The 275,363-nt window shown below is 52.6% G+C and overlaps 10 protein-coding genes and 1 long non-coding RNA gene across 20 annotated transcripts in view; 6 read left to right on the top strand and 5 right to left on the bottom strand.

The window, feature by feature from the left end:
- The window catches only part of TBL3 (transducin beta like 3), a 10,681-nt gene extending 1,441 nt beyond the window's left edge, over positions 1-9,240 (top strand). The window contains exons 6-22 of the mRNA XM_048064812.2: positions 474-558; positions 995-1,165; positions 1,549-1,624; positions 1,809-1,905; positions 2,218-2,423; positions 2,770-2,911; positions 3,385-3,443; positions 3,689-3,792; positions 4,459-4,609; positions 4,747-4,977; positions 5,632-5,702; positions 6,232-6,388; positions 6,818-6,876; positions 7,355-7,458; positions 7,845-7,916; positions 8,468-8,626; positions 9,006-9,240. Coding sequence (XP_047920769.2) covers positions 474-558; positions 995-1,165; positions 1,549-1,624; positions 1,809-1,905; positions 2,218-2,423; positions 2,770-2,911; positions 3,385-3,443; positions 3,689-3,792; positions 4,459-4,609; positions 4,747-4,977; positions 5,632-5,702; positions 6,232-6,388; positions 6,818-6,876; positions 7,355-7,458; positions 7,845-7,916; positions 8,468-8,626; positions 9,006-9,118 — 2,057 coding nt within the window. The 3' untranslated portion in view covers positions 9,119-9,240. The remainder of the gene's footprint in view (positions 1-473; positions 559-994; positions 1,166-1,548; positions 1,625-1,808; positions 1,906-2,217; positions 2,424-2,769; positions 2,912-3,384; positions 3,444-3,688; positions 3,793-4,458; positions 4,610-4,746; positions 4,978-5,631; positions 5,703-6,231; positions 6,389-6,817; positions 6,877-7,354; positions 7,459-7,844; positions 7,917-8,467; positions 8,627-9,005) is intronic.
- A 310-nt stretch (positions 9,241-9,550) lies between these two features.
- Positions 9,551-14,213, bottom strand: NOXO1 (NADPH oxidase organizer 1). The gene is made up of 8 exons (XM_013174976.3): positions 14,005-14,213; positions 13,480-13,560; positions 13,302-13,377; positions 12,606-12,777; positions 12,157-12,347; positions 11,603-11,716; positions 11,271-11,388; positions 9,551-11,006 (listed from the first exon to the last, which is right to left on the bottom strand). Exons 1-8 carry the CDS (start codon positions 14,062-14,064, stop codon positions 10,388-10,390), a joined length of 1,431 nt encoding a protein of 476 aa, XP_013030430.3. The 5' UTR covers positions 14,065-14,213; the 3' UTR covers positions 9,551-10,387.
- Positions 14,214-25,161: 10,948 nt separating this feature from the next.
- On the top strand, positions 25,162-29,865 carry GFER (growth factor, augmenter of liver regeneration). The gene is made up of 3 exons (XM_066977352.1): positions 25,162-25,387; positions 26,028-26,233; positions 26,865-29,865. The coding sequence occupies exons 1-3, from the start codon at positions 25,190-25,192 to the stop codon at positions 27,025-27,027; spliced, it is 567 nt and encodes a 188-aa protein (XP_066833453.1). The 5' UTR covers positions 25,162-25,189; the 3' UTR covers positions 27,028-29,865.
- A 4,951-nt stretch (positions 29,866-34,816) lies between these two features.
- LOC136786420 (uncharacterized) lies at positions 34,817-39,408 on the bottom strand. Its single transcript, XR_010825010.1, has 3 exons — positions 38,778-39,408; positions 36,557-38,737; positions 34,817-35,077 (listed from the first exon to the last, which is right to left on the bottom strand). It is a non-coding gene; the product is annotated as an uncharacterized lncRNA (long non-coding RNA).
- On the top strand, positions 38,529-59,105 carry SYNGR3 (synaptogyrin 3). The gene is made up of 4 exons (XM_048063880.2): positions 38,529-38,666; positions 48,830-49,070; positions 53,881-54,023; positions 56,300-59,105. Exons 1-4 carry the CDS (start codon positions 38,568-38,570, stop codon positions 56,507-56,509), a joined length of 693 nt encoding a protein of 230 aa, XP_047919837.2. The 5' UTR covers positions 38,529-38,567; the 3' UTR covers positions 56,510-59,105.
- Positions 59,106-61,765: 2,660 nt separating this feature from the next.
- On the bottom strand, positions 61,766-78,831 carry ZNF598 (zinc finger protein 598, E3 ubiquitin ligase). Of its 3 annotated transcripts, none has more exons than XM_048063860.2 (13): positions 78,540-78,831; positions 75,714-75,826; positions 74,182-74,311; positions 71,823-72,034; positions 71,029-71,246; positions 70,309-70,426; positions 69,830-69,871; positions 69,076-69,251; positions 67,783-67,852; positions 66,355-67,118; positions 65,300-65,435; positions 64,340-64,484; positions 61,766-64,064 (listed from the first exon to the last, which is right to left on the bottom strand). In XM_048063860.2, exons 1-13 carry the CDS (start codon positions 78,738-78,740, stop codon positions 63,717-63,719), a joined length of 2,673 nt encoding a protein of 890 aa, XP_047919817.2. In that variant the 5' UTR covers positions 78,741-78,831; the 3' UTR covers positions 61,766-63,716. The 3 variants fall into 3 exon arrangements, with proteins under 3 accessions (XP_047919817.2, XP_047919809.2, XP_047919823.2); XM_048063852.2 differs by having other exon boundaries at positions 67,783-67,855; positions 78,540-78,827; XM_048063866.2 differs by lacking the exon at positions 69,830-69,871 and having other exon boundaries at positions 67,783-67,855; positions 78,540-78,821.
- Positions 78,832-90,176: 11,345 nt separating this feature from the next.
- On the top strand, positions 90,177-92,345 carry NPW (neuropeptide W). Its single transcript, XM_066977723.1, has 2 exons — positions 90,177-90,674; positions 91,939-92,345. The coding sequence occupies exons 1-2, from the start codon at positions 90,264-90,266 to the stop codon at positions 91,972-91,974; spliced, it is 447 nt and encodes a 148-aa protein (XP_066833824.1). The 5' UTR covers positions 90,177-90,263; the 3' UTR covers positions 91,975-92,345.
- A 7,501-nt stretch (positions 92,346-99,846) lies between these two features.
- Positions 99,847-133,763, top strand: NHERF2 (NHERF family PDZ scaffold protein 2). 2 transcript variants are annotated; one of them, XM_066977759.1, is made up of 7 exons: positions 99,847-100,149; positions 105,027-105,284; positions 124,686-124,862; positions 126,818-126,971; positions 129,034-129,077; positions 129,554-129,616; positions 131,274-133,763. In XM_066977759.1, exons 1-7 carry the CDS (start codon positions 99,940-99,942, stop codon positions 131,430-131,432), a joined length of 1,065 nt encoding a protein of 354 aa, XP_066833860.1. In that variant the 5' UTR covers positions 99,847-99,939; the 3' UTR covers positions 131,433-133,763. The 2 variants fall into 2 exon arrangements, with proteins under 2 accessions (XP_066833860.1, XP_013030436.2); XM_013174982.3 differs by lacking the exon at positions 99,847-100,149 and adding an exon at positions 102,787-102,816.
- Positions 133,764-134,341: 578 nt separating this feature from the next.
- NTHL1 (nth like DNA glycosylase 1) lies at positions 134,342-140,471 on the bottom strand. Its single transcript, XM_048066007.2, has 6 exons — positions 140,337-140,471; positions 139,745-139,959; positions 137,934-138,104; positions 137,217-137,376; positions 135,511-135,616; positions 134,342-134,822 (listed from the first exon to the last, which is right to left on the bottom strand). Exons 1-6 carry the CDS (start codon positions 140,410-140,412, stop codon positions 134,699-134,701), a joined length of 852 nt encoding a protein of 283 aa, XP_047921964.2. The 5' UTR covers positions 140,413-140,471; the 3' UTR covers positions 134,342-134,698.
- TSC2 (TSC complex subunit 2) lies at positions 140,383-173,637 on the top strand. Of its 7 annotated transcripts, XM_066977758.1 has the most exons (42): positions 140,383-140,514; positions 140,934-141,098; positions 141,966-142,052; positions 142,702-142,812; positions 143,576-143,720; positions 143,858-143,975; positions 144,450-144,498; positions 144,898-145,023; positions 145,378-145,451; positions 145,797-145,923; positions 146,576-146,719; positions 146,946-147,083; positions 147,300-147,403; positions 148,222-148,303; positions 149,201-149,356; positions 149,684-149,800; positions 150,338-150,460; positions 150,712-150,818; positions 151,411-151,564; positions 152,306-152,428; positions 152,740-152,874; positions 153,409-153,598; positions 154,023-154,116; positions 154,436-154,538; positions 154,759-154,853; positions 157,394-157,525; positions 159,292-159,456; positions 160,101-160,253; positions 160,432-160,544; positions 161,001-161,222; positions 161,682-161,897; positions 163,468-163,536; positions 165,689-165,849; positions 166,192-166,694; positions 167,483-167,558; positions 168,447-168,533; positions 168,772-168,958; positions 170,065-170,204; positions 170,419-170,497; positions 171,206-171,297; positions 171,575-171,673; positions 172,048-173,637. In XM_066977758.1, exons 2-42 carry the CDS (start codon positions 140,961-140,963, stop codon positions 172,213-172,215), a joined length of 5,502 nt encoding a protein of 1,833 aa, XP_066833859.1. In that variant the 5' UTR covers positions 140,383-140,514; positions 140,934-140,960; the 3' UTR covers positions 172,216-173,637. The 7 variants fall into 7 exon arrangements, 6 of the variants coding, with proteins under 6 accessions (XP_066833859.1, XP_013030440.3, XP_066833857.1 ...); XM_013174986.3 differs by lacking the exon at positions 140,383-140,514 and having other exon boundaries at positions 140,601-141,098; positions 157,397-157,525; XM_066977756.1 differs by lacking the exons at positions 140,383-140,514; positions 157,394-157,525 and having other exon boundaries at positions 140,602-141,098.
- A 333-nt stretch (positions 173,638-173,970) lies between these two features.
- PKD1 (polycystin 1, transient receptor potential channel interacting) lies at positions 173,971-262,781 on the bottom strand. Its single transcript, XM_048065985.2, has 46 exons — positions 262,258-262,781; positions 225,801-225,872; positions 224,870-224,941; positions 222,984-223,153; positions 220,878-221,546; positions 220,358-220,541; positions 216,895-217,109; positions 216,337-216,449; positions 216,128-216,254; positions 214,273-214,544; positions 213,010-213,759; positions 211,788-211,919; positions 209,970-210,145; positions 209,383-209,516; positions 205,595-209,217; positions 204,420-204,566; positions 202,021-202,164; positions 200,777-201,056; positions 199,219-199,435; positions 197,944-198,094; positions 196,825-196,977; positions 194,450-194,594; positions 193,005-193,607; positions 192,366-192,522; positions 191,374-191,626; positions 190,564-190,759; positions 189,295-189,465; positions 189,046-189,189; positions 188,503-188,713; positions 188,022-188,148; positions 187,100-187,216; positions 186,838-186,887; positions 186,209-186,411; positions 185,865-185,970; positions 185,154-185,272; positions 183,823-184,025; positions 183,309-183,503; positions 182,390-182,529; positions 181,846-181,973; positions 181,303-181,471; positions 180,846-180,971; positions 180,498-180,672; positions 179,803-180,090; positions 179,293-179,427; positions 178,756-179,070; positions 173,971-178,374 (listed from the first exon to the last, which is right to left on the bottom strand). Exons 1-46 carry the CDS (start codon positions 262,518-262,520, stop codon positions 177,748-177,750), a joined length of 13,167 nt encoding a protein of 4,388 aa, XP_047921942.2. The 5' UTR covers positions 262,521-262,781; the 3' UTR covers positions 173,971-177,747.
- Positions 262,782-275,363: the final 12,582 nt, after the last annotated feature.

Raw genomic sequence — 275,363 nt, 5'->3', positions numbered from 1 at the left:
AATGGTACTGAGTGGTGCTTCTGAATAAACTGCACCAGCTTGTTGCAGTCTGAGGTGGTAGTGATCTCCTGAATCCAGATAAAACCAGAATTAGTTATGCGTACATAGAAGTGAGGTGATGATGAACTAATAAGAATTTTTCCAGTGTTCTAAAATACACGTAGTAAAGTGCGCATAAATATCTGGGACCTATGAGTCAGTTTGGCATAGTTATCCCAGTGTACACCTGGGACTCTGGAGATGGAGGGGTACAGGCACAAACTCTAACTTATTAACTGTATTTCAAGATTCTTGTCTGCGAGTAGTCAGGTTTTTCCCAGCTCTCTGGAACTGTAAGGTGCTCCTTGAAGTTCTCTTGGTGTGGGTGGCTGTTACTGGGTTCATTTTTCTTTTGCTGCCTTTGCAACCCATGAAATCTTATAGTCACTGGTATGTTAGGCCTCTTGTGTTTCTGTCCTTCGTTCTTCTCCAAGGTGGATGTGACAGCACCATTAAGATCTGGGATATGATCAAACAGTACTGCACACACAACCTGAAAGGATCGTCAGGAGTTGTACAGTGAGTACATGTCTGGATGCTGCTTGGATGCTGAGACTGGTGTGAAATGCCTTGAGTTAATGGAATGTAAAGGATTGTTTGGATTCAGGTTCTGTTTCCTGACTTTTGAAATACTTTGTGAAGGAGCAGGACTATAATTGACTTTAGCCCAGGGAGGAAATGATTTGTTCAGGAAGTCTTGGGATTTAAGTGAAATATCTGTGCTTGCTGATGTAGTTCAAGAACATATAAGACTGGCAAAAACCAGTTATAAATTTTCCAGGTGGGTGGAAGAGGAATGAAGTCTTGCAAAGAAAGCCATAGTGTAAGTTCAGCTCAATTGATCTGTCAAATTTGTGGTGTAGAACATAAAAGTTCATTGAAATGTTGGGCTAATGCTGGGGGGGTGCCAGGCATTATATTCCTGTCTCATTCAGATTTATCTCCTTCCCTCTAGCCTCGTTGAGTTCCACCCTGATATCTCCCGTCTGCAACTCCTCTCCTCCTCGATGGACTACAAAATCCGCATATGGGACCTGAATTCCAGCAAATGTGTCGCTGTGTTGGATGGCCACTTCAGTGCCGTTACCTCCCTGGCGTTTGCTGCAGATGGGAACACGCTCATTAGGTACAGGTCTACAGAGGCTTAGCTTTTCTCTCCTGTTTACCCTGCCCCTGACAAACTGGGTGCTTGCGTTGAGGTCTGGGAAGTTTGTCCTGTGGGGTGAAGGACTGCTAGAAAGCATTCAATCTCAGCTTGACAGTGCAAGGAGCTGACTGAGGGTTTTAGCACCTCTGTTTAGGGCAGCATGCTGTGCTGCTGTAGTTAGGCTGGTGCCTTCTTTTGTTATGGGTCTCTTCAGAGAGGTGTTGAACTCTTAGAATCATAGAATATCCCAAGTTGGAAGGGACCCATAAGGATCGTCGAGTCCAACTCCTATGATTCTAAATCTGAATTCAGAGCCTGAGTTGAATGGTTTTAGCACTGAAACTGCTCTTTTCAACTTGCAGTTCTGGCCGTGATAAAATCTGCATGGTGTGGAACCTGGAAACAAGAGAAAGTAAAAGAACTGTCCCTATCTATGAGGTAAAGTCCATTTTTTTAATTCCTTTGAGGTTCTTTGTTGTTTGTAGTCATGGTTTCAGTGCTTTTCATAGGCAGCAGAGTGTGGTGTGGGTGCTTGTTAGCACTGGTGGACTGTTACTCAGCTGTCTGCTAAAATGGGATGCCAGTCCCTTCTGCTCAGCTGATGTTTGGCCAATCCATGCAGAGTGTGGAAGCTGCTGTCTTGTTACCTGAAAAAGGAGACTTCTCTCAACTGGGTGTGAAGAAACAAGGGCTGCACTTCCTCACGGCTGGCAGTAAAGGTAAGTGTTTTGGTGTGTTACTGCTGGATTTAGAGGCTGAGAAAGGACTGTTATTCCTGGGATGTGCGTTATAATTTGTGTGGCAGAAGTCTCGGGATGAACTCATGGGGGATCCAGAGCAGAGCCTTCTCCTGAGCTATCTGACAGTCATGGATGAGCAGAACCAATCAGGCCTGCTGTGGAGTTTTGACTGTGCATGTTTTCAAACAGCAAAAAAAGTTTGGTTTGAACTGAAGGAAAGCCTTGTGGTCCCTACATGCCACTTCAATTGGTCTACAGTAGTGGCTCTGACAGAAAACTTGTTTGTGTTAGGTGTCTTGAAAATTTGGGAAGTTGCCACAGCTGCTTGTGTATATACCCAGCCTGTGCCCTTTGAGCCTGTGGAGTCGAAGGAAGAGGCCAGCAAGCACAGTCTGACCCAGTGCATGCTTGTGCCCGAGAGAAACGAGGTTGTCACCGTGTCTGTGGAGCACAATATTGTTTTATATGATGCTCAGACTCTTCAGCTCAGGAAGCAGGTAACAACCTTCAGCATGCCCTTTCCTCTTCCTTTATCTGTATTTTAGGATCACCTCTGCTTCTGGTGAAAGCTTAGTCCAGGAGTTCCTCTTCTCCTTCCTGTTCTTGACCTGTACCTTGGTTACAAGCCAGAAAGCCAGTTGGGGTTGTTTGGAGAGAGATTGCACAGAAATGCAGGCAAAAGGAAAGCAGAATAGACCTAGCCAGAAATCCTGTCTGTTCCAGATTAACAAGATTTTTTGCATTCAGTATTAAGTGAAAGGTAACAGGAATGCAGCTTTGCTGGGTACTTCTCTAACCAGTTGGCTTCTCCTTGTTAAACTGTTCCTGTTCTGCTGTACTCAGCTTGCAGGTTACAACGATGAGGTTCTGGATGTGAAGTTCCTTGGGCCTGGTGATTCTCACATCGTTGTGGCTACCAACAGCCCTCAGCTGAAAGTGTTTGAACTGGCAACATCACACTGCCAGATCCTCTATGGTCACACAGGTGCGTGGTCAGCTCTGATGTGGGTGGGTGGAAGATGCAAAGGTATTTCTTTATCCAGCTTCAGTCACAACTCTTATGTGGAGAGTGGAGTGCTTGAGCTTTGTCTGGGGCAGCATCACAGTATTTTGAGTTGTGTGAAAAAAGTAATTTATGCAGTCCCGATTTTCCAAATGCTAGTTTTGTTTTTCCGGGTTTGTCAGTTCAGTCCCTCTCACTAGCAGTGAGAGCAATTAAAAATGGAGTTAAATATTTAGGTATGGGAGTGCTAGCTCTGAATGCCATTTTGTGGCTGCAAGTGGCAGACTCAGACCAATGCCGTAAGCAGGCAGTTGCTAATAATGTGTGGATGTGTTCCTGAGTCTCTAAAACCTGTCCCAAGTCAGTAAGCGTTGGACTCCGTACTAATTCATGCATTTCTGTTGTCTGATTTCAGTATTCCTTTGCATCCAGCTGTTTTTTCTTCCTCTGTTTAGAAACGATTCTTGCTTTGGATGTCTTCAGAAAAGGCCTGATGTTTGTAAGCTGTGCTAAGGTGCGTAAACCTTTTTCTTCATTGTTAGTGATTTTATAGTGCTCCAGAAATGGCTTTTGGTAAGATGCAGTTCTTGACTGCTATACCCCCAAAATGCAAGGTTCTTCTACGATTTGTTTTTAACATTGCTCCCCTGCTCTGATGAATGCAGGCAAATGTTCAAGCTTAAAAAGCAGCGAATAGCCAGGCTTATTTATGTGGTAAACGTGTGGAAGACCGATCACTTATGTCCTCTACCTTTACAGGACAAAAGCATTCGGGTGTGGCGGATGAACAAAGACAGAAGGGTGATCTGTGTGGCCCAAGGACTGGGTCACGCACATGGGGTAGGCGCTGTCTCTTGCTCAAGGTAATAAAAACTGGACAAAGATTTACCTTTGCAAACATGAGGCATGGCTACTTTGCTAATCCTGAGTGAATGTTTTGGCGAATGTCTGCCTCTGAGCAATGTTGTTTGTCGTTTTTGATTCCAACTTGTCATGGTGCTCTGAGTTTGAAGGAAGAATTTTTTTGAATGCATGTTAGTCTATCCATAAGTTGCGAAGCTTGCATTTCTTTGTCAGTCTACTTGTTTGCCTTAAAGAGCAGCAGCTGCATAAGTTGCCAAATAAAGCTCAACTGATTTAGAGAGAAGGGTTGGGGAATGGAGGGAATGTCTATGAAGGTGTTTGCTTAAGTAGCAAATCTGTTTTATCAGCCTTTCTCCTTTCTTCATTCTGCCTAATGGTCTGGAAACCCAACTTGCTTGTTCAAAAGATGCAATATACCTTAATGTATAAATGAAGAGAGCTAGCAGTGCTCTTGGCTAATGCCTGAGTTGCTGGGGGCTATCCCAGTGATGAGTAAAATGAAAGACAGTTTGGAAGCCATTAAAGCACTCTGTTTAGCATGACAGCAGTGTGACAATGTGGATAAATTCCAATGGGGGGGGGAGGAGAAGGCCCTTTTCTGGTGCAGGGGAAGCCACTGTTTTGCTTTCTCACAGTTGACACTTTTTCACTTTTTTCCCTTTCAGAATGAAAGAAAGCTTCGTAGTGACCAGCAGCCAGGACTGCACGATAAAGGTCTGGAATATCCCAGAATCTCTCACTTCCAAAGCAAAAGCAGCCTTGATCTCCAGTCCAGAAACCCTTCATGCAGAAGTGACTGAGAGGGGTCATGACAAGGTAAAGCTCCACCTCGTGAGAGCGTATTTTTAGTACTTAAATCCTCTCCTGTTTTGTACCTTACATTTAAAGGCTATCTCACAGCAAAAGCAAAGGCTTAAACTGCTTTGTGCTCTCTGTATTTGTGACTTTTCTAGGACATAAACAGTGTGGCAGTTTCTCCGAATGACAAGCTCGTTGCCACAGGCTCACAGGATCGGCTGGCCAAGCTGTGGTCTTGTTCAGATTGCTCTTTGCTGGGTGTCTTCACTGGACATAAGCGTGGAATCTGGTGCGTACAGTTCTCCCCAGTGGATCAGATCCTGGCCACCTCTTCAGCAGATGGGACCCTAAAGCTCTGGGGTCTTCAGGACTTCAGTTGTTTAAAGGTAATGTATTGATATGAATTGATTGGTAATGAATTGATTAAGGCTGCCTACAAAAAGTGTTAGTGCAGGTGAAATTTAGCTAGGTCTAGCTTTATTCTCCAGGGTATTGGATGTATGAGCTGCATGCAAAACTCCAGGGCAAAAGGTGATCTTTTCTAGCTATCCAGTGATTGGTGTGGTTCATTGCAGGGGAAAAACATTCAGGTAATTGAAAAAAAGTTGCCTTTGCCTGACACAGCTGTGGCCATGAATGAAAAAAAATCAGGCTTAAATTTCAGGCCCAGTCTTCATACAAGAACTATTTTTCTGGCTCACTAAAACAGTGAGAAGGCAGTTGCTAATTCTGTACCATGTTCTGCCACTTAAAGCATGTTAGCCTTTTGGAAGATGGCTAAATCATTTGGTCTGTGTTCACACCATTTGCAATTGAACTTGGGCAACAAGTCCAAGCAAGCAGCTTGTTTGAAGAAATGCTATTTCTGCCAGTCATTTCCTATTGCCCCTTCAGTCTGCACTAAGAGAAAGTCCTGAGGGAGAAGCTGCTTTCTGGAATTTACCTACCTGGGCTTTGGGAGTAAATATTCTCTTGAAAGAAGATTCTCTGAAGGCCTAGCAACAGCTCTAACACTTCTGAGCTTCCTTTCTGTTTTCCAGACCTTTGAAGGTCATGATGCGTCTGTACTGAAAGTCATTTTTGTAAGCCGAGGAACACAGCTGCTCAGCAGGTAAGTGCTTACATCAGAATCGTAGAGAAAGATGCCAAAACTCATCAGAGAACAAATCTCTTAGCTGGTAGCAGCAAACATTGACACTGGTGGGTTAGTGATATATGCCACAGGGCAGAGCTAAGGGTGCATTTCGCCCTGCTGCCTTTGAGGCTAGACCAGCCAGAGCTAAACAGTTACTGGTACCTGCAAAGGGTTTCTCCAGCTAGTAGCAGGAAAGAATGCATCTTCTCTTGAATCACCCTTTCTTACTGAAAGGCTGAAATGTAAGGGACTGGGAATACCATGAGAGAGTGTGAGGAAATGTAGGTAATAGGGCTTTCCATGATGGAGCCACCTGAGGGGATGCTAGTTGTACTGGGAGCAGAAGGGAATTCTTAAGCTCTCTCAAGATTTCTGGTTAATTCTGCTCCTGCTTGACAGGCATTGGAATGGGATGAGTTCATCCAGTATTTCAGGTGGGGCAGAGCAAGAATGGATCTATCCCGTGATTCTCTGAGTTAAGTTTGTTGTTTTTCTCTTCCAAAAGTGGTTCTGATGGTCTCTTAAAACTCTGGACAATTAAAACAAATGAGTGTGTGAAAACATTAGATGGTCATGAAGATAAAATCTGGGGTCTTCACTCTAATAAGCAAGATGACATGGTTGTGACAGCATCCAGTGACTCCTCCATCACACTGTGGAAGGTACGGTGCAGAGTTTCTCTGTTTCCCTCTCTGGGTTAGTGATCAGAACGCAGTTGCAGAGATGAGGATCCCGGTGGTTGTTCCTCATCACAACACGACACATGCTCTCCTTATTTTTTTCAACTTGAAATTGCATCAGTAAGGCATATTTTTTTTTTTGGGTTTGTGTGTGTTTGGGTTGTTTTTTTGACCACACTGAATTTTTGTAGCTAATGTTATAAAAGGAACAGGAGATGGGCTGTAAGTGGCCTGCCTAGTGCTAGTTCTAAGGGGGGCTTGGAGGGCAATTGTGAGTTGCCGGATTTAACGCATAAATTATTTGACCTGGAGATCTTACTGCAGAAACTGATCTTCTGTTCACCTGTTGGCTGAATAAAAAATTATCTGTATTAAAGCAAGATTTGATGGTCATGTTTTGGTTTGTTATAGGATGTCACTGAAATTGAACAGGAAGAAGCACAAGCTAAACAGGAGGAGCAGATTATGAAGTAAGTTGATCCTGGGCAGTAGTGGGCTGTGAAAGGCGAGTTCTGTCCAGTGAAACTGCACATCTAGAGCCATCCAGGTCCAACTACTCTGAAGTATATGTCACTTAGCTATTTAGATGTTGTCAAGGCATGGTAGTCTTCTACTTTGTGGTTTATCTTTAGTTAAAGCAAATCCTTGCTGTAATATTGTCAGCCTGATAATGGATTAGTTTTGTGTTTATATACTAAGATAAGTCACATCAAACTGCTGAAACCTACTTTCATTCCCTCATGCTTCAGCTAGCACCAACTAGTTCAGGGAGCCATTGAATGTGCCAAGGCAATTATCTGCACAATGAGGGCACTGAGGCGTTCACTGCCAAGTGGTATTCACTTGGCATTAAACCTCTGCACACCGTTATTACCAAATCTATTATTTTCTGTACAAGATTTTGTTCCACCAACCAAATATGTTTCACTCTCTTGATCTGTTTTTCAGAGAGCAAGAGCTTTCTAATCTGCTTCATGAGAAAAGATACCTCAAAGCACTAGGGTTGGCAATCTCTCTGGATCGCCCACACACAGTGTTGACAGTCATTAAAGGTGAGTTCATGTTACACTCTGAAGGTGTTTTTCTGCCCTCTCTGCTTTCCAGAGCATCTCTTCCAGGTAGACAGACTATAGTCTGAAGTCTTTACATAGTAAAATAAAGTTAATGAAGTAAAATTGTCTGAAAGCCTCTATTTTTACCCTTCTCTTATCGCTCCCGTTTTCCTAAGTGAAATCAGAGCTGATGACAAATAGTCTCCCTGCTCTTAGCCCATGGGTGCACTTTGGAAGGGATGAGATCATGTTGAAACTTATGGGTTTGGAACTGCCACAAGGGATGTTATTTTCAACAGAATCCTCAGTGTAGGAGGAAGACATGGATATTTCTCTTGAAATGATTTTTTTTCCTCTCCCTAATTCTTCATTTCTTTCTTTTGCAGCCATCCTCAAGGAAAGTGATGGGAGGAAGCACTTGGAAGAGAACATTGTTCGGCTGAGGAAGGATCAGAAAGGTTTGTTGTGACACAGTTTAGTGCTAAAACCTTTCAGATTTGGGGCTTGTTTTCTTAACTGAAATTAAAGGGAGAAGACTTTCCTTAGACCCAGTTTTTACCAGTGAGCTCCTACCACACTTGAGCAGGACTGCTGCCCTGGGCCAACTTCTTTGTTGTGCTACTTGTGCTTACCAGCAGCTGCTCTGAGCTTGTTTGAAGTCATCAGTCTCCGGCTTTCAGGGCCACTTGGCACTCTTACTGCATGCCCTGAGCCCATCCTGCAGCTGGGAGACGAGTGCACTGAGCCAGTGGCCATGCCAGGACTTTGTCCCTCCCCAGTCTGATTTCCTTCAGTTACCACTGCCCAGAGGGGGGGGCCCTTGCCTGGTCTTACTACCCCCTTGTTTAAGATGTCCCTGTGATGAGAAACCATTCTGTGTGTGGTTGTTCTGCCCTTTCTAGGTTTGTTAGTAGTGCTGTGTGGGAACTGAACTTTTCTGAGGCAAGAGATACTTTCTAACTCAGCATCTGCTGCGCAGCCTGTGTGTATAAATGTCCTTCTCCCCTAGAGGCAGTGTTAGCATTCTTGGTGACATGGAACACGAACTCTCGAAACTGCCATGAGGCTCAAGCTGTCATTGAAACCCTCCTGAAGCATGAAGCACCAGACAGCCTTTTGCAATACTCAGGCATTAAATCTGCTGTGGAATCCCTGCTGCCTTACACTGGTGAGTGGTGATGTGGGGATATTTGGGCAGTGGGTGGATTGGTGTGGGTGGATTAGTCTGAGATGGAGCTGTTGGGAGGTGCCTGTGGTGGTGATGTGCTCAGCATTTCATTGTACAGTCTCAGCTGCCCTCTGCTCCTTTGAGCTCTGAGCTCTGTCAGGTTTGTGCTCTGGATCCTGGTGTTATGTGAATATTGGTGCTTCCTGGCCTCTTGTTACCAGCCTGGACAAAAAGCTTTTCACAATCTGTGTGTCTGTGAAGTCTCTTGTGTTGTGAATGTTCCCTCTCTGCCTTGGTCCAAATAGAAGAGAGATTTTGTACCCATTTTTGGTGAACTTTACATCTTCTGATGTCAACCATCAGTTTTCTTCCTTTGCAGAGCGCCACTTTCAGAGACTGAGCCGATTACTGCAAGCCTCCATGTTCATTGACTTCATGTGGCAAAACATGAGGCTGGCCGATGCATCACAGCAGGAAGATGTGACTTTGTGACCCTGCTACCACCAGCTGCTGTTTCCTGAGGGGACCGTCTGGACTGCTTTCCCACTGGATATGGCAACTGGAATATTCCTGTATTTTATAATAAATTTTTAAAAGTTGAATTTTTAAAACAAGTCCACTGTTCAGTCTCTTTGGAGCTTAATGAGAGGAAGGGATCCATTCCCTTCTAAGGGTCCGTTCCCTTAGGCAAGCCATGTCTTCCTTTTGTATTTTCACACCCTGAATTTTGAGGCCTGGATGCTAAGATTGCTTAGTTTAGAGATAAGACAATCTGGCTGTGAACAAGCTGTTTGTCTGTACAAGTTAAAGGCTACAAACTTGGGAGATACAACATGGCCAGTAGTATCATATCCCAAAGTCCAGCTAGGTCGTGTATGTAGATCAGTGTTGTCTAAGCACTGAATATTCTCTCTGCTTGGACAATATGCAGCCTTCGTCAAGTCCTGTATCGCCTGTGCCTGCTGCCTGGCAGCTGAGTGCAACTTTAATCACCCAACAAGAAAGTCTTTAGAGTATAAAAACCACACAGCCTTCATAGATTTTTATCTGCATTTTATTTCAGAGAAAGAAATATATAAAACTTAGAACAACACAACTCCTTACACATTGGTTAAATTGCTTGTATCAAAACAAAAAACTATCATACATGGGAGACTAATTAAAAGGTAGCAATCTAGACAAAAGTCCTAGGCTTTCTAACTCAGTTTTGTTCTCTCAGTTGTTCAGAGGCTCTAGCCCATTCACAGATACATGATAGCCAGTTCCCCACTACCCAAATTCATTTAACTATAAAGTAAAAAATGCAATTAAAAAAAATTAAGGGATTCAGATAAATGACATTCACATGGCTGAATCACCCCATCCCTACCCAATATAAATAACTAGCTATGGATTTCATGGGATTCACTCCATTCCTCTGCAGCACTCTGCTGCATAGCCACATTGTGGGGAATAAAGTAAGAAAATCATGACATTTTCACAAACTGTGCTGGAGGATAAATACATGCCTGAGGGAGAACTACCTTAGTCCAAAGTGACCTGAGTTACACAGGAGGTGCTGTGGCTCTCCTGGTAACAGCGGCATGCCCTAGTTAAACTACTTGATCCTGGCCCTCCTGTGCTGCAGCATGAGCCAGTGGTAACCTAGTGAAGCAGTGGCTGCAAGCCTGCTCCATTGGGACCTAGCAGTGTCCTTGAAACATGGTGGTCCCCAGCACTGATGCAGGACTGGGGAAGGGTCCACCGGGGGTCGGGGCCCTGCTAGCACGTGTTGGGGAGCGGGTACAAGGCCTGGAGGGCTGGCCGGGGGGTGGACTGCTGCAGGGCTCGCTTTGTGACTGTGCTGCACCTCTGGAGGATCTCGCGGGCCGAGGGGCGCACGGGCACCTTGGGGGTGCCAGCAGCTGTGTCTGAGTCAGCGAGGGAGCAACTGAGATCGGTGGCAGAGAGCTCCACAAAGCCAGAATCGTTCCTGTCCTTGTGGGTGAGGTGTGGAGATTTGCTGCTGTGCGTGGCCGAGGTGTTCCCCAGGCGGGGGCTCCTGGCCTGCTCCACCTCGGGCAGAGACCGAGACAAGTCGGGCTTCCAGCTCAGCCCGCTGCCCGAGCCGAGCGAGGAGCTGTCCGACTCCAGGTCCGGCGTGGATCTCGATCTGCTTCTCAAAGAGCTCACGTCCTCGTCGCTCCGGTCCCGGGAAGCGTGGTCCTGCACCACGCTGCCTCCCCTCGCCTTGCCCTGGGGCTGGGGGGCCGGCAGGGAGGAGCAGAGGTTGGGCGTGGAGATGTTGAGGCCGCAGTTCATGATGGTCTGCAGCCTGTGGTGAGGGTTCTTGTAGGGCTGGAGGCACATGGAGGGCATGTAGCCGGTCCGCCCGTTGTACCTGAGGGGAAAGCGGGGAAAGAAGCACTGAGCTGAGGGGCTCTTCTCCCAGCTTGGACCAAGGGCAGGGGGCAGCGCGTGGGGTGGAAGCAGGGGAGGACTCGGCAGTGCCACACGCAGGGTGTAAGGAATGGCCACGGGGTATTTATCTCAGCGAGGGCTCCTCACACACTGCCGGGGGAGAGTTACCAGGCGAGAAGCACCTGCAGCGGGCACCTGGCTGCCTTGGGAGCGCTAAACGAGAGCCGCGGAGAGGCCTCCTTACCGGATCAGCCACCAGCCGTTGTCGGACTTCCTGACCACCTCCACGACCACCCCGCTGTTCAGAGAGAGCTCGTCTGCCTTCTGCGACTCGTAGGCCCGCATAACGAAGTAGGGGCTGCCTGGAGAGAGAGGGGGAAGGATGTTAGCGCCTTCTGGAGAGAAAGCTGCGGCAAGCGCACAAGGAAGGTGGGCCTGAACTTCGCCCACCTGCTGAGTGGAAGCACAACCCGAGGCCGGGGGAGACTTTTCAGGGCCCATTTTTTGAAGGAGGAATGTGGTGTGGTCCTGAACCCAGAGCTGCTGCTTGGGTCCCGGGGGCACAAGCAGACTTACCCTCCTCGTTCGAGCTCAAGGCATCCTGGATGTCCTCGTGGACGTCGATCTCCTCCAGGTACGAGGCTGGGAACCAGGCTAACTGCTTGTCTGCGTTTTCCACCAGCCACCAACCTGCAGCAAACAGCGAAAGAGAGTTTGTAACCTACGAGAGGCAAAGAGGTGATCATAAAATCCCGATGTAGGGGCAGCCAGAGCTGTAAGACAGGAGAGAAGTTCTGCAGACCAGCTCAGTGCTGACACTCTGGCAGAGCTCCATCTAGACCCATGTTTGCACCATGCAAGTGTGTTGGGGTCCACAAAGCAAACTGTGAAAGCTTTCTGCTTGGGCCACAAATAAGGCCCCAGGTCTCAGCTCAGACTTTTGCCTCCCTTGATTAGAAAAGGCCAGACCACTTGTTCTTTCCTCCCATCTAAATCCAGGTGGGCACCCCGCATGCACAAACATCACCCACACGCCCGATGCTACAGATGTAGCATTTGCCAAGCCATAAATCAATCTAGAAATCTCACAGCATCTATCCCCAAAACTGAAGGATCCTTATCAAACATACCAGTCATGTCCTTGAGTAACACTTCAACAATTTCCTTCTGAGCGACTTTGAAAGCCTGGTTCTTTGTGTCTTTGGTTTCAAAGGTTTCGATGCATCTGTAGCTCTGAGATGCCTGGGGGTGTGTAATAGAGAGCTGCTGCTGCGCCTGCTTTTTCTTTTCCCCTCCAATTTCTGAAGGCATGATCACAACACTGAAAAGCAAAGTTTAATATCCATTTACTGAAAACTCCCATGAAAGTTTGAGTCTAGTGTTAATTTCAGTAAAATCATGTCTATTTATGAGGCTAGGAAAGCTTAGGCATCAAAAACTACACATTGAAGCTTTCAGTAGAACTTTCCTGTTCTGCTACCCAAAAAACTAACTTATGTTTCTCTTCTGTCCATACTCTATAACATTTCTGTTTCTTGAAGAGATACACAAACAAAAAAATACAAAAATTATTTCGTACCTGTCTTCAGGAAAGCAAGGATCTAGGTCTTGGGTTTGTGCCCTGAAAAACTGAATGAGATCTTCACTCTGGGAGATCTTAGCATCCGTTTTCAGCAGTTCCTGGGAGTACGTTTCCAGCAATTTCAGTCTCTCCAGGAACTTGTTCATCTTCCTCTGCTTCACATTTGCATCTTTAAATTAATAATAAAACAAAAAAAAAGTAAAGTTGATGCAAGACAATAACAGATCTGGATGCCTCCAGAGCAGCACCTTTTGCCTGAGCACAGCGGGCCCGCACCTACCACCCTCCCCTGCAGGGAACCGAGCTCTAAGTAGCTGAGACAGCAGCTGCTTCTGCCTCGCTGCTATTTTAAATACCTCCCGATAGAATTTTTGCATATCTAAAATTTGTCTTTGTTCAGATGTTGCAAGGAATCCTGAGCCAATACTTAAAATGTAAAATTAATTTACCAAGTGCATTTGTTTGCCAAAAAAAATAAAATGTTTCTAGGTTATTTTAAGTCAGTGATGGAGCCGAGCACATTGATGTAACCCAGCTGTACCATGTCCCCAGCGGGAGCTGTCTGTTGATCTGTCCCAGAGGGAGGTCGGACTCAGTGACTAAAGCCTACATCACCAGTTACAGCTGTTCCCAGCAGCTCCATCGTGTTTGTCACAAAATCTTTGAAAAAAATCAAAGATTTTTCCTCCTTACCTTTAAACTTGGGTATAGTCCTGTCTGATCTCCTGAGTGATCCACTCTCAATGGGGAATTTTCTCTTCAGCTCTTTCTAGAAGTGAAACAAAGGAGTGAATAACGGTGCTCACAAGGCTGAGCTCCTCCCTTCCCTCCCCAGGAGGTGGATATTATTTCCAGGGAGCTGTTCACTTACGTGGAGCCTCTTAAATTCCTCAAATGTCCGGTAGATGAGAATGTTGTTTTGATCTGACCAGGACACAAACATCATGTACTTCTGAAAAAATAAAAGGGAAAAGAAATGCATTTTTTATCACGATGTTCAATATTGGATGCTTTCAAGCAATGAGCATTTGCCAGGACCTGTGGTTTAGTTCTGGTTTCAGGCTGCAAGACTCAGCTGAAAAACGAAATTAAGGACTAGACCTACAAAAATATTTCCTTAATTTTAGGGTCCCAAATGAGTAATTATTGTTAAAACCAGAAAGAAGTTCTTAAGTTATGAAGATTAAGAGAGCAAGTCCATGATATCATTTTCTTATGAGATGGACCATCAACAACACATCTGAGACCCCTGTCCTAGATAATAATGCTTTAGTTCCAATGATGCAGGAAGATGAGCAAATGTATTCCTGTAAGAATAACTCAAAAAGCTTTCTAGTTTCCTGATTTGTAAATAGTATTTAAGGAAAAAGAAGGAAAAAAAAACAGGTTAAAATACCTTCTGCTTTCTGCATTGCATCAAGCCTACAGCTTTCACATCCACTGGGAACCGGCTCATCTTCCCAACGCCTGCTTCTCCTGCAGCTGGTGGCTGGAGGTTGGCAGAGGCACAGCTCCAGGCACAGCCTCCAGCAGCTTAAATACGCTGGGGCCGAGGGAGGGCACACACACACGTGCGCCGCCTTCCCCGCTTCCTCCTCCGCCCAGCAGCTCGAGGAGAAATTCCCTAATTTTGCAAGCTACCGCGTGCCTTTTACCTGAGCGCCTGCCTGTAACAAGCAAATACTACCGAGAGCAGCTGGCGGGGACATAGTTCAGATGGTTGGGGAAAAGAGCCTTATCTTATCACGTTTGGTAGAGCAGTGCTGGGAAGGAGCCCTGCCTTGCGGGCAGTTCATCTCTGGGTGTCAGTGGAATCCCCTGGGGCAGCAGCGGCTCAGGAAGCGAAGAGCACTTCCAGGGATGGACGTGTTTATGGCTCCATTGCACCAACATCCCTATCAAAGCTGCCTGCAGCCGTAACAGCTTGGGCTGCAATCGTAACAGTCCCCAAAACTGCTCACCAACATGGCCAGCTGTAGAGCAGAAATCAGGCGTGATTTCATGTGTGTGCCAGTGTTAAAAATCCTCTCTTCTTTATTGTTTATTCCCGTTTGATAAGTGAAAGGAACTTGACTTTAAAAGGAGTTCTCGTAGCTCTATCAACATTCGCATGCTCTCAGAAATAAATGGGAGGTGTTGATGCCAACGCTGCCAGAGCAAAGGATGAACACATCCCCACAGGTGTAACTGGAAATGTCCCAGAGCTTTTCACGTGTGAAAACGCAACGGAGACTGAGCTCGGAGTACCCCATGCTCTGTCCTACATCAAGCCTGGGCACCCACCTCCACCCAAGGTGATGAGCAGGGAGATGGAGAACCCCAGCTGGGAGACCCCCGGGAGCTCCTGGGACGTGGCTCAGACACAAAGGCCGACACGGGGAGGAGCGGAGCTGTGTGTCCACCCAGAAGCGGCTCTGCCCAGTGCTGCGCAGCACAGCCTGCACAGGGGAAAAGCAGAGCCAGGAGAAGGAATTGCTTCATTTCGGCAAAAACTGGCTCCTTGCTGCCCCAAGGCACGGCGTGACTGGTAATTACAGCCCTGGGAAGGCTGTCCTTTCCCTGAACTGCTGGCCTGAGGCATGCCTCAGGTTATAACCAGGCCGATGGGCATCTTTGTGATCAGACTGCCTTCTCTGTCCTCCTTCCCCCTCTTTGATGAAGCCTGAATTGAATCATTATCATTACTGGAGCCCAAATTGCTCAGCCCGGCCTTCCCTTTCATTTTCCAATTACACTGGGCTTCTTAAAACCCTCAGCAACAGGTGCAGATGACTTTTCATCTATTAAAAAACAAAAGAAAAAAAAAAGGCAGAATCCCAACAGGATGCCAGACAAGATTACTTCTGAGCAGCTAGAAAATACAGTGATTAAGGCCTTGGCTTGCATTTAATGAAAATACGTGAGGCTGCTCCTGCACAGCAGGACGGCAGACAAAGGTGTTCTCAGTGCAGTTCGATCTATTGCTGCTGGATCCCCGTTCTCCTTTGGGAAGGAAATGTTATCCAGCGAGCGCTTCAGAGCCATGCCCGCATTAGGTGGGAAAGCCCCTCCAGTGCCATCCCCGGGGCACTTCCTGGCTGACAAAATGACACGGGAACTGCTGCACAAAAGTCGCCACAGCGTGGGCTCGCTGCGCTGAGCACCCCCAGCAGCATCAGACCCTCCGTCCCTGTTCACAAAGGGACCAGCTAAAGCACGTGCTGTTAAATCTGGCTGGGTTTTTTTTGGAGAGGGGGGAAATCACTGCATCCAGAGAGCTTCTTCTTCACGATGCTGGTGTCTGGAAACCAACGGTCTAGGGGGTGGCAAAATGCTCCTCCGCCTCCTGCCAGCATGGCCACGCTGCCATGGCAGCCGCCTCGACGGGGCCACGCTCCGTGTGCTTGTGCTGGCACGGGGCCCTCAGGAAGAGCTGGAGCCAGGGCTCTAAACAAAGCACAGCGTGTTGGTCTCCCGTCTCAGAGCAAACACAAACCACAATGTATTTCCAGGAGCATAAAGGTTTGAAAATGTTTCCCCTGAATGGAAAAAAAAAAACATAATTGAAGTCTTCAGAAGAAGCGAAATCTCTATGTGCATGCAAACTGGGCAGAAGCAGCTCACGCATCATTTCATTCCATGTCTGCAAACACTGCAAATGCCAGTAAAGGAAGAAGAGTAGGACATAGCCTTGGTTTTGACACTTGGTAATTCCAAAAGCCTTGCTATATTTCAGAGTTCTCAGGAAAATCGTGCAGAAGGGGTGGCTACAAAGCAGAAGCGAGACAAGAAAATACAACCAACTGCTAGAACAGCAAGGTGAAACCACGTGGAGGTTTGCCAGTCAGCTGGGGCTGACCATCCAGCCAGACCGTTTGGAGAGCTGGCGTTCTGGGAGGAGACTGCTTGGTGGCAGGGGTCTCAGAGCAAAGCATGAGCAAAACTACTGCAAATTCAGTGACTAGTTCTTGAGAAAACGTACTGCAGAAGCTAAGGTCACTGCGACATCGAGCAGCGATATGAGGATGGGATGCGGTCAGACAGAACCCGGGGATAACCGAGTGTTTCTGGAGCCATCCCCCCACTCCGGGCTCTGCACTTGTTGCAGAAGTATCGCTGCCTTGTTGTCATTGCCGAGCCTGATGTCAACAAACTGTCCGCTCAGGAAATGCACCTAGCGTGTCACGTAGGCTGGAGTGACTAAATCCGAGGAAGAGCAGGAGGGGCTGTGCCGGGCTGCATCAGCACCAGCACCAGCACCAGCAGCACTGCCCCGCGGCCGGAAAAGCGCCGCAGGTTGGTGCCGTGGCTGGTGGGGCGGGTGGAGGACGGGTCAGAAGCCAGTAACTCCACTGCTGTGTCGCAGACCTCCGGGCACACTTTAAAAAGCAAAGCCATTTCCCTGACAGTAAGTCGTGTTTGTTTTGTGTCTTCTGCTACCTCCACATAATCCTGCCGCTGATTGATACCTGTCCGTGTGTAATTATTAACGGAAGGCTAGGAGCGGTCTGCCAGGAAGAAGAGTATCGAGTCCAAGTATTGCTGGGTGCTCAGATTACCTCATCAGTATTTATTTACACAAACTTTGAGATACAGCATTAACTTTTTTTCTTTAATCATTTTATAGGGTACAAAGGAGATCATAAATTAACAGGTAAATATATTACCTGTTAATTTATTAAATATTATTATATTATTAATATTAAATATTATTAAATATATATTAGGAGTGGGCTGTCCTGCTTTGAGAAGGCAGAGCACAATTACAGGTTTTTCTCAGTAATAAAGTCTGTCCCTGCCTGCTTTGTAGCCCCCTTCCAGAAACCCACGTGTGCCTTGCAGAGGTGGGGAACATTGCCACCGCCACGGCACAGCTGCTTTGGGTGCGTTGTGTAGGAGAAAGGGTTCGGGCCCCAGGTACAGGCATGGGGTGCTGAACCAGGGCACCTGCTCCGGAGAGCCCTTGGTCTGAAAAGACAGAGATCATTCAGTGCCTTCAAGGCACAGCAGAGCCACACAAAGCCCCAGGCCTCCTGGGCTTCCCCCTGCCCTATTTTGATCACAAGAGCAGCTTCCCTCCACCACGAGTACAATGTCCGTGACAAATAAACACTAAGGGTGTGATTTTCTTTTTGTTTCATATGATCTTCCAACCAACACACACACACACAAAAAAAAGAGAAAGGGCCATGTTACGAGCACCCTCTACCACGTACAGGATTTAGGCACGGGTTGGTCATGGCTGCGGGTGCGGGGGACTCAAACTCATGCGTTTCTCATTTTACTTCCAGCACAGGAGGAGCTGCTGCTGGTTTGACTCACTGACCTCTTGCACATTTGCTGGGGAAAGGCAAAGATAAAAAGCCCTGAAGCCACCCTTGAGATATTGCAGCTGCGAGGCAGGGATAGTGAAACGAAGCCGCTGGGCCATGGGCATGGCAGGGGGGGGCCCTTGCCTGGTAAGCCACCTGCATGAGACCTTAATCTCCTCCCAGCATCACCTTCAGGATCAAAACCTGCCCTTTGCTGTTCTTGAAGGTCACCTGCGACAGTACATAACCTATCAGCACCTTTAATGAAAAGGCCAGCTGCTAAAAGCTGATTTTAAGAATACAAAGAGGTTTTAGACTTCCATTAAAAAGAGAAACAGGCCCTGATCAAAAGAAAAAAAAAATCAAACACCGGAGTTGACAAAAATATCCTTCACCTCATAAACAAACTAAGCCGCTGAACATTCACATAGACTGGGATGAAAGATTTTACAGTATTTAATCTAGAGGAAGGTATTTAATTTCCTTCTAACTTGAGCAGCTGCTGCACAAAATAAGGGATTTTTCAGTGGGCAGCAGAATCCGATTCAGAAGCACTTTGTGCACAATGCCTCACTTCTCCATCCCCAAGACCGGCTGCGTTTTGGGAGCTGCAGATAATATACATCCCTCCTCGGTGCCAGTGCTTTCGGTACCCATACGCAGAGTTTTCCTTTGGATCCCAGCGAACTGCTTCAGGCTATAGCAGTTTCCTCCTGCTACGGAGACTGAGATGCCCTGAGACTGGGCTTGTTCCTCACCGCAAGGCTCTTTCTCCTCGCAGCCCATTTCTGTTTCCCCACAGGGTTTCCTCCACCACTGCCAGCCCCTGGTCCGGGCTGATCTCCTGCCACGGGCTGGAGCTGGGGACACCTCGATTGTTGCCCCCATGCACTGGGGTCCTGTTCCCTCCCAGTATGCTGGCAGCAGGGTCCCAGTCAGGCAACTGGTAAAAAAAAAACTGCAGCACAGCAAGCCCCCAAACCTCGCATCTGCCAGCTGGGAGGGTGACAGCAGCAGAGCTTAGTGGTTGGTTTTCCCTTTAAATGCTCGTGGGATCCAGCTGCCAAGCCCAGGGGAGAAAGCAGCTTTTTTTCAAGAAGTGCCCCGGTGGCCTGTAAAACACCCCCCAACCGTTTACCAAGCACCCGGGGCAACAATTTCACAGTTCCTTTGTAAAAGTTGCTTGTTTTTCTGAGGTTATGCAGAGGGCGAGGGCATGATTCAAGAACAAAACTTCCAGGAAGGATGAGAATGAAACTTAATGCCAGTGCAAGAGAAAGTTTCCTGCATGGTTTCCTAGAGCAAAGAGACAAAAGGTGTTCGGTGACTGCTTTTTGTGGTGAGAGGCCAGCACAGCGTGTGTACGCGCGGGGACCGGGCAGTGGAGGCTGCACCTCGGCACTGTGGCGGGCGGCATGCCTGGGCATCCTCTGGGGAAACCCTCAGGAATCCAACCCAAAAGGCCAGTGGGAAACAGAGCAAATAGGCAGAAATACTGGTTTTGTGTCGGCAAAATCTGTTCTTATTTCACACTGACTATGATAAAATCTGCTCACATGCAAGACCGTTGTGATCCTCACAGATTAGTCAGAAGTGCTCATCCTACTGTTTTCTTTTCCTCATTCCCCACTGCCACCGATAAACAGAATATGCAAAGTGCCTTATCTCCTCGGGGTTTCTACCAGCACTGGTAGCCTAAGTTAAAAATTTGCCTTTGTTTCAAAGTGAAGACAGCATCTTCGTGTTCCCATTCCCCGTCATCAAACAGGAAAAACAATATTTAATCCTCAGCTAACAGCCTGGCAGAGAGAAGAGTGGTATGGAAGGCCAACTGTTGCTTCAGCACTGTTTAATTCTTAGCAACTCAGTACACTCTCACAGCAATTGTTAGCGGAGAAAAATCTCTTCCTCCACCACCAGTTGAAACTTACTTGCTTTGACCTGCTTCTAGAAAAAGGAATCACCTGTAAGTCAGGGAGAGCTGCATAAAGGTGAGGAAGAGGACAGAACCCCACGTACCCCTGTGCTGCGTGGTGCAAGCTATTCTAAAAGCACAGCTCTTGTAACAAAAGGATCGTTAGTTTTAGGAGGCAAAAAAAGGGAGTCTCTGATAAGGAAGGACCCTCAAAATCCACATGGAAAACAGCATGGTACCAGAGATGTACAACATTTTAAAACTATCTTCAAGTAGCATCTTCTTGCTAAAACAAATTGTGTTCAGGTGCAGAAGGCCATGCCCGTGCTGCAGCCTGGCCCAGAGCTCTCCTGGCATTCACTGAGAGCAGCCGGGCCAGTCTCCTTGCAGTGATGCTGAGAGCAGTGGAAGCTGCCTGCTGAAGATTTTGAGTTTTATTCTTCTTCAAGAACACAAAATAAAAACCCCAGACTCGCTTGTGTTTGTGCTCAGAATGCAAGAATTAATTCCACGGAGAGCCTGGGATGTAGGAGACAAAGAATGGAGCGTGACACAGGGGAATCAATCAGAGGAAAGGCTGTATTGACTTGCTTAAAATAATTTTTACTTTTCTCCCTATCCCTGCCCTTGTAAACGTGTGCCCTACGGCAGCTCTGCCATTCCTGGCACTGAAGTGTCCCAGCACAGCAGCAGGCTCCTTCCTGGTAACAGCGAGATTCGTGCCTTGGGAAATTCTGCAAGTGATGCTTTTCTTGTATACAAACAAAGCCGTTCGATATAAATGATTCATGTACCTGGAAATATACATTATGATTTTCTGCTGCTATTTCCTAGTTCGCTGTACTTTCACAAGAAACTATATGACGAATTCCTAAGGTTGTCGTCTTTCTAACCAGTTGGACTTTAAGCTCACTTCCTTACCTGTTCATAGATGTCAGCTTCCTGGCAGTATATCACCCTGGTGAGGGCAACAGTTATATTCAACAGGAAGTATCCATAAACCATCACAGAAAAACCACAGTAACATCCTGAGAGATATGGGGTAAATCCTGAGAGGCACAGGGCTGCCCAGAGAGGTTGCAGAGTCTCCTCCTTGGAGATCTCCCAAAGCTGCCTGGACGTGGTGCTGGGCACCAGCTCTGGGTGGCCCTGCTGGACCAGGGGTTGCACCAGATGGACCCGGAGGTCCCTGCCAACCTCAACCAGTCTGTGAAAATTTTCCAAAGCACTCTAAATAAATTCACGAAAAGTCGATGCTGTTTAGATTCCCAGATGAAGCAAAAGCCTTTGCAGACATCACTCCTTGTTCTCTGGTCACAACCTGACTTCCAAGCACAGCAACAGAGAGAAGCGCAGGGCAGCAGGCGGCCTGGGCTGGGTGTTACCTTTCCGTACAACCCTGTTGTAACCTAGAAAGTGGGCCATAAGGGTAGCAGAGATTCATCTCTCTGTTAATTGTGCTAGTTATCCGTGAAAATCAGCAGCTTTTCTGTAGACATAACCATACCCACACGCACGTGCGCACTGCTAAGGGTCCAGCTGCTGGCAGAACTGCCTGGAGCCTCCTCGGGGCCTCCCCTCCTTGGGGTCTCCCCTCCTGTGCTCCTGCCTGCCTTGCCGCTGCTCTCAGACCCTGCTCCCCTGCACGCCGGGAGCTGCCGCTGTACAGCGGGGCTTGGAGGTGCCCAGTCCTGGCTGGCTCGAGGGCGAGCAGTGGGCTCCGTGCCTGGCCTCCGGCACAGATCATCTCCCGTTTTTTCTTCCTCCCCCGTGCACCCACCGTCAGCTGCCAGTCCACAAGCTCTTGTTTAGTGGCCGCCGGAGATAAGGGCAGAACATCAAACAGCAGCCTTCCTCTGAGAAACACAAACACACCCTTCACGTTTTCTCACGTTCAGGGTTTACCAGTGCTTCCTGGTAATTAGTGTCATTACAGCCCTGCACGTTACCCTATTCCAGCCACAGATCAGGCAGCTGTTCAGAAGAGGTACCTGTCTGGCAGACCTCGGTGAGCCCTGTCTTGCAGATACAATTACATTAAATAAAACATAGGGGCACTGTTAGCGGAGTCCCACCCAGGAGTGCCCAGAGGCACCGGCTGTCAGAGTGAGGAAGCCTCAGCCGGGCAGCACGTGGCGATGCTTCCGTCCTTGTCGCAGGAGACCACTGCTCTTACGAGGGGGCTTTTTAGACACATTCTTGGCAACAGGCTTTATTACACCGCCAGCTCCTCAGTCAAAGTGCTAGGTGGGAATATGCACCAGCCCAGCCTACCGAAGCTCACTGCGGAGATGTGACAAGTGTCAGCACTAGACAAGGGTCTGCACTAGATTTGGAGTAGGAGTCCTCCAAAAGGAGCTCCTCGAGCTGTGCCGCAGCCCCAGCTGGATGCAGCCCCCTTGGTCAGCCCAGGAGCCACCTCACAGACCAGCACAGAGCCACCCCACGAAAAGGGGCCGCAGGGCAGGGCAGGGGATGGCCCCGCCGCTCCGTGAAGGAAGGTAGATCAGGCTCTGCGCCTGGATTCAGTCAGACAGGAGAGTGGATTTCCTTGGTGTGATCTGAGCGTGAGCATCTCTCCATGCTTTTCCTCTTCAGCTCTGGAATGAGATGATGCTAAACACAGAAAACTGGGAGCAGCTTTTCCTAGAGAGCCAGGTCTGCTCTTACAGCTGGCCAGAAAAGATGCAGGGGGAGCAACACCGAGTACCAATCCCACCTTAAGCAACAGCTTCTTTACAGTTTATGAACTATTTACTTTCAAATAAATATCAATCTTGCTTACATTTTAGTTAAGTATATAAATGAAATCACGGTGGAGGAAGCAAACAGACTGTTAACAGCCATTCAAAGACATTGCTTTGTCTTACAGACATTTCTGCAATTATTTAATTGCCTAACGGCTGAAGAGTAAAGCACTGTAGGAATTTCCCCTGGTCTCTTCTAGATGCCACAATACCTTTTCCTCAGAATTAAAAAAAAAAAAAAAAAAAAAAGAATGAGGTCATCAATGTCATTTAAATATTTATTGGTGTACAAAGAAAACAAATATAAAGAACATATTTTCTCTTACTAGGTCTTTCCTTCGTGTATGAAATTTATACTGTTGTCTATAACTTCAGACAAAGACATTTTAGTAGTTGTAATCAGTTACGCATCTCTCTTCTCCCTCCCACACGAATATCAGCAACAAAATGTTCTCATCAAATCGCAAATATAAAAAATGGATCCAGGCCCAAGAATGGAGATCCAGATCACCAGCTCAGCACTACGCAGACCAGGAAACATATCAGCCGTTTCCACATAAAGCACGCTAAGTCTGAAATCTTTTCTGAAGGCGAGTCTCTGAAGCATTTTTCTAAAATGATGCATTACCTACTAAAAATGTTATGCCACGCTGTGTTAAATATATCAGAGGATAAGAACAGAAAATGAGAAGTACTTTTCTAGCACCTTTCATACAAATTGTGTCTTTGCAGAATTTGCAGCACAACAGCATTTAATTTAACATCAGGGAAAAGTCTCAAGGTGCACTTCAAATAGGCTGTGACACAGTCGGGAAGAAACAAGATGTGGAGAAGTACAGCCATTTCCAGAAGGCTAGAGCTGCTCCATAGGCACACCAACACTGCCTGAAGGGACACGAAAAGGGCTGGTGCTGCCTGAATGGGAAGAAGAGGTTGTGTGTGTCAAAAAAACTATCCCAGACAGCTGATACGAAATTTCTTAAGATGAAATTTCATCTCTCTTTCATCCCGGCTGTACATTTGCATGTATTAAACAAAATTCTGTATTTTTCACTTGGTCTGTAGGACACAGAGGTGAGAAGTGGAAATGGGCACAAACTCCATGTTCCAGAGTGCATTGTCCACAGTGGGAGATGTATCCTGTGGCCTGGAAATCTCTAATGGCATGACGGCATCGAGCCAAATAGAAAGAAAAGAGCAACCCTGTGCTGCCTTCTGATTTTTCATTCTCAGGATCCCCATTAAGAACTTCACAACACTGCTCTGTCTCAGAGGCTGGCCAGAGGATACACTTTTGGCAGTGGCACCCACAAATTAATTGTCTGCAAGCCTTATGTTCACTTCCAGCACGGTGCTACACCCCAGCTACTTTGCCTTTCCAAGGGGCAGCGAACAGCTCTGAAGTTGGTGCTGTGCGGGACCACCGCCCAGGGTCACACCTGAGCTGAGCCGCAGCCGCGGTGTGCTTGCAACCCCCATGGATCGCCAGAACAGGAATAAAAGGAAAGCTGCTGAACATCCACTCAGCACAGGAGACCTGGGGGAAATGTCCTTGGCAAGCTCTACCCTTGCATAATGTGCAAACAGTCTGGGCAAATCCCTCCTTGGTATAATTTTACCGGGACACGAGCACATGACGGTTTCTAAAAAACGTAAAATTGGTTATGGATACATCCTGTTGCAGGTGCACGGGTTCAGGCTGGGTCAAACAGTTGTTTGTTCTCCAGATTGGGGTGCCGGCTGTGTCACGGGATGGTGCTGAGGTGCCACCACCACAACTGCCATGTAGGAGAGTGCCCCGTACCACTGGGTGTCCTGGCCGGGCCTGTGTGCTGCGTACAGGCATCGGCACAGCTGCTGTGGCCCCCCAGGTATTGTGGCCCCCCAAAGAGCTGCTGCAGCCCCCGAGGCGGTGCGGAGGACACTCAGTGTCATCGTGTGGAGGGCGAGCGGGCTCTGGCTGAGGCACAGCATCGCGGTGCTGCAGTGGCTCAGCTTTGCCCCGGCTGGAGTAGCAGTAGCTAGATGTAGGGCTTGGCTGTGGAAACTGAACATTTGCCTTGGTCTGTAGCGTGAATAAGCTGTAAATATGTACGCAGACAGGCCTGGGTATGTATGGTGAATAACCTGTAAATATGTATACGAATGGCCTTGGTCTGTATGGTGAATAACCCGTAAATACATATACAGACTGGCCTGGGTACGTATGGTGAATAACCTGTAAATATTCACACAGACAGGCCTGGGTATGTATGGTGAATAACCTGTAAATACGTATACAGACTGGCCTGGGTACGTATGGTGAATAACCTGTAAATATTCACACAGACAGGCCTGGGTATGTATGGTGAATAACCTGTAAATACGTATACAGACTGGCCTGGGTACGTATGGTAAATACACAGTAAACGCATATACAGACAGGTGCACACGTTTGTATCCTTACAGAGCACTGGAGGGAGGGCTCGTGTCACCAGCCCTGTATGAAAGACTCCCCCCCCTCCTCCCCATCCCCCGAAGCAGACCCTGCCCCTCCCCACACCCCCCCCAAATGTTTTATTACCCCCCCCCCCCAGCTCGGCCTCCCGCGGCGGCCTCCCCCGGCCCAGGGTGCACCGCGGCGCCAAGATGGCGGCGCCCAGCGAGGGCCGGCCGGGCCGAGGGGCAGCGCCGTTCCCGGGCGCTGAGGGCGGCCCCTTCGCCTTCCCCTTCGCCGGCGCCGCGGGCTCCGGGGCGGAGGAGCCGGCCAAGAAGCCGTGCCGGGCCTGCACGGACTTCAAGAGCTGGCTCCGCGAGCAGAGGAAGCGGGCGGCGCCGGGCGGCGGGGTGAGGCGGCGGGGCCGGGGCCTCCCCTCACAGCCCCGGGGGCGCTGGGGCCGCGGGCCCGGTTCTTGCCCCCCCCCCCGGGGGAGGGAACGGGGCAGGGGCTGCCCCCAGCTCGGCCGCTGTCCCTGTGCTGGGGTGTCAAGGGGCTGTGCCCCCCGGTGCTGATGTCCCCTCACAACCCTCGCTTAGGGCTAAGCCGTAGGGCTAATAAAATAGCGAGGGGCTGGGGCGCCTGGTGTAGGAGGGCGGGCAGAGAGAGCTGGGCCTGGGTAGCCAGGAAAAGAGAAGAGTGAGGGGAGACCTCGTTAATGTGTAATGGGGGGCTGTCAAGAGGATGGAGCTGGACTCTTCTCGGTTGTGCCCAGTGACAGGACGAGAGGCAGCAGGCACAAAAAAAAAAAAAAGCTCAGGAGGTTCTGGCTCAATATGAGGGGGCACTTCTGTACTGGGAGGGTGGGACAGGCTGCCCAGAGAGGTTGTGGAATCTCCTTCTCTGGAGGTATTCAGAACGCGCCTGGATGCCATCCTGCGCAATGTGCTCTAGGTGGTCCTGCTCAGCAGGGGGGTTGGACTAGATGATCTTCAGAGGTCCCTTCCAACCTCGGCCGTTCTGTGACTCTCGGATTCTCTCCTGCTGCAGGTTGTGGTGGAGGAGAAGGAGCCACCCCCAGACTGCCCCCTGGACAGCGAGCAGCTGGGCCGAAACACCTGGGCCTTCCTGCACACCATGGCAGCCTACTACCCCGACCGCCCCACCAGCACCCAGCAGAAGGAGATGAGAGACTTCATCAACCTCTTCTCCAAGTTTTACCCCTGTGAGCACTGTGCTGAGGATCTGAGGGAAAGGTCATTTGCCTCTTTGATTTTTTTTTTTTTTCCCGGTAGCTGGTGAAGGGGCCTGAAGTGCTGGCTTGCAGCAGGTATTTGCATATTAGCAGCTCTTCCTGCTGTTGGGGTTTATAGGTACCTGAACTGGTTTCTTCCACTGCACAGATCAAAGACACACTTATTCAGAAAACAAATACCTTTTCTAGTGCTGTTAGGTTGTATGCTGCCTCCAAGGCCTCCCCAAGGTTGTTTTATTGTCTTCCTGGTTCAAACTGGACTTGCCCTCAGTCGTGGAATTATACTGCGACTTGGAATAATTCAGATTTCAGTAGGCAAGTGTGCTTATATCTCAGAAGAGCCCCTTTACTGGCAACCACAGCAGTGGAAGCAAAGACTGAAATAGGCTGTGATGTTTGGTAAAGTTTTCTACCCCTGTTACTGTCAATATATTTATCAAAAATTTCAATATTTTTTTTGGGGGGTGATGAACAGGCAAAAATATTTGAAACCTAGGTAGCGACTTAGTAGGCATCACATGGCAAAAAATGTTCAGCAAGAGACTGGCTGTCTGTGTGCTATGTGCCTTCTTTGGGTATTGAAATGGGTGACTGTAAAGCAGTAACACTTGTTTCCTCTTCCCTGTTTGCAGGTTGCGAACAAATCAGCCTGATACTAGCAACAGAAATAACTTCTCCCAGTGGTTGTGTCTTCTTCATAATGAAGTGAACAGGAAACTGGGGAAGTCTGAATTTGACTGCTCTCGTGTGGATGAGCGCTGGAGAGATGGTTGGAAAGACGGTAGTTGTGATTAATCCGTAGAGACTGCTCTGAAATCTAACAGACCAATTCACTCTGGTGTTGAGTCACTACAGGGAGATGTGCGAGTAAATACGTGTGTTGGTGCGCCTGTGTGTGTGACTGATACGGCTTGTGAAAATAAAGGTGAAACCAATTCTGAAAGCCGGCTTGAAAATCTTATCCTAATAGCATTTTGATAAATGGTCGTATCAAATGCATCATCTGAGGGACTGAGGCCTTACATTTGGCACAGGAATTCCAGCAACCTGTGAAGTTAAGTTACTGACAAACTTGTGAAGACTTCTTCATTGCAACATTTCCTTATTTTAGGGGCATTTGCTTGTTTCTGTGACTAGAATTCGTTTTCCTGCACACTGTTCTAGAGGACTGCCTTGTGACATTTTACGTTTGTCTGCAAGCACTACCCTGATGTTGTAGAAAATGCATTTTTAATTGTCATTTTAACTTCTGTTCTGATAGGGCAAATTCATACTGTGTTTTGTGCCAGGTCTGTACCCCTTGAGCTCTTCTTCAGACATCTCCAGTGCTTGTTGTTAAACTTTCATTCAGTTGCTTTGCTACAAGCTCTGAAAGCAGGTACGTTTAAGTGCTAAAGTCATGGAACCTTGATTTCTCATGTTATTTCTGCGTTTCAACTTATGTAAGATGACATCGTAGAAAAGTGACCTAAAACAAGACAAAAAAAAAAAATCACGAAATGGAAGGAAGTATCAGCTGGGTGAAATTCAAATGTTTTAAATTGATTGCTTATTTTCTTTGAATGCAGAAGCAGTATGACAAGAAGGCCTACCGAGTTTCTTACTACTTCTTACTTTTAAAGCAGATAATTGTTCATCTCTGCTACGAACTGTTGTCAGTTGTGAAAATAGCTGTAACGGTCTGAGACTGATACCTGTAATGAAGCGTATTCAGTTTTGTTTAGCATATGGTATTTCTGAGATGTCATTTGTGTTTTGAAATTCTTGATTGGGATTTGCTGACCTGTTTGACATTCTTGTGTTTTCACCTAGCTAAAAGTCTCCCTAGAACAAAAGGACTTTACAACCCCCCTTTCAGTTTTTGAGTCCAGCTTAGGGTTGTATTGTCAGCTTTAGATAGTATTTACTGCACAGAAGACTCGAAGGAGTCCCTAAGGTAGATTCCTTCTATAGATACTGGCCAGAATCCATGTTAGAGGTGTTTGCCCTAGGTCAGCTATATTGCATCAGTGTTACTGATATGTAAGTGTGAATTTCAGATGAAAGTGCAATAGCAGCGTAAATGATTTACACCGCAACGTGTATAAATGCACGTCTCTTTAAAGAGACAGTTTATATATAAAAAAAAAGTCCAAATACTTTCAAATTCTTAAAATAGATAGGAATATCGTGCCCTTATTGCATTTCTGGCAGTGAAAGTTTGCAGGAGTTTGCACAAACCATGACAGTAAGAGGCTGCTTCCTTCTGTACTGAGCTTTTCTGGTGTGTTTTAGTAAGCTTCCTTATTTGATGCACTGCAGAATGTTTTTAAATTTACTGATAGAGTGGGAGTTGGATGATAATGGTAATTTTATAACAGTACTAGGGTGATGACGGTCTGCAGCTGAGAACTTTGATCTTCAAACCTTTGTACGTGGGGCTCCTTAGTGTTTAGAAAAGCAATCAGAACTTTGGAAATATATTTGGAAGATATATGGCACGTTCAAATCTTTTCAAGTTGAACCTGTTAAAAGAGTATGACACGTTTTATGGACTGGTTATTCTAGCAAGTTTTATTTAATAACATTCCTAAACATAAACCAAACAAATCTGATAAGTGTTTCACGAAGTGTGCAATCCGACTTCTTACTTCAAGGGATTTAAGTAGATTATTAAAAGTGCTCAGAAAAATTCCCTATTGGCATGGTGAGGTTCTTAGAACAAATAAATTCAGGCCCCTAGTTCTTGTTTTTTAGTAATGAAAATTCCCAAAATGAAGCACGTAGGTATCCACTAGTGCGGTGAGGACCAACAAAAAGGCTGTAGCCCCCTTTTGTCAGGCTTGGCCTAAATTGCCAATGGGTGTGGACAAGCATTTTCTGCTGGACGCAGTTGTCCTAAGGGATCATTTTTCTGTTCCTTTCTAATCTGTCCTCAACAATTTCATTGCTCATGAGAGCAGGTTGTGAGATTTCGTGCTAATTTGCTTCAGTATAAATGTGGAGGCTGGTAAAGCACCTGTCTTGTCCTATTTCATCTTAGTGCTGAAAATGGGCCAGGTTAGAGTTGCACTTGTTTGTGCAAGCACACGTGGTCTCTGCTGGCAAGTCCCAGGACTGCTGCTGCCATTTGCAGGCAAGCAGCTGGTGATGGGCAGGAGGACGGCAGCCTTCCACCGTGCCTCTGTCCAGGTCTTGAAAGAAGAAAAAAAAAAAAACGAAGCGAGCGTCTGTAGCAAATGCCTGCTTACAGCGATGCCACGAGCTGTGGCTACCAGGATGTTACTAGGGCCGTTTGTAACTTTGCTAAGTGGCCATTTGGTAAAATACGTGCTTGAGTTCTCTGTTCTCTCCTATTTATGGCTTTGCAGAAGAGCTTTGGCTTGTGTGTTTTTCAGGCATAACATCTCTGTGGACTTGACTGTCCAAGAAAGGATTTATTTTTTTGCTGCTCGTTTATAACACATCTAAAGTTTTAATCTTATATATAGAATTTCTATTGAAGATATTTGTATTTGTGTACATAAAAAGAAGGGGAAAATTGTGAATTCTCTCCTAAATGCACTTGATTAAATCTAGTTTTAAAAAAAATCTGTATTCAAATTATGTTTCCTGTTTATGTGAAAATAATAAAGCAACTGAGTTCGTTCCTGGCTTCCCTACTGCATGAGGCCTTATGAAAAGCCATCGGGGTGCGCTGGCGTGTCCAACCTTCTGCATGCCGATATCTTACTGAGCTCAGCCGAGGTTGTGTGATTCTGTGTGTATTGATCAGACAAGGTGGGGCTGCAACCGGTTCTTTTTCCGTTGTGCTGCTGAATTGCTGCAATTCTCTTCAGAACGTGAAGGCTACAAAACAGCAGCGACGTAGACCAGGTCCTTGTCCGTCAGGTCAGAGTTTCTCTGGGGACTGGGGGGGGGATTTTCTGTGCTGTGCTTCTAACAGCATGGAAGGTAGCATTACAGTTGGGAGTAGCTCAAATCCTGCTGAATTTGAGCAAGATGGCAGTTGGGGGTGTCACCCACTGGAGGGCGATGCTTGTTAACTGCATAGTCACTGAACAGCCATGCATGGCCAGAAAGGGAAAGCTGCTTCCTATCAGCACGAGGAACCCTTGCAAGATAAGCACAGTCAGGAGCAGGTGCTGCTTGAGGAGCTTCTCAGACCTTATTCAAGAGCTGCTCTGTGTCCTAGGCACCTGGCTAACCTTTCAGCTTGTCAGAGGACTTACTGACTTCACAAACTGGGTTCCATTCATAGCTGACTTTTTTTTTCCTAAAAGCAAAGAGCAGGGAGCCACGAGGGAATTTTCTTCATGAATGGGAGGCAGAGTTGCTTGAGTAAGTGGCAAGTGCAGATGTTGACGGAAGCAGCACTGTGCCTTTAACATTTTTCCAGGGATTAGCTGTTCCTTTGCAGTGTGTTGGGTGTATACAGTCTCCTGTTTACAGTAAGATCCTCAGGAGTGGCTTTGCTTGCATGTGTCTCCAGCCTATTACAGGTTGTGTGTGATATTTCTTCCTGTTGGAGTTTTTCAGGCTTGGAGAGGGTAGTGGGTTTGTTTGTTTTCCCCCTTCCTAGCAGCATTTTTTTTCCATTCCCGGAATGGCTGTTCAGGCTTTTTGTCTGAGCGATGGAGAGGAGCTGCTCAGTGTTTTCTGTAGTCGGGAGGAAGCACGTCAGTAGAAACTGCCAATAAGGTTGTGTGAAGTCAGCTCTTGATTTTGTGGTTTAATAAGAGAATGGAAATCAAGCAGGTTAAGCAAAACCACAGCTACCAGCACATAGGCAAGCCGTCAGTTAGAAAGGCAGGACTGTCAGAGGGAAGGGGTCAGCACTGTGGTCAGCTGGAGCACTGACCTGGGTTGGCACGTCCCGCAGGGAGGTGTGTGTGAACACCACTGCTGCTTCCTCGCCGGCTCACACAGAGACAGCTCGGGTGTCTGCAGCAATCCACGATTAATTGACAGCTGAGGGAGCTGAGAGCTGGTGGTAGCTGGGATGCAGCGTAGTCTGCTGCAAGTCAGAAACCACTGCAGGCCACAAAACTCTGCGACAAAGGTTGGTTCTTACCAACTGAGGATCAGTGGGACTCAGCACCCTTATCCGTCCTGACACTGGTATCTGGCATTGCTATCAGTTCTTCATTTTTGTGATTAATGTCTGCAGAAGCAAAGACAAACAAGCAACACTAATATTTGTCTGCCAGGCTTTGAAACTTTCTGTTCCCTTTGATGTGTGGCAATCCTGTCTGTGCACGCTGGGCTAATGGATGCTAGCTGGTACAGCCCTGAAAGTTACCCTGGCACTCGTCTGGGCTCACAGCAGCTGGCGCAGCAGGGCAGTGGCCCTGGCACTCAGGCCTGCTGAGTTCTGCTCCTGTGACCTTGCTGCTGAAAGGTGGCCTCTGTTCCTGTGCTCTGTGCTACTGTGGGTTTTTGAGTTTCCTTTAGAGCACACCCAGTGTAGAAGTTTCCTCCTGGTCTCAGGTTTTCCATCCCAAATATCACGTACCCTCTAGCTTCTTGGTTTCTGTTGTCTGTTACCGCAGTGTTCTTTCCAGATCTCTGTTGGCTATGAAGAAAATTTGCTTTGCATCTTAACCAAGTAAACAGTAGAGGGCAACAAAGCTTGTATTTGGCTTTAGCATTTCTTGCACTCCTTTAAAATAGCAAGCTGCTCCAGTCCCTCTTGTGGGTTGCGTGAGATTTTGGTGACTTCAGTTACTTCTCAAACTAGTGGCTGTGTGCAGTACTTCTTCTATAACTGCACAGATGAGAGAGATGTTACTTTTACGCCAGCAGCTAAAGTCTGCACTTGGAAGTATAAAAAACCACTGCCTGGATGCTATTTCCAGCTTGCTTCCTACCTGCTCTTCAGCCCATAACTGGTTGTATTTGGATAAATCTTGGCTTTTCAAACAAGCAGTTAACAGATGGGAGAGGGTAAAGGAGCTTTATCTGATAATTTTGTAACAGTCACTTCCTTATACAGAGCACTGTTTGTGTAACACAGGGCAGTGCTTGCTTTCACCGTGAACTGTTCTAGGTACAAAACCAGAGGAGAGCAGAGTACCGAGGCACGCACAGCCTAAGCACCAATGGAGCTTTGCACAGAGCAAACACAGGTAAGGGCAAACATACGCAGTCATGAACATTTTAGTCAGGAGGATCAAGATTGTTTGATGCAGTTGTCATCTGCTCTGAATGCTTTATGGAAAAAAGAGGGTTTGGAAGGAAGATCAGAGGACAGTTAGGACTTTAACAACACTGTTGCTGTTGAGAGACAGGGATGCAAACGGCCTTTCTGCATGGCAAGATACAGGAATAAATCCCAAGAAGTTTCATGGGAGCTTTGCTTTGAATTTGCACATCTGCAAGAAAGGAAACAGCTGAGTTAAATTGCTGTCTTTCTCACAGTAGACACCAGGCAGCTATTTCATGCATTCCCTCAAAGCTTCTGTTTTATCCAGAACACCGAGCTTTAGCTCTAAACTCAAGTCGATGCTAGGGGACTTTCCTTTCAAACACCAAGTTTGGTCAGGCAAAGCCAAGCTTTCCCTGCTTCCCCTATCACTGACACCTAGCTAGCAGTAATGTGAAAAAGTGGATGCCGTGGCTGTGCTTCGTGTGATGCTTCTTAGAGGGGGTAAAAGATAACGCCCTGCGCAAGATACACAAGGTGAGGCCCGTATGGCTGGAACACGTGGCTGGAGACTCAGAAGTTCAGTTCTTCATTGACCATAGGCTTCTTGCTAGGCTCTAGGTAAGTCGCTTCATCTTCCGTAGCTGCACTTCCACTTCTGCAAAATGGGGATAAAAATAGCAGGTTCACCAGCCTTTTCCTGTGTTTTCTATTTAGATGACAATCTCTGTCAGGGAGGCCATTTTATTGTGTTTGCACTGCACAGTCCTGGGCCCATGATTGTTCATTATAATAAAAATCTCTCGTCTTAATCTGTCTCTCAAATCTCCTTTATGTCAGGTGACATCTTTCTTTAGAATCCAAGGACCCGGTTGATATTTGCTGTGTTCAGTTAAGAAACGAGGTGTTCCTCATTTTCAATATCGTACTACAAATACCACGTTTGCTGTGCAAACATCAGGACCCTTTTTTCCCCCAGAACTTGCACTGTGAATCTTGCAGTGTTGTGCAACATGGGGAGAAATGATAACGGAATGGCTGAGCTGGGAGAGCTCCTTTGGAAGCAGAGCTGGACGTGTCTCAAATGAGAGCTGCAGAAGCTGTGCGTGTCAGAGCATGGCTTGAGCTGCTCTGAGGCTGCCCCGTGTCCTCGTAGCTGTCAGCTCTGCTCTCATTACCGTGCCTTCTTAGCTGCAACGCCAAGCAGGTAGCAGACGACAAGCACCAAAGTCAACGTTTTGGTCAGGCTCTACACGAGGTGACTCCTTGTTGTGGTGCTAAGGAGGCCAGTTTGGAAAACAGCCAGGGATCTGATTTCCCTCTTGTCTAGCACTTTCCGAGGTGTTTGTGCACCTTCACGTAGAGTTCAGCCTGGGTGCTGAAACAGGTGCGATTACTGGTTTGCTATGAAATACTTTGAGAAGAAGCAAGGAATAAGTTTAGCAGATAAGACATCGTGCTTGCAATTGCACCACTGGAAAGCATTTTGAAACCCGGTAGGGGTTTTGTGCAGTTCGTTTTTTATGCAAGTGCTGAGATATTAACTCTTCTGTTCTAAACAAACGCTATCTTAATTAATTGAATTCCACCATCCAAATCTTCCCCTGGTGACTTCAGTCAGTCAAATTTTCTGCATTTTTTATAGCGTGTTTATCTTGAGTTTATACTTGCACGGTAACTGCTGAATCCCACCTGAGAAACGGCTGCGTTTCAGACCTGGATGTGTAGCCACCTAATAAAGGAACTTCCAGATATTTTTGGATCTCTTAGGGTGGAGGGCATGAGGTAGCTTTCTTAGTAATGGCGTTCGAAGGTATTGCTAATCAGGAAGGCCATTCTCTCTGTTACTGCACGCTGTGAATTTCTCAGTACCTCTCAAAAATAATGCCCCTGAGCGTCCTGTTTTCTAGAGCCTAATGGCTGAGAGCAGTATTAGCCAAACCCTAATGAATGCCCAGCAAAGCATTTCAGAGCAACAAGTAAGTGAATGTACAGCAAAAGCACTGCTTCAAGCACGCCATTCAAGCGATGTAAAGGGCAAGCTCTCTCACCACCTACGCCTGTATAAAAGACATCAGGCCGTATGGAAGTGCTGAGGCTGATGGGCTGTAAACCGCGGGCGAAGGCTGCTTGTCCCCCTTGGGCCGTGCTGCAGAACGCCTGCTGCCAGCTCGTTGTCTTGTTCTGAGGCAGCTTTACTATAAATATGTCACCGAAGCAGCTCCGAGGGCTGGGCGGTTTCACATCAGTATTTGGCTTTGGAGTTGTTAAGTAGAAGCTGTAGCCAAGCGGTTGTTTGGTTTGCAAAATTGGGGTGTCCCACTGCTGCCCTCCCCTGCAGAGACCATCTGATCAGCCTTGCTGCAAGAACTGGCATTAACTCATCTCGCCCCTTGCTGGACTCCCCGTGGTCAGGTACCGATCCCAGGATCAGGCGTTGTGGAGCAGGATGCGTTGAAGATCTTTGCAAATAAAGTTCTGCTTCGCAGAGTGGCACCGGCACTGCTCGCAGTCGTTCAGCTTACAGCGGGTAGCTTGGGGAGCTTTCAAAAACTGGTTATGCGCAGTCGTGTGCCCTTGAAAACCCATTGCCACTCTTCCCTCTGTGGAGGTAGCCGAAGTCAGCCCTTAGCCGGACGGATGGGGCTGACTCAAACTAGTTCTGAAGGCGAAGGCCCCGCATCTTGTTTCCTCAAGGTCACCGTGTCTGTGCGCTTACCCCTGGGTAAAAAACAAATTGCTTTTTTGTGTTGGAGGCAAAGCTTAAGGAGGCAGTGTGGCTACGGGAAGCACAAGGCAAACTCTCATTTTGCACCACCCTTAATTAAACTCGTGTAAAACCAAAACATGGATGCATCTCAGGCACGTGTTTGCTTGCTGCTCCTTCTGCTCCCTGTCGCTGAGGTCTGGGGGGAACGGTAAACACAGAGCTTGTAACAACTGAATGAATGCTCTGGGAAGTGCATTTCCAAACACTGCTCTTTTTCCCCATTTGATGGGGGTAAATGTTCAAGACCTGATGTCCTTTCCTGTTGTTGCCTGCCTCGGTCTATCTGTTAGCTTACTTGCAGCAATAGGAAGTGAAATAGAAGCGCAGTTGACGTGTACACCAGAGATAGCTGCTGCACTTTATCGGCACAGTAGCAAGGGACAAAAGCTAGCACAGCATGACATGAAAAATGGTTGTATAAAACATACTGCACACAGCAGAAGTTGGAGAGAGGAACCTCAAAGAAGGAGGATGAGTTTAGAAGCAGGGATTTCCGTGGGGATCTTGCCTCGTGCATCCCAGCCATTCCCTGAAGAGTATAAACCAGTTATCTGTTTGGAAACGGTTATGATTTGTTCTACACTAGTATCTAAAGGATTCAGTGTCTTGGTCTTGTTGTGCTTTGTGTTGTCCAAAATACGCCTGCCCCAGTCTGGACAGATGAGCTGGGCAAGACCCTTCAGAAGGGGGAGCAGAGGCCCTGAAGGGTGGGGAGGTTTTTTCCAATGCCCCCAGAAAAGCGGAGTAGCCCCCAGAGGTCAGGACGATTCCCTGCGCAGTAGCCCCAGGAGCAGGAGCACACCGCTTTCCTGCATGTGCACTGCGCCACCTCTTCTCTTCATGTCACTGATCTGGGTCTGCCCGCAGCCTCGTCCCGGTGGGAGCTGAGGACGTTGAGGACCCATCTGTGGTGTACGGCGTGGCAGTGCCGGTACGGGACGTCCGCTCGCAGGGCGAGGTGCGGGGCGCGCTGGGCCCCGACGGGCAGCCCCGGCAGCGGGGCCCCTGCGGCACCTTCTGCCCTCTGGGAGCAGGGCTGGCCTCGCCTCCGTACGTAACTCCGGGCTGACGGAGACAGGGTGGTTTTTCCCAACACATTAAAATGATTTTGAGGTCACTGGAACAGCTGCTTGTAAACCACTGGAGCTGTTTGAAAATCTCACCTGTGGTAACCCTCAAATAGTTACCTCTTTGTTGTTCCTCTGCAATTCAGGGATGAGCTGGTGACGCTCGCGACAGTGGGATAAAATCCCTGGCCAGCCCCAGGAAAACCCTGCCAGAAGCTAGCAGGAGGAACCAGCCCGGCGTTCTCTTCTTTTTTACATAGTAAAATGTGATTTCTACTGAGCTGGTGACATTGAGGAACGAAAGGCTGAATCCTGCTCTTCCTGCTGAGAGTCAGAAATAGATCTGGAGAGACGATGACTCACCTGTAATTGAGAAACTGGATGGCATCATCGTGAGCTTTAGCAGTTAAACCTGGTCCCACCTGCCAGAAAGAACAGGCAGACAGAGGTGCAAAAGGCCAAGCTTTGAGCTTGGAGACGAGGCCCAGCACCCAAGAACTCTTTGCTTTTTGGGGCGTTTTGCATTGCAAGGGCTTAACACGCCTGCTACGCATGTACCCCGTGCGATGCAGTGTGGTCCCAGCTACATCCCTGGCCCCAGAGGGGCAGGGAGCTGCACAGACAGCAGGCTGGGGGCGAGCTGTGGTGGGGCCGCACGAAGCCCCCGGCCCTGCCCGCAGCCCCGCTCGGTGCCAGCCGTGCATGCGGTGCCAGCTGTGCATGCGGTGCCAGCCGTGCATGCGGTGCCAGCCGTGCATGCGTGCTGCTCTCCGCCGCTTCCCCTGCAGTTGCCGTCCGGGCAGGGATGATGTCAGAGTTGTCATGGCATCGGTAGCTATGGAACCGGGATCATCGGCGTGGCGCTACCCCGACTAACTCAGGAGATGGTCCTGGAGCCGTGGGGGGAAACTCCCTTTGTAATAACCGAGGGTTTCCCTCCGTAAAATGGCTCGCCTTTTCCTCCTTTCTACCTTCCCTGGGGGGGAGCGGGGATGGGGCTTGGCCTCTCCCCGTCCCGCAGCTCTGCTTGCCGCTGGTCCTGCACCAGGCAAGCGAGAGCTGCAGCCCCCAGCCTGCAGCAGGCAGCGGGTGCGCAGCGCTGGGCAGGGCTGAGGCAGAGCCCAGCCTTTCCCTCGCCACGCGAGCAGAGGCTGCTCCCCGCCAAAGGCACCCAGCGGGGCACCTCCTTCGCACCGCTCCAAAATCCCTCCTGTGCCTGGCAGGGCCTCACGGAGCTGCTGGGTGCTAACGGGAGGGGAGCGAGGGGTGCCCTGCAGCGGGGGCTGAGCAGGAGCCGGGTGGCGTGGCGGCTTGGGGGCACGGCACCTCCCTGCTGGAGCAGTGCTCGTGCCTGGGGCTGTGGCACAGGCGTCCCTTGCTGCTGCACGGTGGCACTGGCTGCGGTGGGGTGTGCTGGCGGCCGTGCGGTGGCTGCAGCAAGCTGTCCCTGGGTGCAGCGAGGTGACATCAGCCACAGCACAGAGACCACAGCTGCATCACGGCGACTCCAGCAGCAGCACACCTCCCTCAGATACAGCACGTGCACGGCCATAGCACAGCCACCACCGCCCCAGCACGGCGTCCCCAGCTGTAGCACAGTGTCACGGCTGCAGCACCGTGTTCCTGGCCGTCACACGGCACCCATGGCCATCGCAATGTGTCCCTGGTTGCCACATGGTGTCCCTGACCATCTCATGGTGTCCGTGGCCACCTCATGGTGCCCATGGCCATTGCACCGTGCCTGTGGCCATCTCATGGTGCCCATGGCCATTGCATGGTGCCCGTGGCCATCTCACAGTGCCCGTGGCCACTGCATGGTGTCCCTGACCATCTCATGGTGCCCGTGGCCATTGCATGGTGCCCGTGGCCATTGCATGGTGCCTGTGGCCATCACACAGCGTCACGGCCGCAGCATGGTGCCCGTGGTCATCCCTCGGTGCCCTTGATCATTGCACAGTGTCCGTGGCCACTGCCTGGTGCCCGTGGCCGTTGCCTGCTGCCCTTGACCATCTCCCGGTGCCCGCGGCTGTCACACAGTGCCCGTGGCCATCGCACGGTGCCCGTGGCCACCTCCTGCTGCCCGTGGCCACCTCCTGCTGCCCGTGGCCACCTCCCGGTGCCCGCGGCCATCTCACAGTGCCCCCGACCACCTCCCCCGGGGATGCCCGGCCGCAGCCCGTGCTGGGTGCATCTCCCCGTGCCTCCGCCCGCCGGCTCCCCCCGTGGGCCGGGCCGGGCCCTCCCGCTGCCCCCGCGCGGTGCCGCGGCCGAGCCCACGCGGGAGGCGCGCGGGGGGCGGGCAGGCGCGCGGCCGGCGCGGGGCGCGCGCGGCTCGGCTCGGAGCGGAGCGGAGCGGAGCGGGCGGCGGGGGAAGATGGAGGGAGCCTCCTTCGGAGCCGGCCGGGCGGGGGGCGCCATCGACCCCCTGGATTTCCTCAAGCAGCCGCAGACCATCCTCCGCGTGACGGCCTGGGTAAGGCGGGGGGCAGCGCGCCGCGGCTCCGCACCGGGCGGCACCGCGCACCGGGCGGCACCTTCTTGCACCTCGCAGCCCCTTCTTGCACCTCGCAGCCCCTTCTTGCACCTCGCAGCCCCTCGCAGCACGCAGCCCCTTCCACCCCGCAGCCCCTCCTTGCACCTTGCAGCCCCTTCTTGCGCCTTGCAGCCCCTTGCAGCACGCAGCCCCTCGCAGCACGCAGCCCCTTCTTGCACCCCGCAGCCCCTTCTTGCACCTCACAGCCCCTTCTTGCACCTCGCAGCCCCTTCTTGCACCTCACAGCCCCTTCTTGCACCCCGCAGCCCCTTCTTGCACCCCGCAGCCCCTTCTTGCACCTCGCAGCCCCTCGCAGCACGCAGCCCCTTGCAGAGTGTGGCCCCTTGCAGCACGCAGCCGCCGGGTGCTGAGCTGCGCCCGTTGTGCCCAGCGAGCAGGCACCGCGCACCCTCATGCGAGGGGCAGCCACACGCGGTGTGGGGCCGGCCAGCGCCCACGGGGGGCTGCGGGATGCTCCTCGGGAACAGGGCAGGGCACAGCGGGTGGGCGCTGCCACAGCTCCTCAACGGTTTTGTCGCTGGCGCTTGAGCAAAGCCTACAGAACAGGGTGTAAATCAGGAAGCAGAGGACATTTTTCCTTCCTTCCTCGCTCTGTGCATGCGTGCGTGTGTGTGAGAGAAGAAATCCTACAGCCAGCCTTGCCCAGCTGCCCCTGTTCTTCTAGGATGTCATATTTTTGGCTGTTTCCCATGCATGTGTTGTACTGCACAGCAGGGAGGCAGGAGGTGGGATAAGCCGTGCAGCCGCCCAGCGAAGGCTCTGCCCGTTGGTGCTCCATGAATAAGCAACCCGGAAAGCTGCGCATGGGAGCTCGCGGGAGCTGTGCTGCCAGGCTGCTGGGGGTTAACGGCAGCCCTGATCCGCCTCCCTGCAATGCCTGGCTTTTACCTGCTAAAATCTGCAAGTGTACACGGCCAGCGGGCTCTGCAATGCCTGCCCCTTCCCCGAAGCCCCCAGTGGGGAAGCTCTGCCCAGCCCTCGCCACGGCCAGCTCCTGGTTCTGGTGCTTGGATGCTGGGGGAGAGCAGAGCCCCTGGAGGCTCATCCATGCTCTTGCAAGGAGGCCCTTGCCCGCTGGCTCTGTGTCACCTTCAGCAGTGCCAAATGTGTACAGTGAGCAAAGGAAAGGTGTGAAGGGAGGTGCTGCCCCCCCGGCTGCCATCCTCCAGCCCACACAACGGGCGTGTTTGGGGCTCCCTGGGGTGCCTCCGGCCAAGGCCCCGAGCAGCACGACATGGAAGCATGTGCTTACCTTGAAGCACATGAGCAATTCCAGCTGCAATCACATGCTGAAAGTTAAACCACACGCTCAAATGTTTTGCTGGATCGGAGCCAGCTTTCAGAAGGGCTCCATTGCTGGAGGAAGGTGGAGGCTGGTTGTGGATCCGGAGTTCCCAGGCATGGGACAGATGCGATGCTTGGCACAGGGTTTGGGTGGCACACGGTGGCAGGTGTTTCCTGAAAGTGTCACTTTGGTCTGGAAAACTTGGTTGGGATCCACTGGGATCCTCTGCGTGGCAAAGCATTGGCAACGGTGTTGGTTTGGGGCATGGCCAGCTAAACTGTTGACCAACAGATGGTGAGTTTGGTTCCTCTTGAAAAAAAGCTGCCACCACCCACCCAGGGAGCTCACCACCCTTGTACAGGGGGGATTGGACCCTGCTGGGAGACAGGAACAGAATGTGGGAGGTGAGCTGAAAAGCCCAGCTTAGGAAATATTCACACATGGATTTGCTGGCTGGTTTACTCAGTAGAGAAGTCATTCGTTTCATAGGTCTCGGTTCAAAAGGAAGCTGAGAAAAGCGAGTGCTTACGACTACAGAAGTGCATCACCTCTGGGCAGGGAAGGGCCCGTCGGCTTGGATGAACGTCACCTTCCTGGGACTATACCCGGGCAGTTGGTGGCATTCAGCCATCTCCAAAGCCCACTGAGCTCACAGGGATTTTTTTGGTCTTTTCAGTGGGTTGTGCATCAGGCTCAGGAAGCTCACATTAAAAGCCATTCAGACCACATTTCCTGGGTCTCACATTTGTTGGCAGAGCTGTCAGGGACCCTTCTCCCTCGCCCGTCCAGCGTGGGGATCTGGAGTCCTCGGCTGGCCTTGGCTTGGCTGTTGCAGGCTGCAACCTGTCGTAAACCAGCTCAGCGTTTATGGCTCCTTCCCAGCCCAGCAGGGACGTCGGTCGGCACGAGCTGTGAGCTCAGTGCCGGTTTCCGTCCCTCCTGTTTGCGTGGCTCTCATTATTTCTTGCTTTGTAAAGCTAAGTGTGCCCAGTCTCTTTTTGCTTCGCTGCTTGTGCCAGATCAAACCCACGGCCCGTTTTAAGACGGAGAGCTTGGACAGGCGGCAGCCGAAACACTACAAAGCCGTGTCGGTCTGTGAGACCTCGCTGCCTTTCTGTTCTGCCCCAAAACTGCTCCTTGCTGGGCTGGGGAGCGTGGCGGCACACAGCAGGGGCTGCCGGCTGCTTATCACACCCCGCTGCGGCCAGGATGGGTGGCACGGCCCCACAGCCGCCGCGATGCTCCTTTATTTGCAGAACAAACAGAAACCTCGCCGGTCTTGCAGCCGCGGGGAAGGTGAGCTGCCTGTGCTCACATCTGCAGCCTCTGGGGTTCTTCAGAAGCCCCTTGGCTGAGGCCGGACTGAGTGTAGGTGTTGGGGCAGGTTTTTTTCACGTGATTCCCCTTCCTGTTGTTTGCTGTTGCGGTTTTTAAGGTGTGTTTAACCCGTGTCGTTGGACCAAACCTTGGTGACTTGACCCTAGCCGCCTCGTAGGACGTTCCTTTGGAGCGAGGAGGAGGGAGCTGCCTCGGCTCCTTTGGGATGTGCTGGTTTGGGTGACGACGTGGGCGAAGGAGAGCCCCTGGCTGGGGCCAGCCTTCACACCTGGTGCCCATCCAGCTGATGGCCATCGGTGGGGTTTCACCGATGGGGACCCAGCTCCATTTCGTGACTCCAGCAGTTGCTTTGGGGCCGCAGGCTCAGCCCTCGTGCTGGCAAACAACGGAGGGACTCGGGGGTGAGCAGTGACTTCAGTTTAGGAATTCCCAAATGTAAGTTTTGGTGAAAGGGGATTCCTGATTGTGCCTCATCTAGCAACCTTTCCATGACATATATAGTAATTTTGAATATCTGAAGGGAAAAAAAACCCAAAACTCTCCTGGCATGAGCTGGAAAGAACCATTTAACAGTTCCTCATTCATCTCTTCCCCCTCTGTCTGATGCAGTTTGTCAGATGAAGATGTGATCACTCTTGTGGTTTCCTTTTTAGACATTTTTTGCACGGCAAAACAAACGCGATATTCACTGAGGATGCCTGCAGAATCATGAGTTCCCTTCTCTGTAACTACCATTGCTATCTATACTTCTTAGCGGTCACTCAGCTTTTAAGGGGAATTCGCAGAATCGGAGCGGTTTGGGCTGGCAGCTGCCTTGCATTGTCCGGTGGGGCCTTTTTCTCTCGTTTCTTAAAGCTGAATGAATTTCTAGTTCACCACCCGTACATTGAGAGCTTTTCCTGTGCAGTATTTTATCTCATCGGGCACAGCGTTTGTCGGCTTTTCCTTGTGTTAGTCGTATGCTTTTAAGGGTGAAACCTTTATTAGGAGACTGAACTACGGCAGCCAAACGTGATCACCTGGCATGGGCGTAGCAGCAGGGTGGAAATCCCCGTGCCCTTTGGTATGAGACAGCCGGCTCTCAGGACCAGAGGTTCCTTCTGCTCAGATCCAGGAAGGTCTTCTTGGGCTCGGCTCTGCACAGGTCCGGGTCTTAGCCCGTAACAGGGCAAACCACTGCCTTTCAGCAAGGCAGAGGTGCTTTGCTGAGTTGTGACTTTGGCAAGGGACGTGTCCGGTGGTGGTTCGGTGTCCGAGGAGGAGGTGGTGGGGTGCCCCCTTTGGGTTGCTCTGCTCCCACACGCAGCCCACGTACACCGCTGTGGACATCGGCAAGGAACGCCAAGTGTTCCCAGTGCTGCACGCCCTGGGTAGCTCCCACGCCGTCAGGGGTTCAGACACGTGAGGCCTCGTGGCTCTTCGAGAGGAGGTGCAGGGCTGGGCTGGCTCTTAGGGAGCCCGCGGCGATGCCAAGAGTCATTTTGTGATCTTAGCTGCTCTGGGTTTGGTCTGGGCTTGGCTGCTTTTCAGCAAGGTCACCAGATTTCTGCCTTAATTCTCTCTTTCCGTGGGCTGTAGATTAAAGGCAGAACTTAAAATTAACATTTTTGTTAATGGAATTATACAGAAGTTTCGCCACAACTGAGCTTATAATGCTACTAAATTGCCGTTTTCCTGTTACCACTGGTTCAAAATGCTGTCGGTCTGATGTCTGCTCAGATGGCATCACTAGGTTAGGTACTTTGAATGGACACTGTGTTTCAGCCAGCGTCTTTTGCCACATTACAGAAAGTAATTCAGTAAAAATCGGTCATGTGGTCATCGATACGCATCCTTCACAGGCTGATTAGCCCGTCAGACACGTCCATAAACCTATTAGGGTCAGCGTCACACTATCCGGTCCTGTGCCAGAAACTGCGTCAGGCCTTTCCTTTGTGGTCATACCCCCGGTCCTTGGGGGAGCTCTGGCAGTGCTAACAGCAGCTCCTGGTCTTCACACTCTGCAATAAATTACACAGATCTGTGCTGGAAACTTCCCTGGGACTGACAACTGTAAAGATAAACCAGGGGGGACACGGGCTGGTGCTGGCTCTCTGTCCGTTTGGGTTGTGCCTAGCACCATCGATAGAGAGCTACAGCAGAGCAAACGAGGGATGGATTATTTTTCCTCGTGCGTTACATTTCCTGGATGTTGACATTAGCAGTTGCTTGCGTGTGTAATCAAGGCAAGGTTTTACAGTCTCCTACAACCCCACACCTTCTGGCAATGTTGTTTATAGGTCCCAAATCGAAGCGCAGTGCCTCAGCAGTGGAAACACCTCACCTTAAAATGGCTGACAGCTCGCACACTGAAGCTTTTTCAGCTTGTGCTCTCGTGGTTTTCAGGCTTTCAGTTTTCCGTGCGATGACTGTGCTCAGATTGTCAGGTCTCCTTAAGCACATTTTAGGTGCCTGGGTGACAGAAGGCTGAAAGCAACCTGGAAGAAGGGTGTGCAGGTCCTGCGGTCCAGCAGCCTCAAGCCCCGGGAGGGGATGCGGATCCGCAAAGCACGATGACAGAACCGAGCCAGGGCAGCCTGGCCAGCCGCTCGCTTCCAGATGGCAAAATTCTGGCGCAAGCAAGGCAGCCGTGGGTCCCAGCTTCATGCACACCTGAAATGGTGCCACTGGTGCCTGCTGTGGGGCTGCTGCTGCAGCCCCAGCTCCCTGGCAGCGGCTGTGGGGCTGGCCAGAGCTTGGCACAGCCGAGCAAGCTTCCTCCTGCCCTCTCCGGCTCCTCCTTTCCTTCTTTTGGGGAAAGAGTGAGGCGTCATTTGGTCTGCTGCTGCCGGGCTGTCCGAGTGTCCGTGCTGCCCGCTGCCAGCTAGCTGTGCACGGTCACCTCCCTGCCCCAGAGCCCCCGCGGGGGCGTCCACCACTGGCACCGAGCATCGGTCACCAGCCCCTGCGCTCGGCAGCAGCTGCCAGCGAGGGCGAAGCGGGCGCTGGTGGGGTGAGTGGGGAAAAAGGGAGGTGGGCAGGAGGGCCAGGAAAGCAGACGTGATGTGCGTCTGGGTCCAGCGCTTTGGATATCGAAACCAACGGGATCCCCAGCCGAAAGCACGGTTACCTGGAAGCTCTGGGGGGGGGGGACTTTCACGCAGGGGTGGCTGGAGGTATCCAGCCTTCTCCTGGGTTTTGCACCGGTTCACTCAGCGGGAGCCAAATTTGCTGCTCTTTGTTGTTCAGCTGGACAGTGGAGTGGCTCAGGTGAAGGCTCGGGAGCTTTGTAAAATGTGGGAGATGTGGAAAGGGGGCCGGGCTTGGGGTGCGTGGGTTTGTGCAGCCCATGCCCCCGTGCTGTGGGTGCTGCTCTGCCTGGTCGCTGGCACCCCCTGGGCGCAGGGGCTGGGGTCCAGCTGAGATGTGGGAGGTGCAGGGTGCCTCTGGAGAGCTGGGATCCTGCCTCCCTGCTCAGACCTGCAAAATCGCACTTGCTGTGGAAAGGCTGACCGTGTCTTTTCTCTCCCAGGTCTCAGATGAACTGGTTATGGGCTTGAGCAAATGAGGTTTGCAGAGGTAGTTGGGAAACGACACTTGTTTTTTGTGATCTTCAGAAAATTCGTAGGGGTTTCATTTTCTCCCACCTACCCATATTTCCTCAAAACTCCTTTTTTAACCTACACATAGAAAAACAATACCAAATCTATTCTCGTTAAGATGTTTTACCAGCACCAGTTGTTTTTCCAAGAAAAGCTATAAAATTTCAGTCACGGGGGGAAGGGGAGAGAAAAACACGGGAAGACTTGTTTTCCCTGAAGAGCATGTTTTGACAGGACTATTTCAGCCAGCGCTGATGTTTTGAGCGCATCTATCAAATGCATGCACTTGAAATCCATTACTATTTTGGCCTCCCGAGAAGGGCTGCGTGTCCCGTGGGCGCCGTGGGCTTGCCTGCCTCGCGAGCGGCTCTCGCCACCCTGTCCCTGCAAGCCCCTCGGCCGGCCGGGGCTGCTGGAGCTTCAGCCCCTTCAGCCCCTTCCCTGATGCTGGGCTGAGCATCACCCAGCTGCAAGGAGGATGTGTTTCTTTGCACTGAGCTAAGCAAAGCGTCTGCTCTTACCATCTCTGGTAACCATCACGCTTGCAGCAGTCCCAGGAGTGCCGCGCGCACCCCAGGCACCTTCTGGCTTTTTGCTGCTCCTCGGTGCTCTCTGCGCATCGTCCTTTGACAGAGCCAGGTACAAACCTGCGTCCCGGCCGTAGTCGTACTCTTACTGTGCTGCAGCGTGGGATTTGCCTTCTCCTCGCCCAGCACACCGGGGCTGTGCAGGCAGCACCAGCACCGCGGGCAGGCACGGCCCCTCTGCCTCACCCACCCAGGCGGCGAGCCCCCGGGAGGCGTCGGAAAGCAAGAAGAAGTAGTCCGGGGAGGACTGTTAATCCTGGGAGGACGAAGTAAAACACTTATCTGAGAAGCTGAGTACAAGTTCACTGGCCTGCCAGAGAAATAATCCAGTGGAATCAGAGGTTCTCAATTATTCATGTTTTCCAGAATCACATTATTTCTTCCAGGGCCTGTTTTATAAATGCTGCTGCTATTTCTGATGGTAAATAACAATTTTGCATTATTTATGAACAGATTTTTACAACTGCTGATATTACAGCTGCTGCCAAAGCGCTGGGAAAATTATTATTACTGTTTGTTGTTGTTTCTTTCTTACAATGCGGCCCTCTTGTTCTTTGCATGATGATGTGCCCGTCGCGGTGAGACGGCCGAGCTCCGTTAAGTGCAGCGCTAGCGAGGAACAGGGGCAAATGCAGGCGGTGACGCAGGTTAGCACAGAGCTCACGGCTGGATAAGGGAAAGGACCCTGGACGCTGGTTATATTTGAAGATGGGGGAATGCTCAGAAGGACGTCTGGGTTTATCTTTATATCCCATATTAACGCCTCGGAGTAGATCAAAAGTTGCACCCGCATTTTGCAGATGCGCTCTTGGAAACCTGCACACCTCCAGCAGTGCCGGGTGTTCGGGGTGAGCGCTGCCCCATCTCACACCCCGTGGTGGGACCGACGGCTCATTTCCATGCAGCTACAGAGCATTTGGGGGAGCCTGGCTGGCCGTTTCCCTGCAGCGGTGCCACGTGGGGTCTCGGGGCTGGGTGCTGCGCGTTGGGGTAGCGCAGGGCCGCCGGCTGAACGAGCAGGCAGCTCTCAGAGCATCCCCAGCACCCAGCGTGGCCCAGCAGGGGGCTAGCCTGGTTTTTAGGTGCAGCAGGAGTCTGCCGTCACTAACTGAGCTCCTGGCTAACAGGGTTCGAAGGTGAGCTCTGCCCTCGGTTGTCCTGAGGGTCCTGTGCCTGCAGAGATCAGGCTGAGAGGCTGGTGGCCACTTCCCGGGCGTGGGGTGCTGGGGTGGCTGCTTGCAGGAGCTCTCATGCACCTCGGAGAGGATGTTCTGCGGAGACTATTTCTGCTGCTTCTGCTCATCGTTTATTTCAGATGACACCCTACAGAGAAAGAAAATACCCCGCACCAATCCCTCACACCTTAGTAATGCATTCTCTTGTAGATCTGCTGCCTTGTTGTCCCCTCCAATCTGGGGGAGAGTTAGTGGAGGTGGTCTAAGGCAGGTTTGCTGATGAGACTCTTGCATGTGTAAGTAGCTTCAGTGAGAACAGCCTCTGTCCCAGCTTCACCCAAGCCCTGGAAGGAAGTAGAGGAGAGGGAAGAAGGGCTGTCTGGATGAAATGCTTCAGGGCAGTCAGGTGTGAGACATCTGGCCGGTGCTTGGGAGAAAATGTATGTCACAGCGTTACGCTAAGGTGTGCTGGGAGCTTTCCGAAGGGTTTCCTTGTAGTCCATCCTGCTCCCGTCCACCCCAGCTTTGCTACCACTACCCGCTGGGAGCGGGGGTGGCTGTTCGGTGGGGCGTCGGGCACGCAGAATGACTTTGCAAGGGCCACAGGCTGCAGGTTATCAGGTGGCTGTGCAGCTGCTGCCACTGTCTGCTGCCTGCCTCGGTCTCGTGCACTCGGGACTGTGCTGTTACTGCAAAGAGGCAGTGGGGCTGCCAGACCAGGAGCTGTGCCCCAAGACCCTACCTGCTGCCGGTAGGCTCGCCGGAGGAGCGCGCGGCCTCTCTGCCTGCAGACGTGGCCTCCGGCTGTGTCCTGTGAGCCGGCGGGGTTTGGAGGCACGCAGGGATCCCGTGGGCTGGTGCTGGCGGCAAGTGACAAGATCAGAGATGCACAGCGTGGTGCAAAGGCGTCTGCAGGTCTCGCTGCCTGCCTTGCTCTGAGCCCAGCAAGCGAAACAGCGGCGCGGCGCTCCCTAGGCTGTGCCAGAGCAGGCTCCAGAGCGAATTGTAATGCGGCTGGTCCCGGGGTTCTGCTTGCTGCCTTTGGTTTGGGAGGGATCAGGGAATGACCTGAGCGTGCAGCCCTGTGAATGGTGTTAATTGACACTGCGCTGCGGCCCCGCTCCTTCCTGCAGCTGGGACGTGAGACAGCCCGCTGGGTGCTGGGCTCGGGGCCGCCTCGGGGCAGCTCCTTCTCCCACCCCTGTGAGCTGTGACTCCGCAGCCCTGGCTGGGAGCAGATCCGCTCCAGGGGCCCAGGACAGCAACATCAGCACATGGCCCCGCTCTTGGCTCTGCCACAGGTCCCAGCGGTGAGTGGCAGGACTGGGGCAGCCACCAGCAAGCCCTCTTCCCTGCTGTCCTTCGCAAGGCTGGGACTGGGTCACTGGATAATGGGTGCAGGCGCTGCATCCTTCAGACCCTGCTAAGCCACGCGTAAGGTTGCCCCGTTGTTTGCGTGGCAGCGTTGCTGCAGCCTCTTCCTCCTTCCTGCAGCAGCCAGGTGAGCTGCTCCCCGTACCCCCAAGCTGCTCCACATGCCCCAGAGCTGCTCCCCATATCCCCGAGCTGCTCCCCGTGCCCCCGTGCTGCCCTGCCCCTCCGGCAGGCGCTCAGTCCTTCCCAGGGCCAGCCTGCTCAGCAGCTCAATTATCCTCTGTAACTTCATTTCTCTCCGCTCCGCAGTTACACAAGGGGCTTTATTGAGCACAGCCTGACAGCGCAGAGCAGCACAAGCAGAAAGCCTGTGCAGAGACCTGCCTGGCCAATCTGTTTATTTTTTCCTCCCCAGCCTGTCTGGAGAATAGCATCTCTTAAAACACACCGCCAGCCAAGCCGCTGAAAGGCAAACAGGCCGGCAGCAGTGGAAGACCAAGGTGCCGTCCACCGGCGCCTTGCTTAGGGCCACCAAGAAGCTGCGAGTGGGAACGTGGTCTGGTGGGGGACCCAGGCGGTCCGTAAGGTCCCTTCCCACCCAGGCTGGTCTGTGATTCTCTGATCTGCCTAACAAATGCCATGTTGCCATGGAGTCAAACGCAGGACCGAATCCAATTACGGTGCTGTTGGAAAACAGTTAAATGTAAAGAGCTGAAGTTGCATTTTCCCCTTCGTTCCGCAGATCTTCTCCATCGTGGTGTTTGGCTCCATTGTGAACGAGTGCTATGTGAACAAGGACAGCCAGTCCCCCGAGCTGCTCTGCATCTTCAATGAGAACGAGAGTGCCTGCAGTTACGGCATCGCCATCGGCATCATTTCCTTCTTTGGCTGCATCTTCTTCTTTGTTGTGGACCTCCAGTTCCAGCAGATCAGCAGCGTGAAGGACCGCAAGCGGGCCGTCCTGCTGGACCTCGGCTTTTCAGGTACCGCTCTGGCTGTGCTGTGCTCAGCAGGACAGTGCCGGCTCCGTGGGGCGTGCGGGGTCGTCGCTGTGCCCTGCAGCTCCGCGCCTGAGCCCTCCTCTCCTCCCGTGGCGTGGCACAACTCGCGTGCCTTAATCGGGGAGGGGAGAAGTGGCAGAAGGGCTGTCCCAAAGCGGTGAGCTCAGGGGCAGCAGTGAGGAAGCTGTGTGTGGTGCCTTGGGGTCAGGGGGGTCCCACTCATCCGTGTTGCTTCTGCAGCCGGAGACGTTTGCTGAGCTGGGATCTGTGAGGCCACCCGGAGAAGCAAAGCTTGGTGGTCACATCCCAGAGCCCAGACGGGGCATTTTCCCCTCCCACGTCTCCTGTTTCCGGCTCAAACAACTGTTGTTTCATCAGCTACATCTGGGTCTGTTTTCACTGTGTGCGTGTGTGTTTCTGAACAAAGCAGAAGCGTGCTTCTACAGCAGGAGCTGAGACACCATCGCAGGCCCTCGCTGCCTCCAGGACTGGGGCTTGCAGGTGGCGCTGGGTCTCTGAGGACTGCCACGGATCTTCTGGGCTGTCCTGAGCCCCTTGGCCTGGGGCTCAGCCGTGTGAACGCGAGCAGGCGGGATGTGTTGTGCCAGGAGAGGCCATCCTCCGCTTGGCTGCTCTGGGAGTTTTCTGGCTGAGTTTGCAGCTGATGTTCTCGATTTCCAGGCTCTCGTGTTAGCGAAGTCTGAAGGTGATTTATCCAGCGCGAGCAGAGCTGATGGCTCTCTGGTCCCAGGTGGAAACATCCGTCATTGCCTCCCTGCTCTTGCCTGTTGTTAAGGATGTCCTCTCCTTGCTGGAAAGCTGATTGCCGTGGTGTTAGAGCTCCGGCGGCCAGCCCTTGTTAGGTGATATTTACAGCCCTCTCTGTGGGGCTAGGTGCCTGCAACCCTTCAATTCGAATGGGAGGGGAACATCCCCATCCATCTTCTGCCGGGCTGTGCGTGTCTCGGTGTGAGGCTGTGACCCTCCCCTGCCTTGCACCTTGTAAGAGCTGCGCTCTCCCCTGCAAGGCATGTGTGAAATGGTACCGGTTCGGTCTCTGCCCCATCCCTCTTTTGCACTTGCCACATAGTGTGTGTGTATTCATGGGCTCAGCAGCAAGCTGCAGAAGACGGGTTTCTGCCCTACAGAGCTTCTGTCCCTCAGGCATTGCTCTGCTCTTGGCTGCAGTGTTGCACCAGGGGTCTGTCCTGGTAAGTCAACCCTGTCCACAGCCTCCAAACGCAGCTGTGCTGCCAGCGGTGACTTTTTTTGCTGGGGCCAGGGGTCAGTGTGCATGCTCTGGGTGCATCACGTCAGCTGCGTGTGTCCTTCCTCCTCCCCTTGGGCCTTTCCCTCTGTAGGCTTCTTGGTAAAAAACGAGTAAATCACTTCCTTGCTGGCACAAGACCCATTTACATCAGGTTGTGCCATCGGGAGGGGTCAGGGAGCGGCAGCACCCTGCTGGGTCGGCCAGTCCGCCCCTTCCCCTCCCCAGCTAAGCTCCCAAATCAGGCCGTGAGTCCAGCAGCGATGCCAGCTGTCAGCGCACACGGTGCTCGGCGTGCAAAACACCCTCCTGCCGCGGGCGCTTCCACGGGGCTATGTCAGGGTGGGGTCATGCCTGCTGCATTTTATCCCATTCCTATTTCCGTGCCTTCACTTTTCTAAAATGATGGCTGTCCCCAACCTTCCTTACTGCTGTAGCCTGAACACCCACTCGCCCAGAGATGCCAGGCAGGTGGTTGCTTCCAGAAGCAGATCTTGCGGCCGAGATGGAGTGCGGAGCTCTGCTGGCACGTGCTGCCCGCACGGCCGCAGGGGTTGCAGCCGTTGTGCCCACCTGCGCTGCTCCCAGCACCCAGGGCACCCAGCTGCTGGGTTCGGCGTCCTCAGAGCCAATCTGTGCAGCTCAGAGTGCAAAGTCTGAGCGTAGTTTGCATTAACTATCTCTGTGTTAATCTCTAGAGACCTTGTGAGACTCTCTTAGGCTGTCCGCTTCCTTTTCTTCCTCCCTGCCTCTTGATTTCCTCGTACCTCCTTGCCACTGTTTCATCCTCCCCGCACGTGACCTCTGCATTACTGCACGCTTTAATATAAAAGCTGAGAATACATTTGGGAAATAAGAGGGTGAGGAGCGTGCTGGGGTGAGAAGGAACATTGCAGATCAGGCAGCGAGGGGGCGGGATGAGAAAAGAAAGTCCTCGTCCCTTCGCCCGGATCGCCCCGGTGCCTGCTGCCGGCTGTTACATGGCAGCTGCTGCCCGTGCAGGCCGCGGGGGAGTTACTCACAGCGCGACCCCACAGCTTGATTTCGCTGGGGGGAAAGAGGGCTTGCGTGTGGGATCAGGGCTAGATCGGAGGGATCACCCCGACAGCTGTGCTGCTCCTCCCTGGCTGTGCAAGGAGCGTTAACGTTACAAGGTGCCCGAGTTACGGGGCTGTCCCTGCAGTGGGGTTCCCTGACGGGGCGGGGGGAGCCGCGGCTGCTGCAGCCCGCTGGCAGGGAGCACTGGGCACGGGCAGGACTGCCACGGCCACGGCGCTGTGCGAGTGGTGTTTGGGACTTGCTCTTCCAGCTGCTCTTCCAGCTGCTCCTGTAGACGTGCGCTTGCTTGGAACCAGGCTGTAATTACGGCTGTAACGTATCTTTCCTGGTGTTTGCACTCTGTTGTCTGCAGAGCCTAAAACTGTAATTATCTGCTGGCTCCTGCACTTCTTCCTGGTATTCTCCTTCCCCCCAGCACTCGGGAGGGTGCAGAGCTCCTCCGGTGCACGGGTTCCCCCCGGGAGTCAGGGCCAGCGCACAACAACCCCCTGCCAGCTCAGCCCCCTTCCTTCTCAGGGTTGTAAATTTCCAAGCACCCACTTCCACCCGGTCTGGGTCTAGGTCTGGGTCCGCCGGGGCTGGGTCTAGGTGCCACCGAGCTGTGGGAGCCGCCTGGCCCCCCTGCGGGATGTGACCGTGGAAGTCGTGGGACAGTGACAGCCCCGGCCAGCACCACCAGGAGCAGAGCAGCAGCACAAGGGCAGCCCGATGCCTCTCGGGAGCAGCTGCGGGCCCGGCGCGTGATGCAGGGTGTTGGGAGCAAAGTCTCATCTCACAGGAGTGCTAGCAGAGGGTGAACGTGATCACAAGTGGAAATGGTGCTGGTACAGAACTGAAACCAGCCCTTCCCGGAGCCCCTGGGAAGGCTGGGCTCACGCAGGCTGTGTCAGCCCTCCGAGGGGCCTTCGAGGGCCATACCGTGCCCGCCGGGTCCTTCTGGCCCAGGCCAGGCCCGCCTGGCCTTTGCTCCCCTAACACCCCGAGGCTGGGGAGCTGTGGCAGCCCCCTGCAGGATGCTGTCTCCTGCACTGGGACCTGCTGGGGCCACCCTGCTCACCACATACTGGCCACCCTGTCCGTGTCCCAGGCCGTATCTCAGGCATGAATCTTCCCGTGTCCACGTTTTGGGGAGGATCTGATTCCTTAATGGGTGCCAGCTGCTGGTAAAGCCCGATTATAACAGACCTGGAGAACTCGAAAGCATGCACGGTGCTGAGGATGGCCTTTGGAGAACAAGCCCCAGAGGTCCCATTTGTCGCTGAGGACGAGGGGGGATCATCCTGAATCTGAAAATGTGTCCGCAGAGATCTGGGGCAGCAGACGTTAGCCACGTTCTGCAAAAAGAGGCTGTTTTGTTAGTCTGTGACTTGGAAAAGGAAGGCATGTGTGATCCTGGCTGGAGGGTTTTGCTGCTGTGAGGGCAGGTCAGCAGCTCAAGCAGGGCCGGGCTGGCCAGAGCTGGTCAGGAAGCCCCAGGTCCAATGGTGTAAGAGAAGGAAACAAGGGCTGTGTTCTCCTAAACCGCAGTCAGGAGCAAATTCTGACTACAAGGCAATGTATACGCTAAGCCCTGTAAATCTTGCAACGTATTTGGATATGTGCATGCATTTTTTATCATTCTTAAAAACAACTGGCAAGATGAAGGGGAATAAAGGAAGCTCCTTTCCTCCCCCTGCAGCCAGACTGTGCTTTGCAGCCGGCTGCCCCACGGGACCGGCGGTGTGGCTGCTCATACTGATGTGTCGATAATCCTTGGGAAGATGCGTGGTAGCTCAGCATCCTGCCTGCCGGGGCCCAGACCCCTGCCTGTGCTGCCTCCCAGAATCGGCGCATGGGATGAGCTTTGTGCTGGGGGCGCTCAGGAAAGCTGGAGGCCCTTAAAACAGCGTCACGAAAGGCTCCAGGTTTTGCAGCTCCTCCTTCCAGCGCTGGAAAGCATTGCTGCTTGGTACAGTGTGCTTGTGGCTTGCTTTGTGACTGTTGTGAGCTCCTTGGCATCAGGCACTGCTGTTGGCTGGTGATTGAATTAGGGGAGCTGCAGCCCTATCTTGCTCAGCCAGCCTTGGTTCCAGTAAGAAATAATCAACGGAGCGTTTTTGCTCAATCCCCCCGAGCCCGGCAGGGCTGGAAGCAGGAGCACAGTCAGCGGAGGGCAGCAGCGAAGAGCAGAGCTGCCTCCTGCCTGACACCCCTGCGCCTCCACGGCTCGGCGGCTCCTGCCACGCCAGGGCTGCAGGGCCGCCCCTCCAGCCCTGTTGTTTTCCCTGGTGGTTGTAAATCAGCCTCTTCTAAAACAGATCTCTTTGGGCCACTCCACAGGCCAAGGCACCCAGGATCGCTGTCACTACTTGAAAATCTGGATGGCAGTGTTTGGTCGTCAGCAGACAGATCACTGGGCTCTGGCAGCAGAGGTCCTTGCCCTTCCTGTGGGCAGTAACAGCACTGACCAGCTCTGTTCTCTTTTAGGTTTCTTGTCCTTCCTGTGGTTTGTAGCCTTCTGCTTCCTAGCAAACCAGTGGCAACGGACGAAAATGAGCAAAGGGGCTTTGCAAGGAGCAGATGCTGCCCGGGCAGCAATCGCCTTTTCCTTCTTCTCCATCATTGTCTGGGTGAGTTCAGCTTCTGGACTCGTCACGAATCCTATCCTGGGACCTGCTGCTCTTTATCCAGAGGTGCAGCGTGGCAGTGCAGCACCCAGGGCATCATCTCGTGAGCACTGCCTCCCGCTGTCACCGCCAGGGTCTGAGCCCCGTGCTGGGCAGACAGCAGTCACCGCAGCTGGGCGTTGTGCCGGTGAATATTACACCACGGCACAAACTTAATGTTTCCAGAAGAAATGACCCGACTCAGAGCTCAGCTGGGAAGAGGAGAAATGAAACCTTCTATGGGCTCAGCGCTGAGCTGGAAGGAGGAATTTGGGGCACGGTTTGGAGAAGTGAATCCTGGTGGGCCAGTGTGGAAGTAACCTGCAGTCCCTCCCCCTGCCCCTCTGCAGAAAGGTGAAACTTGTGGTTCCCTACCCGGGAAGCACCAGCTCTGTTCCCCTCTCCCCGGGGAATTCCAAACTTCCCCTTCTCCTGCCGCTGGAAAGTTGCATTTCCATCGAAAACACGTTGCTGGCCACGAGCTGCCCTCATTTCAGCGCCTTGGTAGACCCCCCCCAGGGCCTTGTTCTGACCGTGGTTTGAAGCAAATGAGTCCCCAGGAGAGGTTTGCCACAATGAGCCTGTCCCACGGGACTGCGGGGGATGTGGGCAGCTCGCAGGCTCAGCAGCTCAGCCCCGGGGGAAGCCAGGCTGGGCGCTCCTCTGCCCTCCCCGGGAGGAGCGAGTGCTGGGGTGGGGACTGCCGGGACCCCCGTGCACTCCCTTTCAGGCTCTGTGCGTCCTGTGGCTGCACCAACAACCACGGGAGGTAGAGGGACGTCTGCCAGAGGGTGTAAAGCACCGCAGCAACCCCGCGGGGTCCCTTACCTGCAGCTGCCAGCCCCTGCATGTGCCCGCAGTGCCTGCGCCTCTTGGGCTCAGCACCTGCCTGTGGAGCTGGGGCTGGGGCCAGGGAAAATAACCCGTGCTTGCCAGAGGGCCACGTGTGGAGGAGCAGGGGAGGCCCCTGGGTCATTTCCACCCCCGCTCAGGCTGTTTGCAGGCAGAGAGCACGCGAGATGCGCGCTAATTCCACAGTGCCTTAAAAGAACTGGAGCAAGAGCCTGCCTGAGCCTTTCCAGCAGCAGCAGCCTGCTTCCAGTTACTCGCCAGTTTTACGGCTCCCCGCTCTGTTATTACCCAAATATATCTCCTTTAATCCCAGCTCCCCTGCAGCTCTTCTCCACGGGCAGATCCAATCGCTGTGTTGCCGCACTGCCTGCTCAGCGCAGCCGCTGCCAGGGGAGCCGGGCGAGCCACCCTGCCCGTCCCACAGCATCCATCCGCTGCCCCCGTCCCACAGCATCCATCCGCTGCCCCCATCCCACAGCATCCATCCGCTGCCCCCGTCCCACAGCATCCATCCGCTGCCCCCATCCCACAGCATCCATCCGCTGCCCCCGTCCCACAGCATCCATCCGCTGCCCCCGTCCCACAGCATCCATCTGCTGCCCCCATCCCACAGCATCCATCCGCTGCCCCCGTCCCACAGCATCCATCTGCTGCCCCCGTCCCACAGCATCCATCTGCTGCCCCCATCCCACAGCATCCATCTGCTGCCCCCATCCCACAGCATCCATCTGCTGCCCCCATCCCACAGCATCCATCTGCTGCCCCCATCCCACAGCATCCATCCGCTGCCCCCATCCCACAGCATTCATCTGCTGCCCCCATCCCACAGCATCCATCTGCTGCCCCAACAGGCTCGGGGCTGGCAGCGAGGGCTGCTCCTGGGCTGCTGCCACCCACCAGCAGCGGGGAGGGCTGGGGGGAACACCAGTCCCCACCTGCAGCAGCCCCTCCATGTGCCCGGTGAGCTCCTGCTCCGCTCCCCGGGGCTCCTGGCCCTGATAGGGGTTACAAATTTGGGTGCTCTGCCCGATCCATGTGTGGTGCACGGCCACCGGCAGCATTTGCGGTGGTTGGGAACCGTTCCTGGTTCATGCAGGCAGTTGTTTTTTTTTTTTCCCTGAGTCTGTCATTTATAAACTAATTGACTTGTTAATGAAACCTCCTGAAATAAAAGCAACGCGGTGCTCTCGCAGCTCTGCCGCTTGCATTTCCCACGATTTGCGACCTGAATACTTGCAACCTGGGAGAGGGCGAGGGAGTCTCTGCAGGACTGACCTATTTCCTTGGCCCGGGACCAAACAGCGGGGGGCCGGAGGGCTGTGTGCCGGGGAAGGAGGTGCCCTGGCCGCGGCGCTGCGCTCACCCCAACCCTCTCCATCCCTCGGCAGGTCGCGCTGGCGGTGAAGGCGCTGCAGAGATACCGCCTGGGGACTGACATGTCGCTCTTTGCCACCGACCAGTTCACGGCTGACCCCAACGCCTCGTACCCCGGGTACCCCACCGGCAGCGGCATCGAGAGCACAGAGACCTACCAGAGCCCCCCGTTCACCGAGACCTCAGACGCCAACCCGAAAGGTTACCAAGTGCCAGCATACTGAGGGACGAGGGTGCCACGCGGCCGTGTACAAATAGAGCACGTCCTACGGTGCAGTACAGTTAACCGGTTGATTGCAAATGTATTCAGTACCATTTCCTTAATGTGGCAAGTCAGTGCTGGGTTCCTTACTATTAGCTAGTTGTGCAGTGAATTCTGTACAGTGGTATTGGTTCTTGTCTTACCTGTCCAAGGGTTTTATAAAAGCAGTGTTCCCTCTAAGTCAGAAGGCAGGAAGGTCGCTACCACAGGTGGCAAAAGACAAATAAGTACCTTCTCTGAGGCTCGTTTTAACAGCAGGCTATGGGCGCCGGGTTCCAGTGAGTGCCTAGGAACGCCAACAATACCTTCTCCTGTTAGAAAACACAGTAGCTGATGAGTTGATATTTATCTCGTTCTTCCAGAGCTAACACAGAACTGGTCTCGTTGCAGCGAGCGCTGGGGCGGCCGGCCCCGGGCTGGTCCCGCTGCTGGGAGCTGCTGCAGAGTTTTTGTGTACAGCGTAAAAGCAGAGTCCAAGGAAAGTGCCAAATTTACAAAGACATAAGCGGTGTCTGTGTTAACTTTTCTTTGTATATATTTACTGTACAAAAACCGACCACGACAACCAAACAGGTGTTTCAAACGTAGTTTAGGATGCAAGCAGCACGGGGGGTGGAGGCACAGATGTTTGGGGTTTATGTTGGTTATCCAAACGGCTTCTGTGCTTCAACACGGGTCTGGTTGAGGGCACGAAAAGTTGCTGTTTGAAACTTGCTTTGGAAAACAGTTCAGCAATAGTTGTCTGCTAATTAGAAATAGGCTTTTACCAGTGGAAAATATGGCGTGTTACAGTTCCACTTCTTCATCGGGGGTTGTTAAAGTTTGCAAATTTACAAGTAGTTACTGATTGGCAATACTGAACACTTACTCACTCTCAAACTCAGAGTTGCCATCACAAAAGGTGTGGGTGTCTCAGTGACTCAAAGTCTAAGTCAATTAGGAAGCAGCATATAACGTGTATTTTTATACAGGGAGCAACCACCATCTGTCGTAATCTGCAGCAAAAACCTCAGGTGTGAATGTGTGTTTGGCACTGCGGGCTCCAGCAATGCGCAATTCAAAGGGAGCGCTGAAAAGCCCCCCGTAGGCTCTGAAGTCCATCCCGGGGGCGCACGCAGCCCATGTTTGCACATAGCGGCAGAATGCGGCTCATGAAAAAATGCCCACGACAGAGGCTGAGTTTTGGTTTCCAGCTGCAGAATTACAGCCTTGGCTAAACCAAGGAAATAGGAAAAACCCAGTAGATCCTCGTCGGCAACCTGGTGGCTTTCAGGCACCTGGGTGCAGGGGGCAGTGAGCTGAGCTGTTTGCTGCTAAGACTGAAGCGGCGTTGCGGAGGGGCGGATTCCCGACCGCCTCGGTGGAGGCTCTGTCCTCGGCAGCCCCGGCTCCCCAGCTCCCAGTGCCTGGCTGCTGGGGAGGGAGGTTTTGCCTTGCTGCTTTATGCTGGCAGAAGTCGTGTGTTGCCTTCTGACCTCCTGACAAGCAATAGTTAAGGGACTGCCACAGCTGTTCTTGTAGCAAAAAAAAAAAAAAAAAAAAATCCAGCAGTTTTTTGTCATCATCATTAACACAGCTCATTTCTGCTGCAAAATTGCAAATAAATGCATTAATTAATAAGCAGCAAACCTCATCACAGGCAGTCATTATCAGTGACAAAACGCGTAACTTGACTCCCCTGCCAGTTAGGTCAGATTAACACGTGCATTTGAAGTGAATGCTGGCATTACTGGATCCGGACCTTCACGCTCGCCGGGCAGCACCCGGCGCTGCGCAGCCCTGCGGGGCTGTTCTCACCCAGCACCTCCCAGCTCAGACACTTCTCCTACAGAGCCACCCCCTGTGCGTAGTGACACGGGGACCTGGCAGCCCCCAGCGGTTTCCACCGTGGCTTTTCTCTACGATGACAGCACCAGAGGCTGCGCATCTCCCTGCCCGCACCTTTGCACCCACTTTTTAACTCTAAGGTGTTGTAAAGAGCTTCGCCTGCTGCCTGCAGCGCTGCCCTCAGCAGCGAGGGAGCCAGGGCAGAGAGCAGGAGGATGGCACGCTGCCTGACCTGAGCGTCTCCTGCCCAGCTGGTGCAAGAAGGGTGACCTAGGGGCATCTGCACTTGGCCTGTGCCAGTCAGGCAGGGAGAAATCCGTGCATTAAGTAGACCAGGGACATCCAAACACCAGTACAGTATAAGCCTAAATTCATTATACGACCCCTGCGATTTTTCTAGAGCCAGTCTTGCTGGAAAAAAAAAAAAAGGCAAAAGATTTTAATACAGGGTACAGTAGAACTGTAGCAATATTTTCCTTAGAGGGAACACTGAAATTTTAGCAGCACAAACAGTACTTGTGTTAATATTTTAGCAAAATTATAATCAATTTAAATGTTTAAATTGATTGTATGTGAGATAATGTTTGTTCGGTACATTGTATTTTTTCTAACTATATAACTGTTCCAGAGTTTCCTTGTAACCGTAAAGAACTAAAGTTCTGTCTGACTGCGAGAAGTGTCCTGATCAGTGGTGTAAACGTGCTGAATATTACAACATCTGAATGTACGCACCCCAGGCCTACATTGCATTTCTTTCCTTTCCATCCCCTCCCCCCTTCCACCCGGTGGCAGCGGGACACAGGAGGGCTGCGCACACCCGCGCACACCCGCGCACACCCGCGCACAGCCACGCTGCCACTGACCTACGAGCAGCAGCTGTGCCACGGGTACCACAGCAGCACAACTGCGACTCCATCCCTGGGCCAGGCACGGTTGTTCCTCTCAAGGTCAGCTTCTTTTTACAGTCGTTGCTCCCCGAAATTCATTAGTAAATGGCGCTTGGCGCTGTGAGTGGGCAAGGCCCTGGATGTGCTTTGCTCGGTGGAGAGGAGGACGAGGTTTGGGCACCTGGGAAGGTTCCCGGCAGGGATGAGGCAGAGCAGATTGCTCCTCGGGTGAACTGGAGCTGGGAATTACATCCTTGGTCCAGCCGCACCAGCGCCACCCCGAGAAACCTTCACTTGGCTCCCGCCTGGTGCCGCTGGGAAGGAGCCAGCGCCTCTCCTGCAGCCGCAGGGTGGGCGCTGCCCTGCTTCCATGGCAGAAGGGCGGGCAGAAAGCCGGGCGGGCGTCCCACAATTGATGTATTTGTTCCAGGCAACAGTGACGAGTTCACTCACGAACAGTCGCCCCTCAGGCTGCGTCAGCCAGACAGGATGGGAAAAAAATGTAATTACCGTGGCACTGCAACACCTAAGGCACACATGCCTTGGAAACAGCATTTACCCACCTTGAAAGAAAAACCATTTTCTGCTTTGTTGGCAAGACTGTTGATGAACTCTTGTGTAACCCCCTGCCCCCCAGTGACAGCATGGTAGCCCACGTGGCCCTGCTGAATTAAAGCACGCTTAATTAAAGGAAGCGTGAGGCACCGGCCCTTCCCTGGCCAGTGCTGATACATGCCCACCAGTTGTACCAAACCCTGTTTCCAAGCTCTTTGTGAGACCCCGCGGTGTTCCCGCCAGCCGTTCGCTGTGTTAGTGGTACCGTTACTGTCGTAGCACATAGCGTGTCAGTGACTTGTCAGGCAGACCAGTGTGTGCAGGTACGGCCTGTAACTAAATATAACCTTATGGGCTCATGGTTAGAGAATTACTAGATCCCTCGGTGTAACGCCTGTAGTATCTTCTTTGAGGTTTCAGTATTCTTAACATCAGTCTTCATACTTCTTTCGCCCGCTTTTTCTCCCTGTGGATTCACTGTGGTAGACAGTAGCTGCTTTCCTCGTATCTATCCACACCGAGTCTTAAAAGCATGCCTGAATTTTGCTGTGAATTCGTGCCATGCCAGCTGCTACCCTCATGCTGTTCCTGCAAGCTGTTTAATATATTCTCTGTTCTAGAGATCTCCAGAAGCCCAGCAGCTAACTCGAGCTTGCAGAGGGCAGGACTGTGCTGCTCTCAGGCTAGCGTGCCAAAAGCTTCTACATAGTGTTAGCCTTGAATTTGGGTGTAAAGAAGAGAATCTGAACAATCCTGTACCTTTCCTGGAGATTTATTCTACAAGGTCATCCTGCTCCAGGAGGTTCTGTTGTGACAACACAGATATTTCTCATTGCTGAAGTTAAACGCATCTTGAGGTGTTTTTTGTTTTTATGAACTTATAATTTAAGCACATTAAAAGAGTATTTGAAAGAAAGATGTTAACTGGAAATTGTTTCCAACATTTTAAGCTATTCCTACGAAGGTGGAAGCTTTGCTTAACTGATGCTTAGAAAAAACATCTCCCCCCAACCACATGCTTCTAAATCTCATGCAGTTTAAGTCACGTCTGCGAGCAGTTGGATTTTACTTGCTGTTTTGCCAAGGCACTTTGTAAGATGAGTTTCCTGTCAGGCAAATTGCAGGTAGCTACACAACAGCACTGGAAATTAGTTCATAAAACAACAGTAAGTAACAGCTATTGCGTTTCTTCCCTGCTTTTTCCATCCCCCAGATATTCTTTACTGGGGGTTATATCAACACCCATCTCTTTCCCCGGCCAGCACTGTCCCCTCTGAGCACATATGGCTGGCTCTTCGTTGTGCCTGCTGCAGCTATGAGATCATTTAAACAGAATTAAACCAACTGCGGTCATTGTCTATTCATTAGTAAAATCACATCATTACTTATGTGGAATCAGTATTTCTCTCTATAAAAGCTACTGTATATATTTGCAGACTTCCTTTCCGCCTTGTTTTCCTGAAGTGCGGCAGATGGATGTAGCTCCACTCTGTTTTATTCATAGTACTTTCCTAGATTGCATTTTGAAGCTGTGTGTCAGAAGACCCTCCCCACCACCAGTGAGGCTCAGAAAAGGCCTTTACTGTATCAACTTGAAACCCAAGTTCAGCTGCCTATATTTTGTTGCAATATGCATTTAAACCTCAGATTCTTTACAAGTTTTAATAACAAACTGATACCAAATGTGGTTTGCAGATTTCAGTTTTTTGCAGATACCTCCGTATAAGCAGACCGCTTCAAAGAGTTGCAGTTGTCACTAATCTTACGTGCATTGTAGTATAAAGTGGACTGTGTATGAAAATAAGTTAAAAATGTTTACAACTTTTGTATATATATAAATATATAAAAAATATCTTTTGAGAGAATAATCTGTGATTATGTATTTTCAGTGTCTGTGTACCAACCGCAACTTATTTTCAATAAAGAGTTTAAAATGAAAAGAAGCGGCCTGAAAAAATTTGGTAACACTTTATTTAACCAGGTGAGCACAGGGAACAAGGGAACTGCATCATCAGGCCAAAGAGATCAATCGCCTCGAGGAAGCTTACAGCAGCACTTGGGAGTTCTCAACCTGCCAGGCGGGAACTACGGATCTGCTAACACAGAAGAAATTAACTGAAAATAAAGGGAAGACATAAGAAACTCCTGGGGAGTATACGCATTTCGTTTCCTCTGAACTTTACAAACCAAAGGAACATACAGGGGAAAAAAAAAAAGAGTTGACGCTGTAGATCCGTTGCTGACTGGACGTGGCACGGGCAGCTGGCATCAAAAGTGAAGCGCCCAAGTGCCAGCGCAGTCAGGTCTGTCGTGGTTCGTGGTAGTGTCACGGGCATCAGGCCCGGCTCCGCTCGAGAGGAACCCGACTCGAAGCAGGAACATGGAAGCATTACTACTTGCAATATATTCATGCATTTTATAAACAGCCATGCAGCCAAATGATCCTCCCCTCCCCGTTTCAGGGCATGCAGTCTGTCCCCTGTGCTGAATACAACACGCTCAGGTATTCAAAACAGCCTTAATTATTTGGAAAAGAAACCAAAAGCACTTTGCAGCCTGACAGCAAGCAAAAAATAAAAAGTATAAGGCAAGAAAAAATTTCTGTAGCCAGGACTAGCTCTTTAGTAATAGTCTGAGCTCATGTTCATATAAATGCTTATATAAAAGCAGTATTTTGTCACTTAAAAATTACATAAATTAACTTCAACATGTTAAAACAACTAAACCTGGTCTGCAAGGATGGGCAAGAATCAGACAATTATAGCCATGAAAGTGCACTGCAGGGAGGTCTCGTCACTCCATCGCATCAGAGCTGCTGCTGCAGGAGTCACTTCAAACGATGAACAGATTCAACTCCCATTTCCTAGAGGTGCAATTCATAGACGGCAAGCAACATAAGCAAAGCTACTGCAGACCGATATCACCAAGGGAAGTGCAGGATGTAAACACTCCATACAGTCTGAACAAATTATCCTTGTTAGTGTAGACCACTGTAAACAGATAAATGCACTTAAAGGCACTGCAGATAAACATGGTCAGTGATCAGCAGCATTTAATGTCCCAATACGCTGTTGCTTGGAACTACCACCATTAATACATCCAAGAAATTAGAAACATGGCAGTCATTAAATAAAATTACTGTGAAGTGTGCTTTACAGGAAGTAAAGCTTTAACGTGATTCTACATGCAGTGCTACAAAATAAGTTTCTTTAAAGAACATGTTACATAAAAGGTCAGAGGCAACTTCAAACCTCAGGTTCAACTAACCACACCGATCAGTCCAATTCTTCAAGTAGTAGAATTAACTCCGTTTTCAGACAGGATTATTCTTTGCTGCAGCCCAATATTTATAGACACACAACTGAAACAGTCTCATTCATTGGTGAGTAGGATCTTTTCCTTTTCAGCATCTTTGCACCCCTGACTACTTTGATTTCCGTGGTCACAGAAATAGCACACAAATCAGAATATAAGGGAAGCCACTGCTGCTTCCATCCATTTCAGTGATTCAAAATCTCCCCCCGCCCCCCAAAAAGAGAAAGAAAAAACCCAAACCAGATGCATATTCCACTATTGTGTCCCCTGTCAGTCGTCAGATCAGAAAGTATTTTCTCAGCTATTGCGTTACAGGAGAAAGGTGGCCCCCACCTGCCCACCCTGCGATTTTGCCCTAATTCTACTCAGGCATTTTGGAAGCTCAGACTTTGGATGTTAATTAGCTACGGTGCAGTCCAGTGATCCCTTTGCACATTATTTATGAACAGCACTGAGAGGGCTCTCTAACAGTTACCTGCGTATGAGTACTCAGCCAGCAGCGGCTCTCAGCCACACTACACTGTCAAACCTCATTCCAAAAAGTGCATATTCATAGACAAACTGTTTTATTGGTCTTCAGGAAAGCTAACTTATGATTCTACTGATTGCTTGTAAGGAAGGGAACTCCTCATCCTCAATATGCAAAGCTTTATGGGTGACAATGTCCTGCTGAGTTAGTACTTGCTTACATGTTGGGCAGATGCAACAGTCAAGATCAGAGTTGGAGTCCGTTTGCCAAACGTGCTTTTTGTTCTTTTTGGGTTTGTTTGAACTTTGCTTTTCTTTGATTCTGAAATCATTGTGAGCAGAAAGCAGTTCTTGTTGCTTAACTGTGTCCGGCAACAACACCAACAACTCATTAAAAATTTTCTTGAAATTATCCCCAAGGAGTTCTCGGCAACTTTTGTAATACTGTGCTGCAGAAATCAGCCCCTTCAGTGAAAAGAGAATTGGAACAGTTAGAAATTCAAAAAGAAAAAAAAAAAAGAAAAAAGTCCCATTCATCTAAAAATGGACTCACTTTCTCCCAGGCCACATCATCCTCACTGCTTTTTTTGCTACCTTAGCACTACAAGAGAGCTACAGTGGAGCACAGAGGAAAAGAAAACCTGTGTAGCCCTCTCACCAATACCAAACAGTGACAGATGCGCTGCACGAACTGAACAGAGAGGAAGATTTCAGGAACGGGAAGGTTCTTGCCCACTCACCTGTCTGAATTGCCCAGAATGAGTTTTAAATTTATTGAACTTGGACTCATCGCTTTGGAGAAATTCTTTAATGGATTGTATTAGCTGGATGTTCCTTTGCTGGAAGTTTTCAGGTATCAAGTATGACCCATGACAAGATTTTGGCCTGCATTTGGGGGAGGAAAAAAAAAAAAAAGGAATTTGATACTGCTTCATGTTATAAAAAGATAGATGTTATATGGCTATTCTTTTCTATAGGATGCACTCCCCCCCGTCACCCAACTACTATAAGCAGCATATAGCCATCTTGATGGGATGAAATGCATCCTGTGGGATTACTGAATCAGATTCCAGCTTTACCTAGACAGAACACATGAAATTCAAATTTAACGTAGCCTTGACTAGTGATTTTGTAAGCAAGGTTCACCAAAAAGGCATGACAACAGACCATGCCACAAATAAAGCAGAACAGATAAATACAAACATCGGTATTCAACTTCTACAAATTTTTCCCTTCCCAGTTTCTCATAATCTCAGCTCTCTAGCCCAGAAGGGCTCAGCCAGAGACCAGCTACTAGAAAGATCAGAGCAATGAAGAAAGGCATTTAGGGGTTGTCAAGAAAAGCACGCTTCAGCACCTTGCTTCTAGGAGTCAGACAGAATCAACTGAAAGAATAAGAAATATGTTGTAGCTGTTGTAGATCTGTTTCCAAACCTTCTCTTTTCTAGACTGGCTGTGCTGCCAACGTGCATGTTTTCACTTCCCCAGACTCGCATCCAAGCAATGCCTGTGCCTGCTTTTACACGAGTCTCCTGACTGGCCATGGGACTCCACAGCGGAATCGTTACGTGGCTGGCCTCTGGTGCAGCACCTGCTTAACAATAATCCCCTCGCAATATTTCATGATTCACCTGAAGGCCCTATGACATATCTGAGACACAATGTGTGAAGTTACTCTAACTGAAAGGTCTTTTACTTACTCTTTCAAAGATGTAGTGACGGGTTCAGAGATATTGGCGGCTGGAATAACAGCAAAACCTGGAGGGGGTTTACTAACAGGCACGGACAGTCCTGGAGGCGGAGGAGGACTCTTTAATAGCACCACAGTGTTAAAGCCTAAATGAAAGCAGAAATGGGCAGGCAATTAGAGCACATACCTGTGGCACCCACGTACCACCATCTGTAATCAACACCAATGGTCTGATGTACTCTCAGAAGCACCAGGAAGTTACGAGTCAACAATACAGGCCACTATATCAGAATAAACCTAAAAAAATTGAAGAGGTGGAGATCCGTTGCCCCTACAGTCAGGTCAAGAAGCATTTCAGAGTGGCTGATGTTACTCTACAGAGTGGTAAACTATCGAGTTCATTTTTCACAAGGCACTAATCAAAAAAAAAAAAAAAAAAAAAAAACCTACCCCAACCCCACTCAAATCCTGATGGTAAAACACTCACATTGTTAAAACAAACGGAAATCACTCCAGAAGTCACAACAGAACTAGGCATCGCATGTTCTAGTGTACTTCACCTACAATTATCCGCGGAGCAGCACAGAACAAAGCAGCTACGCAAGCCATCTCCTGATGTGATGCCACTTTCATTAAAACCACTGCAGGTCACATTTGTTGCTATGTTGCTCCAGTTTTACAGGATTATGGCACCACTAAAAGTAAGGGCACTGCATCTCTGCAAATGCAGAACAATTGACCAAGGAAGCCAACTGACAGGTATCAGCAGGTACAGATCACAGCTAAAGAGGGACTTCCTTTGTCCACGGGAGCTTCCAGACACTACCTACACTTTTGTGCTCATTAGAAAGTGACACGTAAAGATCGGCTGCTCATCTGTGAGGCCCTCCCAAAAGACAGACACCTGCAGATGCAAGGAGCAGAGGTGTCTTCACACTGCCACCAAATCAGACTTGTTTTACAGAGGACATTCAGGACTGTCTGTTTCCCAGACTGCCTTTTAATTTCGGCCACATTTCTCCAAGCTCCAGCCAAGCAAAGCTGACTGTGCCCTGCAGCGCTCACCTGGTGGTGGCGGCATTCGAGCTGATCCTGAGCTCCCAAGTGCTGGGAAGTCTTCCTGAGGTAAAGGGCATTGGTTAGTCACTGTGGGCTTTTTAAGGCCAGGGGGCTCTTTGGGTGTACTACAGATTGCTAACGATTTTTCCGAATGACCATTCATGACAGTTGTGGATCTGTCAGGGGCGTGAAGAGCAGAAGATGCGTTTGGTGTCTGCTCTGCTTCTGGCAGCTTTTCAACGGATGATTTGGGAAACGCTGTCTCCTGTAACAGGTGTGGGGATGATGGTCTCTGCTTCTCAACCCCCATCCTCTTTTTCTTGCTCACTTTTGTAAAAGTTTGTGAGGTAGAAGCTGCCAGCAAGGATGAGACATCAAACATTGTTGGTGTGTTTCTGATCTCCTGGGTTGTCAAGCCACTACCATTGTCTTCATCATCCGACTGACAGAGTTTATTGCTCTTCTTACTTCCTTTAGTGCTATTCAAGGAGGATGTTTTCTTGGCCATCTGATTTACACACGGGCTGCTAATGGCTTTGACCACGTTTTTACTGGAACCATTGTTCCATGCAGATGTGATGTTAGTTATTGTTTTATTGTTAGGCCTCATTTTGGACACCAGAGCTGGAAAATCCTCCTCTTGAAAAGCTGTTTTCTTTGCAGTCGCTGTATATGTCAAAGACATCCCAGAAGAGATTGTAGGTGCAGCAGAGGATGACAAGCTTGGGAAATCTTCTTCTTTAAGCTTAACTGCTGCTAGCTGGGCAGAGCTGTGAAAAAGGACAAGTACACCTAGTTACACCAGCGGTGCAGAGGCAGCAGAACTCCACCAGGCAGAACAAGCTCCACACCTGACTGCAGTCTTCCCCAAACTTACCACTTAGGGTGGTACAGCAGGCATAACTTAACAGGATGTAACTACCCTCAGGCTTATAAACCATGTCTGGAACGAGTCTCTTCAAAGCAGTCACACTAGCCTTGCTGTATTATCAGTACTGTCTTAGTACGCCTTACCTCGACCAGCAGGCCATACACACAACGTTCAGAGGTGCACTCTAGCTGCCACGTCCTGCACAGATTCTATTTGAATTACCACCCATTTAAGGAGATGATGAGTTTTAAAACCTATAGCATATGGCTCCCTCGAGATAAGCTACTGAGTTAAAAAAAAAAAAGTCTGGAATTAATACTGGGAATTACCCTGAAATCGCAGCACTAAATAAATAAATAAATAAATAAGTCAAGCCATGAACTGAAGCAACAGCCTCTGCTGTTCATGCAGGCGACTAAGACAGAAACAGTCTGAAGCAGAATAGGAACTGGGGAAGGGGAGCACTTGAAGTCTAAGTGATCTGTAAAATTATTTTCTACAGAAACAGAACCCGCGTGAGTTTTTACATCAGCTCTCAACGCTGCAGCCGTGAACAAACTTACCCTTGTAGAGGTCCCACTGCTGAACCAATTGCTGGAAAGTCATCTTGGCTTAAAGCACCATTAGCAGCTGCTTCTTTTGGAGTTTTGACAAAAAGAGCAAAGAAATATTTCAACTGAAATCCATTCATTTCAGAGGGAAGCTATCACTGAACATGACAGCAGTATTAACAAGCCCTATTTTCAGCAGCTGATGAGGTCATTAACTGACATTCCAAAAAGGAAATTTTAAGTCCATGCATCACTGTTTCCTTCAATTAACCACATTCACCATTATGTCACCAGGTACTGGCTTTAGCATACGGACAACTCATGATACTTAATATGAGCAAAACGTTGGCTGCTAAGATGTCTGCGAGGAAATCCTCTAGAAACTAAGATGTCAATGCCCCCAGCTGCCTGCTCCACGCTTCTCCCAGGGGCTAGCACTCAACTGCCCGCACAGGGTTAGGATTCTCTGAGTATGCTGATGCTTCACTTGGAAAGCTGCTCCTCTGAGCTTTCATCACACCTCTGCTGCACAGGTGCCCAGACTGCTCAGCAGTCAGCTCCTGGGCAGTCAGTTTACATCGAAACATCAATCGTTTCCAATTTGCATTTGCCTTAAAATGCAGTGCTGTGGACTGCAGCAGTTCAAGGACAGATTGGTAACAGCTTTGACACGCAGCAAAAGCTGGGCTAGCAGCAGGAGGAGATAACCTTGCCTCCCATCCCCAGCTGAGCTGTACCCATTAACCAACCAGAGCTCTCAGCAGCTCTCAGCTCATTATGAAAGCGTACAAACTACGTGCGAATCCTGTTGTAGAAGCAGTAAGGCAGAGAAAAAGGGATCTGAAGCAACAGCAATATCAAAACAACTGCATCGTCTTTATTTGCCCCTAAACCTCATTCGGAACAATTAAAAGTTTGCTTTGACCCATTACAAACTTTTACTGGGGTCAACTTCTTCACAAAAAAACGGAACACTAGCTTAAGCACCACAATAAATCAGTTTTTGCACACTAGAGTAGAAAACAGCAGCCTTAGACGATAGTTTTGGATAAAACACCATATATACTGTTGTATGTTAATTGCGTTTCGTATTTATACCCTGCTCCATTTTATGTATAAACTGCTGCAAGAACCCCAGCCCACTCAGACACATTTTGACACAAACAACTGTCAGATTAAGATTCTGCATAGCTCTCCCCATACCCCCAGCTTTTGAGAACAGTGCACGGCAATTCACACTTTTGCCAGCCCGATCTCCTGAACCATCATGCTTCCCTGCAGCTGCAGAACATGTTCAGCACTAACCTGGAGTTTCATTTGAAGACTTTGTAACGCGTTTGGAGCTGGATACTTCTGAATCCCTCAGGTCCTCCTTTTTACCTCTACTGCTGCTGTCCTCTTCTACCCGTTTTTTCTCTTCCTGACGTTTTGCTGCTACAGATGCCCTGACCGCCGCTGCAACATCTCTGTCTTCTTCTTCCCTACAGGACAGGGCAGATTTTCTTGGTCAAACAGCAAGGATTACTGAGCACATTTGTCTCACTCCAGCTCTCACCTCTCTGGTGTCAGGTCTGTTGACAGTCCCTGGCCTTGTGCTGCCACCTGCTGAGAAGGCTGAAACAAACCCACTGCTGGGATACACCCTGACACCAGCTGGTAAGATGGGCAACATTTAACCCCTGGATTTGCAAGTTCTACATGGTGATAACAATCCAGGACAGAAGAAACCAACTGGAGTGAACTGGGAGAGACAGTACCAAAGATGCATGGGGACACCTCTCTCACATTTTCAGATGTATGAACGTCTTATTTGTAGGCCAAAGTAATTCTTTGAAACATGGCTTGTCATGAACTCTCAACACATGCACAATCCACATGCGACACCAACACATAAAGTGTTTAGAGATGGACTTTTTCCCCTGGTGAAATTACCAGTAATGAACCAGCTGACTTTCCAGGGAGAAAAAGAAGAAAAATAGATGTGCAGTATGTATAAAGCACTCAGGTCTTGTGTGAATGAATAGACATATAAATGCAAACTTTCATTTCAATACTTAACCCTCTTCTTTTTCCAAAGCATTCAGTCTGGCCACACAGAGATCTGTTTGTTCAATGAAAAGCATGGTCCTTAGAACATGAACTTCATGATTACCCAGACCAAAAAGTCCATTAAACCTGCAAAGACTTATCACTTACTTCAGAAAAGCCTATTTTAAAAGTTGGCACAAAAACAGTTGCTGAAATTAATTTAGGTTTCTGATTTTAGTTAACCCACACATTGAAGATTACAGTGTTCATTTTCCTTGGCAAGTCCAGAAAGCTTAAACTTCGCACAAAACAGTTACACTTTCATCAAGCACCCAGTCAGCATGCAGGCTAAGACTGAAAACTAGTTCTGCTCTCAACTAAGGATTCACTATGAAAGTTTCCAAATTTTGTACCCACTTCCTTCCTGCCGGTCCACCAAAAGCCTCTTAATAACTAAGTAAGAAACAGCATCAAGCAGCAGTAAAATCCACAAAATGTTTTGCCACTCACCTCTTATACCTCCAGCTGCCTCTTCTGTTTTGCTGACTTCCTCGGCCACCCAATCTGCCTGACCTTCCTTGCCTGTTGTACCTGTCAACTTCCTCATAGTCCTCTCCACCTATAACACCTGAACAGGAGGGAGGGTTGATCATTCTTAAAGTTATTTCTCTAATCTGGGCATCACACTATGCCTGAAAAGGAGCAAAAAACACACTAGTACACAGAAACCTATCTTGATTTCCTTCTGATGATTAAGTAGTATGCAGCCTCCAGGACTGCTACGTTAATGGTTGGACTTGATCTTAAGAGTCTTTTCCAACCTAAATGATTCTATGACTGAACTATATTTTGCAGTATATAGATTCCACGTATTTTAACCTGCAATGTGAGTTTTGAGTAATCTCATTTTTATGCAGATTTCTCTAAATAAAATAAAAGTATGTATCTCAATCTCAGCACACCTAAGTGGATATGTTCCTCTGGTCTCATGCTTCTCGTTCATCGCTACTTCATACTAACTGTAATATAAGTAATTCGTGTAATTACCTGTTGGAGAAGTTTAGTTTCACTAAAATTATTTATCATAACTGAATCCGCACATGAAGGAAAAGAATCATTGAATAATTTAGGAAAGAAAAGACCTCTGGTGGTCATCTGCTCCATCTCCTCGCTCACAGCAAGGCAGACTCTGAGATGACATCAGGTAGCTCAGGGCCCAGCCACACTTACCTTCTGTTCTCCTCTGGTGCCTAGGAGCATAGGTAAACTGAAGGTCTATCTGCCGGTTCTGCCTGGCCTCGGCCCTGTTCTTGCTGTGGCAGGCTGTTTTGTGCGCTTTATAATCTATTTCTGTGCGGAAAGCGTGGGTAAACTGTTCTGTACTGCACCGTCCCTCTTCGCAAAGGAAGTGCTTTTCGCGGAAGTGTTCACGAAGGTATTCATAATCACTGGAAAGAGAAAAGAGGCTGAGCTGCAACTTTCCCAACACATTTTACTAATGGCATACGGTTATTCTTTACTCCATCTTGCAAAGAAAGAACCAACTGCCTAGGCTTGTCTTTATCTCCAGGCAAGTTTTCCAACTGAAACCATTTCTGTGCAGCCTAGACACATACCTTAATGCATAATCCCAGACGTTAAGCTGAAACTACTGGATGATACTTGTCACATCCAACTGTACGCAAGGCATGTGTTTCATAAAAGAAAATCTACGTCTATCTGCTTTGCACATAGATGTCGGAGTATTAGTTAACACACTACACTGCTGCAGACGCCTGCCTGTCACGCTCCAAAATGTAACTTAACACCCAACATTAATGTGGATGAGGATGACTTTAAAGCACAAACTAGACAGAAAGTAATTACTGCAGCTACTGGTTTAAGGAACAAGAGAGCCTACAGCCAATCTGCTCACACATTCTTGCCCTCTGTCTTCGAGCACTACTCTTACAAAAACTCAAAGCAGATCGAAACAATTTCTCTAAAATTTAAGCTACAGAAAGAGAAATTAAACTTTCACAAACCTGTAGTATTCCTGAGCACCATCAGAGTCACAGAAGTGACAAAAATAATGATCTCGTCTTAGATGTTTCAGTAACTCATCATTATCCAAATAACGCTCGTCACAGAATTTACACAGGGGATGCCCACGATGAGAGGTGTCATCTGGATCTCCATGGATTCGATGGCGAGCAAGGTCCTTACGAGTATACCATTTCCGTTCGTACGTAAAAATCTGAAGAAATACATATAAAATGGAATAAGCTAGGCTCACACAACTTACTCACTTGCAGGAGTCAAAGATTTCTTTAGAAAGATGCAATGTGACATCAGACACCTAACATTTTCAGTGACTAGGAACCAAAATTCAAGAGATTGAATGAAATTACATCTCACTTGTACTTCACTCACCTCAAACATTGGAAACAGATCTAATTCACTGTTTTCCTTTCACAAGTGTGTGTATTAACATGATGTAACAAACTTTTAAACCTCTGTTGGAAAAAAGGCCTACTTTTTTTAAATGAAAGTACAGCATTTTGCATGCTGACTCAAAAAAAAAAAGTGGAAGAGAAGTGAACTGTTTAATGCTCCTCAGACAGCAACTACCCCAACATAGCTACATACAGACGATACAGTTCAATGAACAGATTCTGCAGTCTTCTGTCCCTACTAACACAAGCTATTTTAGTAGAAAGGGTTCTGAAGATGCCAAAAAGATCAATACACCCTTGAGAACAGAATATCCTTAATTTCTTGCCTCCTCAACAAGGAGGCGTAACTTATTCCAGGAAAAGGCTCGCTTGGCTTAGCTAGGGTTGACTGACCAAAGCTTCTACGAGTTTAAGAACTTCTTTGCAGCCCACATGGAACCTTCCTCCGAAATAAAAACGTGCCTGCAGTATTCTGAAATTAAAAGCCAACAAATTCTACTATAGTTTGTGACGTCTTTGGGAGAGATGATGATAAACAAGCTTTAGTGATGGCTACTTAGGCTGACTGTGGAAACACCTCTTAACCAGAGTTCAAAGGACGCTGCAACCAAAAGAAGTTGTGTTGGCCTCTCCAGCTCACTTCCCTTGAATTAGCACTATTGGTTGCATGACCACAGGAATGAGAATCAAATTATTTCAGTGAAAGCTAACTCTGCAAAAAAGATGCATTGGTATTCATTCATCTCAACCCTGACCACTTCTGGATCTTGCCCCTTTTGGCAATAACCTACAGTTCAACTGGCATAAACCAGCTGTGACACCATATAAATGCATTTCTCTAAGCTGATACTCGATTGGTTTCAGAGAAAACAAACACACGTACAAAATCATGTGTATCGAGTTCTAAAAAAAATGCGCTCATGAATTAAATTCCCTCCTACAGCAATACACAATGCTGACGACTACTAGACACAGAGGTTAGCAGTCCTAGCACTCATTTAACAGCGGCTGCTGATTTTGTCTGACATGCTATTCAGACACAGGAAAACACACCAGCTCTAGGGAAAGGTGGAATTCTGACTTTCAGACTGGAAAAAGCATTGCCTGACTGGCATAACAGCAGCTGGTCTAAGGGAAATTTGGGTGGGCTAAGAAAAAAGGACAATGATGGTGATAGAAAGATGTGGAGCTTTAAGACCCAGTACAGGCAGACAACTCAGCTTTCCAGTAACTGCTTTATCTTTACCAGGTTGTAAAACACATTTTAAAACAGCCTCGGTCATTTTGTACGTGTGTACATCAAACACGGTGGACCTCAATTGCAGACAACAGTTAAATTTCATTTTCCAATCAAATCAACAAGATACAGGAAATTTGCTCTGAACAAATAAACAAGATAATGAAATATAATTATAGTTCATTAAACCAGCAAGATGGACTCTCATCCTGTCCATGAGTCAACTGTAAATGCTATGTTGTCTCTGATCTGAGAGAGAAATCCATCCTGCCATGATACACTCTGCCTTCTGAACTGGCACCAATATTTTCTGAGTTACAGCTTGTAAAGTCATCACGGGTCTCAATAGATACCAAATCTCTAGTTACAGCTGTAGTGCCTACAGCTCAGGACTAACTTCCTATCAGACAGTTAGGGTTTGTTATTTACATACGCTGCGGGGGAGGAGCTAACCTCAGAAGGTTATTAACATGGTCGGGTTTAATTTAAAACATAATCCATTCAGAACCTTCAGGCCTCTTTCATTAATCAGTTTATGAAAGAAGGCAGAGTTAAAAGGAAGCAACTGGCCTGGCTGCAGGCAGACAGAAGAAACTTAAAAAGCAAACTGGCGCTGTTCAGCCACCCCCTTCTTCCCACCTCCCCAGGTACCCTGCAGGTCACGTAAGGACTCAGCCCTCCTTCCCACGCCAGGACACAGAACCAGCTCACCTTTAAGTGTTTAACACAGAGCTTGCAACAGAAGAGTTCATGCTGCTTTCTCATGTGCTGTTCCAGATCTGCAAACGTGTTGAATGGCTTCAGATCCGGACACAAAAAGCATTCATGCTGCAGCAACTTCCTAAGGGACAAAGAAAGATTTACTAAATATTATCCGATTCCCTCTCAGCAACCCGCTACCTTTATCAAAACCAAATGTTCTGTCAGTAGCAGAATCCGCATTTTTATAGCTCCCCCAGCAATTTGCAACGAGGTTAGCGTCCTGCTTACTCCAAGAACACTTTGTCATCTGTCAGGAACAGGACAGAACCAAATTAGTACAAGAAAGGAGCCAAACAGTTGCTAGGAAATACTCCAGCAGTGCACCATTTGCACGTGGACTGGAACATGTCCGTGCAACAACCCCCGGCTTACTGAAGGCTCAGCTGATGCATGCAAGGTTCACATCTAGTTTAATTTTGCTTTCTACTGCAGAAACCAAAGTATATGATGGGGGGGGCATAAAAAATTGTAATGGAAAAGGAGGAAAAGAAGTAACTCCAATGCTTCCCAACCGGAGCTGAAGGCGGAGCACTGGTCTCAGCAGGAGACCCCAATCACGCGCACTTATTTCTGCCCCCAGAACGGCAATCTCAGCAGCTCTCCAGAAATCAGATCATCAAAAGCAATTCCCAGAGCTGGTGTATAATTAATCAGAACGTTTCCAACTGCTTCTGCTCGCTAAAGCCCATTGCCCAATTCCGTAAATTGGAAGTCACACAAAATTATAAATGTATCAGCAAAGCTGCATTTTTAGCCCCAATCAGGTTAGATTAGATAAAATATGTGACTCTCCAAGAAAAAGGTACCACTGCCTACATGGTTTCACCTTTTTTTTTTTGCTCTTCTTTCCTTTTAAGTGGTCTTAACTAAACTTAAAGCTTCCTAATAAGCGTGTTATAAAAAGTATTTTTAGAACACGATGCTGATGTCACACTTTTACCCTGTTTTTTTTTTTACTTCACCTTCTTCTCTCCCATTTAGAACTAACACCTTTGAAGGAAGAAGAGGACGCTCTTCTTTTCATCTGATGTAGTGTACAAATGATTTTGAGTAGTCCTTACGCAACACAGGAATAAATAACATTATCATAGTAATTTTGCCTTTACTAATTTACAGGGTAGCCATACAAGGAATTAAAAGCCTTCCAGCAAGTTTGCTGCTGGTAAAGAAGCAAAAAGCAACTTTTCTTGACAGAGCAACACTCCTGTATTATGATTCTGTAAACCTAACACTCCAGGGTTTGAGGAGCTGCTCTCTTTGATGACCATGGTACTGAGAGCTCGTGCCAACCGTGCCGCTCCAGCTCCTCATCCCACCAAAGCCACCTGCGCTGCCCGGTGAGTAACGCGCGCAGCACGGCAGCCACCACTTCCATCAAACAAAACCACGCTGCTCTATTAGAGCATGCGTTTCCGGCCACGTAACGCAGATAAGAACATGTGTTTTAGGGATACGTTACAGAAAGGAATGCCGGCGCTTACCTGTACAGCGCATAAACCTCTGCATCCATAAAATAAATGTCATATTTCTTCTCATGCTGCAACTGGTTAAGTGCTATTGTTGAGAAGGACGTAAGCTTCCGTCCGAAGACGACCTGTGGGCAACACAACGCGGGAATCAGACAGGGAACACGTGGGCTGCACGGCCGTTGGGATTACAGACCGGCTCCTCAGCACAAACTTTGTCAGGGACCTCCTCATAGCCTAAGGCTTGGACAACACGCCCCGAGCCGTGCCAGGCCCAGCTGCTCGTCACCACCACCTACTGCCCCCACGACTGTCAGCAAAGCAGCGTGACGGCTGCTTATCAACCTCCAGCAGGAGCACCAGGCGGAGGGGGGTGGGACCAGCCTGGTCTTTGGATTTTGAACTGGGTTAGGAGACTCTTTTATGATGCTTTGCTACCGCAACCACGCTGAGAGTAAATATCTGCCAGCAATTCAACCCATTCTGCAGCGAGTGTCTGTCCAGAGCCCCACGCTCAGCTGCCTCCTGGCAGCAGACCACCCAGACTTAGAGCCTGATAGTGAGAAGTGGCAGCACTCAGAGCCTGACTGGGAAACCACGGCTGCTTCTTTCCTGTCTCACCTGGAAAGTGAGAAACAGAACGCTAGCTCCCTTCCCAAAGTATTTGTACCCCTTCCAAGGGAACCTGGCTGCTCCCGGTGACCGCCCTGCACCCTGGGCGGCACAGCGCAGCCACCGGCAGTGCTGCGTCCTTCCTGAGAAGTCTCGTGCCCCTCGGTGTGCTACAGCACCCCCCCCCACTTTGGGAAGTGCTGGTGGGGCAGCAATATTGATGGAACAGCTGGAATTCCCTGCGGCAGCTCAGGAAGGCTAAGACACAAATATGCTAATCGTCCTGAGCAGTCACCGCAAATACAATAACTCTGGAAATGCTTACAGCCTTAATAAAAGGATTCCATTATATACTACACGTGCAGTTCAGTCGTGTTAAGTCACTCCTCTACCCCTGTTGTGCTGAAATACCTTGGAGCAAGTTGTGTGCATGTTCTTTTTTAAAGCTTTCTTTACAGCCAGGCTACTATTAAGTTAACCAAAGTGTTTTTTATATATGCACAGACACACACACCTCTCTGAAATACCAAGCTTAAAATAAAGAGAATACAAGTCTAAGTCTGTTGGATAAATGCCTAACTTCAGCTGTTTAAAAAAAATAGTTTCAGTAAAGCTCTCTAGACATTTCACCTCAACCTGAAGCGCATTTTGGAACAGAGGAATGGGTCACAGCAAAGCAGATTTTATCACAGGAGTTCAACACAACGCGAAGTAAACACACCGACTGATCCCCCACGCCTCATCCAAGTATATGTCAGGGTTGCTTTCCAGGTCAAGTAATCCTTCCTAACTCCAGCGCACCAATTACGCACCACTGAGAGCACACATTACCATAACAAGTATATCCTGCTTTCTCCTCCATCCTGCTCCGTGGTGCCAGCCATCTTCGGAGCTATTTCCATTTCCTCTGGATGTGGCACTTACCAGGTCAATCTACACGGATCAGTACAGCACCAGCTGAGGTCTGGCAGAGCTGTCCTTGCCTCTTCTAATTCCACACACACCATGCAAATGAAGAGACCCTGTGTTAGATCCTACTTATAGGACCAGTTCGTTTAAGGACAGTCCGGATGCGGTTCATGGCCCCCAGAATCCTTTTTCTTTCCTTGGGGCAGACGGGTGCACACACAGAGCAGCATTACGGCACCGCTTAAAGATGAGGGGAAAAAGAGCCCAGCCATTAGGAAGGACCTCTCGGGCAACTCTAATAGAAGGATCGCTTTTAACAGTTAACACATGAGAGAAAAAGATGGCTTATGAACCAAAGTTCAGGCCACATAACGCAGCGATTATTACAAACCTGGGAAGACCTCAAGATTAACAGTCCATCTGTGACCCTAAGACAAGCAGCGTTAAGGCAGAAGAGCAACATCACAGTTGGCTTCTCCGAAAACACAGCAGAGGCAGAGCAGCAGCTCCCCAGAGGATGATCAGAGACAAAAATCACTTTTAAATTTCTATCTTTCTCTACACAGAGGCTACTCATGCGCTACTGAGGTCAGCTTAAAAAAAACACATCAACATTTCTGGCCTCCACAAAGTCTGAGGATCTTGAGCGTGCAGCCTCAGGGATCTTCAGTCCCTCCAAACTACTTGAACAACACGAAAAGCAGCCAAAGTAACCAGAATTAGTGGGGGGGGAAGAGGGGTGTCTCCTTTTGTCACAGGGGAGAGGAAGAGCTCCCCTGGCAGACTTACTTTACTTCATTTCCTGAACCCCCTCAGTGTGATTTCTCGCACAATGCTAGCAACAATTCTTTTCTTCTAAGAGGTTTTCTTTCTTTTCTTCTAAAAGCCTTCTCCTCTAAAAGCTTTTCTTTTTTCACATCAGTTCAGACACGAGTATTTGTCTCTCCCAACACCCCTGAACAAAGTTTCTTTGCCCGGCCCCTACTAGCACCAGACCCCCCGCTCCATCCCCGCAGTGAAACCACCGACTCGGGGCCACTTCCCCAAAGCCCTGCCAGGGGGTCCCGTGCCACAACACCCCCCGGCGGAGAAGCGGCACCGGGGGGGGGGCTGCTCACGGAGCACCCCCACACCCCCGCAGGGGGCTCTCACGCCAGCAGGACCCGGAGGGGAACCGCGGGGCGAAGGCCCTGAGCTCGGAGCCCCAACCCCCCCCCGAGCCCCCGGAACCCGGCCGGGGGCAGCGCCCGGCCCCGAGCCCTCGGCGGGGCCCGTCCCCGTCCCCCGTCCCCCGTCCCTCAGCCCCGCGGCGGTGCCGACCTGGCGCAGCTCCTCGCGGCACACGGCGCAGTACCGCACGCCGCACAGCGCCCGCATCCGAACGGAGCAGCGGTAGCAGATGGGGTGGTCGCAGCGGCCCAGCGCCACCACGTCGAGCTCCCCGCAGCACAGCACGCACGGCCCCTCCGCCGGCCCCGCCGCGCCGCAGCCCGAAGCCGGGCCCGGCCCCGAGGCCGCCATGGCGGCGCCCACCCCGCCGCGGCCTAGGCCCCGCTCCGCCTAGCAACCGCCCGCGCCACCGAGACGCGGCCTAGAGCGCCGCCCGGCCCGGCCCGCCGCTGACGACGCTCTGGCCGGCGGCCGACCATAGAGAGCGGCGCCCGCCCGGGCTGGCCGTAGAGACCCCGCCTAGAGCGCCGCGTCACCGCCCCCCCCCCCCCCCCCCCCAACCATTACCCTCCGAGGGCGGCCCGCGGCGCCACGCCGCGTGACGTCACGCGCGTCCGCCAGCTCCGACCATAGAGAAGGAGGGGCAGAGCGCCGCCCCGGCCGGGCCCTTACACGCCCCCTCTGGCCGCATCTCGCTGCTCCGCGCCGGCCGCTACCGGCACCCGGCGGCGGGCCCTCGGCGCCTCGGGGCCTGCAGCGGGGGTTTGGCCTCCCCCGGCCGGGGGCAGCGCCGTGAGGGACGCGGGAGGCCTCAGCCCTGCCCCGGCCCGGCCCTGCCCCGGCTGGGCCCTGTCACACGGCCGGTGGCAAAGCGGGCGTCAGCGGCGCAAAGACACCACAAAAACAAGCGAAAAACGTTAAAAATGCAGCCGAAACACTGTGGGAAATCATAATTGCGTACGCTAGCACACGAACGGGGCATGTCCGCACCGACACGCGTTACACCGCCTCACAGGGCGCCGCCGCTGCCGGGCCGTGTGGTACCGCAGCGCTCGGCCCCCGGTACCGGCACGCGGCGCTTCGGGTGGTTCGGTAGCGAAACGCAGCTCCTGCCCCTGCTTTGGGGGCCGATCCCGTATTTTACATATGTCTGCGTGTCACAGACAGAGCTGCGGCGCCTCAGACAGAAGGGGGTGCTCCAGGAGCGCGCAGAGCGGCCGGCTCAGCAGCCATGTTCCCCTGGAAGGCAGCTCGACAACCATAAAAACTGTCTGCGTGCAGCGCAGGGCACCCACACAAACAGTTCTTCCAACTTCTGTATCTCCCGACTTTTCCGTAATCTGGATTCCCACTAAATGACCTATCCGGGGTCACTTTCCTTTCCACTCGTTAAAAATGAGAGCAGATCCCTTTCAAACGCGGGACCTTGGCTGCTAGATCTAGCTAAACAACTCTCAAGAAACTCCGAGATCGTGGCGTGAGGCGCTGGCTCTGCCACATCACCGCGTGTGTCACCAGATGAGCATCACGTCACCCCGATCAGCAAACATTCCTGGAGTCCTATCCCCTGAGTCAGAGGCTGCCATCTGTCCTAGAAATGACAAAATGGCCCGGTTTTCCTGGGCTCCTCCCGTGCCCTGCAGAGCTGGTGTCGGAGGGCGGCTGAGGAACGGTTCCGGGACACGCGATGCCTCAGCGAAGCCGGTCAATGGATGCTCGGGTTACTTGGTGGCACGATATGACAACTCGTAAAGATAAAACATCCCAAAATAAAGTCAGTTTTCTAGCAAGGGAAATGATAATAAGCCACATTAAATCACACATTAAAATGTACCATAAATTCTTAGGACCTACTCTCGTGCGACACCACTAGCTGGAAGACTGGACGAGCAGCACTTCCATCATTCCGATCTGCTTTCTTTTCACTGAATTCCTTGTCATTTGGGTTAAAAGAGGGTCTTCATTTCTGTCATGCATAAACAATTATTTTAGGACAAAAAACATAGCGAGTTCGTTAAAATGTGTCGTGATGTTATTTAGTCCAAAACCATCAGCATTTAAGAACATCTGCAGTAGAATAAATAAAGTAATAGATTAGATAAGTATTTTGGAAAGCAGATAAACTAAGTAATTCAATATTTGGGGTTTCTGGATACAACAGGTAATATTTACTTTCTCCCAGAGAGACCCATTTATCACACTTCACAGTAGAGAGTAGATAATACATGTCTTTTCGGTAATCAACATTAAAGTGTGTTTGGGTGGGGCTATATTAAATAATTAGGAATGACTGAGGATGTTGGCTGCAATTACTTCAGGAAATGTACCCCCCCTCTGAATTAATGATACTGTTGAAAATGTTTTTGTGTCAAAACTGCATCACACAATTTTGGAGAGCAATTAGCATGAAATGAGATGGAGGCTGCTGACAGTAATGTGCTGTCTTAAGTGTCACTCGTCTGTGAAATTACGCAAGTACCCCAGCGCCATGGCTGAGCATAGGATAATAAATATACCTGCATAATTAGCCTTAAAAGTGACATTACTCATCACAATGAACATTGTGACAAAGCAACTGGCCAGAACCGGACTTTGTACTTTACAGATTTCACCCCAAGGGTCTCAGTTTTGTGGGTAGGAGCAGACCTGAGGCACCGCTTCCCGCAGGCCCGGAGCGCTGAGCACCTAATCCTGCGAACTGCGGCCCTACAAGCGTGCTTTTCCCATCAGCGGCCTGCGTGATGTTCCTGGTGAAAGGAAGCACCTGGCTCTTTTCCAGGGTGCCACGGCGGCTTGCAGGCAGCAGCCCTGGCAAATCGTCAGCTGGGGCATTTTCTGCTTCTCAGATGATAGTTACTATAATCAGTATGGAGAAGGAACTGCTGATGGTTTCGTGTCCCTTTGCTGAGAAGCTAAACTTCCATCAGCAACGCAAGCTCAAAAGGTTGGTTTTTTTTTCCTAGGAGTCGGACTTTGCAGTCTCACAAAGTCCTCAACTTTAAAGTGGATCCAGGAAGTTTATTTTGAACAAAGAGCATGTAAGGTTATTAATCCTTCCAGTGCAAGATGGGAGGCCAGATCCAGACTGTCCTCTACAAGTAACCGTCTGATGATTAAAACAAACCCGGTCCACGTGCTTCTGGCACGCTGCCGATGCAGCCTTCGGCAGAGGTTAGGTCTCCTTAACTCATGCCTCCGGTCCTTGCTCCATGACACTGCCAAACAGCAGGTCTGAACAACCCTGTGTGATGTTGTAAAATGTAAGAAAAAAAATTATCCGTGCCATTTCACTATTATTGCAGAAGATGCTACTGCTTTCTTGATGTCTGGACCTTCAGCAAGTCGAACGAGAATTGCTAAAAAGCCGATACTTGGTCTTTTCTCCAAAGTTGGTTTTCAACTCATCGTCATTCTGAAAAATCATACTGCCAGTATGTGTGAGTCATGGGTGTAGATTAATTTATTTCACAGTGCAAAGAGGTTTTTATAATACTCTTTCAATGGATTGAATCATTCTTCGCTGATGACTTAAGGATGCTGTTTTATTTCTCTCTGGATTGCAAATGGAGTCTGGATCTCATCACTAAGTGTGACCCAAAACTATAAAGAAATATAATCATATATAATTAACTAGGCTTCGGTGTATCATTTCTTGGTTGGTACTTAGTTCTATGTGTTGTCAAGATGGCAATGTTTTTGTCCCAAGATAAAGGGTTAATAATGATGCTAGTGGTAGTTAATTTCCATGTTTAATTGCTAAATATTACATGATAATCTCAGAAGAAAAAGGCACTCTTCAAGTCATTTAATCAGCAATAAATATACTTTGGAATAATTGATAACTCTGCAGATGAGTTTTCTTCATAGATTTTTTCAAATCCATTTTACTCAGAAGAGCATCAGATCAAATATTTATAATTTAGCACTAAAATACTGCCAAAATGTAGACCTAAAGGTTATGCCTTTAGATTAATTTCACACTCACAGCTTGAGGTGGATGCGGTTCATTTGCAGTGAAGATACTTAGTGCATAGTAGCGAGATACGCTTTCATTTGACAAAGTTTCTGTTAAAAGTGACAATTTTCTCAGAGCTTAATATATTTTTAAAGTCTCAGGCACTCTGTTTAGCTGCAAAGGAGGTAGCTGGGTCTGTGTTTCTCCCTCTGCTTTGTCCCGGAGCGTGCCAGTGGCAGCGGTCCAGCGTCAGCAGTGGCCCAGCCTCTGCTGTCACCTCGTCCTGCGGCCAGCAGCGCCTGGCAGCGCGGCGGGGCAGGGTCTGCAGCCACCCTGCCCTTACAGGGTGCTTGCTTCTGTGACTGCAGGGCCTGGAGGTGGAAGCTGAAGCTTTGTATGAGCACGGGGCAACACCGGGCTCCTCTGTCCAGCTGGGCTGCAAGCTGTGCAGCTTCCTCACTTCGAGGCAGGCCTAAATATACAGCCCTGAACGTCCATAGTCTTTGGAGACCCGTGCATTTTTCTAATCATTTTATGCTATTATAAATTCAGCATTGTTTGTCCCAAGCACACCGCATTGCCTTCCTCCAAGACGTCCCCTCTTGTCAGGCCGTGCACGCTGGAACCAGTTTTGCAGCATTTCAAGGTGCGCAGGTGTCAGTGGGGTTTGGCCACTTTTTAGTCTCAGTTTTGGATCAAACATACCAACGGCTGTGTCTGTGAGACTGGAAGAAAGGTGGCCTGTTATTTTCCCACATTTAAAAAATATCCCAGCCTGCAATTATTAATCACACCGGTTGTTCACCTGTTTTAACGGAAGCTTGTTTTTCTTTCTACAAGATCAGTTGCACAGGCATACGAAGGCTTCAGCCTCTCCATTTGCCAATAGGCACAATGCACTTTGTAAGATTTCAGATTTCACCAGGGAATTTTCCTCCAAATTCTAAATGTGAGAAAAAAAAAACATAATTTAGTGCTACAAGCTTTTCTGAAAAGCGGTGGTTCCTTAAAGAGGGAGAGGATGAGCAGGGAGGGGAGCTATCCTTAAAGCATAAATAGAGGTACATGCTGGGAAGCAGAGTTGTATTTTAAGGCATTCGTAAGCATTAGCCTAGTGATAGAGTTTTCTTTAGCAACTGCATGTTGGAGGATGAGAGCACACTAAGTGCAGCTAACAGAAAGCACAGTACCTCGACGGGAATTCAAAGAAACAGCAGGGGGAAGAAGCGGCATTAAGCTTTCAAGGTGAAGAGCCAATGTGCAAATTCCCAGAACAGGAAGAGGGCCTCGAGAGAGCTCTCGGCTTTCAAATAACATTAAGGCAGCTAACGTAAACGGACAGAAGCAAAGCAAAGGCAGCGCCGAGCTGCCTCCTGCCTGCAGTGAGGAGCAGAGCTTGCAGGGCCGCGGGACCAGGCAGTGCGGGGGCTTCGGTGGTGCTCAGGAAGCTGAGCCATGACCCAGCCCCAGCCGCCAGCCCCCGGTCAGCCCTGGCAAATGCCTGGAGGTCTAGGTGTGCTTTTTCAGACTGGAATGTATTTGCACCCCCCTTTTACACTGGGCAGGCTCCGAAGGTGGAGGGTCACACAGCAAACAGCCGCTGGCTCCGGGAGCGCAGCTGGGAGCTCCTGGCTCCTCATCCTGGCCAAGCAGACCACTTTGAAGGATGTCAGGTTTTTTGTGTGCTGCTGGATTTTGGGGGCATCCATCTCGCACCCACAAGGACTGCATAAATAACTAAGAATTGCATGCCATCAGTGTAGGACATTGTGCTTCTTCTTATTGCAACACAGTTGTAGCACATTTGATTCCACTTGTAAGGATGGCCCAGGAATAGGACTGTTAATGTGCCTCCTTTTTGATATCTCAAAGGGTTTTACAAATATAGCTCTTAATCCGGCAGCGTTCATGCCAAACCAAACACACTCCACCTGTGCAGAGTTGCTTGAAGACAAATTTTGTTCTCAGCTATATGCCTTGGAGCCCTCTGCTCCAATTATCTTACACACATATAATTGTGTGTACAATATAGCCTCAGCTAATTAAATTTCAGGAAAATAGGAGAGCACTTCAGCGTTGTGTGGGATTTGGTTAAGAGATCTCAGAGCTGTCAAAGAAAAGATTCATCTCACAACTCTTCCTCCTTACAGTAAACATGCCTCAGATCGGAGCCAAATATACTCTGCACTTCACACATCTGGGTATTAGCTCACTTTCATTATTGTAAATTACTTCCAGGAGAAAGACTGAATCATGGAATGGAGGGGGCTGAGAAATCTGCTTGCCTTAGAGACATTCATTTGATGTCATCTGTTTTCCCCTGCTCTTTTACCTGCTTTTCGGATTTTCGTCTTTGTTGCTTCCTTATTGCTTTTCTAAGGCAATATTGTCATAGCACATCCTTGCGATTTTTTCATCATGATCCATTGGTGCTGCTATGCCGTGTCCAAACCACACTATGATGGCATTGCTTCAGCCCTTGAGATGTTTAGAGGCTCTCCTAATATTCTGCCAGCGATTGGAGGCAAAAGAGGCCAAAGAGAGGCCTGGACGTGTGGGTGATCCGCTCCTTTCTGACAGCCTATCCCTCCACACAAGTGGCCCCGTCGGTGCCAGGTTCATGTGTCTGAGTCACGTAGGAGTTGCGGGACCGTGCCCGTGCTTGCGAGATGCTGGGCTGCTTCGTTATGAAGTGACCAATTAGCCCGGCGCGGTGGGCAGTGCAGGGGCCTGGGGCTGCACCTCCGCTCAGGTTTTGTCTCTGATCAGCAGTTCAGCTATTCCCTCTCCGTACCTCAGTTTTAAGCAGAAATCATTCCACTGACTCAGCTGGGTGCAATGGGGCTTAATTGTTGTCTATAAAGGGCTTTGGAATCCGAAGTGATCGACGCCGTGAGCGTGTGTGCAATTAGGAATTGCGTGCGCTGTGGGCTCAGCTGCAGGGCCTGAGCGAACAAACAAGTTCATTTGCCTTGGAATGGCAAACGTTGGGAAACTATGCAAAAGTACTCTGAGTCGGGCTTTTTATTTTTATTTTCTTTTTTTTTGAAATGTAGTGCTAATGGATCCATTGTTTCACGTAAAGGTTTCTACCACTTTTGTTATAGTGTGTGTGACATTCACAGTACTCTTTGTTCCATTAGCAAAGTAATTTGAGAGAGTTTATTATCCTTTGGAGACTTCACTGCTTGCTGCTTAACTTCCATGTGATTGGACCCTGGAAAAATCTCTTAAAATAGTGCACGAGCCTAAAAATAGTGATGAATTAGTCGTTTCTTAGGAATAAAATAATTAATTTGGTGCACTTTGGAAGATCTGAAACATTAGGAAACACCACTCACTGCTTCCTCTTTCTCTTCAGAGCCACCAAAGCACGCGGAAGGCTTTATGGTGGAGTCAAGGTGCCTCTCGCCTCGCAGTTTGAAATCGTAATTTGTTTGTATCAGCTGCAGTTGCTTTACTTCAGAGGAACAGAGAAATAGCATTTAATCAGCATGTTCTGAATCACTGGTGAAAGGAATCGCTCCCTAATCTGAATTTATTGCACCGGGCCACACTCTAGATGCGAGGAAATGGCACACGGTGTTGTTATTCCTGGGCCCAGCAGCCGAGGCTGCCTGCCGTGTCGGTGCCCGCGGGACTGCGCCCGCCTGGGTCCCACCTCGCTAAGCGGCTCGTGCGCCCCGCTGAGCGAAACGCGCTCGCTCTGATTCACCGAGAGAGCTCAGCGGTGGGCTGGCTGCTGGAAAGCGTCAGGGTTCGCTGAGCCACACGTGTGGGAATATTTTCTCCTTGCCATTAAGCCTTCAGTCACTCGGGGCTGAGGCAGCGCTGCAGGCAGCGGCGGCGCGAGCCGGGGAAAGTCGGTGAAGGGTGAGCCGCGGCACCGGGGCGTGCAGGAGGAGACGGAGAGCAGGGCACGGCTGCTGTCCCCCGACACAAGGGGTGTAAACCGTGCTCACTGCTACAGGGGGGACCTTCGGTGCCAGGTCGCTCACTCCCTGAGCTTCAAACCCCATGCGAAGGGCAACCCTCAGCAGCAGCGCCCTGCTTGGCACAGCCTCGGGGAGCCTTCCTGCCCCTTTACCAGCCTCGTTGCCCTCCTCTGGGTGCTTCCAGGGACCATACCAACATTTTTATGTTGTGGAGCCCGGAGCTGCACGCAGCATTCAAGGTGAGGCCTGAAAAAAAGAGGATGGCTGCAGCTAAGCGGGCTGTGGGTCTGCAGAGAGCTCTGTGGCCAGAGGAGGGCAGGTTCTGTACCAACCTACGAGTCTCCTCATCCAAAATGGTCTTGCCTCCAGCCTCTCATTGAACTCCCACAGGGAGATGCTGGAGAGGCCAAATGGCCAAAAAGTGTCATATACAGAATGAGCAGTAATGACCAAGTGTGGCAGAGGCCCCATCACCGGGCTGGCCTCTTAAATTGCTTTGTTTTCATGCTCGGATGAGTTGCTAACCTTCCAATAAACACCAGAGTCATTATAATAAAAATGTGGAAAATGCTATCATTAAACCACACCGGTTTATTTTTCAAGTGCCTCTTTCTGGGACATCAAATTCATTTAGATCATTCTCAAAAGCCACAAATCCTGAATGGGTGCAGTAATGTGTGTGGTGGGAGGCGAGAGCACAAGGCACATTAAATTGGGTAGAGGCAGGGCTCTGACAGGAGAGCTCGGCTGGGTTTATTGCAGGGGGTTAAGACGTGACGCCTCGGGCTGCTCACCCCTCTTGCCCCCAGTTTTGCAGACTGAAACCCCGGTTCATGCCCTGACGTCTCAGCTCGAGCCCCGTGGTGGAGACGGTGCAGGAGACAGAGGAGGCAGCTCTTGGAGAGTCCGAGCAGTGAGCAGTGACCAGGAGCCAGGGCTCTTCCTATAGCAGAGCCTTCCCCTCACAGAAAGACACGTTTTGTTCCAAAATAAAGCAAAAAGGCCTTAGATTCTTTCAGCTGCAGAGCCAGATGGTTAGATCCCACTCCCCATCACCTCTACAAGTTCGGAATAACTTCATCGAGGGTTTGCCTGAGCACTGGGGAAGCTGAGCAAAGTCTTGGCTCAGTCTCCGCGTTGTTGGCAAATGTGGTGCTGGGGCTAATTGTGTTAATTAAGTGAAAACATAGACGTGAGGTTTTTGAAAGAGCTTGAGACTGGCTGGACTCTGCTCAGATGTAAACAAGCGCATGTAGCTTATAGAAGTGACCTAAAAGGCTGAAATCCTGAGTGAGCCTGCACTAAACTTTCACAGGAGCCAGGCGTTGTTCAAAAGCTCTTTGTCTGCCAAGAGGAATCAAGATTTTGTTCATCTGAGGAGTTCCTGGCACGAAGGCCCCCTCGGAGCAGCACAGCATGATCGATGTGTCCACGGGCGTGCTTGCAGCGTCTGCAGAAACATCAGTTCTGTGAGTGGGATAGGGTTACCCAGAATAGAAATAGAAGATAAATTGCTTCTCAGCTGTTTTGTTCCTATGATATTTGAAAATACTTGGGAGGGGAAGTGTGCACTGTGCTAGGGAGCCGGAGCCTTCACGCACCGGCTTGGAGTACCTCGAGGTGCCACGCACAGGTCGTTCGGTGCACGGGGAGGAAAGGGTTCGGTTCAGCTCCCGGAGGGTTTATCAGCATGACAAGTTATTCAAGTTATGCCAAAAATACACAGAAAAGACACTTCAGGCAGAGCTCTAGGAATGCAGAAATCTTCCACTCCTGGCAGGAAGCTTGAGCCCACGTTTGTATGTTGATGCAGCCAAACACAAGCTGCTGAGCTGCCGGCTCGGTTTGGAACCGGGGCAGGGTTGGAGACAAGTCTCTGCCTTTTCCAGACCCCAGCACCGGGTTGTTCAGAACTGACACTGCTCTCGGGCGGGAGGAGGTATAATGGCTTTTTATTGAGTGAAATAAAGCTGATAGCGCGTGTCCCATCGTGAACTGGGGTTTGGTGACCAGGGATGCGATGTGATTGTCTGTGTGCTGTACTGATGCCCTTCATTAATGGCTCTATTGAAACAGGGAAGTGCTGAGGCCATTCATAATTTCCAGAGCACTCAAAGTGTGACAAAAATAGCCTGTCCATCAGTGATCTGCTCAGTGGAAGACGGAAGCCCGGCTCCATCCTTATGGTAAACCTGGGTGCTTCCAAGAAGTTGTGCCATGACTGAATTCGACTCTCCGTGTCTGGATCAATAACAAAAATGTTTTCGGTTCTGCAAGCACGTGACTTCTTACTCTCAGCTCAGGAAGAGGCAAGAATGCCCTTCAGAGCATCCAGGAATTTCACTCCCTCCTCACCTTTCCTGAACAGGAAAAAAGTGAGGCTTTGCGCTGACCCATTTACACTTCCCCGTGTCTCAATGCTGCTTTGCAATTTTGCTCAGCATCCCTGGGCAGAGGGGCAGGGTGGATGCTGGTTCAGAGGGAGCCCGACGGCGGGCAGCAGGCTGCCCACATGGGAACACATTGAAATAGCAACACGGAGAGGTGAAATGGGCACACAGGAGCATGCAAGATGCTGAGAACAAAATTAATCAAGTTACCGTGCGGCCTGAAGAACAGAAATGATTTAGTCATAGTTCAGGGTATTATGCCAAGAAATTGGGTAATAAACTCAGTAAGCAAGAGGAACTGGAATTGCTCACCAATGAGCATCAGTATGACCTACTTGGTTTTATCAGGGAATCTGGGGGGAAAAGTCAGCTGACTGAAAGGGCAAAACGGGTGGTTACAACCCGTAAGAAGAATTGAGCTGCTGAAGAGGAGGGGGAGCAGCACTGACAGATCCACTGCAAGCAGCCGTGAACACTTTGCTGCAGGAGAAAGTGCAAGTGGCTGCTTGCTCCAGCTCGCTGCAGCTGCTGAATCGCACGAGGGAGCAGAGCAGCTCCTTGCATCTCTCCAAAGTACCTACAGACAAAACATCGTGTGGTCGCAAGGTTTCCATCCAGGCAATGTACTGCAGGAGGCTGCAGGACTGGTGTTACTGAACCCTAAACACTCACGATTAACGTGTGTAACAAGTGGCACCAGAGGACCATTGGAAGGGGCTGAAATTGTCGGGTCCTGTCACTTCTCTGGAGTGTGAAGGCTTCAGGGAGGGGAGCACAAGCTGGCAGGCATCCCAAGGGAATCCCCAAGAGCAGGCTGTGATCCCCTGGGTAGCATTCGTAGCGGGGCGAGCTGTGCACGAGCACAGCAGCCCCCAGAGCCCCCAGCACAGGCACGGTGTCTTCTCTCTTCCCACTGCTTTGCACCTCTTTAGCGAGCCCATTTTGCCCTGCACCATGGCAAGTTCAGAGGCACTGAGAAGTGCCCTGCTCGGAATTAATCTTGCTGAAAACCACCGGTTTCTTCTTACTTACAGTTCCTCCAGGGCGTGTTCCTGTGCCTTGCAGCTCGTCCCTCTCTGGGCAGTGAGGTGGGGGGCGCAGATCCCCTCTGGGGGTCCTCACTTGCGGTCAGTTTGAAACCTCTCTCTTCCTCCAGCACTAAATCCTGCTGCCGTCGGGCAGGTCCTTGGGGTCTTGGGGGGGGGGGATGCTGAGCTGAAGAGAGCTTTGTGGGGCTGCAGGGGTGGCGCAGGGCTGCGGAGGGACGCTTGGGGCCGGGAGGGGGCTGCCCAGGGGCTCAGGGATGCTTGGGGCGGTGCAGAGGATGCCGGAGGCTGCGGCGGGGGCGCGGGGGGCGGCAGGGGGACGCTCGGGGCGGCGGGGGGATGCTGCGGGCTGGGAGGGCTGCTGGGGGCCAGGGGAGGGGAGGCCGAGGGGCGGCGGGGGGGAGGTCCGCGGGGCGGCGGGGGGCTGCGGGGCGGAGCCGCGGGGTGCCCCTCCCGGCGGCGCTATAAACCGGCGGGGCTCGGGCGCGGGGCTGCCTTCGCTGGGGCACCCGGGGCCGGGGCGGCCGGGAAGCCTGCTGCCCGCAGCGATGGCGAGGGGGCGGCTGTCGGGGGGCGCCTGGGGGGCCCTGGTGCTGCTGGGGCTGATGCTGCCGGCGGCCCCGCCGGCCGGCGCTTGGTACAAGCACGTCGCCAGCCCCCGGTACCACACGGTGGGGAGAGCCTCGGGGCTGCTCATGGGCGTCCGCCGCTCCCCGTACCTCTGGCGCCGGGAGCTGCCGCCCGAGCCCCCCCGCCGCCCCGGGGGTCCCGCGCCCGCCGCCCCGCAGCCCCCGGGCCGCCCCGACGGGGGGTCCCCGCCGCCCGCCCCCCCCCCGCCGCCGCCGCCGCCGCATCCCGGTCCCGGCCGCCTCCTGCAGCGCCTGCTCCGGCGGGGCTGGGGCTGGGGGGGGCCCCGACCGGCCCCCGCCCGGCCGCCGCCCGCCGCCCGCGGAGCTCAGGTAAAGCGGGACCCGACGGCAGGGCGCCGGGAGGGGGCGCGGGGACGGGGCGCGGGGATGTCCCGCTGCACCGGGCCGGGGAGGTGGCGCTTTGGGGTGCGGGAGCCTTGCTGCGGTCCCCCTGCGGCACCCTGGGGGGCTGGAGGGGTGCCAGCGGGTGTCTGGGTGCGGGAGCCTTGCTGCCGTCTCCCACCGTGCAGGCATCGGGGGTGGGGGGTGGGGGGGACGCCCGGTGGGAGAACAACCCGAGCAGAGACCCCACGGCATCGCCGGGCTGCGGGGAGATGCCCCCTGCACCAGGGGGGATGCCCCGGCTGGGGAGTGGGGAGCCGGGACCCCGCGGGACAGCCCGTGCCATGGGGGGGTTCCAGCCTGGCTGCGGTCGCGTGAGCTTGCGAAAGTCTCCGCTGCGTCTTGAAACTTGGACCCCGAGGTCCCAGCAGGATGGAGCGGGCAGCCCAGGCTTCCTCCCGGTGAGATGCGTTCGGAGGGGCTGCACCTGGGTCTGGGGGGCAGAAAAAGGAGCTGGGGGATTTCTGTGCCCGTGTTTGGGGTATCCCAAACCTGCACCCTGCAGGGACCGAGCTGTCAGTGCCATGGAGGGGTGTTTGTGGTGCTGGAGGTGCTGAGGAGCTCCCGGCATCACCCCTCTGCAGGACCCCTCTCCCTGCCCTCTCCGCTTGGCCAAGCTGCGTGGGACTGCTTTGGGGCTGTGTCCAAACATTAAATCTCTTTTCCCACATGCAAAGCAGGAGCCAACATCCGGCTGAAATCCAGGGATGCTTTTAGATGTTGGATCGGCCCCGAAACACGTAGCCATGTTCCCATCCACACCCCCCGCCTTCATTTTTTGGAGGCAATATGGGATTATTAACTTTTGGGGAAAGCCCAGGCAGGTCAGCTCAGCCGGCCCCTCCGGCAGCCTGGCTGGAAGCACGGACAGAGCCTGTGTCGCGGTGCAGCGCTCTGATTCCGCAGCAGAATCTCCACGAGAGCCTTGCAGCAGGTCCCAGCCCGGTACCTGGGTGTTCATACGGGTGCTTGAGCCGTGGGGCTTGATTTGTGTGCGCTGTCTCTTGTGGGAACAGAAGGGGTCCGCAGTGCTGGTGGGGAAGCTCTGAGCCCACGTCGTGAGTCCGTGGCTGGTTTTGAGCACTGTTCGGAGGGGAAATGTCCTCGTGGGGAGGGCAGAGCCGGGTGACGGGGCCACAGCTGGATGTCCTGGGTAATAACCATGTAATAACGTGGGGTCTTCTTCTTTCAGCCTCTCCCGATTGAAGACGTGGCTCTGCTCCGCTGAAGGGTCCCGGCAGGGATGCTCCGGGCGCCGGAGGAGCACTGGCTGCCCGAGGTGGGGACTGTTTCCGTGGCTGGTGAGGAGGAGTTTCATCGGCGGCTCTCCGGGTTTCTGACCTCTCCGAAACCGTGCAGACAGCTGCGTTCAAAAAAAATCCGATTTTTCTTGCCCACTGTCCAGACACAGTGGTAAATTCATCTTGTTTTCAGGTCAACTTAGTGCTATAAACTTGGGGAGAAATAAAACAGGGAAAATATTTATTTTGTTTATTTTTTTTAGATTTCTGTACTAGCTTGTTTGCAATATAACACAAACATGTACTGTTTGCTTCCTAGGAACCTGCCCTCATTAAAATGAGAAATGATCAAAGGAAACGTGTTTCATGTTGCAATTTATTTTATTTTTATTTTATTTTATTTATTTATTTATTTATTTTTTAGCAGAAGCTGGTATGGCTCAGACAGGGCTCAGACCCTTTGGTGTTCCGGTCACTCCCAGGTTTTTCTGATGTGATTTAACTCCTTGACAGAGTTTCTTCTGCAGCCGTACAGTGAATCTCCTTTAGTGCCCATCAGGGAGTTACTGCCGGGGGTTCTCAGCTAAGATGACCAAGTTTGAAATCTTTCCTGGACCCTGCTGAACGAAAGCTCTGCAAGTGCTCACTGCTCTGGTTGCTTGTTTGCCTGTTTAGAGCTTAATTGTGCTGCTGATGAAAGAGAAAAGCTGTTCCCCGCTAAAACAGGGTGTGGGCGCTGGGCCAGGGGGGGCGAGGCAGTAACACACGTGCTGGGATGGGTGCGATCTGGATTTTGGGGGGTCCGGCTGCTGTGGTGGGATCACAGCGCGGGGACAGCGGGGCTGCCTGCCGCCTGCTTCCCATCGGAAGGGAGAATCCCCGCTGGTGCCTGCCAGGGGGCATTTCAGCGTTTTGCACGTGAAGGATCGGTTTCCCCTCCGTGTCCCCTCTCTGTTTCCCCCACGGTTTCCAAGTTTGACAGATTCCTGCTCCTCATTAGCGCAGCACGGTACGCGGATGGCACAAATGGCAGATAATTGCCCCTAACCCATTAGGCTGTTGCACTTGAGCAGGGCCAGGGCTGCTGCAGTGCCAATCAGCCTCTGGAGTGGCCGCAGAGGCGGTTTGCTGTTCTCGATGGAGGTAAGTGGCAAAATGAGGTGGGAAACGTAAAGGTCAGCATCGCACGGGGGGTGCACGGAGAGGGCGACAAAGGGCGATGTGACGAGGGACACGACTTGAGTGTGCTCCCACCCCCGTGCGTAGGAAAGAAGCACTCGTGTGTGTCGATACTGGGGCAAAACCAGCAGATGCTCGGGTAACCACAAGCCCTTTTACCTTGTAAAATATTCCTTCCTGCTGCTGCGGAGGAGCACGAGCTGATTACCCAAAGGGAAAACTTCGCTGGGGCAAAGTAATTTCCCTTGTGCTCTCAGCTCTCCGGAGACATCTGAGCATTCCCTTGGGTCAACGATCCCAGTAAACAGGAAGAAACCTTACAAAGGCATTTAATTACCCCTCTCTGACAAGCATTAATCCAATCCCATCTTAAAGACAAGTCCCAGGAGAGCTTTGCCTCCATCCTGCCCGCGGCCATGCAGATGCTCCGGGGTCTGTGTGCCTGGACCTGGGGGGGGACCCCGAGACAAAATACAGCACCAGGGTTTTTTGGGGGAGGCTGCTTGTGGGGGGAACGGGGTGGCACCGGATGGCTTTGCCATGCCATCTTGTGGCCATGCCGATGCTGTGGGACAGGAGCGCTGGGAGCAGGGCAGGGGCTCTGAACCACGTCCCCATCCCAGAGCAGCCCTGGACGGGGCAGCTCCCATGGGTGCCCTTCTGCCTGCATAGCCCCTGCCAAAACCGGGGGGCTGGGAGCTTGGGGCTGAGGCTGACCCGCGGCTCTGCGTGGGGATTGGGGTGGCACACGGAGGAGCTCTGGAGCTCCGGGTCCCCATGCAGGGCCCGGGGAGCCTGGGCCTGGCTCCGGCCCCCGTACAGATCTATCCCTGCGATGTGGGAGCTCTGCAGGCCCAAAACGGGGGCCGGCTGACACAGTGAGGCTTTCCCAGACGGGGTGCTCCCTCACCCGCCCGTCGTGCCAGTGGGTGCGTTTTGTTCCAGCCCAAGTGATGGGCGAATCCTGGGGGCTGCAGCACGCAGGAAGATGTCCCACCCCTCCTGGCCCGAGCCCGGGGCGGCTCCGCTTCCTTCCTGGCTCCCGGCCTCTCCCAGGAGGCCAGCAGCATCCACCAGGCCGCGGGCACGTGGGGCCGGGCCGTGGCTGCTCAGGTCTGGGTCAGGAACTGCAGCCCTAGAGGAGCCGACGCGGGCTCCTGCTTGGGGCTGTGCACACAGTGGCTGCGGGGCCCTGAGCGCTCCGGGAGGAAGAAAACTCCCCGAGGAATTTCCTCCCCAGTGGAGCTGCCCAGGAGCTGCTCCTCACCCTGCCAGGCCAGGGCTGAGCCCTGCTGTGTCAGGGCAGCTCCTGCTCGCGGCGGCGATGGGCTGGGACGGCGAGCCCTCGGCAGGGCTGGTAGCCCCGGTGGTGCGGGAGATGGCCCCGGAGGTCCCTGGGGACCTGATGCTGTGCCGTGCCCGGCTGTACTGGGATGTGCCAGGATGTGCCGGGCTGTGCCGGGCTGTGCCGGGTCTGCAGCAGGCGCGTTCCCAGCCCGCAGGCTGTCCACAGCCTCATGCCGATGCCGCTTTGGGGAATTGAAAGGCTGGAGATAAGGGCGAGGAGATGCAGAGAGCAGGGAGATAACGCTATCTCTGTGCTTTCGGCTTGGCCTATTTCAAAGTTGTTGGGAGGGCTGATAAGGCAACAGCGGCTCCGAGACGCAGGCAGAGATCTCCCTCGCCGAGCTGGAGCAGCCTGGGGCTGATCCCGGGAGCCCAAAGGGGAAACACCAGGGGCAGGACCCCCATGCTCCCATCCTGAGGGCTGGGGAGCACCGTGCCGGCCCCATGCCCATCCACGGTGTGGCTGAACCGCGACTTTCTCACCCAGCGGCAGCGCTGCCGGCCTGGCCGGGCCCGGCAGTGACCTTGCGGGTGCATTCCTGCCCGGGGAGTTCCCCCCTGCCATGCTGCTATTTCCGCAGACGTGGGCACCTGCGCTGCTCCGCCACCAGCCTCGCCCGGGGTGGGTGCTCTGGGGATGGGTGCACCCAGGGATGGGTGCTCCTGCGGGTGGGTGCTCATGGGGTGGGTGCTCTGGGGATGGGTGCACCCAGGGATGGGTGCTCCAGAGCCCTCTGGAGGGCTCGGTGCTGCTCTCTCTTACATCCACTTTCAGTTCCGATTTACTGAGCCTGAAGCAAAGCATGCAATTAGCGTGCTGCCCTGGCTATTTAATAAAACGAACAGGGCTAATTACTTGCTAGCAGAGCCTGTTGTCTCTGGTGCTGGACTGAATTGAGCAGGGTGGTAATTGCTAGCATCTGGGAGAGGCACCGGGCATCCCGACGGGCTCGCTGAATCCCACTGCTCCCGGTGTGCCCGGGGCAGGGCAGCCCTGGGAGCGTGCAGCCTTGGGTGAGGGTCTGGGACCCGCCTGTGGGAATTCATGGCCCTGGCTGGAAATGTCAGCGCCCGATTTTCCTTTTTAGTGTGCTGGAATGATAGGGACAAACACGTGGGGAGAGTGACGGGTGTCTTCCCGGGGCGGTGGTTGGTACTTTCTGTGTTACACAGCACACACACACAGGTATTCCTCGGATGGGGATGGGCTGTCACCAGCCACGTCCCTGCACAATGCCAAGTGCAGTCGGTCTCTGTCTGGCGCAACACCTACAGCCCTGTTATCTGGTTGCAAATAACGACGGGCTCGGGCAGATTCCTATCTGCCAGCCCGTGAAGCAGGCACCCCCAGCTCCCGGGAGCACAGCTGAGCTGCCCGGACTTTTGCAACCCACAAAGCGTGTTATTAATCCTCCCGATGATTAATTTTCCTATCCCTACAAACCTCACCTGCAAAATGTTTACAGCTCAATAGTGCCACACACGGAGGCCTAGAGAAAGCGAGGCGGCGCGTTGCACAAGCCCTCCCCTCGCTCCCGGGGTACCTCCCGCAGCACAAACACACCGCCGGCCTTTCCCTGCTCTGTGAGAGCCCCGCCGGGACCAACGGGCACGGCCACCCCGCAGGGAGCTACGGCAAACCGAGGGGGGAAGGCAGCTCAGGCTGTCACCGTGTCCGTGCCAGGGACGCCTGGCAAAGGCTGGGACGTCGGTTCTTAGCGCTCAGGGATAGTTGCACGAGTGGCAACGGCCCTCCGCAGCTGCCGGTGCGGGACCAGCAGGCATCACTGCCAGCTCTGGTCGGAGGGCGCTGGCAGGGAGGAGGAAGAGGCTGCGTGGGAGGAAGAGCATTGCCCCGTCAGCAGCTGCCTGCTCCCACGGCTGAGGTGGGACTGGTGTCTGACAAACACTGCGTACAGAGGAGGTGAAGGGAGCGCCGGTGTCGTGGCAGCTTGAAAACACCCCGTTGGTCGGGCCAGAAATGCCTCTCGGGTGGAAGATGGCCCAAAGGCACGTGCAAAACTTTCTTTGGAAGTACACGGCCCAGCGGCTCCGTCACCAGCCCTGGCAAACCGCCCTCCGCCTCCCGTCCTACCGCCCTTCCACCAGCTCAAAGCGAGCCGGTGGGAGCAGGCTCGGGTCGAGCAGCCGAGTCGTTGCCGATTTCTGAATCAGGTAGACCCTAAGCTATGAGCCTTAGAGATCCGCCGCTCCTCCAGCGCGGGGAGCCTGCCCGTCCGCCCGCATTTCTGCCGTTGTGAAACTTCTCGGAGCGCGTGTGTGTGCGTTTTGTGTCGGTTACGCAACGCTGCCGGCCCGAAAGCAAACAGAGTTGGCACACAGGTGTAATTCCGTGACACCGCTTCGCGCAGCGCGGCGGGTGAATTACAGGCAGATGTCAAATGAAGAGCCTCAAACCCTCCCAGCTCAATTAGCACACGGGTCCCGAAAACTTCCCCAGCGTTCAGGTGAGCCCAATTAGGACGTAGCCGTTTGCATGAATCAACACACAGAGAGGTAAGTGGAAAATCATCTGTGCAGTGTCTGCTGAGTCTAATCACGGCTCTGTCATACCAGAAGGTGCGGGAACCCCCCCACGGTCTCTCCTCCTCTTTTTTGGCTCTGGTGGGCCACAAATGGGCGGCTGTGGCTTGGGAAGCAGCAAGCTCACGTTGAAGGGGTTTGTACTGTGCAAGGGTGCACGCTTGTAGTTTCAATGTAGTTGAAACAACGTAGTTTCAAGTTCTTTCCAACTGCTTTACATGAAGCTGGATGCCTTTTGGGGATGATGAGTCTGAAAAATGTCAACAAATTCACGTTGTACTTTAGAAAATATTTAAGTTAAAAAATAGACATTTTGGGAAAGTGCAAACATTCCATTTTCACCTCTTTGAAATGGTATTTCCCCCCTTTTTACTTTACAAGTCACCAACACTTTAAAAAAAGTGCCCCAAAGGGTTAAAATGTTCTGTCTGACCACCCAAAAGATTTTCTCACTTGTGCTTTTATTGCACTGAATAAAAAGAATAACTTTTTTGTTCAAATAAACTTGAAACGATTCCTTCGCCTCTCCCCCTCCCTCCAGTTTTTTGGTTTGGCCACTGAGTGGAAAAATCAATTATTCGCACTCCTCTAGCCTGATAAAAAAAAAGCTTCAGGACTCCACAAAGAGGCTCAGGGGAGCAGTTATGTTATACAGCAAATAAAATGGTCTCCGAATTCCCCGACTCGCCGGCCTCCTCTCATGTCACCGCAGGCTTTGCGCAGGGCTCGGCGCTTCTGCGGCGCTGCAGGGAGCAAACCTGGCGGCGCGGGGCCGGCACCGCGACCTCGGCCACGGCTCCCAGAGCTCCCGGGGGGCCGTGCTGCCACCGGGGGTCCCGGGGGTCTGTGTCCAGCGCCAGCCGCCCCTCCTGTGTGCACCACCCCACTGCCCACGCTGCCTGTAGGAAACAGGGGTGGGAAGTCCCGGAGAGAACAGCAATGCCTTTTTTCCAGGATAGCAGTGAAGACACGTCAGCAAGCATCTTTTTGGTTCCAACACCTTCCAGTTGAAAAGCGGTTTCATGCAGAACTTCAGTGTAAGTCTTTATTTCATTTTATTTTATTTTAAGCAGACTGCAAATTAAAAGCAACTCAATATTCACCGCTGGAGATTTGTATTTACCACCTCAGGCTGGCCACTGCGTTTGCTTCAGCTCTATAAAAATCTGCTAGGAAAGCAGTTGGGGCGGGAGAAATGCCACGGAGGAGAGCTAGAAAACCTGTGAGCTGGGAACATGACACGGCAGCACCAGCTCTGGGACAACTAATCTGGGTCATTTCCTCCTTGCAAAAGATTTCAAGGAAATGAAGATCAGGGATGCAAAGGGGCAAAGATGGGGACCTCCGTGTTCCACCAGAGCAAGTGTGTTCCACAGTGGGACCTGGATGGCCGCTCAGCTGGGCACGGGGGCTGCAGCAAGAGGCTCTCCTGCCAGGAACGCTGCTCACAGGGCACGGCCCGGAGCTGCAGGCCTGCAAACTCATGACCCCCATCCCTGTGGCCTGGCATTTGGGGGACACAAAACTTTTGTCAGAAGCTACATGTGTACCAAGCTGGGGAGATCATTGGGGAGAACTTGGTGTCCTGCAGAAATGGAGGCGAAAGGGACGTGGGAAGGACAAGCCTGCGGCAGCTGGCCCCAGGGCTGGTCCTCAGCATGAAACTGAGCACCCCATTTCTGAGCTCCTTCACATGAAGGGATGGCCGCATCAGGCCGGCAGCTCTGCATGTGCCAGACTGGCCGGATCAGAGGCCCCCGAAGAGCTCTGCATCTCCCCACGGTCACAGGCCGTGGCAGGGTGGGCAGAGCGGCCGGGCTGCATCCTGCCCGCTCAGCACCCAGCTCCCCCAGCAGCTCGGGCTCAGGGGCTCAGCCCCAGCTTCCCTCCCGTGTCGGGGTGCTCCTCGTGGGGCTGGAGGGCAGCGGGGGGCCGGCTGCGGGGCCGGGCTGGGCTGCAGGGCTCCGGCCCTGGCCCCTCGGGGGTCCCGCTCCCTGCAGCCCGGGGGCTCTGTGCTGCGCCGGGGGGGGGGGGCAACGGGGGCCGGAGCAGAGCCCCGGGGGGTCCCGCTCAGCCCCCAGCAGCCCCGGGGGGTCCCGCTCAGCCCCGGGGGGTCCGATCAGCCCCGGGGGTCCCGCTCAGCCCCGGGGGGTCCCGGTCAGCCCCCAGCAGCCCCGGGGGTCCCGCTCAGCCCCGGGGGGTCCGATCAGCCCCGGGGGGTCCCGCTCAGCCCCGGGGGGTCCCGCTCAGCCCCGGGGGTCCCGGTCAGCCCCCAGCAGCCCCGGGGGTCCCGCTCAGCCCCGGGGGGTCCCGCTCAGCCCCGAGGGGTCCGATCAGCCCCGGGGGTCCCGCTCAGCCCCGGGGGGTCCGATCAGCCCCGGGGGGTCCGATCAGCCCCCAGCAGCCCCGGGCGGCTCCTCTCCGCGCGCCCCGGGCATCCCGGCTCCGCGCGCCCCCTCTCCATCGGCCCCGGGAGGCTCCATCGGTTCCGTCCAGCTCCGTTCCCGGCTCCGCCCGCTCCGTCCCCGTCCCCGTCCCCATCCCCGTCCCCAGCTCCGGCTCCGCCTCTCCCCGCCCGTCCCCGTCCCCGTCCCCGTCCCCGCCGCCGTCCCCTCCCCGCCCGCCTCGCTCCCGGCGCCGCGGGCAGCGCGCAGCATGGCCGCGCTGCGCAGCGCCCCGGCCCCGGCCCCAATCCCAGCCCCAATCCCAGCCCCAATCCCAGCCCAAACCCCAGCCCCCGAGCCGGCCCCGGCCCCGCTGCCGGCCCCGTCCCGCCCCTCCGCTCCCCGCCGCCCCGCGCCCGCCCCGCGCCGCGCATAAAAAGGGCCCCGCGGCCGCCCCCGCCCCGCTCCGCTCCGCGCTCCGCTCCGCCGGCCCCGGCCATGGCCAAGGACCAGCTGAAGCCGCGGCTGTGCCACATGCTGAAAGGGGAGAACGGCTACGGCTTCCACCTGCACGGCGAGAAGGGCAAGAGCGGGCAGTTCATCCGCAAAGTGGAGCCCGGCTCCCCCGCCGAGGCGGCGGGGCTGCGCGCCGGGGACCGCGTCGTGGAGGTGAACGGGCTCAACGTGGAGCAGGAGACCCACCACCAGGTCCGGGCAGGGGACCCCCCGCAGCCCCCCCCTTCCCCCCCCCAGGCCCGGCACCCACCCCCGTGCTGGCCTCCCCGAGCGGGCCGGGCCGGGAGGATGGGGGGGGTGCTCCCAAAATGTCCCCAAGGGAGGGTCCCGGGGGGCTGGGGCGCGCTGGGTGCCCCCCGGCGCCGGGCCAGATCCGCTGGGGGGACGCAGCCCCTCGCCCCCCCCCGGAGCAGCCGGGGGTCCGGGCCGTGCCCCTGCCGTGCGGGGCTGGGGTCGGGGTGCCCCCGGCCCGCCGGGTGGGCGAGGGGGGGGGAAGGCGAAGGTGCTGGGGCACGGCCGGGCACCGCCGCGTTATGCAATCCCTGGCGAAAAGCAGCCGGGGGAGCCGGGCTGTGTTTCCGGCTCTGCTCCGCGTTCCCTCGGCCACTTTGGGCAAGCTCCTTCTGCAGCGCGGAGCGGACGAGGACGCCCCAAAATCTACCGATAAAGCTCCGCAGGCGTTCCGCAGTTTGGCTGGCTTAGGTGAGATAGGGCTGGTGGGGGAATAATATCTGGTGTGAGGCCGTGGCCGCAGCTGGGGGGGGATCCAAGCGAGCTGCTTCCCAGCTCCGCTGCAGAGGCTGCCTGCTTCAGGCCTTGTCCTTTTCTGTTTATAAAATCAAAACTCGTGTTTGTTAAAACAGCCCTGTCCAGAAAACAGGCGGTGAGCTTGGGGCTGCTCCAGGCTGACTGGAGCCGCTGTCCCTTGCAGGGGGCACAGCACCCAGCATGCCCATCTGCCTCGTGGCCCGCAGGGCTCCGCGGGGCGTAGTGTTGTAGTAACTTAAAGCACGCGCCTGGCACCCGCTGCCAGTGCTTTATCGGGGCCAAGCAGGGACGTGGCTGGTGCAGGCTGCAGCCCTGGTGGTGTCTTGGGGGTGTGTGGGTTTCCCCTGCTGGCACGGATGTTGGTGTGTTCAGGGCAAGGCCCTCCAGGGCATCGTGGCCAGTCTAGGTGACTCCAGGAAAGCCCTGTGGGCTCTTCACTGTGGGCCTGGGGGGGCTCTCATGCTAATTTAGCTTGTTTTGATGATCTCAGCCAGCTGTGTAAAAGTTGATGTTTGTCTTGAATGTGGCTGAAGGAGGATCCATGTCTTTGATCTAGCTGGGCAGAGAGCTGGGCTGCTCTCCCCCACTGGAAGCCAGCAGAGCTCCCCGCTGAAAATTGGATGCTGGGGAGTGAGCGATAGCAGCGCCAAGACAGCGGCACATGTCTCTGAAACGTGTGGGGGGTCTTGTAGGTAAAGTGAAATGGGAGAGACTTTCCTTCTTCCATTTCCAGCTGGCAGAGGCAGGATTGAGCCTGCTGTGGGATGGGATGGAGTATGGATGGAGCATCCCACCCAGGCTGTCCCGGAGCTCGCTGTCCTGAAGTGCTCCCACTGTGGTGTCATCAGCGCCTGAGCGTGCGGGCAGGAGCAGCCCTGCCCTGGACCTGCCCTGGGATTGCCCTTTGTCTTCCCTCAAAACCCAGCTGGGGAGAAGTCTTTCCCCAACAAAATGCCCAGCACTGACGTGTTGGGATGGGTGATGCTGTGGTGGTTGGATGCTGGCTCCTGTGGATGGCAGAGAGCAGCCGGGCTCGCCGTGGCCTCCCGTCTTTGTGCTGTTACAGTCCCTGTCCATGGATGATCAGTGCTTCTCCACATGCATCTGAAGCTGTGGCAGGACAGAGCTGGGAGCACGCAAGGCCTTGCTGTTTGGTGCAACTATGTTTCAGGCTGAAGTTGATGATATTTGCGTCTGTGCTCTGCTTCCACGGCCTTCCCCAAGGAGCGAAGGCAGGACGTGTTCTCAGGGCGTCCTGTTCCCATCTGGGATGAGAACTGCGTCCTGGCTGCTCGCTTGTCTCCTCCCGGTGGGTGGGCAGAGCAGCGGGGTGCTGCCTTCAGGCAGTGCCCAAACCCAGTGGGTGCTGAGTACGGGGTGCGCGACTGGGTACTGCTGGTCTGGAGCCCTGCAGCTCCAGCGGGGAGCTGCTCTGGGCAGCCTGCCTCTGCCTGCCGTGGGTCAGCCCTGCCTCGTGGAGAAGCTGTGCTTTGATTGCATGGCACGGCAAACGTCCCAGGGCAGGCAGAGCTGGGGGCTGTGTGCGAGATGTGTGTGTCCAGCAGCTGGTGGGAGCAAAGGGCTCCTGGTGGAGCCGTGCTGCTGGTGGCCAGGAGCAGCCCCTGTGCCCGGTCACGGGGCTCCATGGGGAGCTCGTGCTATGGTGGTCTCTGTACGTGGGGAGGTCTCGGATGGGAACCCTTCTTCTACAAGTGTCTGTACCAGTGGGGCAAGTGCAAAGGCAACCAAGTGGTGCTGTTAAAAGGCGGTGCAGGAAAGCCTCCAGGTCCCCCCTGGGGATGCCAGAGCTGTGTGAGGGTGGAGGCATCACATCCAGAGCAGGAGAGGGGAACTGTGCCATCCCGGCAGCTCCTCAGGTCTCCTTCCCAGGCAGCTGGGGTTTGCTTGGAGTGCACGGGCCCAGCGGGCTCTGCCAGGCTGGTGCTGGTGCAGCCGGGGTGGGAGCCGGTCTGGGTGGAGTCATGAGGATGTGGGGCTGGGAGCAGCGCTGGGAAGGTCCGGATGTGTCAGGGAGGCTGAGTTGTCTTCAGAAAAGCTGCGAGTGAGGTGGCGGCTATGGCTCGGAGGCGGGTAGGTTACTGGGCTCTGCACCTGGTTGCTGCTCTCAGCCCCTCTGCTCCATCTCCAAAGCACCTTGCTGCTCAGGTGGCTTGTCACGGCAAGACCTTCTGGCAGGGAGGGGGGATCTGTGCCTGCTCGGTGTCCCAGCACAGCCCTCAGCACTTGTGGCAATGCCAGAGCGGGGTCAGGAGGATGCTTGTTCCACTGCTGCTGTGCCCGTGTGGAGCTGGGGGGCAGCTGGGCCACTGTGCCATAGCCAGCGTGTTGTGGCACCTGCAGTGTCTCAGGGTGCTTCTGCTGTCATGAGGCTGCAGTTGGTTTGGGAGGATCTGGGAGCTCGTTGGGGGGGGGGTCTTGTGTTGTGAGCCCCCCAGTGCTGACTGCAGCTGAGCGTGGTGCAGCTTGTGCAGTGCTTGAGCTCCAGCAGCAGCGCTGGGGCTTTCTGAAAAAGGAGAACGCTTTGCTCTGTGCAGCAGCTTTGAGGAACGTGCGCTGGCACCTGCAGTTCCCCTGCACGTGGTGCTTGCAGGGACCTCCCGGCCCCGAGCTCCCACGCTGGTGGCAGCTCCGTGGTGCTGCCTCTCCTGCCACAGCGTGCTGGCTGCCTGCTCCCAGATCCCCTTCTGGAGAAGTGGCTTCGCTCAGGCGCTGCCTTGCCGGTGTCAGCAGCGTCGCCTGATGTCGCTTATAAATAGATGTGAAAAGGAGCAGATGGATTTTCTGGGGCTCGGCGGAGAAGCACCCTTCAGGCTGGTTATGGATGGGAGCCCTGGGCAAGCTGCCGCCTGGCGCAGGGCTGGAGGGCTTCAGCGCTCGGTGGATTGGTTTGTTGAGGACAGGCAGCCCTGTCTGCAGTCTATAAATTTCCTCTTGGTTGTTTTTTTTTCATTTGCAGATACCGGGTCTGTTGACCTTGAATGGAGCTTGCAGGGGAGTAAATAAATGCTAGCTAATTGCACATTAGGCTCATTTGTCACTTCTAACCTTGGCGGTTGCAGCGTGTCTGGCCGGCATGACCTAGATCAGAGCAGGAGCGCTGTAAGGAAGCCTGCACTGCTTCGGGGCTTTCCCAGCACGCCTGGGGCGGTGTGGGTCTGCGGGGCAGTGAGCGGTGGCCAGCGGCCCCCTGCAGCTGGGGACGGCTGCTGAGCAGCATCAGGACCCATCCTCATCCCTGGGATGAAGGCCGTGCAGGGAGGAGGAGGTGTTTGCCCCATCAGAGCCCGTCCTCTGAGCCTGCTGGCAGGGAGTCCCAGAGGCTGTCTCTGCCCCATGCTCATGTCCTCGCTTTGCCCTGTTCCCACCCCGTTGTGTTGTGCCCCTCACGTGCCAGGCCCGGCTCCTCCGGGGCTGCTGAGCGCAGCTCTCCACTTTCCCACGTGCGAGCTGCCCGGCTCTCCCCTTCCTCCCCGCTGGGCTGACACCGCCAGCTCCTTTCAGAGGAGCTGCAGTCACAAAAAAATGTAAAAAAGCGAGGCTGTGTGAGGACAATGGCCCCTATTCAGCGGGGCCTGGAGCTGGATACCAGCAGGGACGGGCCCAGCTCCTGGTGCTGGTTTCTCTTATCTCCTCTGTCCGGTAGCGGTAGCGCAGGAGAGGATGAATGCAGATCAGATTGTTTCTTTTGTAAATCCTCCTGGGGAGGGGAGAGCCTCGCAGAGCAGCTGGGGCACTGCGTGTGTGCGCTGGTTCGCGGGGCCTCCTTGGGTGCCCTGGCTCTCCGCTGTGCCCCTGGGTTTGGGGAGAGAAGGAAGCCCCAGATAAAGGGATGGGGGGTGTGCGGGGTGGGTTGTGCAGTGGGGCAGATCGTGCTCCCCCTCCGAGGGACAAAGCCAGGCAGCAGGACCCAAGGGACAAAGCCAGGCAGCAGGACCTGTGACGCTCGGCGTGCAGTGTGATGGCCTCTGGGCAGAGGGGTGATGCCAGGCGATGTGCGTGCAGCTGCCCCGGGCAGATTTGTCCCTTGGGTTGGGCTGGAAGGAATTGTCACTGTTGTCACCTGGCGCTGCAGGCAGCAGATGTGCCATCCTGGGCCCCCCCCCCAAAGACCTGCCCCTCTCCCCATCACCAGCGGAGGTGGTAGCAAGGCCGAAGCTGCTTCAAGGGGCTTCAAGGACTGGGGGTCCAAGCTGCAAGGCTGGGGGTCCTTGGGTGCAGCTCCTGCCCCGGCTGGGGTGTCCCGGGGTTTCTGCTCACTGGTTTCCCTCCCTCCTCCGCAGGTTGTGCAGCGCATCAAAGCCGTGGAGACGGAGACTCGCTTGCTCGTGGTGGACAAGGAGACGGACGAGTACCTGTGCAGCCTGCGCCTGACGTGCACGGAGGAGATGGTGCACAGCGGGGTCCTGCTGGGCTCCGGCGTCTCGCCCACCAAGTCGGTGGGCAGTGACAACGGGGAGGTCTGGAAGCCGCAGCTGGACCTGAGCGGGGGCAGCCTCCAGCGGCACTCGCACAGCTTCTCCTCGCACGGCAGCAGGAAGGTGAGCGCAGAGCTGGTGGTGCTGGGCGGCAGGATGCGGCCGCCCTGGGAGCACCTCCCTCTCCGAGCACGGTTTGCTTCCCATGAGAAAAACCTTCTGGATGTGGCTGTTGGGTCTGGGGACCCTGGTGTGTGTCCTGGTGTGTCCTGGGGCTGTGGGTGAGCTGCCCCGTGGCCTCATCCGCTCTGCTCAAAGCGGCATCGGGTGCTGGGTGCTGTGCTGGCCTCTCCCTCCCTGCGCTCCCAGAGGGTCACAGGGGCTGCAGGGGGACCGGGGGGGGTCACCCAGCCCTAGGGACGAGTGTCCCATGGGGCCTGGCTGAGGTCTGTGTCCCCGGCCCACAGGGACAGGCAGCACAGACCGGGGGCTTGGTGGAGCTGCCCTTGGTGAATCAGCCCCTTTTGCCTCCGTTATTTCTAGGAGGGAGGGAACATCTGGTCGAATGTGTTCTCAGCTTTTTGCTTAAATAGGAAGGAAATTAGCTCTTTTTCAAGTGGCCTGGGTCTGGGCTGTGATTCTGCAGTAAGTGCCTTTTATTGGTAAACTCCTTTCCAAAAAGGAAAGAATTTGAGGTGGAAGATGTCCAGTTTCCATGGCTGGCTCCCCGCTGGGGCTGGGCTGGCGGTGACGGCGCTGCCTTGCACTCGCAGATAGGCAGCGTGCTCGGCCCAGCACCCTCCTCGCTCAGGGTGCGAGCGTGGCAGGAGCAGCGTGGGACCGAGACATTACCGCCACCGCCGTGCAGCTGGCTGTCCCCATCCTGCACCCACCCGAGTCACCCAGGGGTGAAACCTGCAGCTGGGGCTGTGCAAGCCTCCTGCCACCAGCTGGGGCTTGTGCCCCTGGCTGGGCTGGGGGGGTCTGTGGGGCAAGGCTTTCCCCGCTCCCCAATTCAGCTTCAGCAGCTTCACGTCCTCAGGAGCCCCCCAGCTGAGGAAATCCCCCCGTGGAAGTGAGACGTGATGCCGGCGTGGGGCAGGCGGCACAGCGATGTGGGTGTGGGGGGGTCTTGCCTGCAGCCCTTCCCTCCGGGGCCGCCTGCATCCCGCAGGGGTGTGCCTGTCCTGGGGGGGGCCGCCCTTCCTGGGGAGGACGGGCTGGAGGCTGCGTGATGTGAGGCTGTTTGAAGCTCTGGGTGAGGATGGAGGTCAGCGCCGTGGGGGCTTGTGCTCCCCCGGGACAGCCAGAGGGAGGGGATGGGGCCTGGGGGGAGCGGGGCCACGGTGGGAGCGGCCGGGCACGGCTTCCCGGGCTGGGGGGTTTCCTATCCTGTCTCTGTTTCTTTTGCTGGGTGAAATCCAGCAGTTTGTGCTGACGGGAAGTCGGGCGCGGGGAACGGGCCGGTCCTTTCCGGCCTTTGGGTTTCAGCTCCCTCCAAGGAGAGGGTGGGACAGGGAGAGCCGAGAGGGCTGGGGTGCGAGGGGGGGGCACCTGTGGGACTTGGCCAGGGGGAGCGCACAGCGTGGGGCTGCCTTTGGGGCCGGTGGTGCCAGCGCTGGCATCCAGCAGATGCAGTGCCCCAGCTGGACAAAGGGACCCGCAGCGGCTTTGCCATACGGGGCTGTGGGGGGAGCTCGGGACGGGGCTGCTCCGGGGCAAGGCCATCCCTGGGGCGCCCCAGCAGTGGTGGCTGTCCTGGGGCTGATGCCCACCCATGGGGACGGGGGCTGTTTGCGGGGCTGCTGAGTGGTTCTGAGCCCGTCGGGTGCTGGCAGCAGCTCTGCGTTTGTTTTGCTCCTGCGGCAGCGCTTTGAAGAGCTGCGTGCTGCAGGCTCTGCTGCCCAAGGTCACTTCTGCGCCGGGGCTGCGGGTGGCCGGAGCTGCAGGACCTGGCTCCTGGGCCTTGGGGTCCTGCCTGCTTCAAGGCAGAGCTGCCCAGGAGCATGGTCTGGGCGGTGTGGGCGTCCTGCTGGGTCCCGAAGCAGCTGGAGCCCAGGGCAGTGATGGCTGCACCCTGTGTCCTGCAGCACTCAGCCCTCCGGTGCTGGCTTTGGGACGGGCTGTGGGGTGGGGCCATGGCAGCTGGGGTCCCATTAGGGACTCCCCTAAACCAGATCTGGCAGGGGCCAGGTGCTGGGCTCAGCAGCACCAGGGCAAGCTGGGCTTCGTCTGGTGCTTTTGTGTCCTTCCCTGGAGGTGTTCAGGGAAGGAGGAGAGATGGCAGCTCTGCTCCTCCTGCAGACCCAGGACTTCCACCTGCCGCTGTGGGGACCGGGGCTGATGCTTGGGGCAGGATGGGGCTGCACTGGCGGCCTTTGTTCATGTAAAGGCTGCAGCTGTGCTTTATGTGAAGCCAGGTTGTTCGGTGCAGCCTAAAGCAAGGAGCAGCTGAAAGAAAGAGGAGGGAAATCTGGCAGCTCGGGGTGCCCGAGCTGTGGGCAGTGGGGAGGCGATGCAGTGGGCAGAGCCCTGGCGGCCTCCCCCTGCTGCTGCCTTCCACTTCTGAGCGAGAAGTGGCGGTGGCTCTGGGCAGGGAGGTTAACGCACGCCCCAGCAGCGACCCGGTGTCCAGGACCCTGTGCCTCCAGCAAGCACTGTAGCGCGATGAATAATTCAGCATGTATTTAAAATCAGGCTGCCTGCCCTGAGAGCAGGGCTGGCTGCCAGCAGCGTGCGCCCATCGGAGCGGTGCTGTCCCCGGCACCAGGGCACTTGTGGCTCTGGGAGCAGGGTCCGCATGGCCCCATCCTACTGCTCTGAGCTCAGTTTGTGTCCCCCATGCTTGAGGGGACACCTCTGAGTACCCAAATATTCTGAAAGTCTTGTCTTTAAAATCCCTGCCTTGAATCTGCAATGCAATTTGCCCTGCAGGCAAACAAAGCTGGCCACACCAATGCCTCCTGCGGGGAGGTGAGGTGTGACCCAGGCTCAGCGGTGCTGACAGAAGGGCTGAGCCCCATGAACGTGCCGTGCTGGTGCTGCTTCCTTGTCCCTGGGCTTCCTTGTCCCCGTGTCCCCCTGTTCCCAGGGCTCGTGGGGTTTTGGAGGCGGTGGGCACGCTGTGGTGGAGGGCGGTGCAGGTCCCGGCTCCGCTCGGGCTGTTCAGGTGCGTCGGGTGCTGCGTTCCTCTGTGAGCTGCTTTTATTGCCAAGGTGCCTTTGGGACGGCGCAGTTGGCGGTGGTGTGAAATGCTCGGGCTGCTGCTGTGCTGTGGGGCACGGGCAGCTGGGGGCTGGGGCTGCCTGTGGCTCGGCTCGCCCTGCTGCTCCCAGGGGGACACTGCCCGGCGGAGCCTGGGTCCCCGTTACAGCCGTGCAGGTCCGATGTGCTCGTTAGCGGCGTCCCTGGGGGTTTGCTCCTGTTGGGACTCGCTGCCTCCAGCTGTGTTTGCAGGAGAAACAAGAACAAGGCCCTGGAGAGGCGTTCGGGGTGATGCAGTTCCCCTGTTGTTGTTCTGGTCACACCAAAGCACGATTTGGGGGCTGGGGATGCGAAGGGGCTGCGATGACTGTCATTTATCGTCTTTTGGAAAATGAGCCCACATTTTGTTTAGCAGCTTCTGGATTCAAGCAGCCTGTTTTCCTGTGCCGGGAACTTTAACGTGGGGGAATCAGTGGCCGGGTTTTGTTTGGCCCCTGCCTGAGCCTGGCAAGAACCACAAGCCATAAAGCGAGCAGGAAAATGGGCGACCCCCCTGGGGGGCCCTTCGTGACAGCGAGCAGGAGCTGAGCCTGGTGCGTGCCACGGGCCCGTCCCGCGCTCGGCAGCGGGGACCTGGGGGCGGCCGTGCCGTGCCCTGGAGGCGCAGGGCCGAGCGCGTGGGCTCGGGGACCCGCAGGTGCGGGGCAGCGCTGACATGGGGGCAGTAAATATTTACCCTGCTGTTTGGGTCAGGCATAAGAACTTTTGTTTCTGTTGCAAATGAAACTCCGCATTGCAACATCTCCTGCCGCCAGCTTTCTGCCGGAGCGCTGGAAGAGGAATAACTCGGGACAGATGTTTTTGGGGAGCTTTGCCAGCTCAGTTGAGGCCCAAAATTTAGGGCTTGTAGGATAACCACAAAGATGTAATAAAACCTAACATGAGCAGAAATGTCTGCAGTAATTATGCAATTTAAAAAAATAAATAAATTCGCGCTTTAAATTAAAGCACTTCCCTGCAGCATCCTGTGCTCCCCAGGTCCCAGGGGCTGGTTGTGAGCAGAGGGGACAGCAGGACGAGTCCCTGGTTCCCCCTGCTTGGGGCTGAGGCACGGATCAAGGCTCAGATAAACCTCTCCAGCGTGGACCCAGGGAGCTGTGGCTGCATCCCGGCCCTGTTCCCTGCTCTTCCTGCAGCATCTCTGTGGACACTGCAGTAGTCGTGGCTTTCCTTCTCTTTGGGTTCCCTTCAGGCTGCAGCTCAGTCCCAGCCTGGTGAGGTGCAGGGGTGCAGCCTGGCAGCAGGAGCGCCCAGAGCTCAGCAGTGCGGCTCGGAAAGGGGAGCGCTGGGAGGGTGCCCTGTGTACGCCACCAGCCTGGCTGTCCAAGCAGGCATACATCCACCTTGTCTTGTTTTTTTGCTTAAAAACCTTTGTGAAGCGCTTTCTGCACTGGAGCTATTGCCCAGCTATGCCCACAGCAGCTGGGGTGCTGCTCTGCTGTGTCCAGCTGAGGGTCTGGGATGGGAGCGCAGCTTCCCCTGCCCTTGCTGGAGAAGAGAAAATGCCCCAAAGGAGCCAGGGAGGCAGCACCCCGGGGTGCACGGGATGGGCGAAGGGCTCTGTCACAGCTGGAGCCCAGCCCAAGGAGCTGAAGCCGGGCTTTCTTTTGGGATTAGCACATTAATCCCGTCCGGGAGGCAGAGGCTGGCGTGCAGCTGAGCCGCGGGGAAGCCGGCGGCCCCGAGCTGGCGCTGACACCGCTGCATTATTGATAGCGCCGGGCTCGCCGGCATCGAGTGTCGCGGGGCCGGGTGGACTCGGTGCGAGGACAGCACCCGGGGCACGGGAGCAGCTGCAGCGACTTGGGGATGGGGATTGGGGATTGGGCAAACGCGCACCGATAATCAATCTTTCAGACTGTTTTCTCTGACAGTCCTGGACGTTGGGGCTTTCTTAAAAGGAGTAGGATGAAACCTGTGTTTTTGCAGAGTACCTTTGCAGGGGCTTTCAGGAGCTGGATGCGTTTCTTGCAGCTCTGTGGTGCAGGGCTGTGCAGCATCTTGGGGTCCGTGCTGTTTGGGGGGCTCTGGTCCCATCCCCTTGGTGCAGACAGGGGCAGTCCTGGCCCTGTGCCTACAGGTCTGCTCCCCCTTGTGTACCAGCAGTCCGTTAACTTCTTTTATTTGTTTTGGTATCAGTTTTGGGCGGGTATTGCAGTACATCCTGTGCAGTGGGATTTGCTGGAGCCCCAGGTTTGGATGATCCCGCAGCGCTCACAGCTCTCAGCAGGGGTCTGAGCCTCATCCTGCTCCTCCCATCCCAGGGGCGCTCCCCCAGCACCGCAAGGTGCAGACCGCAGCGCGATGCTCTCCGTGCTGCACTTTGGCAGGGCCAGCCCTGGCTCTGCACCCTGCGCCCTCACAGACGGAGGGGTTGGGGGCACGCATTTGGATGTCAAATGCTTCCTTTCCTGCGGGCTGTGCCTGTGTCCCAGCACCCAAAGCACCCAGGGTCTGCAGCTGGGCTGTGGGACCGAGGGAAGGGGCGAGCGGGAGCCCCCCCTGCAGCTCGGCGGGGCCGTGGGTCCCAGCGAGGAGCTCGCCGGGGGGTGTTTTCACGTGGGGTGGTGCAGGAAGCCCCTCCCTGGAGGAGAGCATCCACCCCGCGGCAGAAACTTCCTCCGTGGGATATTTTTAGTGAAACACAAAGCAAGTGGAAGGGAGCGGGAGGCAGATTAGCATCGGGAGGAGCTGCGCCCTGCCAAGGGTCTTTGTTCCTGGGGCCACGTGCTCCTGAGGGATGCTTGGCCTGGTGAGGGGACAGCGGGGTCACCCCCCGGGGACCTGCCACCTCCTGGTGGGTGGTGTTTGCATCCCAGCCCATCGCCTGGCTGCGGAGCGATGACACTGCTGACACCAAGAGATGTGACCTCACTGCATTGGAGGGGCTGAACTGCAGCCGGTGATGTTCCTTTCTGCATCCCTGGGTAATCAAAAGCTTTCCCTCAAAATGATTTTAAAAAAACCCCAGTGTTAATGGGAGCAGTTCAAACTGCAGCTTGCTCTGCTGCAGCCAGCCCTGGCCCCCCTCTGCTCGCAGGGATGCGCTCGAGCAGCTTGCTTTAATAACAGCCCTGCTCCTCGCGGGCTCCGCGCCAGCCGTTTAATGGTTCTGTTCAATAGTACAAATATTAAATGCTTTCAAATAAATTAAAAATCATCTGGCAGGATCTGGACCTTCTGCGTGTGCCCTGGCAGCTGCACAGCGCCTCCACCGTGACTTTGCTCCGTCCTGGCACGTTGCTTGAGGTCCTGGGCTGGGCTGCAGCTCCTGCGGGGCGGCTGTGACGGGATGCAGCAGCTCATGGGTGGCTTCAGCCACAGGGTTGGAAATCTGTGGGTCAAACTTGATAATTTTTTTTTGTGATGGTTTTTGTGATGAGTTTGTTTTCAGGTGCAAAAACATCAGTTTTCATAAGAAAATGCTTTTATTTCTGTAAAGCTCTGAAGTGTTGAGCGCTTTAGCTTTCTCACCTTAAAACAATGTGGCTTTTGTTTTGTGTTCTTTATTCCCGAGACCCAAATTAATGCGGGAACCACATGGTTTCAGTCGTCTCTATCCAGGATTGCGCCTGGTGCCCCGTGCGAGGTGGCTGGGCCTGGAGGCGCTTGGCTCCAGCCCTGGTGCTGCCGTGGGCGATGCCCTGGGCAGAGCCAGTGTGGGGGACTGGAAAGTGGCCGGGGACTGGAGGTGGCAGCAGGCGTGGGGCAGCTCCGGCGCAGGGTGAGGTGCCGGGGTTACGGCAGCGCTCACGGGGAGTGGGAGCCCACGGGGCGAGCGTGCGGTGCGCGCGCCGCCTTCACGGCGCACATTCCTGGGCTGGAAGGGGCCGCGGCTTCCAGCTGTCGGGCGGGCACACGCGGCTTCCAAACGAGCTTTTAAAGAGCTCTCTTTAATCCGCAAGGCAGTATCCCCGCACTGATTGCAGCTGTAATAGCACACAAGTGAGATGCGATGGCTGTGGCGTTGCCTCGCTCCATATGCGTCTTTCCTGCTCTTTGGGCAGGGAGACTGAGCGGTTGAGCGGCTTGCCCAGCATTACAGGAGAGCTTGGCGCACTAAATTAAGGTCTGAAGAGAGCCAGGTTTGGCTCCCAGTCCTTGGCTCCGTCTCTAGGTACGGAGGTTTTACAGGCGGTGGTCTCGGGAGGCTCCAGGCTGGGATATGAGCGAGAAAATTAAACTCTTAATCAGCAAAGGGCTTCTCCAGGTCCACAGGTTTCTATAAATAAGGAATTAAAACCCAACTTGTAGACATAATTATTTCTGGCAAGTTCCGCATTGTAATTTAATTTCATTGCCGCTCTTGCCTGCACTCCTGAGTGTTTTGGTTCGACTGCTGTGTACGCTTAAACCATGACCAGACTTGGAGCTGCGTTTTTTTGGCCAAATATCTCTCTTCCCACTAAAGCCTTGCACAAGTCTGTTATGAGTAAACGTAGGTATCTGTCAGCGGTGACTCCAGGAAAGCCAAACTCAAAGTAGCTTTATCCCTAAGGGAAAGGTGACTTCCTACGGGTGCTGGTGCTGCAGCAGTGGCTTTGGGGCTCTTCCCCTCCGCAGGGACACGGCACTGAGCTGTGCCCTGTGCTGCCCCGTGGCTGGTACTGCTGCCACTCGAGCCCTGGCTGTGCGTACCTGTGGGGAAGCACCTGGGAGTGGGCGGATGAAGGGAACGGGGCGCGGGGGCAGCAGCGAATTGGGGGGGTCAGGATACAGACCTTCAGTGCTGCCTGCTGCAAATCCTGTTAAGCAAGGCTCGCTGCCTGCAGAGACCCGGAGGAGTCCCCCGCGGTGTTATGTCATTAAAACCCTCTTATGGATTTACAGGGACTAATCCCCTTAAAGAAATGAGCGGCACAAAAGGCGGCGGGCGGGCTAATCCCTGCTCGCTGCCCTGCAGGTTAACCTCCTGCCCCGAGGTGCTCCGTGGCCACCAGGGACGGGGATGTGGCTGTGCCATCCCCCGGGTGCTGGGTCTGGTTTGTGGGGCTTCGGTCACCTCGGCTAAGCCCTGGATGCTCCCACCTTGTCCCCTGTGCCCAGCACGGGCAGCGCTCCCTGTCTGCAGCACCCGCTGGCTCGCCCTGGGCTGACCGTCCCGCGTGAGCGGCCAGAGGGCATCCCAGGTAAAGCAGTTAATTCTGGCCCTGCAGTTGTTCATGGTTAGCGGGATTTAATTAAGACAAGCCCTAATTAGTTCTAAGAAGGATGAATGGTCTGCTTTGCCTGGAAAAGTTCCCCGCTCTTGCCTGGAAGCTGTTTATGAGGACAGGGCTTGCCTTGATATCGGGGCTGGGTCTGCCCCAGGGATGGGGTACGCAGGAGACCCGCCTTGTGTTGAGGGGTGCTCGGGGCAGCCCAAAAGCAGGAATAAAAACTGCCTTGTGCCGCTCCTTGCAGCGGCTGCTGGGCCTTCCTGGCACCCAGACCCCTCTCTGCCAGCCCAGGGCTTCCCGGGGCGGCTGCTTTCCTTGCTGCCTCGGGCTTTCTGTTCCTTTTCAGCTCTTCCCGTGGGGACGGCCTGCGGCAGTTTGGGGGTCTTCAGAAAGGGGGACTGGCATCGGCACGGGGGCAAACACCGGGGTGCTGAGAGCGCCTGGCCGCGTGCTCGCCTCCCCTGGGGTTATCGGTGCCTGCAGCCGCAGCCCTGCGCTGGCTCCAGCGGTTATCGGGGGGTTCCCTGTGCCCCCCTTGCATGTGCCCTGCTCCGCTGGTCGCTACGTGGGGCTTTGCCAGCGCTGCCCTTATCTGCCCCAGCACGGCCGTGCCGTTTGGCCGCCCCGGCGGAGATAAACGTGTGGCTTCCTGCAGCCTGCGGCAAGCAAGGGGCATCTGCGGCCGTCCCGGTTTGGGGAGCTGGGTTTAAAATCTGCGGATTTTGAGCTGAGCACCGCAGCTGTGTGGGAAGTAGCTCTGTTCCCCGGTGCACCAGGTCCTGCTTCGATCCCGTGATTTCCAGCAGTGTTATGGGATGGGGCTGGCACTGGCGTTTTGGAAAGAGGCTGAGTTTACGGATGTGAAGGAGAGCCTCCGGTGGAGCCATCAGCTCCAGGTGGTGTGCCCAGGGCAGATTTTGTGTAAAAGCTTTGAGTTGCAGGGCTTGGGAGGTGGGGGTAGTTTGCATGTCCCATTGAGGGCCAATAGTGAGGTGCCTCACTCCCTTCTGCTTGCTGAAAGTTGCCCCCCTGGATATTTTATTGCAGGGTCTCGAAATAAAAAAGGCCTTACATTTAGTTAACCCCAGGCGCGGGTGCCGCAGCACTGCCTTTACTTTCATTATAAGGAATGCAGAGGATGTTGGGAGCCCTCCCCCCGCCCCGTTTCCTCCCGAAAGCTCTGCTGCCCGGCCAAGACAAATATTGGTAGTAAACTATTGAACTTCCCCGGTCCCCGATGCTCCCCGGCGCGGTGGGCTCACAGAGCAGCGCCTGTTCTCCCCGCTTCACCGGCGGGGGCCGGGTGGGGAGGTGTGGACGTGTCCCCGTGCCGGGGAGGTGTGGATGTGTCCCCGTGCCGGGGAGCGCTGCTGGGAGGCACACAGCAGCGTTGCAGTGTGACCGTGAGCCCGTGCCATCAGCTCGTCCTGCCCAGCTCCTTCGCATCTGCCAGCCCCACGCGTGGGCACGGGGTGGGCTCGGTGGCAGAGCGGAGGGGACAGCCCCAAAGAGCCACTGTGATGGCTTGGGGGGGGGTCTCTGCCTCTTTGTGTGTGCTTTGTTGGGCTCTGCAAGTCTAAAATAGTCCCCGTGACCTGCCTCTGCCTTCTTCTCCAGGGTTGGGGAGGCCGTGTGGGCTCTGGGCAGGGTCTGGGGGCTCTCGGGCTCTCCCATCCCGTGTCACACAGCTCAGCCATCAGCCCGCTTTCTGCAGGGCCGTGGGTTATCTACTGCCCTGCCCGTTGCTGCTCCCCGCCTCAGGAAGTCAGGCTTTCCAGGCAGCTCCTGGGGGGCTTTAGGAGGCTGGTGCTGGCCCCATGGGACGTGGGTCGCTGCCTGCCCTACGTGGTGACCCTTCCATTGCAATGAGCCCCTGGGGCTCCCCAGTGCGTTGCGTGGGAGCACCCCTGTCTCCAGGAGGGTTCCCCTGAGCAGCCACGGTGCCAAGCTGGTCACCGTGGGGCAGTGGTGGTGGGAGCCCGCTGCAGCTGCTGGCGTGGGGCCGGGGACCTCACGGCGGCACCTGGCGACCCCGCTGCAGCGGGAGCCCAAAGCCGGTACGGCTGGGGTCCTGGGTTCCTGCCGGTGGCTGGGATTAATGAAGGCAGTTAGGGGGGCCAGCATTAATGAGCGATTTGGTGATTGCTCAAGGCTTGGCCTCAGCAAGAAGCTGAAGAGTCCAAAGGGCAGGCTGATACCGCGTGGTCGGTGGTTTTATGGGGGTGGCTATGGCCGGAGACCCCACTGTCCCGGGCTCACAGGCTGTAAGCTCGCTGTAAGCAAGCGCACAACCGGGATGTGCCACCAAGGCTGGCAGCGGTGCCTCTGCTTTGGGACAGAGCAGGGCACGTCCCCCCCAGGGGCTGCCAGCACCCGGCTTGGGCAGCTCCATGGGAGTCACCTGCCCCTGGGAGGCTGTTCCCAGTCCCTGCCTCCCCGTGGCCCAGCAGCAATCCCTTCCCTCGCCCTGGAGAGGTTCGTGGCGGGCGTGGGAAGGACTTTTCCCCCTTCCCAGCAGCTGGAGCCCTGCACAGAGCGACCACCTTGCCTCCTTCCCTCCCACCTACAGGCAAGCAGCTCCCTCGGGCTCTGTGGGCTGCCTCTGCTTCCAGCAGGCAGATCCCTTGTTTTTCCTGGTGGACAAACCCCAGCCCACGAGGATCTGCGTTGCTGCCCTGTGTCATCCTATAGCTGCTCTCCCCCTGCACGCGGGCTTCCCGGCTGCGAGTTCCCTTGGCAGATCGCGCTGGAAAAGTTGTCTCTCTCAAAGCAAACACATGCACGTGGCGTTTTCTCTCTCCCCTGCCCTGCCTCCCTCCGTTTCCCTCCGGGGCCAGCTGCTCCCCTGCTCCAGCCAAGCGCGTGGTGCCGGTCCTGGCTGCAGCCCTGCCGGGGGTGGGAATGCGTGCGCTGGGGAGAGGAGAGCGAGCTTCCCTCGCTGCCTGCGTCTGCCCGAACGCCAGCGGAGGGGGAGGGAAAAAAAAAAAAAAAAAAGAAAAAAGGCTGGCTTTTGCAGCTTCTTGCTGAGAAATTCCCCAGCTGGGGGATTCCTGAGAAATGACACGGAGATCGCAGTGCTTGGCACCGCTGCTGGGCGGCGGGGAGCAGCGGGACCCCGCGGGGTCGGGCTGAGCGCGTGGCTCGTGGCGGGGCTGGCGGTGCCTGGCTGGGGCAGCTGCCGGGGGGGGGCCGTGCCCAGGGCGCGTGGCCCTCGCTGGGGGACACCAGGCAGGGCACGGTCCTGCTGCAGCACCTCCCGAGAGGCCCCGTGGTGCCTGGGGGGTTCTGTCACGCTGCGGCCCGGTGCTGGGGAGCATGGAGAGGGGCTCTGCCGCTTCTCCCCACCTTTTGCATCCCGCTCGTGTTCTCTTCTGCCCAGCGGTTTCTGGGGATGACAGCCTCCGGTGGGGTCTGAGGGGCTGCGGCCAAGGCTTGGCTCTGTTGCAGCCTGGCACTGCCGCAGCTGCCCTGCTCTCACGCAAGGTTTGCATCCCGTAACGCACGGAAGGGACCGGGCTGGGTGCGTGGGCTCAGGAGGACCCGGGTGCTGCAGTGCGTGTCCTGGGGGTGGTGCAGAGCGCGTTGCTGCCGGCCCCGGGGCTGATGCCGGCACGGCGCCCGCCGCTCTTGAGGAAGCGCAGCGTTTTGGCACGATTTCTGCTCTCGAGAGCTGGCAGGCACGGGGCACGTTACCCGATGGGGAGCGTTACCCGGTGGGGGCTTGCTGCCCCGTGCAGCTGTCACCACTCCAAACTCGCGCTTTGTTTGCTGCGGCAGGCCCGACGAGCTAAAAGCTCGCTCGCTGAAAATGTCCAAATTACCATATCAGCTGAAGCTTGGCTGTAGGTCCTGCTGAGTACCCGGGCTGGATGCTTTCCGCTGCTAATTGGAATCACTTTGCTGTCTCTGAGCTTGCCTGCGATACTCATTTGCTCCCTTTGTGCTGCGCTTTGGCAGAGAAAGCAGCGGGACGCATCCAGCCAGCGCCGTGCCCTGCGTGCGTGCTCAGCACCCTGCGCTGCGGGAGCACCCGGAGCAGCGCCGTCGGGAATTGGGTGTTCCCAGAGCAAGGGCGCAGCGCCTGGCTGCTGCAGGGCTGTGTGGGGAGGAGTGCTGGAGCCCTTAAGGAAAAGCATGCAAATCCTTCATGGCTTCTACCCTTAAAAAAAAAAAAAAAATATATATATTTTTATATTTTTTGATGTTTCTATTACTCCAACCCAGCTGGAGCAATTTGAATAATTGAAGCAATTGGAATAATGGAAGCAGTTGGAGTACTCTAAAGCAGCCCAGGCCTCACGTTCAGGTCTGGCAGAGAAGGTGCTGGCGGTTCGGGTCGGTGATGACCAAGCTGTGCGGTCGGGGCTGTGACAGCAGTGGGGAGCTTGGCCGGGGTGGCGGGGGTCATAAGGCAGGGAGGGGACTGCCACATCCCGGGGTCCCGCTGCTCCATCTCATTGTCCTTGGGACGCCCAGGTTGCGTGGTGGCCGGTGGCTGATTTTGGGTGCCGATGGCTGAGCATTTTTAGGTCTCTGACTGCCCTCTGCCATTGCTTGGGGGGCTGCGGGTCGTGGTGCTGCGGCAGTGCTGCTGTGCCCATCACGCATCCCTTCGGGGCCCTGCAGCCCCCCACTCCTCCCTGAGCTGCCGGGGGAGCTGAGACAACCCAGCACAGACTGGGGCGATGGCAGGCTTTGCCAGAAGGTGTTCTGTTGCAGCTCGGCAGAGTTTTCACTCCTCCTTTTCTGTTAGGGTAGCGATTGCAGTGAGTGCTGCTGCAGTTGGTGTTTATCCCCGGGGAACGCTCAAAACTTTCTCTGACTGTTGTGATGTGGCGGCAGCGGCTGCCGGTGCCGAGAAGATGCTTGGAAAAAACAAGTTTTAAGAGCAACTGTCAGTCAAGCTGCCGGGTTGTTATTGGAAGAGTGAAGCGAGCTGTTCTCTTTTTGACTGCTGGTGTCTAAGCCAGAGCACCTCTGTGGGTAGTGAGGAGGGCGGTAATTAGGGTTGTGGCTGGGCAAAAATGGAAGCAGCTTGTTTACTGTGTGGAGGCTGAGCTGCTCCTGCCCCAGGGGTTATTCCTGGCCTGGGAGAGGGGAGCAGGACTCCTGGCTCATGCAGCAGCGTCAGAGCTGCTGCAAAACCTCTAAACCTCTAAATAAGAACCTCTAAATTTAACCGTGTGGCCGGGACACCTCTGGGTGCTGGAAATGCCTCTTTCCTCCCCAAATCCTTCCCACATCACCCCCAGCTCCTCCCCGGGACTGCGAGGAGGGGGAACATCTGCTGGAGTTTCCGTGGGACTGCCGTCCCGCCAGCCCGGCCTCCCCTTCCCCCCCGTTATTTATAGCTTTTCACCAACATCTGGAGCTGAAGCCGCGTTTGGCTCTGGCTGTCTCCGAGCTGTGGGTTGGAGCTGGGTGAAATGCGTGCGGCCGCAGGCTCACCGGGAGCCCCCGCTCCTTCCCCACGGTGTTTGGGGGGCTGCAGCATCCCGGTGGGGCCCTGGGGCCGGCCGGGGGTTTAGGGAGCCCTGGAGCATCCTGTCTTGGGGTTTCCCAGATCCGAGCAGCAAATCCCTGCTGGCGGTAGGGCAGAGGGCGAGCGGCTGCCTCTTTGCAGCGCGGAGCCCGGGGGTGCTCTGCCTGCCCTGCGCTGCCCCTGCTGCTTGTGGGAGCCTTTGACATTTGTGGTCCCCCTCGCCCAGCCCTGCCCGCGGTTCCCTACTCCTTGGTGTCACCGAGGTCCTTCTGGCCCTGGGGGATGCGAGGCCACAATAGCCCCCTTTTTGGTGCTGCTTTACTGGGAAAACTTGAGTCATTCCTGGGGGAAGGGGAATGAAAACCGGCCCCGCTGTAGCAGGCGTTGGATCGTTGGCACGGCGGTGAACGGAGGCAGTAATCCCGGCTGTGGCACGGGCCCAAATCCCCTCGTACCTCACTGCGAGCGGGGCTGCAGGTTGGCTCATCTTTGCCGCACAGCAGGCGGCAGGTTTCCGTGGCAGGGACGTGCGGATCCCCCTGCCCGTCCCAAATCAGGGCGATGAGCATCTGTGGGAAGTTACGTGCGTCCCCGCATCTGAGCGAAGGCAGCAGCCTTTGAAAACGGTGGTAATAATAGTGGCAATTAAAGGCTGCCTGCGGCTCAGCTCCCGATGTAACTGTTACTGCCAAGGGAGGGTGCCCGTGTCGGGCGGGTGTCAATGGGGCAGTTGTTCTGGCGGTGCTGTGGCCCCGGCCCCTTCCTGCTCGGGTTTCCACCCCTCGGTGCTCCCCGTGCGGTGCTGGGGCTCTGCAGTGCCCACTGTTCGCCGGGCATCCCGAGGGCAGGGCTCTCCCTGTGCCACCCGGGCTTTGAGAGGCAAAGGAGCGAGCAGAGGAGCCATTTTCTGAGCAAAACCCCATGCAAAAGGAGAGGAAACGCCACGGGAGCCGACTTGAAAGAAAATATGTTAACAATGTAAATTAGGCAGGAACGCTCCTGCCTGTGTTTTCTCCAGCTCGGCTGGAGCAGAGGCGGAAAAGCTCGACATGTCACGGGGTGATTTGCAGCCTGGAGCGCGTCCAGGCGGAGCGGTGCTGTCGGCACCGGCTGGGCCTGATTCAGCTGCGCCGAAACCCAGCAAAGCCCCCGAGCTGGGGTGTGCGCCGGGAGGGAGCCTGGGGCCGGGGGTTTGGGTTCAGGCAGCCCTGGCAGAGCGGCTTCCTCGCCTTGGCCCCTTTCCCGGCTTCTCCTCTCGTTGTGCCGCGGTGCATCGGCGCTTCAGAGGGCAGGTTCTGCTCACGTGGAGGTGATGCCTGCTCCTCAGCTGCGTGGGAACCCCTCGGTAGTCAGAGCTGGTCACGTTTATGGTGCTGGCTCTGCAGTGGGTGTACCTGAAGCATCCACCCGTACGGAACGGGAACGGGATCTGCCCGCGAGTCCCGGTCACCGCAGTGCCCTGCGCGGACGTGGCGCTGAGCCCGGGGCCACGGCCGCTGGCTGCAGCGCCGCAAACCTCAAGGGACAGCCTCGGTGCTGGAGCTGCAATGAGATTGTGAGAACTGGCAACACCCAAACAGTTGTTTTTTTTTTTTCTGAAGTGTTTCATTGTTATTGCATATTTTGTTTGTGCTTTTTTAAATGAGCCGGCTTGAATAGTGTTTCCAAAACCTCTTTCCTTCTAAAATGACGACGATTTGCCTCAAGCGGTAGCTCCAGTGGCGGTGCAGCACCACAGCTTTGTGTCCGTGTGGTATTTAAGAGTGCATACACATCTGTACATACGTGGGCGTGTACGTGGAGTAATGCCTGTAGGGGGAATACGGCGTGCTGTTGCTTGTTAATCCACCGTGTGCAATCAGTGGGCAGCGCGGTATCTGGCTACCTAGGAAAAGGATTGCTTTATTGCGTGCGAGTAGACAAATACACAGTTAATTTTTGTTGGCTCTCCTGTACGTGTGTGAGTCTAGCTCCCACAAACCGGCTCTTACGGCCGTGGCGTGGGAAGGCGGCGGGGCCTGGCGGGTGCTGCGGGGAGCGGGGTGGGAAGGCACCGCGCAGCCCCCCCGGGGCTTCCGAGCTCGGGTGGGTTCCAGCGAGCCCCGATAACGCGCTGCCGTGGCGGGGAGCGCCTCGATGGAGGGCTTGGGTTTCACAAAGGCGAAATCCCTCCGGGAGCTCAGGAAATATCTTCCCAGAACACAACCAGGGAAGCGTTGGCACAGGTCGTAAAGAAAATAAATAGCAGAGCTGGCAAGAGAAACGGCGGCTCCGTGTCAACAAAGCACGTAAGTGCAAAGTGTTTAAGCATGTGCTCGAGTCTGAGTGCAGCGAGGGGATCTTCGGTGTTTGCGGAGTCCCAGAGAGGGGCTTTCCAGAGCTGAGATCAGAGACCTGCTTTTTCTGACGGCTGAGGACCGCGGTAGTCGGGAGGTTTAACAGCCCAGCAAAAGCCCTAGATCCTCTCAGCAGAGGGATGAGCAGTTCTGCCCGAGGATTTCTGCATGCTGCTCAGAGCAGATGCTGTGGCTGACCTGGGGCTTCGTTTTTAAAGAAAGATTTGGAATTCATCTCAGTTAAGGACCTTGAATTTAGGACGTGGCGGTGAGAGCAGAGCAAAGCCTGTGCAGGATGCAGCACTGGGTACCCCCAAAAAGCTGCTGCAGGAGTTGTCTTCTGCTGCCTGGTTTCTGTGTGATTTATTTTGGTGACCCTGAGCCTGGCCGCGACACCCCGCTGGCTGGCACGGTGTGCGCAGGGAGCCGCTCTGTGTGTCTGCCTTGGTGCTTTCGGAGTGTTGCTGGAGCTGTGACCCCTTAAAAACGGGCTAAGAGGAAAATGGCTCAAAACCCGAATTTCTAAGCCCAGATAGGTGATGCTAGGCTTGTTCCCTTCTGCCGGAGAGAGGCAGCCCCTTTTCCCAGCGCTTGGAGCCCTGTGCATCCCCTGGGGTCGCGCCGGGCCCTCGACACGCTGACCCCGCTCCGCGGTTGAATCATTTCCTGTTTTCTCCGGCTGTTGAAGAACTCCACGAGGCGAGCTGGAAGCGTTTGCAGAGAGGGTGAACTAACTGCACTGAGGCCATGGGAAAACGCGGGCTTGCTGAATCTGCAGAGCGAGAAGATCCGTGTGCGGGTCCCGCTGGCTGGCTGCGCCCAGCCGTGCGCTGTTGATCCATGGATACCAAGCTGGTGGCTCTTCCCTTTTGAGAACCACTGTGTGCATCGAGGCATTGATGCTGAGACCATCTCCGCAGGCAGGAGTGTATGGGAAACAGTCTGTTTTCCCCCAGAACTTGTCCTGATAGCATCCATTTGCCCCGCAAGCTCAGCTTCACAAGGCTGTGAGGGCTGCAGTGTGTATCAGCGGTCATTGAGGCTTTTCTTCAAGCCCCCTCCTTGATTTTTTTTTTAAGCTGTATTGCAAAGTCGGTCTCTGTAAACACTGGGGTCCTGCAGCCCGTGGAGCCCACACGAGCCCTGTGCCCACGCCGGGCACTGCCAGTGGTGGCTCCTGCCTGGGAACACTTCTTGAGGAGCTGGGCGCTGGGGCCCCGAGGAGCCGCGGCATTGCCAAGACCTCGGTTGCTCGCATCCCGCCTCGTCTGTTCGCGGGCGTGGGGTTAAGCTGTTCCAGCTGCTTTGTGGCTAGAAGCACCCAAGTGAGTTCCCCGTCCACCTCCGGCCTCAGCGTGCGTCCCAGTGCCGGGGCCAATCTCGTTGCTCCGTGGCTCTTTTTGCGTTCTCATTCCCAACGCAGAGTAGGCTGTGGTCGTGCTGGAGCCATCCGCTGAACTCCCCAGCCTGCTGTGAACCCCACCAGCTCGAGTATTTCATAAACAGCTCGAGGAGAGCTCTGTCGGGATATTTATTTACATCCCATTGAGCTGGCGGCTGTGCTTGGGGCCGCAGCAATGCAGGAGGGGGCGGGAGGGGGGCTCCCCGCTGCATTAAACCCAGGGACAGGGATGTTGGGAGCTGTCTTTCACAGCACCTTTTGGACAAGATGGGAAAATTGGGGAAATTTCCTCGGGTGTCTTATTTTAAATGAAAGGTTATAAGAGATTGTACCGCAAATGCGATCTGGAAGACAAATATCTGAGGTCTAATAGCAGGAGGGGAGCAGCATTTCTGTTAATGCAAATTTAAAACCCAGCCACAGGGAATGTTTTCCTTAAACCACAGACCAGAAAAACGAAAACCTGCTTCTATTTCTGAAGCAGCTCCTGCTCGAGACGCGGCCGTGTTGGTGTGCCCGGCTGCTGCCCGGCCGGGCTGCGCCGGGGCTGGCGTGGAGCAGCTCCTTTCGTGGGAGCAGAAATGGCTCTTGCGAGCCTGCGGAAAACCTGCTGCTTGCTGCTCCCCCGGCGCCCTGCGGAGCCATAAAGCATTTTGCATGTGATGGGGGGAAGCACTAAGCTCCTCACGTGCTCCTCTAACGTTCTGCTGCTGCCTGCGGCAAGCTCAGCCTTTATGTGCTGCAGGCACCCTTCTGACCGGGAGCAGCCCTGTGGGTCCCAGGGGGGAAAGCACCGTGTGCGGGGGCTTGTGTTTTTCTTCCCCCCTGCAAAACACAGCTTCTCTGCAAAGCCGTGACTTCTGCAGGGCTTTTCTGCCTTTTCCGCCCAGCCCAGCTTGGTGTTTCCGTAAGTTCTCGACGGTGCCACCAGGAGATGGCTGCAGAGCAGCCGCGACTCAAGGTGGTCGGGTGGTCCTGCACGTCCTCCCGCTCAGCTTGGCGCTGCTCAGTGCTTCCAGTTATTTCTGGATATTTTTTAGCTGGCCACAGAGAACTGGTGAAGCAGGCAGGCAGCCCGAAGCGGGTTTGGGGAAGGTGCTCTTCCTTGGAAGCGGGGCCACCAAAGGCAGCCCCGCATAGCTGGCAGGGTGAGGGTGCCCCGAGGGATGGGGTCTGTGCTGGCAGCAGCTCCCGAGCCAGGCAAGACCCGATTCTGGGACGGAAGGATGGACACTGGTGGTGTGTGCAGGGCAAGAGGCCTGATTCCCTCAGTCATTAGTTGCTGATGGTGAGCCCTCCTGGAACAAGGCATCCAGGTGTGACAGCTTGGGGCAGGGGCAGGGACACGGCCATCCTTCTCCAGAGCCGTGCAGGAGGGCCAGCCTGTCCCCATGGCATGGAGCCATCTGCCACGGCCGGGAACGTGGCTGCAGAGCTGGGAGGGAGAGGATGGAGCTGTGTGCCATGCTGGTGTCACTGGGACCAAGGGCACGGCGCTGCCTTAAATAAATAACCGAGGTTAAGGCGCTGCCCCTGCCCGGCTGCGCTGCACCCAGCCACGGGGGTCGGGCCCTGCCCGCGCAGCCTGGAGGGGCTCGGCACCCCCCGGGTGGGGCAGGCTTATCTGGGCTGCTGCTGGAGAAGGAAATGCATTTTTTGTTGTTTCAATTTCTCTGGAATGGTTTTGGACAATTGGTTTTCTAAAATAAACTCAATGAGAGGAAATTCATTTGTTAACCTGTCCCTGTTTAGCTGGCAGGGGAGGATGGTGCGCAGATATGTTGCTTCCTTGTTAGTTTTAGTTATGATTCAGAACAAACCCAAACCTATAAATTAAACACCACCTTTTATCCACCCCCCCCACCTTCTTCTTTCAACCAGGATTTAAACGGACAGAAAGAGCTGTGCCCACGTCTCTGCCACCTGAAGAAAGGCCCCAATGGCTACGGCTTCAACCTGCACAGCGAGAAGTCCCGGCCGGGGCAGTTCATCCGCTCGGTCGACCCGGACTCGCCAGCCTCCAGAGCGGGACTGCGGCCCCAGGACCGGCTGGTGGAGGTAATGCTGGGGGCTCAGCACACTGTTCCCATCAGCCTGGAGGTCTTTTGGGGTGCTCGGACCCTGCCCAGCGTGGCAGGAGCAGCTGGGTCCTGTGCCCCTCTTGCATGTGGGGAGAGGGAGGGCAGAAGTGCCGTGACCCTACAACTCAGCTGGGATGCCTGACGCTAAATCGAGCCCCCATCCCTTGACCTTTTCCATCAGATCCCTGCCACATTCCCCCGTAACACAGAGCCTGATGCTGGTGCCCAGGCAGGGTGCCGGACCCGGGCATGAGCACGGATGGGGGTTTGGGGGTGCCACCTCCCTGACACAGCCAGACCGGAGCAGAGAGCACCCTGCACTTGGTGGCGCTGGCATGGGGAGGTGGCTTTGTGGGGGCAAGCGGGACTGGCCCCATCCCAGCCACCCGGGGGGGCTGCTTGTGTCCCAACACCCCCCATCTGCTATGGGTTTGGGGCAGCTTGGTGCCACCCGGCCGAGCCAACGCGCTGCTGGGCAGGGCAGGCATTTGGAAACAGAGGGGAAAAGCTCTGCAGAGAGGTCTTAAGGCATGAGGTTGTGAAAGATTAGGGGAAAAACTGCTCTTGGAAGCGATTTCCTGTTCACTTATTGCCGAACAACAGAATTTTTGATGTGGCTGCTGATCACCCTCCGCTTGGCTTGTTTGTGCCTTGCCGTTTTTACCGAGTACTGAGTTCCCCCATTCAGAGCTGTGCGCGCTCCGGGCAGGGCTTGGGCAGCACAGACAGACAGACGGGGCTTGTTCCGAGAGCCAGCGCCCCAGGAGCAGCCCTGCTCCCTGCTTCGGCTCCTGCGTGCTGGGAGCACCTGGACGCCCCGTGCCAGGGGCCGGGGGCTGGCCCTGCCCGAGCTGGGTACCAGCCCGTGCCCCCACCCCCGGGTCCGGAGGGACGAGGGATTTGCACGCTTGGAAGAAAACGCGCGCATCCTGCGGAGCCGGGCGGTCCCCGAGGCGGGGAAGTGAGCGAAGACCAAAGCCCTCGCCCTCTTTCCAGCCCCGTGAATAATCACGCAGGAGCCCGTGGGAGCCGCCGGCTGCCTCCTGCCCCATGCCAGGGCTGCTCCTCGTGCTTGCCCCCAGCACTGCGGTGTTTTAGCGCGGGGAGCAGCCCGGGGCTGCGAGCGGGGCACCTGTGGCTGCGGTTCAGAGCGGCCCAATGTCACAGTGAGGGATTTTGTTATTTATTTATCGGCCCTTGGCCAGGTGCCTGGCGCACACAAAGCAGCAAGGGGTGAGCTGGAGAGCTCGGAAACCCAATCCCCCCGAGCCGGCTCTTTGGGGCTCCGATAAATATTTGATGCCCCCAGCCCTGCTGCACCCCCGGGGCAGGCTGGGGGGTGCCGGAGGCTGCGGCGCTGACCGTGGTTTATCATGAGCAGCAAAAAAGGGCCCTGCAACCAGAGTGGCATCGAGACCTTTTCATGTGGGACAATGGGTGTGTTCGTTCCTGAGCACAAACAATGCCTAGAAATCACGATTGTTCCCTTTCTGCCCGCGGAACAATTGGGAGGAGAAATCCTGACTGCTGGTGGGTCCCAGGTCGCGTGCAGTGAAGGGAAAATGAGTCAGTGCGCCGGGGACCGGGACAGAAAGGCCGAGCTCTGCTCAGCCACCGGGACACGGGAAATCCTCCCTTGCTCCTCTCCCAGAGGGACAAACGGCCACGAGCCCTGTGGAGCAGGACACGCAGATCTCAGTGCAGGCTGAGATGTCTGGGGCAAAGCTAAGGTGAATGAAATCATTGGAGGGGAACCAGCGTGTTCCGGGGCAGCTGGGGTGGTGGCAGAGGCTGTGGCCAGGTCTCCCTACAGGGGGTTCAGCAGTTGGGGCAGAGACAGAGGGTTTTGGTGATGTGAAAGGTGAACACAGGGGTCGCTCCCCTGTCTGTGCCGCGGGAGCCAGACCTGGTCCTGATGGTGCTGCTTTGCAGGTGAACGGGATAAACGTGGAGGGGCTGAGGCACTCGGAGGTCGTGTCCCACATCAAGGCCAGGGAGAGCGAAGCCAGGCTCCTGGTGGTGGACCCCGAAACAGATGATTACTTCAAGAAGCTGGGGGTGACCCCCACCGAGGAGCACACCAAAGGTGAGACTCGGCTCTGCTGGGCGACCCCACCGCTCCTGTGACTCACTGGGACGCTGGGTGGGATTTCAGAAGTGCCAGAGTCATGTTTCCCTTGTCTCATCCCTCAGTAGTTTCCTGAGCACCACCCAGCTATTTATAAGCAGTGAGAATACTTCCTAATCTAGCCAAAAAAACAATTCGTTATTTTTGCACGGTGAATAATTAACCCAGGAACTCGCTGCCGGAAGGTGGCTGGGATGAGGAGCGTGATGGGGTGCTGGGGCAGCGCCGAGCACACTGCTCGGGGAGGGATGCTCAGGTGGGACCCGTTCTGGTGGCGGATCCTCGGGCCGCTCCTGCTTTGTTTGCCGTGCCTGGGAGCAGAGCAGCCGGCCCCGTAGTGCTGATGTGGGGCTGCAGGAGGGAGGGCAGGATAACCCCGCACCGCTCTGCTCCCGAGACGGAGCCCGAAGGTGCAGGGAGAAACGCTGGGGCTGGCCCCGCGTGCGTGTCGAGGGAAGGGCTTCACGCGACGGCGATCACAGGGGCGGCTGCTGCAGGAAATGTTTCCCTTGCTGTCGAAACCTGGCAGAGAAAGCAGCCCGGCTGCTCCCCGACCTGCCCTGGGGAGGGAGCTGCCCTGCAGCCGGACGGGGGGCTCTGCTTCCCACGCTGCCAGCCCCTGTCCGACCCGAACTCTGCAGGACATTGCTGGTCTGCCAGGTGCTCAACGGGAAGATTTGTCCGAAGGAACGGGTCAAACCGTGCTGAGGAGCGCGCGGGGCGAAAGCGGTGTCAGATGCTCCGAACCGGTTGAGGAGGAGCCGGTGCGAGCGCTGGCTGCTGGCACGAGCACAAAGGAGCCCTTGTTCCCTGCGGCGGGGACGTGGCCGGGGCCGGCCGCACGCCACGGTGCGCGGGTGGGTGCTCAAGTGCTGGGCCCTGGCTCTGCAGCTCCCTGCTGGATGCTTTCCTTGGGGGTCAGCAAGGACCGGGCCTGCCTGGCCTGCATGGGCTGGGCTCGGCTGTCCCCGTGCCACAGCTGAGGCTGTCACACCAGCACATTTTCAAAGTCATGTTTTGGTTTTATTAAATAAAAAAGTGCCCTGATTTACATTGGAAACCCCTGCAGCTTGCACTGCTGCAGCCCCCGAATCAGTTCTTTGGGAAGTCCGGCCAGCTCTCTGTGACGCACGGACGATGGCTTGGAGCTGTGAAATCAGCAGCCCTGGGTTGCTGCAGTTGCAGGCTGCCCTTGGCTGCAAGCGCAGCTCTTGCTTCACTGGAGCTAGCGTTACACAAGGAGCGCACGCACCGCATTGTTTTCTGCTCGGCCGCTGTGTGCTGGGGGCACCCTGGGGTCCCGCCGAGCCGCCCTCACCCCACGCCGCGCACAGAGAGGGGCCTGTGCCCCCAGAAGTGTGCGTGCTCAGTCGTTAGCCCTGTCGCAATTAGCACATCTGCGACGCCACGGCTCGTCTGTCCCGGGCTGCCTCTAGCAATGGCTGGGTCGCGGTGACTGGCAGCTCATCTGCAACAAATTTGCCATTGTTTGGAGCGTTATTAGCGCAAATCGTTGGAACCGGGCGAAAAAATGGCAAGGTACATGAAAGGCGGGTTGTTCGCCCCATGCTGTTGCGACACCAAGATGCTGAGTTCAGCAAATAGCGTTGGGCTGGTGTTTAAGATTTCTGATTAAACAGCTCCTGAAGAAAAATTACTTAACTGTCAGAAAGTGGGAGCGCACCGCATTGAGTGCTCGCGGAGGAAAGTTTCTCGGTCCCCTTCCTGGAAGACATTTTCTTTTGATGAAAACAGGGAAATCAAATGAAGTTGGGGTTTCGGAAGAATGTGGTTCCGGAGGGCTCGGGGGCACAGAGGCGTTTGCTTGGGCTCGGAGGCAGCGCGGGCTGGGTCTGGCCGCAGCTCCGAGGGAAGGGGCACGCTGGGCTTTTGGGGCTTGGGGGGGGGGACCCTGTGCCAGGAGGGGCTCGGCTGGGGGCGATGCTGGGGGTCGCTCCCCTCGGTGCCCGGCAGTGTATTTACGAGTGGATTCACCGTGTTTCCTTTGTGCGGCCCGCAGGTGTGGTGCCTCAGCCCCTGACGAACGGATCCGCGCAGACGCAGGTGAGTCCTCGCCTGTCGGGGGGCCGGGCAGTCCCGGGTGGGCTCAGAGCAGGGGGAACCTCGCAGCATCCCCGAGGCTCGTTTAACTCAGCTTAACCACTGCCAGCTAATTGTAATTGCTTCCTGATGCAGCTTTAATTTCGGGTTTGCACGAGGCTGGTGTGAGCCCTGTTCGCTCCTTTTCCCCAGGGACAGTGGGAGGAGGTGGGTGGGTGGTGGGAACTGGGGAGCAGTGGCTCCCCCTGCTCTGCACCATGAGTCCCAGGGTATTCCTGGTGTCCGCGGGGTCAATTTGGGGCAGGAGCCCCCCTCCAGCTCCCTCTGTGCTGCTGGCCTCATCCCTGGAGACACTGGGTGTTGCACCAGGGGCTGGCTGTGATACTTGACCCCATAAGGCCAAATCATTTATTTTATTTTATTTATTTATTTTGCTTCCGTCTTTGCACAAACTGGACTAACAATTTCATTTCCAACAGCTGAATGGAGGATCCACATCTTCATCTCACAGTGACCTTCAAAGTCCCGGGAAGGAATCAGAGGTAAAAACCCCAATCACACACCCTCTTCTTTGTACATGCTTACGTGTGTATGTGTTTGTGTTATGGTACTGGGTAGGTAAAAATGCCTCTAAATGCAATTTCAGTTTCAGATTGCAGACTTGGGTACGCTTGTATCCACCCAGCAAGCAAAACAGGGAGTTTGCTTTCATGCCCTGCCCTGTAAATCCGCATGAAATGCAGCCGGGAGCTCCTGGCAGCTGCTGGCTCCAGCCCAGAGGCAGCTGCGTTTCTGGGGCGTCGATGACCCCTTGGGTGGCCTGGCGAGGCCGTCTCGAGCACGTCTGGCTGGAGCGTGCGGGGGCAAGGCGAGCCGCTGCCAGGGCTGTGCGTGCCCAGGGAGGGGGCCAGCAGTGGCAGGCTGCCCCCCAGACCCACGTCGGAGAGATGTAACAGCGCTCGAGTGGGAATTAAATACCATCGTGTTCTGGCTTCCCTTCTGCTTTCAGATGGGCAGGAGTGGGGTTGGGTTAAGAGGTAGCTGCAAATTCCTTCCGCTCCTTGTCAGAGGACAGAAGGGCTCTGCCAGCAGCAGCAGATGTCCTGCGTTAGGGGGTGGTTTGCAAGGGTCCGGCTGCGTGCTGTGCCCCAGGGACTGGTGGGCTCTGCGTGCTCTGCCCTGGGGAGACGGGGCTGCCCCAAGGGCCAGCAGAGGAGAGCGCCAAGGGGTAATGGCAGCGAGCTAACTGGTGCTCTGATGGTTTGGAGGTGTAAGGTGAAAAGGTGCCTTCAAGGGTTTTAGGACTGAGGTGCCCGGAGCCTCTCGAGCATCTTGGGCTCGGAGGCTGCGCACGCCAGCTGTGTCCGAGAGCTGGGCCAAGCGCCTGCAGTCTGGCAGCTCCGTTTCTCTCTGAGCATTAAATAATACATGTCCTGCTCCTCGGCGATGGTGTGCGGTGCTAAGCAGCGCACGCGAACCAGTTTGCGTCTGCAAGTCAAAGCAAAGCAGTTTTCTTGACGGCAGCGCTGATGGGAGACCTGCCCATGGCTACCGGCAGGGTTTGTGAAGTCCCTTTGGAGCTTCGTGTGTGCGTTAAGGCAATGTCGGTGGGCAGGCTTTAGGATGTTTCCTTAAAAATGAAGGTTTTTATTCTGCATGTTTGTCTGCTGTTCACATGAGCGTGGTGCGTGCAGGATGCTGCTGCAGTGACTTCAGAAAGGAAAGCTGATTTCTGTATCATACAGCACTCTTATTAGGCAGACAGAAGGATGCTCTTCTCAGTACAGCTCCCGAAGCAAAACGTGCTTCGGGAAATGGGCAAAATGGGCACGCAGGCAGGTGCTGCTGCGTGTGCCCACCGGCACTGCCTGATCCTGGCTCTGGCTGTCCTCTGGTGCTCTGGAGCAAACTGGAGCCTGGCCGTGCGAGCACAGGGGTGCCTTGCTGCAGTGCCCACCTGCAGGAACAACACCCGCAGTGTAATCACGTACCCTGTGGCTATGCAGACGCTGCTGCTGCCAGTTAAACCACAGGCATGACGTGGGGCAGGGGCTTTGACCTCCTCCAAAAACCTGTGAGTTCACTTATCTCACACGTGCTTGGAGATTTCTGCTCCCGGCCGTGTGGGGACGGGATGCGCTGGGTGGCTTTGGGAGCGCGGTGCCGGGGGCAGCAGGGTGACCTCCCCTCTCTGTGCAGGACGGAGACTCGGAGAAGAGGGACCCGTTTGAGGAGAGCGGGCTGAGCCTGAGCCCCACGGCTGCCGAGGCCAAGGAGAAGGTGCGGGCCAAGCGGGTGAAGAAGAGGGCTCCGCAGATGGACTGGAACAAGAAGCGAGAGATTTTCAGTAATTTCTGAACCTCGCTGGTGGCGCTGCCTGCCTTCCCCCGCACCTGGCCGGACGTTCAGAGGTGCCTGCGCCCTCTCCTTCAGTGTCCACGTGAGATGCTTTGTGCTCTGCTCTTCACTGGTTGCTTTTATGAGGCGTATTTTAAAGTCCTTTTTTATTGTTGTTATTATTATTATTATTGTTGTTACTCACCAGCGATTCTCATAAGACAAATGTGACCAAAGCTCCTTTTCTTGCTTGCTCTTCAGCCCGGTCTGGCTGCCTGCTGTCCCCTGTTCCTGCTGAGAAAAGACTGGAAGAGTTTAACTCTCGTTTCTTATCTGCATAATTTAGGCTTTTGTTACTTTTTTTTTTTTAAATTGGGGTGTTAGTTTTGGTTTTGCGGGTGTCCCAGGCTGAGCCCCATGGGATGCTCTGTGCCCCTGCGCAAATGTCTTACGGCCTCGCCGTGGTGGGTGGCCGGGGGGGTGGCAGCACCCCTGGCACCCGGCCTGCAGCTTTACCCCCTCGCGATGGCAAAACGGGCAGTGGCTGTAAATCGCTCGTGTTGGCTTTGCTATTGAAATGAAAAAGTTCTCGTTGTTTTTAATGAATTCCTGTTTCCAGTTGATTTAGGAGCCTCCCTCCCAGCAGCAACTTCTGCCCCAGCAATAAAAGCCCCTTTTCCACCCCCCGTCCTCCCAGGTGGCAGGATGTGCAAGCAAGACAAACGCAGCCCCCAGCTGCCCCCGGCCCCACGGTTTGCACAACGCAGCGAGCGGTGCAGGAGATGCTGCAGGGCTGAGCGTGTCTCCAGGGAGCCCTCGGGGCCGGCACGTGCTCCCTGCCTCCTGCTCCCCCCTTGTGTCCCCCGTCCCTGGGCAGGGCTGGCGGGGTCCCCAAAGCTCCCGGGTCTCAGTGGGGCTGGTGACAGAGCAGACTCATAGTTAGGAGAGGGTTGATGTCCTGGGCAATGGCTTTGGCGCTGTGTCCTCCTTTAGTACCAAAAGCAGGGTGTTTTCAAACCCTCGAAACAGACCTTTAAAGCACTGCAGATGAAGCCAGTGTAAGCTCTTTATTACTCGCCTTTGGCTGTGAACAAGGAAGACGAAACACGATGCGCCCGCGGGCTGCAGGCGGAGGTGTTTCGCCGGGGAAGGTCCCAGCGGCGATGGGCTGGCTCCCCCCGTGCCTCTCACAGCGCCCCGGGCCCGGCCGCGGAGCCTGCCCTGTGTTTTGGCTCCAGTGTCAAAGCCGCAGGGGGAAGGGACTGGGCACAGTTGCGTGCAAAACCACTTTTCCCAGCTCAATGCAAATGGCAGCAATAACTTGGCCGTTAATGACTATTTTAAACAAAAGACTTGGCTGCGACTTTGCCCTGTATTATTCCCCGGAGCCGATGTATTACAAGGCAGAGGCCTTTGGGTTGGTCGGCGCACTACGGATGTTGTTGTGGCTCTGTGTGCATTTCCTAAACGCTGAACTAAAAGGTGCCTTATAACATTTGCTGCTCTCCTCGGCGGCTGCCCGCGGCTCAGCACAGGGGCAGCGCGGGGCCAGAGAGCTGCCGGGGCTGCTGCTGGCTGGCGAGAGCACGGAAACCCTCAGGGGTGAAGGAGATTTCTCTTTTACGAAAGTGCAAAGTGTTGATGGGCTGAACAGGTTGGAAAAAATGCCTTTGGAGAGGGACTGGCGCAGGTGTTTGGCTATTGGTGACGAGACTGGCGGCAGGATGACGGCTCAGGATGCAGAGAGGCTTTTCCCCCCACCAGGACTCTGCCAATAACTAGAGGCCTCTTCTCTACCCCACCTCAAAGACGATTAGCTCCTCTCTTTTTGGTCCCCAAAATATTTGCTTGTGTAGGAAATCAGTAATGACTGAAGGAGCCCTCCTTTTTCACGGTATGCACGTTGCTTCCACTGCCTGCGTAGCCAAACCCCAGACAGTGCTCCCGTCTGTGCGGGGCAGAGCGCTCCCCGCCACGCCATGAACTCGACCCACCGTGCATGTCAGAGAGCAAAGACTCGTTTGTAAATACCGCATTTCTCACCCAAGACTGGACCGCTGTAGTTAAGGGGGGAAAAAAGAACACGTAGTTCTGAATGCAGATCAAAAGAAATCAGGTGTGCAAGGCTGTACTGATAAGATTTCAAAATCTTAATCTCTGCTTAGTCCATGGAAATTGCTCCTGGTTAAAGCACTTATCATATTGCTGACATCTTGTAGCTCAGTAGTAATTATTCAGTTCCTGTACATTTAACGTGGAAAAAAAATAAATCAATAAAGCGTAAGGCTGTTAGTTGCATTGTAAAAACAATGTACACTGTAATGTCAGTAATAAACTTTGTTTTCCCATGTACCACTTATTTGCTCATTCTTCATCTGTTTAGTAGGGAACTTCAGAGCGGAATTACAGCCTTCTTTAGCACATTATAAACTTTGCTTCCTCCCTTGCCTGTTTAAAGAGTAGCTGAAATTATTCCTTTGAAGCTGTACAATGAAGTCAGCGCTGCCCTTTCTTTGAAGAACAAAACACGCACGTGGGTGGTGGCCCCTCCGTCAGCTTCTGAGGCACACACTAACCTGGATCCTGTGGCTATGTAAGCTGTGCTAGCACGCATCTGACAAGTAAGAGCGTGAAGCTGGATTGTCACCTGCTCACCGTGCGCTGCGGCCCCTAGGCTCCTGTGCTAGCAGGACTCAAAGGTGACTTGTCCAGGCAGCGGCTGCCTCTGGCCCTGGGTTGGGAAGCTTTTAGTTGGACCTTACTGACCATGGTTCTCTTGCTGCCAGCGCCAGGCAGGCGACTTGGCAGGTTGCAAGCAGCCTGCTCTCAGCTGGCAGGGCTGGTTGCTATGGGCTCACGCTGCGGTGAGGCCATCGGAGCTCTCCTCCCCCTGCCTTGTGTTGCAGAGGTGCCAGCAAACTGCACATGTGTTAAAAAACAACCCACCACCTTTATTAAACGTGTATTTACAAGCAGCAGCAGCACAAAGCACTCCTCTCCAGCTGTTCCTGACACCACACAGCCTGCTGCTGGGCCAGGGCACACTCAGGCATTCACCCGGGGGCTGGAGCCGGCAGCACTGACGCAGCAGGACTGCTGCACTTTGAAAGACCCTTTTTCCTCTTGAGAGCTCAGCCACTGCCAGCAGCTTCTCCCTCTCCAGAGATGCTTAGCTGGCGGCAGCAGCGGTCTCCCATTTCCCTGCAGTCACACAGTCAGCCCTGTGCAAAGCACAGCAGTCCTAGGGCTCAGCTCTGGGCCGAAGCAGCTGAAGCCAGGATGCTCCCTCAGCGTCTCTTAGCAGCTGGGCAAATATCTTGATTGAGGCATTCTTTGCAGCGAGGATTCACAGGCAGGCAGGTCTGCTGGCCAAAGCCCACCAAGAGCCAGTTTATCTCCCTCCAGAGATCCCTGTAGCGAAAGGAGAAAGTGAGCTTTCCAGTGCAGCTGCTCAGAGAGGTTAAAGAACAGATCATGGCTTTAAGTGGATACCTTTCACTCACTGCTTGTTCCTTCTGGCTGCCCAAGCTGCCTCTTGCTAGAACAGCCCTCCTAGCTTTTCCTGAGCCCTCTGAACTTGGCAGGGAGGGAAGGAGGAGAGGCAGAGGACAGCCACACAAAGCACATGTGGTCGTTCTCTTGCGTGCGTGCCAGATGTGGAGATATGACAGACTGGAGAGCTCTACCTGTCAACTGGCATTTGATACTGAAAATTAAGCCTCAGTGAAGGCCAGAATCCAACCGTGGCCCAATAGTGCTGTGGCCGTTAGACTCAGCAAGGTCCCGTGCAGAAAGTATCTGGCTTGGGTCATAATAAATTTGTTTAGGCAAAACAGTATGGCACCAAGGCCTGCAGGTACCTTCCTGAACTAGTGGTGACTGACACACACACATCTGACAGCAGGGAACCCACCCAGTAGCTGAGATGCTGCTGCAGCAGCCCTGTGGGAGAGGAGAGACACCTGCAGACAAGTCCTCCCATAAAAAGGAGGCCCAGACTGCGGCCACTGAAAATGCCGTCGGCAGGGTTGTGTGCAGATGTGGCTCCTCCAACTAGGGGCTTGGTATCGAGGAACGAGGCTGGGGGCTCAGACCTCACCTGGGCAGCCAGTCCTCCAGCGCTACCCGAGTTTCCTCAGGGTATCTGGTCGCCTTCTTCACCCACTTCAGCCTGTTTGTGATCCTGTGCACGTGGGTGTCCACAGCTAGGAAGGGAGAGCCCAGAGTTTAGGTGGGGGGCAGACACGGCTGAATGGAAAGCGCGCAGCCAGGGCTGCTTGTCACAGCAAACCAGGTTCAGCACCCTGCGGCGGGCTTCCTCCGTGGCCCTGCAGCAACACGGCAGGTGAAACAGAAGGGGAGGCTCGCCCGCAGAACAAACATGCTGGTTTCTTCCTAGGCGCAGCGCCAACAGCAGACAGGGTGGATATCTCATACCACACAGCTAGCAGCACACTGACACAATCTTCCACAGCCTTCCTACAAAGGTTTCCGCGCTCTGATCTAGCAGGCACAGGGCAGCCTGTCCCGGGTTCTCTTCCTCTGGGTGTTTCAGCTGATGTTACGCAAGTTGCAATCTCTGCCCCTTAGTTTACCCAGATGGAAAACACATTTCATAATGCCTACTAACACAAGAGGGTTTGTGAGGTTTAAACAAATGTTTAGAAAGTGCTTTGAGCTAAAAAGCTCAGAATGCAAAGTATATTATTGTTAGATCTGCAGCGATAAACCTGTCTCTATGGCTAATTGGGCAAAACCCAGGAAACTGCTGTAAACAGGAAGACTAAGTCTTGCCTCCTAAATCAAAACTGAACACACAATTATTTGGAAAATAGTTGGCTAGTTCGGCTCCCACTGGACTTCCCTCCCCCACAGCAGGGAGAAAACAGCCCCCACATGCTGCTGACTTGCAGAGGAGCCACATTTTGCACAGCTGGCAAGCACCAGTGGGGCTGCAGGGGTCAGCTGGGGTTGTGTGCTGGCTTTAGTGGCAGGCAGTCATCAGGTGGCACCGTTACTGGCCTTCCCAGGGCCCTCCATTAAGCAGCAAATACTCTTGGAATATTAATCTGTCCCCAGGGTCCTCGGGCTGCACTGATCTCCCAGCTCCATCTGCCGGCCGCATAGTGCAGCCCTGGTCCCCTTCCTGAAGGGGCCCAGCTGCAAGAACTAAAACATCAGAAATTCAGTACCTGCAGGTTGCCTGAGACCATTTCTTTTTCCAACTCATTGTGAGTCACTGATTTCAACCAACCGGCGCTGCAGGCTGAGCCCTGCTTCTGCCCTCTTAAAGGCTTGCCAAACAAAAAAAAATCCTAAGCAAGATTTGTTTAAACAGAAACAACCTTGGTAAAAAACAAAACCAACAACAAACCAGCCTCAGACCATCCTAGAACCATCTACAAATCACAAAACTATCCCCAACTCCCTTTCACCTGACTCCAAGATTTCAAAGCATTATTCTACTGGTACATCTTTTTGGATGCCTACCCAATTAAGCAATACTTGCTCTGCTTATCAGCATCTGAGTGGAGGGAGTGGAACTTGGGAACTGTACTTGGGGATTTTTCCTTCAAATTTTGGGCAAAACAGTCCATGCTTAAATCCTAGCAACCCATCCACTGTGAGTAGCTGAGGGCTGCATCCTGCACCCACCCAAACACAAGATAAAGTCTGCAGATGACAAAATCGAAGTGAAACGATCAGGCTCCCGGGGCAGGCAGCTTGTAATGCATCTCCTCTACCCAGGGATGGATTGGGCAGGATTTAGGAGGAGAGGAATGTGGAAAATACAGTCCAACCTACCTATCCCAGACACACTGTTCCAGGCAATGTTCATGGCCAAGTGGGCCATTTTGGGCCCCACTCCTGGCAGCTTCACCAGCTCCTCCACAGTGCTTGGTATGTCGCCCCCGTACTTCTGCTTCAGGATGGCTGTCGTCTGCTTTATGTACTTCACCTTGTTCTGGAAAACCAAGGGGAAAGGCAGACAAGACAAGTTGCCCTCCAATGCAGAGAAAAGAGACAAACAGCTCAGAAAAAAATAAAAACATTCCTCAGTGTGCATTGTGTGTGAGGCCAGGCACTGGAGTTTGCAGAGGGGTGGCAGAGGTCTTTGAGTTCTCCTTGAAAACGCTGAAAGCTGATTAGCTCCAGCCTCCTCTGCACTCTGCAGGCACTGCAGCAAACAAGCTTGCTGTGAATACAAATTGCTAAAACCGGCATAAAATACAGCCTGTAACTCGACTCCAGGGAAAAGATCACCACGGGGCATGGAACAGAGGCTGAACACAGGCTGGGGTAAGTCTCAGGGGCAGGGCTGATTCACACCCACCTCCTGCCCTCAGCACCTGCTTTCAGCACAGCCACTGGCCACGAGATACAGCCTGCGAAGGCCAAGCCACCCACCCCATGTTCCTCTCCACGGCTTCTGAGCGGTCTCTGTCAGCTACATGGGTGCTGAGGAAGGTGGAAGAGGTTCCTCCACACGTGTGTCGGGTGCTGTTGCGGTCCGGCACTCACCCTCCAGAATCCTACAGGATAAATGATCTGCCCAAGCGTCACATCATCCATCTGCAAAATGCTGTCAACCGTGAGGCCGCGCTGCCGGAGGCGCAGCATGGCAGCAGACGTCACCTGGTCCTTGGTCTGGCTGGAGAGCATCAGCGACAGCAGGACTTGGTAGCGCATGACCTGGGGGAAGGAGCAGGGAGACATCAAAAGGCTCAGAGGATCCTGCTCTCTGGGGCGGGGTTCTCCCACCCAGCACCATCCTGATTCCAGTGGCCGATGTGTACCCACGCTGTTTCAGCCCTATCCATCCATAACAGCTGAAATTGTATGTAACCTTTTACCGCTACCACACAATAAAGGGGACAAAAAAACACCTTCAATCTAAGCAGTCAGCATGCATAAAAGGGCAGAGAACAGCTACTGTGTGCTGGGATCTCACATCCAAGGACACCAGTGCTTGGCCACAAAGGGCCAGACTAAGCTTTTCCTGATAATGGGATTCTCAGGAGACCCCACAGGTCATAGAAATACAAAAGTCCGATGTTTTTTTATATATAACTTGTGGTATAAAGTAGTTTTTGAAAATCCCGTTCCTTTTCCACTAGGCATCAGTAGGAACTGGGCATCTTGCTCCAGTGAGCTCCTTGGGAAACCCAATTAAAGTGTCAGAGACCGGGAAACGCGGCATAAAACCCAGAAGTTCCTCTAATGACATCAGGAGTTGTGTGAAGCGTGTTGGTGCTGTAATGAGGGTTACAACATCCACTTTATGTTGGAAGCAACAATCCTGCTCCCCTGGGGTAAAAACTTTATTTCCTTGTCATGCAGGATCCCAGGCTCAGCGCCGGCCAGGAGGGACGTGCTACCTGCACTGCAGCTGTACCTGCACAACCCCTCCGAGCCTGCCCGTGGGATCCCCGTGTCCCCACGCTGGCCACGCACAGGAGAGCACGGCCCTACAGCCCTGCGCTGCGCCACGTCCTCGTCTCGCTTTGTTTTTTGTACCAATGCAAATGCTGCCCTCAGCGGGAGGTGCCATTTGGGGCCTTTGATTGTGTTCCCAGGCTTGGGGAGCACGCTGCCGTCCCAGCACGACCCTGCCTTTCAAGCAGCATCTCCTTTAAGGACGACCACGAGGGGGAAGGAAGACAATCTATGCTTCTGTGCTGCTCTGAAGAGCACTAAAGCAGCCTGGAAAGTTTTTTTCTCAGCTCCCCTCACCTTCTCCCTGTATTGTTTTTCCCCTGTATTAGAGCCATCTTGCTGGATATTTTCCTTGGGCTCCTACAGAGACTTTTTAAGAAAAAAGGAACATGCCTTCATGCCCGGCCAGCCTGCCATGAAAGACAGCTGTAATGCATTTTCAGGATTTCTCCTCCAACTCCCAGATCGTCTCATTTTTGCCTCAGCCCCTGCTCTTGGTTCAGTCTGGTAACTCTTCTGACGGTTTAAGCAGAGGAAAAGGGCACTTCACAGATGTGTTTGCTAGTTAGCCCCTAATGCCCAGCAAGGGCTGAACGTGAGCAGAGAACTGCCAGCACCCAGCACCACGACACGGGGACTGCCTGGAGCCCCCGAGCCAGGAGCAGGAGGGGGAGCAGCCGACTCCCCTCCACCAGCAGGATAAGCTATTTCTCTCACACGTGTGCCTGTGCAGCAACCTCTGGTGGGCCCACTCCAGCCTAGAGTCCAGACGTGCCCTGCATTTATTCTTCCGTTCTGGAGATATCCAAACCAGGGGCAACTCGAGCCCGGAGGAGGCCGGGGTGCTGCGGAGGCGGGCTGTGCTTCCAGGTGCCTGCCTGGCAGAGCAGGGTTACCTGCGGAGGAGCGCTGCTGTCATAGCACCTCTCCACTCCCATCTCATCGACGGGAGCGTCTCTGGCCCTCCTCATCTCCCGGATGCGCTCCAGCTGCTGCCGCCAGTTCTCGGGCTCCCATTTTGGCCCCGGGGGCTCAGGTTCGTAGGCGATGGCGACGCTCTTCCCCCTCCTGCTGCGCTTCGGGGCGCTGGCAGAGCTCAGGGCCCGGCTCGCTGCAAGAGGCAGGAGAGAGGCGCTCAGCCCAGAGACCACCCCCGGCCACCAGCTTCCATCACCGGCCCTGAGCCAGGAGCCCCGGCGGGGGACCGGGACCGAGTCCCCTTCCCGCAACCCCAAAGCGGCGGCACCCCCGGAGCTGGGAGCCCCCGGGGCGAGGGGCCTGGGGCCGGGGGAGGCCGGTGCCCAGCGGGGCTCCGCGTCCCGGCCCTCGGGGCAGGACCGGGGCGGGGCAGGACCGGGGCAGGCCGTACAGCCCCCCCCGGGCCGCAGCCTCCCTCCCGCCGCCGTCACGGCCGCCCAGGCCCCCTCTGCCCGCAGCACGGCCGGGCCGGGGGCTCCCCGGGAGGACCTCGGCCTCCCCTCCCCGTACCTCCGGCCCCGGCCCCGGCCCTGCCGAGCCGCCGGGCCGCCCGCCCGCCGCCTGCCGCGGGCCCAGCCGCACACATGGCCCCGGTACTACCGGCCCCAGGCCGCCCCGCGGCGGCACGGCGACGGAAGCGGCGGGGAAGGCTTCCGGGGGCGGGGGGCCGGGGCCGGGCCTGCGGCGGGTGAGCGGCGGCGGCGGCCGGGGCGGGGGGGGGGTGGCTCCGGCAGGGGACCGGGGCCGGGCTGAGGGGACCGGGAGGGGACCGGGGGGGCTCCGCTGGGCCCGGGGGTGCCGGGGCCTGTGCCCTGCCCCCGGGGTGGGACGGGGGGAGCGGGGCTGAGGCTGGAGCAGGCGGCGGGGGGGCTGCAGGGGCGCTGCTGCTGCTGCGGGGCCCGCCCGGTGCCTGCCGCGCCCCCCCCCCCGGCCAGCCCCGGGGAGCTCGGGCTCGTTCGGTGCTCGCGGTGAGGTGACGGCCCCGTGTGGTCCTCGCACCGGGGGCAGGGCTTGGGGCCCGTGCCCGCCCGGGCCGGCACGGGTGGGTTTGGGCTTGAAGGCTCTGCCTGGGCCCCCCCCCTAACGGTAACCGCTCTGCGTGTGCAGGGGCTCGGCGCTGCTTGCTTGTCAGCGATGGCAAAGCCCCAAAGCAAGGATTCTGGGCTGAAGGAGAAGTTCAAGAATCTCTTGGGGCTGGGAACGTCCCGGGGAAGCTCAAAGTCATCGGAGGGCAAGCAGACAGAGTTTATCATCACTGCAGAAATACTCAAGGTGTGAGGGGTGACTGCGGTCGCGGTGGGGCTGGGGTCTGGATCTCCTGGGAAGGCAGACGGCACGCAGCCAGGAGGACTTGCTCATTCTGCTTTCTGTGTTGCCGTTTGTTCCCTCTGTGATCTTGCCTTCTTACCTTCTCCCTCAGTTCACTCTAGCGAAATGGATGTAAAACTTGCGTGCTTTGAAGTTGCAGCATTTTAATTATTCAGTGTTTGAATAGTTTAGGGGTATTTTACAGCGTGATGTTACCCTCTGTTACATCAGGTTACAGGGTGTTTTCTCAAAATATGTTGTTTTGCATGCATAGTCTGAGCTTGATTAAATTTATGTAGTGGCAGTGCAAGCTGGAAACTTTCTGCTTTATGAAGATGTCATGGGTTTGTGGAAAAAAAGAAAAGATTCCAGTAATTGGTCCAGCAAGTCTGTAAAAGGAACAGTTGCCACATAGGGAGGAAGACACATACAGGAGAAAAAGAGAGCAGAATCCCTCACTGTCTGTGCTGGAGCAGCCGTGCTGCTGCAAGCTGGAGAGCCAGGCTTACATCCCTCCTTTACCTGCCTGCCTCCTGTGTGTGGATGAGTGCCACAGTTATTAACTTTCCTAAAGAAAATGAGATGTGTTGTCCTGGAGTGAAAAGCTGCTTGGCTCCCGTTCTGTGAAAGTTCTCGTTCTGACAAATCATCGTTTGCTCATGGAAAAAAGTTTTTGGAGAAATTCCTGAAAAGCTCCAGTAATGACTAACAGTTAGATCATTTTGGGCAAATGTGTAATTCCTTTTTCAAACAGCTCGTGATCCCCCTTGGGAAATGGATAAGTGTTTCTAATAAGATACACTGTTAGCTTGTTTCTACATTTCTTTCCAGGAACTGAGCATAGAATGTGGATTAAGTAATAGGATACGAGCGATCAGCCAAATCTGTGAAGTGGCAAAAACCAAAAAAATCGAAGAGGTAGGTTTCAAAGTGTTCAGTGAATGTTTGAAGCTTGAAAATTTAAATAACAGCTCTTGGCCTCTCGTAAGAGGTTCCTGTAGTTTAATCCGCCTTTTCAAATTGGTAATCCCAGAAGCAACATTTTGCGCTGTCCAAACCTGAAAAAAGGGGTGGCCCACACGCCAAGGAAATTAGTCTGGTCCAGCCTAGCAGCAGCGGAGCAGAGAGCATGTAGCTGACGGGCTTCTTGAACTGAACGGAAAGAGAACGCTGCCTGTACGCAGGCCTGATCAGGACAGTTTGCAGGAGATGATGTTAATCCTGCAGGAGAGGTGTGTGCTAGCTCCTTCTGTCCTGTTAATAAGCAACTTCAAATTGGTTTTAAACTCACGTTTAAGTGAAGGTTTCTGCACAAATGTTGTGTGAATGAAGAACTTCGGGTACCGGGGTGCAGGTTGTTGCACAGGCCAGGATTTGGTATCACACGTGGTTCGCCTGAGCTTATGACTGGCAAGGTGAGAGTGTCCCTCAGAAAAGGGAACTCCAGCCATGAGATCCCTGGAGCTCTTGTCCGTTAACGTGCCATAATTAATGACTGGCCTCTACTGGGTGAAGATGCCAGAAGAAGCGTACCTTTCCTACTACTGCCTCTTACGTTTGTTTTCAGCATGCGGTGGAAGCTATATGGAAAGTGGTAGCTGATATGCTCCAGCCAGAGCGCCCAGCTGAAGCCAGACATGCTGTTCTTCATCTGCTGAAGTCAATCGTTCAAGGACAGGTGAAAACAACCTCTAGAAAAAACACTGTACTTGAACTGGGGTTTATTCAGAGTATGACTTGAAAAATATCGGGCAACTTTTTTCTCTGACTTTCCATGTTTCTTTTTTTTTTTTTTTGGTTGTGCAGAGTAAATGGGAAGAGGCAGCCTTTTAACTTAAATCTGCTTGACTATTTTTTTTTTTTTTAAAGAATAGTTTGGGTTAAGTTCAGGCATAATAAAGCAGTTTTTTTTATGGTCTTTGTCCAGACATATTAGTCCTAGTCTGCAGCCATTTCTGATGTTTCAGCATATCAAGTGTGCAAGAAGTTCTGTATGAGATGCGTTTCTAGCCTGGCCAAGTTAAGCATGCTATGAATTCTTCAGATTTCACAGTGTGCTATTCAAATGTAAGACAGTACCAGACCAAAGTCCTACTTTTCAGTATCCTGAAAAAAATAAGGGTAGATGCTTAGGAAAAAAATAGGTATAAATTCTGTTTTGTTTGTCTGTTTGTTTTTAAATGTTCTCCTGACAATGCAGTCTGTTGCAGTTTCTTTGGTTTACTTACCCTCAATTCTGATAAATGTTAGGACAGATTGAGAAGTCCTGAGCTTTTGTCAGTAGCCAGTAGAGATGAAAGTATTTTCAAGACTTTGGTAGCCTGTAGGAAAACAAAATAATTTCAAGCATCAAGATTACTGTTACAGACCTTGATCAGGTCCAGGTCTTTTTTTTTTAGTTACTCTCTCGTTTCTCTCCCCAACTTTTTTTTTTTTTTAAGGGTGAGAGATTAGGAATTCTCAGAGCACATTTTTTTAAAGTTATTAAGGACTATCCCTCCAATGAAGACTTGCATGAACGGCTCGAAGTGTTCAAGGCTCTAACAGAGAATGGGCGATATATCACTTATTTGGAAGAAGAGCTAGGTGAGTATTGTCTTTACCTCTCTTAAATTTGCTGGGAATAAGCCAAGGGGCAGGTATTCAGTGATAAAAGAAAAAGGTAGTAGTGATAACACTTCTGGATAGAAAGCATAGTGTAATGATTTATTTTCTTCCTTTAGCTGACTTTGTACTACAGTGGATGGATGTTGGTTTGTCTTCTGAGTTCCTTCTGGTTTTAGTAAACCTGGTGAAATTCAACAGCTGCTATCTGGAAGACTATGTAGCTGACATGGTCCAGTAAGTTTTTTAACCCCTAAATGCTTATTCTTGGCTTTTTATGGGGCAAAGTTGCAGATCAATATGCAGATTAAGTGGAATCTTTTTCGTCTGATCTGGATCTCTTTCATTCCAGGTCATACCTGACACTTTTGACAAATATTTGATTTTCTTGCAATGTTCAGATACGCTTTGTTTTATTGTTGCATGTTTTTCCCCATTTCATGAGATTAACCTGACTGCATTGCTTAGTCTCACAAAGAGTCTCTGTCTGCTGTTTTGTTAACAGCGGCATGCTGAGAGGTCATTTAAGTGCATCTGTAACCTAACTGTTTATAAAAGGTTGTACTGTTCCTAGGAATGTTATCAACAAAGCCAAAGTGGGGGAATGATAAGGAAAATAACACGCCAATTTACTTGTCTGTTTTGGCTCTTTGTAATTTGCCTAAAATCGTATTAAGCAAATAATTATGATTAAATGTTCTTTCCTAACAGCAAGATATGCATCTTGTGCATTCAGACTTCATCATCTGTGGACATAGAGGTCAGTAATTTCACTCAGTACTTAGAGTTCTTTGAAATTCTTTGGAACTGTATCTGTTACAAACAAAATCAGATCGTCAGACTCTCATCCCAGTTTATTCTTAGATGAGAGTTAATATGATGTTATAAAGTGTTTGTAAGCCATCATCTCTCTTATACAAATATTAATTTTATTCTAAAAGAAAGAGAGCATGCATGAATTTGATAAGCAATTCAGTTTTTCAGTAGTGCTTTTTATGGCTTTCCATACTGCTCTGAGTTTAAAAAAATAAAATAAAGAAAAAAGACATATTTCTATCCCCTATGACTTCCAGAAGTTTCCCTGGGTCTGTCAGCTTAGGTTTTGACCCGTTTTGATCCTAGAGAAGTGTATAACCATTTTATCTTTCTCTTTCCAAAGATTTCCTTGCAAGTCCTAGATGCCGTTGTTTGCTATAATTGTCTGCCATCAGAGAATCTGCCAGTATTTATCATCACTTTGTGCCGTACCATCAATGTGAAGGAGCTCTGTGAGCCGTGCTGGAAGGTCAGAACTTTCTCGTAGCTTTGTTTCTAATGACTTCACTGTTTTGGACTCATAGATGAAGGGCCACGTGCATGGAAACATTTGCCATGAATTTCACTTTGGTTTTAAGTGTAAATAAATTAATAATTGCTTCAAGTATTAAGGGATCAGCATGCTATTAGTGTGAATTCTGTCACTTCCATGTAACTTATCTGTGCTTCTGTCTCAGCTGATGTGATGGGCTACTTTTTCTGTTGTGGTGTGGAAATGGCATGGAACACATTTACTTACCATAACAATTATGGTTGGCCTGCTGACTGCATATTTAGGCTAAGGAGTGTTTTAACAATCGGAGTGTTCTCTTTGAATTTGCAGCTTATGCGCAACCTTTTGGGAACTCACTTGGGACACAGTGCCATCTACAACATGTGCAGGATCATGGAAGACAGGTAAAGAAGGTCTATCTAACAAAATCCTAGCAGTTCTGTAGAGGCCCCATTGAGGTAGACAGAGAATCACTGACTTGAGAAGAACATGCTGAAAGTTCTGGTGCTTAGGAGTGAATCCTCTTCCTAGTTATGCTGCTGAAATGCTCATTTTTTAGCTTTTCTGAATTTATTTTTCCTTCGTTTAAAACTAAAATCATACTAAATGCTTTTCTACATTTAATGTTTATAAATTGCTATGCAAGGCTCAAATGTGTAACAGCTGGTAATTACTGTCTTGATAGTGTATATTCCTATTGAGTCTTGTGCCCTCGCATGGTCTAAGGCTTTCTTTCCATCTGTTCACAGAGCTTACATGGCGGATGCTGCGCTGCTGAGAGGAGCTGTGTTCTTCGTTGGGATGGCTCTCTGGGGTGCTCATCGCCTCAATTCACTCAAGAATTCCCCAACTTCAGTGCTGCCTTCATTCCTCAAGGTAAGATGGGATGCTGGAGGAACTTTTTAATCAGGTATACATCCAGACTTGCACAGATTTAGAGCAAAAATGTAGCCCCCTACACCAAAGAAATCTTTTTGTGGCTGAAAGGTAGCAATTGGGTATGCTGGATGAAGTGTGGAGAAAGAATAAAACAACAGAGATTTTAGGTTTAAACCTGAGGCCTCCTTCTGGAGTATCTGTATATCTCTGTTGGCCAGAAATGCAAATTCTGAATTCTTTTTATAAAATATCTATGTTGTGGATGCTAGCTTAAAAAATAAAAATCAAGCAAAAACTTTCACTCTTTTTGATGTGTGGTACAAAACTTTGAGGGACAGTGTCTTCAGAGCTCCATTAAAATTTTCTCTTCCAAGAGGATCAGGCAGGAGTTAGTATCTTTAAAACCTCACATGCCTGCTTTTTAAGATGGGGCTGTATTTGACATCTGATCTACAGCTGCTTGCAGGAGGGTGTAACCACTTTATGAAATGGTTCTTTGCTTTGGTGTTTGTGTATATTGACTTAGATTTATTTATCACTGGCTTTCAGGCTAACTTCATACTGAGCAAGGCATGTTTCATTTGAATTTGAGAGGGTTTCTGACCACGGCTTACCAGTTGTTAACTAACTGAAGCACTTTGTATTCCAGGCCATGACATGTCCCAATGCAGTTGTATCTTATGAGATAGTTCTGTCCATAACACGTCTAATAAAGAAGTATGGGAAGGAACTGCAAGCTGTAACATGGGATATCCTTTTGGACATCATTGAGCGATTACTGCAACAGCTTCAGGTAAGTGTTGAGCCTATCTTGATGTGCTTTCAATTAAAAGACTGCCATAAATATTTTTGCAAATTCATCTCCTGTTTGTACACTATAGTGCACTTTGAAGTCAGATGGAGGTTTGGCCTTATTCTCGATACTGTGGCTATCAGCTGAGTTTTCTGTTTGTATTTAAAAGTTAGTACTTTCTGGTAAAGTAGAAGTCTTTTAGGAATGTTTTTGCCTTTTGTTTCAGAGTTTAGAGAGCCAAGAACTTAAGTCCATTGTACATGATCTTTTGACTACAGTAGAAGAACTCTGTGACCAGAATGAATTTCATGGCTCTGAAGAGAGGTTTTTTGAGCTGGTGGAAAGATGTGCTGATCAAAGACCAGTAAGATTTTCCCTGTTATCTTCTTTCTTTACAGCCAGTTGAAACAGTTTTGTTACTCAGTACAGTTGAAAACTGCAAGTCCTGAAATAAGAAGTGGTTAGAAAATGTCAGCAAGGACTTACCTTTCGCATGAACCTTGTTCTTAGAGAGAGGACAAAAAATGAATGTATTGTATTTGTTTATACACTAAAAAAATTCTTAATCTTTCCATGAAAGGAATCTTCTGTACTAAACTTGATAGCATACAGAGCACAGTCCATTCATCCTGCCAAAGATGGCTGGATTCACAACCTGCAGATGTTAATGGAGAGATTCTTCAGGTATGAAATCATAATTTTATGAATACAAGGTACTTTCAAATGTTTTTTGCCACCTTTCTATGTTAAGTAACTTTGTTTTCTGAATTTCTAATGTTAGGGAGTGACTAATAATAAGTACGGTATTTCCAGGGCATAGTACGTGAAAGAATTTTGTTTAGCAGAAGAAAATCTTACCACTGAGTTGTGTTCCTTTTTTTTCCCTACTTTCATTTATTTCCATTGGATGGTGCTATTCCAGTTAACTTAGGCAGTTACATGCTCCACTGCAGAACACTTTATGGTTCTGACACCAAACAAGAGTTTACTGTTAAGCCTTGAGGCTGTATGTGGTTATCCAATACTAAAGTAGTAACTGTCTTTGAATTGGCACTCCTAAAAATATTGTTATTGCTCTAAAATACCAACATGCACCAATAAAAAACTTGTCTCATTTGTGAAATGTTGCTGAGGGAACAGCTTGATCTTTCTGCTGTATGTTTGATTTTGAATTTGCTTACCAGAGCACTTGTTCTTCTGACATACGCTTCCTAGTTTGGACTGGAAGTGGAAAAGCTGCAGTTACAGGTCTTCAGTAGCAGTAAAAGTTGAATTGTAGGAAAAAAGTTGAACTGGGATTCTAGTTTCCATTTGTTCTTGAATCTGATTTTGTATGTAGAGACATTAATTGAAGGCTGAGTTGCCCTCTAACAGTTAATGTTCTAACTCTTAAAAAATTTCTTAGTTTGACTGAGTTTTATTTTCCTTTTCTCCTCTTCCCCCCTCACCTAAATACCAGCAACTTCATTTTACTCATCTTGAATTTGCTCTTCCTATTTTAGGAATGAAAGTCGTAGTGCTGTTCGTATTAAAGTTCTGGATGTGTTGTCCTTTGTACTGAGTATTAACAGACAGTTCTATGAGGTATGTGTTTATCTGTTCCTGATGATTACATGTGAGCTCTTAAAGGCTTTGTTGAGGTGTGTTTTATGGTGTCATCTCTGCCACTGAAGAATGCACAGAACTCTGCTTTAAATGTTGAACACAACAAACATTGCTTTAGGATGCTTGTAGGAGAGCTTGCCTCTCAGTTGCTCTTAGCTGAGTAAAAGTCTGCGTGACTTGCAGCGGGAGCTGCTGTGAAGTGTTTTGAGGACATCCTTGCTCGTGGATTCGCTTCCTTGTTTTAAAGTTGTTAATTCCATATATGTCTTGGTTTGGAAGAACAGAAGGTTGGGGTGAGAGGTGATGAGTTAATTTAAAATCTTTGTAAGAAGGTGAGGTCTGAACAGAATCTGACATGGGCAGATTGACTTGTCTTGGTGCTTCCAGTTTAATTGTGATCCAAGATGGAAGCTGTCTGAGAGAGGAGATGTCTTCAGTCCCTTGGAATGTACCCAGAGTGTGTCAGAGGACAGAAGGCGCAGAGGTGCTTCTTGGATTCCTTGAAGATTTGTGAAAACGTATTACTGTCGTGTTTCCTGCCTGTCAAAAAACAAAAACAAACAAAAAAAAAACAAAAACACACAAAAAAAGCACAGAATTCCCTTAGCCCAGGCTCAGATAGGCTGTTGACGTCATCTGTAGAATAGATGAAAGCCAAAACATTGAAACAAAGTTCAACAAAAGTGTTAAGTGTTTGGAAGGAGGGATATACAGAAATACTTAACTGGAGGGAAGAGGAAAGATCAAGGAACCGAATGGTTAGTTGAGGAGTAATCCTGATAGCAGTGTTGGTTTTGTTCTGTTTGCCTCTTTAACATGCTGACTGAAAAACTGACAGCAAAATGTACGGGCTTATTAAAATCTGTTCTCTTGCAGGAAGAGCTGATAAACTTGGTTGTGATCTCTCAGCTGGCTCACATTCCAGAGGATAAAGACCATCAAGTTCGAAAACTGGCCACTCAGCTACTTGTGGACCTTGCTGAAGGCTGCAACACGCATCACTTTAACAGCTTGCTTGATATCATAGAAAAGGTGAGGCAGAGTTTGCTCAACTGTCAGTAGCATCATGACGGCTTTCGCCAGATCCTTTTACTGTGGCTGAGGAGACTAACCCATGAATCTTACGACTTGCATGGATCAGCAGGGTACTGGAAAATTGCTAGGTTTTGTAGGATGCAGGCATGGAGCACAGAGCTTTCAAAACCCTATCAACACCCATCCAAGCTACATGCCAGAGCTTGCAAAATTTCCAGCAAGGGTGACTTTCTGTGGTCTTGTTTGATCTTCCAAGATAGAATTAAAGAAAAGTTGTGCTGCGGATTTAAAGTGTTGTGTTATGTTTCTTTTTTTTTAAAACAGGTGGCTGCGCATTCTCTCTTATCTCCATCTGAACTGGAAGAGAGGGATTTGCTATCATATTCAGCTTCTCTGGAGGATGTCAAGACAGCAGTTCTCGGACTCCTGATAATTCTTCAGGTAAACATGGCAGAGTGTTAAACAAGTGTTCTTCAGAATAGTCGTTTGCTAGACTCTATTTTTTTTTTCACATAACTTCTACTATCTGCCTTTTGATCTGCACACTTCAAAGTTTAACTTTTCTGGTCACTTCTTTTGTTTTGGGTATTGTGTGACTGCTAAATGTTTTTTTTTCCTCTTAATTACCGTTGTACAGAGAATATGAGTGCATTTTCACATATGGAGGGCAGATGTGTTCATAAACTGTAGCAGAAGGAGATTGGCTCGTAACCTTGAATAGATCCCACTGTGTTTGGGTAGCATATCCTGAGATACAGTTGAAGCAGTTGCAAAGAGCTGTTTGTTCTGAACACTGCCCTTCTGAAGCCAGGCAAAGTTGCTCTGAAGTCTCTGCAGAGGTTCTGACCAGAGCAGTCTGTTCGTCTTGCTTTCAGGAGCAAGGCTTAGCTGTGTTGTTCTTGAATTCTCAGTGCAGATATACATTTCTGAATAACCAGTGTCGGTCTGCCTTTAGATTGTGTTTCTGTTCCTTTGTAGACAAAACTCTACAGCTTACCTTCCAGCCATGCAGTGCGGGTATACGAGATGCTGATTCACCACGTCCAGCGCCATTATATGTATTCGTACAGCCTAGCTGTTGCTAGCAGCATCAGATTGCAGGTATGAGCAGTAACCCGTACTTGCAGGTCAAGAGCTGCATGCTGTCTCTGGGAATCTTAGATTACAAGTGGGCAATGTGTGCTGTAGAGCTTGTCAGAAGCAAAATTAAATGTTTCTTGGCTAGCAGAAGTACAGAACTAGCCACAGCATCTGGAAGAAATCCCTTTGTACCTGCAGGTGGGAGAATGGGAGGTGGGAGAGTATGTGACTGGCCTGGGTTTTTAGTTACTCCAGTGTCTTCTCTATTGCAGGTGTTTGATTTCCTGTTGATGCTTCGAGCTGACTCCCTCCACCGTCTTGGCCTTTCCAACAAGGATGGAGCAGTGAGATTCAGCCCTTACTGTCTATGTGACTTCGTGTAGGTTTCTCATAGCATTTTGCAAATGCTGTTTTCAGAACTATTCTGCGGTCTTGCATGAGTTTAATAGTTCATCTCCAGTTTGTCTAAACCTTCCAAATCCCGACGAATCTCTTGCTAGGCGACTCTATAGTTACAGCTTAGGATGGTCTCAATTAATAACTCTGCTTTTTCAAATGACTTATCTGCAGAATTATCAATCTCATCCGTGGAATTTCTGTGTCAAAAATTCACAGAAATGTTTGCAATTTCCTGTCTGGAACCAGTTCTCCTATTGAGGTTTGATTCAATGATTTGCACAGATCTGGCTATTTTAATTTTACAGCTCATTCTGATGTTTTCTGTGTAACACACCACAAAGGATACCTCTCTAAATTTGCTAGGGGTCTGGGTAGAAAAAGCATTTATGCTGACCAAACCGAAACCTTGGTCTGCTTGGCAATCCCATGTTTTTTAATTGAAAATAGTATTGTGTTGCTGTTTGGTTATCAAGAACTAGCTATCAAATAGGGTAGCTAATGTAGGTAATGTGGATAGGCTGTTCCAGTCTTCATTTTACATTACGTTATTTTTCTGCATTCTCATGTTGCAGAGAAGCAGAGAAGAGAACTTCCGAGAAAAAGCCGACTGGTACGCTCTCTCCACCTTCAGGAAGTCCCAGTGTGCCTTCCCAGAACACCACCATTCGTATAGGGCATTTGCCATACTCAATGGTCTTTGGCGTCCTTCTGCAGTGTTTGAAGCAAGTATGTCCCCCCTTAATGACAGCTACCATCTTCATATGAAATATGTCAACTGAAAATGTCTGGCTAGAGAATGCCATCCCAGAGAATCTTAAGTAATGCCTGGAAAGCAATACTTAAATCCTCCTCCTTGAGCACCTGTGTGTAGTTGTACAACTTTATAACCACCAGTCGGAGCAGCAGTTCAGCTCTTTAGGAACTCAGCAAGGCTTTCATTGTGCTCTGCTTCAGAGCAGACAAAGGCAAAAATGTATTTGTTAAACAAAGATCAAAGAATCGTCCTATTTCTGAAAGGGCATTTGAAACGAAAAGAAACTGTCCAATTGCAAGTTTTTGAAGTTTAATGAGAGTTAGTAAATTTTTCAGTTGCTAATGAAATATAAATGTAATTTGCTCATTAATGCTGGTTTTGGACATTGTTGCGTTCTGAGAGGGTGTCTTGCTCTGGAAGCTCATTTATACTAGTGGTTAGGAGAGTTGAATTCTGGCTCCGTCTGGTTGAGCTCAGTCAGGTCTGGATACAAGTCGTTTTTTTAGTTTTCAGTGCCAGTATTGCACCTAGAGCTGGATGAAAGACAGGAAATAACTTGTGACAAATATATGTCACTTCTTTTTATGTAGCTACCATGGCAAGAAATACATCTGCCTAGGAAATGGTATGTCTGAAATGTGATTGGTCTTGCTTTCAAACTGAATAGAAATCACACAAAAATTTTTCACCTTAATTTTTTTCTTTCTTTCCAGGAGACAGACTGGAAGGTGTTGAAGTTGGTCCTCAACAAATTGCCAGAATCTCTCCGCTATAAAGTGCTGTTTTTAACTTCTCCTTGTAACATAGACCTCCTGGCATCTGCACTGAGCTATATGGTAATGCCACATGCCCTACTGATATATAATCACCAGATCCTTAGTTTGCTTAATATTTTTTTGATTTTTTTTCTTCAGTCTGGTATTTTGAAGTATAGTATTTTTAGTATGTTATCATGCTTGTTTTCAATCCTCACTCACCTTCCCTTATTGTGAGGGTTGTTTTAGGTATTTAATAATCGATGTTTGTTCTTTCTGTATGTATTGTATATGTTTACATGTGCAAAGGTAGCTATGGGCAGTGCCTTTCCACTGCCTTTTAGAGAGTATTCTTAGTATAAGATATTCTAACTTAACGTGTGATATATCAGCTCACAGACAAAAAGACGACTGACAGGCTCCATGGTACCCCAGAAGGCTTTTCTCGCACTGATTTGCATCTGGCTGTAGTACCAGTGCTGACGGCTTTAATATCTTACCATAATTACCTGGACAAGGCTAAACAGGTACGAGGAACCTTGTGTGTATCGGGGGGGAAATGACAGGGCTGAGCCTCTATAGTGGAGTATTTCCTTCTCTGTCACTTCTCTAACTTTGTGCAGCAGTAACTGGTTGGTTAGTTTCACTGTTCTCCATCTATGCTCATTCCCCCACTCACACATTATTGAGTGACATCACCTTCTGCTGGAAGACCCTGGTAAATGTAAAAATTGAACAGAAAGACACAAAAATTGTCCATAGAAAGGATTTGATACATCCCTGTATTTAATCAGAAGCTTAAGTAATCATTTCTAAAATTTCTACCTGACTATGTCCCGTAGTAAGATTTTGGCCTAGAATACATACAGCCTCTTTCAGGATTCTGTGTTAGTGCATTTTGGATACGAATTCATGCGTATCATACAGGCCTTGCAGTAGTGATACCTCGCAAGTTATTCTGAAATGCTAACAGAAGTCAAGAGATGGTATGTCACACAGCTTTTCTTTCCCTGTATTATGACTTTTTTTCTTTTTTTTTTTCCCTTTTTTTACTCTTCTAGCGTGAAATAGTGTACTGCCTAGAACATGGTCTTATTTATCGCTGTGCGAACCAGTGCGTTGTGGCACTCTCTGTCTGTAGTGTCGAGATGCCTGACATCATCATAAAGGCGCTTCCTGTCTTAATAGTCAAATTAACCCACATTTCTGCTACGGCCAATATGGCAATCCCTCTCTTAGAATTTCTTTCAAGTAAGTTGTAATGTTCTTTTACGTTTGATCTTCTACAGTTGTAAATGTTTTGTTTGCATTGAATATAAGTATTTTGATTCCATTTAGTCAGCAAATTCTTGTTTTTTGGTAATGTCCTTTCACCATTCGCAAAATATCAATGTTTGATCATCTCTTGGTTGTTATTGCTTTAAGGCACTTGCACACAGTGAAGAAAGAGGCATGTTTTGTGCAGTGCCACCATACAGTGATGGGAAATACAAAGCTTGTTTTCCCTGCCTTGCTGCTTATAATTTAAATAGTGTGAAGTTACACCATGATGTTAGTATTCATGTCAGCTGATGATTTAGAAGAAACAAAACAATTCAAATTAAACTGAATTCTGGTATTGAACAGCTCATGTTCAGACCTCACCTGTGCTGGTTTTCTTCTTGAACTGTTCTAGCTCTAGCAAGGCTGCCTCACCTCTACAGGAACTTTGCGGCAGAGCAGTATGCCAGTGTGTTTGCCATCTCCCTACCGTACACAAACCCTTCCAAGTAAGTTCATAGCAAACACGCTTCTTCTCCTTCTTCATCTGTAAAATAAAGAGAATAAGATAAGCTTTTTTTGTATTACTTGGATCAAGGTTATGTATTGGATATTGCTCATTCTGGTATCTGCAAGCCTTTTCTGAAGGTGGGACATAATGTCCTCAGACAAAATGTCTGTTTTTCTTAAATAGAACTCTCTATTTCTTTTTTTGAAACTTACAGTGGGTAAAGGAGTATTTCTCAGATAGAAAAGTCCCTCTGTTCACTTCTGGAATGGCATCATATCACAGCATTAAACTCTGTGGAGATCTTTTTGCTGTTCTAGGTTTAACCAGTACATTGTTTGCCTGGCCCATCACGTGATAGCTATGTGGTTCATTCGGTGTCGCCTTCCCTTCCGAAAGGACTTTGTCCCCTATATTACAAAGGTAATGGATACTACTGAATCAAACAGTGCATAAATAAAAATGACAGCTTATACTGGTTTGAGAGGTATAAAGGTTCTGTTTGAAGCCAGAGAAAAACTCATTTTCTTGTTAACTTCTTTTTCAAGACTAGATGTGAGTTCTTGTGCATTGGCCACGATTGCAGTCTTTCAGCTGCAAGTCCTGCTCATTCAGACTGTTACCTGTTTGTCTCAATTGGCAGGGTTTGCGCTCGAATGTCCTCCTCTCCTTTGATGACACGCCTGAGAAGGACAGTTTCAGAGCTCGTAGTACAAGCCTCAATGAGCGGCCAAAAAGGTAAATGATGGTAGATTCCAGGAGGGTCTTGTGTTCCCTGTTCTTGTGCTCACACCATTCCTGTGTTTTTTGGAAGGAAGCTGTCTAGTTATCCAAAATCTGACGGTGCATTTAAGCAAGCAAAGTAAACCTCTTTAGGTCAGGGAATTGGTAAAAGACAAACTAAGTTTGGTAAGAAGTTGAAATCAAACCTGTCTGACAGTCTGGTAGTACATATGAAGGCATCACTGTCTGTTCTGTAAGTTTTTACACTAAGGTGTGGGGTTTTTTTTGGTTAATTTTTGGAAAGCAATGGTTCTTTCAGGTACACTGCTACCAGAATAGAGAAGGGTAATACCAGAAGTAGTAGAGAACCGTATTTATATTGGTAGTGTTAACTCCTTTTAATAATTGATCTCTAATGACTATTACAAATGATTGTGAGATAAATTATGTTGATTAGCAACCTGTATACATTAAGATAGCAAAAAATGTGTTTTTCCATAGTGATGTTGCTCAAGTCAATGTACTGGGTGGCAGACAGCTGCCTTCTCTGTGGCTGAATGGCCTGATCCTTTTTTTTTTTTTAAATTTTGAAACCAGTATGTTAGTTTTAAACAAAGCCTGGTATCTTTAGAAGTCAGAATGTACCTTGTCAGTAGTCTTTCAAAGTAACGTTTGCAGGGATGGAAGAGTATTGCTTGAAAGGCATTCAGGGATTCTCTAATGTCCTTTTACCTGTAGGACGTACCTAAATTGGTTCACTTAACTTGCTTCAGTGTTAATATGCAGTAAGCATCCAGTGGCATTTGAACCCTGGGGAAAGTGCCTCTACTTTAACTGCAAGGCTCAATGAGTATCTTGCAATGAAGAAACACCATCCCTGCCCTAATGCTATAGCTGTAAACCCTGTTTTGTGTTTCATCTCTCCCATCTCCTCCTCTTTCATTCAGAAATTTGGAAGAGAAGCCTTTTGACACTTGTCTCTTGAATTAGAATTTCAGCTAATCTTTTTTTTTTCCAAAAAAAATGTTAAATTCAACCTGGTTGGAATACTACTGTATCTAAAGGCTTTCGCTAACGCTGCCAGATCACTTTCATAGAAATCTCTGCTAAGGAGTGTGGGCTGTACTCAGGCAGCAACTTGAAACGCCAGAATGGCAGTGATGCCTCTGCTTTCGAGTTTAGATTCTAGCTAAATGAGAGAAGAAATAGCTTTGAGCAGATAACTGCTTCCTTGCTTGAGAAACTTACATGCTTGTTTTCTGTGCTTTGAGCCCCAAAGAATAAGCATTTCTGTGCTCTAGCTAAGGTGCTGGGTGTTGAAAGAGATGAAGATCCCAACAATTTTCAAGGCTGCTGAATGGCACGGTGTTGGTGTAGGTGATTATCTCAGAGTGTGGGCCTCTGCTCTCCGTGGTCACATCTCCAGTTGTGGCCAAAATGTAACCTGTCAGAGGTCACTGGGAGGAGGAGGAGAAATAAACTCTAATCCATCCAGGTGGCTATCTGAAATGTACTCATTCGCTGAAAGGAGGAGAGCAAATAAATCATGTTTAGGAAGATTCAAAAGGGTTAAATGGGTATCTTCATTTTATATAGGGCAATGTGAACTGCTGAACCAACTGTTACCTACATATTGGTACCCAGCCAGGCATGCAGCTCAGCTCTGACTAATTGAAGTGCCTCTTAGATGTTAATTGCTGTCATCTGCCACATGTGGTTGGCACCAGACAGTGTGAAGGCTTATCTTCTTTTCTGTTCCTCTTGAAAGTCAAGTGGGTTATCTTGATCCACCTGAAGTAAGATAGCTTATTTGACAAAAGCATCATGCAGTCAGCAGCAGTGGAGAGGATGTTTGCCTTCTTGTCCCCGCATCCATGCAGTGCAGTGCGAGAAGGATCAGTTTCAGACAGGCTGAGTCTCCCCCAGTGTCTCAAGATCTGAGCCAAGGGACACCTCTCACCGACCCTGGTAAGTTTTTGTGGTTCAGAGTTGAAGCTCAGGCTCAGGCCAGGCCTAACAATGTTAGACGATGTTACATTCCTGTCTCTCTGAGAAGAATGTGCTGCTACCTGATTTTGGTAAAGCATTTTAGGATCCGGGGATCTGGTCTTTGTGTAAGTAGTCAATTTTATTTTAGCTGTGCTGAATTGTTGAGGTGAGATAACACAAGAGGTGGCTGAACTGCACAAACCTTCTCAGACTTGAGAACTTTGTGCCAAATTAGCAATAAGATTCTCTTGCCTTTGTTTAACAGTTCAGTATTCCAACAATCATTTCAATCAGTTTTTTTGTTTTAACCTGTACTAATTTCATTTGTTTTGTAGCACATTTAAAACCTTGTTTTCAAAATGTGGTTTGTCTTTTTAATGCTTTCAGCTCTGCTTGTTTGTACGTTTTAATTTTTATTTTCCTTTTTTGGCATTTGTTTTATTTTACATCACCCTCCGGGATCCCCCAATATTGACCCTGTGACCTGTGACCTTTCAACCTACATCCCTTCAATGATTTCCTCCCTTCCTGTGACCTCTTATGGGGCTTGGTGCTTCTCCACCTAGTAGTTTAAGACTAGCCAAAAATGCAAAGCAAGGCTTGAATAACTCTCCTCCAGTGAAAGAGCTGAAAGAATCCTCTGCAGTTGATGCCTTCCGATCCCGCAGCATCAGTGTGTCTGAACATGTGGTCCGCAGGTAGAGGCACTTTAAATGGGGAGAATCCAAGAGCAATTCAGCACTTGGAAATTTTACTGCAAGGGTGGGTGGAAGCAGGGTGGATTTGCATGTGGGATGCTTGCATGACTTTGATCCACATTAAAAATCTGGTCCTAGCCACAGTCTAGGTTTTGGGAAAGTATCATGGATATACCATGGCTTCCCAATGCCGGCTGTTGGGCTGCCACATTGCCCTGTGCGTTGTGTGTGTCTGCTTTGCCCTGTTCTCTGATGCTTTAGCAAGAAAAAATATCTATTTGCAAAAGATGGTGATGGGGAGAAGAAAAAGAAAAAGAAAAAGGTTGCATTCTGTGTAAGTGAGCATACTGGTTAAAGCTCACTAAAACTTCAGCTTTCTAAGCAGTGACTTGCTGCAGGAGATGCTTCTTATACTCTGCAAACTTATGTGTAGGTCATCTTTCCAAACTGTGAGGAATAGTTCTGGCCTGGGTTTGGGATTTGTTTTTTTGATGCAGAGGGGGCTGTCAGAAGTACTCTGGTCAAAATACAAGGACACCAAAACCTTCATTTGTCTCTCCATAGAGCAGTGAAAGGTGAAACATGCTCAGCCCATAGGAAGCTTTTGCTTTTATGGCTAAAGAAAACACGTTTTAATCACAGACGTGGATTTGCTCACATGAAAGATGAAATGATTTATGCTAGTTTTTTAAACCTATTCTTGGATTGCTTCCCTTGAAAGTTAAATTGGTGTCTATAACATTGCTGTGTTGATTGGAAATCTGAACCTGAATGTTTGTGCCTTGATCCTTAAGGATTCCTATCCGTAGGATTTTATTGCATGTATTTTTGTGCTTTTGACTGTAGCTATACGTTATTCAGTGGAAAGAAACTGACGTGAGTAGACTGTGAATATAATTCTGGCACTCGATTCTCTGATATCCTCATTAATCTATTAGGTGATTTTTTTCTCTTGTATTTAAGTGCAAATTGTAGCAACTAAAAGCTCAGATAATTAACTTTAGTGATGCCAAAGAAGTTGTCACTTTGTAAAAATTTGGCTGTACCTCAGCTTAGCTTTTATTATGATGGCATAAGGAGTCTTCTTTGTAAAAGCATCCCAATCCAACCTGTTACTGCAATTGTTTTAAATTGCATTGCTAACTTTGTTAATTTGAAGGCAGAATTACTTTCTAGTCTCATGCCAATGTCCTGTACAGAGTGCAATTTTTTTCTATTTCAAATTAAATTAAAGAAAACATATCTGTTGCATTTATTTGAAGAAAAATAAAATCAATCTATGAAAGAGATGTAACAGAGGGAAAAGTAAACCACAATATTATAAAGTAAAGTCTAGAACGACTTGATTTATGGCTCATGGGCAACATGTTGCCTGGGAAACTCTGCAGGTTGCTTATGTCACAGAATGCTTGCCCTCACTATAGATTAGCCAATTCAAAGCATGGTGCTGCCGTTCCCTATTTGCTTGGCGCACTTGCCCATGGGCCACCAGACATCGGAGAGCACTGGCCTCACCTAGTCAGTTGATGGTGATTTAACTGTTTCTCAGTCTCAAGATAAAACACACATTTTCCAGTGACAATCTACAAAGCACGACATGAAGGAGATCCAAAAATATTTTGATTACATCCTGGGTTTAATGACAGGCTACTTCTCTGTTCTGGCACATGCATGTATCACAGGTGGTTCTGCATCATACTGTCTTCTGGGTGATGGGGATAAACATTTTGCAATGTGATCTATCAGTTGGAAACGTTCTCTTCTAGTCGGATACAGACATCCATCACTAGTTCAAGCCTGGGCTCTGCAGATGAAAATTCAATGGCTCAGGCTGATGACAATTTAAAAAACCTCCATCTGGAACTCACTGAGACCTGTCTGGATATGATGGCCCGATATGTCTTTTCAAACTTCACTGCGGTGCCAAAGAGGTAGGGGTCAGTCGGTGACCAGGGGAGAAATGTTTTTGTTTGAGGTTCATATTTTACTTTATCAGTGGAAAATTGCTGTGACACCCTTGAGATTCTGGCAGGCCTAGGAGCCATTTCTTGCAGATAAAATCTGGCTTGTGTAAATATGAAGTTAGATGAGAGAAGTTCTTTGCAGCCAACCAGCCTTGTCCTCAGCCTTGAGCTGATCAGAAGGAGATGCACTGAAGGTTGTGTAGCCCCAGTGGCACGCTGTTTGTGAGCACTGCTTTGCTCCATGCCCTTGCTTGATGATAGCAGTTTTTGCTATAGAACTGACTACCATGCCAGCTGGCTTCAAATCAAGGGCACTTTTCTTGTGAAACCCTTACAGAAGGGGACACGTAGCCCAGACAAGCCTTGTTCCCGTAATGCTCTGTAACGTGTGGCCAGGATTGTAGTGGTGGGGCTGCTATCTGCTGATATGAAAGTCAGCTCATCCCTTATCCTGGTGGGTAATGCATACATCGATTGGGGAATATGTTTCAATTGCCGTAAAAAGGAAGAAAGCAGACAGTATCTCCTACGTAGTTACAAGAAATCAGCTGCCTCTGGAGGCTCTGTGCTTTGCAGTCTGAGAGCTGTGTTCGTCACAAATGTCTTTTTAGGTCTCCTGTGGGTGAGTTTCTGTTGGCTGGAGGAAGGACAAAGACCTGGCTGGTTGGTAACAAGCTGGTGACTATCACTACAAGTGTTGGAACAGGGACAAGGTCCTTGCTTGGCTTAGACTCTGGAGAGTTCCAAAGCAGCACAGAATCAAGGTAACTTTTGCTCCCATTTCTAGAAACTTCCACCTAACAAAGTCACTTTAAAAGTCCACCATTATTACTGTGCTTTTTTTTTTCCCAAGGTTTTTCTCTTACCACAAGAGGACTGTTGTATTTGTCCAACATGACACGATCCTCTCTCAATACCACCAATATCTTTTTTTTTTCACAGCTCAGACCCTGTTTTGCAAGTGAGACAAACTAAAGAAGCTCCAGCAAAACTGGAATCTCAAGCTGGGCAGCAGGTTTGCAGAAGCTCTCGCAACAGAGTCAGATCCATGTCTGGTAAATTCCTATCCTGGAGTCTTACTGCCGTTGCTGGGTCTGTGTCGCAGGTTTAAACGTCCTAGCGCCTGCTGAAGAGACCTGTGTCTAAACTGAGTTGAGAATCTGGACCTGTCTGCTACTTAATGGTGGGCAGGTAGCAGCAGCTGTTGGTCTCAGTGGTGCTGGTGCTCCTCCTGCTTGCCTTTCCTTGCAGGAAAGCTTTGAGTTGGTTAAGTGGTGAGCACTTGCAGTGAGAACCACCTGTATCTGTCTAACCACGTGGTTTATAAGAAATACATGGAAGGTAAAGCTCTCTCAGGTTCTCAATACTGTGCGCACAGATACTAGAGGATCTCAAAGGCTTTACAATTTCTCTGATATTTTTATTATTTACTTAACTAGTAAATAATTACTATAAATATTTTTAGTATCAACTAAACATTTTTCCCTTCTGTGTTGTGCTTGTCTTGCTAGGTGGTCATGCCTTACGTGTTGGTGCCTTAGACAGCTCAGCCTCCCACTTCCCTGGTGGTTCGGCTTCCCAAGGGACACAGAGTCCTCCTGCTCCTCCATCTCGATCAGAGAAGTCTAATCCTGCTCCACAGACTCCTCTGCAGAAAGAAAAAGCAAACTTAGCTGCGTATGTCCCTCTGCTGACACAGGGCTGGGCAGAAATCCTAGTGCGCAGACCGACAGGTATCTTTACCTGAGTGTGGAGTGAACTCTTCTTGAGTTGCATAGTTGCATCTGCTGTTAGGGAGGGATTAATGACATGCTGAAGGTCAAAATTCTTGAATACTGCAGTACATTAACTGGGAATTGTCTTTTTCAGCTGAAGTTGCTTCCTGAGAAAATAACTGACCTAGTATCATTAATTAAAATACCTGAGCATTTTGAATACCTTTTGGGAATCTGCTGTGGTAATGAGTTTACTAAGGATTGTTTTTGAAGAACTTGGGATGAGGTATAGAGTAGTGGGAGCTACGTGCTGAAAATAGGAAACAACCAAGTGATCCTGCCAAATGTCAGGAGAACTGAGAACTTTCTCTGTTTGGATACTTGCAAAATCCAAAACAATGTGTGCTTTTTTCAGCGTGAGTTGTAAACTTTCTGGAGTGAAAGTCCTTAATGCTCTTCCCTAATTTTCTTCACCAGGTAACACAAGCTGGCTAATGAGTCTGGAGAACCCGCTCAGTCCGTTTTCTTCAGATATTAACAATATGCCCCTGCAAGAGCTGTCTAATGCACTCATGGCTGCAGAACGTTTTAAAGAACACCGAGAAACAGCTCTATACAAGTCCCTCTCTGTCCCCTCCTCCAGCTTGGCCACTGGGACAGCCAAACCATCGCTTCTCCAACGTTCCAATACAGGTGAGAGATGTCAAGCCAGTTGTGTGTCTAGCATAGCTGTCACTAGCCTGTTTCAAGTCTGTCGAAGTTACTGTAGGTGTTCCTGAAATGCAAGTTAGTGGCTTGAGGAATAACAGTAATGAGAAAGGGAATCAGTTCTTCTCTTAGTAGTTTTCGGTGAAAAATTCCTTCCCTCCTTGCTTCTGATGTTTCATCAGAAAAGTAGCTCTCTTTCTTGAATAAAAGAAAGAGAGGAGCAGTGCAGCTTCTTTGCAGGAGTAATGTGTTTCATGATAACTGTTTGCCAAATGAAAATAAAGTCGTGGATATTTTCTCTTTCCCACTGATCTGAGCATCCCATGTGTGAGTGGATCTTCCCATGCAGCGCTTCCATTTGTCTACAGTATAACAGCTTTTTTGGGGCACTGGCAGTGCTAGGTTCCTAGGAAAACAGGCTATTACAGTCTTTGTCAGCTAGGGTTGGTTAGTTGCCACTTTTTTTACAGCCAAGATGGCAGAGTGCAAATCCCAGCAGCTGTGGATGTATTCACCTTTTAAAAAGACTGTTTAGCCTTCAGAATGGTGAAGTTGAATCACGTGAATTTTCTTTGATGGCTTTAATGTAGTGGCCAGGGTTTGTCGCCGTATTGGCTCTAGTGCCTGGTGATGTTGGTGCTGGTTTACTTTGAAAAGAACCGTTAATGCTGGATGTTACTGTTGACCAACAGCTGGAACTTGTAAAGCTGTCAGGAATCCCAGCTCGGAGCTGTTACCAACATGTAGCTGAGGCTGTCAGCATCACTAGTGCTAGCAAAACTGACCGGTGATAGCAACAGGCAAGGCTGTTCTGAGTAGGCGGCATCTATGGTATGGGTTGTTTTGGAAATCCAGTTAAAAAGAAAAAAGAAAAAAAATTCTTATCCATGAAAATTCCTGTTGAGTCCTACAGATTTGTGCTATATCGGCATTAACCGATCAGTCAGAAGAAACACTCACCTGAATGCCGCTCCTGTGGCAGTCAGTGAGAAAATCATTTTGGTCATATTCTTAACTTCTACAGTAGCCAGCCAGCTGCAAGTGAAGTGAACGTTTTGAAGAAGTTTTGCTGTCAGGCTCTCATATGCATGGTGTTCTTCCTCTTAAGAGGTTAAATCCGTGAGTCTTCATCCGTATTTCTACTCTTCAGACCCTTCTGTGCATTTAAAAATTATCTTTTGCCAAAAGTGTGTATCTCGGGAAAAGCTCAGACTGGTTTTCTGTTTGTGCTAGGACATCACTGAGGAACTTTCTGTTTCTGAAACTCACAAAGATGCATTCTTCAAAGAGAGCAGTTTGAGTCTGCATTGTTTGAATGTGTTTATGCCTCCTTATTCGTGTTGAAACCTTGCACCCTTGAAGCATCCCCTTGGCATCTAGTGAGCTTATCCCAGCTTGTTCTTTCCTTTGTTTTATTTATTTATTTATTTATTATTTTTTATTTTTAAATAGATTCTTGGTTACATTTTAAACTCTGTGCTTTTTAATTTTATTTTCTTTTCATATAGTCTCTCCTTCCTTTTGATGTAGCTGCTCACTTGATTTCCCTTTGCAGTGGCCTCTTTCTCTTCCATGTACCAGTCCAGTTGTCAAGGGAAGTTGCACAGGAGCATATCCTGGGCAGGTATATTTATATATCTTTAAGGGAAAAAAAAAAAAAAAAAGTATTGCCATAGAAGAACACCTCTGATTCATAGAAAATGTATCCCTCATACTTCATTTTCCCCTTCCATGTCTCCTGTCTGTACCCGGTCTCATTACTCTCAACAAATGGGATCTTGACTAGCATGAAGAAGTCCAAGCCAGATGCAACATTTGCAAGTGCAGGCAATTTCTTAAAGCAACTTTTCTTTTAACTGGGGTGGATTGTGAGTCATGAGGCACAGCATTCAATGGCCTGTCAAAATGTCTGAGTGGCTTGATTAATTAGTTATTTTCAGCTTCAGTTTACAATTGGCTTTGTGTTCTGCTAAATGTGAAAGCTCCCTATTCTGAGAATAACGTATAATATGCTACAGGACAAGCTACCCAGAAACGAAGTCCCCTGCTACTCAGCCCACAGAAATCTGTCAGAGTTGGACACAGAATCTGATGAAAGAAGCCGATAAATACATATTAAAAGTTTGATGTTACAGTGGATGCTGCTTTACAGTTTTTTAAAAGAAAAGGTGGAAATGGGATTGAATTCTAGCTTTTTGGAGGCCCAATATCAGTGTAAAAACTTTCTCTGCTTCAGTAAAATTTACTTTGTCATTAAATTAAGCAGAGATCAAATTGCATAGGTTGTGAGCACAGCCCCTGCATTGCTTTGATGATCTGCAGTGCTTTGTGACTTTAATAGGAGGGTTGAAATTTCCTTCTGTCTTCTTTCCTTCAGTGGAAAATTCTGTGTAGAACACCAGAGTATTCTTATCTGCTGTTTTATTTTTTGACATAGGCTTCTTAAAGCAGCACAAAGATGCTGCAGTAAAATGTTTTTCTATACTTCTCCCTGCTCAAATTCTTCTATTCCCACCTAAAGTATAATCAGCGAGTGTTTACATTTTTAAAAATCACCAGCAATCTTGGCAGTGATGCAAGAGCTAGGGAAGCTTGGAAATGCTGGATATATGCAGGTGTGTTCTGGCTTGGACAGCTAACCAGATCAGCACGTTGTTTTGTTTTTGTTTTGTTTTAGTTTTTTTATTTTTTTTTTCGTTGAAAGTATGTGTGTGCAATGCTAACTCTTAATTGCTTCTTTGAAATAACTTTGGTCCTGCGAGCTGAAATCAATCCAGGAAAAGCTGCTTTAGTGATTTTTTTTTTTAATGTTTTGCTGATTTTTCTTTAGTTTTGGTGTGTGCTTTTTTTTTTTTTTTTTTTTTAATTTGGAAAACAAATCTTGGCCTTTCAGATTGGTCTTCCAGTCCCTTGTGTGCATAATGGGAAGCCTCCTGTTCTCCAGCCTTTTCCTCAGGACAAAAAGCAAGGCCAGGAGGAGCCTTTGGTCAGACTCATCCCTGTGGTCAGGGTCACAGCCTGAAGTAGACAGAACGTTAAACGCTGCAATAACTTCCTCCACCGTAGGCAGGGCTTCCAAGGAGCTTTCTTGTCAGTGTGGTTTCATTACCCATTTGTCTGATCAGATGCCACATGCAGGTTTCCCAGTATTGCTGCAGTGCATGTATTACTCCTGCTCTCTTGTCCTTTCACATGTCTAGGGCTGAATTGTTTTGCTTCTACTGAGACATACTAGGAAAACTGCCAAACTGCAAGTAAATGGCTCCTAGTAAAATTTCTTATCTCCTTCTAGGCCACTACAAGGCACCAGGAGCATTACATTTCAATACAAGAAAAACTTATTTCTTTGCATACTTGCATAGAACTGATCTCTTCACTGCCTGGATAACGATGAACTTTTAATGCTAGTCTTGTATTTTCTTACATCTCTGTAGTTCCTGTGTGTCCTCATAGCTGAGTATGGATGTACAAGGTCCCATTTTCTTCATTCTGTCCCCTGCTTGTTCATCAGTGAAAATTGGAAACAACTGCACTAGTTTTGACAAACGTAGACGCAGGCCTTTGCTGTCAGGGTAAGGTGATCAGTTATTCTTTACAAAAGGGAAACCAGGAGCAAGTCTGACATGATGTGAAATCAAAGAACCAGACCACTCATTCAATATGGCCTTCCATTGAAATCCCATAGGGAAAAGGCTGGTACTTCAGAGGAAAGGATGGGGACCTGCCAGTCTATACCTCCGTGCAGACTTCAGTTCTTCTGCATTGTGTCTTGGTAGAATCTGCGGTAGTGCTGGAGGAAGGGAGCCCATCTGAAATGGAGCTAAAGGAAACTGAGTTCCCGGCTGAGTCTCCGGAGAGTGAAGATTTTGAAACTTCATGTTCTGAACAAGTCTTGAGTGAGGAAAGGTTTGGTAAACCCCACGAGTCTTATAGCAGGGTAAGCAGAAACAAACAGCGCTTTTATGCTGTATTGCAACCCCATCTTCAGACACATGGGATAAGTTGTCTGTGCCTCTTGGCACCTTTTTTAGTTACTCACTGGTGGTACCAAAATGCGCACACAGTCATGACTGAGTTGTGTGGCTCGTGGGAGACTGCATGCGGAGCAGGAGCAGTAAATACCTGTTTCGTGCAGGGCCCTCGATCTGTGTTCCTTTGTATTGGGACCAATCTACTCATCTTTCTCGGGAAGCGTCATAGGCTGCCTTAATTATTACTGTTGTCAACTTATGTTTTGTCCATTAGGAAAACTGTTTGTATTTGTTTCTTTCTCTTTAAGTCCTCCTCAACCTCTAGCCAAGAAGAAAAATCTTTGAAATCAGATGACCTGGTGGAGGGTGGTATTCCCATCGGGAGAGTCCTGCCCCCGGAGGATGGCCGAACGCTGGAGGAGCTTTCCTTCCAGCCATCCCAGCCACTCAGCAAGTCGAGCTCTTCCCCCGAGCTACAGACACTGCAGGAGGTTCTCAAAGATGCAAATGGCAGAGAAGTAACAAGGAGACTGAGCACAGAAGTGAAATCAAAATCTCAGTCTGGGAACCTGGAAGGGGAAGGGCTGGGCAGTTGGCTGAGCAAGGGGGAGGATGCCAGAGCAGCTGGGTCAGGGGGCTTGGATGGAACTGGCCTTGCCACCTCGCCTCGCTCCCCCTCCGGGCACCGGCCCAGGGGATACACCATCTCTGACTCAGCCCCATCAAGGAGAGGGAAAAGGATCGAGAGAGATGCCTTCAGGAGCAGGACAGCAGCCTCCAATGCTGAGAAAGTACCCGGAATAAACCCAAGGTGCGTTGAGGAGCATATCTGAATCTAGAAACAGTAAGCTTGTAATTGCTGGAGCCAGGGCTGGATTTGTTCAAATGGGTCTGCAGGCTTTGTGGGATCTATGGGACAGTAACAGATTAAAAAGAAAGATGAATTACTTGTTTTTTTTCAGGCCCTAATATAGAAATGTTCAATCCGCTGTTACTAAATTAACTTCGCAGTCTTAGGAAATAAGTATAAATAAATGGATCCCAGTTTAGGGTCCAAATGCACGTGTGACTTGAATGCAGTCACCTAGAGTTAATTTTGCTGTAAATAGGATGAATTGCTAGTCTTGCTGTTCAGGAAATCTAATGTGCAAAAGAAAGATGAGGGAGTATAATATTTTTTTTTTTGAACTTTAGACATAGGTAGTTGCCCCAGATTTATGTTATGAGACAATCTTCGTCTTATGGTTAATTTTATAAAATACAAGTGTCTCTAAAATCATCTGTCTTGCAGACTAGAAGTACCCCACGTAACTGTGAGGAAGGAGTGTGTTCCTACTCCTTTGTTCTACCAGTAGATTGCCTTTTTAACTGAGGCTTTGTGCAGCTGCCACCGTTTGACATAATGATTGTTTTTTTATGACAGGGGTTTATTACAAACTGCAGGTAGTCCAGGCACCCAGTGTCTCTAGAAGATGAGTAATACTCGGCTAGCATTTTAATTGCTTTTTTCTTCTTTACGTAATGTTCTTACATACAAGAGGTCAAAATGGACTGAATTTTTTTATGGTAACAGGACATGTTTTTCTCTCTCTCCCTTAGCTTTGTGTTTTTACAATTGTACCATTCCCCGTTCTTTGGTGATGAAAACAACAAGCCCCTTTTGTTGCCAAATGAGGTAGGCAAGGATCTTTTTTTTAATTCTCGTAGTTAATTTTTCTAACCTTATTACTTTCCAGCTCATATGGTGCGATTTAAAGGTGGTTCTTACTGACAGTGCTACAGATGGGAAATTTTCTATACCCCATTCCCGGTAGCTCCAACATTCTGCCTGTGTATTCAGCTTGAGATGTTGGGAGGTTCTGTTGGTGCTGTTGCAGAGTCCCAGCCAGAAGACAGGATGATTTGTGGGTTCTTGTTTTATTGCTGGTAGGAGGAGTGAGGGATGAAAACTGAGCACTAGGTGGTATTGGCAGAACATGGCTAGACAAACCTGTCAGCCATCAGGATAATTGGGAGTGGCCAAGATGCTTTCTGTGGTTGCAGGAGAAATAAATCACAGGCTTCCTGGGGAAGTAGCGCGGGAGTGCTCATGAGCTGAGCACCACAGACCCTCTGGTGAAAGTTTTTCCCTCGCTTCTAGTTCAGGTGGTGAGGCAGCAGGGAGCCTAGGTGAGATAAGGTGATGCTTTGTGTTAACAATATTCTTCAGAGCAAGAGACGTGATAATTTTTCATGCCTGGAGCTGAAGTGAATAGATGATGTAATATGTCATCAAAAGGACATCTAGCCTGTGCAGTTTGCCAGACTAATCTCATCTGAAGTATTAAAAAAACCTTGGTGACAGCTGCCATATAGCACAGCTCTGTACCCTGACCTGATGCACTCTGCTCTTGCAGAACAAAGTAGGGCAGCATTTAATGAGGGCACTAGTGAAGGTCAGGAATCTTTGCTTACACTGTGCTGTCATAGTCCGTGTGTGGCCTGCTGCTGTCCTGGTTTATGGAGGGCAGTGAATGTTTGGAGATGTAACTTTTTAAAGATGTGACAAATGTTTTGATTGCAGACGTTTGAAAAATCAGTGCAGCTCCTGGATCAAATTCCTTCTTACGATACACACAAGATCGCAGTGCTCTACGTTGGAGAAGGCCAGGTAAGTTGTGAGCAGATGCATTCACGATTTAATGGTTACATCTCAACAGAAGGCTGGGCTCTGCTACTCCAGCTGTGTGATCTGTACTGCTCCTGCAGTAGCCTTGTTTTTCCTTAGCTTCTTGCATTAAAAATCAGTGCCTGTGTGAATCCCTTCTGGGGAGGTAATAACCTAATCACTCACGCTGATGGAGTGCTCTTAACATTCATTGTGGGACTGCTATGTTCTTGTTTTCTAGAGCAACAATGAAATTGCTATTCTGTCGAATGAACACGGATCCTATCGCTATACAGAGTTCCTGACTGGCTTAGGGAAACTCATTGAACTTAAAGATTGTCAGCCAGATAAAATTTACCTTGGTGGCCTGGACGTGTGTGGGGAGGATGGACAGTTTACCTACTGTTGGCACGATGACATTATGCAAGGTAAGACTTCTCCAGAAGTTAGAAGTGGAAGGATGGTTTCTTCTTATTTTAAGACTGAGCTGCTTTCTACAAGCTTCCTTTTCCACGAGTTTAGTAAGGATGGCCTGGGGCTGTGTTCTCCCTCCATTCTCTTTCTGATGTCTCTGCAACCCAAGTAAGGGAGAGGTGCATACCTGCCTTCTTTAAGAAAAATCATACCACTTCTAAAATAATCTGTACTATGAAAGATTGATAGGGATTTGTGTAGAGGTTTGCGGAATAAGCTGCTTGGTCCTGAGCCGCTTTGAAGGCTGTTAGCTGAGGACAGTACGTGCATGTCAAAACTCTGCTAACGATTTCGATGAAGAGCAGCATTGAAAGCAGGAGGGTTGTTACTGTGGTCACTCTTTGAACTGCAGCATTACCCAGCTCCCACAGTACTAAGCAATGCAGATACCAGCTTGGAACCAACAAGCCATGAGGAACTTCCCAGACGTTTTCATGCAGCTCTGTGAATCCCAGTCATCAGACTTTGTCCTGTCCAGTGGAGCAGCTGCATGTTACTCACCAGGGCCCCTGGTGCTCTGCAGAGCTCAGCTAGGGAAAGGCCTGGTTTAAGGTATTCAACTGTTCTTCCTCAAACCAGTTTCTGCTCACCATGTTACAGTGTGACATGGAAAAAATTAGCCAGAAGCGCACGCCCAGTCCCCTGTTCATTTTCTACGAACAGATAGCTAACTACCCCAGCTTGATGAGAATGCTTATCCCAGTGTACATCATGTGCTGTAAACCAGACCTGTAATTCACTTTTCTAAGCGTGGTGCTAGGGAGGACCATGGAAGGCAGCACCTAAGAACTGGCAGCTGCAGAGCTTTCAGAGGCCGCCCTTTCACTGGCAAAGAGCTGCCCACTGTGCTCCATGCTCCGGGTACCACAGGAGCAATCCAGAAGGACTGGATTCAGCTGTCACAAACAGGGACAAACCTATTGAGGGAGCACAATGTATTTTTTCATTACAGTGGTGCTGGTACTACGTTGTCTTGCAGACAAATGCTGCGTATTGACCATTGCTGCTTGCAGCATTGTTTTCCTAGCTCAGCCTAAGGGTCCTTCTGTTTCCTCTTCAGCCATTTTCCACATTGCTACTCTGATGCCCACAAAGGATTTGGATAAATATCGCTGTGACAAGAAAAGGCACCTTGGGAATGATTTTGTTTCTATTGTTTACAATGATTCTGGAGAGGACTTTAAACTGGGAACAATAAAGGTACAAGATTTTACTTGCAGGCATATTATAAAACAGGCATTTGGCTGTTTGTAAAACCTTAATCTGATGTGCATTATCTTGGTGAGCAGTGTTGAGATCATGAGTGGAGTTTATTTGCCTCAAGTGGATTCACACATGATAGTGTACAGCATTCACCAGAGTCACATTGGATGCCAGTAAAATGTATTTGACTGTTGTATTGTTTTCCCGTTAGGGTCAGTTCAATTTTGTGCATGTTATCATAACACCGCTTGACTATGACTGTAATCTGGTGACGCTGCAGTGTCGAAAAGGTAGGAATCCCTCCAGCATTTGTTCTCAGTCTTTTCTTTATTGGTGGTGGTGCAATAATTGACATCACTTTGCAATGTTTTTGCATTCCAAAAGTAAAAGCTTCCAAGAAAAACTCTCCAAAACCAATTTGCTGCCTAGTGACATCTGTATACATCCTATTTATGTGTCTTACCCTATTTTTGACATCTTTCCACTGTGCCACTCGTATCATCTTCAAGCTTAAGATAAAGATCGCAGAGTAGAGCAGATCCCTCCAAGCACTGCTTGGGAATGCTGTGGGAGTTGGGAGGTGGAGACCCCTGTAGCTGTTGGCTGCCAGTGTCCTTCCCAGCGCTGCAGGTCCTGATCCTTGGGGTTCCACGCTGAGTTCAGCAATGCTCATGCAGTTACCTGCAGGGGTGTTTGCTTTCCTTTTACCAAATGAGCACTTCTGGGGTATTTTTTTGTTCCACTTTAGTTCATATAATAATGAGCTCAGCAGGTTCCCCTCAAACATTTACAGAGGATTTGAGATCCTGTTGTGTTAAGTTGTGGTCTAAATTCTGTCTGTTAAAGTTGGAGCTGTAGTGTTTGATGGGAGCTTCTGAAATTCTGTGAAGCAGTTCTTCAGGTTTATGTCACTTGTCCATTTAGTTACTGGCAACTTTTGTCTTGTTCTTCTCTCTTAACTGCCTGACAAGAACTTTTCTTCTTTCTTTAAAACAAAGACATGGAGGGTCTTGTAGACACAAGTGTCGCTAAGATCATCTCTGACAAGAATCTGCCGTTCGTAGCCCGTCAGATGGCCCTGCATGCTAACGTGAGTACCCCTGCGCTCCCTGAGACTTTGTCCTTCAACTGGCTTCGTGGTCTTTCACCAGCTACCAAGGAAAGTAGCTGGTGAGTAGGGCTTGCTAAAACAAATAAGCGTTCTGCCTCAGTTATTTCTGCCAACCTTTGAGTCAATTACTACATGAACTTACATTTCAATCGCTGTCAAACAGTACTGAAATGTTCTTGTTAATGTTATTGGCATGGTTATGTTAATGTGCATCCGTCTTCTCTTTCCCTGCTTTTCCCCATCCTTCCCAAATTAGATGGCTTCCCAAGTTCACCATAGTCGATCAAACCCTACTGACACCTACCCATCCAAATGGATTGCTAGGCTACGTCATATCAAGAGGCTAAGGCACCGGGTGAGTAAAGATGTCTGTTCTTGGTGTTTAGAACCGGGCTCTGCCTTACTGTGTTGTTATAAATAAGGCAAATAAAATCAGCTGTCAAAACTTACTGAGTAAGAGGAATAATGCATATATAAAGGTTAAAATCCAGCTCTTGCAGGAATGGTAAGTGGAGTGATGTAGATCTGGATTTATAGGCTTCCAAGCACCTTCCCTTGTGATAAGTGCATTTGGGACCCCGATATCTGGACACAGAGCTGCCTGTATTCGGCACTGTAATAGGGATTGCAGAAAAAGCTGTACTGAGTAACCTGTCCTGCCGTGGCCAAATGGAGAGTGAAAAGAATTTCAGAGAATACGGAGCTCATCTGTTCTCATTTGACTTTCAGCTACGTGAAGAAACCCAGTACCAAACTCCTGGCCTTCCTCTGCAAATGCATTCATCTGCTCCGACAAAGCCCCCTCCCCAGATACCTCAGGATCCTCCACCAACCTACGAGACTGGTCAGAGGAAGCGGCTGATCTCCTCGGTGGATGACTTCACCGAATTTGTGTAGATCCCACTGGGTTGGTGTGTCCTGGGACAGACGAGGCAGTGAATGCGTTTCACCTGCTTGCTGACTGTGCAGCTGCCCAGACACAGAGGAGAAAGGTTTGGCAAAACAACAGTGTGGCTGTGCTGCTTTCTTGTGGATTCAGCGCTGAACTTTATCAGGAGGTTCAAGTATGTTTCACTGTCTCAGCCTGCCACTGTTGTCTGATGAAGATACTGTGTATCCCCAGCAGATGCTCCAAGAGAGGACCAACTCCACATTTTGTTTTTATTTGGTTTGGGCTATTCCAGGGCTTCCATTTCTGATGGGAACATTCTTGCAGAACCTTTCTCTAGACTCCTTCAACACCAGTGTCTGGTGGGAGCAGACAAAGTGTGATACTCTGCACTTCATCACAGAGGTGGAAGATGGCAGAATCGTAGGAATTTTGACCCCTTTATTGGGAATTAAATAGAGTACTGGAAACCCAGTCACTATTTCTAAGCAACCTGGAATCTCTGCTTCTCTCCAGGTCTCGTTGACTCTTGGGACTTGAACTCTACAGAATCTGAGACTTGCTCTGCTGCCAGCTCTGGTAAAGGTTAAGCTAGACATGCTGCTTAAATTCCCAAGAACGCATCTCCATTGTGAAAGACTCGCATCGAACCCTCCCTCAGCCCAGGAGAAATGTTTTTGCTACCAGACGTAACACAAAGCAGGGAGGTGAGTGTCACTCAGTGAAGGAGCAGAATGACAAAGGGCTGGGGCACGAACCACTTGGGCGAAACAGTTTCACCCACTGGGGGCTGGCTGCAAGGATTTTAGCCAGAGGCCAGATGGGGTTTCTAGGTTCAGCTGCAGGATTTCTACTAATTGCAGCAGTGCTGGGGATAACTCAGCCCTCTCTGTGCACTCGGTAAAGCCCTTTTTGAAGGACTGTTGACTTGTCCTGGTGGCATCATCGCTGAATGAGTTTTGCCTATTGCACTAACGCCGAATGCCAGGCTCTCCTCCTGGGACCTTGGCTGTTGTAATTAACAAGCTGTCCTTTCAGTGCAAGCATGTGCAGGTGGAATGGGATTACGTAGCCCATCTTGTGGTGAGATGGTCCTCAGACACTACACTACCAAACTGGGAGCCACCATGTAAGCTGGCCTATACTGTGAGTACTTTAATCTCCTGCTTTGTGACTAAAGGGAAGTGTGGCTTTCTGATAAGGGGTAGCTGCAGAGCCTTTGCAGTGGAGCTGAATACAAGTGCACTCAGCACATGGAACTGTGAAGTGACTGGCAAAAGGACAATGTATGAAATGCTACTAATTGATGCAGGGCTGTTTGGGAACTCTAAGTGTATGTTGTGTTTTGAGTGTTTATAAGTAAATAAGTCCTAAAGGAAATAAAGTATTTGTACGGTCAGTGGGTGCTTGCTGACCTGGGAAGACTCGAACCATGTCTGATGATAATGTCATGGGCAATTTGCCTTTGTGGTGATGGCAGATCCCTCGCTAGCAGGCTGATGTAGTTAATTACAGACCAAAGCGTCCCTAATTGGTTCATTGATGTAAGAAAGTCTCGCATATTGTGCAGGAAACCTCAATTAAAATTCTGGTCACGGACAAAAAGAACAAATGGGGTGGGTAGGAATGTCTGCCTGTTCAGGCAGCTGGACAGGCTCTGGTGAGTGCCCCTGCGCCTTTCCTGATCTCCTGCTGGTAGCGGTGGGTAGGTCACTGCCTGGCTGAGGGGCTGGAGTGAGTGCAACAAAAGTACTGGAGCCAGGTTGTAGCAGTCATCTTTTATTTGACCTTGTCACTTTTTTTAAGAAACATCCCCACAGTTACAAAATACGGTATTTTTGGTTGCAGTGAAATGCTGACCAGACAGTTAAAATTGGCATATTGATCACAATCATCTGTTTAAAAAAAAAAAAAGCATTTATATAGAGGTCCTTCCCTCTCCCTTTTAAACTAGTGGATAGGTTTTTTTTTTTATTTTATTTAAGCAGCTTGATACTGTTACATCTGTATGAGACTAAAGACAATAAATAAGAAACCATCTCTTGGTGACTACAAACACAGAAATATACATTCAGGAGTACCTGTTGGTTAGGGCTGTACGTCAAGTTCATTGCTGCTGACAGTATAACTCCATGACTAGTAACGCTGGCTGCAGCTAAGTGCATGTATACGTAGTACCTTAGCTGTGACAGTGAAGGAACCCTGTGAGTATTGCTATAGTTTGTACAAATAAATGCTGCAATGAGAACTATGATTGCTTGAAAGCTGTCCGTGGCGCCCACTAAGCACATGGGCCCTCATTGAGGTGTCTGGCTTTTCAAGAAACACCTGCGTGGGTTCCAGAGCTGCTCTCCATACTTCAAGTTAAGGTAAGAAGTAGGGCAGTTGTCTTGGCCTGTTTCTGCTCCTCTTTGATTAGAAGAAGCACTTGGTAAGTCACGTGCATCAACTCACACTCACACACACACGAAGCAAGCTTGGTAAGGAACAGACACTTGGGACCAAGAATCCCGATGCTTCACTGGGGAGCATCCTTGTCCAACCCGCACATTTAGCTCATTGAAGGCTGTTCTGAGCACTCAGGTCCCTGCTCACTGCTGCCTCTTGCCTCCCTCTCTCCTACCTGTACTTAACTCTAGTAACAACTTCTTTTCAATGAACATATTCAAGCTGGGGGGCACGGGGAAGGAGCTGAGCTCTGAACTGGTTCTTTTTTTGGGGGGGTGGGGCAAAGGCCTTTTAGTGATGCCAGCGACCCAGAGCCTTCCAAGACCTGCTTGGTTCGTTTCACTCACCGACCAGTCCCCCTGACCCACAGGCTGGCACTGACAGCCCCGTCCCTGTCCCGCCCTGCGCTGGTGCTGACCGCGGGTGCTGGTGGTGCGGCGAGAGCAGGCACCTGTAACCAAAGGGGAAGGGGGCATGGCCCTTAGGGGTGGCTGTATCCACCCACATTATTCCACTGCAGCAGGAAGGAAAGGTGCAGTCACGTGTGGAGCTGGAGTTTAAAAGTGGCTGTTGGGGTGCAGTTGTGCTTAGGAGCTCTCCTGGGCGAGAACCCCCATCCCCAGCTGCTCGAGGGCTGCCATTGCCCCTCTCCCCTGGTTCTACTCAACCCCTGGCACTTCTCTGCCATCTCTTCAACCTGCCTCTTCCGTTCCCTGAGGAAAGCTTTCCGGGCACTAACAGTTTTCACCACTCTGCACTCCACTTCCCTCTGAAATCTGCTCTTGCAACAACCTTTATGGTGACCAACCACCAACTCACTGTAAGCGCTCTTCATTGCACAGCGCACCTTTTCTCCTGTCTGCAGCCTTCTGCAACATTCCACAGCCCCTGTCCTTCATAGCAACGGAGTTTTTCAAGGGCACTTTACACCAGGCCCGAAGCCTTCACAAAGAGCACCCGTGCATCCTCCCACAGTCACCCGGAAGGGACGGGGGCTGGCACCTGAAGCCCAGGAATGAAATCTTCGCAGGTACCTAACAGCATGGCAGAAAGCGCTCGGAGGTGGAGGGGGACACTCACCACCGGCGTGCTTACCAATGGAAGCATCCAAGAAGACCCCTGCGTCTGCCTGCTCCCAGAGGTCTCCTCCCTGGGCTGGGCACTCCCGGTGCCCAGGAAGGATGCTTCCAGGAGCAGCAGCAGCCGCGGCAAGACACACTGTCCCCCCGGCGGCATTCGTGCTGCCCAAGGCTTCCCTTCCGTTACGCTTCCAAAGCAGGGAGCAGATTCAGGAAAAGCACCGAGTGCACTGCGGGATCCCCACCACGCCCTGCTCCACCTGCGGGGACTGGCCCTGAGCCAGCCCGGCCCAAACCTCGAGAGCACACGCACCACATGCACACAGACACCTAATACTTTATATACATGGGACATTCCCAGAAAGAAGCACTTAATACATCCTTTAAATAACTCTGACAATAGTATTCTGTCTCCTATCTACATGTTTCAAACACGTTACCGATGCTATGAAAATATAGCAAACATACAAAAATATATACATTTAAAAAAAAAAAAAAACAACGAAAACCAACATATAAATTACTTACAATATACATAATGTGAAATGGCGAGGACAAAGTGAACGCAGGCCCTGGCAAGGCTTCAGCTGCTGCAGGGGTCGTGGTGCTCGCTGCCCCTGCACCAGGGGCGCCGCTGCCCCAGCCCCAGCCCTGCAAGCACAGGCACAGCCCCAGCGTGCTGCGAGTCACCGAGCGGGGCTGCGGGCACTCTGCCTCCTTCTGGCCCCGACAAAAGCGCTGTTAGAGCCCCCTCCAAATGCACTCGGGCTTCTCCCTGTGAAGAGCCCAGGAGGTAACGCTGTGGCCAGCTCGGGCTGGGGTGGGGGCTGCGTTCAGTTTATCCTTCACTTGCTCATTTCAGTTTATGATTTAAACAACAACAACAACAAAAAATACTGCTTTTGTGATATATTATCCCGTTCTTGTTAGATCGCATGTGTCATTGTTAGCTGAGGAAAGCATTGTTTAAAGTGCTGGGCAGTACATAGGAACAAGTAAACCAAAAAAATACATATACTTACGTCAATACATTCCTTGGGTTAGAAAAGCCAAGCAGCCAGCAGCACGCTCACCCCTGGGCCGCTGCGCGGGGGGCGAGCGCTGGTGGGCGGCGGGGTGGGGTGGGGGGGTCCGCAGCGAAGCCAGCACGTTGGCAACCCCCTGCTCAGCGCCGACTGAAAGCAGCCCGGGGTGTCCGGCCCCTTCGGGTCGGACTGCTGCTCCTTACCCCTCCGAGCCTGGCTGGGCAGCAGGGCTGGCAGCTCGCCGCTTGCAATGTCCTTTGTTTTAAATATTGGATCTCTTTAAATACAAATAATACCAATTTCTGGAGGATAAAAGTAGCCAATACTGGAAATTAACTGATCTGGGTGTAGATATCATTTATCTATATCTATATATATTTATGCTTAAAAAAAAAAGGTTAAATATCTTCTTGAAACCTGTAGCTTTCCTCCACAGTGTGTCTGGTCGACAAAATCCAAGACTCAGTTCAAACCCTCAAGGCCAGGGGCTCCCCTCTCCCCCTTCCGCCTGGCACAGCCAGCAAGGAAGGGGAGGTGAGCCTCGTACCAGTCACCCTATGCTGGGCCCCAGTAAAGTGTCCTCGTCACAGTCGCCCTAGGCGGTCTGCTTGAAGATGGGGCCGTTTAACGAAAGAGACAACTTTTTAATACTGCCCTACTGTAATCGATTTTTTTCTGCACGCTCACCGTAACCAGTGCCGTCTTCCCCGGCTGTCCACGAGGAAAGGCTCAGCCTTTTCCAAGGAACCCTTGACGCTGGCAGCCACCCGTGAGGATGCCAGCGCGCCCGACCCGCGAGGCCAGGAGCGTGGAGGACGGGGGCTGCGCCAGCCCCGTCGCCGGCAGCGGCCCCGCGCGCCCCGCCAGGCACAGCCGGCACGGCGCGGCGCTCGGAAGCGGCAGCTCCCGAGGCTCCGGGTGAGCGCGGCGGGCACAGCCCGCCTCCGCAAACCCCTTCCAAGGCTTGCTCTGCCCTCCCGCAGCACGGCTACTTGACAGTCGGGTGCACCCTGTTCTTGGCCCGGAGAGGCCGCTTCTTCTTCACGGCCGGAGCCAGCGCGGCGTGCGCCTTGTGCGGGGGCAGCAGGGAAGCCGCCGCGCTGACGCCTCTGCTGGCGCGAAGGAGCCGGCTGGGCACCGAGCCCCTGCTGCCCGGCGGGGCGGCGGGGGACTGGGGGGACAGCGGGGCGTCCCGCGGGGGCTGCAGGTCCACGTCAGAGGAGATTTCGGGCGAGGGCCCCTGCTCTGCGCTGCCCGCACAGTACCTGCTGAGGACGTCCTCCGCCCCCTGCGCGTGCCTCTTCCTGCAGCGGCGGCTCTGGGAGCCCTCCAGCTGGTGCTCGATGCGGTACACGTCCTCCGTCACTTGGTTGACCCGGTCGAACTGGGCTAGCAGCATCTCGAAGAGGGAGAGGAGCCGCTGGATGTCAGCGTCCACCTCCAGGCTGTCGCGGGCGCTCAGCACGAGGCTCAGCCCGTCCAGCTGGCTGGAGGAGGTGGAGGCCCTGGAGCTGTCGGAGGCGGCGCTGGGCGTGGGGCCCCGAAAGGACTTGGAATCGCTGGAGTCTCGGGACGGCAGCGGTTCCATCCCTTCAAACCTCACCTTGTGGCGGAACTGGGAAAGAAAGGGGTGGGGGAAAGAGGGGAGATGGAATTAGTTCAGGAGCTGACAAGTGGGAATGCTGTGGTACAGCGCACCCCAGCGACCTGGGGATGGATCCCAAAGAAAAATCACCTGGAACAACGGGTCTGAGACCTGGCAGCCAAGGCCTCTACAGTGCCCCATCACTGAGCCAGCCCTTGGGCCTCTAGGATCTGCCCCTGCTCCATCCCTCCCCACCAGGGGGGCTGGGGGGACCTGACTGTGAGCAGTGGTGGGAAGCAGCTGGAGGCAAAGCGGGGCTGAGGACAGAGGACATTGTTTCTCTGCAATAGCCTGCACCTTAAAGCCTGCTGCCAGAGCCCTTCCGCATAAACTGTCCTGGGCTGCACTCACCTCCTTGGCTTTGCTGAAGCCCATCCACATTTTCAGCCTGCGCACGAAGAGCTCCACCATCTCGTAGTCCTGGGGCTCGAAGGCAGGGCGGTACAGCTCAAAGTGCATCTCCCGGTAGCTGTAGACAAGCACCACGGTGAAGAGCCTCAGCACGATCCACACCTCCAGGATGATATAGCTGGTGCAGAACAGGTAGTAGAGGCCGGAGGACTCGGGCGGGCCGGGGCGGAGGTTTGTGCTGCCCCGCACCATGGTGAAGAGCAGCAGGAGGCTGCTGCCAACGCTGCGGAAGGACTCCGAGGAGGAGGAGAAAAGCTGCAAAGGGGACAGCAGAGATACAACAAGAAGGGATCACTTGGTGGCACAGTGTCCCCCAGCACTGACTACCCCATCTTACAAAGTCTTTGCCCTGCGGAGCTGTGGGGCTCTGCTGGCAGCTGCGGCACGAGGAGGGACAGGGGGGGGTCACACAACCCTGGGCAGTCCTTGCTTGCAGCCAGCCCCCCGCCAGGCAAGTCAAGGGGAGCGGGTACTCACCAGGAAGCCAAGCTGTGCATACGCCAGAAGGAGCACCACGAAGGCCAGCCCTGCAGCCGTCAGCTCCTTCATGGACTTCTGAAAGGTCTTCCCGAACACAGACCACTGCCTGACAAAGCGCAGCTGCTGGGCTGCCTAGGACCGAGGGAGAGAACGGTGTCACAACACGGTGTCACAACACATGCAGAGGGTGCTGCGAGACCTGCCCAGCACCGCAGAGCCGCTCCCTTGCTCTCCCTGCCCTGAGAAGAGGCATTACAGCGCTGCCTGCTCTTGGACCGCGCACACGAACTTGTAATGGGAAAGCAGGCACAGCCTGCACGTCTGCTAAACCAGAGCCCACGGGCTCAGGACATGGGGCTGTCCGGTCATTAACGTGGAGGTACAGACATCCCTTGGTCTGATTCCAGCCCCAGATGTTAAAAAAAAAATAAACAACACCAACAAAAACCAACACATCCCTGACCAAAGCCCAAGGCCCACACCCCTGCCAGCCAGCCCTCTCTGTACCTGCACGGTCAGGAGGAAGAGGAGGGAGGCAGCCAAGGTGCTGAAGATGGTGTTGAGAAAGGCCACCTGGTAGAAGTTGGTGAAGCCCTTCCTGTTATTGAGGTACTTGAGCCACTGCTGGTCAGCAAGGGTGGCCTGGCTGAGGTGCACCACCACGGTGCAGGTGGTGAGGAGGATGAAGACCCACTGGCCGTAGTTGCCCCACAGGGTGAAGTAGGCCCTGCCCTCCTTCTTGATGGAAAGTGACTCAGACACCACGAAGTAGACCACGAACACCATGAGGAAGACCTGGGGGAAGAAGGGAGAGGTTACCAGGGAAGGAGGGGGCAATACTTGCCTGCCAGGCTGCACCAGGAGACCTTGCAGCACCCCAGGACAGCAAAAACCCCAAGTACTAGGCCGAGACCTGCAAGCCTACCCCTGGAGCACACTTCCTCAGTCCTCCCATGCCTTCCCCTTGCTCCCTCTGTCCTGCTCCATCTTGCCCTAGCAGCAAAGCTCCCCAAAGCCCATGCAAGGCACACGTGGCAGGGTGGCAGCACCCAGGGAAGAGGGCTCTGCTTCCACCCAGCCCTGGCCCAGCCGGGGGAGCTTCAGTCTGCGGTGACCAGCGCTGCTTTTCTTGGGGATAGGCCCCCGAGCACCTCTGGGGTGACCGAAGGGGAGAGGGGCGCAGGGCGAGGCACCACACTGACCATCATGAGCAGCTGCAGCGTGACGCCGCCGCTGAGCCGCAGCAGCGGGAAGGGGCTGATGGTGAGCGCGGCGACAGCCTGGCCGGCGCCCAGGAACTCCAGCTGCAGGGTGATGGCCGCGTGCAGGTCCACGCTGGGGTTGTACTGCATCAGCTCCACGAAGACTGCCCGGCTCCTGCGGAGGGAAGAACAGCAGCTCAGGGGCCTGGGGCGACACCAACCCTGGGCTTTGGTGCCGTCACTTTGTAGGGTCGTAGGTTCTCTCCCTCTCCCCTGTGGCACCCCCAGTAGTGCCCCTTAAAAATCTTGGTGACAGCAAAGCATTGCCTTCGCCCCTGCCACACTTACATGTTGTCGATCCAGGTGTGCTGCTGAAGGTAATGCAGCTGAGCCCTGCTTTCCTCTAGTGAAGCCCCCAGCTCCTGGATGTAACCACCGGTATCATAGAAGGAGATGTAACCCCAGTACCAGACCCTGCAGAGGAAGAAGAGCCACGGGGTGAGAGCTGGAGACAGAACAGCCCCGGTGTGCTCTCCTACGGGCAGACTGAGCAGGTAGCTAAAGCAGGAGCCAAGTGCCTGCTACCACTCAAACTGCCAGCATGCAGGGGCCAGCATGGATGCCTTCGGGAAAAGCCCCTGGCATTTTTGTGTTAATTTACTCTCTGCTGGGCTCAGGGGCTGCAGCTGACCTCACTGAGGCGAGGGCTGGGAACCACCCAGGGCACCCAATCACCAGAGAAGTCCCAACGTCCCCAGCACGTGGAGCAGAGGCACAGATAGCTGCGGGCTGGGCAGCTCCTTACCCGGCGAGGTCAGGCGGCGAGTAGGACCACGCGGCTGTCACGTTCACGGCTGCCCTTTCCCAGCCAGCTGCATAGTCAGCCGTGGAGAAGCTGGGCGAGGTGCTGCAGTTCTTCTGGGCAGCTGTGCCCAGCCCACGGAGGAAGTCGTGGGCAGTGAGCTGGCACTCAGCTGGAAGGAGACCAACACCGTCACCCGCACAGCACCCCGGTGTGGCCACACAGTGCGGGGGCACACAGCTGAGCTTTCACCCTTAGCATCTCCCCTCCACCCCCCTGTCCTCACCCACACCTCCCGAAATCACATCAACCTCTCCCTTCAGTGTAAACCCCTCCATCCTCATAACTGCCCCCAGTTCATTTCACCGCTGGTGGAAGGAGAACCAGAAGCAACTAATACATATGCTGCAAAGAGCAAAGTGCCTCCATAACCCCTGCCTTGCTCCACTCAGCACCCCACTGCATCCAGACCCAGCCGTTTCACCCTCCAGGCAGTGCCACCCCCCCAGCAGGTGACAGCGGGGCCCCGGGCTGCTGCCCCCCTACCTTCCTGCAGCCGGAGCTGGCGCAGCCGGGCCGCCCCCAGCGTGGTGCTGTGGCTCTCCTGACCCGAGCGGTTGTTGTAGAGGTACGGGAGGAACACCTGCGACATCCAGACCCAAAACTGATCCGACCTGCAAAAGGGAACGGCTGTGAGAGGCAAAGCTCCTGGAGCAGCTCTGCTGGGGCAGTGTCTGCAGGTCTCAGCCGTGATCCGAATGTCTGGGTTCCACGTGGAGGGGAGGAGCTGCGTTTTGGGCAGGTAACCTGGGCTGCAGGTAACTGGGCTGCTCTCCTCCACGTGGCCGGCCAGCCGGCAGGGCAGTTCCTGCACCCGCTCTGTGAGCTGTGCTCCAGGTGGGTGAGAACGGTTTTTTGATGGGGAAGACCTAAAGGTGAATGAATCCACTCGATGCTGACCCCCAGGGAAATCCTGGAGGCCTGGAAGGGACTGGCAGGTACCTGCCCCCCTCGCCCTGCTGGCTGGCCATCAGAGCACCCTGAGGAGGGGATCGCTCAGCCCTCCCCAGCCCAGGCTCTCTGCAGTTACCTCTTGATGCGGAGGAATTCGCTGCTGCCCAGCTGCTGCTTGATGGAGCTCTGCAGGAGGAAGGCCCTGCTGTTGCGGGTGGCATCTCCGTAGTTGGTAAGCAGGATCACCAGCAAGAACATCATGTAGATGAGGAAGTTCTGGCAAGCACAGAGCAGAAAGAGGTTGTACCCAACAGCAGGATGAGGTCAGGTCCCAGTCCTGATCCTGCAGGAATCAATGCCTTCCACTGATTGCAGCAGGATCAGGCCCCAGAGCGTGCTGGTAATTCCCACGTGGGAAGCGGTTTAAAACAAAACCCAGGCCACGGGCTCTTTTTTTTTCCTCCCCTCAGAGCGGCCAGCCCAGCACCACTGACACGCACTGCACAACCTCCCTGCAGCAGCTGCTGTAGCTGGCAGCTCGGTTTATAAAAGCAGGTACAGGAGTTTCCCTTCTTTAAAGGAATGGCACTCAGTTAACAGTAGCTGGATGCTCTAAAGCAGCCGTGTGTTCCCAGCACCAGCGTGGAAGGTAAGTACTGAATGATCTACAAAGAAACTGAGACTTCTGCTCCTAGGCGGGGACTTGTTATGTTTCACAAGACCCTGTTAATTAATTTTCTTTGTGCAAGTTGATGCTGCACACCTTGCCCTAGCCTCAGACACCCGAGTTACAGAGACAAACACACCAGCTGCTCCAAATCGAGGACACACGGCCGCCCCCTTACAGTTCTGCTGTCCGGACACCTCAGATATTCACAGAGAAGATGAACGTCACTGTCTGACTTCTAAAGATGGGAAAACTGAGGCAGGGACTGGACACCTGCACCTGCTAGCTCAGGAGGTCACAGGTGGACTGGGAGGACCCACACAAGGACGGAGCTCAGCTGCTGGAGCCAGCGCTCTACCTCTGCTCAGCCCGGGCATCAGGGCCTTACCTTCAGCATCCTGTGCAGCAGCTTGACCTTCCTGGCCTCCTCCTTGGCCTGGAAAAGGGCAAATCCCTGCGGGGGTCGGACTTTGCTGATCTTCTCAGAAACGTGCTCAACAAACGGGTGCTCCACCAAGGTGTCGTCTTCCTCTGGGTGCAAGCGCTTGGCGACCAGTGAGAAATAGAGGGCTTCCAGCAGCACCTGGGGGCACCAGCACGTTGTGGGCTCGCAGAGCAGAGCTGTGCCGCCAGAACCACTGGGCAGCAGCTCCTGTTTGCCCTTCAGCGACAGGCACGACAGCTCAGCACCACTTTGTGGAGCAGCCAGACTGCCTGTTAAACGAATTGCCACCAGCCCTGCCGCCCCTAACGCTGCTATCGTGCCCACCCTCCCCCCTCTGCAGAATTCAGTCCCCTGTGTCCGATAAAGACTTAATTAGTACCTGGACAAGATGTTAATTACAGCTAATACGTGCACACATACAGATAAGTGCTCATGTCCTCCCTTTTGTTGTCCTTACCTTCAGGGGCTCCCAGACCAAGAAGGATGCCAGGAAGCTGAATATCCCTGAGATAAGCCACATGAGGGCGACGCTGGAGGAAAAGCCTACCCCAATCCACACGGAGACCCCCGTGGAGGTGGCAAAGAGGAAGAGACTGATACCATGAGCCAGATAGGAGCACCAGGGGGGCAGCAGGCGCTTCCTGAATGTTTGGTCTGTGACTGGAGGGAGAAGAAACGAGAGCAACCGTCACTGCTAAAGGGCCCCAGCGGGCACAGGAAGGGCTGAGCACATCCCTCATCGCAGCAGAGAACCGCCAGCCCCGGGAGAGTTTGGAGGGATTGTCCCAGACATCTCCCACTAAGCACGAACAGGGACAGCAGCCTGAACCACAGCCAGCCCAGCACAGCAGCCTCCCACCTGCAGCAGCAGGGTGGGCAGCAGGAGATGGGATCCTGCCTTGGCAGTGGGATCAGCTCCCTGCTTTCCATTAGAGCCCCAGGAAACAGGGCATGCCCGGCCTGGCTGGAAGTGCTGTGGGTCAAGACCTGTGAAAAGCCACACAGATCTGTCACAGCGGCTTCAGACTGCCAAGCCACCCTGCCCTGGGGCTTGCTCGGGCACAGCTTCTTTCACCCACCCATCTGAACCAGTGCCGGCGTAAAGATACTACGGCCATTCATCAAGCTGACGAACGGAGGGATTTTAGCAGATCCAGGAGGATTTACTGCCGTGTCCAATTCTCTCTGCTGCAGCCTGTCCTAAGGAGGCTGTGCCTCAGGAAGCCAAGAGCTCACTACCAGAACTGGTGCTTAGCTTCTCCATGGGACCTGTGCAGGGCAGCCTGGCACTTCCCACCCCCCAGGCCTGACATCCCGCTCGTGCGGCCCCAGCTGGCTGGCTGCTGTGTCGCACGGTCCTGTAGGAAGCACCTCTTCTCCTCTGCTTTGTTGGTTGGTTTGAACTTTTGTTGGCATTTGGCTCCTTTTTCCCCCAGGCTACATACAGAGACCCTCGCTCTGCATCCTTGTGCTGGATGAATGAAAGAACTGGTGGCTGCAGGGAGCTGCAGGGAGCAGAGGAACCGGGGAAGCTGCGAGCTGAGCTTCCCCAGGGTGTATGGCAGGGGATACGACAGAATGAATGGTGTCCTGGGGTCTGCTCGATTCAGGCCCCCAAACTGGCAGGAAACAGCAAACGCACCCCTGCTGGGAGCAGCCTCTCCTAACGCTCTGCTTACCTGCCTGTTCCTCACAGCCGTGCTGTGTGCCAAGGCCCCCGACCGTCCCCAAAGGCCCCTGCCCGTCCCCGAGGGCCCACGGTGCTGCCGCTGGGCACAGCCCTGGTACCTGTCCACGTCGACTTGGCCGACCTGCTCACTTCCCGGGGAGGGGCTGCCATGCCCTGGCCTTTGTCGTTCAGCTTCTGCATCATGACAGTCTCCACCTTCTCCCCGAACACGCTGGAGCTGCCGAGGCAAAGGGGTGCTGTCGGTGAGCTGTGCGGGTGCTGCGGTGTCAGCCTGGGCCAGGCAGAGGCATTTCGTACGGCAGCAGGCTCAGGCTGCCAGTGCACTGACACTGTTCTGCCTTTTGCAGAGGGCTGGAAGACTTTCTCCTCCCTCGCCCTGCTGCTTTGTGCTGGCTATCTGGCTGCGAGCTGCCAGCCTGAGCAGGCAGTGCTAGCGCCCCAACGCAGGGTGCTCTGGGCACGGTAACACACCGGGGATTCAAACCCCCTCCCCGAAGTGCCTCCCTGGCACTTCAGCAGCAGCCCACGAAGCTCTGGAGACATTTCTCCAGCCAGGGCTTTAGGGGATATTCCAGGTGGCTCCTGGAAGGGACACAGAGCCCTCCTGAAGCCCAGGCTGTGGAGGCTGCAGGCATCACAGTGACTGCGTGACAAGGCTGTCCCGGGGCTTCGCAATGCCACGAAGCCCAGCTCAGCTCGCTGTGGCTGCGTGCAGCAGAGCTGGCAGGCACAACACTAGCAAGGGCAAGGACAGGAGACACCAGCTCCGCCTGCCTTGTGGGGGGGAACTCCACTCCCCCCGTACTTACAGGCCTGAGATCAGATCCGTTTCAGCCCTCATGTACGGCCCCAGGTCCTGGGAGTGGGAGATGCCACTAGCTCCGTCTGCTAGGATCTGCCGTATGAGGTCCTCATCTGGGGAAACAGAGCACAGGGCATCAGCAGGAGCACAGCACGCAGACCCCCGCCCCGGGAGGGTTCTGAAATCCCCATTAAAAGATGTGATCCCCTTATTCTGCCTTGCAAATTGAAGCCAGCCTGGTGGCAAGCTCTGCTATTCTGCTTCCCTGGAGCTCCCAAGCACCAGACCACTTCTCCCGCACCTCCCCGCAGCACTCCAGCCCCGGCACAGAGCAGCGCTGCTCGCACCCACCTGAGGCAGAGAAGTATCGCGGCTGCCCCTGGTGAACGCCAAGCGACAGGCTGTCCTCCTCAGCCGCTAGCGGGGCCTCCAGCCCCAGGTGGCGGCTGGCCCGGCCTCTCTTCAGCTTCTGGATGGTGTTGCCCATGATGGAGGGGTCGCTGAGGAGGTCCGGCCAGCTGAGCAGGGCCTCGCTGGAGGGCCACCGCACGAGGCTGAGGGAGAACAGAGCGCGGTGTGCGGTCAGCAGAATGGGGAGCACGAGGAAGGCACGGCGCTAGCATGCAGGCCTGCCTGGCAGGGGAAGAGCTGCGGGAGCACAGCCCCATCTGCCCGCACGCGGCTGGGCTGAGATCCGCAGGGCTCTGCGTGACTGCTCAGAACAAAGCTACCTCCCACCCCCTGGCAACAAGGAGTTACCGGCTCTGGTAAACCACAGGCCGGCAGAGCTCCACTGCCTGCGGGCAGCCGGCCTTTGAAGGCCCTCCGTTCTCCCACCCAAAACAGTACATAAGCTGTGAAACATCAAGTTTCACATGTGCTAGCCTGCAGCCCTGATAAGGAAGACATAATTTGTGGGAGACAAGAAGAAGAAAACAAAATTGAAATCCTACTTGTTCCGTCCCCAGAAGCCCACTTACCTTTTGGAATCCTCCAAGAACAGATCTGTTTTGGTTTGCTCAGAGAAGGCCTGTGGAGGAAGAGGAGGCACTTCAGGGATGTCACACTGGCTGCTGCCTGGCCGGAACAGCAGGTATGCAGAGACAAAAGGCTGTGGCTCTCCCCACCACCAGTGCTGTCCAGTGGCACAAGTGCCTTAGTCCTGGCACTGACGGCGGTGGATGCAGCTGTGTGGGGAGAGCCCACAGAGCCCGCGTGGCTTCCAGGCACGAAGCAGCTTACCTCTGCCCGCAGCCCAGGGAAGGTGGGGAAGGAGCTGTCGAGGATCGAGGAGTCCAGGTAGTTGTCGATCTCCAGGGACTGCTGGTCGGAGTGAGTCAGCGTGTGGTTGATGGAGACCTGCAGGAGACAGGAAGGCTTGAGCAGAACGAGGAGGAGCAGAGGTGACAATGTGCCCGGTGGGGCTGAGAACAGGCACGTCCTTCCCTGCCTCCCAGCTGCCTTGGGCACCATCCCACAGCCCAGTACCCTCTGGGCTGCACCCCCTACGAGCTCCCTAGAAGCTGCAGGGGTTTACAATTTCCTGCAGAAGCAGGGAGTGCTTATAGGAAAAAGAAATATCAGACACATTTGCTGCTCATCAGTCACTGAGCAGCCAGCTGCAGTACTTAATGAGGCTGTTAATTGTGTGTAACTAGTCATTAAATCCCCAGCTAATCCTTCCACAGCTGCCTAACCACAGCTCTGTTCAGGCAGCTGAATTTGTACCCAGGGCAGGTATTTCATTAGGAATGCTCGACTGAGCTTCTCTCAAGCTCCTACCAAAGCAGCGGAGGGTCACACCTTTCGGTGGCATTTGGGTACTTACCACCTACCAAAATCAAGATGAAGTGCGTGCCTAAATAGCTTTTAGAACCTATCCTTTTGGTGTCTGTCTGGGCACTGCCAGCACCCAGTATCACCCAGCAGATGTGTATGACAGTGATCTGTCCCTCTAAATAAAGCCAGGGGCTGCTCCCTGCTCAACAGGGGGGCAGAGCCCTGCTACTTTCCAGGCTGTGGCCATGAGGCAGGGCAGTGCAGAAGGGCAGCAGGGAGACAACGAGCTGAAGAAGGGATATACCACCAAGGGCAGAACATAGCCCCAGATGAGCAAACCAGACGAGCACACCCATTTGGGCAGCCAGCAGCTACTCCTTATTACCTTGCCACGAGCCATCCGGAAGAGAAATAAAATGACCAAGTAGAGAGGGTAGACCACCACGCTGGACACCAGACCGACAGCCATGGTGTCCACGTTAACAGGCACCAGGTTGGAAATGGCTCCGTTGCTGGAGAGAACCGAGAGAGATCAGAGATGGGTGTTAGCAGGCGCACTCAGGGTTGCCAGCCAAGCAGAGAGCAAGACAGAAGAGCACAACTGGGCATTTCAGGCGTGCAGGGAAAGAAATGGGCACAGGCTGTGCTAACAGATGGCACAGCAAAACTGGGCAAGGGGAAAAGCTGATCAGGCTCTCCTTGGTCCTCCACGACCCGTGTCCTGATCCCAAATTCTTTGCAAGGGGCAGGGCAGGCTCAAGGCCACAAGCAAGGCAGCTGTTTGCAGCAGACCTAAGGTCTGTCCTGCCCCACCTAAGGGGAAGCACAGGAGGAGGAGGTCAGGGACTGGGCAGAGCACAGCGCACCTGAGGTGTACGTTCCCCACCATGCCGTACCACACGGCATTGGCACAGAGGAAGAGGAAGACGAGGAGGGAGCAGCAGGTGGCCCTCTGGACACGGGTGAAGCGGCTGCGAGGCGGGCGGTCCCACATGGACAGCCAGACGTGCTTCTCGAAGAATCCTCGCTGCAGCTCTGCTATGAAGATCCGGGAGAAGCTCCTCAGCTCCGTCTCACCTGAACACAAAGGGAGACTTTCAGGGTCAGCAGCACAGGAGAGGATACCCAGCTGGGGCTGGCACAGTCCCCCCTTGCAGGCTGATATTCAAAGAGTATCCCCACTGCACCTACGCAGACCTTTTTGCAAAGCTGGATCCCAGCCATGCCTTGTCCTCTAGCACAAAGGACCCAGCAAAGCATCTGGCTGTGCAAATCATCAGTGAGACAGTAGCAGCGCGCAGGCTCTGCGGTCTCTCTGCACAGTCTCCTGCACGAGCCCTTCCTCGGTGCAATGGGAGCTGCCACGCTGCCCAGCCTCCCTGCCCTGCGCCCAGGAGCTGAGCACTCACTGGCAGCATAAACCTCTTTCTCCACCATGCCGTCGTTCTCTTCGCTCTCCACGGACAGCCAGTCGTTCACCAGGAAGAAGTAGCTCTTGCTGCTCTGCAGGTCCCGCACGATGACGTGCTGCAGGTACCACGAGGGGCTGAGTCCTAAGGGTTAAGGGATAAAGAGATGTGTTTCGCACCAGACATCCCCTGTGTGAGCCTGCGATGCCCGATGGCAGTCTCAGCCCCCCATGCCTGCTCCTGCCCCACCTTTGTTGTCGTGCCAAATGCGGATGCGCCAGATGCTGCCCAGGTTCCGCTCCGTGGCGATCTGAAACACGTCAAGGCTGTTGCGGTGGAAGGCGTTTTCCCCATCCAGGTGCCTGTGCCCACTTTTGTTGTCCACGCCGTACAGGGCGATCCCCACGTGCGCTGTGGTACCTGGCAGGGTTAACGGGGCTTGGTTAGGGAAGTTCACCCAAGGTGGAGCTGTTCCCAGCCCTGCCTTCCTGCCAGGGACGTGGGGCCAGGTTCCTTGGCCCTTCAGAGCGGCCACCTGGGGACCTGGGAGGAAGAAATGCCCTCAACAGCTGTCCCACGCCCCGGGACAGTGTTACACACAGCCTGCAGGGCAGCTGCTCAGACTGGCCTGGTGCATGCTCCTTGGCATACTCGTGGTTTTCCACTTTGGAGGGGACTGAATCTGAAATTCCTTGACTTGCCAACACCCTACTGGGAGGAGACGTTTATTCTGGATGTTTTTTCCATCAGACAGTCAGAAGACTTGTTTGCTTTGACTTCTCTCCGGTACCTGTTGCCAGCTGCTCCCCAGTCCACCTGCTCAACCTGGATGGTCCTTGGGGTGACTTCGGAACACAGCAGCTCCCAGTGAAACCAGTGGTTACACTACGATCAATGGGAACATGCCTCTAGCAGTGACATGGTGGCATCCTACCTCCACCGTTGCTCAGAGCTCCCACATCCCAGCTCCCTGCGTTTTCCAGGCTTGGGATGATATTTCTGGCAGCTCAAGCTACAAACCCAGCCCCAGATCAGAAAGCCAAGCTTTCTGCCTTCATGCTGCTAGGAAAGATTCAGCAGGGAGAACAAAGCGATGGAGGGGGTGGACAGCAAAATGATCAATCTACAGTGCCCACAAGGCCTGGATGCTTCCACAGGAAAGGATGATCCTTTCAGGGATCTGGAGCTTCAGCAGCGATGCACAACCGCTGCCTCCCAGCTGCTCCTGCAGGTATCTCTGTACCGGGTGGCTCCCCCTAGCAGCAGGTGCACCCTACAGCAAGAGGTGAGGCAGCACGCTGTTCTCCTGGCTCTTGACCGGCTCCATCATCACACACACAAAAACATCTGAATGCTGTGGGGAGGCCCTGAGCTGACTGCTCGGTGCTCCTTCACATGACAGCTGGGCTCTGGGCTCTGCCAGGGAACATTTGGTGCAGGATGTGCTGAGGGGAGCTCTCAGGGAGCTGCACAGATGTCACCCTAGAAGTCAAGCACGGGAGGGGTCTGTGGGCTAACCTGATCCTCTGCCCCAGCCAGTTTTCACCAGGATCTCGTATTTATACAGCCCGTTCTTCCCGCAGAAGGGAATCACCCCGACGCGGTTGATGTCAATCATGTCCAGCTTGTGCACAATCAGCGCGGCCACCGAGTAGGTCACAAAGCAGACGGCGCACGTCAGCAGAACGATGTAGTTGAGGCCAGGGCCTGGAGCCTGGAAAAAAAGAGCCATGTTGAAAGACACTCTCTTTCCTCAGGAGGACCCCGCTGCTCCCTGGGGGCTGTGCTGCCTCCTTGCTGGCTACAAGCATCACTCACAACACCAGGTGCAACCAGAGACCTGTCCCTGCTCACACCGTGCTCAGGGCTCACTCGCTCGCAGCCCCTGCAGAGCAGACAGCAGCAGCTGCGGAGAGCTCTCTGCTCCCACCTACGGCACAGCGACGGAGCTGGAAGGAGCCCCAGTTGCTCCCGGGAGCCAGGGAGCAGCTGGCAGGTGCAAGCTCTCTGGGATAAAACAATGCTCTGACAGCTGGGAGGAGCATTTGGCATCTCATGAAAGAGGTGAGCACACTGCGAGGTATTCAGACTGGGGAATAAAGCCATCTGCAAACGTCTGCTTTTAGCATCAGCAGCCAGGACTCATGCCCAGGGGACACAGCCCCTCTGTGCTTGTCTGCAGCTCCCAAAGGTACGCGGGTACGGGTGCTGGTCTGCCAGCCACCACCCAGCCCGAACGTGAACGCCAGCAGGAGCCCAAGACCTCCAGGTGACCACAGGTTGTTCAGAAGTGACAACGTCGCACAGCCTCTGCTTTGTTCTACTCACAGGGAAGATGAACTGGACAGAGTTTGGGGGCACAAAGAGGCTGGCCCCGAAGGCGGTGAGGTGCTGGGTTAAGCACACAGCCTGGTCTGGCCTGGTCTCCTCGAGCGGGACGATGCCTTCTGTCTTCCACCGCCTCTCCTGCTCGCTGAAGTACTGGCACAGGGACGTGTACAGCCCCAGGGTCACCTCCACCGGGGACCAGCTGAAATGGTTGGTGATGTTGAAGTAATACTTCTGGATGGTGTCATCCGTTCTGGAAAGGGCAAGACAGCAAGACATTAGTACCCACGGGCTGAAGAGACACAAACCCCAGTGTGACGGATGTGTGCCCACGGAAATCACCCCCCTGCAGGGACAGGTAAGCACACAGCAGGAGAAAGAAAGGCCCGGTGAACACGGTATAATCTGCACAGCCCTCTGTGCAGAAGTTCTGGGGCTCTACAGACCCCTTGAATTCTTCTCTCTTTGCATTATTTCAGTACCTGGGAGCACTGCATTGCCTGCCCTCCTCTCTTCTCTGTGCAGGCAGCCTTACATAGCTCTCCCGCCCGCCCTTCCCTGTGTCCCACTGACCCCCACGACTCTTCCAGAGCAACTTCAATTCTTGGCTGGGAGCAGACTCACTCATTAGGGGGATTAATTCCTCTTTGAGCGTGCTGTTACCAAAAGCCATGGAAGTTGTGTCAACTTACACAACAGTGGCTCCACTCCTGCCCCGCCTATTCCCAAGCTGCCCGTCTTTCTTCTCAGATAATGCCTAGGAACAGCTCATAAATAACAGGAGGCATGAACACACACACTCCTGGGAAAGGCAGCAAGTCAGCGACTGAAGTTACAAGAAGACTGCTCTGACAAAAAGAAGAGAGCTTGGCTCCGAAGCCCACGTGCACAGCAGCCCACGGCAGCCTGGCATTAGCCATGGCAAAGCTCTGGGAATCCCTCGTGTACATCCACGGGACAGCGGCAGGGATCACAAGGGAGGGTGCTCTTACAGTGGCGAGGTGAAGAAGGTGTAGAGCTTGTGGTCATCTCCAGACAGGGCCTCCAGGCTGATTTTCTTGGAGGCAGTGCAGTTGTACTCATTGGGCTCCGGTTCATGGTGGAGATAGGCCATGATGAACGGCTCAGGCTCGCTCGCGACGTAGTGATCTGCACGGGGAGAGAGAGAAAGAACAGAAAGTACTTTATAAACACCAGGGAGAGCTCAGCCACACGGCCGCTGCCAGCAGTGGATGCTCAGGGAGGAGCGTCAGGAACGCAGAGCTGGGAGAGATGCTTTTCCTGCCTGCACTCTGCCTGCAGCTCGGAGGATTCCTGAGCAGGAGGCTCTGGATACCAGTGTACCTGGTCCAGAGACGGGACAAACTGCCTCCAGTGCTAACACGGCTCACAGAAGCCACGTTTTGCTGGGAAAAGCAAAAGGCTTCTCAGCGTCAGAATCAGACAAGGATTGCAGCGGGGTTGGATAATGCCCATGACAGCTGGAACCTCAGCAGTGCAGTACGGGACTTGCTGTCCCGAGATGTGCTCCCAAACACATCCCCTGACACAGCTGTCCTGTGCCTCCAACCCAGCCCTCTCCACCCACGGGAAGAAACAGCAAAAAGCACGGGGAGCTGGCTCTGAGCTACCGTTCAGGACTTTGTAGGTGAGCCTGAAGTGCAGCCCTGCTTCTCGATTGTTGCTCTCCATGGTCACGATGAGGTTCACAGACGTTCTTGCCTCGATGACTTCGGTGCCAGCAGCGAGATTGTCAGCGTCCGTGTTGTTTGACACCATCACGGTGATGGCTTTCTCCGAGTCCAGGCTGCCAATGGGGATCTGCACTCCGTTGTGGGTCTGGAACTCCATGGAGGCCACCTTCGTGGACACGGTGTAGTTGCTGATGTAACCGAACGGGAATGGATTGGAGTCCACTTGGAACATGACTTGAATAACATCGGTCAAGTTGGAAAGGGTGGTGTTGAAAGCCTGGGGGATGGAGAACTGGCAGTTTGGCGTGTTCTCATAGCAAAGCAAGTTAAAGGGATCAGATCTTTTGCCTGTGGCCTTAATTTCTCCTCCCACCAGCTCAAGGGGCTCTTCATTCAGCACTCGAGACTTCATGAGGATGCGCATCAGGCTGGAAGACAGGTTGTAGGCTTTGGGAGCCAGCAGCAGATTGTGGGAATCAGCAAGCAGTTCCTGGGGCTTGGACTCTTGTGAAACCGTATTGACGAGGTGGATTAAGTCACCTGTCAGGAGAGAAACGAAAAAGCAAACAGAGGAACTGGTAAATAGTCTAGATAACTACTAACGACTAGGTAACATCTGACACCTTCCCAAAACAATCAGACAGGCCTTTCCTTGCTGTTTTCTCACTGTAACTCTGCACTGCATACATGTGACCTTCCATGCTGGAAGCGTTCAGTAGCCCTGAGCTGAAAATAGAGCTGTCAACTCTTCCTGCCATGTCTGGACTCATCTACAACGTTTGGTGATGAGGACTTAATCACAACAGGCTTTATTTTCCCCCTGTGAGGTGACAGGAACAGCAGATTGGGAAACAGGGAAGGAACGGATAAAACAAACATGTTACCAAGGTTTTGCATCATACAGTGAAAAACACTCAGAAATGTATGAGTAGTGCAAAGAAGGTGTCACTGCTTGTAGCCAGGTGGGAATTTCCAGTATTCAGGGGTGCCCCAGTGAAGATTGGTACCCTGCTCAGACTGCAACCAGGAAGGCGAGTATCTGGAAACCGTATCTGTTATTCATTCGTTAAAAGAATGACAATTCCCTGAAGTACTGGAGAGTTTACTAACAGCTGTCATATTTAAATATCCACAGAGACAGCTGACAAAGCCAGGATAACCCTGGGAAAAGTGCAGGACGAATAAAGCAATGGGGGTGCCATGCTCCAAATCTTAGACATGATTCCCCTAACATCTCAAAAAGGCACGAGCCAAACCTCTGGTCCAGCTGAAAGCCTGCAGAGCTTCCCTCAGCCTGCTGCTGTCCAGCAGCGCGAGCAGGGAGCTCTGTGCCCACAGCAGCGTGGTCAAACGCCACCCACTCCCGCGCGAACAGAACCCACCCGTGATGTTGAGAATGTTGTCGGCGATGCCCGTTGGGGTCACGGTGCCCTGGGTCGTTTCCCCCTGCAGAATGGTCATCATGGTCTCCAGCTTGTTCAAGGTCCTCGTCAGGCAGGACTTGCAGACCATCTCCTTGCTCACCACCTGCACAGGGAAACACAGCCTGACTCAGCTGGCTCAGTCCTACAAAGACCCGAGAACATTCGTTCAAACACTGCTTTCATTCTCCAAGTTATCCTTACTCTTTCCAGCCCCAAGGAGGTACCCGCAGAGACCAGGGCTGCTCTGCCCACACTGAGAGGTGCCAAGACTTTGTGGGTGTCTCCAGAAGCCTTCCATCCACCTCCCCTCATGCTCCCACCTGCCAGCGTGCAGGCAGGCACGCTAAGAGGTGATGGAGGACGTGTTAGGGTTGGAAAGGACCACGAAGGGCAGCATGTTCAGATTCCCTGAAAGTCGGCCGTAAGGACCAAGCGTGCTCCTGGCGTTGCAACTCATGGATCACCCGCTTGGGGCCACACACTGCTCCTACAGAAATCAACCAGGAGGAGCTGCACAGGATTCCTCCACACGCTCAACTGTCTTCAATGGCAGCAAGGTCTGGCCCTAACTGAATCCACTTCGGTGTCCAAATACTCCTGGAAACTGTGGGAGGGATCCTGCCACTCAGGCATGACGGATGTCCCTCCCTCCGCTCCCAGACGTGTCCAAGAAACAGAATGTTCCAGCCACGGCCCGCAGCTCCCAGCGCTCTCGAGGGCTGGATGGGAGGGACCGAGGCAACACATGGAAGCTGTTACCACGGGCCAGTTCCTAGCTCTTATTCATCTTTTTCTTTTAATCATCACAGGATTCAGACGTGATTCACCATATGTTTTGGTGAAGAATTAAAACAGCGTCTGCAGGTCTAGAATTCCCCTGGTTTTGCTTGTATTTGTAAGCTATGAGAAGCTAGGATGTACGCTGTATGACAGCAAGGCAGACTGAGGTATCAAGGAGGTCAGGAGGAAAGAACCTACTAAGAAGAATGAGATGCTTTTTTCCCCTCCAGGAGAAATTCATTCTGATTTTTCCTCTCCCCTGTAGGAAAAATCAAAAAGTATCAGCACTGATTGACACTGCTTTAGGAAAGTGAATTCTATATGAATAGAATCTAGTGAATATGATAGTGATTCATATTCTATATGAATAAAATCTAGTTCTATCTATGAACTCTGAACCATTTGGGAAATTCTATATTACTCTTTTTATAAGCTTTTTATTCCAATCCAGAGCACAAACTAATCCTAGGACATCACCTTTTCCCATGGAACAAAAATTCTATTTTTAGACTTAAGCTTCCACAGCGAGATCAAGTCACAAGGCAAGAGCAGGGGTGAGAGACAGAAACAAAGCACTTTGGCATCAGAACGGGGTGTGCGGAACCCCAAATCCCTGAACAAGGATGAACAGACAGAAGTGATTTTTGAGGTTTACAGACGCCGAAGCTGAGGAAGGAGCAGCAGACCAGGGACTCTGTGGGTGGGATGCAGCAGTCTGTCCATGATTTCAGTGAGAGCCTGTTCCCAGCGAGCAAGGTTGCTGACCTGGCTGGGGGGGCGATGAGCAGCCAAGGTCAGGGTACCTGACTCCCGTCCCGAGAAGGAAAGACTTGGGAGGGCGGGGAAGCAACGGCATGCCAGAGCAGCCTGGCTGACCACCAAAACCCCAGTGCATTATATAACCGGGCTCTCTTCCCTTTGCCCATCTGACAAAACACATAATACCACTCCTCAATCCAACAGGCAGCAGCCCCAGCACCAGGGAGCTGAAACTGCTGGCTGGCCGGGGAAAACAGCGCTTCCAGTCAACGGCAGAGCAAAGAAGTGCTTCTCGTCTTGTACAGGGCTGGAAGGAACATCAGCCCTTGGCTTTGGCCCCTGGCTCAAGGCAGGTCTGCCTCTACTTGTGTTACTCCTGGTGGAGCCCAGCCTGTCCTTGGAGACGCTGCGCATCCCTCAGCAACTTATTCCAGTGTCTCTCTAACCTGCTGGGGCCTTTCCTACAGTCTTCATCTGCTAGTTAAAGAACCCTCTTGCTAGCAAGCTGCCATAGCAAGGCTGGTATGGAGAAGCACAGAGTTCCTAGGTGCTGCCTTCCAGCATATGAATGCATCATCTCACCCCTGCCTGCCAGATCGGTGGCGTGGCAAGGGGCAGAGCTGACAATGGTTAGGGCATCTCCACTGAAACCCTAACGATATCAACAAATGACACCTGTCCTTGTGCGGTGCGTGTGGGGCAGAGAGGGGCAGGGAAGCAGAACAAGAACTGGAGAGCTCCTAAGCTGCACCTGAAGGGCAGGAGGTGGGAGGAGGTGGTGACGAAGTACGTACCGTGCACTGAGCCAGCGCTGCTGAGATCTGCTGGATATCATCCACCGTGTTCACGTTCAGCGAGTTCAGGGTTTCTGTGATATTGTTGCGAGTCCAGGTCCGCAGCTCAAACTCATTCCCAGTCTCGGGCTCCAGAAGCTCTGACCGCTCATACTGAGGGGATCAAAGCAGGCAGTGAGGGAACACATCAGGCTGCTTCAGAGTGATGAGCTGTGCTGAAGGCACCTCTCCTGCATTCTACACCTTCTCCCTGCCTGTTCTTCTCCCCAGACGGCGATCTAATGAGCTGGGTTTCCAGCAGAACTTCCTCAGTTCCACCTGTGCGCTCTCAGCGATTCACTTACCAGCCTCGCACATGACAGCTCGGCAGCACACCAGTGTGCAGCCCCTGTCCAGCCCAGCACAGTGCCTGTGCTCATGGGCCTCACCCCCGCCTGGTGCCCAGGCATGCAGAAGGCTTTTCTGGGGGAGGAAAGCATGACTGCAGACCAAAACTCCTACCCTGCCTACAGAGACGCACGGAGGGACTGGGCCCTACGTTAGACAGGAGTGAAAGCAAAAGCTGCCAGGAGGATGATGCTCCTGCACTGTAGATCAAGAGCCTCTTGTGCAGCCAGAAGAGCTTTCCAGCTCAGCAGTCAGGACAAGGAGGTCTCCTTCGCACCCGGGACAGCACCTGAGCAGCTACCGGGAGTTTCCAGGCCTGCTGCAATGAAGCGGGGTGGCTTCAAGGGAAGCATGGGGCAGACGGGGGAATTTGGGCCAAGATTTCTGCTTTTAAATTCAGCAGTTAGATTTGAGGTTAGCAGCTGAGAGGAAAAACTATCTGAACATGATAGCTGAACAGGGGATGCCCTGGCCATTGCCTTCCCTGGGACCCCTGCTTTATTTTACAGCCCCTCAGCTTTCTCTGGTCATCATGTGTCTGGAGACTGTTACTCTCTTTTTGATGCGTGAAAACCACTCCAGCCCAGCTCCCACCATGCACGTATGCCGATTTACATGGAAAACTGTAGCATTAGTCATTTCCCTACATCGCTGTACAAAACCTGGCCAAAGAACATTACTGGCGATCGCAAGGGGTTCCGGAGGCCCCTCTTGGGCAGAGTGCTGCTTTACCTCATTTAAGATGGTGATGAGGGCCAGGGAGTACTCGATGACCTGCTGAGGGTCCCCCTGTTTCACTAAGCCCTGGAGCACGGTGTCAGTTTGATTGTAGAGCCAGTAGGAGAGGCTGGGGAACCCCCTGGGTAAGCCGATTTCCATGGAGCTGCCAAAGAAAAGAGGCGTTTGGTTGAAGTGCATGCTGTCAGACGGGGCTGGGGGCAGAACGGGAAGCTGGGAAGGAAGATAAGGGGGGACCAGCTGGTTAAACAACAGTGAGAGCATTGCTAATGCCTGCCCTGGTGCCCAGTTTGCACCAGTATGTAGGAACTTCGGGGACCTGAGCCTGCCTCCTCGGTGGCCCAGCTCTGCGGACACACACAGGTGCGCTGAGCCCAGAGGAGAAAATCCAGGTTTAATGGGACAGAGAGTAAAGAGCGCTTAAAAACAGGACCAGAGTGCTGGGAGGAGCTGCGCTGCTTTTGGCACCATTCCCTCGGGCCTGAGGAACAGCTGGGTCACAGATTGTCCTCCCCAGGCACTGCAGGGCTGTGTGCTCCCCCCCGGGGGGCCGGGACCGCACGGACAGTGCGGAGAGCTGCAAATCGGCCCGGAGGAGGAGCAGGCACAGAGCTGGGTCAGGAGGCACTGAGACCAGCTCAGGAGGCTTCCCCAGGACCCAGGGGCACTTGTTGCCTGCACGGAGCACACTGGAAGCCAAGGGGTGTTTGTAGAAGGGGTAACTGGGATTTTAAGGCGCTGGCCCTGCTGAGACTCGAGCTGCAATGCCTTTCACCCTGTTCCAATGCTCGTACTCTCCACCTCAGCTACGCGGCACCTCCCTGGCTCGCAGCAGCAGGCCACCAGGCCTCCCGCAGCACCAGTGCTTGCTGCTGCCAATTCTCCTTCGGGAGCTCTTGATGCACAGAAGGTGGCAGAGCACAGAGCATCAGAGACCTTCTGAAAAAGCGACATCGTGCCTTAAAAGCAAAACATCAGCAGAAAATTAAGAGGGAGGTCAGGAGAGCCGCAACTGCTGGGAAAAAGTCTCCCCCTTGGGAGATGACCCACAAAGAGTGGAGCAGTCTGTGACAGCAGCGCCTCACTCTTGCTGAGTCTCCCCTTGCCTTCCTGCCAGCGGCCTCGTCCAGGAGGTGACCATTTCACCCAGGATGTGCTGAGCCCTTCAGGAAAGGGACCCGGTGGTTAAGGCATGATGCTGAGACTCGGGAGCCTCGGCCGGACCCTGGCACGGCGCGCAGCCCCACGGCAGCCTCCCCCCAGCCTTACCGGTTAACGGCCACCACGGTGGCACCCAGCTGGTCCTGGACAAGGACTGACACGGACACGACGAAGCCGCTCTCCTGGAAGCCCGGGGGCAGGAAGGCGCTGTGCTCGGCACGGCTGCCCTTGTACACGCAGAACTCGTGGTAGTGCCCGGCGCGGCGGCGCGACGCCAGCAGGATGTACACCAGCGGGTCGTCCACGTTTTCCGTGTCCCGCCAGCCTGCAAACAAACCCGAACAGAGGTGACTGGGGGCGAGGGCACTGGGGGGCTGCTGCCACCACCCTGGAGCCCACAGTCGGGGCAGCTTCCACCAGGCCAGATGATGTTTTCAGGCCTGCAATGCAAAGGTTTGACACTCTTTTCCTGCTGTTTAGGGGTTTCTGCGTGGGTGTTTGTACCCTGTAACATTTAAACAGGTTTGTGAAGAGCTCCCAAATAAAATAAAAGTGAGAATAGAGCAGCACTCATCCAAGGCCACAGTTTCTGCACCAATCCTGCAAAATCTTACATTAGGCAGAGCTTGGTGCAGCCCTCAGGCAGTCCAGCATTTTAGGAACTGGGTCTAGGACAGAACCTGCACAAAGGTTTCCTTGAAGCTCCTGGGAAATACAGGGTATCTTGTGGGGCCGGGCAGTGGGGAAATTCACTGTGCATTTGCCAGTGGGCACCACTGAAGGACTGGGAGGACCTGGCTCTGCCAGGGCTCGCAGCACTGGACACAGATCAGCAGGGCTGTGTCCTGAGCATTCCCTTCAGCTTAAAAACAATCACCCAGAGCTAAAATTCCCACTGCTCCAAAGAGGTACTGATTTCATAATTACTCTGGGTAGCCCGTACCAAAGTTACAGGCACAGCACGCTGAACACACTTCTGTTTCTCCTCCAGCTTAAGCTGCGCTTTGGTGACCAGCCTCCCCAGAACCAGCAGGGCTCGTCATTTCCTCTGCGGCGTGGCTTCCCAGCATTTGTGCACAGAACACATTAATCTCTAACACTAATCATTTGGGGAAATAAGGTTTTCAGAGGCACTTATTCGTTGGCCCAAGGCTATAGGCTGTCAGCCAGGCCGCTTTTCCAAAGCTGGTCTCTTTGTTGCTGTCTCTGCAGCTGGTTGAGAAGGTAACTGCTGATGGGAACATCCAGCCCACATGGAAGAGAAGGCCCCAGTGCTTTGTCTCTGCTCTTCCCACGTCTGTGTGACTCAGTTTTGAGCATCTATGTTCTTTTTCCTGCCCCCAAACGCCAGTTTCTTCCATGAGTACTGTCCTGCCCTGGATACTGCCATTCAAATACATGGACAAATATATATAAAAAAAGTGCCTGCCATGAATTTTAGAGAGCTCCTTGATTTGATCACACAAAACTGCTCATGGTCCAAGCTCTAGGGAACAGAAATGGAAAGGTCCGCTTCTGAACTCAGGCCTGACCAACAGTGTCCTGGGGCTGGAGTTCAGGGAAAAGAAAACTTCAGTGAGAATAAGGGCAGCTGGTAACTTACTGAGCAGGAGAAGCATTTGCCTACAAAGAACAGAGAGGGCTGGCAAGTGCCCAGCACACTCACCTGTACACTCAAAGTGCACCTTTGCCATCAGTGCCCTGAGCGGTCCTTTGGGAAACAGCCTGCAGGACCCTCCGACGGGTGGCTGGTTGGGCAGCAGGTCGATAGAGGCAAAGCCTTCCTCCCCTGTCGTGAGGTCTGTGATGTGGAGGGTGAAAGTATATCCCTCCCCGTCCTTCAGCGCCCCTTGCCTCAAGACCAGGTTCATTCCTGTATCGCCAGTGGATGTAGTTCTTTTGTCCAGTATGAGGGACTTGTTTTTAAAGCTGTGCGCTGCCCATCTCTACAGAGATGAAGAGGGGAAAGACAGGAGAGGTTTTGTTTAAATCTGAAGTTATGCCCCTGAAACGTTTTCAGATTGAGTCTCTTATAAAAAGTAACAGATTTCTAGTGGGAGCGTCTGCCAAATTTGCAGTTGATAATTCAGCTTTAGTCTCGTGTGCTACAGCAACAAGAACTGGAACCTTTCCAAAATGTCTGGTGGGAATATTTCCACTGTGAGATCTACTTTAGTCTCTGGGCTTACATCATCCTCCGACAGAATATTTCATAATACAGAATACAAAACACAGGAAATAAATTAAGTACTGGTGGAGTCTCCACGGGATACCATGTTTTATATGCTGTAAGCTGAACGTGTCCTGGATGATTACTGTTAATAGCACAAATGTACAATTGCGATAACAAGAGGATTGGTGAGAGAGCCGGCCAGAAAATGCCATGCAAGTACACGCTTGCCTTGCTGGGAGAAATACAGATTAGCTCTCACAGAGGGACTTCCACTTCTAAGACCTGTTTCATTCAACAGGTTGCAGAGACGCTGCGTAGTGGAAGCTGTAATTAAAGGAGAGCATGAGGGACTGAGCAACCTCTGCTTGAACCACCAGAACAGCGAGTGAAATGCCAACCAGCAGGGAGATAAAAGCATTTTACCGATCTGTTACAGGAAAAACGTGGCCTTTGCATAGAAAGGTCTGGTCACTCATACGCTTGGCTTGAAAACGACGCAGCAAGGCCTCCCCTTGGGTAGACACTGCTGGAGGACTAACAGGGCACGTGTCCCGCAGCCTGCAGGCCCACCAGAGCAGCTATCTCCATCAGGATGCAGCTGGCACAACCTTGGGCAAGGCGAAGCTCTGACAGCTTGCCAGGGGACTCAGTCTTTCCACCCTGTCCTCTCTGACTCCCCCGTTCTCCCTGCAGTCTACCAAGTGTGGAGCAACGACCAGCACTGCTGATGGCTTTACCCCGAGCTTGGAGTCATTGTGACAGTTCTGGCAGGTCCCCTCCAGGTACACGTAGGAGCTCTTGCTGACTTCGTAGACAGACTGAGCCTTGCAGGAAACGCACTCCAGGGACACGATAGGGACTCCTCCCCTCTTGATGAACACCTGGGAAAACAAGAGGCTCCGTCAGGAGATCTGAGAGGCTGGGGGACAAGAATACAGGCATCTAACCAGTGAGCAGCCATCCCAGCACCTGGTTCTCCGAGCAGGAGTTGCTCTGCACCAGCCCACTCTGTGCTAAGGGAACAGCAGAGAGGGATTTCCGAAGGATCTCAGGTCAGACCTAAGCTACCTCAGTTTTCTTATGCTGGGCGAGGTGAGTTGTTCTGCCACCAGTTTTCAAGAGACACCCAAAGCCAAGCTGGGCCAATCAAGGAAATTCTGGGTTTATTTTATTTGCATTTTTCAACACAAATCATTTTCAAAATGCCCCTCTTGTACCCCTTATTGAATTCCCAGTGAGTCCTATTTGCCATTTAGGGTGGGGATGATGCTGCCTGAAGCACTTTGCTGTTCTGAGCATCTCAGGGCAGCTCTCAGCCCTACAAAAGAGAAATCTGTACTACATCTTGGGAAAGAGAAGTCTAAATGGAAGGAGGAAAGCCTCCATTATAACACAGACCAAACATCTGGTGAGCACCTGCTCCAGGAAGCAACTGCAACTCTCCTTTGTTTTCTGGGGGCCAAACCCCTGGCCCTGCCTCTGCAGCTGTGCAGAGCCTGACCCCGAGGGATCACACGCTTCTGCAGTGCACACAGTGCGGGGCTGTGGGTTTCTGTCCTTGGCACAAAAGGGTGCTTAGCAGGAAGCATTTACAGAACAACAGAGGGCTCAGAGCAAGCCAGTGAGCCTGGTGAACTGAGGGTGTCCTCTGCAAAGGCAGCGCCCGGTCCCCCAGGCTGCCTCGCCAGCTCCTGCTCTCAGCTACCGAGCTTGGCACCGGCCTGCACGCCAGCTCTCAGGGCCCGACGCCTGGGCTCTCGAGTGCTCAGTGAGCACTTCTGGCACAACTACGTCCCGGAGAGACAGGAACGATGGCAAAATGAGCTAGATGCAACTCCCGCTGTGCATCAAACGCTCCTTGCTCGGCAGGTGGAAGAACCGCCTTTTCCAGAGAGCAGGGTGTTATTCTGGACTTCTATCTCTGATCTAAGCTGCACATCTCAAGGCATCTACCACACCTCCCCGGTAAAGCACTCCGAGGGAGGAAGGCTTCAGAAGCACCGGTCTCCAGACACAATGACTGCTGAGCTCTGCCCCGTTCTTTGTCCAAACGCCTTTAATCCCCTAGGAAGCAGGACTGTCTAGCACGGGCCAGAGCCCTCTGCCCTGGCATAGTGAATATTCTGAATTCAAAGAAAGACAGTAGTGAAGACACTGTTTAGCATGGCAGACTTTTAAAAGGGGATAAATATTCCGCAGCATTAAGCCTGAGCGCATTGAAGCTTCATTCATTCCTCCAGTATTTGCAAATTTCCTATGACACTGGAATCATTGTTTTGCGCTCATGCATGGAAACCAGATAGTACGGAATGTCCTTGAAAGACTATCAATTTAATTTTTTTCTTTTTATCCTCCAGCTTTGGTTTAAAACCCAGGCAGTAAGAATTTCCATTTTCAGACTAACTATATCTCTAATTGCCAAACACACCACGATGAATGTTTCTGACATAAACCATAACTGCTGTCGGACTGCAGATGCATTCAGTGTTGGGCTTAATTTGACATAAACAACATGCACTTAAAAACCCTCCCTTAAAAAAATTCAGAAGGAGAGAAGAGAGGAACTGTTGACAGTGAAATTAAGGACCAACTCTTAGGAAGCTCTCTCTGGGCAAAAATCAGGGAAGAGCCTAGAAACGTCACGTATGAAGGGCCCAGCACTGCACACAGCAGCGGAACAGCGACTGACCATGGGCTGCTTTGCTGTTCTCCTACAGATCTGCTGCTGGTGACTAACACCAGGCTGCACAGTGAGACCAACCCCAGCTCCGCAGGAAGGAAGAAACTAAAAGGGCCTGGCAGGACAGCCCAAGGCTGCATAGACGAATATATCACGGAAATACCCGTGTCTGTTCCTGCCAATGACCTGGGTGGGATTGGTTATGGAGCCCCAGTGATGCCCGAAAATCTCCTTCCCCTGCACCTCCGACAGCAGAGCCTTCCACAGCCCCCCACGGGACTGGTGCTGGCTCTCGGCTCAGGCCAGGGAAGGAGACCCTGGAACTAGAACCTCAGAAGGTTCTAGTTCTTCCTTGGAAGGTTCTAGACAGAACAGACATCCAGCAGACGTCCAGCTTGGCTGTGCCCAGCAACAGGCGCACAAAGGCAGAAAGTGACAGCGTTTTGTGGTACGTACGGTTTGATTCGTTGCCTCGGGATTCATACCCTCCTTCCAGACAGTGAGGTTGAACGTGTACTCCACATCTGCTTCTAATACAGCTTTGGGAATTGTGACATTTCCTCCCTTGGCACTGAAATTCAGAGAGCACCCTGCAGCCGAGCTCTGCTTGCAAGGAGAAAAGAACTTTCAAACCCTCCTTGGTACGGGTGCACGTCGGGTTAGTCCACAGCCAAAACATTCAGGTCCACACAACGCCAAATCACTGCCACAGACCTTACTGCACAACGCCACCGCCGGGGTGGGAGCAACGGGGTGGTGTGGATAATAAAGCACATTATCCTATTCTTCAGGTTAGTAAGAAGTATTTGAAACACTCCTGTATTTCATCTGAGTTCCAAATTCTTATTTGATAGCAATTAACTTTTCATGACTTAAAGTTTATAAACATTGCCAAACAACACAAAAAACGTCAAATTAAACTTGAAAGTCTAATCCGCACACACTTCACGTTCTTTTTACTTTGTAAAGGCAGAAAACAATGATCTTTTACAAGCAAAACAATCCTGCATTCAATTAAAAAAATATTCCCCAGGTGGATCTCCCATGACAATTTGAACGGAACTCTCCCCTGCCCTTTTACCACTGCAGTGTCAGATCGTTTCGGTGTGCCAGGAGGACAGGCACACTGACTTGTCTGGGACTGCCTCCTGGGGACTTGCCTCCTCTGAAGTCCGGTGCTGGCCCCTGCTGCTATCAGAGACCTTGAACTGTTAATGGAAGAGGGACCAGGGCCCTCAGCTCCTTGGACTGCACTCAGCAGCTCTGTAATTCCTCCAGGTTGTGGAAGCAGCTACACTGAAACTGTGATGCAGAGGCCAAGTCCAAAGGAAGCAGCAATGAGGATGCTTCAGCTTCCAGTGCAAATGCTTCTGAAGCACGCAGGGGCAGTGCACAGCCCCGGACCGCAGCAGACTGCCTTGCACAGCTCCTCCCAAAACCTTTGTACCACCACGCTGAGCCGGGAATTGGGCAATCTTTGCAACCCTCCTTCCTGAGCAGCTTTGTTAAAGGTGCTGACAAAAGCTCCCCTTGTCACCATTTCACCCAGACCTTAATGCATATAGTGGAGCTGACGTGGAGCTGGAGCTCCCAAATTATCACCCTCTGTGACCGTGCAAAAATGCTCTTACCTTGGAGGAGAACGTACAAGACCACTGGTAAAACAGCGGAGTCTGTTCACCATCTTCCAAGTTCGGGTCGTAGGATTTCTCCCCGTCCAAGATTAAGTCCTGAGTGTTGGACCACACGCGGTATGAGCCCCCATCAATAATTGGGACCAGCTTACTTGGTATCATGGTCACGTTGGCAAAGATGCTTTTGGACAGTGGGGTATCTCCAAAGGAGACGATGAAGACGAAGCAGTAGTTCCCAACTTCCAGGGCAAGCTTTGGTATAACTAGCTGCGGCCTGTTCACATCAACGTTGGGCAGATGGATCCTGCTGGACTCGTCCAGGCTCAGGCAGCTGGGTGCCCGGTATATCTCCCACAGGTGCTCCGTCTGGTACTTGATGCACCCCCGCAGGTCAAGCTGTGCCTCTAGGTAGTTCCTCTGGGACCGCTTCATCACGACTTGAGGGGGCAAGGCCAGCTCCACCTCTGGCTCCTCACACTCCAGAACTCTGACAGTGACGGTGAGGCGGGCCGTGAGGAAGCTGATGAGATTGGTGGCGTTCACCTCCACCAGGTAATCCCCAGGGCTCAGGTAAGAATAGTTGGCCACTGCGACCCTGGTCATTTGAGTGGAAGAGCCGTCCCCAAAGGTCCACAGGAACTCCACGCCCCTGGCACTGGGCACCACCACGGCCTCAAACAGCGCTGTCCTGTTGACGAAGGCATTGGAGGCGGTGAGGGAGACGTGGACTATCGGGTCCTGGACCTGGATGGTTCTGGTGATATTGACACCTCCCAAGTCGTTGAAGGCACGGAGGTAAATCTCGAGCAGCCCCGCAGCTTCTGGAGTGTAGGAAACACTCTCTCCTGCCATGGTGACCACGGAGCGGCCCTGCTCTTTCCAGAGGGAGAACTGCCAGGAGAAGGACACGCGGGAGCCGCTCCCCACCTGGGCGCTGAAGCTCTTCTCCGTGCCCGTGGGTACGCCTCGCTCGCAGCAGTTCAGGAGCCTGACATCGCGGACGGCCTCCAGGACGGAGATGAGCACCTGGGCGTGCGCGATGCTGATTTGGTTCTGCACGGTCACGGTCACCAAATAATCGCCGCTCTTGGTGAACTCATGCGTGTACTTGGACCCGTTGAGCACCACGGAGTAGTCCCCGCTTATGCTCACCAAGTAACTCACGGAGGTCCCCGACATCATCCTGATGACGAAGGTGACCTGTTCTCCTGGCTCTACCACCTTCTTGCTGGCAAGAACTTCCAGTCCTTGAATCCTGTCCAGCACAGAGATATTCCTGCTGGCCAGAGCCCAGCTGATGTCATTTGATGCATTCAGATAGACTGTATAAAGGCCCGCTGTGGGGAACGTGACTGCCACGGACTGGCCTGTCAATGTGCCGTTTGGCACCTCCCAAAGCCACGTCACTTCGGTCCCCTTCTGCAACTCCCCCTCAAAGACCACGGTGGAGCCCGATGAGACATACCTACAGTCCAGTTCCGCAGTGCCTATACTCAGGCCCTCTATGACCTCCTCCACACAGACATAAATTGTTGCATTGGTCGAATCCAGCTTGTTTTCTGCTCCAACGATGACCTCCATAGTTCCAGGGCTTTGGAAGGAGTGTATAATAAAGGGTTCGGATGTAACAGGAGAGAAGCCATCCTCCAGGTACCAAACATAGGTAATACCAGTGCCACTGGTTATGGTGGCACTTATGTTAACAGAGGCATTAATAGCAACTGGGTTGGGGAAGGCATAAGGCTTTAAAAGACCAAGGCTTTCGATGAATTCCAGTGTCTTGTTAGCGGTTGCACATCCCAGCATGTTAGTGGCTTTCAGATAGACAGTGTAGTTCCCAGCTTCTAGGATGTTCAAGGAGAAGGTTTTCCCAGTGAAGGTCTGCACAGCATGGCCATCTTTTTGGGCTACCCAGCTGTAAGAGATGTTTGTCCCCTCTCTCACCACTGCCTGCAGATGGAGTGTTTTGTTCGTTGGGAAGTAGATGTCGTCCACCAGGTCACTGCTAGCCACCTGCAGGCCTTCGATCTGTTCCAGGACGTAGACGTAGATGCTGTCCTGCAACGAGCTGATCTCGTTCTCTGCTGTCACAATGACATTGAACGTGCCCACGGAGCGGAAGGTGTAGGAAATTGTGGAGGAGCCTTGGATGGGAGTGCACCGGTCACAGAGGATCCAAGAGTAGCGGATGGCACTGCCAGCTACCAGCGTGGATACAAAGCTCACCGAGCCGTTCAATGGCACCACTGTCCTGCTGGCATTGATGGTAATCCCCTGAAGCCGCCGTTTCACTGTGACATCAATCCTGGTCTCATTAGAGCTCACGTCATTCCGGCCCGTCACACTAATTGTGTAGTGGCCTGTGTTGTTGTAGGAGTGGGTGGTGATTTGGCCAGGCTGGGTAGTGCCATCTCCGAAGTCCCAGAAGTAATTCACTTTGGTCCCATTCATGCTGGCAGAGAACAGGTAGATCTGGTTCAGCTCCAACACCCTCGTCCCGTTATATTCAATCTTTGCTACCCCAATGGGTTCCTGGACTTCCACAAATGCTGTGTCGTTATTGAAAGAGACATTGTTGGAGACAGTCACTGTCACCAGGAAGACCCCTGTGTTCTTGTAAGTGTAGGTGACTTCAGTCCCACTCGATCTCGTGGACTCATTGTTTCCAAAATCCCAGCGGTAGCGGTACTGGTAGGGGGGCATGGCGCTGACCTGGAAGCTGCTCTCCTCACCAAGCCTCACAAACTGCTTGGAAGGGAGAAGCGTGACATTGACTATCTCTGGCTCCACACAGACACTGGTGAAATAATGAGCCTTGTTAAACCTGCTCGAGAGGGTCAGCGAGAGGAGGAACGTCCCGCTCCGGGTGAAGTTGTGCATCACTACGGGGTCCCCGCTGACCGTGACATTGGATGAGCCATCTCCAAAGGTCCAATCGAAGATGTATTCCTCAGGATTCCCCGTCACATACGCAGTGAGCTGCACATCTGGATGCTCAAGGATGCAAGAAGTAGGGTCTATTTTGAGTACTTCCAGGACAAATATCCGGACAGGAACAGCTTGGGAGACAGAGTTCACAGGATTCAGAGCTGTCACGTTCACGGTGCAGTTGATGTCCTTTGTGTACACGTGTTCGACCACTGGCACCTGGCTCCTCAGCACCGTCCCGTCCCCCATATCAAATATCCAGGTGATACTGTCCCCTGTCTGCACCGAAGCATTAACAGTTACAGCTGCACCCAGCTCCGCTGCCTCATCTACAGAAACACGGAGCCCCGTTATCTCTTCAAACACCTGGTAACACTCGACTGTCTCCACACTGCTTATGGTGTTGTTCACTGACACGGTGATGTTGTAGACCCCTCTTCTGGAGTAGCTGTAGGTCACCGTAGGCTGGCTCACTGTCAACAGCGAGGACCCGTCCCCGAAGTCCCAGGTGTACCAGACACCGTAAGGAGACGGCAGTGCACTAGCTCTGAAGGTGACCGGACGGCTTACAACCAAAACATCTTCCTCTGCTTCCATCTTCACATCGATCAGGTAACTGTGGATGTGAACTGGGGCCAAGTGGGTGAGGTTCTCAAACTGGTTTGATACTTGAACCACCAGAGCGTATTCACCTGCAGAGAAAGAGAGCAGAAAAATTAGGCAAACTGCTAGAGACTTCCATTTCCTCCGGCAGTTTGCTCAAGAACGAGCAAGCCATTTTATTTGAAGACACCTTGTGACCCCCCCAACAAAAACGTCTGAGTCCCTTCGTCCACAGAGAACCAGCCCGAGCTTACCTGGGTGTTCATAGACGTGTGACACATTGTGCTCGATTACAACCTCATGGACGCTGGGATCAGGAACAAGGAAAGACTTGTTGTAGGGAGGTTTGAACTGGTATGTCTCCTGGACATCATCTCCAAAATCCCACCTGGAGAAATATACAGACCATGTTGCACTGTTCAACACAAGCCCCAGGCCCGGGTCTTTCAGAGGCAGGGATGGTTTTTTTTGGAAAAAAAAAAAAAACAACACAGGAATTATAATGCCAAGTACCAATGCAGTAGCTGTGCCAATGCTGCATAACCGTGGCTGTAAGAGGAACACAGCACTGGTAAGAAGAAGGGGAACTAAACATTGAAGCAGCATTGCAAACCTTTAAAAGAAAATTATTTGAGGCTTGAAGTACAGGTCCCAGCTAGTGTGACTGAATCACACTTCCAGGGATTAACTAGACAGCAGTTAACACGTCAAATCGGTGAGACAGCGGCTGAAGAATGGGACATTGGAAATCAACTGGCCCTGAGAAGAGTCCTAATGTAGGGAAGGACGGGAAGTCATGCGCAGCAAAACCCTAAGTCCAGGCAACTTGCAAAGGACTCACAGGAACAGAGCGTCCACAGCTGAATCAACCTGAACTCTCGCTGTAAACTCCACGGTGCTGTTCTGCGGGAGGACCGGCAGGACGCCCAGCACAGTCAGGTTCTTCATCTTGTTCATCATCTCGACTGTGACGTTGTAGTTGACTGTAAAGTTACTGACGTGGTTGGAGGCGGTGAGCTGGGAAGGACAGTGGGACAAAGAACGCGTTTGGGATCACCGTGCTGTGCTGCCCTCTCCTCGGAGAGGGGCTTCACCGCCGGGGAGAGATCGCCCCAGGCAGGCGGGCAGGGTAGGTCAGAGAAGAGCAGCCTGGGGGACAGGGAGGCAGAAGCAGTGGCCTGAATGGCACCGGAAAGCAGCATAAACTGGAAGGTTTATGGTTTTACCTACGTGGCACAGCCTCCTCTTACTGGACCCACAACACCCCCACCACTAAGCCCAAGGAAGGGCTGGTTCTGGCCAGCAAGAGGACAGAAAGGCTGCTCATCCCGAGGCTCCTCTGGCCCTGACCCTGCCAGCCATCCTTTTGCCTGCTCTGTGTGCCCCGTGCTCTGTTTCCAGCTGCTGAGCACAGGGACTTGCAGACACCGAGGGAGCAAGAACCACCCAGTCTCCCTGGGACAGCTGCAGGTGAGTGGCTCCAAGCACAGTGTGGGGATGGGGGGACTCCTAAACTCAACATGCCAAGTGCAGCCCCAGCACCCTGTGCTTGGTGGGTGCAGACAGTGAGAGCAAAGTTGGGCAGAGGAGGGGAAGGGACAGGCGAGAGACTGAAGGAGCATGACAGAAGTAGAGCAGGATCCGCAAGATTATCCAGGCATGTAACACTAATACCTAGTGATGAGGCATCTTGCCATCTCCTCACCTGCCGGAGAGCTGAGCTGCTGACAGAAGGGACCCTTCAAACCCAGCTGGGACCTCTCGCACCAGCAGATAAAAGTACCAGCAGATAAAAGTTTGTGCCTCTGCTTCTGTGGACCTGTTACACTGAGCCCAGACTAACGGCACCTTTTCAACTCCGTAAGTAAAAGCAACCCAAGCTTGCCAGCACGGTGCTGAACCCAGCAAGTTAGCATGAGCGTGCCCTCAGAGCTAGGGCTGGTGTCCCTTCAGGAAGCCAGCAATTACCCTGCAAATGTGTCAAGCAGCTTGGAGCCAGACCAAGACTGTGCATGGCAGTACATGGCATGAACCAGAAAGATGTCCTGGCCAGAGGTAAGCTCCTCTTCCAAAGCAGATTCCTCCCTCCTTCTTCTGGTGTCATGACAAAAATCACTGTTCCTGTCTGCACCAGTAGAAAGAGAACAGGACAGAGACCAGAAGAGCTTGTGGCAGAAGCTCTGTCCTGGCTACAGAAGTCTTACTTTTGAATCCTGCCCCTGCCTGGTTCTAAATGCACATCTACTGCGTGCCAAGGCAGTGGGCAGCACCCTGCTGGGGGGTCACTGCCTCGTTCCTGCTGGGAGGGAGTAAGGACAGGTACTCCATGAAAAGAAAGTAGAACGTGGGGAAAAGGGAACACAAAGACGAGAAAGATGGAGAAGCCAGCAGGAGAGGAGGCCATAAGAAGAAACCGACTATGTGCATGTGCACGAGCAGCTCAGTGAGGAACAACAGATGAGCTCGTTAGGAGCCCAGTGAAAACCTCAACTCAGTGCAGCGCACAGCATAAGCCTGCACTGCTGGCAGCTCCTGAACGGGGCACGGTGTCTGCAGAAACCTCTGCTTTCTCCTCTCCCTGCTGCTTTTCCTGCTTAGTTTGCGGGATGAAATGGAAACCCAGGATTAAAATGGTATTATGGGAAAGGCCTTAGCTTACCGAAAGCTTGTACACAGCTGGGCTTTGGTAGATAACGTTGAAGACAACATTGTAAAAAGTGAAAGATGGCTTATCATCTACTGTCCAGCGGAAAGTCACATCTGACCCGGCTTCCATCACAGGGACGTAGCTCTGAAAGGCATGAGGACATTTTACACTAGGGCAAGGGAAAAGCATGCACAGTGCTTCCCAGGAGATCTCCTGATGACCCGGAGAAGAAGCAGAGCCAGACCGGGAGGCATCACATATCAGTCAGACAGCACTCTCAGAGCACGACACAGGGCTGCAAGACCATCTGCAGCTGTGTCACTGACAGAGCACTGCACACCCCGACCCTAAAAACCAGCAGCAGAGCTGGGAGCAGAAGCCACACTGCCTGCTCCCACACCGTAATGCTCTGCTCTGGGCATCAGGTCTCCTCGCTGGCTGAAAACATTTCTGAAATCTTACAGAAACGACTCAGCTTCACCTACACCTGCAAACTCAGTCTTGACTCTCATCCATGGACGCTGCCTGACCCAAAGGCTAACGTGGTTGCCTCGCGCTGGACGGGGCAGGGTTTCTTCCTCCCTCCTACCGTGCCTCCTGAGCAGACCGTGGCAGCTAGGGAGGGTGAGACCAGAAGGCACTGCAGGCACAGGGTTCTGCCACAAGCAGCCAGAAGCTGAACACAGCATTTCACAGATATCAACGGGCAGCTATTAAACAGGTTCCTACGCTCGGCTGTAGTTCTGGGGACAGCGGATTTGAGGGAAAAAAAAACAGACTGCAAACACCAGAGCAATCCAAGACTTTGATGGATGGGTGAAACATGCCTATAGCTTCAGCCGGCTGGTGTAAGGATTTAGTAGAGCAAATCAAAATGCCTAAAAGGATAACTACCTTAACAAGTCAAAAGGAGGTGATCATTGGCCTCTGATAATACATCAATTTTCTGAGCGATCCCCTGGGCAAATGCAAAGCCAGTATGCCCCTCACGCTACGTGCTGCCTTACCTGAGGGAATTAAAGTGAGCACACAGCTGAGCTGCCTTCCTGCCAGCGAGCAGCAGGGGGTTTTGCCACATGCACATCCCAGCAGCAACGCTGACTGCATGGCCCACGAGCCAGCGCTTAGCAGCAAGCAGCGCTGTGCCCTGACCCCCAGTCCTCCTCTTGTCAAACCCACGCCGTCAGCAGTAAAGGCTAAAAATCATTAATTAGCAGCAGCAGCAGCCACTCACCACGCGTGTATTCAGCAGGACTCTGCTCTCAGGGTCAGGAGTGGCCCTCAGCCCGCGGATGGGCTCCTCCACTTTCACTACGACGGTGATGTTCTGGGAGCTGACGGCGTTCTCCGCCACGAGCACGTGGCTGCTGGCCCCCTCCCTGAGCCCGCTCAGGCTGAGCACGGCAAACCAGGTGTCGTTGGTCTCCCTGGCGCAGTCGGCAGTCAGCAGAGCCACAGCCGCGGGGCAGCTCCCTTCGAAGGGGACGGTGTGGTTGTCGCCCAGCCAGCGGGCTGTGGCGTTGGCGCCCGAGGAGAGCTTGACCAGCAGGGCAGTGTGGTTGGACGGCACGTACACCTTGCCTCCCTGGGGGGCCGGGTGGACAACACGCAGGCCCGACACCCGGGAGGCGACCCAGAAAGTGCAAGAGAGGTTGGCGCTGAAGGGCCCGTTGTCCACGCTGGCTCTGACCGTGTAGTGCCCCGGCTGCTCCAGCCCCGTGTTGTGGGGGCTGATCACCGGGACCCGCTGCTCCTCGGCGTAGCGGACTCGGAGAGAGCAAACTGTGTTGTTGATCCAGGTGGCGCCGGCGGAGCTGGCAGACGGCCCGAGTGCCCAACCTGAAGCGTTTGTGCTGAAGAAGTTGGTTCTGTAAGGGGACGTGGGGCTTGGCTGGCACTGGAGGAACGAGCCCAAGCCTGCGCTGTGCTGGATACTGAAGACATCCTTGGCCCTGACAAAAATATCTTCTTTTCTGAATGTGACCTGCAGAGAGAGGGAACATTTTTGGATTGATGCATCAAGTTGAGAGCACTCAGCACCCAACTCCTGCCTGGGCAAAACAGCTGGATTTACTGCCAAAGGGAAACCCACAGAAAAGCCGCAGATCCAAACGCTGCGTGGGGAAATATTTCACCACTCTGCTCTCCTTGGCCACTTTAAACCAAGAATGTCATGTGCTAACAAGGAACTCAGCTCTGTGCTCTATCTGCACTTCCTAAATGCAATGGGAATAGCAGAGAGGCTGCACGGTGTTTTAACTGACTGCACTGGGTCGTTACTGCAGGGAGCCACAGCCTGCAGAGAAGAAAACAGACAGTGGTGGCATGAGCCCTGTGCCAGGCCTGCCAAGTATTCCGTGTGATCCTGGGCAAGTCGCTTCATCTGAATGGACTTCAGCTTCTCCATCTGCAAACTGGGAACAATTCTTACTTTACCCAAAGCACGCAGAGACACCCGCCCACCCACCCACGAGGCGCAGCAGTAATAAACACTGACCAGATAGGGGGAGGAAGGGCCAGCTGGTACTGTGAAGAGAAACTCCTTGATGAGCTGATAGCTGGGCTGGCTCTCATTGTGCTGAAGGGACGTGGGGCTGCTGGCAAGAGAACTGTTGGTGCACTCTGTCGCATTGCAGCAGTTGTTTGCCAATGAGCACAAATCAGTCAAATGACACCACTGGAAGCCAGGAGGACATTCAAGTAGAGTCCAGTTCCCATCATCCTGAGAAGTACGGAATGGTTCTGTAGCATTTTGTCCCTCCTGGTAATCTGGAAGAGGTGAAAGAGGAAGCAAAGATTAGTGTTCTAACAGGCAACTCTTAGTGCACTTCTACATTTCTCCAAATTCACCATATTTTTTCCCACTGTGACTGATGATGACTCCAGTCTTAGTAAAAGCTGCAACTGCAATGCATCCTGGTGCTACGTAAGTAAAAAGTGTCCTGTTTTAGTGGAAAATTTCACAAAGGCAGGAAGATTGTTAAAAACAAAGTCAGTCTCTTTTCCAGTGAGAATGCGCCAATTTGCAATCTAAGAGAGATCTATGTTCAAGCGAAAGCTGTTCCAAGCAAAAGCAGAGCTGGCTTTGACACTGAAAACACATTAAGTACCTTTTCTTAAGTTAATGTTTCCATGTTAAAGTATCACTTTTTCAGTGTCAAAAAATATCCTTTCGTAATCAGCCAAATATATGGCTATAGCAAAGAATTGCCTGCAAAATTAATTGTTGTCAAACTGTGAGTATCGAGCTGCTGTACAAGCAGTAAAGGGCTTTCTGGATCATCTCATCCATCAGGAACAAACGGGCTCAAGAAAATACTCTTCCTCATTAACCTGCAGGGCCAGATGGACCAGAACACGTTCCATTAGACATGTCATGTCTTCCTAAAGTGTAAAAGTATAACTCAGAAGATTAATTCCCTTCTACGTGTGTTCCATACGCTCTCATCATTCCTCGGGCACGGAGACAGGTCACAAAGCTGTAAGAAACTGCTTGGGGTTCTTGTGGGGAAGAAGCATCATTCCTAAGTGGCAGCTGCTGGTCAGCTTAAACTAAACAGAGAAACACAAGACCCTATAACTACCAGCTCTGCATTTGATGTCGAATTTGAATGTTCCGCTTCAAGTCAGAGCTGGCGGACAGACGTGCCTGGAACCATCCTCACACGCAGGTCCAGGAGAGGCCTGTTCACTAAGCAGGGATAACCACAGGCATAACTGGCAACACCCTGGGGTCTCTGAATAAGACAAGTGCTTCTTTGTTTTAGGACTTCTGCCACAAAAGCAATGGGAGAGGAGACATTCTCAGCACTGCAGTCAGCTGAGTTTGTCCCTTTGTACCGTCCCTGTTAGAGCTGTCAGCCCAGACTCCAGTCCCCATTGCTAACCCACCACATCCACATTGCCACAGCTGATGAAGAGCCGTTATTTAGTTGCTCAGCTGTTGTCTGGTCACTGCTTTTCCAGGACCACCGCTCCACCCAGAAATCTCTTCTCTGGCTGTGCTGGTTGGCTCCAACAGGACCGTTTTTATCCTGCCTTTGATCCATGCAGTTGCGGCTCTGCCCCTTTCTAAGCTGTCAGGCCAATGTAAAATTCATCCACTTGGTTTGTCCCTCTACTCATTTCCCCAGGACACCTACTTCTTAAAGGCAACCTCAGGCTGTCCAACTACACCTGCAGATTTTGCAATTGAGTCTCCATAAAGCATAGAACCAAATCTCTGAGTTTTTAAGGCTTCAAAGCAGAAGCTTTGAAGCCAGAGGGCCACAAGAAAGCCACTCACACTCAGTTTGACATGGCCCTCGTGGCATCAGCCCTAACAACAGCCGAAGTGTTGAGAGATGTCTCACCTTCTCCATCTACTGGTCTGTGCACCTGGAACCTCACTTGAACGGGCTGATGCAGGTCTTGTGTCACAAACTCCAGGGCAGTCAAATACCCCTCATGCCTGAACGCCAGCTCAGGGAACACCATCACCTGCAAAACACAGCAAGGCTCTCACCTACCCGTGTCTTCTTGGACCGTCTCCGCAGCAATAGGATAAGCAAACTCTCCTTACCTCCCCAGTTTGCAACGGAGCTGACAGCACATCTTCTGTCACATTTTTCAAAGCCACGTGTGTCTCAAACACAGGGTTTCCCACAAGGAAGTTTTCGGCATCTAAGAGAACTCCTGTTTACAAAGCAAGTATTTGAACAAATGAGGCTCACGTAACAATCTCCAAGGCCCCATAGTATAGTTTATATATACATATGTATTCCTATACAGTACCCCAACATCTCACAGACTACAAGATGGCACAGAAAGAAGTCATGACAGCAGTGCCACAGCCCCAGATGCTGACAGCAGCACTGACTGCTCAGATAATGGGGAGAAGCTCTTTCCAAAGCTCTGCATCAGAGCTTCACTTCTCTCTTTACTTCTATAGATGGCAAAGATTGGAGTGGGTCAAATTCCTTGCAACAGGAATGTTGTGGTTGCTGACTGTGCCACTTGGTAAGGGGGCAATGATCTGGACAGCCCCCTCCATGCAGCCCTATTTTTTCCCTGGCACACGCCACCAGGACACCTGCCTGCCTCAGATGTCAGCTGAGAGCAGGAGGAAAGCAGAGCCCACCTGTTGGCTTGTACTCGCACACGTAGCTGTGCTTGGCCATGCACAGGTCTGTGTTACACTGCCCGGTTGGGCCCATCCGGACACAGTGATCAGCGTTTGATGGATGGGGTTCTCCTGGCAGCCAGTTCTGACAGCTCTCCAGATTAAATCCTTCGCCTCTTTGCTGTGCTCCAGTGCTTGCAAAATCATTGAATCCAATCCAGACATCGAGGCTCCTTCAAAAAAAAAAAAAAAAAAAAAAAGAAGAAGAAGAAGGGGGGGGTGGATTTCAGGAAATTATGAGTATTAGAAAGATCTGGGACAGATGCCATCTATGGTTCTCTATGAAAATAATAATCTTAACAACAACAGCTCCATCCGGGTGTAAGAAGATGCATGTAAAGGAACCTTTCAGTTACGAAAGGATTCCAGAATCCATTCTGCCACTAACACTTATTGTTCTAACAGCAGCTCCTTCCTGGTGCACCATTCTGCTGTCCACCAGCTGCTCAGGCCCCTGCACTACAGGCTGCAGAAAGCCACCCGCCCTTTGGTGTAGAGGGGACAGTAGAGCCCAAAGGATCTCACAGAGCCAGCAAACCAACGGCACATTGCAAGGGAGGGAGAAGGAGCTCATGGGGATGGCTGCAGCAGGCGGTTCAGCAGGTTGACTGCAACCTCAGGCCTCTCCTAGCAGAGCAGTTTGTTAGAGCAGCCTGCCTGCGTCGCCGTTTAAATGACCTTCACAGATACTTTTTTTTTTACTGAGTCATGACTTGAGGGGAATTTTACGGTCATACAAAACTGTCTGATAAAAAAAGATGCAACTTTTAGAAAGCTTTCGTTTGGTTTCTGGGGACCTGTGGAATTTGCCATTGGTTGATTCTCCACTGCAAGTGGAATCGGCACCAGGGCAGGATTAAAGCTCAGATGGTGCCAGTTATGGGAGCTCCTGTTCAGCTCCCGTTCAGCTCTGATGCAGCTGCTGGAAGATAATAAACTCCTCAGTCACCACCGAAAGGCAGCAAACACAGCGGGGGGCAACGCACAGCAGCAGCGGCCAAAGCACTGCAGGAAGAAGAGCCCCACATGCAAGAGAAACCGCCAGGACCGTTTTAGGAAGATGACACGGCCCTTCCACATTTGGAAACTGGATGAATCCCAGCAGAGATCCTGGTGGAAAGTGCTGAATGGTCTTTCATAGCCACAAACAGCCTCGACGACTGTTTCTAATCGCACCCAGCAGAAAGCGAGGCGTTTGTTCCACATTAACTTCTGGGGGGAAGAGCCTCACCGCGCACCCTTCGAACCCCCCGCTTTTTCTCCCCAGCCCCTCCTGCTGTGGCCTTGCCCTCTGCTGCAGCACGCTGGCAGCCCGGTCCAGCTGCCGTGCACCGAGCAGACAGGGGAGGTAACTGGTGTCTCTCCACCGCTGGGCTCACGACAGATGGAATGATTAATGAGGTCATGCTGAAAAACGACGACGAAAATAACTGTTCTGTGAATCAGTCGTTTTCACTGCAAATAAGATTAAAAAATAAATAGCCGCTCCGCTCTGCTCCCGAACCACTGGCAGGGGATTAGGGAGAATGGGTAGGAAACCGCCTGTTTGCTGCCATCAGTAAAACCCGATCGAGTTTTTCCTCTTCTAATTCCAGCTATGATCTAACTTCAAGTCATCAGAAAAAAAAAAAAAAAAAGAGAGAAAGGAAAAGGCTGGATGGATTGCTTCCCACCCCTGCCCCACTGCTAGGCCCATAACCTTGCAGAGAGCAATGAGGGGGCTCCAGATACTTCATCTGAAGCAAGGGGAGGGTGTCCCTCCACCTCCGAGGAAGGAACGAGCTGCCTTCCTTGGGGCAGCAGGAGCAGAACAAAGTCTGAGGAGGCCTGAGAGGGAAGAGGGACTCTTTGCACTGCATCAGAGGAAAAGGGGGTCCCCTGGAAGGGGTGTGGGCTCTGAGGAGGAGAGGGCACTGGTTCAGTGCGCATTGCTCCTGGGGAGGTCATCAAATGATAGGAGCGAAGGAGAGAAAAGAGCAGTCCTTGCTGCTACGTGCTCTAATGGAAAACAGATTTCAGCTTCTGTCATTTTCCCACAAGAAACTATGGAAGCTGCATGTTCCAAAAACCTGCGGCTTGCTTGATTTGTCTTTTATCACCAGGGAAATCGCATCCTGGAACTGTCTCATTCATGTTTATCTGAATGGATTAATAAAATAAAGAGATTAAATAAAGGGGGCTGGGGAGGAGAACAATGTGGGGCAGCAGCTGGGAAACAGCTTGGGCGGCTCACTCTAATCCGAGGTCTCATGATTTCCTTGCACTGCAGTCCATCAAAAGCCTTGCACGCAATGCCTGAAAAATCAGCACACCAAGTGACCAGCTCCTAACCCACAGCAAGGGGCAGACTCCTCTTCCCCAGGGCAGGGACCACATCTGTAACCTCAGGATAAAGCCCAATGTGAAGGGAACGAGGCAAGGACACACGTTTGGGGAGACGGGCTGCCAGTCCTCAAGCAGGTCTGTTCAAAACCTACGTCACATGCAGTTGTTCCCTCTGCACGTGCTTTCTGGGCCACGTTTATTAACACGGTATCTGCAACATCCTCACCTGGGAGTGCTGACAAGAGCTGTCAGGCCCCCACAGCTCCCCTGCTCGTGTTCTTTCCCCCATGCCGGCTGGGTGCAGAGAGGGCACTTGGAGAGGCCACGTAACCCCAGGCTGACGCTCCAGCGCTGCCTGTTTACAGAGCCCGAGTGCTGAGGTGGAACAGATGTTCCCGGAGCCTGACGCTCAGAGGAGCGCTGCTCCTTCTCGGGACACAAAAGCAGAGGGGATGTGGCCTGGGCTGCAGGCTGCAGCCGTGTGTCCAGGATGTGGGATTCCTAGCTGAGAGGCAGGATTACAGCGCTGGCTTGTGCTGTGCTGGAGCAGCTGCTGGACGTCCCGGTGTCCCGCACTGGACAATCCAGCTGTAGCTCTGCTGATGGGGGGAGCTGCTTCTAAGGTCACCTTCCGGCCCTGCCTAGCAGCCAAACACCTCCTGGCCACCAGCACCTGACCCCCTTCGCTGCCTGCAGACTGTGCTGGACCCAGTGGACGTCCCTGACCCAGTTCAGAGGCACCCACAGGCACAAACACAGGCACAAGATGCCCACCAGCCGCAATCCCACAAATGCCAGTTCTGATTTCCAGTCTTTCTGACTCTACCCTCTTCTTCCCTCTACAGCCTCTGCAGAAACAAGCCAAGTACAGCAAGGCTCGAGCTCTGCTTATTCCTCCTCCTTGCTCAGCAGCCTCACACCCAGCTTCTCCCCGTGCCGTATCACCCTCAGGTTGGACCCATGCATCCCACCAGACCGACTGGCTGCAGAGGGCTGCCCGCTGCCGGGCTCTTCCCCCCAGACACCCCTGCAGATGTAACCCCAGAAGCACAACATCCCTCCCCAGGAAATCTTAACCCTTACCCTCCCCGCTTACCTGATGACGTGAGCGACCAGGAAGCCCTGGATCTCAGGGCTGCTGACAAAGGCCAGCTCTCCGTTGCCGTGCTCCTGGCAGTGCTGCTGCGCCTCCAGCCACTCGGCCTTCTCCACCACCAGCTGGTAGCAGTGGTTGTTGCCCGGAAAAACCAAGCCGTCGGGGGGACACATGGGGTGAACCGCTGCGAGAGGCAGAAGAACACAGGCATGATGCCCTTCCTATGGGATCACACACCCCAACCCAACCTGCGGCACAAGGCAGCAGGAGTGTCTTGCCCGTCTTGATGCCAGCAAATCCCATTCACTGCTCAGCTGCTCTCTGTGCAGTCCTGTTCGTGGCCCAGCACAGGGCACAGCACTGCTTGGTCAGCCCAGGTAAAGCACACAGGGGTGCGAGGAGTACCTATGGACTCACCCCTTACTCCTCATTAGGAAGGAGTGGTAAGGGTAGCCTCAGGACCCAGAGCCACCCCCTCCCTTGCTCAGCACCCTCAGGCCTCCCAGCCAGCCCCGCTTACCTCTGCCCAGCTCTCCAGCCTCTGCCGTGATACCGTACAACACCGTGAGGCCACTGCCGCCTCTGTTACGGATCCGTATGTCCAGACTCTCGTTGGTCTTGATCAAGGAAGGGCACTGCAGTTCTAACTTCTGGGGCGAAGCCACCACCTCAACTTCTGCCTGCACGTATGTGAACCTGGTGCCCACAAAGAGGGTGGCGGTGACATTGTACTGCCCAGGTAAGGCGTACCTGTGGACAACTGCATTTCCAGTGGTGTTGAGAACCTCTGTTTGGTCCCCAAAATCCCACTGTAAAGTGCTGACGGCAATGGGAATACTGACGTTGAAGAGCACGGCCTGGTGTAGGCCATACCGGGGCTGGAGTCCTGTGAAAGACACAGACAGCTGAGCCTCGAAGGGAAAGTGGACGAGCGATGGGCCACTGCAGGCCTGCCCAGGCAAATGCTCAGTGCAAAACAGCAAACAACTGGAGGAAGAGTTCGGTTCATGGGCAGAACCACACAAACACTGCCCCTGGGTGCTGAAACCTCCGAATTCCTGGCCTTCGGCGTAACAGAGGGCACTGCAGGTCTCCTCGGTGAGGTTCCCGGGGTGAGCAGACGTGAAGAGGATGACCAGTTCAGCATCACCTGTGTGGTTGCTTGTCAGGCACGTTATATATTGAGCTCCTGGGGGGAGAACAGAAGATCCTCTTACAAACTGACACTGTGAAGCCATGGCTTGATGAAACTCCAAGAGACACCACCCCACACCCCGGTGAGTGGGCTGCGTCTACTCCAACCGCTTCCTTTTTGAGTCTTGCCTGGCAGTCTTCAATCCCTCAGCAATGACTTCCATCTCTTTCTACTAACTAATGCCAACAGAAATAAAGCCACTTCCACAGATTTATGGAGCAGGAATGCACAATAACAGGGGTCATTGGAGAGCCTGACGGTGCCACAGGGCACGGAGCCACTCACAGTCTGACCCTGAAAGGAGGCCCAAGGAGCAGCCCCCAGGTAGGGCCGGGAGAAAAGGCTGTCCCTCGGTAGCACCGTGGCTGGGCTGGTGCAGTTTCACTTCCAGCCACAAGCCTGTAACCAAACACAGCTGGGCAGAGGGGCACACTGGGGCACAGGGGAATTGCCACAGGACTCTCCCCGAGGCCCACACTGGGGGTGCGCAGACATTGCAGCCACCTTCAGCCCCGGGGACAGCCGAGAGCTTCCCACCCGCCTGCAGACAAAACGTGGTGCTAGAGAAGAGGACAGTGTCACACAGCCTGTACCCGGGAGGTGCAGAAGGATGCATTCACAGACGTCCGTGTCTCACCCGCTGGGGCTTTGCTCCCCCCCCAGCCGCTTGCAGAGGCCCTGCCCCAGGCACACGGTGCTCAGCCGCAGCCCAGCTGGGGCCGCCTGCCTCCCGTCCAGCTCTGCCCACGCAGCCGAGCCGGGGCTGCCTGCGTGTTTCTGCTGGTTGCTACAACATTCCCCCAAACATCTCAACGGCGCTGGCCTCGCGTGATCTTCCCATATCCAACCCATCCAACCGTCCGGCCTTCTCCACGGCCTTCCTGCAAACGCCGGGCCACTTTTCTGAAGAAAAGTCCCCCTGAGGAGGGCCATGCGTGGGAACCACCTTGTTTTTAACACCAGCCTGGCTGTGCTCCTTAGCTCCCTGCTGGCTAGTAACAGCTACCAGCAGCTGGCAGGCTCTCCCCAGCCTATCCCCTTTTTACACTGAACTGCCCCAGAAAACATCACCTGCAAAGATTCAGCTTGGCACGTCCTCCAGTCCCACCAACTCCAATGATATTTCACAGCTTAGAGTCAGATTGTTAAATGCACGAGAGAACGAAACCCTCCGGCCAGAGACGGGGCTAGCACCACCTGAGGGCTGCTTGAAGCTGGGTCTGTAATGAGTTTGCTGATCCCAGCCGTGGTGTGACCGACTATCCTTAATGCATCAAGGTACAGCCGTATTCTACCATTATGTGCTTAATTAGGTTAGAACTAGGGACTTGAGGCATACGGAGGTCTAGCTGGGATCACCAGCTGCCCTTGGGCCCACCGTTTCCACGGGTTTAGTCACCTTGCCCACCACAGCCCGCCGTGCCTCCTTACCACAAGTAGTGTTGACGAATGAAACGTTGAAGAGAGAAAGGTTTGCCACCGCAGGAGGCTGGGCACATCGCGTATCTGATGCCTGGAGAACCGTCACTTTTCTGTCTTCCACCCAGCGGGGCAACCAGGAAAGTTTGCAGTCACAAAAAAATGGATTCCAACTTAAGTTTCTGTAACAGGAGATCAGAGAAAAGTTGTGCATTAACTTGACAACGGGAAGCATGTGCTAAGTGTTAATTACAGCAATGTGCAGATCCCTCACTGTTCCCATCTGCGCAACTCCAGCGAAATGCTTCAGAAAGAACTGCTTAGGGGAGTTAATGAATAGGGAATCAAGCAATAATTAACATGATTTTTCTAGAGGCTAGAATTAGGCAAGTACTCCAAGTACTTTTTTCACTCTACAAATAATTGTTGCAATTAGAAGCAAATTACAGACACAGTCTTATATTTAAAATAGTCTGCCATCTAACAGCCATTGGATGTAATGGCAGCCTCAGCAGCTAAGGGAGACTATTTACAGCTCCATTAAAAAATAGCTAAGAGAATAAAATTGATCTGTCAAAAAAGAAATGCAAAGTCAATGATAATCTTTCCATGTGGCAGTTTAATGAAAAGATGGAAACTTTAATTGCAGCTAAGCTTGATCCAAATTACAGCCTTTGGCATTCAGCTGCGAACAGGACAGAGATGGAAAGATGTTTGTTTAGCTGACGCCAGCTGGGCTGGGCTGCCGCAGGGGCTGAACCCAGGATTTTTATACTGAAAGCACCACTTTGCAGGCCAGCCTCAGCAGGGACAGGCTCACTTGGACACAGCATGGATCCCTTCTGTCTTTTCAGTGCCATTTGCAAGTAAAAATGCAGAGCTGAAAATGCTCTTTGTGTCTTAGTCTTCATGGAGAGTGCATAGCTGAGCTTTTTCCTTGCTTGCTGAGAGTGATTGCACAGGGTTAATCCCTGGGGTCGTGCAGATACAGAAACACCATTCTGTGCTGTGATTTCGTGTACCCCTTCTGGAACTGTGTGGCGTTCCCTGGCATCACGTCACGTATCAGCACGGATTTTAATTACTTCAGTTAAAAAGCATTATAAGGGTAAGAACCTGAATCACTTAGGGAGAACTTCTCCAAGTGTCTTCAAGCGACTTTGACAGCTGTGTGGCAGCTTTTCATTAGGTCCCCGGTCCCAGTGTGTGACCACACAACCAGGAACAGCGAGCAGGGGCTGGAGCACGGCCAGAAACCGTGACACCTCCGGCAGAGCTGGTGTGGGAGAGAAGCAGAGAGGCCAAGAGGGCAGCAGCAGAGGCTGGAGGTATCCAGGAGACAGAAGCAAAGTCTGGGAGGAGGTTAGGCTTGAAGGGTACCGAGAGGACCCAGGAGCAGGACACAGCCTGAGGAAGAAATTGGAGAGGGTCCAAAAAGGAGCTGCGGGGACTGCAGGAGGGCGAGGAAGCAGCAGTTGGAGAGAGGAGAAGTAACATCAGGGAGGCCTGGTAATGAGAAGGTGGCAGTCAGCGTATCCACTCCTCATCCCTTCACGGCAGAGGAGCAGCCAAGCAGATTTAGGCTCCCTCCACCAGCTCCGTGTTTCCTAAGGTTCACAAGTTTTTAAAATGTCACGGAGAAAGACGAGGCTTGCACTGTCAAAACCTCACCAAGGGAGCAGCTGGCAAGCAGGCAGAGCTGCAGGGGTTAATGGGGACGGAGGGCTTCAGTTCCCCCCTTAACACAAATAGCAAAGAGTGTGCCACCACTCGTGGCGGAGCAGTTCGTAGCCCTGATCTCCCCAGGACAGTGCTGCCTCCCACCCCCAGGAAAGGGAAGGGCTGTTTCAAGGGCAGGTCTCAGTAAAGAGCCGGGGAAACAAAGAGAATGAACTTACATTTCACTTAAATTAAATAAATTATCAAATATTCCATCTTCTAATGTAGAAATCTTGTTGTGGCTTATATCTCTGTAAAAAATGAAAAGGGAAGTTCAGCAATCGTTCATCATACTGGTAACAACTTCCTTGCCAACACACAGGATCAACCTCTCTTCCAAGCCCTGCTTAGTGACTGGCTACCCTCTGACCACCCCTGGTCTCAAAAGCTACTTACATATGATAGCAAAATTTTCTGTGAGAAGCTCTGTCACAGAATGACAGAGTGTTTCGGGTTGGAAGTGACTTCTGGAGGTCATCTAGTCCAAAACCCTGCTCAAGCAAGGCCACCTGGAGTGGACTGCCCAGGACCATATCCAGGTGGCTTTTAAGCATCTCCAAGGAGAGAGACTCCACAACCTCTCGGGGCAGCCCGTTCAGTGAGTTTGCGAACGGTCTCTCCCCTTCTCCGGGCCCACACGGAGTCTGCACAGTTTTGGTGAAATGAGACATGGCAGGGTGTTGGGAGCAGTGGACACGCAGGCAGGCCTTTGTTCCACCAACGCTGGGCTCCTCAAAGGACCCTCGTATTCAGTACCCAATTCCCTCCAAAGCTAAGTGGGATTTGAACACCACAGCCTTATCCTCATTTTCTGTTTTGCAACCCATCTTGTGACAAATGTAGCTTGCTCTCCCGCCCCGATCCCCCCTCCACCTGGCAGTGCAGCCTGCCCGCCCCTGCCTGACTCCCAACGCCAGTGAGCAATCGGTTGTTCCTGGGACTGTGCAGCTCAACGCCCCGAGGAACGAGACCACGGACACACGCAGCTGGGGCCCAGCAGCTGAGGTCGAGCGAGAACCAGGCTGACTCGTGCAGCACAGGCGTGTGCGTGGTACCAGCTGAGGGCCGCGCTGGTAGCGGGACGGCTGGAAGGGCGCCGCGGGTACTTACAGTTTTGCCAGAGAAGTCAGGCTTCTGAACGTCTGAACATCTAAAACACTGATCTCGTTACTGGAAAGATCCCTAGAGAAAGAAAACACAGCTTTCAGCTTTTGTTCAACTTTTTGTCATTCCTCCATCACTGGAGCTTAGAAGAGCCTTGCTCCAAACTCCGTCCAGGCTGCAGGCAGAAAGGTTTCGGTGTGCTAGCAGGGAACGGTTCTCCCAGCCAAGGAAAACACCTCTCCCAGCTATACAGCATTCGCTGCTCACAGCTTTGTATGAAGTGTACATAAAGATTAGGACTATCATTATATGCATACCATTCTACAGCATATCTAGAGCAATTACAGACATGACTAACGTACTACCAAATTTGAGGTATCCTTCAAAAAATTATGCAAGTCTAACATATGTTCAAAGAAATAATTAAGAAAGAGTTTAGGCTAAAATAGTAATTAACTTACAGAAGAAAAATTTGGAGGAACTTTCAAGTCTATCCCTAATGCCAAAGAACAGGTAATTAATTACACAACTGATGCATTCAGCTTTAAAGATCTTTTTGTCCCTTTTTGAAAAAACGTACAAGAAATGAAGGAGCAAAGAATACTTCCTGTTTAAAATCAGGCTAGACTTTCCCTATAAAACAAACACCGTTTAGAAAATCTTTAATCACTCTCTGTAACACTAATAGCCTTCAACTCATCCAAAGAAAAATTGTTTTTGTCCTCCTATTCAGCTCTCTGTTTTCACCTCACGTCCTCTCTTTCAATTTTAAAATGTCACTCAGCTAGAAGTGAAAGTTTCGCTGATTGCTCCCTGCTCGTTCCCAATAAACTTCACTCTTCGGTTTCAGATGAATCCCCGTTGGCCAAAACCTTCTTTTAGCAGCACCAAAATACTTATTCCGAGCCCTTGCAATGGTTATTCTCCTTCCAGGATTTCTGGCAGCGCTGCAGGGAGGCGGACAGGTCTGGAGGCGCTGCCCAGCTCCCCGCAGCTGTAGGCACGCTGCACCGACAGAGACATCCTCCGACCCTGCTCCCTCCTCACCTTTATCCTGAGCACCTCTTGTAACTTCGCCTCACTGTCTCACTTCTTATTTTTACCCCCTCATGGATTAATTCTTGATTTTGATATTTAAACTTAATTTATCTGAATGAAGAGAATTACGCCAAATTGGCAGACAAACTACTTATGATTCCAGGAAACTATGGGGATAAGTAACAAGGATGGATGTCTCTTTAAAAGGTTTGAGTTTATTTTTCCCAATTTTGCTGTCCAGGAGTTCTCTGCCAAGCTGAGAGTGGATTCAGAAGAGTTCACCAGCAACACCACTAAAGAAGGCCAAGAAATGTGCAAAATAAAAGATCAACAAACACACTTGAAAAAAAAAAAAGCTCGCAAATGTGCCAGCCAGCCAGGCAGCCTACGGCGGGAGGGCCACGCCAGCAGGACTGCGCTGCAGAAGCACGGTGTACCTGTCAGGTAAGCAAGGGCCGAGCTTTAACAGCAAGAGCATTTCTCTGCTCCTCTGGGAAACTGGAAAATTATCCAGTTAATTTTTAGGCAGCACCTCGAGCCCCAGACAGAAGGAAATGGCGTTCCAGCTCCGACGTCTCTCGTGCCCTGGCCTTTTTGCTCCTTGCCCAGACAAGAGAAACCTCCAGAACAAACCGTGCTGTTACAAAATCGGGGCTTTGGCGTCTCAAAGAGCCCCTTGGCGACGCCGGCTGGCTGCACGGAGAGCGTGCGCAGGGCAGGGCCAAGCCCTCGGCACCACCGATGGCGCTGGGGACCATGTGGCGGCCGGGGATGCCGGCCCCAGGCCCCGGCTGCCCCCACGCTGCCCCGGCTGCAGGAGGAGCCCCCGGGCAGGGCCGCTGACACCAGCCCCGGCCAACAGGGAAGATGCGAGCAGGGGCAGCAGGTCCCAGCTCAGCGCTGCGTTTACACGGCTCGCGGACTGACACTAGATGTCACTGCGCGCTGAGCAGCGCAGAGGGGAAGAGATCCTGCACCGTTAGGTACAGGCCGGAGCCTAATTCCTTCGCTATTTTCTACCCTCGCCATCACGATTTGATGAAGAATCAGCAGAAGGCCTCCCAGCTTTCCGCCTCCCCAGAGCCCCCCGGTGAGGAGCCCCGAAGGGGAGCAGAGCCCCGCTGGTGGCCCCGGGCGAGAGGCCGGGAGCGGCGGCGGTGCCAGCGCCTGCCACCTCCAGCCGCCTGGCTCAGCTCGGCTCCCGCTGCTCGCCCCCCAACTTGTATGGAAAATAATATTACGCCTTCCTGGCATGGGAAAGATGGCTGCGAACCAAAGTAGGTTGCAGAAAAAAAAAAAAAAAAAGGCAGGAAAGAACTACCGACCAATAAAACCCCCGGCACAGGCTGCGGGACGGAGCTCAGCCCCGGTGCCACAAACTGCCACGACTGTATTTTCCCAGCCCGCTGCCAGGCTGGAGGAAATTCGGAGCAGGTTCAAGGCAGAGCCGAAGCCAGCAGCAAACAAAGCTCCCCATTGAAATGCGCAGCACATGCAGACTGCCGCTCTCCCCCACGAGAAGAAAGAAAAACTTGGTTCAGTTGTGCCGGGGGTGGCACTGAGAACGCGCTGTGGTGCCTGGAGAGAGGGCAGCTGTGGGCTGGCCACAACTCCTTGATCCCACCTCAGTTTCCACACCTGCAAAGCGGAGCTGTGTGCTGCCAAAGGAGGCAGGGAGAGCTTGGCCCACCCCTCTGCAGAACCTGGGAGAGGCACCAAAAGCCACCGACGACTTCGGTACAGAAGAAGAACTGTGTGAAGGATGCCCTGCGGGGAGAGCTCCCTGCGCCGCTCCCCAGACACCCCAGAAAACGCAGCCACATTTAACTTACATAGCGAGCAAGGGAAGTTTTGAGAAAACTTCTTCTGGAAGTAGAATCGGTCATGTGGGGAAGGCGAAGCTGCGGAGACGCGAACATTTGGTAACGAGGGCGTCTGCCCGAACCTTGGGAGCCTGGAGCTCCTTCCCAGCTCCGCTACCAATTCCTGCGCAAGGCTGGGCGAGCCCCTGAACCTCTCTGGAGCCGCGTGTGCCGCAGGGAGGGCGGCAGGGCTAGCGGCAGGGCTAACGGCAGGGCTAACGGCAGGGCTAGCAGCAGGGCTAGCGGCAGGGCTAGCAGCAGCCCGTCCCACGGACGGAGTGTGAGCAAACATCAGCCACAGACACCGCCACAGACATCTCCTGGACAGGGCCCATCACTTCTGGGGGTACAAATCACACACAGCCCTCGCATGCCCTAGAGCAGCCGCCGGCAGGGACCAGCAGCAGCGCTGGGAGCCCCCAGCCCGGCCACTGGCGCTGCGGCAGGCGGGGGGCGGCCGGGGAACAGCGGCTCCACGTCCCCGCGGCAGCCCCGGGCAGCGGGGGTGTTTATTTCTGCAGCGCTGCGGTGGACGGGCTTTTTTTGGTGCACTGCTGTTTTTTTCTTCTTAATTCCACAGAACATATAATGTCGAGCAGAGTATAGCACGCCTCCGCCTGCCAAGCCTGATGTCATGCTCTCATTATGTCATTTGTGGGCCCGCTCACTTCACAAGAAAAAAGGGAGGGAAGGGAAGGGAAGGGGGGGGGCAGTGCTGGCTTGTGCCTTCCCCAGCCCTTTTGGTGCGTGGAGCCCCGCCAGAACAGTAATGGGAAAAGCATCCGCAGACAGGGAGAAGCGTCTGTGCAGAGGGGAGCCTGCGTGCAGGCGGGGGGAGAGCTGCAGCGACTCATTAGCAAAGGAGCTCCAGGCCTGCGAGCCGCAGCAGAGCTGACTGCTGGAGGCAGTGGAGCTCCAGAGGTGCCAGGGAAAGGAGGCAGCTTGGGCATGTTCCTGTTTCCACCCAGAGCCTGCACAGGAGCCTCTGCAGTGTCTGTAAAGGGGCTTACACCAGAGCAGGAGGGATAAAGCATTCTGCCTCCAGCACACCAGGTGTCCACGCACCCCCATCTTGCAATCACAGCAAAAGCTTTTCTTTCTCCCAGCCCATCTTCCCCAGCTGGCCTGGCACTGCAGGATGCACGAGGTGAGTAAACGAAGCCTCTGCAGCACCCTTTGGGGAGAATCGCTTTTTTGCTGTGGGTGTGCAAGGCTGAGCAATCCCCAGCAGCCTCCCTCCACCAGCCAGACTTCCCTGAGCCAGGACAGCCCCCACAGAAAGGGGTTTGCCTCGTGTTTGTGTGACCGAAGTGAAAGTCATGGGACAGGGCCGGGCCCCATTTTGGTCCAAAGACAGAGTTTTAGCAGCTGGAGCAGCTACACAGACTGCAGAACAGCTGTGCCCACGGCATCCAACAGCCGGTGCTGTCTGACCCCTTCCTCAGCCAGCCTGGGCTCTGCAAGAGCCCACAGCAACAAGTCCCCTCACCCGCACGCTTTACAAGACCCACTGCTTCCTTGGGTTTGTTTAGACCTGTGAGAGATACCACTTCATCGGACGCTGCCCTATTTTCAGCACGGTGAACACCGAATAATTGTTCTTATTTAACTTCTCCACCCCACTCCCGATTCCAGAGGCCTTTCCTGGGCTGCCTCAGTCCCACTTTCCCCAGCACAACTGCCAGGGGAAGGAGCTCCCCTTTCTGCCCTCGGCACACCGCACAGACCTCGCCCAACACCCACCCGGGGGCACCTTCAGGACACGACGGGTGCCCGGGCTCGAGCGCGCGGCACGCGGGCAGGAGAGGCACCGACCGGCGGCAGCAGCAAGCCCCGGCCCAGGGGACACCACAGGTGGCATCAGGGCACCTCCGCTCCCATTTCTAACCCCCCGCTGGGTCACGCTCCCCGCCGAGAGCCAGGCTGCACCGTTCACACCTTGCAGAGGGAAGACAAGTGATGGGGGACACGCGAGACGGCTTCTGGGACACGACAGCCCCGCTCCCTCAGAGCCCTCGGCCAGCTGCCGGCAGCAGCCTGTCCCAGAGGCAGCCCACACGCCAAAACGCTGTCCTAGGTGCCACCACGGCAAGTGCTCTTCTGCCTCCAGGAACAGCAGGCAGCACGGTGCCCCACGCAGCAGCGCTGTGCTGACACCGCCTGACGTACGTAATAGACTTTCCAGAAAAGCGGAGGAAAAACCCTATGTGTTTTTGCACGCTTGAGCCAGGAAAATTATAGGTTTTTGCTGATCTGATTCCTTTTTTTTTTTCCTCGTTTTTGGCTTGCACCTCTCCTAGGAAGCACAGTAGGAGTAGCAGCACTTTGTGCGCAGAGCGAGGAACAGAGATTGATGCCACAGTGGCGAAGGAGATGTGAAAAAGCACGGGCTCACGTGTGCAGAGCGGGGTGCCTGGCGAGGACCTGCAGCCCTGCTCGAGGTGCAGTCCCGAGCGGGGAGCAGCACGCTGGGGCTGGCAGCCGGGGGAGCACCCTCAGCTCCCGAGGCTGTCACAGCACGACGACAATTTATTTGCTCATTTTAAATTTATGAGTTTCAAACGCTGGCCCGAGCATCAGCTCTCTCCGAGGAATTTGCCCCAAAAGATGTTTTCACAAATATTCATCTAAAAAATAAATGTTTTTCTTCCCACAGCAAAATCCTGACTGTTGATAAGGACAAGGCAGGCTGGGACACAGGCGTTTCTGCACTGTTCGTACACGCTGTGCTCTCCTGGGAGAGCTGCACAACGCTCTCACACATGCCCTTGCAAGGCAGATGTGCCCAGAGCGGGTCGGGCTCGGCACGAGGAGCCCCAGGTGTGAGCCCCAGCTCTGCCACGGGCTTGGGGCAGGACCAGGAGCGGGGGGTGCAGGCACTGCCTGCTCCTGCTGCCCCTCCGAGCTCCTTCCCCTCGCAGCCTGCACGGAGCTCTCCCGGAGCACCAGCAGAGCGGACACGCGGATCTGGAGTAGATCCCACTCGTCCTGCTCCGGGCACAGGTTCCCGGAGATCCCGCAGAGGGAGGTGATCTGCAGGGTGCACAGAACGCTCCCCGTGGCTCTCGGCATAACGGGTGAGCTCAGGGGTGAAGCTGGGCACTGCGTGTCCGGGTTCCTTTCGGCAGCCAAAAAAAGGGGCTGGGAGAGCCTGTGCTTCCAGCAGCACGGGAGGAGACTGCTCTGAGCCCTGCATGAGACGGAGCCGAGCCGGGGACCCGCCAGGCACGGCTGTGCCGCCGCTCGCCCACGCTCCCTCCTCGCCCTGCGGCTGCGCCCACCCGTGGCACGGGGACCACGCGGGGACGCGGCGCCAGCTGAGCGCACACCGAAGGCACCCGAGCGCCAGGTGGGGGCTGTCTGAGGCACAGCTGGGACCGAAAGAGCAGCTCCTCGCCTCCCGCAGCCAGGCAGCTTCGCTCAGACCTTCCCAAATACGGTTACGAGCAGCAGGAGCGGGGATGAAGGCACTGGAACGAGGGGACGCGTTACCTCCCGGAGCGACGTCGTGCTCTGGCAGGGCGGCTCCCAGGCACTGCCACCCCGCTCCGTCCCGCTCCCCCCGGCCGGGAGGGCTGGGTGGGGGCTTTTCACAGAGGCTCCCAGGAACCGGAGCGCTGCTGTCTGCACAGGGACCCACAGAACGGCTCGTTTTACAGGCTATTTTTAGGCTGTGACAGACTTCATCTCCTCGTTCCCAACGTTTAAACAATGGAGCCGAGTGCAAGGGGGGCACTGGGGAGCCACCGAGGGCCTCCTGCGCTTGTGGGGGTCAGCAGGAGCTTCCACCAGCACCACGGTGGGATGAGGAGCTGGCTACAGCTCCGGATGGTCGCTGCCACGAGAGGCTTTCCAAGGCGGCTCCACCTTCCGAGCCACCAGCGCCCACAGCTGGCACTGGAAGCGGTCCTCCCACTGCCAAGAGGTGAGCTAAGGTGGCAAAACACAGGGCTCGAGACATCGCGGCAGGAGGTACCCAGCCCTGCTCGGCCTCTGACATCACACTGAAAGATCGGAACAGAGAAGACCGAGTTTGAGAAAGCAGCAACCCAAATATTTAAATAAAGTTAATGTCCATAATTAGTGCTGCACATAAACAAGCTGTCTGCAGCTTCATCCAGCTAAATGTCAGCCCTGCAAATATATGTTTGTTTCATGGAAAGTTTGCACAGAAACCAAAGATCCATCAAAACAAAGCATCTTCCCAGCACACATGGCAGAGCTCAAGAAGACAATGTCAGAAGCCCGCAGCCCAAGTCCAGCCGCCTTCCAAGCAGACGCACACTTCTTCCCCGAAAAAGCCCCACCCTGGGGAGCCCCCCCCATTCGGTGGCATCGCAGGCTGACACACCGCTCACAGACCCCACTGCACAACCAGGAGGAGCACAAAGCCACGGAGCAGCACGACGGGGCCTGATGGGGGTTCACGAAGGACTCACAAGGGATTTGGTGGTAACATCACCTACCAGCCAAAGTCGCCTGTGCATGCTGGACAAAGCGGACAATCTGGACCCAAAACACCGAGAAACAGATAGGGCAAGACTCGAGGCTGAAAGCTGCTGAGGGACAAGGGTCAGTGTTGCCCTCTACCGATGTCCCCACTGCTCCCTTCTGGCTGTGTGAGCAGCCGGGGCTACACGTAACCCCGCTTCGGACCTGCAACCACCAGAGCAGCACAAAACACGAGGGGGAAGCAGACTAACGTCAAGGTTTTGGGGTGACCTGCTCAGCGGTCATTGCCAAAGGGAGTGCCAGGCACCCAGGGCCTTCTCCGAAGTGCCCCCGGCCCAAACCTCCTGCAGGGCACGGGGCAGCAGCTGCCTGGCGTGCCACCACCCCGCATGCCACCATGCCCATATGCCACCATCCCGTGTGCCACCGCCACCATCCCGTGCACAGACCCGCCGCCACCCGCCGCAGTGCAGGAGCAGATCTGTCTCTTCCACTGCCGGGAGCGCTGGCCCAGTCGCCAGATCTCTGCAGTCACTTCCCACGGGCGATAACGCTCCCTGAAACGCTTTCCCTTTTGTAGCTGACACTACCAATTGGTTTGACCTTTAGCTAACAGCAATCTGTAACAGACGAGCAAGTTTCCCCAAGTTCCCGGGTGGCTGCTAAAGAAAAACATTTCTGTGTATATTTTAACCGTGTCTGTCAAATGATTTTCACCTCCGACGTGTTTTACCAACACCGTTTCTTCACACCTAGGAGATTCCCTGCTCCGGGCTCTCAGCAGCACCCTTCAGCTGCGAGGGCAGGCTGCCAGCTGCAGGCAGCGGGGATGGGACTGGAGGCACAGCCCGGGCACACGCAGCCCGGCCCGGGCCTGGCAGCGCCGCTAGCTGTTGAAGATCAACCTTCAGCAAGGTTCTGCGGCGCCGCCTGAGCTGCGAGGATGCTGAGCCCCTCACTTATTTTCTTCTTCTTCTCCAGAGAGAAAACTCTGGGATTTGGGGCGGTCACATCAGCACTCGCTATGTTTAAAAATAGCCCAAAGTAAATGGTGCTGCTCTGCGAAAACAACAATGCTGAGCACAACCACAGAGCTCACGGCCCGCAGCCTGCGACAGACAGCCACAGACCAGGGGAGCCTGACGAGCAGAGAAGTGCAGCGTGTTCGGGACCGGAGACCTGGCCAAACCACGGCTGCAGCACAGTCCGGTCTGTGTTTTCCTTGCAATCCTGATGCTCTCTCTGCTTTCCGTGGTCTCGTAAGAGAGGGACAGGCTCTCCAGATGTTCTGAAGCCCTGGGACCTACCCAGTGCATGAGCCAGTCTGGGGAAAGACCGGGATGGGACACAAAGCTACCAACCCTTCCCTTCTGGCAGCCTGCTTCTTGCACTACCGCAGTCACCTAGCTCTGTCCCTCTGGTGCAGCAAAAAAGAGACTCCTGCTGTCTCTCTGAACACAGTGCTTTGGACATGCTCATGGCGGAATTCTTTAGCACATCACTACCTTCAGGCGGTGAGGACACCAGGAAACACAGCCCCTCTACTCCACAGCTCCGGGCTTACACCTCCCTTGGTGGCAGCGCCCTCCACCACGCACCCAGCGAGCACCCGCCCTGCGAGCCCTGGTGTCCAGGAGAAAATCCCATCCCACACACCAGGACACGGTGCCCCTCGCTCCCAGATGCGCGCTCTGACAACTGGCAGCATCCTTGCTTTATTTTTGCGTCCAACGCTCAGCTGCAGCAGAGCTCCGTTTCTTGTTGTCCTCCAGCCTGTGGACAAATACGCTACAGAGGCAGTCAGCAATCAGGCGGAGACCTCGCTGCAACCCAGCTCTTCAGGATGACTCCGTTTATTCTTACATTCTGAAGCCAATATTTAATCCCTTTAATATATGTCATGATTTTTTTCTTTCCAATTCCCGACAAATATATGTTGCATTGAGTCAAATACCTACAGAAGTCATATGTGTATTACATCAACATCATCATCTTCATTTACTCCATCTGTAAACTTACTCAAAAGGCAGACGTTCACGAGATCTATTTTCCACAAGTGAATTTTCCATGTTGATTGCCACTAATTACACTATCCCCTTTAAGTTTTAGCTTATGTCCATGCTGTGCACTGTATTGTTTTGCCTCAGGCTAGAAGATCAGGACAGCAGCCTAATAAACACTTGCACCATCCCATTTACCTTCTGTTAACACTGGCACCGTGTTCATATTGCTCCAGTCCTTGGGAATTTCCCTACTGCCCAAAAATTCCCTAAAAGTGAACATTAATAGCCCATAGGGCTCCTCAGCCAGATCTTTTAAAATTCTTGGATGCAAAATATCTGAACTTGCTAGTTTAAGAAGGTCTAACATTAATAGCAGCTGTTTAACATCCTCTTCAGTTACTGTTGGAGTGGAAAGTATTTCATCATCCTCATATGATACAAATACATCATCTGGCTTTTTTCCAAATAGAAAACAAATATTTACTGAACAGTCCTGCCTTTTCTGTATTTTCATTGATAATTTGACCATGACTGTCTACTAACAGACCGGTATCGTTTGATTTCTTTAGTTCCCAATATACTCGAGCAACTCCTTACTGTTCCCAACCTTGCTGGCCACAGATTTTTCCTTTTATTCTTTTGCTTATCAGTGTTTGATGCGCTCGACCCCTCAGTCCATACTTGTTGCTATCAACATTTCTCTTGTATGCTTTTTTTCCCATAACTGCTGTCATTTATTCTCCAGGCTCCACTTAGTTTTTCTGTGGGGTATAAAGCAAAGGTAGCCCGTCCATTGATAAATACAGAGGTGCACATCAGGATCAAGGCAGACCCCATTACCAAAATCTACCCAACACCCCAAACTAGGTTCTCTCTAGGGAAGCTATGGGCCCCAAATGACCTCACAACGCTAGAGGCAGGGTTTTGAACAACGCAGCTCAGCACAGTTTAGGACAGCCCAGATACACCACGTGGAGCTGCAGAAAAATAGCACCCGTCCCCGACAGACTGGGTTTCCTGACCTGCAGACAGAAGAGCTGTGCAGGGGGCTCAGGGCCGAGGGAGCAGTCGGTGTGGGGCCGAGGGAGGACTGCAGAGCACCTCCAGCACTCCCAGGTCCCGGGGCAGCCCTGCTCCAGGCACCCCCGGCCGTGGGCACCGCCACCACCACCCCTCGAGGAGAGCCGAGGGCCCGACCCCCCCAGCAGCAGGGCTCTGCAGTAAGGATGACACTGAGAGAAAATGACACGAGCAAAAGAATGAGTGATCTCCTGGATCCTCCTATAAAAACAGGACCAGCCCCATAAGATATTCTTCAGGGATGGCTACAGTCTTAATTGGAAGTCCCAAAAGCTGGGGCTTCCTCTTGCCAGTGGCTGTTCCACGAAAGTGGGATTTCAGCGGTCCCCACACTCCACGCAAACTTTTTTTGTCCAATTAAATCCCAGCTCTCCGTTTTCTCTAGCTCTGGCACCTCTCTCCTTTGTCCTTGGCACGCAAAGCCCTTGGATACCTGCAGGCCGTTAGCACCCAATGTACCAAAGTTTTCATAGCTCTTTCGATCCATCTCCAGCGAACAGCAATATGTGGCACCGAGCAAGAGCCAAGCTGCACCAACAACGTGCACAGCTCCTGCAGGCAGCGGGACCGCTCTGCCCCCAGCGCGCGTCCCCGCAGCCCGGACCGAAGCCTCTGCCACCAGAGCCATCAGCGGGGCTCTGAGCGACATCCCCGGCCCGGGTACGGCTCCGCGGGGCTCTGTGTGTGTGTGTTTGTTTGTGATTTTGTGAATAGGGCTGCCTAGCACGTTGAGTCCTCCCCGTGGGGATGATGTGTTACAGCGGATTGGCTCCCTATTCCCCGAAGGAAACATCTGCACATTCCAGACACATTTTGTAACGGGAGTGAAACCCATCCTTGAAGTGAAATTTTACAGCCTCCACAGCGCAAAATAACGATTGCTGGCAAGAAGCAGTGGAAAAGTAATGTTTAAAATATTATTACAGGGAAGCGGCTGCCAGAGCCTCAAATTAATCACTTGAATGTGTCTTTGGAGCGGAGCGGTGCGTTATGTAACGCTCGGCCACCTCCACCCGCTCCCGGCCCCGCTCCCGCACCCAGGGACCCCGGCGGCTGTCGCGGGGCACCCGCATGCTGCCGGGCCCCATCCTGGCCACCCGCAGGAGCGCTGCCTCCCTGCGAGGTCCCTTCCGCAGATCTGGGCTAGGTCTCAGCCAGCCGCTCTTCCAGGTACCCCATTTCTTCAAGGAACACCCCAGAGAGACGACGAGTAGGGCTTTTCTGATGGTCACCTGAAAAGCGCTTTGCCACAGCTCTCCACAGCAAAATAAACTTTAGAGGAGCTGGAGGGAGGCTTGGCTGCTCCCCACCACGTGCCTGCAGAGGAATGGTCCTGATCCGGGAGCGGAGCTGTCTCCAAGCTAGTGCTTCTTAAAAAGTCTAGGGCAGCTGGTTATATACATGCTTCGGGCACTGGTTTCCAGCAAGCCTGGACTGCTCACTGTAGTCCTAAGCCAGGTGAAGGAACGGGGCAGTTATCTGTGCAGCATCCTCTCCCTCACCCAGGCAGTGCAACGATCCGTAACTAACTCGAACAAAATATGATAAAAATGCAACTGACATTCAAAAAAAAAAAAAAAAAAAAGCATCTAAATGAAAGCAGGAGCACAAACAGCAGTGGATGCAGACACATCTACGGGGGAGGAAGAAACTAAACGTTTGGCAGTCTGCACCAACAGCAGGAAAAGAAGTGACATGAGTACGGTGAGGGAAACGAGTCCTGTGCTACAGCAATCGGAGAAAAAAACCTTTAAAGTCCTCAGGAAGTGATACGCATTAAGCAGTAACAAGGGCAAAGCTCTGTGATTCCTGAGGCTGAAGCTACGCTGGCAGGGACACCAGACCAGCACGAGGCATGGGGCAGGCACCAGGATGATCCCAGGTGGCCCCCTGAAAGGCCCAGATGCTGCTGGGCTGCTGTGACCAGGGCCCAGCTGGAGCCCCACCGGGGGGATGCTGAGCCCGGCAGAAGATTTTGGCTCTGCAGATGACAGCTCCTGAAACCTTCATCTCCTCCCTGTGCTTCAGGGTGGGCACCCAACACCGGGGTGACTTCTGAAACGTTGGCCAAGGATTCGGGTTTCTCCTACACCCGAGTGCTGCTGCAGTGTCCAGCAACATCACCTATGGCAGCTGCTAAAGCACATCTCCTTTCCTGTCCCAGTTCACTTCCACACTCCCTAGATTCCTGCGAGTTAAAATATTCTAGGTCTTAAAATAGATAGACAGTCAGATACATACATACATAGACTCAGAGACAGACAAACAGATAGATATTTTGCCCCCAAAGGGATTTTCTTATTCATATCCATTTTATCAACTACAGAAACAAACGAATCTGAGACTGTTGTTTTAAATGTCTAAATATGTACTTCACTAAAAGGTCCAGGCAGGAGTTCTGCAGGAGTTGCTGTGTCTATTTGCTAAATAAAACACATCTGGAGAAACTGCCCAAACATGCAGTTAACATTCTGGTCTGCGGGGCAAATAACAGAGACTTAGAATCAGCTCTAGAGGTTTTATCTATTTAAAGGGCAAAAAAAGCAAAACTGATTAATTAAGCACCCTAAAGCAAACAGAGGCATGCACCCCGAGCAGCAGCAGCATGCCCGGCGGCGGGCAGGCTGCACCTTGGGGTCTCCCTGCGTCACGGCTCCTGCTGAAGCTTTAGGTAACGGCATTTCCACAGCTGCCAGGGAGAAAGGGCTTCCAACCTCCTGCTTCGCTGTAAACATCTCATGCACAAGGGCATGGTAATTCGAAGTCTGGCCCGCGAATCCCTAGTGGAGCACAAACGTCCAAGGAATTCATTAAACAGCAGCTTTGCTTGCTGTTATGTGCCATAAATCACGGGGCACGATAAAGACCCAAAGCCAGTCTGCTCTGCAACTGCGAAGACAGACAGAAAGACAGACAGAAAGGAGGAGAGGAGGGAAATGGTTTACAGAACGCCCAAGGACAGGCCTTTCCTTAATCCGCGTGTTCCGGTGCTGTTACTGATACGAGCTCTCCCTGTATTTTTTCAAATGTGGTTGTTTGGATTGGAGAGCTCTGCTCTGAACGTTTCTGGAATACGTTCGCTATAGGTCCTCAAACATCTTCCTTCTGAAAACAAAAACCAATTAGAACCCAATATAGATCCACTGGTTCCAGGGCAGAATGGACTTGCATGTTTCTGGCATTATTAATGCGTGTGGTTGGGTTGCTTCCTTTTAGCATTAGAAAGTCTTCTGTGATGTAGTCGGAATATTTTGACTCCAGAAAACACCGATGTTCAGAGGCCCCAAAGCAGGCACAAAGGGAACTGAGCAGCTTGCTTGGGCCTCGGCAGGGACCTGAGGCACAGCTGCCCCCTCCAGAAGATCTTGCAGACAGGTGTGGGACACAAGAGCAGATTTGTTTGGAAGAGCTGACAGCTCATGTACTGCTCCGGCAAGAGGGGACACGGCCTGTCCTTAGCACTGCCTCTGCTGCTGGGGCTGGTGAGCGAGGGCTGAGGAGTCTCTGCTGCTCTCCTCATCCTCGGTCATCCTCGGTTCTTGGTTTAGGCACAGGCACAGAGGCTCGAGGAGCTCCTCGAGTGCTCAGGTCGGGCCCATCACCCAGAAGCAACCTGAGGCTCCCATCACCCAGAGGGAATCTGAGGTTTGCTCCGGTTGCTGGCCATACTTTGTGCTTCTTCAGCGAGCAGCCAGGCTGAGTGTGTGCAGACACTGCTGCCAGCGGAGTGGAGGTCCTCAGCAGGTCGGACGGTGTGCCAGGCCCGGCTGCCCCTGACGAACATTGCTGGCTCTTTGCTGGACCACCGAGAGCAGGGTTCTGCTCAGTGTCTTCCTGTAAACCCATCCTGCTTTCTGCACTCCCTGCATCGGTACCAGCCAGACTCGGGGTTTTTGTCACACCTCCCTCATCAGAGGAGATGGACTTTTCCCTGCTCAACCCATCAAAACACTACAATTACAGGGAATTTTAGGACAAGACTTGTCAAGAAGTGATGGGCTGAATTCAGCCTTGACGTCAACAGATGTACCCCAGGGATCCACTCGTTTTCACGCGCTGCGCATTAAGAGACGCCAGCGATTTCTCAGTGTGCAAAGGGCGCAGACGGCACACCGACACGTTAGCAGTGCCACAGCTGAACAACCTGGGCCTCGCGCCGCAGAAAGGAAACGTTTGGATCTCACGGGTTAAACAGGAGTTGCACTTCTAACTCTCTACCCATTCCTTGGAAAATTTAAAGTCTAGATAGGAGAGAGCCAAAACTTTTAACACGATCTCCCTGTGAAGAATAGCTGTCCGCACTTCTGCCAAACATTAACGGCTGATAAATCCACGGTGCGGCCTATCTGGGGGTATGGGGTGGAGACCAAAGAACAGATCCCTGGAAAGAGCTCTGGAAGAATGCTCCAGTCCAGTCATCAGCTTATCCTGGAAAGATGCAGCTGACCTCAAGATAACTTGCTCTCGCACCGCTCCCCTCAGCTCAACTCTCCCCCACGACACGGACTGGCCTCCACCTGCCCGGAGCAATGAAACCAATCTACCTCCGACCTCTGGCTCAGCCAAAGGCCCTTTGGGCTCGCCTCTGCTGGCTTTGACAAAGCTTCTGTGCTGCTTCACTGCAAGACCTCCAGCAAGTGCAACCTCTTCCTACTACCTGCTGCCCAGAAGGGCTCGTGCTGCGCTCCCAGAGCTGGGGCTGCGTCCCACGGCCACCAGCTGCTGAGAGCACGAGGTGCACTCTGCCTTCCCTGGGGAAAGGCACAGAAGGCCCCAGCCCTTCACCATGCCCATCCCCTGTCCTGGCACATACATTATCCACTCATGTACACAAGTCAGAAGTGCTCTCAGGTGAGGAACACCATCTCTGGAGAATCTGTTCCATCGCAGCCCAAGCAGAAATAGGAAATCAGAGCTACAACAGACGGCAGGAAAGGGGCTCCGAGGTCCAGGCCTGCACCCCAACCACAGCCCACAAACCGAGCCCGCAGCAGGGAGCCCTCTCACTGCCGGAGCACGCCTCGATGGCAGGGACGGACGCCGCAGGGCCACCGGCTGCCGCAGGGCCACCGGCCCCCAGGCAGTGCTCGCACCAGCACGGGGCGTGCTGCAAGGAGGCCTCCGGCTAGCCGAGCGCACAGCCCTCTTCTCAGCAGGTGCCTGTCTCTGCAGTCTGCTTTGCCGATCAGCTCTGGAAAAGGGATGGATGTCTGTCCCTCGGATTAATCACACAACGGAGACTCGGTTGGTCTGACTTTGTTGTGAGAGAATCACAGAGAGGATAATTCCATTCACTTCAGACCACAGGTCATGTTTGTGGTCTCTTAGAGGTAGGATCACTACTGTGTCTGCTCCTTTCTCCCGCAAGACTGACGCCTATAACCTTTTTTTTTAAATCACCATTATGTGGAATAAACTGCCTAGGGAAAAAAAATGGCCTTGCAACTCTGGTAATCTTCCTAATGATTTAATACCTGCAAATACTACCGGGAGGTATTCCTTTCCTGATCGCATTAAAAGCTGTCATATTAAACGTCTCACCACACTTCAGCATCCTACTGTGGATTTTTTTTTTTTTTTATTAAACAAAGCCAATTTCTCTGGAGACCGAGTAGGGGTTTATGCTCCCCACCAGCCCCCCTGATCTTTAAAGACTTCTAAATGCCTGCCTGGGGGATTCCAATAAGTCCTGGCACAGTTCCTCCAAATAGTAGCAAAGCTAAACAGGGTATGGCTGTTATTGTAGAGATCACTCACTGCCAGCACAAATACACAGACCGGACCATTCAACCTTTTACAGCGGGAAAGTCACGGACAGTTGATGATTCACAATCAGCATTTTTTCTTCTACTACAGCCACCCTTTTTCTTTAATTACTCTTTCTTTCTGGCAAGCATCCCTTCCCTGCAGTTTTTACGATGCTTTTTGCCCCGATTTCTTAATCACACCAGCAAGAGCAGGCAGGGGACGTCCCAGAGCCCACAGCTGGATTCCTGTTTCTGCCCGACGCGCCGCGTGCCTGAGCCCTGGTGAGAAGTCCCAGGCAGAGCCTGCTGCGGTTCAGCTAGCCGGGGTTATCATCCCCCCACCTACAAGACCAGAACAAGGCCCGTGAAACACTGCTGTCCCCCTCCAGACCTCAGGAGAAGGCTGAAGTGGTTTCATGGCCCATGTTTGTGCTGGCTCTGTGCCCCGGGGTGAACCTCACCGATGGTAGCCTATTCTATGTACTTTTCTTTTTTGCTTTTCATATGCAAAGCCAAGAGACATTTCTTCCCCAGGTCAGTGCCTACATGCACATCCACCTGTAAATCTGTTTAAGGATTGTCTGTTCCCCACCAAGCACTCACTAGGACAGAGCAGGGCTTGGGGTGCCCCCCCAGCTCCCCACCAAAGCAGCCCTCAGAATCCTTGCTTTCAGAATCCTTTCTTCATTATTCAGCTTCAGTCTTCCCCAGTTCAGGTTTCTTCCAGAGTTCCCAGGAGCTGGTCCTCTGACAATTCACCTTGACTACAGGCATTTGCTGCTAACACCCACAGCCAGCGCACATCACACGCTGGTCGGGGCACTCACCGAGAAGGGAGAAGGGGCTAGCAGAGAGCCAGCAGGTGTTGGGCAGATGTCACTGGAGCAGAGACAGGCAAGGAAAAAGAAAAAAGGCACATCCCTTCCCCTTCCTTTTTTTTTTTTTTTACTGTAAACAAACTGATTTTGTTGTTGCTGTTTCATTTTTTGCTGAGTACAACACAACCAAAGCGGCTCCCCTCCCTGGCACAGTGCTGCCCAAAATGAGACGCTGACAGCGCTGCCTGAAGAGCCTCTGGGGAGCCTGGTGCTTCGCTTCAGGTTCAGACAACTGTCTTGGATTATGTCTCAACTTAATGATTACGTTAAAAATGACTCTACCCTACTCTTATAAGCTGAAGATAAAAAAAATAAAATAAAAAATAAAAAAACATGAGGGTGATTGTGTAAGAGAGTGTTAGTGGTAAACACAAACTGCCAGTAAATGTGCTTTGTTTAAAATGGAAAGAAGAGCACGAATCCGAGCAACACCAAGCCCCCAAAGTGCTCAGGAAAGGGGCCCTGCACAACGGAGGTGTGAGCTCGCGTTCCTGCGCTGCGTGCCGGGCAAAGAGGGTGCCAGCACGCCCTGCTAGCGCCATCGGCTGCCCCTGCCCTACGCGCTGCGGAGACTGGACGGTTACCAAGAGCAGGCTTGGCACAGCAGGACATGTAAATTCAGTCTGATCCCTTCTTAGGCTCCATACGGAGACTCCAGAGGGTTTCGGTAAACATCCTTGGTAATCTTTGGACACCGCAGCAATGTCAAGAAGTATTACATTCATAAATCAGACCTTACATCAGCTCTGCTGGCAGAAAGAACATTCGCCCAGTTCTCAAGGCGCACAGAGCCTCAGACAGCATCATCATTTCTCAGGATTTATGGTAGACACTGAGTTAAGCTGCATCTTTGGTCTTATGTTAAATCACCTCCTTGCCAAGGCTAAAAATTGCTCCATGGTGTAATCACAAACCGAGGCAGAAGAGTGAAATAACAAATTTCATTCCCATATAATAATAACAAGTTACGTTTCCATAGCACCTCTCTGCCTCTCAGATCCAAAAGGACATTACCAACTTAACTCACTGAAACCCACTGTGTGCACAGGGATTATGTCATGCACCACTGAAACGCAGCCGCTGCTATTTCTTGCTGCAATCCAGCACCGACAGCAGAGCCTCAGATGGAAAGAAGAACCACCAGTGCCTTGGGAAAGGGATGCCACGGAGCAAGCCCTGAAACCTCTGTCATCCTGCTGACGTGCCCCTGATCCATCGCCTGCTGTCCGCACACCTGCCGGGGAGTGCTGCTTTCTGCTCACGGGACCAAGCACAGCTCCCTGGGACGATGAGAAATGCCAGAGCCCCCCTGCAGCAGCAGCCAGCAGGGCAGCACCTCTGTGCCGTCCCGACAGGGGCTGTGCACCCCGACGGACGGACAGACAGACTGCCAGGTGCCTTGCGCCTGCCCGGAGAACAGAGCGGCTCCAGCAGAATGGGAAACTGCAGCCCGGGCACCTGCGGTCAGAAAAGGTCCTGGGTCATGTACTAGAAGACAAAAACAGCCCGTTACGTGTCCGAGCCACGTTGGGATCGCTGCCCAGCCATGCCTACTCAAAGAACAAGAACCTGCACCGAGTGCGCCCCTCTTCCCCTGCAAACAGCAGCTCAGACTTGCTGGAAGCTGTGCTTTAGTCTGTGGTGGGTTCAGGAAGACAGAGACCCCGAGGGTTTTCCAGATAAATAGCCTTTCTTATCCTTTGGAAGCCTGTCAAAGAGCTACTGTTTCCCTCAAAATAAAATAAAATTAGAAGCACGTAGGGACCGTGAGTATCGCAGCGACTGAAGGGGGGTTTCATGCAGGCAGAAGGACCGGGGAGCGTGTGAGGCAGAGCCTCCCAGCCCCGCACACGTCTGATCTCGAGGCAGACTGAGCTGCAGACTGCTTTGCTCCATTTTTCCTTTCCAACATTTTCCACACCCTCCTGCCAAGAAACCTCAGAGAGCTGCCTGCCATGTCTGGCAAACGCTTCCTCCTGCACAGCGCTCCCCGTCAGCACGCGCACACTGCCCCAGGGCTGGCTGCTGAGCACCACTCCGAGGGGCAGCAGGATGCTCACAGAGCTCTGTCCTCACCCCGCACCAGGGCTGGGGCTCCTCTCACATCCCCAGGAAGGAGAGACTCAGGGAGAGCCGGGGAAGACCCCGAAGCATTTTGGGTCCTGCACAGGCAGGCCGGCTCCCCAGCTCCCACAGGGTTTGGAAACCGTGTTAAATCAGAGGGCTCATGCCAAGGTTTACAGCAGATGAAGAGGAAGGCAGCGCGCTGGAAACGAGATAACCGTTACTCGCACATGCTTAGGGCTTGGTTATCAGTGCAAAAAGGGGGTTGTGTCTGTGACACTGTTCCCTTGTATCACACAAAGACAGAGCTCCTGGTCTCAGGTGCCCGAACTCTTCCCAAGGAGAAGGGATGGGGGAACAGAATTTGCTGACCTTTACTAGCGTGACCCAAACCATTCCTTATGGTCAGGCCAACATACTGCTCAGCCTGATGACCAGCAGAGTGGCAAGGCCATCCCTCTCCCACCCCAGCCATCCTCCTGCAGTATTTTCAACTCGTTCCATTCCAGCTGACCTCAAGGGGTTCTCCAGGGAACCCTCTATCAACGGCAGGGCCAAAGAGGAACCACCTTAAAGTTAAAACAGGGCCAACGAGGGCACCCAAAGATGATAAATCCCACAGCTGCCAGGCTCCAGGTTTACGGGTGTTCTTCTGTCCAAGCATTTAGCATTGATTTCATATATTTTTTATTATTACATTCAGAATTGTCAAATCTTATGACACTTTCATGAAGCTACCTGGAGTCCCCATCTCCTACCTTCAGCACAATTTGAGCAAGTGAAAATTTGTACCTGAGGTGTCTTGATTTTTTTTCTTTTATTTCCTGCTGTCTGAAATAGGAGGAGCAATAAAATCAAATCCTTGGAAACAAATGACAATTGTTTAACAGAGTCAAAAAAAATCCCAGCACCTCCCTAGGCTGCTTGTGCCACAGCTACTACAGCACGGCTGCTCACACAGGTAGAACAGGCTCCAAGTCCGGACTTCCTCACTTTTATGGGTTTAAATTGGATCCCACTAGGTGTTTAAGGCCATTGTTGAACTGCTAACGCATTCTGCAGCATGACTAACACCAACTGGGTTATTTTTCGTTCTTATTTGGCTTATTTTGGCTCCATCTGCCTGTCACAGCAGACAGGAGAAGAGAACAGAGCAGCACAGTACCAGGTGAGTGACAAACACTGCTCTGGATGTGTGCGGAGCACAATAAGAGTTCACCAGCTACTCTGTTACTGAAAAGGTGTAGGGACAAGTGGCTACATTCCCTGATTCAGTGAGCAAAAGGGATGTGCAAATAGGGCTTTCTCTCAGATAAAGGCCAACTGAACTGATGTTGCAGATTAAGACAGAGTGGCAGAAGGAAAAAGATGAAGAACCACAGGGCACCGCCACACAAGTTAAGGGAGCAAGGTGACTACCCAGAAGGCTGGCTCCATCCCTCGGCAAGCAACTGCAGCGCCTCTGCTGACTTAGCTGGGCTCTTCTGCGTTTGCACCAATGGTCCTGAGAGCAATGCTTTGCCCTGTGCTTCCAGGAGGTTGAGAAACCTTTTTTTTTTTTTTTTTTTCCTCAGAAAAGCTACTGTCAGACTCTGATCAATGGCACCCAATTAACTAGCCAGAGTCTGGCAGCAGGACAGACAAGCCCGGAAAGCAGGAGGCAGGCTGTGGGTTATCAAGCACCCTGTGGAACCAACGCTTCCCCTTACCAGGAAGAATCTTTCGCAACTGGATGTCTCTGAACTATGGATTTGGGTGATTTCAGAATTCTCCCTCCGCAACCTCTTCCCTCCCTTGCCAGACTGTGGCTTCATCATAAAGGAGGAGGCAAACCGGGTCGGGAACATCACTAATGGCATGGAAAGAAGTGGGAGAGACTTCCCAAGAAATGCAACCACAGAGCTGGTTCCAGGAGCCCCTCCCTGCACAACAGCAGCTCCCAAAGGACCCTGGAAGCAGCTGGCACGCTCATCCTACCTGGAATCTGAGCAGGATGCTCAAGCACTCCAGCATCCACGGTCACAGAGCTGTCAACCCAGCAGCCACAGGCAAGCTTTTGGACAAGCATACATCTGTACTCTTAGACAAATCTTCCTTAGTTCAACATATCACCAAGTGTGCTTCAAAATGCTCCCTCTGCTCTCCCATTAACTGTCTAATAAGATTCCATGTGGGGAGTCCTGGTAACTTACAGTGAGCAATTACTGCTTGTAGTTTCAGATTGGAAGCAATCAGCTACACAAGCAATCAGTCCACGTCTATTATGTGCACGCACCCCAGGGGCTGGCACAAGCCACTGGACTTGGCATCCAAGGTCTCACAAGCTCTACTGGCACAGGAGAAGTCCGAATCTGTTCTACCTATGTACTTCTTGGTGTGAGTTTACAGTATTCAGCTCAACAACACTGTGATTTTCTTGCTAGGAGCCGGATCAAAATCAGGCTTCAAATGATATTTTTTCACAGGAGTCCTGAGAAGGCATGAAAAAATATTGATAAGATATGTCTGTTTCACATGCGGACATGGTGAAGCTGGCAGAATGGGAAGAACAGAGGAGACCTCTGAAATCAGTGAGTTGGAGTAACCTGCCCTTCCCATTTCACACTTCACAGTACTTGAATTTGGTATTACACACAAAATACAGCCTGAATCATCAGGTCCCCTGATTACAGTCACACATTGTGGGTCCACTCAGCATTCCTGAAGAAGGCAACGGGAGCTGAATCAGGGCTGGGAAGAAGGAAGACAGACCCAGATTCCTGGATCAAAGGCTAGCTCTGTCTAACACAGTAATCAGTTCAGCCTTGGGTTACCTACAGATTAAATATTTACTGCTAAACAGCAGAAATATCATATAATCCATCTGATCACAGGACTAATCCTCTAAAAATGACCCTCAAGATTTTGGCTGCCTCTTTAGCAACCACAAAGACTATCAGCCTCACTCGATATCCTAACCAACTTCCATATCGTGTCCCATGGTACATGGCTCTAGATGACCGTTTCCCAACCCACTTCAACACAAAAAGGGGACTTGGAAGATGCATTGAGCTGTGCCATTAGAGAAGGGATGGTTTCCTTAAACCTGCCTCCTGAAATCGTGGCATTAAACGATAATCTCTATTTTTTTCCTTCCGTTTTATTTTGCTGATTTTTTTAAATACATTTCCTTTCTAAGAGATACAGTTGTCTCTGACATGGGACTTGAGGCTCAAGGCAACATTTGGCCTTTTTTGGTTTATTTTTAATCTCGAGATTTATGAGAGATGGCTGACTCATGTTTTGGCTGGCAAAGCCAGACTCTTCTGAGTAACTGCATCCTAGCTAGTTTATTAAGATAAGTTTTCCCACTTGTGTTTGAGGTGTTGCTGATGCCATTGACTGCTGCAAGAAAAATACAGATCTTTGCCTTGGGTCTCAGGTAGGTGAAAGGCCAGACGTTTCCTTCTTCAATCCCAATTTCTGGCACATGCATCCGAAGAGAAAGGTGCAGATATATCGAGTTTCCCAGCACCGCTCAGCTCTATCAGCTCATTCAAGCATCTCCTCCCACAGGAGAGCTCCACCCTCAGCAAAAAGCAAGAAATCCTACACACACCAGGGCTACTGTGACTTGTTAAGTATGGTTTTGCTTCGCATACCCCAATTTCCTTTCCAGCAACGCACCAAAAAATTACTGAGGAAAGGGTTTGTAGCTAAGGAATTCAGTGAATGATTAACTCCATCCTGCCGATTAACCATTGCTCTCCATTCCCTCATGCCTTGCAGAAACCCCGCTTCTGGGTAGCGAAGCCATGCCAAAATCTGATATCCCGTTGGTTTTGCCTGTAGAGCAGTCAGGTGATGTAGACGGTGCTGGCTTTGAGCTAAAACACATTAAGTGCAGTAATGATTAATCCAGAACCCGGGCACAAACTCATGGTGAACTGTTGTTCCTCCCATCTGTCACACCAAACTTCTCCAAACGAATCCTGCTTCCTGGAGGTCAGCGCAGAGGAACAGTCCCCACACAGGCCTGCAGAGGCAGGGCCTCCACACACACCAGGAACAGGGTCTGGAGCAAGGACAGCTCTCTGCGAGGCAGCAAAAGAACACGGTGACTAGGTGTTGCTCTCCCCACTCCGAACCGAACCACATCTAAGCCATGCTGCGCTGCATTCGGGACTAGGGCAAGACTGACTACAGCTCTCCCAGTCTGAAGATGCTCCAGAGCAGCGGCACCTAGATGTAATCCTGCACTTGCACTGCGAGATCTTCGTGGCAGATCAGCCCCATGTGCACTCGCAAGCCCACGTTTATCGCACTCAGCTGCACCTCAGAAGCTCGGGAGGCTCAGGGCCCGGCTCTGATACACGCTGCTTGTAGGACCTCAAACAAGTCCCTCACTCCCTGTGCGCATAAAGCTTTTACAGCCTTAACCAGCTGTAAAACAGGAAGATTTCCTTTTTCTTTTGCCTCGTCTATTTCTATCACGAGATCCTGAGGATAAAGTCTGTTATTCAGCATGCCTGTGTATGGTACCCAGCACTACAAGGTCCCAGTCCTGTCCATGGCTCACAGTAGTACACATACAAATAACAATTTCCAGAGCTTTGTTTTTTTTCTGCAAGCCCACACATACCATGCAAGGTATCATGCAGCACAGATACAACTGAATCTCTGCATTTTAAATTGAGCTTTACGTACGAATAGATGCCAGCACTGTTGATATGTCAGGAACTTACTCCACCAGCTTCTTCTTCATCATCCAAAGACTGGTAGTAGGTCAGAGGCCTGAAAGCCCTGTTCTGCTGTCAGGACAGAAAGTCTTTGGGCCCAACACTAACAGTCCTGAAGTTCCCACTATAAGACTGGCTGTAAAATTTTACAGGCATCTGCTGAAAGCCACTTACTTCCACAGTCTGTCACCAAAGTCCCTGGCATAAAGTGTGACATGTGAGTAAATGGCTATTGTACACCCATTGCTAGGGCTGGGTTTCGTCAATTAGTGGTGCTGAGTCCCTGTGCAGCCTCAGCCTGTGCACCAGAATAGATGTCTGCTGAGACTGCTCAACACCAGGACCTCCACAGCGCACTCAGGTCATAGCTAAAGCTGTATATTGAGAGCTGAAATATGTGGACTCCCAGTATCCCAAGACCCAGAAACCTGTCCTTGCAGTATGAGAGTTGGAATATTTCATGGCATGCACACGCTGGCAGCCAAGCAGGGTTTAGGAGCAGCCCTTGCTCAGCACAGCGTGGTGCCCCCGGGAAGGACGGGCAGGACTGACACACTGCTCGGCAGAAGCCAGGACCTGATGCTGCCAAGGCCAAGGCTCTCACCCGCCTGTGGCCTGTGCAGCAACCAGACTCACAAAACACAAGTCACCCACGCTCTTCAGTTCTGTAGATTAATTCAGTAACATCAATCTGACGGGACCGTTCTCACGGCCACACCACACACGCGGCTCTGTGCTGATGCTCTGCCACTCACGGCAAGCTCGCGTGCTCCTCGACAGGCTGTCAGCGCCGCCTGCGCTGCCGCCAGACTGCCCGTGAGACGGGAAGAATTAGGACCCCGAGAACTTAAAAGAAACAAGTGTAGTAGTTGAGCTGCTGCCAGGAGATCTGGGACCTATCCCTGCCACAGGCCTGTATCTCATCTGAACAGTAAGCTCAAGGCTCCTGCTGGGGGCTTTTATTCCTCTAGATTCAATGAAAAAAAAAAAAATGCTGCTGCTGAAATGTGTTTCACATTGTAAAAGACAACCCCCCTCCCTCTGGAAGGCCACACTCCAGGCTGCAGTGGCAGCAGCGCGGCCGAAACACGGCTGTTAGTGCCCTCCAGTCAGTTTGATTAGGCAGAGGATCAAGGCGTCCTCGCACTCCCAGTAGGAATACTGAAGCGCACCCCTAAGGAGGTGGAAAGGGGCAGTCTCCTCTCCCTGTAATCAGCCATCATTAAACAAACAACCAACAGCAGGGATCCCACAGTACGCGCCACAGCCAAGAGCTACCGATTGCCGGATCCCAGACCCACACGGTGGCGGCAGGCCCAGCTCTGCAGCCCGAGGCTGGCAGCCGGCTCGGCCCCATGGGATGCCCGGCCCCAAAAACACGGCTCGCAGCACCCCTTCCCTGCGGCCGAGCCCTGCCTCATGGTGAGGTGTGCACAGCCCGGGGACCTGCACGCCCAGCAGGCGCCAGCTGCTCGTGGAGCCGACAGAGACCACAGCGGCACAAAGCAGGAAAGGAGGCGGACACGTGGAGGTCTGCCCCAGCCCAGACAGACCTCACATCTCCTGAGGCCCGCCTGTGAGACCACATCGCTGCCAGCCACCTGCAGTGCCACGATGGGCCCAGCGGTGGCTGCGAGAGGCTGAGTGCCCCAGACCTGCTGCCTGAAGGCACCCAGGAGGGCTGCCCGGGGCCAAGGAGCAGGGCTGGACCGTTAACAACACAGAGACCTGCCCGCAGCGGCACAGGGGGACAGCACGACAGAGCCAGAGCTGCCTCACGGCTGCGTAAGATGGCCGCTGGCGCGACAAAATGGCACCCGGCCGAGGTAAAATGGTGCCAGGCCAAGGCAGGGTGCTCTGGAGCAGCACCGCAGGCCGAGCCCAGGCCTTGCTCCCCGCAGAGGGCAGCGAGGATCACAAACGTGGCCAAAAGCCTGCCGGGTGGACACAGGCCGTCCTGTCCCAGCAGCATGGCTCTGGCCTTGTGCAGTCCCATCTGCAACTGCAGCCTGGGGCTGCACAGCTCCTCTCCTCGGGCTGCGCTCCTGGTGAGGAAATCAGCCCTGTCCCCACGTCCTTCCCACGAGTAGCCCGCAGCCACGTTCTTCTTGGGAGCTGGCACCCTGGAGCCAGCACAGACTTCGTATTTGGGGCTGGGATGTCTGTTTGGGAAACTGATGGCACTGCCTTGAAGCTAAAATAAAACTGGGCAGCAAACCAGACTCTTCTCTTTTCAGATGCGTTCAAAAGGAAAATGATGGCTATAGCAGCACAGCGGGATCCAGCTGGCTCCAATACCTGCCGCACCGTACGCGCCAGCGGAGCTGGTGTGCTTCGTTTGGGGGATGATGGCAGGGCGGGGATGAGGCAAGAGGGCAGGAGCAAGATCACAAATAAACCACCAAAATGAACAAAAGCCTGTGTTTTGCTGCCCTGCCCTGTACCTTGCTCGGACTGCAGAATCAGCATCCCGAGAGTTGGTACAGGACATTGCTTCGCTGCCTTCTCACAAGGATGGCAGAGCACCAAGCAGTAGGAATTAGAAATCCAGGGCATCTATCCAGCAGCCACACATTTAAGCCTTCCACAAGCACTTAATTCCCATAAATAACCACTACAATACTCCCATGAGGCAAGGACGCATCAGCCCCATTGCTCAGACAGGGGAGACTGAGTGCAGCCGAGTCAATGGCAGCCCAGCCCACGCAACCAGGGTCAGAATTGAAAACAAAAGCAAGAAGTCCTGCTTTCCCCTGTGTTCCAGCTGTTAGACAACACTGCCCCCAGTAGCTCAGCTCTCTTCCCAAACTAAGGTATGCACTTCAATTCCCTGATTGTGGAGGGGAGAAGGACAGAAGGAGAAACAAATCATGGCCTTAAGCGTGCTGTACACAGCCTCCAGGGCTGCTGCAGAACTTAGCAATTTCAGGAATTGCCTGGCAAGCCAATGCACAGAACACTGGCTCCACTTTCATTTCCCCTCTCCTTAGGAGAGGACGGGAGTTGTCAGTGGGCACAAGGACAAAAAGGCCTCCATGTTGTTGATCACACCAACCACCAGCAAGAGGAGAGGATTTGGGGTAGGGCTGCAGGCCCTCAAAAGATCCAGGGCAGTCCGATGACTTGTGAAATGTCTTTCCCAAGTAGCTAGAGAGTTTTGTGTCCTGTGGGAGTGGGGGTGTTGGAGATTATTTTTCAAATGTAGTTTCCTCTCCCGATTCTCTCCAAAGTTACGGGATCATGCTACGGACTTGGAGTTGTCAATCCAAAGGAAGCCAGAATGTAGCAGTGGGCCTTGCTGGCTTGTTTTACAGATCTGATAGCTAGCTGTTATTAACCTTTTAAATGCTGCAAATTCTAAATCATGTTGGAGGGCGATCCTCCAACCCGGCTGGCTGCATAACATGGGTCACTGCACTCAGTGCAAAAAAAAAAAATCCAATACAACTTAAATTGTTGGTTGTATCAGACGCAATCTGCGAGTGTGATCAGAAACTAAACTGTCCAAGGACAGTGACATTACTACCCTTACAGTTTATTCTCTTGCAAGCACTGGAAAGGCAGAAAGCTTTTCAAGAAATTACTTACTGCTGGATGCAATGACTGAAAGCAGGGGCAGCTGCAAGGGCCAAGGGCCTCAGAGTTCAGGCTCTGACTGTCATGCTACTGAAGTTGTTTTGTCTTGTATGAAGTAAAAAATCAAGAACTAATGATGCTGTTGGCACTCCCTGTAAAAAATGGGGTGTGTCTTCTTTCTAAATTAAAACTTGGGAATTGTATTCTGTCGGTCTAGCAGAGCCTCAAGTACCACCCAAGCTTTGTTTCCATGGTCCTGTCCTAGTATGTTCTGTGCCCTACAACAGCCTTATTGCACAAAGCGGCAGCATTTTTTTGTCTTTTTCTTAAGGAAAGCCTTTGCTTACTGCTGGTGTGAACCCAATGCACCGCTTATATTAGCTACAGCGAATTTTCTTAATGCAACTGAAAGACTAACAAAGTCTGTCGGCCCTTTCTAGCTTTTGTCTTAGTACCTTCGTTTTCTCTTCACTCACTTTTTTAAAGACTTCTGATACAAATTTTGTACTGATCTATGCAATCAAGGGTTGCAAATCTAGACAAAGTTCAGGACATAAAGCCAATGACTTCATGTTTTCCCTCTGTTGGAGTAAAATAATGTTCCCACACTCTGATAGAAACCTTTGATCTGCACAGATTTAATTCATTACTTATGAATCTCTGGCCAATGTCACTGCTCATTTCAGTGGCTCTCTACTTGCAGTCACCTCTTGTGTATGGGAGGACATAGGGACCTTCCCCCATGCCCCCCCCCCCTTTTTTTTTTTAAATATTGTGGTTAAACAGCTGAGAAGGGATCCTGACTAGTAGATTCACAAACTTGTTGCTTATGTAACAGTTCTCTTCTAGAAAATCACCAAGGTAGCAATAATGAGCTGTCCTCTAAAACTGCTTCGCAGAGGGCTGGTCAGGAGCCAAGATATTTTTCCAATGGAAGCTCTACTCCCAGGGAATCACCCTGCTTGAACAATCCGCAGTCCTTGGTCAAGACCTGTCTCTTCACTACGTCTGCACAGTGCCTAACCTATGAGATCCCCGAAGTGGTCCAGCGATACAAAATAATAAAGGTGCCAGTTGATTGCTCTTTCCATATCCAAACTTCCCCTTCTGAAACTCACTCTTTCCAGAAGGCTTTCCAACTCTTTCCATCTGGGGTGAAACACAACTCTGCCGAGGGCCAGCTCCACGCCGCAGGCAGCACGCTACGCTCACTGCGCTGCCGCAGGCGGAGCAAGGACCCTTTCACGACGCCTTCCCAACGCTCCTGTGCAAGGATCTGTCTGTGGATGACGAGACACTGTCCCCAAATCCCTGTCCTCCTCCTTCCGACGAAGGAAGCCAGCTTACGCAGAGGTGTCTGAGGGAGTGAAGAGCACAGCTATGTGCAGCGGATGTGGCTGCAACACTTGTCTTGGAGACTCTCTACTCTGCATCTCACTGAGGTTTCTGACTGTTCCCATAGCTCTAAGCCCCGGGAGAGGAAATGCTGCACACATGCTCTGTGCTGGGAGCACGCATTGCAGGATGGGGCCCACAATTATCATTTTATCTCTCCACGGACAACTTGGCACTGGCTGAAGAGCCCGGCTCCTATGGTTCTCCCTGCTCTCAAACAGCTCCACAGCCTCTGCACGTGAAAGCCGTTAAGCAACAGCACAGAAGCAACCCATGAGGCAAAATCCACCAACATTAATTCCCTTTCTGACAGCGTTCCGCTCCCTGCTGCCAGCGGGACAGGGGGTGCTGGCACTGGGCCCCACGCATGGCACGGGGCGCTGGCCCTCCACCGCACACGGTGCTGGGCCCGCGTGCCAGCACGGGGGTCCTCCCGTCAGAAATGTGGTATAGGGGAGCGTCAGCAGCGGAGACGGGAATCGAAACATCTGTTTTATCCAGGCCACGCTTGGAAAGGCTAAACTGTATTCAGCCCTTAAAACGTAACCAGCCCAGCTGTGAGGCAAGCCGATGAGCACACAAGTACAAAAATAGCCGCTTCTGGAGTGCTCTTTCAAACAACATGAGTTTGCCCTAGAATAAATACATTAAAAAGAACGATGTTTTTTTCAGCTCTTAGAGGGACCCGTGTGCTCACACGGCTGCGACACAACGCGCGGATCCCTCTGGCTCGGCCCCGCGTTCCTCGCACGCCCCGGCCGCCTGACAGCTCGCAGCGCCGGACCTGCCTGCGGCGCAGCACGAGCACACGCAGCAGGAGCACACGCAGCTCCAGCACAAGGTCCTGGTGGGACCAGGCACAGACGCTCCTACCAACCTGACCTACACCAAAAGCCGCACGCTTCGGGCCGGACTCACTCCACCCCCTTCCCGAGGCGTGGCTTTGAGAGAGAAACTAACAGCTTTGGCCAAGGCAACTGCTCGGCCGGGCGCTCGGCTCTGCTTTCCCAGGCTTAGCTGTTCCCCGGGTCCCTCCCTCAGGAGGACTCAACCCACACCCTAGATCCTCTTTTTAGAGAGCCACTCCCACCTCTCCGACATGGAGCATTTGCTGCAGCAGAACCTATTTAACCCATTCCCAGCACAACCAGTGCCCCTTGACCAGGCAGGGGAAGATGTTTACGGAATCCCATCCAAGCCCCCGCGCAAGGGAAAGGAAGCAAAGGCTCCACCGCCCGTCTCAAAGCTGCAGAGAAAAATGCTCTGTTGCTTCTGGGGTCTGCAGAAATCTGCCTCCCTGCTAGAGGAGCCCAAGCAGCGTGGATGCTGCGGGAGCCAGGGCCGAGGTACTGCCAGCAGATGTTGCAGCGAACGGTGAGGAGGCGACTGCGGGGGTCTGCAAGCACCATCAGCGGCGTCTGCCCGGGGAAGCGGGCACACGTTCCACCCGAGGCTACAAACACCACCCTGGAAATCTCCGTTTCAAACTAGCGATTAGACCTCATGACTTCATCACAGACTTGCAAAATAGCATTACACCGAGCCAAATGTGGTTGGTTTTTTTTTTTGATACAAAGATTTGTCTGCATAGGAGGGCAGAATGCAGGTTACCCAGCTAGCTAGAAGAAATAAGGGCACGGTATGGTGCCCAGGCGCACTTCCAAATGAATAGGAAAGGACTGGCTGGATCCTGGCTTGGAGCCACAATTTGTGTCACTACAGATTGCCCCGTAGGCACATCAAAATCCAGAGCTGCTGCAGGCCATCTGCTGTCGGTCGGCACAACCTTCTGATCGCGCTGGAGCAAAGAGCAACAGCCAGCACCTCCGGCACCGCGCTGCTGCCGGGGCAGCCCACGGCTCCGGGGGGTGCAGCCCACGGCTCCGGGGCTGGAGGAAGAGCGGGACCCAGCGTTAACACTCGTGCACCCCGACTGAAAAACGCCCTGGGTGGGAGATGCCCCACTACAAACTGAACATCGTTTCCCTTCCATCGAGCACTGCTACCAAACCGGCCTGTCACACTATCTCACCACAGGTTTCCAATTAAATTAAAAATGACACTGCATCGAAGACAACAACGCACACCATATCTGAAGCTTCCTCTCTGATCTCAGTTTATTAAAGTTTTTACTAGGCCCGATGCCGGGAAGCCAAAGAGATGTGCTTGTTCCTAACCTGAGGGGAACTATTTTTACCACCAGACAGGCAGGGAACAGCTGACTCCAGAACACTGTGCTTAGTTTGTTCTGATTATCTCTGTTTAAATTCAGTGGTAGCACATCATTAAATTGATGCAATCTTTTGGGAGAAAGGGAGCAGTTGGAAAAGTGAGGACAAAATCTGTTTACTTGTCATGGTTCCTATAATTTACCACAAATGCTACGGATGGTCAACTTGCATGTTGTTGAAACTCTTCCTGACGATAGTTACCCTTTAAAAAATGGGAATGGTGGTAGTAGTGTTTTTTTGTTCTCTGTGCTCTTTGCAAAGCAAAAACTAATGTTATGTTTCAATTTGACATTTTTAGTTTTGGCAAACAGAGACGCCAACATAGATTCAATGTCTAAGCAAACAACAGCCCTTTGATATGAAAAACAAGCTAATTGTTCCGTGCAAATGTGGGTTAAGAACTGAGGACCGGGGAGGCCTGATGCGAAGCCCTCACCCTCCTGATGGACAGGCGGTGACGCGCGGCAGGGCGCGTAGGTGGCAGAAGCTGCGAGGGGAGCGCGGCCGGCAGCTCTGCAGCCCAGATGTCGCTGGCCAGGCCTTCAGCCCGATCTCAGCAAGACCCCGGTGAGAAGGGTGGGCAAAAAAAACCCCTTCCGAACAGCGACAGTGCCTTGGGCACTGCCCACCAGCAGAGCCGCCAAGAGCACACCGTGGAAGGGACAGAAATGTTCTTTTTGAGCCTGACAGCGACTGCCCAAACCCTGCTGTTGGCTATGGGGGGACTATTTCACAAGTGCCGTGTCCCCCACAGAAGAGTGGGGACCTCCGTACAGCTCCCAGCTGGGAGAAACGTCTGGGGACATGTGGGGTAAATAAATGCAAGACACGAAATCAAGCCGAACTGCAACGATCAATCAAAAGACAACAAAGCTCGAAGAAATGAGAAAAGGATGACGCAGAGACGTAGCGTGGAAACCACAGCGTGGAAACTGCGGCATGACGAGATAAAACAAGGGATTCCGTTAAATGGCAAGCAGGGAGCAAAGCATCAACAAAGCAGATGAGTCTGTTCCACCCCCCCTTCCGATCAAGTGATTTTCTGCTTACCCCCCCGTACATGAGTGTAACAAAGCAGCTGGGTGAAACCTGAGAGAGACCTGGAGGGGGCTTGCCAGCAGGAGGAAAAAGGCAGGACTGGGCCCACACTTTCACTCCAATGGGGAAAAAGCCACAGATAGATTGAGACGCCACCAGTAAACTTTAAATTCGCAGGAAATAGGAGGGAAAATATCAATGTAAAAACAGTATCAGTTAAAAAAAAAAATAAACCAGATGTCAAAGGAACCCCGAAACATGAGGCGAGCACTACCACGATCCTTTCTACTAATACCAGAAGTTATCACACCCCTGTAATCTCTCCATGGTGAACAGGGGAAGGAATTACTCACTGCTCCAAAAGCTCCCCTGGATTCTCCAAGGCAGGGCCCTCCAGCCGCTGAGATCCCAGGGCAAAGAAGTGAGACACTTCGATGCTGCTCGTGGCTGTTTTATTACATTTGCCAAGGAGCAGGGACACCTGCAACCACCACCCCTCCGGTGGATGCCTTTTCTTCTACTACATTTTTAAACACCAGCAAAAAAAAAAAAAAAAAAAAAAAAAAAAAAAAAAAAGGCCAAGGTTTCCAGGTAAACTTCTCAGTCATGGGATCAGCGTTCAAACTTCCCCGAAACTGAAGGAAGCAGCATAATAAATAACCCGAACCTCATGCTCGTGCCATTGCTGTGATGGCATCACGGTGACACTTCACTAACACCAGAAACCATTATGCTCTGATAGAATAATGCAGAATTGCCTCCTTGTTTGGTGCTCTAATTGCATTTACGATTTGCTTACGTGATTGGTTCCTTCCACAGGCTGAATGAATCTTGTTTGCAAAATATTTATCTAGCACCTCATTTGGGCCTTTTTCCCCCTCCAAAATTCCTTACAGAAGAGAAACACAGCCTTCTTTTCACTAGGGATACGGCTTCTTATGAGAATGACATTCCAAGTTATTTACGTTTTTTCTAGAAACAGAAGTTAATCTATTTTGCCTTTGTAGACTGGACAGCTTTGTACAGACACTCCACAGCTTGTGGTTTTACTTGAACTGGATTTTAGTTTTAATTGGATTTTTTTTTCCAATAGCTTTTGAAGACACCTTGAGCTTTGAAAAAGCTTTTAGTGCATCATGTAACAATACCAAAATCTACTGACCATTGCCAACTCTTGCAATTTAAAGACTTATTACAGACTGTAGGTTCTTGAATCATGAAATCTGTTTATTTTTAGGAGGTTTGCTTAGGTGAAGTCACCAGCTGGGCAGCGTAACCCCAGGACTCCTTGCCAAATCTACAAAAAACAAACAAACAAAAAACCCCACACACGGGGTTTTGGATGAAAGTTATGACCCCTAAACCTGCAAAGCTTATGCAGGCGTGTGGCGATAGCAGTTGCTCTGATATTTTCACCTCCTCTTTCTTGCCCATCCACAAATAGTGCTCCACATTAATGAGGGAGGAAAAATAAGGGAGTTTCAGCTCTACAGTCTTACAAATTGAGATTCTAATCTCTGCTTCAAAATTACCGCGATACTAAAGATATGCCAGAAACGGTCAGTATTTGCAGGGGAAAGTCAGAAAAGCTTTGTGAGGTTTATTTCCAGCTGAGGAATGAAAGAGGCGATACCGTCTCGTCAAACAGCTAGGTCTGAAAGTAAACGTGAACAAAATCCAGTAGCCCTGAAAGCAACGCACGTGCAAAGAGATCAGAGCAGAACATTTCTCAGATGAGGAATCTCAGAAGTGCAAATGCTGCCACTTGAAGCGTGTTGCTCGTGAAGCACAGTTTTTACGTTGCGCACTGCAGACGCTTTGGAAAAAATAGGCTGTGCTCCTGCCTCCAGCCAGACTCTGCACCGCACTTCGGGAACCCGGCTGCAGCAGCGGGCTGGGGCCGACATCCCCGTTCGGTCTGCCCGGACACTGCTCCCAGCTACGGCTGCAAGCAGCAGAGCTTATTTCCTTAGTGATTCCTCCATGTGGCATTTCTTCTGAACTCATAGTAACAGCGCTGCCAAAGTTGGCATTTTGTTATTCAGAGTTGCTAGGTCCACGATGCCGGATACAAGAGGAATTCATTTCCTAGGCCCTACTTGCACAGTGTGGTACGGTGTCACGTTTGCTTAGTGCAACTGCTGGCACACGCCTGCCGCAGAATCAGGGAGCTTCGGTGACGGTAGTTTTCTGAACTCTGCCTTCTTAAAGGCTGTTTTCATTTCAGAGTAATTAAGAAGCAATATTTTGTTGAGATATAACTTTTTTCCTCTAATGAGAGAACAGGCAGCAAATTATTAAAAGCATTATTTACCTAAATTGATGGCGTTCAATAAAAGAAACGTGAAATACGTAGATAAAACCGGTTGCATAACCTCACTCGGTCATGAGCCAGAGTCCCTCTCACCCCAACCAAAATTCATCTGTAAATCTTTCATGGTTATAACAACAACGTAAGCACACCTGCCTTCTTTCTCATTGTCAGGAGATCAATCAGGAAAGTAAACTTCTCCCCAGAGGACACCTGCGTGCCACAGCAGACCACTTCAGCACATCTTCACCAGTCACTGGAAGATTACCAGCACACATTTTTTCACCTGAGCCGTGACTACACACACCAGATGATCAGCTGGCTGACAAGGGACCTTACTGTCCACTACAGGCTGACGACCATTCCTCAGTGGAGCAAAGCTCTTCCCCTTAACACACGGCTCTCAACAGCGCAGTAAAGAATTATTTCCCCATTAAAAATGGAAGAAAACATCGGTAATGCCACCCTGCAGTTTCAGTCGATTTGCTTTAGTGGATTCCCTCTTCCCGCACTCTGGACACTTTGTTTTGTTGACCTGCCCAAGCTTTATGTCTATCTTCAATTTGTCATTGCATAACAGGATCCAATCCAAAATGGTCTGGGAGCTTTTATAACTCAATGCCTCTGAACAACAGTAACATAAACAGTCTCAAACACTTACTACCAAAATTAATAATCCTAGAAACACACACTAATAGCCCCAAATCCTTAAGCAGCCAAAGGAGCGACCTAGCACAGGCAGTCTTCAGAAGGCTGCTCGACAAGCGACCAGCGAAGCCCTGGCACGTTCCACCTCTGCTGCGACGGCACGTTCACTCTTCGGAGCAGTAGATCCACAAGTCTAACCGACAACAGATAACGCAACCTCAGAAAGCCCTAGATAAAAATCAGCCTCTCCCAGTTAGGGACTTTCTGCACAAAGCAATGGTTTTCTTTGGAAAAGTCGAAGCATGTCATGTAAGTAAACACTTGGAAAACACCTCATATCTGTTGGACTTACAGGTTGTGTGTTTTCCTGAAGTTAATCAAGATACATCTCGCTGATTTAATGTTTTCTGTGGTATTTATGACTTTTGCAATATTTGTTCATCTATACTGACACTACAAAGTGGAAACTCAGAAGAGAAAAGCAGACCTTTAACTTATTGAAATACCAGCAGAAATTAGTTCAAAGCAGATTCTTCTATCGTGCCGGACCCCACGTCATCTTTCCTACATGAATCACTCAAAGCTGTTGTGTCCTCGAGAAGAGGAAAGTTATTCCATATATAGAACAAATTTTGATTTAAAAAAAAAAAAAAGAGAAAAGAAAAGAAACAACCCCCACAACTTCTCCCCTTGCTGTTTTTCACATCACACACTAACTCGAAGGGACTGAGCACACGGACCCCTCTAACACCCCTCCAAGACACACACCTTTCGGGCTGATGTTCCCAAAACAACGAAGTCAGTACCTGGACGCAAGCACAAGGGTCACCCCATTCTAGCACTTTTGTCATAGGATTTTGGTTTGAACTTCTGAATCGAGCCTTTTTCACTTGCTGCGAACAGGACAGCCCTTAAGCCGCATCCAGCCGCTCGTTTCTCGCCACAGCTCTCCCCGGCCATTCCCCTCCGCCTCGCAGCCCCCAGCACCCCAGACAGCCCCGGCTGCCCTGGATCCGCCCACGGGGAGCTCTGCTCTGCACAATGCCGGGGGGGGTCTCCGGGGGGGTCTCACTCGCCCCGCGGGCCACCAGCGCTTGGGGAGCGGCGGGCGGCAGCAGCGGGTCGGGGCCGGCCCCTGGCAGCGAGCCTCCAGGTGCGTGCCCGGGCGCCCAGCGGCCGTCACCGCCCGGACACCAGCACCGTGCCGGGCACCTCGCTCCCGCTCCGGCTCCCGGAGCCGAGCAGCGCCGCAGCCGGGCCCGCAGGGGTCACGCACCGAAGCCCTTTTCCCTTCTGCAGCCGCCTAACGCCGCAGCCCCCCCCCCCACCCCCCGGCTAACTTCCCCGGGCGTCCCGGTGCCGTCCCCCCGCCGCACAGCCCGAGCAGCCCCGCTCCCGGCCCCGCCGCCCCGCGGTACTCACAGGGCCGTGGCGGCCGGGGGGGCTCCGGGGGGGCGCTGCAGCCCCCGGGCCGAGCAGTTGGCGATGCAGGCGGCGCCGGGCCGGCCGCCGGCGCAGGTACAGTCGGCGGCGCAGGGCTGGCAGGCGGGGGCCGGGGGGGTCCTGCCGGCCGCCAGCCCCCCGCACAGCAGGGAGCAGAGCAGGCACCAGCCCGAGAGGGGCAGCCGCGCCGCGGGGACGCCATGTTTGCGCTGTGATCCAGTGTCTCCATTTCCAAAAGGCATCTCTCCCTACGGGCATGGCATGGCCCCGCACCGCCGCTCCCCCGGCCCGGCCCGGCCCGGGCCCGGCCTCGCTCCGCCCCGCTCCCGCTCCCGCTCCCGGTCCCGCTCCGCCCGGCTCAGCGCCCGCCCGGCATGGCGGCCTCCCCGCAGGGCTGCGCTGCTCCCGCCGCGGTGCCCGGCCCCGCTGGGCTCCCGCTCTGCCGCTGCTGACAGCCCCGGCCCGGCGCCGCCCGGCTCGGCTCGGCTCGGCTCGGCTGGGCTGTGCGCTCCGCCCGGGCCGCGGCCCGCCGCCTCCCGCTCCGCCTCCCGCCCGGCGGAAACCCGGCGCCGCTCCAGCCCCGCCGCCCGCCCGGGCCGCCCCCGCCCCGCCCGGCCCCGGCGCCGCCGAGAGCTGCGGGGAGCCGGGGGGGGGAGCCGGGGGTGTCGGGGGCACGGGGGGAGCTGCGGGGGCTGGGGGCGGTGGGGGTGCGGGGGGAGCTGGGGGTGCTGCCGCCACCGCCTCCCCGCAGGGCTCCCGGCCTCCCGCCCCGGGCACGGAGCCCCCGGCCCCTGCTGGGCGATGGGGTTCGGGAGGCAGCCGGGGGTGTGCTGCTGGCCGGGCCCTTCGGCACCCCCGGCCCCCCCCCCGGGCAGTTCTGCCTCTTCCCGAGGGCAACGTGAGGCTCGCCTGCACCCGGCCGTGCCCGGTGCTGGGTACACCACGACTTGGCGGCTTTGGGTGCTGGCCGGGCCGCAGGGTGCGTGTTCCACACCTAGGGCACGGCAGGTGTTTGGGGTGTGCTGGGGAGAGGCGAGGGCAGGCGCTGCTCGGGGCCGCTTTCTAATGCTGGCCCTAACGGGGTCATCGGGCTCCCAGCGCCGCTTGCGTGTGTGTGTGCAAAGCGTGGCCCCGGCCATCAGGCGAGGGGAGGATGGACGGATGCTCAGATAAAACGTGGAAGAAATGGAAGAAATTATTGCTTTTGAACTGCTCGTCATCTTCAGGGCCACATCGCTCTGGAAACCAGAGCCATCAGCTCCTGCCCAGCAGGGATTGCTCAGAGCGTGCCGTAGGCTGTGCGGGAGGTCAGAGCATGGCACCAGGCTGCTGAGAAAGGCAGAGGAGCCTGGGGGGAAGCAGTGGGCAGGGGCCTGCCCCCGCAGGCCAAGTGGCTGGGGCAGGGAAATCTGAGAGGCTTGGACCGAAAGGCGGAGGGACAAATCCTGTACATCCCCCAGAGCCAGGTGCTACTGAGCTCAGTGGGCTCTGATGTCTGAAGTGCCAGCCAAAGACACTTTCTCCGTGGGAGACTTGCAGATCTAGACAAGACTTTCAGCAGGGCTTTTGCTAAATAAAAACAAGAGCATTATACCTATAAACTTTTTTTTTTTTAATGCAACTACGTTAATTCTTGCAGCCCTTTGTACCTTTTAAATTATTTATACATAACATTTAAGTTCAGCACAGGAAATCACAGCTCAGCCCTGCTGTCAAGCATGCAAGTGTGCCCACAGGAGCCCCAGGGACCGCCCGCGTGCACAGCTGAAGCCGCAGCTGAAGCCAAGTCTGTTCAATCACAGCTGCAGCAGCAATTGCCATCCAAGAAATCCTGCTCTCAGGGAGAGGGGCTGGATGGATCACAGGCAGTCACTCACCTGGAGGGGGGTCGCACCCCTCCACCAGCCAGCTGCCCAGGCACAGGGCAAAAGGCCCTTTGTGCTTGTCCAAAGCCGCCTGCAAAGCCCAGCGAGGCTGGCCTCCCCTCACAGCCTCCTGCCACCCGTGGGGGCTGCCCACTTGCTGGGGGGCTCTGTCACCACCCTGTTCGCTCTCCAGCGGCCCGGCAGCGAGCGTGCTGGGGGGCTGCCGTCCTGACACTACAGCACGCACTGTGTTGATGGGGTCCTGTCAACTCTGGGGCTCAGGAAATCTGCCTGGCGGCTTTCAGGGGAGCAACCACAACAGAAAGGGGTGGGAGAGAGAGGCGCTGGCTGTCCTGAGCATCTGAACGGCGTGAGCAACAGGGAGCCAGAACAATTGTTCGGGGTGGTACCAGGCAAATGATGCGAGCCTGAGCCTGCTACCACTGCTGTTCGTCTTCTTCTCTAGGGACTGACCTGTGTGAGCCCTGGTGTACATCCGCTGAGGGCTGTGAAGCCTTGTGCCTGCAGAGCTGCTCACTGCCCCTCTGCTCTACCTGCGTGTATGGTCTGGACCCAACAAAGCCCATCAGTGCCTGCTTGGCTGGAGGTGCGTGTGTCATCCCACTGAAACCAGAGGAGTGACAGCAGACTATATTAGCTGGGGTTCTGCATTTCCTCGTCCAAATACTGTACAAGCCTTAAATAAGAAGCCTGACAGCGTCTGATTTCACTCTTTGGCATGGTGCTTAATGTATGTGAGAATTTACTTTCTGAAAACATTTTGTGCCTTTTGGACTTGAAATCTACTGTAAAGACACATCGTCTTTTGCATGATGTATTGTGCCCAAAATAGCTCAGCGGTTACTACTTCCTCATGTGACCACCATGTATTTATTTCCGCTCCCTCAATTGTAAATTGCTTTCTGTTTTTCTTCCCTAATCTCCTGCACTGATGTCCATATTTCTTAAGATAACAGCGAGGAGAAAATGTCAGCAGATTAGATCACTAATGTAATCCAGCGGATGTAATGAGGTTAAGGGCTCTCCCCCAAACGCTGGGGCTGCCAAGCTGTAATGAGGGCAGCAAACAAGGAAATAATTGAGTGAGTGGGAAAAGAGACAGCGAATCTTGATCAAGTTGCAAGACAATAATTTGTTCACATTGAACCATAATTTTTGATCTTGGAGGAAGGTCTCGTTGCTGAGCTGGGATGGATTTTAAAACGCAGACTGCGGAAAATGATGGAAGTGGAAAATGTTCTCGGGGGCTGGGAGGCTGTTGCTCACTGCGAGGCGGGGAATGGCTTCTTGTGGGGACGGGATTCTTCTGGTCCCTCCTCCTGGCAGGCGAATGGAGAGTTTCTCAATACTGTTTACTTGAAGTAGAATTAAAACCCAACTCAGAGGGTGTTAATTCTCCCTGTCCCACCAGCAATGCAGGCTGAACGCATCCAGCACAGCAGCAGATACGCTGTGGTCAGCAGAACGTGACAGGGCTGTGGCCAGCTGGGATTGTCCCCGCTGCCTCCAGCCAGAGCCCAAAGCTCCCCAGATGGCTGCGGTGGCACCGACAGCCCCGAGACCCGGCCAGCAGCACACACACGCCGTACCTTGGCTGTGGCTTGAAGAAGGCAGGAAAATTGCCTCCTCCTAAACTTCTGCCCCCCTTGTCACAGCGTTTGGGCCCTTTGGAGGGCAGCTGTACTAACGCAGGGCCACGTTGCTCATTTGCTATTATTTCCCTGCTTGCACAGCTTGCCCTCTGTAGATGTACAGGAGGGAAAGAGCTTCCCACTTGCCTTTACCTGGGACATGAGTACCTCCAAGGAGGTGAGGATCTCCATTTCTCCAGGGGGAGGCAGCTGCTTCCATCCCTGCAAATTGTTGCTTCGTGGCTGCGTTCCACGCACGTTTGCACAAGTGCTACGGCCTATCCTGCAAGGGGCAACCTGCAGTGACCCCCAGAAGAGCCATCTCCTCCCCCCAGTCTGCCTCCTGCTTTGCCTGCCAGCACAAGCGCTCCCCAGCTGCAATCCTTGGCCAGATGACTGCAGCCAGCCTCCTCATGCTCCATTGCCTTTCATCCAGACACAGTACTTTTGCTTGCCTAGAAGGCCTGGGGGAAGAGGACAGCTGAGCCGTTAACCTATGTTATATCACACTTGCCACCACTGATCTACATTCAGTCTTCTTTTGCAGGGCTCTTTAGCTGACTTCACATCATGAGGCGTATCTGCTGGTCCTGCACATTGTTGTGGTGATGTTGAGACCTGCAGCTGCAGACAGACTTCCCCTGGCACCAGCTGCTCCACCTGGCACCTTTCGGATAGGGCTGAAAATTAAAAGCAGGGAAATCACCGTCTCCACGGTGTCAGTTCAGTAAATACTGGCCCAGGTGCCTCCTGCGTGGCTCAGCCAGGAGCAGCACGGCTCAGCCCTACTAAGGGCTATGGGATACCCCCATATCCCCAGGGGCGAGCCAAGAGGGGGGCTGCGGACCCCCCCCCCCGAGCATCCTCCGGGCCGGAGCTCTGCGCTGCGGCTGCCGCTCGGTTTGTGAACGCGTGGCGCCCTCTAGTACCGCCGGGCTGCCCTCCTCGCAGCCTTGCCTTTATCCTCGCTTCTCAAAAAAAAAAAAAAAAAAAAAAAAAAAAAAAAGTGGAAAAATCCTGCAAGGCCCCACCAGCAGGTGCGCGCTACAGTCAGCTGCAAAGGGAGCTCACCTGGCGCAGCAAGGCGCGGGCACCCTGTCTGTCCCTGTCGGTGACACCGCACTGCTGATTGTCCCAGCTCCTGCCCTCAGCCTCCCCCTGCACGGCTGCGCACCCCAGGACAGCACCCGGTCTGTGCTGCCTGCACCTCGCAGCCTGGGACCATGTGGGGTGGTTAACTCCTGGCTCAGCCACAAGGAGCAGGGGCGTCTCAGCCCTATCCCAAGCTGATTTAATCCACAGGGGATGAATTCTGCCGCGATCTCCCTGCCCGAGGGCTCCCAGCCACCCACCTGCACTTGCTGGGCACGGGATGCAGCAGACGAGGTCGGGATGCGTTGGCCTGGCCCTGTTGTGCTGACAGCGTGGTGCCCACAGCCGGGTGGGATGCACGGTGTCCCCCAGCTTCTCCTTGGGTGCCTGGAAAAGGAACCCCCTGCCCCGGCTGTGCTCAGGGCGATGCTCGCCAGCGAGGCACGGGGCTGTCAGTTTGTGTGGGGTTTTCAGCTGCACGAGGCTGAGCTGAGTCAGCAGTGCCAGCACATGCCTCTGTTGGGCTTATTCCGGATGACTTTTGTGGGCAGTTTCAGCTCAGGAAGTGAATTTATTCACGCTGATCATTTTCATCCATTTGACATAGCGTGAATGCAAACCAGAGCCGAGCGGTTGCAGTGGCAACGCTTTCTGCTCAGTAACTAATTGGTGGTGATTCTGGTTTTATTTACCAAACACTCCTTCAAAGCAAACAAAATGTCACGATTCCTCTCCCAATAGGTTTTGAAGTTTCAGGCTTTTGCGACTCAGGGAGTGCTGCTGCTGAGCACGGGCTGGCCGTGGGCGCAGGGTGCAGGTGCCCTGGGCAGTGGCACCAGGGCTGACCATGGGACATGACCAGCACCCATCCAACCTCGGCATGGCTCCCCCGCACCTTGCTGCTCCCCCTCATTGTTAAAGCAATGCTGGTGTCTCCACACCATTAGGAGGCATCACGGTGCTGGGGCTGGCGTTTGTAACTGGGGCAAATTCAGCCGGGTAAAAAGTCAGGTAGGGGCTGGAGCTGCTCGCTCCCCGCTGCAGGGGCTTCAGGAAGCGGTCTCCCATCTCATTCCCCACTCACACCCCTTGGTCCTGGCATTGCCCTCTCTCCATTCTTCATGGAGTAGTTTACACCCAAGGACAGAACTGAAACGGGAGGTCAGCAGTGCTGGGCATGTCCCTGTGCACAGGCGTCCCCCAGGATCACCTCTGCAGGTGCTTCTGCACGCCCTCTGCCTCAGCCTTCCTTGGCAGCAGGCTTCCAGTTACACTTTTGCATTTGAAAACTTGGAAAAATGTGATTTCTTTTTTTAACAAGGACTCAGATGCTCCTCAAAAGCTGTTGGCTTTTAATGCAATGATGCGAAGAAAACTGCTCTGTGCTAATTAGCACTGATGAAACTGAAGCCAGAGGGCAGCCAGCGGAGACAGAAACGTGCATTCAGAGCCTTAGGACTTGCTGGACTCTGGTGGAGGCCAGGTCCTGGCAGCCCAGAGGCTGTTCCCAGAAGGGCTGGCAGGGAAGGACCCGCTGCACCACAACGCGATTGCTTTTGAGAAGCCAGCTTGGAGAATTCACTTGCCAGCCGCTTTTTTGCCGTGAATTGGCTGTAGCTGGTTGCATTTGGCTGTGCCTCGCTCCATGCCTTCCCCAGGCAGGCCTGATCACTTACACATGTGCGCAGCTTTTCAGATGTGATTAGTCCCTCTGATTGCAGAAGGACAGCTAATGCAAATCAAATTGCTTGCAGACAAAATGTTTGCAGGATTGGGACAACCCTTAGCTTTGTTGGGGAAGAAGATGTTTCCAGCAATAAAGAAGAAACGCTTTTAAACAAAAGAGGAAATTGTAAAATCACAGAAAATGGTAGGCAAGAAGATGCTGGCTGAGCGGATCTATCGAAGCTGATTACATTGCAGAGCTGAGGGTGCCTTGCAATGCCTGGCCCTGGGCTGGCCGTGCTGCTCGTTCATTGTCATCTTCAAGAAAAAAGTAATTGCCCAAACCTACTGGAGTTTTGCTGGGTGGAAATGCTCAGCCTTCCTCAGAAAGCATTAACAAACAGTATTAAAGCTCTGAGCTGCATCTCCATAGCCCAGATTATTAATTACTTGGAGCAACGCCACATGCTGACAGCTCAGACCATGAGAACATTGTTGCAGGTGTGTTGATCCTGGGCTAACTACAGCCTGGCGCTGCCTGCATCTGGTCAGTGACCTGCCACCCCTTAGCCCTGACGGGTGGCTGAACAAGCCCTGGGCACAGCTCTGCCCCTGCCAGCTCGCACAAAGCTCGCACAACAGCCAGGAGCAGGAGGTGAAGCTGCTTTTCCCCCACCGGAGAGGGGACAGCGTGGACAAGCTCACAGCAAGCAGTGATGCGATGACTTGCTCCAGCAGGAGCTGCTTGCCAGGGCCTGGCACTTAGCGGCCGACTTGTTCTCTGGAGCAGCAGCTTTATGAGCCTCTGCACGCTGCCGCGCTGGCTCATTAGGGCTGCTTGTAGTTTTACAGGGCCCCAAAGAGCGCTGCACACATCGCTGAGCTGTGGCTGGCCCGAGGTATCTCTGGGTCTGTAATGCCTGAGCTGCGGATTGCAAAGATGAGCTTTTGGGGGGTTATCTGCTCAAGCTCCGTGGGCTCTGCCTCTGAGGGTGAGTGGCTGGGTCCTGGTGGTGGTGCAGCAGAAAGCACCCCTCGATCCCTCCTCTCCCTGACCCACGTGCCGGAGGATAAGCAGCCCCTCAGCGCTCACGGTGGTGCCTGCACCCGGAGGTGCTGAGCCTCGGCCGTCCCCACACCCTGGAGTCGTGCTGCAGTCACGCTGCTGCTCCTGCACGCAGCGTGCATCCGAGCGTGCCCTGCAGCACCCTCAGCAGAGACAGCAGCGGGACGTGAGCCAAGCACAGGTGCCGGCCCCGTGAGGAAGGCGAGAGGCCGGGCTGCTGCCGCCGGCCCTGGCCCGACCGGTGCAAACCCATCCCTGCTGGGAACGGCTGAGTGCGCGCAGATAAAGGTCACGCCGTGCGATGTTTACACACTGGCTTTTGAAACTATAACCACATTCCAACCCTTCCCCGTTGCAGGATGTCTCCGTACAAAATATCTCGGATGGTTTTAAGATGAGATATTATAAGATATTTCTAAAATATTTGATGTCATTGAGGCATGTCTGAAAAGCATTTAAAATATACCAAATAGCTTGAAAGTATCTTTCATTTGGGAGGCTGAGCATTTGTTACTCAGCCCTCTCTCTCTCCATAGGACACATTTCAAAGGCTTTTTGAATATCCAACTTCATCATAGTTGAAAGCTCTCGTGGGTGACTGCTGGAGCAGGGCCGGGCTGAGGGCTCTCATGCACTCAGTCCTCCACTGGCTGAAATCTTGGCTCATTTCTGTCTTGGCACAAGTAAAATTAATTTTCTGGCCTCGGCCCAGTCCAGGCTCATTAGGATCTGGCACAATCACCCTGTTTTGCGCAAAAGGGGCGGGTGGGGGCACGGGGCAGCACCGCCGTTCCCTGGGGATGCCCGTGGGGAATTGCTGAGGCAGTCCCTGCATGCCGGCACCCTGCTGGCAGGGGAATGGGATGCTGACCTGCAGGGAGCAGAGCCCTTCACGTGCAAGGGGTCTGTGGATTATTTTGCAGTTAAATGCAGCAGCCAGGCTGTGCCTTGCTTGCCCCAGGTACAGCTCCTGCCTTGGGTGCTGTGCATGGGTAACCCCGGGCTGCCAGTGCCGCTTCCCTAGGGGCAGTGGGGAAGCTGTGCCCCACGCGCAGGGTTGAGCCCAGGACGGGCAGCCGGGTGCACTGAGGGCTTCTTGCCCCCCTGGGGAGGAGGGGACTGAGCCCAGCCTGGGCCTTGGCGCTGCCACAAGCAGGGACTTGCAACCGAATGCGGAGTGCCAGGAAAGATGTTTTCTTCTCTTGCCTTCGCCTTCTGGAGAGGGACAGGGGCTAACGGAGCACTTGCTTCTGTGGGTGAAGAAGCGCCCAGGCTTTGCCTCTGGGCTGCATGTGCTGGGATAACGGCGTCTAACCAGCTCCGTCATCCACTGAGCCCCTTGGGGAGCCATCTGCTGCCACGACCACCACTTGCTCCAAAAGCAGCAACGTGAGCGATGCGTTAACTTGGCAGCCTGCAGGGCTGGTTGCAGGGCTGGGGGGGGGCGGGTGGCAGCCCCGGCCCTGGCCCTTTTGGGGTCCCACCAGCTGCAGAGGCAGCTCAGAGCCCTCGGGCACCACCGGGCAGGGGAGGCCAGTGCAGTGCCACTTGTTAAACAGGACCTGCGCCGTGAATAAATTATGGGTTTGAATGCCAGGAAACAAAGACTGGGCGACAGGCTGAGCTCCCAGCCTCCTGGTGCCCTGGGTTCGGTGTGTGTGTGCTTTGCGGGGAAAACAACGGCGATGAAGAGTGGGCAAAGCAGCAGGTGGAAACTGCCCTTCGGGACAGATCAGAGAGAGAAGCTAAGGAGCCAAGGATGGAAACAGAGGGACTGTGCGCAGAAGAGATGGAAAATGAAATAACCAGACAAAGGAAGGAGGTTTGCAATATAAGACTTGACTTGGCAGTATAAGAAAGGGAAGAGACAAAAACAGTCTCCCAGCAAAACATTGGAATTTAACTTTCACAGCTGCAAAAGGAAAACAATTGCTTCCCACACAAAAATAACTGATGGGCTGCATTGATGAGAAGATGTCTGAGGAATTTCAATTAAAAGCCAGCAACGCTGACAAAGGCAACAAGATTGAAGTGTTCAAAGGTAAGTGAGCAATGGGGAGGGAAGAACAATAAGTGGCGAGGAAGGGAACAATGACTGCTCAGCTCTGTGTGGGCTGGGACCCTTCCATGCAGGCAGAGGGAAAGCGCTCGACTCACCGAGCGTGGCAGGTGCCGTGGTCCCCAGCCCCACGCGTGTCCCGTGCCCGCTCCCGGCACATCTCCGTGCCTCTTGTGCTCGGGCACTGCTCTGGAGGCAGAGGTGCTCCTGAAGGAGGGTGTCCCATCTGTCTGACATCTCCTCGTGGAGGTCTGTCTGCTCGCGCACAGCACGAGACCGAGCTCCTGGTATTTTGCCCAGGCTCTCTGTCACACCTGCACTGGCAGCGCCGTGACTGACGTGTTGGCCCCGTCACCGCGGTGTCACCTCTGTCTGCCTGCCTGCCCGCACCTCCCGTCCAGGTGCTGTCCATGCCTTCAGGTCCTTTCCCTACAACATTTCTAAGACTTTGGAGTCAGAGCTGTGTTTGCCCTTGGCAAATGATCTGTAGCAGTACAGAAAGTGAGAAGGGACACCAGGTTTACAAGGGACTGGGAGAGCAGTCCCCGTAACCTTGGCTGGAGGCACTGCAATAGGTGACAGCAGAGCAAGCTGAGCTGTGCTGCGAGCAGAGCATGGGAAGAGCCTGCACCGGCTCTCCTGCAGCTGCCAGGGCACCAGGCAAAGAAGATGAATATCTTCCAAGACAGTGCAGCTGACATCGTCTCCGATGGGAATAGCTCGTCCTTGCAGCCTTCCTGCTGCAGGCACAACTCCCCTCCGCCCGAGCCGGCAATGAAGTAGGAGAGCAGCAGGCTCGGGCTGTTGGGAAAGGCATTGGCAGATGCTGGCAAGGACAAGGCGGGTGTCCCTGCCGGGGAGGGCAGTGCCTAGGAACGTGGGGATCCGTGCCTGGGGGCTGCTGCTGTGGCGAGGAGCAGCCGAGGCCAGGAGAACACACGGGCTGTTGCAGCACGAGCCAGGGATGGAGCAGCTTGGGCCGGCAGGAGGAAGGAGGGCTGGCCTCGTGCTGAAATGTCTCGCTTGGCTACAAGCACAGAGTGCAGCTTCTGGCACGCAGAGAACCCTGCAAATTTCCATGTTGGGGGAAAACAGCTAGATATAAACTCCCAAAATGCAGAACAGCTGGTCAGAGCCGGTGCCCAGCCCCAGACACAATCTCCATGTCTCCAGCTCCGTGCAGAGCTCTGTCCCCAGATGGGGGAGGCTGAGCAGAAGGCAGGTGCCATCCTTAACGAGCTCATTTATAACCCCCCTAGTACGGGCAGTCCCTGTCATGGCACATGTCCGTGCTCCCACGGTGTGCAGTGAGCCTCCCGTAGCACCCTTGCCTGCACAATGTGGGGCACTGGGTGGCTCTGCCTGCACCCTGTGCTGCCCCTTGGCTGGAGACAACACCCAGACCTCTGCCCAGGGCAGACAGAAACACCCAAAATGCAGTCCAGTCCCTAAAGCAAAAGGGAAACCTTCCAGGGACCTCGCAGCTGTGGGCCTGGGGAGATGGGTGCAGGCACAGGAGCAGCGTGACCACAGAGGCTTCCTCTCATCCCACCCGCAATTTCAGAACAGCCAGGAAAGGCTTCACCCTGCACCAAGCACAGGGCCTGGGGCTGCCCCTCGGTGCTGTGGGGCTGCTGGTACAGCAGGAGGAGCAGGAGGAGAGCTGCCTCGCAGCGCTGGCATCCCCTGTCCTCCCTGCGTGCCATACAACAGCCTCCTCGGCTAACAGCCGTGATGGGGATGAGCTGATTTTCTGCCTTTAAAAACAAATCTACTTACGCGTGGATATACCAGAGTAACAAATAGCCACCATCGCTGCTGGCCCTGTTCAGAGCCCTGCCAGATCCCGCAGTCCTGCTTCCCCAAGGCACGCTGTATCTTCAGGCGTGTGTTGTTCCATTAATCTATTTTTAGCAAACACATTCCCCTTATTTCAGCTGTAGTTATCTGATTAGTTCCTGTAACTATATGGGGAACAACATTTCCAGGCATGACTGAGATCTGTGAGCAGGCTGTGCCTCTTCACACACATTTTCTGAAGGAGAAAAACTTGCTGGAGATGCTCCTCCTGTGGCCGCGCTGCTCTGAGCTCTGGCGCTGCGTGAGGCTGAGCCCCGGGGCTGGGGGCAGCGGGATCAGCCCCACTGCCGGCTCTGCAGCACGCGACCTTTGATAAGGGCAGCAGCAAGCACCACGCTTCCCTGCTGCCGCCCTCGATAAAGGGCCATCCTCGTATGGCGTTGCTCTGATGCGGCCGTGATAAGCAGCTGGCTTTGTTTGCTCGTGAACACGAGGCTCTTCAAGATTTCCATCACCATCAGCTGTGGCTGAGAGCGGGGAAAAGCAAAGTCCTCGTGCGTCAGCAGCCCTGGTCTCCCGGGAGGCTGCCCCGAGGGTGCTGGGGGCTGCACGCCCCCTTTCCCAGGCAGGGAAGTGCTCCATGGCAGCTTTGTCACTGCACAGGGACAAGCTAAAAATCCGACAGACCCATAGATGGCTCCAGCATTGCACTTTGCTCCAAGGCCTCGGCCTCTATTGACTGCAGCTGTCCTGGAAAATCAGATTATAGAGCAAAACCTTGGCATCAAGTCTGCTCTGACAAGTCAGGTCTTCCATCTCCCAGATGGATCATCAGGAGGAAGAGAGCGAGATGAGGGGGATAAGCCTCTGCCGTGAAAGCTTTTTCTCTGGTCCTGTCTGTGTGGGAGCCCAGAGCTCCTCCAGTCGTGCACGAGGCTTGGGGGGGGGAGAAGTGGGATCTCGCCCAGAACCCACACACAGGAGCTCCTGACCCCAGCTTGTCTCCCTCGTCCACGGGGGAAGCAGCCAGAGCTCTGCTCTCCACTTCTCCCCCACTGGGAGTGTTTTGAGAGAGCAGAACAGGGATTAACAGCGGGTTTAAATGCCCCTGACAGAGCTATTCTGGCACACACAGGGAAGCGTCATCAGGGGCAGGTGTTGTGTGCCCAGGAGGGGAGGAGAGGAGCCTTGGGGGATGGGGGTACCCTCATCCATCTGTGCAGCTCTGCTCCTGTGCCCACTCCTGTGGAAGCAAAGGGAAAAGCTCATCCTGGCCACAGCACAAGCAACATCTTGGCATCACCGCGGTGGGCATCTGGACTCTGGCTTTGGTTCCAGCTTTCCCAGCCTGCCTGAGCCCCTTTGTGTTGGCCCTCAGCTCCTCCCGGTCTTGTGCAAGCGCTGTTACTTATTTACATCTTCATTGTGTGCCTGCCTGGCTTCTCACCAGAGAGATTTATTTTCCACTCTTGCTTCGATATGACTGCTCAAGCCTCCTTTTCCAGGAAGGATAAGGCCGCGCCACTGGAAATATGTCACATAGCTAAAGACATTTATTTCAGTTGAGAGCATTGCAATTGCCTCAGGTGACACTTCATTTGCAGTCAGAAAGAAAGATGCAAAGTGTTGCTCGCTGAAACCAGTTGCTGAGACAGACTGGGGACAATGCAAGCCCCCCCCAGAAGCAGCAGCTCCTGCCGGCCCCGGCCCGTGCCGCAGCCCCCGTGCGCCCCCCGGGCCGTGCTGTGCCAGCCCCTGCCCCGCTCCGCGTCCGCCCTCGCACCCCAAAGCTCCCGCACGGGCGCTGCCCGCGGCGGCTGGTCCGCGCCTGCCTCATCCAAATGCCCACCTGCGGCCGGCCCTGCGCCTGCTGAGGGACCGGGGGG

This window comes from Anser cygnoides, chromosome 15 (genome assembly GCF_040182565.1).
Source record: "Anser cygnoides isolate HZ-2024a breed goose chromosome 15, Taihu_goose_T2T_genome, whole genome shotgun sequence".
NCBI classification, from domain to species: domain Eukaryota; kingdom Metazoa; phylum Chordata; class Aves; order Anseriformes; family Anatidae; genus Anser; species Anser cygnoides.
The sequence above is the reverse complement of the archived record's forward strand: the minus strand, read 5'-3'. Positions and strand labels throughout refer to the sequence as shown.

Excerpts from the sequence above, each read along its gene's own strand:
- NOXO1 (XM_013174976.3), bottom strand. The coding sequence starts at position 14,064 with ATGAGCCGGTTCCCAGTGGATGTGAAAGCTGTAGGCTTGATGCAATGC. Across the intron at positions 13,561-14,004 it reads TGCAATGCAGAAAGCAGAAG|AAGTACATGATGTTTGTGTC; the intron begins GTATTTTAACCT and ends TTATTTTTTCAG. Across the intron at positions 12,778-13,301 it reads GACTATACCCAAGTTTAAAG|ATGCAAATGTGAAGCAGAGG; the intron begins GTAAGGAGGAAA and ends ATTAATTTAAAG.
- GFER (XM_066977352.1), top strand. The coding sequence starts at position 25,190 with ATGGCGGCGCCCAGCGAGGGCCGGCCGGGCCGAGGGGCAGCGCCGTTC. Across the intron at positions 25,388-26,027 it reads GGGCGGCGCCGGGCGGCGGG|GTTGTGGTGGAGGAGAAGGA; the intron begins GTGAGGCGGCGG and ends CTCCTGCTGCAG. Across the intron at positions 26,234-26,864 it reads GCTGAGGATCTGAGGGAAAG|GTTGCGAACAAATCAGCCTG; the intron begins GTCATTTGCCTC and ends CCCTGTTTGCAG.
- SYNGR3 (XM_048063880.2), top strand. The coding sequence starts at position 38,568 with ATGGAGGGAGCCTCCTTCGGAGCCGGCCGGGCGGGGGGCGCCATCGAC. Across the intron at positions 38,667-48,829 it reads TCCTCCGCGTGACGGCCTGG|ATCTTCTCCATCGTGGTGTT; the intron begins GTAAGGCGGGGG and ends TTCGTTCCGCAG. Across the intron at positions 54,024-56,299 it reads TCTTCTCCATCATTGTCTGG|GTCGCGCTGGCGGTGAAGGC; the intron begins GTGAGTTCAGCT and ends ATCCCTCGGCAG.
- ZNF598 (XM_048063852.2), bottom strand. The coding sequence starts at position 78,740 with ATGGCGGCCTCGGGGCCGGGCCCGGCTTCGGGCTGCGGCGCGGCGGGG. Across the intron at positions 71,247-71,822 it reads GGTGCTCAGGAATACTACAG|TGATTATGAATACCTTCGTG; the intron begins GTTTGTGAAAGT and ends TTCTCTTTCCAG. Across the intron at positions 70,427-71,028 it reads GCACCAGAGGAGAACAGAAG|GTGTTATAGGTGGAGAGGAC; the intron begins GTAAGTGTGGCT and ends CCTCCTGTTCAG.
- NPW (XM_066977723.1), top strand. The coding sequence starts at position 90,264 with ATGGCGAGGGGGCGGCTGTCGGGGGGCGCCTGGGGGGCCCTGGTGCTG. Across the intron at positions 90,675-91,938 it reads CCGCCGCCCGCGGAGCTCAG|CCTCTCCCGATTGAAGACGT; the intron begins GTAAAGCGGGAC and ends TTCTTCTTTCAG.
- NHERF2 (XM_066977759.1), top strand. The coding sequence starts at position 99,940 with ATGGCCAAGGACCAGCTGAAGCCGCGGCTGTGCCACATGCTGAAAGGG. Across the intron at positions 100,150-105,026 it reads AGCAGGAGACCCACCACCAG|GTTGTGCAGCGCATCAAAGC; the intron begins GTCCGGGCAGGG and ends CCTCCTCCGCAG. Across the intron at positions 105,285-124,685 it reads CCTCGCACGGCAGCAGGAAG|GATTTAAACGGACAGAAAGA; the intron begins GTGAGCGCAGAG and ends TCTTTCAACCAG.
- NTHL1 (XM_048066007.2), bottom strand. The coding sequence starts at position 140,412 with ATGTGTGCGGCTGGGCCCGCGGCAGGCGGCGGGCGGGCGGCCCGGCGG. Across the intron at positions 139,960-140,336 it reads GGCCGGGGCCGGGGCCGGAG|CGAGCCGGGCCCTGAGCTCT; the intron begins GTACGGGGAGGG and ends TGCCTCTTGCAG. Across the intron at positions 135,617-137,216 it reads GAACAGTGTGTCTGGGATAG|CTGTGGACACCCACGTGCAC; the intron begins GTAGGTTGGACT and ends CTCCCTTCCTAG.
- TSC2 (XM_066977758.1), top strand. The coding sequence starts at position 140,961 with ATGGCAAAGCCCCAAAGCAAGGATTCTGGGCTGAAGGAGAAGTTCAAG. Across the intron at positions 154,539-154,758 it reads TTGTCCCCTATATTACAAAG|GGTTTGCGCTCGAATGTCCT; the intron begins GTAATGGATACT and ends CTCAATTGGCAG. Across the intron at positions 168,959-170,064 it reads GCACGATGACATTATGCAAG|CCATTTTCCACATTGCTACT; the intron begins GTAAGACTTCTC and ends TTTCCTCTTCAG.
- PKD1 (XM_048065985.2), bottom strand. The coding sequence starts at position 262,520 with ATGCCTTTTGGAAATGGAGACACTGGATCACAGCGCAAACATGGCGTC. Across the intron at positions 209,517-209,969 it reads GCTGTGGACGCTCTGTTCCT|GTGGGATTTTGGAGATGATG; the intron begins GTGAGTCCTTTG and ends ATATTTCTCCAG. Across the intron at positions 183,504-183,822 it reads TGGTCTGGGAGCCCCTGAAG|GTGCTGCTGGAAGCCCTCTA; the intron begins GTAAGGACAACA and ends TGGTGCCCCCAG.